This window comes from Canis aureus, chromosome 21, assembly GCF_053574225.1.
Source record: "Canis aureus isolate CA01 chromosome 21, VMU_Caureus_v.1.0, whole genome shotgun sequence".
NCBI classification, from domain to species: domain Eukaryota; kingdom Metazoa; phylum Chordata; class Mammalia; order Carnivora; family Canidae; genus Canis; species Canis aureus.
This window is the reverse complement of record NC_135631.1, coordinates 328,244-607,899: the sequence shown is the minus strand read 5'-3', so window position 1 is coordinate 607,899 and position 279,656 is coordinate 328,244. Positions and strand designations below refer to the sequence as shown.

The 279,656-nt window shown below is 51.6% G+C and overlaps 9 protein-coding genes and 3 long non-coding RNA genes across 29 annotated transcripts; 5 read left to right on the top strand and 7 right to left on the bottom strand.

Moving 5' to 3' along the window:
* Nucleotides 1-26,997: 26,997 nt before the first annotated feature.
* LOC144292104 (uncharacterized) lies at nucleotides 26,998-31,295 on the top strand. Its single transcript, XR_013359615.1, has 2 exons — nucleotides 26,998-27,929; nucleotides 29,674-31,295. It is a non-coding gene; the product is annotated as an uncharacterized LOC144292104 (long non-coding RNA).
* A 14,319-nt stretch (nucleotides 31,296-45,614) lies between these two features.
* On the bottom strand, nucleotides 45,615-85,924 carry CD6 (CD6 molecule). 5 transcript variants are annotated; one of them, XM_077861835.1, is made up of 13 exons: nucleotides 85,563-85,922; nucleotides 58,718-58,786; nucleotides 57,411-57,761; nucleotides 56,501-56,812; nucleotides 55,320-55,622; nucleotides 54,086-54,151; nucleotides 51,745-51,885; nucleotides 51,348-51,446; nucleotides 49,957-50,079; nucleotides 48,170-48,289; nucleotides 47,689-47,943; nucleotides 47,315-47,419; nucleotides 45,615-46,572 (listed from the first exon to the last, which is right to left on the bottom strand). In XM_077861835.1, the coding sequence occupies exons 1-13, from the start codon at nucleotides 85,621-85,623 to the stop codon at nucleotides 46,508-46,510; spliced, it is 2,070 nt and encodes a 689-aa protein (XP_077717961.1). In that variant the 5' UTR covers nucleotides 85,624-85,922; the 3' UTR covers nucleotides 45,615-46,507. The 5 variants fall into 5 exon arrangements, with proteins under 5 accessions (XP_077717961.1, XP_077717962.1, XP_077717963.1 ...); XM_077861836.1 differs by having other exon boundaries at nucleotides 47,315-47,416; nucleotides 85,563-85,921; XM_077861837.1 differs by lacking the exon at nucleotides 49,957-50,079 and having other exon boundaries at nucleotides 85,563-85,924.
* Nucleotides 85,925-105,591: 19,667 nt separating this feature from the next.
* On the top strand, nucleotides 105,592-114,448 carry SLC15A3 (solute carrier family 15 member 3). The gene is given in 10 exon segments (XM_077861833.1): nucleotides 105,592-105,956; nucleotides 108,044-108,171; nucleotides 108,174-108,190; nucleotides 109,627-109,737; nucleotides 110,452-110,623; nucleotides 112,011-112,046; nucleotides 112,049-112,162; nucleotides 113,530-113,682; nucleotides 114,147-114,206; nucleotides 114,209-114,448. Coding segments are annotated over 10 exon segments (1,173 nt in total). The 5' UTR covers nucleotides 105,592-105,669; the 3' UTR covers nucleotides 114,304-114,448.
* TMEM132A (transmembrane protein 132A) lies at nucleotides 114,366-126,665 on the bottom strand. Of its 5 annotated transcripts, none has more exons than XM_077861831.1 (12): nucleotides 126,502-126,627; nucleotides 124,736-124,862; nucleotides 124,253-124,467; nucleotides 123,804-124,022; nucleotides 122,741-123,072; nucleotides 121,277-121,426; nucleotides 120,029-120,227; nucleotides 119,786-119,929; nucleotides 117,584-117,786; nucleotides 116,639-116,912; nucleotides 116,059-116,250; nucleotides 114,366-115,631 (listed from the first exon to the last, which is right to left on the bottom strand). In XM_077861831.1, the coding sequence occupies exons 2-12, from the start codon at nucleotides 124,740-124,742 to the stop codon at nucleotides 114,606-114,608; spliced, it is 2,961 nt and encodes a 986-aa protein (XP_077717957.1). In that variant the 5' UTR covers nucleotides 124,743-124,862; nucleotides 126,502-126,627; the 3' UTR covers nucleotides 114,366-114,605. The 5 variants fall into 5 exon arrangements, with proteins under 5 accessions (XP_077717957.1, XP_077717956.1, XP_077717954.1 ...); XM_077861830.1 differs by lacking the exon at nucleotides 126,502-126,627 and adding an exon at nucleotides 125,686-126,045; XM_077861828.1 differs by lacking the exon at nucleotides 124,736-124,862 and having other exon boundaries at nucleotides 126,502-126,662.
* A 1,081-nt stretch (nucleotides 126,666-127,746) lies between these two features.
* Nucleotides 127,747-140,185, bottom strand: TMEM109 (transmembrane protein 109). 6 transcript variants are annotated; one of them, XM_077861826.1, is made up of 4 exons: nucleotides 140,104-140,185; nucleotides 130,759-131,003; nucleotides 129,792-129,894; nucleotides 127,747-129,335 (listed from the first exon to the last, which is right to left on the bottom strand). In XM_077861826.1, exons 2-4 carry the CDS (start codon nucleotides 130,993-130,995, stop codon nucleotides 128,944-128,946), a joined length of 732 nt encoding a protein of 243 aa, XP_077717952.1. In that variant the 5' UTR covers nucleotides 130,996-131,003; nucleotides 140,104-140,185; the 3' UTR covers nucleotides 127,747-128,943. The 6 variants fall into 6 exon arrangements, with proteins under 6 accessions (XP_077717952.1, XP_077717951.1, XP_077717946.1 ...); XM_077861825.1 differs by having other exon boundaries at nucleotides 140,021-140,126; XM_077861820.1 differs by lacking the exon at nucleotides 140,104-140,185 and adding an exon at nucleotides 139,877-139,990.
* Nucleotides 140,186-140,580: 395 nt separating this feature from the next.
* PRPF19 (pre-mRNA processing factor 19) lies at nucleotides 140,581-150,934 on the top strand. Of its 2 annotated transcripts, none has more exons than XM_077861819.1 (16): nucleotides 140,581-140,788; nucleotides 142,457-142,606; nucleotides 142,792-142,868; nucleotides 143,643-143,784; nucleotides 143,868-143,941; nucleotides 144,063-144,125; nucleotides 145,006-145,047; nucleotides 145,185-145,259; nucleotides 145,602-145,677; nucleotides 145,835-145,944; nucleotides 147,352-147,507; nucleotides 147,737-147,806; nucleotides 148,035-148,120; nucleotides 148,428-148,598; nucleotides 148,722-148,827; nucleotides 150,420-150,934. In XM_077861819.1, the coding sequence occupies exons 1-16, from the start codon at nucleotides 140,770-140,772 to the stop codon at nucleotides 150,515-150,517; spliced, it is 1,515 nt and encodes a 504-aa protein (XP_077717945.1). In that variant the 5' UTR covers nucleotides 140,581-140,769; the 3' UTR covers nucleotides 150,518-150,934. The 2 variants fall into 2 exon arrangements, with proteins under 2 accessions (XP_077717945.1, XP_077717944.1); XM_077861818.1 differs by lacking the exon at nucleotides 140,581-140,788 and adding an exon at nucleotides 141,816-141,903.
* A 6,626-nt stretch (nucleotides 150,935-157,560) lies between these two features.
* Nucleotides 157,561-166,981, bottom strand: ZP1 (zona pellucida glycoprotein 1). The gene is given in 19 exon segments (XM_077864267.1): nucleotides 157,561-160,142; nucleotides 160,145-160,252; nucleotides 160,474-160,710; nucleotides 161,765-161,994; nucleotides 162,055-162,187; nucleotides 162,190-162,300; nucleotides 162,384-162,646; nucleotides 163,361-163,499; nucleotides 163,831-163,929; nucleotides 163,932-164,002; nucleotides 164,069-164,122; nucleotides 164,124-164,248; nucleotides 164,251-164,267; nucleotides 164,868-165,112; nucleotides 165,191-165,237; nucleotides 165,239-165,368; nucleotides 165,370-165,569; nucleotides 165,738-165,957; nucleotides 166,878-166,981. Coding segments are annotated over 19 exon segments (2,565 nt in total). The 3' UTR covers nucleotides 157,561-160,110.
* Nucleotides 166,982-171,876: 4,895 nt separating this feature from the next.
* PTGDR2 (prostaglandin D2 receptor 2) lies at nucleotides 171,877-182,744 on the top strand. 4 transcript variants are annotated; one of them, XM_077861814.1, is made up of 7 exons: nucleotides 171,877-172,285; nucleotides 172,420-172,476; nucleotides 173,592-173,714; nucleotides 175,601-175,720; nucleotides 175,857-177,923; nucleotides 178,580-178,706; nucleotides 180,070-182,744. In XM_077861814.1, exon 7 carries the CDS (start codon nucleotides 180,078-180,080, stop codon nucleotides 181,278-181,280), a length of 1,203 nt encoding a protein of 400 aa, XP_077717940.1. In that variant the 5' UTR covers nucleotides 171,877-172,285; nucleotides 172,420-172,476; nucleotides 173,592-173,714; nucleotides 175,601-175,720; nucleotides 175,857-177,923; nucleotides 178,580-178,706; nucleotides 180,070-180,077; the 3' UTR covers nucleotides 181,281-182,744. The 4 variants fall into 4 exon arrangements, with proteins under 4 accessions (XP_077717940.1, XP_077717939.1, XP_077717941.1 ...); XM_077861813.1 differs by lacking the exons at nucleotides 172,420-172,476; nucleotides 173,592-173,714 and having other exon boundaries at nucleotides 171,885-172,285; XM_077861815.1 differs by lacking the exons at nucleotides 171,877-172,285; nucleotides 172,420-172,476; nucleotides 173,592-173,714 and adding an exon at nucleotides 174,815-174,962.
* CCDC86 (coiled-coil domain containing 86) lies at nucleotides 182,545-188,391 on the bottom strand. The gene is made up of 4 exons (XM_077861817.1): nucleotides 187,781-188,391; nucleotides 185,146-185,275; nucleotides 183,585-183,659; nucleotides 182,545-183,391 (listed from the first exon to the last, which is right to left on the bottom strand). Exons 1-4 carry the CDS (start codon nucleotides 188,341-188,343, stop codon nucleotides 183,272-183,274), a joined length of 888 nt encoding a protein of 295 aa, XP_077717943.1. The 5' UTR covers nucleotides 188,344-188,391; the 3' UTR covers nucleotides 182,545-183,271.
* Nucleotides 188,392-188,774: 383 nt separating this feature from the next.
* On the top strand, nucleotides 188,775-193,907 carry LOC144292097 (uncharacterized). The gene is made up of 3 exons (XR_013359613.1): nucleotides 188,775-189,351; nucleotides 192,310-192,496; nucleotides 193,425-193,907. It is a non-coding gene; the product is annotated as an uncharacterized LOC144292097 (long non-coding RNA).
* Nucleotides 193,908-203,442: 9,535 nt separating this feature from the next.
* LOC144292098 (uncharacterized) lies at nucleotides 203,443-231,467 on the bottom strand. The gene is made up of 2 exons (XR_013359614.1): nucleotides 230,654-231,467; nucleotides 203,443-204,042 (listed from the first exon to the last, which is right to left on the bottom strand). It is a non-coding gene; the product is annotated as an uncharacterized LOC144292098 (long non-coding RNA).
* An 11,113-nt stretch (nucleotides 231,468-242,580) lies between these two features.
* LOC144293138 (membrane-spanning 4-domains subfamily A member 15-like) lies at nucleotides 242,581-250,751 on the bottom strand. The gene is given in 8 exon segments (XM_077864266.1): nucleotides 242,581-243,500; nucleotides 244,392-244,474; nucleotides 244,556-244,814; nucleotides 246,713-246,769; nucleotides 247,764-247,841; nucleotides 247,883-247,927; nucleotides 250,534-250,706; nucleotides 250,709-250,751. Coding segments are annotated over 8 exon segments (942 nt in total). The 3' UTR covers nucleotides 242,581-243,296.
* Nucleotides 250,752-279,656: the final 28,905 nt, after the last annotated feature.

Below are 279,656 nucleotides of genomic sequence, written 5' to 3'. Positions count from 1 at the left end.
CACATGTAACCATAGTGAAAACGTGGAAGAACTATTGCAAAATAGTAATAGTAATTGGTTTTGTATTGTATTTGGATTGTAACAGTACACACATCTCCACTGTTGGTTGGGTCCACGGTTCTGTGTATGTCCATCCTGCTGGCCTGAGTGTGACCACTCTCAGGCTGTGTGTACTGAGGGAGGATGGTGGGCAGTGACCAAGTGGGTACTGGTGTGTTGATGACAGTTGGGAGTGGGGAAGGTTGTGACAGCCTCATGCCTACATTCACTGAGAAGTTGCCTTGATGCACCAAGTAGCCTATCTCCCTGCCAGCCCTAAGCTCTCTGGAATCTACCTCACTGATTCCCAGCACAGAGAAGACCACAGGGGATACTCCATCCCTATCCACTGCCGCCCCAGACAAGGGCCCCCAGAAAACTTGAAAGCTCCCACCCTAAATGTAAGCAGAAGAGCCCAGAGTCTTCATCGGGTGGGTGGACGTCTACAGAGAATGAGGGTTGGCCCTAATTATCCTGAACCCTCATGGACTGGCCCTCACCCGCTAAAGGCAGGAAGCTGAGGCCCCGCTCTGTCATTGTCACCTCCCTCCTCTGGGACTGCCCCAGGTGAGGCCCCACTTCTTCCCAGAAGCTGACTCCCCCTCACCCCCCACAGTGGGGTAGGTGAAGTCCTCTGGCCCCATTTCTGTAACTGGGCCCCATGACTCCAGATCTGGGTTCTTACTTTTTCTCTTTCAAAACAGTTTTTTTTTTTTTTTTTTTCCCTTCAGGACATAGATGTACTTCCAACCCCAAGAAGCTCATGAACTGAAATGTTTCTTTTCAAAGCCGTGTTGTGGCACAGCCTTGTGAATGGCTCATTCTATTCATTCATACCTTCATTGAATAAGTACGCACTAAATCCCTGGCCGTGTTGGGCATCCTGCCTACAAAGATGGGAAGAACAGATTCACTGGTTCTGGTCTGGCTTGGATGAGTACCTTTCCCTTGGTGGTGGCAGAAGAGGGCTTTGGTCAGCTTCCCCTGGGCTGCTGGGGGACAAGCCCAGGCACTCCTTGGAGTTGGATAGGATCCTACCGGAGGCTCTGGAGACCCAGTGGGGGAATTCCATGACTTGTGGCCTTGTGCTCACTCTTGCTCCAGACCACATTTCCTACAACAGGGCCAGGCACAGCGTCCCCATAGGGCTCAGAGTGCCGCCACGCACACCTCACCTGAGACCTGGTGGGCCTGTGGTTGGTTGCCCCTGGCTGCAGCGAGGGCCATGCTGCCCTATGGATCTGGGAGGCCTCCAGAGTTCTATTTCATACTCGCCGAGTGAGACACCGGCTCCCACCTAATGTGGGCAACTCTCCTCCCCTGGGGCTGCCACCCAGCCTGCTCTGCAGGAAGTGGTTCTTGTCTTTCTGCTTCTCCCTCTCAGTCACATGCAGGGGCCTGAGGCCGCAGGGAGGAGAGGCCAGGCCGCAGGCCAAGGGCTCTGCTTGGGTTGCTCTGCATGGTAGGTGTGATGCTGAGCCCTTGGGAAAGTCTTTGTAGTTTTTAGAGTTTTTTTGTTTTTGTTGTTTTTCCTAAAATGGATGCATTTTTTTTTTCTGTCTTATCTACCCAGAATATTGATAGATGTTAATTTTAAATTATTCATAGGATCCAGAAAAGAATGAAAAAAAGAGTAGGGTCACCCTAGGCTCACTAACTAGAGATCACCACCACGGTCTGTTATACATCTTTCTAGATTCTTTTCTGTGCAAATGTTCCCACCTTTTTAGAAAATGGGAGTGGGCTCATACACTTTATGGCTCCTGTCACGGCTGTCTCCCCAGGTTAGGAGAGGCAGACCCAGGAAGTCATGGTTTATGGCTCCCACCCCCTGCTGCAGACACTCTGATGGTTCCCATCACTCTCTCTCTCCAATGCTGCTCAGATGGACACCCCTGCCCAGCCACCAGGTGACAGCCTCCAGTAAGTCTCTAGGTGTGGTGTTAAGGGGCCACAGGCACGTATATTTAAAAGGCCAAAGTATGGCTTCCTGTGTCTGGATCAGCATCTGCTTTAGTTTGGGGGTGTCCCCCAGGCCTGCTTGAGCCCCCTGACCCTTCTGCATCCCCCTGTCCAGTGCCTGTCTACTGGTATCTGGCTGACTCAGTTTCCCCTATGGCGAGAGCCGGTTTGCCTGTGGTCTGTCCAGCACAGCCACTGTCCTCTCCTGGTGTTTCCTTTTGCTGCTCCGGAGGAAGCAGGGGGCAGAGACGGGGAAACCAAGTGAAAGCCACGCTTGGTGTCGGGATGAGGGGTCCGCCTCCACTCTCTGATGTGTGTTGTTAGGACTCCTTCACTGGGGCTTCCTGGCCTGGGTAACAGGGATGCTGGGACGTTGCTCAGCATGTCGGTGTGAGCACAGCTGACACCATGAAGACAAAGCTCTTTGTAACTTGCAAAAGGCAGGACAGTTGTGACGGGGACAAGGAGGCCAGGGACATCTTAGAGGTTGAATGAGGGGAGTGGGTAGAGCCATGGGAACCGAGGGGGTCTGTGTCTCCTCAGAAGAGGGGATGTGAGAAGCTGCTGGAAGACATGCTACACCTTGTACTCCACCCCCAGTGTGTCTAGTGAGGAGCTGGGAGGAAGGGAAGGCTTTGCTGCCGAAGCTGCAGGCCAGAGGGAGGGCGCTGAGCCTGGACTCACTCATTTATCCAATAACTTTTGAGCACCTCCTGTGTGTGAGACACGGTCCTCAGTGTTGGAGACACAGCAGTGAACAAAAGAGATCAAAGGCACCCCTGCCCGCATGTTTCCAACGTTCTTGTTTGGGGAGATGGACCACCAACCAACAAACAAAACCTTGTGTGTCAGATGGTGATTAATGTTGTGAAGGGGAGTCGGGAGGGTCGCAGTTTTATTTTTTAATTTTTGTAAGGTTTTTATTTATTCATTTATTTGAGAGGAAGAAAGAGCACAAGGGGAGGGAGAGGGAGAAGCAGACTCCCTGCTGAGTAGGGAGCCTGATGTGGGGCTTGATCCCAGGACCTGGGACCATGACCTGAGCCAAAGGCAGAGGCTTAACCCACTGAACCACTGCGGTGCCCCAGAAGGTGACAGTTTTATGTAGGGTCGCCAGGGGTGGCCACAGCTAAGATGAGAGAGGGACCCACGTGGATATCTAGGGGAAGAGCTTTCCAGGCAGATACCAGGCAGTGCCAAGGCCCTGGGACAGGAGTTATCTAGGGTTTGATGGCAGGAAGGCCATGTGATGGAGATCAGGCCATGCGGTGGAGTTGTAGGATGTGAGACTGGAGAGGTAACGGGACCTGGTTGCAGGATCACCTGGTACATACACAGTGTGGAGCATGTGCTGAAGTGAGTACAGGCAGGAAGCAGGGAGCCCAGCTGGGAGGGGAGACACGAAGGTGGCCGGACCAGCCTGCTCTCCATGGGGAGTGATGGGAGTGGTCATAGTTTGGCTACTCGTTGAAGGTGGAAGTGGCAGGATCTCTGGGTGGCTTGTGCATGGGATGTGAGAGAAAGAGGAGCCAGGAATGACCTCATGGTTTTCGGCCAAGGCCCCTGCAAGGATGGAGGAGCCCTGTCCTGAGACAAGGACTCTCAGGGGTTTGCTTTAGGTTATATTACACTTGAGATGCCACTGAGCATCCAAGTGGGGTCACTGAGTGGGCAGTGGGAAGGGTAAGGTATGAGTCTGGGACCTAAGAGAGGCCCATGCCGGGGACGTACTGGGGTCATCACTGTGGACATGGGAGGGCGGGGACGGGGCCAGCAATCATGGAGTCATTGCCTGGCCTTTCTCTGTCCCTCATTTGTGCCTGAGAAGAGAGAGTCTGAAGTGCCACCTGGAGCCTGCCCTGCTTTGCCTGTCAGCCAATCTCCACTCACCACTTCTCCCTTTTTCAGGCATCTGCTGTCTCTGTGTGGGTTGTGCAGGGGGGTTGCTATTTTGGCCTCCCTCCACCCCCACTGAACAGAGGAAAGAGCTTTAAAGGCCATCCAGGGCAGACCCCGCTTGCTCCAAAACTAGGTCACTCTGGAGCCCAGGGCCTCCGTGCATGTCTACCACTGATCCGAGACTTGGTGGCCCTGCTCCCAGCAGATGCCATCTGGGCTGCACATGGCTCTGGTCACCTTGCTGGAGCTTAGAAAGCAGGTTCCAAGTGTCAGTCATGGGAAGGGGCATTGCGGTCGTTGCATTTCCATGGCCAGATGGCCAGACTTTCTCTCCTAGAGGAGCAGGAGAGCTATGCTGTAAATGCGGTTGCAGAGTCCCTGGTCTCATTTTTCACAAGAAGGATCCAGACTTAGCAAAATTGTCTTTGGCTGAGCCTTTTCATCTTTTGATCTAGTAGATAGCATAGGTAGGGTTAGCTCTGAACAGATGAGATGGGTAAACTGTTAATGATTTTCAAAAACCTTACAATGCGGCATAACACACACACACAGACACACACACACAGACACACACACACACACCTCACACCGCACATGTACATGTGGTGCCGCTGCCCTGCTTGGGAGAGAGTGTTCCCCTCCTTCCTGGAAGGCTGCGTGTTGCTTCTCGTCTGCAGTACCTTCCTCCCCCAAGAGCAAAGCCCTATGCTGGCTTCCATCACTAACAATGAGTGTTACCCCTCCAGAGCGTTATATAAATGGAATCAGAGTGTGTACTCTCTTGTCTGGTTTCTTTCACTCCTCATTCTTTTTTTTTTTTTTTTTTAAAGATTTTATTCATTTATTTGAGAGAGAGAGAGAGAGAGCACAAGAAGTAGAGAGAAGCAGGCTGCCCATCAAGCAGGGAGCCCAATGGGGGGGCTCCATCCCAGGATCCCCGGGATCATGACCTGAGCCAAAAGGCAGACGCTCGGCCCCTGAGCCCCTCAGCACCCCTTCACTCGGTATTCCCTGTGAAATTCATCTGTGATTTCGAACGTAGCCGTGGTTTGTGCCTGTGTATCGCTGTGCCGTATTCCATCATATGAGCACCAATTTTATCTACTATTAACGATTTTGCTCTAAGCAACATGAAGACCCAGATGTTGTGTGTCTTTCAGCATTGTAGCCACAGAGTCCGGCCCAAGCCTGCCACAAAGTTTTCCAATAAATGAATGAATCATCCTTCTTCCCTTCAGTGGACATTGGGCAGGTCCGGACTTGAGCCGCACAGTGCATGGTCATCTCCTCTGTGGACAGCCTCACAGCCATGCTGGGTTACCCATCAGGAAAACCTCTGGGGGTGGGGGGACCCAGGGTCCACAGTCCTTGTCCGTCTCCCTACTCTTTGGAAGGCATGTCCTCTCATCCATCAAGGCCATCGCAGACCACCACCTTGTTACAGTCCTGGTTCTGGGGTTGCATGAGCCCTTGATGTGACCCCTTGGTCCTCACCTTAAGGACAGGACTGGGGACATCCCTCCATCAAGTAGCCTGAAGCAGTGCATGCTCAAGGGGTGACATGCCCAAGCTGGTGTGAAGAGACTGGCTGCTAGAGCCTTGCTGTGGGACCGTGGCCACACCACTACCATCTCTGGGCCTTACTTCCCTCATCTGTATGGGTTGTCTGGCTTTGTCTCATTCTGGGTTTCTCGGAGCTTCTGTCCACTGTGGCCACACTTGGCTGTGAGAGCCTGCAGGGTGGGACAAGTAGGGGATGTTTCCAAACGTTCCTTCTCTGTTGGCTGTTGGGATGGGCTGCTGGGATCCAAACTGCTGTCCCAGAATCCCTCTCCAGGCGGAAAGCTAGGCTTGCTGCCGATAAGACCGCTGCCCCCAGCCCTGCCCTGGCCTTTGTCTTTGATGGTAAAATGTGAAATCAGGAAGCGGCTAGGTCTTGAGTGAAGTTGTATCGAAATGAATCCATCAAGGGAAATGGGATCTTGATTTATTCTGTTCCGTGGTTGCTGTTTCCTGAGTGGAAACATAAAAGATGACAGGGTGCTTTCATTAGAAAACAAAGTGAGATAGAGGGCTGATGGAGTAACTATTCGGTGGGATGTTAAAACCAGGCTCTCAAAATAAAATAAAATAAAATAAAATAAAATAAAATAAAATAAATAAAATAAAACCAGGCTCTCTGTGGGGAGGAGGGCTCCTCTATCAGGTCCCAGATCTTCTGCCTTCATGTACTGAACCTGGGTCTGCACAGTCTGAACATCTGGGTGAGCCCACATGAAGAGGCGAGATATTCTATCTACACTGGTAGCACATGCATGACACGCAGTAATGGGGGATCTAGGGTCTTGGGACATCAGAGTTGGGGACTTCGAGAAGGAAGAGGAGGAAAGACGGAGGGCTTGACCCTCTTGGCTCACCTCTTTTGAGTTGGAGCCAGCTGGGGATTCACAAACAGACAAAGATGACAAGTCTATAGCAACACGCGTCTTGAATCTGCAGGTCACTTTACAGTTTATAGAGTGCTCTCCCGGAGAGTTACAAAGAGCTCCTCCTAACCCTGGAAAGCATTACTGTCCTCATTTTAAAGGTGAGGAAACAGACGCAGAGAGATTCAGTGATGTACACAGTGCCACGCAGCGAAGAATGGCCCAGACTGTCCTGGGTGGCCCCAGTGCCTGTGGCCTTCCCGGGTGGCCCCAGCGCCTATGACCTTCCTACCGCCAAGTGAAATGTCCTCATTGATCCTCTGGTTCTCAAGTTCTCTTTTCTACCTCTTACCTGACCACACCGTCAGCGTGTCTGCCTGCTGCCCAGCTGCTGACTGTCCTGGACTGAGCTTGTCAACAGTGTAGGTAAATTGGAGATAGAATCTGTCTCTCTCACTGGCAGTTCTGTGGGGCTCGGCCCCATCGCATCTCCTTGTGGGAAATGACTTTGGGTTCCTCCCCTCCGTTTACCCCCAGATTCCTGACATTGCTCCCTTGGTTACATGCTGCTTCAAGCTGAAAATACAGCAGGCAGGAGAGGTTTTCAGGCTTGGGTGTGAAGTTAGCTTGTGAAGCACGCTCTTGACCTGGTCTCTGCAACTGGTTCACTTGAGCCATGAGTGGAGTCACCTTATTAATGCTGCTCTGCCTTTGAGTTCACCCCTGAGAGCACTTTCCTTATTTTCCCATTTGACTCCCACGTTACTTTGAGAGGTACGCTGTGGATCAGGCTTCCATCTGGGAATAAACTGCTTTCCAAGTGAGGCTTACATCCTGCACCCCCAGGGAGAAAAGAGAGAAAAGATTCTCTGCAGACCCAGTTCCCAGAGAAGTTCCAGAGAGGGGCAGGGCGCCCCTTATCCGCACTCCCAGTCTGGATCCTGCATGGAGTACCTGGCTCCGAATCGGCTGCCCACCTCCCATCATATGCTCCATCCGATGTGTCTTCCCCACGGCCACCAGAGTGCTCTCTCAACACCAGGAATCTGGTCCTGCCACCTTTGCCCTCTCTCCACTTTAAACCCTTCATTCTAAGCAATTCAGCCCCTCCCCTGGCATGCAGGTTATGCCAGGCTGGAGACACACGGGGGAGTGGGGTGGGGAGTGCTGCAGTGAACTGGGAAGAGGAGGCTGGCAGGACCCTACCTAAGGAGAACCATCCCAACCCTGTTGCTATAGAAGACTATAGGCTCCATGTTCCCAGGTCCTGATTTTCAACACAACCTGGGAACTCTGAGTTTTTATATGAAATCCTCCCCCCCCCTTTTTTTTTAAGTGGTCTCCCTGCCTAGCGTGAAGTCTACCCCCGGGGCTTGAGCTCATGACCCTGAGATCAAGACCTGAGCCGAGATCAAAAGCGGGACACCTAACCGACTCAGCCACCCAGGCACCCCTGAAATCTAATTTTCAAATACTGGTTTATACTTTTCAAAAGGTGCCACATGGGCCACCAGCAAAGGATTTCTGTGGACCAAATACCCACATGTTGTGACCTTTGCCCTATGCTGTATGTTCACAAGGTGTCAGCGACTTTCCGTAAATGCCATGTTCTTTCATTTCTGTGATTTCCCATGTCCTGATCCTCACCTGTCGTGGCAGGTCAACTTGTCCTCTTGTCCTCATGCCAGCTGTGTGATTTTGGACCAGTTGCTTAGCATCTTGGTGCTCTGTTCCCTCCTCCGTAAAGTGAAAACATCATGGAAGGTGTCTCAAAGACTGGGAAGATTGCATGAGATTGCATGAACGTGAAGGTGTATTGTAGAAGCTAAGCCAACGATAGCTAACATCGTCACTGTCGTTAAGGTATCATCCTTCTCTTGGTGGTCGCCTCCTCTGAGACATCTTCATAGATGCTTTGAGATCAGACATCTCCACCCCCACCCCCCGGATTCTGTAGCACCCATGCCCTCCATCCCAGCCCCCATCTCCCTGCCTTTACTGTTGGCCTGTCCATTTTCCGCAGCCTGTGAGCTCCTTGAGTAGACAGGCTCTATTTTCATGTACAACTCCTGGCAAAGCTCGGCCTGGCTGGAAGAGGCCTCCCAAGAGGCTGACTGGATGGATGGTTCTGGAATGTGTGGTGGGTTAGAAGCCTGATGCTACTTGATATTTCAAGCCAGGCCACGGATGTGTTTCTTCTGAGGCGCAGCAGGTGGGCTTGTGGGCCCTGCCGGGCTGTGCCCTCCATCCCTCCCAGTAGCTCCTGCCGCTGGCCGGTGGGAGCCAGGAAACAGGAAGTGAGATGGACGGACACTGACCAACCGAGTTTCACTTCAGGTGTGAATAAGAGGGCCTGAGCCTCTGGGGGGGGGGGGGGGGGGCGGGGAGCACCGGGAGTCACGGTGTGTCATCGAGAGTTTTTTTGGATTCATTTTTTAGTTTCAAAAGCGTAAAGCACTGTTACCATGGGTCAAGGACTTGGGGTGCCAGGTGACTAGTGTCCCAAACAGGACGTTGCTGTGTCTGGTAAAGTACCTGGGAGTTTTCACTGCTGTCAGCTGTGGGGCCGCAAGTGATGCTACGATCCCATACAGTAGTGTTTCTGAACCCTGAGCCCTGACTAATTCTTCTGCCCCTGAGCTGGTGTTTAAAAAAACAAAAAAAAACACCCTCTGTGGTCGCAACCAAGATGTGATGATAGACTTTGAGCCCCGAGAGTCTCGCCCAGCCCACTCTGGCACGTTTTGGGGATGCTGTGAAACTCAGCCGAGCTGCCTGTCATCACGAGAGAAGCGAGCGGGTGGGGGTAAGACATTCAGATGAGCCAAGTTCTGTTTCTCGCTGCTGGTGCAGGCGGGCCCGGCCGGAAGCTGCCTCAGTGGGAACGAGGTGGAGCTCTGTGAGGGCGCCGTCGAGTCTTTGCTGGGAATGATGGAGGTTTTTCCATTTTCTCATTTTCCATTACTCTAATATGTTTATGACCTGGGACTTTTTCTGTGTGGGGTCCTGGTAAATGTTGGTGATGATATTCAGGAGTCCTGGGAGGAGTCGGGTGAGGTGTGGACTGGGTGAACCTGAAACTTGCCCCAAATTTGTGTTCTGTTCATCATTACCAAGTACCCACATCATGTGGGAAGGACGTGCTCCGGAGATGTGTGGTGTGGCTGAAAGAATATGGTTCTTCCCAGGAGTCTGGCTCTTCCCGGACTACTGGGTGGGACAAGTTCCCCTCCCTCTCAGAGCCCAAATGCTTTTGTGATATAGGACCAGTGGGAAGAAATTCAAGGGCCGTGGTGCAGACAGGTCCTGGGGCAGAGAGGGTGGAGTGTGTTTGCTATCATGGGGCCCCTGTGCCCCTCCCCACGCCTCAGGCTGACTGGCTTGGAAGCCAGAGGTCAGCCCCAGGGCCGCCCACCTGCCAGGATTCTTCCACAGCTTTTTTTTTTTTTTTTTAATTTTATTTATTTGTGATAGTCATACAGAGAGAGAGAGAGAGAGAGAGAGGCAGAGACACAGGCAGAGGGAGAAGCAGGCTCCATGCACCGGGAGCCCGAGTGGGATTCGATCCCGGGTCTCCAGGATCGTGCCCTGGGCCAAAGGCAGGCGCCAAACTGCTGCGCCACCCAGGGATCCCCACAGCTTATTTTATTTGTGTGCTGTTGGGTCCTTTTCAGAGAGGACACCCCCCTCCCCCGGCCCCAGATCGTATAAGCTACAGTCTCTACAAAGCTTGAGTCCATTCCTGATCACGTATCATGGATAATGGGGAACTGGATCTATTGACTGCCTGTGAGAATCTTGGCTTCATCTGTAGGTAGGATCCAGCTGTTGACATATTTGTTCATCCTGTTTGTTGTCATTATTAAAAGTATTTACTGAGTACCCCAAATGAGAATCAGCTCCCCAGGACCAGGCATCTATCTACCTGTGTAGATAATAAGTATGGATAGTCCTTGCTGGAAAATGGAAGGCTGGACGTGACCTTCCTTTGAATGAGCTCAGTTAAGTGTGAAGGGCTTGGTTCTCCTCAAGAACTTTCTTGGCTGATGGTGACTATGAACATGTACATGGCCCATGGCAAGATCCCAAGGGTAGGTTTCCAAAGGGCTGTGAGGTGAGCAGGACAGGGGTCATTATCCCCCGGCAGCAGGTGCACAGATACCACATGCCCAAGGAGCTCGTTCAGGGTCACGCTGCCACTGAGACGCACAGCCAGGATCCAAGTTCGTTACTGAAACTCCAAACTCAGCGCTTTCAGTTGCTGCCGTGTTGCTTCAGCAAGAAGCTTCACATGGGAAAGACCAGGGTGGATTTGCTCTTTATAGAGAGTGACCCCAGTTTAACTCTGGCCATGTGAGTGGGTGAGAGTGGACGTGGCCGGAGGGGTTCGTGTGCTGAGTTCTGTGCCCAGTGGAGTCACCACGGCCGCTCGTGCGTGTTACTCTCCGGAGGTAAACGATTTCCTCTCCCCTACCTCTTCTCCTTGATTGCCAGGTTCAAGGTCCAGCTGAAGAGGCTGGCGGTGGCGTCTGGATTAGTGCTGCACGTGCCCTAATAGGTCAGTGTGGGATAGCAGCTGTACCTTGTCTGCCTGCAGAGCCTCTTTTGGAATATATTTCAGTGCTAGAGACCCAGATGAGGAAGGGCCCTAGAGTGTCAGGACTGGAGGGGGCTTCTAGATGCGTCTAGTTGAGGGGTTGCAAACGCAGATGCCCACTGGCTCAGGGCAGGTGTCCATGCCAGGTGAGTCAGGCCAGGGAGGGATGAGCCAGCAGGGAGTGGCAGGGCTGTGACGCTCGAATTCAAACACTTCAACACTCTCTGCTGACCAACAAGACTTGTCGGACCGAGCAACCTTGGCCCGTGTGCTATCGGCCCACCACCCGAATGTGGTCAGGCCTCCTCACTCCACCACGGGGGAGCGGAGGTTGGGAGTGGCAGCAACTTCCCAACGTCTCTTTAGGCCACAAATAAATTCATGAGTCTCAGCGTAGTCACTGTAAATTAACAACAACACAAGAACCAACTACCTTCCCCGCGTGTAAGGTTTTAGAGTCCATTATGTGTGGTCACACAGATTATTTCAGTGTGTCTTCATAATATCCTCACCTTTTAAAGGAGTGAGGATACTGAGGCACAGAGCAGACACCTTCAGTTCCATGTTGGGTGACTGTTAAGTCCTACTTGCTCGGGACAATCCTGATTTTTACCAACTGTCTCACTGTCATTATTAATAGCTCCTTTTACTACCCAAGATGCCCTGAGTGGGGGGCTAAGTCACACAGCAGCTGTAAGGCCCCTGTGGGCTCTGGCTTGGCTGTTTTCTCTGACTTTCTGGGGCAATGCAGCCAGCACTTGGCTGAGTGGCTCTGCTTCCCGTCTGGAGCTCTCCCCTCTGCTACCTCCTCAGGAGAAGGACAGCAATGTGGGTGCTGGTATGAACCCCAGGGAAACGTGGGACAGGGCAGCTGGCAAGAAGAACGCAGGATCTGGTGTCTCTTTGATCCACGTTCGAATCCAGACCCTGCCACTTACCTGCACAAGTTTCCATGTATGTAAAACGTGGCTAGTAACAACAGCGATCTCGTGGCTTGGGGGTGAGGACTGACTGCCAGGATGCAGGGAAACTGCTTAGCACACGGCTCGAAGTGACCTCGGTAGCACACGGGGCTGGGCTGTCGAGCGTTTGGGGCCATTCACTGCCAATACTGGCACCCCCTGGGGATGATGAGTAACAGCCTGACCCGCTTTCAGGGCCCGAAGCCCTGAGCTGACCTGCATGCTTGGGAGTGAGGGCACCTCGTGGGGGTGGGGAGGGCCCCACTGCAGATCCTTGTGACTCTGGTGGTCTCACGAAGGAGGTGGGTTTGGACTTGCGTAGCCAGAGTGGCGAGTTGACCAGGATCTAATATGGGATCCGGCTTCACATGTTTCCCCAAGAACTGTTGTGGCTGTCAGGGTATAGATGGGACATGGGGACAAGGAAGGCTCAAAGCAGGTGAGCTTGCTGGGGCCACGGAAGCCATGGGACATGTGGGTTTGAGGGTACTCTCCAAACAGTTCAGGGAAAAACACCCAGAATGTGGTCAGGCCATGAAGGAGTGGGAAGTCCAGCCTGGCTTCCTTGAGGGCTCCCTTTAGGATCCATCCCCTGGGGGAGCTTTAAAAAAATCCCTCTGCACCCATGACTGGCAGCTGAACCCCAGACCAGCTAAATCAGGATTCCTGGGCCAACCACAGACCTCGGGGTTCACTTGATGAGCTCTGAGCTCAGCTCCCATTCTGCAAATTAGGGTCAAACCCATTTGTCACTGTGACTTTGAATTCTTACTGTGAGCAAATGGGAATAATGCTGCGAAAGCACTGTGTAAGCCATCAGGGGCCATGCGGGCATGAGGCCAACCTATCATGCAGCCACCAGGACCTTAGGGCATCACTCTGCTGATAGGTGAGGCCCACTGGTGCCCCACCTTTGTACTTACTCTTTGGAGAGCTTGTGCCCCAATGTCTGGTCGCACACAGTGGTAATGGAACATTGATGAGTTGAGGCAAAGCACTTTTGGGGGCTGCATGATGCTGGTCTGGGGTTTGGGGTTTGTACTGACTCGAACTTGCTGCCAATGGGGTGGTCAATGCCTGGCTTCATGTGGTCCACAGCTCTGGGTTGGCCTCAGTTTCCTCCTCTGTGCTTGGGGAATCTGTGCCTGCCAGCAGAGCGTCGCTGCAAGGAGCCAGTGCCAGGTGTTCGCTTTGACCACAGCATCTGAGCTGCGCACATCTAAAGCCTTAGCATCAGGCTGGGGCTTCTCCATTTTTCTTACCTTTGACACAGAGAATTGATAATGATCTGTTGACATCTGGATTTTTCTCTGTTTGCATTTCTGTTTCCGTGTATTATATGGGGCTGGTGGTTCTCAAACTTCTTCAGAATTCCCTGAGGATGCTTTTTAAAATGCAGGTTCCCTGTTTCAGCGAGTTGGAGGTGGGGAGGGCCTGGGAATCTGAATTTTCACAAGTGTTCTCTGAGTGATTTCTACAGCCCAGTGGATATGGGGGAGGTGAGCAGAGCCCCGTTCCCTCCTTCCCTTCCTTTCCTAGTTATCCTGACTCTCTTTGCTGAGCCATCTCTTTGGGCACCTTTGGTGTAAACAGCAGGTTTGACTCCTGCCCTGCTGCTTACTGCCATGAGACGCAGGACGTGTCCCATCCCTCCGAACCTTGGTTCTCTTGACCGTAAAGCAGGGTGACTGCCCAGGCACAGTACACACTAGCCAGTGTTAGGTTTCCTTGTGCCTGCCTGGGCTCTGGGACACTCAACCTTGGGCTTATCCTGGTCCTGGACCAGCCTCTACCCTTGGCCCCCTCCCAGGGACCCCACCGTTCCCACCCCCTGAGGGGTCTTTCAGGCTGACCCTACATGGCCAGTGCTTGGGGAACGGAAAGCATCCCTGTGATGGGCAGGCCCTGGCTCTGGGCTGGTGCGTGGCTGTGAGGAGGTTCGAGATGAATGACCGAGTCTACCCAAAGCCCAAGGGATACTGTAAGGATGGGCACTTGTCTCTAGCCCTGTTCTGGAGGCCTCCCCTGAGCTAGGAAGAGACAATAGTGAGATGCCAGTGACCGAGCACATGGCCATTTGCAAGGTGCATACAAGGCGACTTTCAGCTTTACCTCATTTCATCTCTCTGTCAGCCCTGTCAGGCTGTTCCTGTCCCCATTCTAGAGACAAGGGAGCAGAGACCCAGCTAACGAGCGCTAGAGCTGGTTTCTGGTCTGCTGTGTGGTCACACACCCTACCCTCTAGTCTTATTAATAATAGGACTGGCATCTCTGGAGCACATTACAGGTTTCAAAACACTTTTGTTCATGGCCTCTGAATTGACTCTTCACCATCTAACACTAGCCTCCAGGTACTTTTTAAAAAAAACCACTTTATCTAAGTATTATTAACACAGCATAAACTCACTTGTGTTAACTGCACAATTTAACGACCTTCAGTAAATTTACAAAGCTGGGCAGCCATCACCACAATCCAATTTTTATGATGTTACCATCACCCTCGAAAGATCCCTTGTGTCCACTTGTAGCCTCCATTCCTACCCCAGCTCCAGGCCACCACCGATCCAATCAGGCCACGAGGTTCTTGTGCTGTTACCGTGACATTTTACAGCAGAAGAAACTGAGTGCTATGGGTTGTTACAGTCCCCATCTTACAGCTGAAATCTTAACCTGCTGGGAAATGTCAGAGCTGGTCTCGAACCCCACTCCAATTCCAAATCCATGATCCCCTAAAGCCCATCCCTTTAGCAGCAAGCCTGGACAATTCTTTGCACATTTGATTTTCAAAATTTCTCCTCTTCCTTCTCTCCCTCCTCCTGCTCTCCCTCCTTCTCCCCCTCTTCTTCTCGTCTTCCTCCGCTCCTCCTCCTTCTCTTCCTCTTCTCCTCCTCCTCTCCCTCCTCCTCCTCTCCTTCTCCTCCTCCTTTCCTCCTTCTGCTGCTGCTCCTCCTCCTCCAGCTTTGCCACAGAGATGGGCATGGCCATGCCAGCCATTTCCCGAGGTTGCTGAGGCCTGGAAATCAATTTCAATCAAATAGTGGCTCTCTCCCTCCAGAGAGACGGAGCTCATTTCCTGTAGTGGGCAGGGGTCAGTGATGTGCAGCTGGGGCTTGACCCAGCTTCCCCAGGTCGCTGAGCTAGAAGTACACAGAATGCTGTAGCTCTTTGGTGTTCATTTGTACAGCTCTCAGGTGCCGAGAAACTAAACCCAGAAGCCAGCTGCTCTGGGACATACAGACTGCATTTTCTGGTCTCTGTTTCCCCTTCCATGGTCTTGGGGATGTAGTGCTGGCCATGCTGGAGACTGACCGTTCATGCTGGCCCTGCACCTGGGACATCGACCTACCAAGGTCTCTGGCCCCACCAGGGCAGGATTCCTTCAGGCTCTAGGGATCAGGCTGCGCTGGGAAGATGGGGGCTGGGCAGGGGTCCCCACCTGTGGGTCCACCACTCAGCCCAGATCCTCGCGGTCATGGGGGCAAAGACTAGGCTCACTTTATCCTCCCAGGTTTGGAAGACCTGTTCCAGGGAGACAGGGCTGGGTGGGAACAAGAGCCTGCCTGGAGCCACCCCAGGATGATATGGGGTGCAACGAGGGGTTCAGGTTGGCATGTGTGTGAGTACTGCGCTTTCCAGCCTTAGATGGGTAGGGCCCTGGTCAGGATTGGAAGGGTGGATGTGATGAAAGTTCCCAACTCTTGATGTCCAGGTGCTGGCTGCACTGAGCTCCTGTCTCAGAGCTGCTCTCTTGGGAGGATATTTATCTCATCGTTGGGTAGGGGATCCGGGACCGGGACCTGGCCAGAACTGGTGGGATCCTGGCTCGGTCATTTTCTGTGTGATCCTGGTCCCAGCACCTTGCCTTTCCCCGTGTCAGTGTCCACATTGGTGGAATGAGCACCAGCACCTGTCCTGCTTCCTGCTGAGTATGTTCCAAATACCGGCAGCTCGAGCCTGTGCAGTCCTGTGGCTGCTGTGCGGCCTGCTCAAGCCTCTCATTTTCAGGGGCTCCTTCCCAGGCCCCAGGAAATGGTGACCGTGGGTACTGGCAGGGCCTGTAGCAGAAAGGGGATAGTTCTGTCTAAGCCTTTGGAGTTGAAATGTTCGCTATTTCCTCTTGAGATGATTTGTTCCTTTTAGCTGGTGATTTTAAATCAAAGGCCCAAATGCTCAGAAAGCCCCTATCATAAAGATTTTAATGAGACCGAAGGGAGCCTGGGTGGCAAACAGCCTTTTTGGGGCTAGAACAAGGGATCTCAGTGATTCTCCTACCCTGCCTGTGTCTTTATGGCATCAAGATGAGCAATTAGTTGTTAAAAATAAAAGCTCCCGTGGAGTGAGGATTATGCTGCCATTAAAAACCACACAACAGCCTGTAACCGTGGGACAAGCTGCTGACGCGATGCGAAGTGACATTCTCAAGCTGGGCCTGTGGATTTATGGTGTAGTCACAGCTGCGTCACATACTTTAGGTTGTAATTTATAACTGTATTTTGAACTTATAGAATACTAAGCATATAACGTATACATAGAATTAGAGTTTTTAAAATATCGGCTACTAATTATTCACTAAAATTAGTGTTTATACTTAGATAGCTCTCACCCACTGGGCAGTCACTCTGTGCCAGGCTCTGTAAATTGCCCCATCTTTTTTTTTTTTTTTTTAAGATTTTATTGATTCATGAGAGACATACAGAAAGAGGTAGAGACCTAGGCAGAGGGAGAAGCAGGCTCCATGCAGGGAGCCCGATGTAGGACTCGATCCCAGGATCCCGGGATCACGACCTGAGCCGAACGCAGAAGCCCAACCGCTGAGCCACCTGGGAGTCCCTAAATGTGCTAACTCTAAAGGATACAATCTAAGGGAGAGAGATCTGTGTGTTTCAATGTCTTGTGGACTTGCCTACTGGTTCCGAAACCGATGTGCCACCTAACGTGACTGAGGGAAGACCCAAAAAGCCACTCAAATTGAGGAGCCATTAAAAATGACTGGCTGTGGGGTGACTGGGGGGTTCAGTCGGTGAAGTATCTGACTCTCAATTTTAACTCAGGTCATGACCTCGAGGTTGTGGGATTGAGCCCCATGTCAGGGTTTGCACTCAGCTCAGAGTCTATTTTTCCCTCTCCCTCTGCTCCTCCCCGTACTTGGTCTCTCTCTCTCATAAATAAATAAATAAATAAATAAATAAATAAATAAATAAATAAATAAAATCTTAAAAACAGATGGCCGACAGGGAGGTGCTAGAGCTGCCTGGGGAAGTCCTGGGATGTGACAGGATGTGACACGAGGCAGGACTGAGTGAGGCCAAGTGGGGAAACAAAATCACACAGAGCAGGACCAGAGGTGCCAGTCTCAGTGCACAGGGGCCCCTGGGGGACACAGCGTGGGCTCTGGGGGGCCTCTCTCTGCCCTGGACTCTGGCCATGGCGGCCTCGTGGCAGTTGTAGAACTTGGAGGAGCCCCCATCAGTTCATTTAGAAAAGGACGACAGAGAAAATAAAACCCGAGTAATGATTGTCCGTCACAAGCTTGTTTCATGACCAAATGGAAAAGAATAGAAAAGTATCCTCTTCCCCGCCGGGGGTGAAACCCGCGTGGTTGGTTGTTCAGAGAGAACAGTTCAGCTGAACCCGGGGCTTGACAGTGCGTGACAGATCCCTGCGGAGTCACAGTAACCCCGAGCACCCGCCCTGAGGGTTTGAGCGCTTGCTACCTGCCAGGCGCCCACGGCGATGGCCACACTCTCGCACTCGCTTGCTGGCGACGCTGATCGTGCCTGGGTCATCCTCTGCAGTGAGAAGGGCCGTCCTCTGGGCCGCTCGGCCTTAGCTCACCTCTGATCACCGCCACGGCCACCCAGGGAGATGAGGCAGCCCACAGAGCCGGGAAGTAAAGAGCCTGTTAGCCCTGTGAGGGGGGTGCCCTGATTACCCACAGTTCAGGGTGAGGTGTTAGGAGCCCAAGCCAGCAGAGTCCTAATAGCTCAAGGTCAGAGGAATGAGTGAACAAGGACGTTGCTGGGTGCACGTGTGTATTTAGGAGTGTTTCCTGAGAACCTTTGTTTTGGGATGCTCCGATGGGTATTGGGGTTTCTCTTAATTTGCACCCCCTGTGGTGTAGAGCATTTACCATCTCTCTTTGCCGAGGCCGGGTCTTCAGGACAGCTTTGAAATTGAGTTACAAAGGCAAGGTTGCAACCAGCCAAGCAGGTAGCTTCCTGTGATGTCACTTCAAAGGCTGCTAGCATTGTAAGATCAGGCAGGGCTCGGGTTCCAAATAAGGGACCCCCTCCTTTCTCCCTCCCCCCACTCCCCACCCTCTCCCCCACCCCCCACCCCCCGCCCGCCTGGAGGTGGGGGTGGGAAGTTGGAAGTGATCCCTGCCTAACTGTGCTGAAGCTTGTAGTAGGTGGAAAGGCACTGGAAGAATGGAGTGTGCACAGGGCCTGGAGGGTTGGGGAAAGCTTCCTGGGGGAGGAGAAGCTCACTCGGGCCTTATGCTGGTGACGGAGACTGCAAGCACTGAAAGCTTGATGACCACAAGCCTGGGGATATTTATGCAAGACGGTGCAGAAGTGCACCTGAGATGAATTTCTTGCAGTCTCTGCAACAACATGGGAGCTTTAGAGGGTGAAAGGTTTTTGTTGCCTTTGTTTTGTGTTTGTATTTGAGTTTTTCTCAGTGCCGTAGAACCAGGTAACCTGCTAATGTAGAGAGTTCTGGATCCACCCCGTGGCCTCTCAAGGACAACTTTAATTTCCCGGCTTTGTTGCTTTACCTGGTGAGTGAGGAAAACAGGTCTGTGTTGATGGTTGAAGATGTTGGAGGAGGGGCTGGTGATGTGCTTTGTTCTGAAGTTAGAAAAATCTGTGTGATAGGAAAATAAGGATAGACTATAAGATGAATTTTGTGGGCAGGCTATCTACATGAGCCACCATGCCAAAAGTTCTATCCATCTGATAGGTGGTGAAGCTGTGTTTGTTTCTGAGGTTTCCTGGAGGCTAAAGCAGAGAGGTAAACCCAGTGGCCTGAGGACACTCTTTGCAGCCTTGAAAGACATTTTCATTGTCAGTGTGAGCAATCAGCAGCAAGTTTCATGGGGCTTTTTCTTATGAAATCTCTCAATGCCTAAAGTCCTCCCCAAAGCACAATTCCATGAAAGTGATTCTTCAGGGCCAAGGCAAATTAATGCCTGTTCAAGGGGCCTTAATTATGGTCCCAGCAAAGATTTACACGTTAGACAGAGGATGGGGCCTTTCTAAGCCTGGTTTCTAGAGGCAGAGACACTATAAAGCTGGGATTCTTGATAAGGGTTTTCCCTGAGTGCCCCAGGAACCTCCCAGGCCTCAGACATAAAGTGATATATGAGATGCGCTTAGAATAGCATCTAGTGTGTAGTAGGTGCTCAGTTAGATTGTATTGTTGTTGCCATTGGGTCAGTGCCATTGTGCCCAGTTGAAGGCCACTCTTGTGCTTGCTACACAACATCAAAAGCTCTTTGCAAAGGAGTGGCCCATTTTAGGAGCATCTGCAGTGGCTGTGCTATTGCTAGCAGGGGGATCATTGGGACATTTGCTGCAGAGCAAACTCAGAGCTCAAAGCATCCTAAGGTGTGCATTTTTGAAGCTCAAGTCCTGCAAAGAAGGGCAGGACTGGGTGGGTGGCGTGTTGGGGGCTGGGTGGGCGGCAGGGGACCATCTTGCCACCACATCGCTTCCAATGATGCTGCCCTCGTTGAAGATAGAGCTGCATTCCCAAATGTTTATGGCCCAAGATGGCACTGGAAGGCATTTTCCAGCCACCCTCCAGGTCAGGAAGCAGACCTGGCAGGGATCTGGGGCTTTTCACTGTGTCATTTGCCAGAGAAGCACTATTTTTAGCTGTGCCATTTACTCTGAATTGCACCGAGCACTTCATATTCTTGAAAAATCAGCTGCCGCCCCAAGAAATCAGGGATTGCTGCAGCTGGAGGCATCTCAGAGTTCACGTGACGTCCTCCACGTCCTCATCTTAGAAAGGAGGAGACCGGGGACGTGATGGGAATAGTGAACTAACCGTAGATATGACAACTAGCTGGGAGGCCCATTCCTGGTCTGGCTCACTTACTGGTAATATTAATCACTGAGTGAAATGTTGCAAGCAACCTCAGTGTGCATCAATAGGGGATTAAATAAATAATGGTACTTCCACCCGTGAGATGTGTGGGTAGAAATATTAGAATGCAGACCATTAAAAAATAATGAGGCAGATTGACTTTTATTGATATGGAAGGATGTCTGTGACATATTGATGAATGAAAGAAGCAGTTTGCAAAACAGCGTGTGTGTGTGTGTGTGTGTGTGTGTGTAATATCTATCATCTATCTATCCTCTATCTACCCATCTATCATCTATCTGTCTCTGTTACTGTACAATAAAATGTTAGGGGTGAGTCTCTCAAGGTGGTAGGATTTTAGGTTATTTATTTTCTTCTATAAGTTTTTTTTTTTTTTTTTAAGATTTTTAATGTATTCATTTGAGAGTGAGCCAGCCAGAGACAGCCTGAGCAGAGGGGAGGGACAGAGGGAGAGGGAGCAGCAGACTCCCCACTGAGCAGGGAGCCCAACGTGGGGCTTGATCCTAGGACCCCAGGATCATGGCCTGGGCTGAGGGGAGATGCTTAGACAACCGAGCCACCCAGGCGCCCATCTTCTATAAGTTTTGAGCAGCATTTAGCCTTTTTCTCTTTCAATGAGTATGGATTTGTTATAATAAAAATGTATTACTGTTGAAAATCATTAATGGCTCATTTAAAATAGGTTTTAAAAATCATCAAAGAAATATATATTCATAGTGGAAAACTATTTAAAAAAAAAATCCCACCCAGCCCTACCATCATTGTTTGTCTGCTCTATGTTGTTCGCTGAGATATATGGAAAGAATCACTTCTGAAATTGTCCTAAAATTCTATCTGACCCACGTTCCACAATTGACTGACTGGTTTTCCTAGATGCTGGGCACCTATTTCTAGTTTTTTCTTATGATACAGATGCTAAAGGATATGCTTGTGCATATATGTTCATCCACACTGTGTTCTTAATGGGTCCTAAACGTGGGTCCACCGATCAGAAGCACAGGCATTGCTAGAGCCTTGGCAAGGATTTTCCAATTGCTTTAAAAAGCTATCAATTTACATGCCAACATGGAGACTTCTTTTAAAAAATATTTGCTAAATTAATCAGTCATCTTTGAGCTGGCTAAAAATCGGGAGCCTGATGCAGAGCTCTGGGGTGCCATGGGTGGTCACCTACAGTTAGTTGGCTTCACGACCTCCTGCATCCGTTCCAGTTCAATCCAACAAACATGCAAAGGGCGTGAAGGGAGGATTGGTACAAAGACATCCTGAAATATTGCACAAAAAGACCAAATATCATAACGTAGAAGTTAAAGGCAATTCTCTCCAAACCCAAATGGTATTGATGTGTGTGTGGTGGGTGGGAGGGTAGATTTTAAGTAATTTTCAGGTTCACCTAAAGGATAAACTGATGAGAATTACCAGGACATTTTTGAAAAATGGGAGTGGTAAAAGAAAGCTTGCCTTTATTATTAAAATTTAGTGTTTTATAAAAACAAAAGTAGAGGCTAATATAGGCCAGCGTTTATCTGATGGAAGGACAAAGGAAAGGCTTACTAAACACCCAATAATAATAATAATAAAAAGGAAAATGAAAGTAGGTTTTAAAGTTCTGTAAATAAATAGGCATTGTGAACAAAAATATAAATTCATTATTGATACCTAAGCACATGCAACATATAATGGGAAGGGAGACTGGTGCAGCCACTGTGGAGAACAGTATGGAGTTGCTCAGAAAATTAATAGTAGAAGTACCCTATGATCTAGCAATCCCACTTTTGGGTATATATCCGAAGAAAATGGAAGCACTCTATATTGTAAGACACTCACACCCGGATGTTCATTGCAGGATTATTTACAATAGCCTAGAGATGGAAACAATCTAGGTGTCAATGGATGAATAGAGAAAGAAATGGTGGTATATGTATGCAGTGGAATATTATTAAGCCATAAAAAATAATGAAATCTGGCCATTTGTGACAACGTGGATGGACCTTGAGGGCATTATGCCAAGTGAAATGGCAGTTAAAGACAAATACCATATGATTTCACTTACTTATAAGTGGTATCTAAAAAAAGAGAAAGAAAAAAGAGGACGCCTGGGTGGCTCAGTCGGTTAAGTGTCTACTTTTGGCTCAGGTCCTGATCCCAGGGTCCTGGGATCAAGCCCCGTATCATCAGGATCCCTGCTCAGCGGGGAGCTTGCTTCTCCCTCTCCCTCTGCTTCTGCCTCTCTCTCTTGCTCATGAATAAATAAATTAATTAAATCTTAAAAAAAAATTTAAAAAGAGAATTAAAAAAAAACGAAGACCATCAATACAGAGAACAGATTGGCAGTTGTCAGAGGAGGTGGTGGGATGAGGTAGGGTGGGGTGAAATGGGCAAAGGGAATCAAAAAAAGAAAAATAGTAGGTGGAGGCATTCTCTACAACAGTTTTATGCTTTCATAGATGAAGAAATTTTGATTAAAATAAGATTTCTCCATATATTCTCAGCCAATCAATATTTTAAAACATTGCTGCAGAGCTAATTATGTGTCAGATATTATACTAGCAAGTGGTGTGCAATGATAAAAAAAAATTGTCATACACTATATTGAAGTTAATAATAGGGGCGCCTGGGTGGCTCAATCGATTGAGCGTCAGACTCTTGGTTTTGGCTTTGGTCATGATCTCAAGGTTGTGGGATCCAGCCCCTGTCAGGCTCCACACTCAGTGGGGAGTCTGCTTGAGATTTTCTCCTTCTCCCTCTGCCCCTCCCCCTGCTCTCTTGCTGTCTCTCTCAAAATAAATAAATATATCTTTTTAAAAAGTAATATTGCCCCAATGTTTTCCTACTGTTTACAGTGTATCCTGGTGATCCAAAAGGCTATAAATGAGAAAAATTATAGGAAGGGCCCGCAGGAACTTGATTCTGGCAACTGTCAATCTATTTCAAAATTAAAAAGGTAATATAAACAAAGTATACAGCCAAAAAGCATCAGGCGCAAAAATTTAAGCCATTTGATAACTCAAAGCACATATTCCCAACTTGGAGGAAAAAGGATGAATATCCCTAGGATTTATTCATTCCCTTAACATTTATTGAGTGCTGTGATGGTTGAGGCATTGTTATAAATGCTGGGTATTCACAAATATATTTAAATATTTTAATATATATTTAAATATAGAAGTATTTAACTTCTATATTTCCATAAGAAAATGATAAGACCTTAATGGAAAACTGGGTAAACATGAGAGCAATTTGCAAATGGGTAGATAGGACTGGCCAATAGGCATATTTAAAAAAATTTCACTTCTCTAATAATCATGGATATGCAAGTTAAGTCATCAATGAGGCATAACTTGTCAGTCTAAAATAGTTTCAACACTTTGGAACAGTTCAACTGAGTTTTGACCCACTGAAGAGTAGATTGATGAAAACATCTTGGAGATAATTTGATAATAATTTTTTAAATTATTTTGTTTTATTATTATTATTATTTTATATTTTTAGAGAGAGAGAGTGCTCAAGGGGGCAGGGAGGGGCAGAAGAAGAGATAGAATCATAAGCAGTCTCTGTGCTCATCTCACGACCCTGAGATCATTACTTGAGCAGAAATTAAGAGTGGATGCTTAACCGACTGAGCCACCCAGGCACCCCTAGTTTTTTTACTGTTAAAAAATATGTGAGGGGCACCTGGGTGGCTCAGTCTATTAAGTGTCTGCCTTCATCTCAGGTCATGATCTCAGTGTCCTGTGATCAAGCCCCACATTGGGCTCCCTGCTCAGCGGGGAGCCTACTTCTCCCTCTCCCTCTGCCCCACCCCCGACCCCAACTCATGGTCTCTCTTTATTTTTTTAAATAAATAAAACTTGTTAAAAATATGTGAAATTCTAGAAATTCTAGCTCTGGGACTTTATCTTAAGCAATGAATCAGAGATGTAGCCAAGATTTACTGATAAAGATGATTATTATGGCATCACACACACATATACACACACACGCAGAGAAAGCGGCTGTCCTAAGTGCTCAACATTTGAATAATAGCTGAATAAATTAAGGTGCATTTACACACGGACTATTAGGTAGATATTAGAAACCTTGTTTTCTAAGGAATTTTTTTAAAGATTTTATTTATTTATTCATGAGGGACACAGAGGCAGAGAGAGAGGCAGAGACACAGACAGAGAAGCAGGCTCCATGCAGGGAGCCCGACGTGGGTCTCATCCCGGGCCTCCAGGACCACGCCCCGGGCTGAAGGCAGGCGCCAAACCGCTGAGCCACCCAGGAATCCCCCTTTTCTAAGAAATTTTAATGATGTATTACTAGAAAAAACATAAGCTGTAAAATCCTATGAATTTTAAAATTATATGTGTTTAAAAGCACACAGTCTTCCATACATATATATGTAAAGTTCTGAACAGAAGTGGCAAATTTTGGCAAGACGCATGGAAGCTTGTTGACTTTGGGGAAGACCTCTTATTTCTATTTTATTTATTTATTTTTTAAATTTTTAATTTTATTTTTTTATTTCTATTTTAAAACCTATATTTTATTTTTGAATTATTGCCAGGAGGAAGTAACGCTTTTGTGAATAAGAGCTATGTTAGGAAGTTAACAAAGTACAATTAGCATCATTAAACACACACAGCCATTTAGCAAAACACACAGGAAGGAATTCTAGCATCTAGTTGATGATTTGAACTTTGAACCATACCTTTATTATTTTTTATATTTTCTGAATTTTCTACGAAGTAAGAAAGGAAGTAAACCACAGCCTAAAATGTCCACGTGACACCCCCACCCCCCACCCCAGTCATTTTTGCACTCTCCAGGTGTTCAAAATGTCAGGAAACAATATAAGCTTATTTTTTAAAGATTTATTTATTTATTTATTCATGAAATACACACAGAGAGAGGCAGAGACATAAGCAGAGGGAGAAGCAGGCTCCCCATGGGGAACCCAATGTGGGACTCGATTCCAGGATCCCGAGATCATTCCCTGAGCTAAATAAAGCCAGACGCTTAACCTCTGAGCCACCCAGGTGCCCTGGTCTAAGCTTACTTTAAACCAATGTTAGTTACATTTCCAATCTATTTTCTTCAACCTCTAGATACTTTTTCACGTGAAAGACTTCTACATTTGAAGTAGTGGTTCCAGTTGTTAATCTGAAAAAAAAAAGTGCAATAAATAATCACTATTTCACAGTCATTTCTAGACTTTCTGGGCACTCTTGCTCTGCAGGAGTTCGAAAAACATCGAGCATGGTGTTTGGAAACTTCACGTGCTGTTTAAAAATGAGTATAGCTTTAAAAAAATGAGTTTAGCTGGTAGAAACATAAACATGGTACAACCACTTTGGAAAACGATTTGACGGTGTCACATACAGTTGAACATGCATCTACCATACAACACAGTTAACCCCACTTCTAGGTATTCACTGGAGAGAAATGGAAGCATGTGTCCAGATGCAGCTTGTACATGGATGTTCACGGCAGTGATGCTCATATTAGCTCTAAACTGGAGACTTTTCATATACCCATCAACTGGTAGAGGGACAAACTGTGGTAGATCCATGTATCGTCACAACAATAAAAAAAGACAATGATAACACAACTGCACGATGAAACTCAGAACATGGCACAGAGGGAGGAAGGCAGAAGCAGGAGTGCATATTGCATGATTCTATTTTTGTAGAAGTCTGGAAATGACAAAGTCAGCTATAGTGACACAGAGACTGTTAGTGGTTGCCTGGGGCCAGATGAGGGGGCGTGTGATGGAGGGGATGGGCAGGAGGGAAATTTCTGGGGATAATGAAGATTGTGGTGGTGGTTACATGGATAGATACATTTGTGACAATTTGTTCAACTGTCACTTAAAATGGATGCACCTTATTGTATGAATATTATACCTCGGCAAAATTGATTTCTTAAAAAAAGATTTGATTTATTTTAGAGAAAGAGAAGGAGCATGGAGAGGCAGAGTGGGGAGGGAGGGGCTGAGAACCTCAAGTAGACTCCTCTCATCATGGAGCCCGATGCGGCCTCTCAGTCTCACAATCCTGAGATCAAGGCTCAAGACTAAACCAAGAGTCGGACGCTTAACCTTAAGTCTGACCAGTCAGGCATCTTTGCTTTTTTTTTTTTAAGCACCAACATGAAGCTTGAACCCCCATCCCTGAGATCAATACCTGAGCTGAGATGCTGAGATTGAGAGTTGGATGCTTAACTGACTGAGCCACCCAGATGCCCTGGTTGATTTTTTTTTTTTTTTTTGAATGAGCTCATTCTATGCAGAGCCAACTACATAATTAAGAATTATGAAGTTAGTAGCAGAGCATTAAGCCATGCACAGTGCTCTTCTGACTGTAGGGCCCTGCATGGGTCCTGCACTCATGACGCTGACCCTGGTTCTGTTTCCTGACTTTTCAGATAACTTCAGATACTCTCGTGTGTGTGCGTGTGTGTGTGTGTGTGTGAGAAAGAGAGAGAGAGAGAGAGAGAGACTACTTTACATAGATGTGATCTCACTACAGATGCTGTATTTAAATGTATTTTTCCCCTCAAAAATATGCTGAAGTTTTCTCTCTAAACCAGTAAATCCAGCTGTACATTGTTCTCTAGAGAACATTCCACAGTGGACTGTGTGCTGTAAATGAGTAAGCAATCTACTTTTGATAGTGTTTAGGATGTTTTCTGTTTTCACCAGTACCAGCACCCACCCCCACTGTATGGGGCTTTGTGCACAGAAATTTCTAGGCCCTTTCCCAGAAGCCTGGGCCCCTCCCCGCCAGGGTACCATCTCTGATGTGCCTAAAGATTGTTTGCCTTTCACATTTGCCTTCCCACATTCTTTTTTTCTTGAGCTTTAAATAGAGTGGGTAAGTCTCTATAATCAACTTTCTTTAGCCAGAGGCTTCTGTCACTACTCCCCCTCCAGGGGACCGTGCACCTGACTGCTTGCACCCGGAATCTGTCTGTGGCTCCAGAGGCCTGGAAGGAGGGCCACAAGGCTACATGTTGTGCCACGTGGGGCTCCTCAGGCTCAAGCAGCTGTGGCCCTGTGTGTAGGGTCATCGCTCACTATACCCTGCATGGCCCTCAGCCCTGCCATGCCCTAGGAAGTGTACTGAGCACCAGGATTTTCAGAATGTGCCATGAGAGGATAGTCTTGTATTCTCACTGGGGAGGGATACCAACACATTTCAAAAGAAGGGAAGTGTCAACTTACATTTTTACCATATACAGCTTGATGTTGGCTTTCCATGCCCAGAAGAGTCTCTTGGGCCTCCTGCTGCTGGCTTCAGAGCTGACCGAGGCTAACTTGTGTGCAGTGTGAGGGACTTGGAACATCCTTCTGTCACTTGGGCACACATTTATTTGGCACATGTCATTGTGGCAGGCCACGTAGCCCCATTTACAAGCATTGGGGTTGTTTGAAATGGAAGAGGATGGTGGCCTCTGCCTAGCTCTATGCCTCAGGAGAGTCACCCAGTTCCCTCAGCTTCCACTTTCCCTATACAGTCGCACCTTGGCACCAGGTGATCTTTAAGAGTCTTTAGGTTTTCTTCCAGGCACCAAATGCAAGTGTCCTCTCTCTCCCCCTCCAGACAGGAGTCTCTTTTCTCAGCTTGGAAGGACAGCTGTGGCTTCTCTCCGCAGGGAGTCTGCCCTGGGCTCCTCAGAGGACCAGCAAATAACTCCTCCGCTAACAGAGAAGGTGAGCTTCCAGGGAACAAGGACATCTGATCAGGGAAGCCTGCTGTTTTATCTCGGCTGGACAGGCTGATCCCCTGTCCAGGGTCTGTGTGAGCCTTGACCACTGCTGAGAAGGGCTCTCAGGCCCCATCTGGACTCGGATCCCACCCAGAGAAGAGCACTGTAGTCCATCAGTAGTTTTGCTGCAGGAAGAGGATATGCTAACTGCTGACCTAGGGAAGAGAGTCTGAGGTCAGTTGAGCTCAACGGACACTGGCACAGGGTGACCGAGGGTGAAGAAGGCATGAGGGTGTAGTGAGAGGTGGCAAGGGGTAGGGGTGGGAGCAGAGTCAGGGAAATGAAAACTTATAAAAAGCAGGTAAGAGGGTTGATGGATGTCAATGTGGTTGGGTCACCCAATGTCTGCTAAGTGGCATTTATCAAAGTTAAGGTTCTACCTTGACACAGAGGGGCAGAGGCCCTGTCCCTGCTGACAACTGCATTCAAAGGAATGGCTCTCAGGTCCTTGAGAAAGACACCTGGGGTGGTAAGAGGTGTGTGTAATCTCAGAGGGACAGAGAAAATGTTTACGATTTTTTTAGAAAGATTTTTTTATTTATTCATGAGAGACACAGAGAGAGAGGCAGAGACATAGATAGAGGGAGAAGCAGGCTCCCTGTGGGGAACCCGATGTGGGACTCGATCCCAGGACCCCAGGATCATGCCCTGAGCCAAAGGCAAATGTTCAACCACTGAGCCATTCAGGTGCTTCAGAGGTTTACAATTTTAGGTTTTTAAATAAATGCTCCATGGAAAGGGAGCTGGCCTCAGGTATTTTCTGGAACAAATGGTAAATTCTTTTGGCTACCTCAAGCAAGTGTTTAAGACAGGAACTTAAGGGGGCTGGGTCACCCCAGGGATGTGGTTGTAGGCTGCTAGAAGCCATGCGAGCTTGGTCCATCCCTAGTGCAGGGGCTTGGACTGGATAGTTCATGCCGAGGGTCTCTGCAGTTCTTGGCCCAGAAGACCTGCCTTTCTTCGTCTTTGCACCAGGCTGCTGGTCTTCAGATGGGAAGGGACCCCAGGAGTCTTTGGGGACTCTATTTCCAGCAATCTCCTCCCAGACCACGTCCTTTCATGCTCTTTCATAATTTTCCCTTTTCCCCTTACTAAAACCATGCAGACCTAACCCACCCCCTAACAAACTACTGGGACACCCACAAAGAGGACGATTTGATGTGTTGGCCATGGTGACAACCAAATGACTCCAAGAGAACAAATCAAAATTTACAAGTGGGATGACTTCTCATATTTATCTTCAACAGAATCTTGAAAATTAAAAATCTCTGATGCTAGATTACTTTGTGGGGTTTAGCATCTAAGTTGGAAACAGTTGGCAAAAAACTGAGTGGCATCACTATAAAAAAAAAAAAATCCTTTCCGGTGTCTTCTGGTCAGCCGGCACATCTGTAAAAATGAAAAACAACGCTAGTACCTGTCTTGTTTTAGCAATAAATAATATCCATCTGTGGATACATTAACTAAATGAGAGGGGTGTTGGGGGGTTCTAAACACTTGACTAAGAAAGAGATATGTTTCCAATACAATTTAACCTTTTGTAGCTAATCATCGTTCATCAAAATTTTAACACCCATGTTATTTTTATTTGAGTGCTAAGAATAATGGTAATGACGATGTGGTTGAGGAGGTAGATTCTTTTTTTTTTTTTTTTAAGATTTTATTTATTTTTTCGTGAGAGACACAGAGAGAGAGGCAGAGAGACAGGCAGAGGGAGAAGCAGGCTCCATGCAGGGAGCCCGATATGGGACTCAATCATGGGACCCTAGGATCACGCCCTGGGCCAAAGGCGGGCACTAAACCGTTGAGCCACCCGGGGATCCCGAGGAGGTAGATTCTATCAGAGTCTCCTGAACACAGGAAATGGTAAAGTTTTAATAGTTTAAGTTATATATACTTTTGCTTTAAAACACGATAGGATGATTACTATGAGATGTAAAAGCAGGAAAACATATGAGGATAATTATATGGAAGGACGAGAATAAGCGTTCAACAAGGAAGAGGAGTGCTGTGGAAGTACTAACTGCTGAATCAGCTTATCATTGTGTATGACAATCGACCCTTGCCCAACGCGGATTTGGACTGAACCCCTATACATGGATCTTTTCCTATCAATATACATATAGCCCTGTAAATGTATTTTCCTTTCTTGTGATTTTCTTAGTAACATTTTCTTTTTTCTAGCTTACTTTATTGTAAGAATACAGTATGTAACATGTAAAATATATATTGATTGGATGTTTATGTTATTGGCAAAACTTCTGGTCAACAGTAGGCTACTAGAGGTTAAATTTGGGGGGAGTCCAAAGTCAAATGCAGATTTTTGACTGCGAGGGGGCGGGGAGAGGGGGTTGGCACCCCTAACATGGGTTGGCCCATGTTGTTCAAGGGTTAATTGTATTTTTGAAACAGGTGATGGCTGTACAGTATGGGGGAAGCTATTTTTCTTTTTTTATGATTTTATTTTTAAGTAATCTCTACACCCAATATGGGGCTTGAACCTACAACCCCAAGATCAAGAGCCACACGCTGCACTGACTGAGCCAGCCAGGAGCCCCAGGAGAGGCAGATATTTACCTCTACTGTCTTAGGTTTCTGGCTGGGCCTGACAAACTGCCATAAAATGGATTAGTCCAAAGAAGAAAAGCACCACATTTACGAAAGTGTTTACACGACCAGGAGGTCTCCTGAGGACCCAAGGCCATGGCGGAATCTGTGTGCTTTTATAGCACATTGAACAGCGAGGGGCAATTGTGGGAAAGAAACAAAACCATAGGAGGGGCTAAAGAAAGATAAGAATTATTTTAACAAAGTCTGTTCATACAGATTTTTCTCAGTCGTAACTTCTGGTCCTTGATGATAAGAATATTGCTTTGCTTCTGGTATTCTAAGGAAGACACCTTCCATATGGGGATTTCATCTCCTGCTTTTCAGAAAAAAGAAAGAAGGTCAGAGTGGTTTTCTTGTCCTTGCTGCTTTCCCAGTGTCTTTAACCCAGAATAATCCTTATGCCAAAGTGGTGTATTTTGGGGTGGCGTGCTCTGCCTCCCTCCAGTGCCCCTGCTCCTGGCTGCACTGTTCAGCACAGCTAGAAGCAGCCCTTTGATAGATATGAATGGATAAGCAAAATGTGGCATAGACTTACAATATTATTCAGCCTCAAAGGCTGAGTACAAAGGGAGGGATTTCTGACACCTGCTGTAACATGAACGGCCCCTGAGGATGTTACGCTAAGTGAAATGAACCAGTCACAAAAAAGCAAATACTGTATATTCACTCATGTGAGGTACTTAGAGTGGTTGAAATCAGAGACAGAGACCAGGGGCTGTCAGGGGATGGGGGTGGGCAGGAAGGGGGTGTGTGCTTAATGGGGACTGGGTTTCAGTTTTAAAGGAACAAACAGGCTACGGGGATGGACTTTGGGGATGGCTGCACGTTACAAATGTATTATTACTCTGAACTATACACTTAAACACGGTTAAGATGGTAAAATTTTGTGTTGTAAGTATTGTACCACAATAAAAATATTTGGAAAGAGAATAGGATGATGATGGATGTCAAAGTTCTATTCCACTAGGTTCATTTAAAAAGATGATGGTAACAGTGTTCTTCTAAAATGTTGGCATCTAAAATATGACACCGAGTATGAAATACAAATCACATCCTGCTTCATTAGACACTTGATGCCACATTTTAGAAGACAAGCAAAGAAGGTATGAGGGCGTCTGATGTAGCTTTCTTGAAACCCTTCCCTGGACCAGGAGCAAGCCAACTGTCGGCTTTGGGACACTGTCTTTGGCCCAGCCCTCTGGGGCAGGGTTGTGGATGGCCTGCAAATTAAGAATGGTTTTTACATTTTTAAATAAAATAAGTACAAAGAAGAATATTTTGTGACAATAGAAATTGTCTAAAATTCAAATTTCTGGGATCCCTGGGTGGCGCAGAGTTTAGCGCCTGCCTTTGGCCCAGGGCGCGATCCTGGAGACCCGGGATCGAATCCCACGTCGGGCTCCCGGTGCATGGAGCCTGCTTCTCCCTCTGCCTGTGTCTCTGCCTCTCTCTCTCTCTCTCTCTCTCTGTGTGTGTGACTATCGTAAATAAATAAATAAATAAATAAATAAATAAATAAATAAATAAATAAATTCAAATTTCTGTGCCCATAAATAGAGTTTGGTTGGAATACTGCCAACCTCATTCATTCATTTATGTCTTGTCTCTGGCTGCTTTCCTGGCATTCTGGAAGAGCTGAGTAGTTGTGACGTGGGACTTGTGGCCAGCAAAGTTTGGAGTATTCACTATCTGGCCCTTCGCAGAAGATGTTTGCCTATCACAGACTGAGGAAAACCTCCTTGTGGCTCTGGCTTTGCACGTCACTGTGGATAAACCATTCCACCTCTCTGGGACTCAGGCTTCTCATCTGAAAAATTGTGCTGCTTGGACAAAGTGGTGTTTGAGTCCTGTACCCTCTCTAAAAATTTGGCAAGTCTGGGAAAATAGTTCATACTCAGGTACTAATGGGCAACACCTCCCAGGAGTACTCAGCTTTAAAAATGACCCCTGTGGGGAGGGTGTCTGGGTGGCTCAGCTGATTAAACATCCAACTCAGGTGAGGATCTCAGGGTCCTGGGATTGAGCCCCACATCGAGCTCCACACTCAGTGCAGTTTCTCTCTCCTCCCCCCACCCCCCCGCCCCCCTTTCCCTCAAATAAATAAATTCTTAAAAATGAATAAATAAAAAAAATAAAAATGACCTGTGAGGAGACAGCTCCTTAATCCAAAGGGGTGGAGTGCTAATGGCAGGGTTCCAGGCACTGGCCCTGAGTTGGTGGCCACAGTTTTGGTGAAGGGGACTCTTCAGCATCACTTGATCTCAGGGTTTGTGAGCAAAGGTTTGAGCAGATCAAACTGTCCAGGAACAAACATCCACCAGCTTCCCTAGAGGCCACTTCTGGTTTACTCCCAGCCCACAGACTTCCTGGGGAGGCCTCGGGGAAGGTCAGGCACAGAACAGACCTGAAACAGCGCTGAGCTCAAGCAGGACTGGGTAGGTGCTTCTCATTCCCGCTGTCTCTCTGTGGAAAGCCCCCCTTTCTGTGTTGGGTGTGCAGGGAGTGCAGACCGAGAGCAGGCCCTCCTGCCTCAGATCCCCTGGAAGGATCCTGTGCAATGTCCCACCCACTCTGGGGGTCTGTGCTGTGGGGTCTCAGACAGAGGGAAGCACAAAAAAGCAGAAGGAAGGGATTGCCGGGCATTCAGGGTCTCCCTCTGACTCGCCCCAGCTTCCCCAGCCAGTACCAGCGTGCTCTGCTTCCCCATGGGTCAAACATGACTCCGCCGGCTTTTGGGGAGGGACAGGCCTTGAGGAGTGGGGAGAGGGGATGACGAACCCAGTGCCAACAGGATCCCGGCCTGGGTGACAAGCAGCCCTGTCCCATCGCAAAAGGTGTCTTCTCTGGCTCCACCCGCAGCTGACTGTAGCCAGTTGACACTTGGGGGAGAGGGTGTTCTTGAAAAATAACATTCACACAGAAGTCAATTTTTCAAAAGTCACCAGAAGTTTGGAATTCAATGTGAAATCTCCTGATTTCCAAACGTTGGCAGTTCGTTTAAAAAATAATTAAAAACACCAAGCTGGCCTCAATGAGCACTTCTGTAGGTCAAGTTTGGGCTCCAGGTGCAGGATTGAGGCACTTGAGAGGGCAGAGCCTCAAGTCTGCATTTGGGAGCCAGGGTGTGCCTCTGCTCTGGCGCTGCCCGTGTGGCCAGCGGGCCTGTCACTAAGGTCCCCAGAGCATCAATTTCCTCATCTCCCAGGTGAGGTCCTCGCCCCCCACCTCACAGGCATCCTCAAAGTGTCCCTCTTTTCGTGACTTGGAAACTGGAAGTATTTCCTAATGACAAGAGGAGTGAAATTGGGGCTGGTTACCTGGTGGGTCGGAGGTGCTGCCCGCCACTCCATTTCTGGATGCTTCTGGAAGGGTGGGCGGGACTTACCGGGGTAACTGCCTCATCTTGAGGGCCCCTCCACCCACCTGAGGAAGCCTCTCAGACAGGAGATGCTTAGATCCCCTGATCGCCACCCTGGGGAGGGGGTGGCGGCTCAGATGGCTCTGATAATATTGTTGCAACTGTTTTCCGGTTTTTGTGTGGGTGTTTTCCCCTTACAGGAAGATCAGCGCCGGTCTGCTGTGTCTTCCCCGCTACAGGCTCCCTGACTGTGGCTGTGACTGGCCGGCTTGAGGCCATCCTCACAGCGTCCAGCCCCTGATGTGGCCTGTCAAGGCAGGTGGCAGTCCGTTGGCCTTCCACGCCACGGATCTGCTTTTTTGTTTGTTTGTTTGTTTGTTTTAAGATTTAATTTATTTATTCGTGAGAGACACACGGAGAGAGGCAGAGACATAGAGAGAGAGAGAAGCAGGCTCCCTGTGGGGAACCCGATGTGGGACTCGACACCAAGACCCCAGGATCATGCCCTGAGCCAAAGGCAGATGCTCAACCACTGGATTTGAATCCCGCCCTTGGCCAGACTCGTACAAAGGAGACACCGGCAGTGACAGTGGCCGGGGCAGATGTCTGTCCAGATCACTCAGGCACCTCAAGTGCCTGGTGCAGAGCAAACATGCAAGAAGGAGGAGCAGGGTGCAGATGGAACAAAAGCAAAGGAGATGAGCGAGGAGGAGGACTCATTCTAAACCCCAGATACGCAAGAATTACTTCTCTCTGCTTTTGGAGTGTGTGATGATCCCCCCCTTCCTGACCAGGCCCCAAAGCCTTGTTCTCGAATTCTGTTTCATCTTTTCATCTTGCTTAATTAAGAAGTAAGATACCCAGGGACTCTGGTGTTCAGAGGCAGCACTCACGGTTCACTCCGGGCTCTGTGCCTGCATGAGGGGGGTCTTCCAGCTAATGCCTCCCTACAGCATGGGGGCTCAGTGACAGCAAAAGGACGACTCTAGGGTGGGTCTGGGACCCTCAGAAAACCAGGCATGGTATGTTGGCAAATTGAACACCAATAAAAAATACATTTATTATAAAAAAAAAAAAAAAAAAGAAAAAAGAAAACCAGGCATGTCCCATGGAGGGCAGCTTGCTGGCAGGTGGTGGGGGGATGAGGGAGCAGGCAAGGAGCAAGGCTGAACCCTTTCATGGTCTGAAATTGGGGCAGAAGTAAGGGATGACAATGACAGTCCTTGACAACTTCAAAAAAAACTCTTTTGGGGACACAGATGTTCAGGTTGCAGCACTCTCTATTTATAGAAACACGCATCAAAGGAACCAGCAAGCCTACTTTTCAAATGAGAGACAATTAACCAGAGGCCTTCCGATGCTGTGTAAAAGCTGTAGAATTCTGTTTCTCAAAGGCCTCGTGTGCCTGTTGCACCTGACTCAACATCTAGGCAGGCATCTCCATCCCATCTTTTCCCAGCGACAGGGAGAAATGATGACATGGGCTGGCAAGAAGGGCCCCAGGACCAGGCAAGGGTTGTCCTGATAGCTTCTTGAGCCAGGGGGCCAGGGCATCTCCTTTGCCTTCACTGTACTGGGTGACTAACGTTGACACTGCTTCTCACTGCAACCGAGCCTTTTCCGTTTTCCAGGGCACAAGCAAACACCACCGGGAGGTGGGGGGCAGGCAGTAGTAGCTCCAGCTCTCATTTATCCACTGATATGGGTGATTCCGACGCTGCTCCAAGGAGATGTTTAGAAGGATCTGGATGTGACGCGCGAAGTGCAAGGGCCTGAAAGGGACTCACACAGAAGTCAACGACTGCTCCCCTCTTCCTCTTCCTGTCCCTCCCTCCCTCCTATTCTCCTTCCCCGCTTCTCTCCCGTGGTCGCTCTCTCCTTCCCCTCCTCAAATATTTATTGGCCACCAACTGTATTCCAGAGTCTTCTCTGGGCACTGAAGATACAACAAATAGGCAAAAATCTCTACCTGCGTGGAGCTGACAAGGCAGTTTGTCCCTCCTTATCCTGTGGTCCTCTACTTGTGATCTGGAAGTCTTGTCACGCTGGGCAGGAGCCAAGATCTTTCATTTAATGTTCAATGAGCATTTATGGGCAGCAGGAGCAATGGGAGAGTCAGCACCACGTCCTACTCATCTTTGCATCCCCAGAGATGAGCAGAGAAAATGGATCATCATAGACCCTCATAAATATATCGGTTATGTTGCTGTTGCTTAAGGACATTTGGTTAGACCGTGGCGTGTAGGAGGCGAGGTCAGAAAAAACTACAAAGCTCAGGCTCTGTCCTTGAGGAAGGTCTAGCCTTCATGGAGAAAATATGAACAGTCTAGGAAGGAAAAATAACATATAGAATCAAGCGACCAAAGAAATGGGCAGCAGATGAGGGAGCCAGCTTCCCACGGCTGGCGGGAGAAGGTTCGAGTGACCCAATGGTACTGCCTGGAGTTGGGGGCATTCGATGAGCTCGTGTTTACCTTCACACGCATACAGGTGGCTCTGTTGGAAGTAGGCTTGTTGACACACAGGTGAGCACACACACAAGTATTTCTTGCTCCGTCTGTGGAGAGGACATAAAAACGGACTTGCCCTATTTCTGAGGTGAGGGTTGCACACAGAGACTCCCTTCCAGAGAGTACGGAGTAAAGGCTCACACGCAGGGGACTAATGTACCAAGAGCAGTGGCGTTGCTTTGGAAGAATTACCTTCAATTTGTAGCAAATGACACTGGTCTTCCCCTTATAACAACATATTCCTTTTAAATGTGTGCCTGCTTCTGGGCTCACTTTTAAATGTATTTAATTTAGTTAAACTAACTAATTTAATTAACTAAAATTAAAAAATATTTTATTTATTCATTTCACAGAGAGAGAGTGAGTACAAGCAGGGGGAGCAGCAGGCAGAGGCAGACGGAGAAGCAGGCTCCCCACTGAGCCAGGAGCCCAACGTGGGGCTTATCCCATGACCCCCGGATCATGACCTGAGCCAAAGGCAGACGCTCAGCTGACTGAGCCACCCAGGGGTCCCCATTTTTAATTTTAAAACAATCTCAGACTTAGAGAAAATTTGCAAGAATCATATAAAGAATCCCTGGATACCCCTCATTTCTGAATATCTTCCAGGGTTAATATTTTACTACTTGACTACCCCCTCCCTTACCAACCCACCCCACAAACAGAGACTATTTTCTGAACCATTTAAAAGTAGGTTGTCACTTTACTCCTAAATCCTTCAATACTTTAGTGTGCATTTCCTAAAAGAGAGAATTTTTAAAAAGATTTTATTTATTTATTCACGATAGACACAGAGAGAGGCAGAGACTGCAGAACCCGATGTGGGACTCGATTCCAGGACCCCGGGATCATGACCTGAACCGGAAATATATTCTAACACGTCCCACAGAATATTTGTTTTTTTTTTTAATTTTTTTTTAATCTTTTTTTTTATGATAGTCACAGAGAGAGAGAGAGAGGCAGAGACACAGGCAGAGGGAGAAGCAGGCTCCATGCACCAGGAGCCCAACGTGGGATTCGATCCCGCGTCTCCAGGATCACGCCCTGGGCCAAAGGCAGGCGCCAAACCGCTGCGCCACCCAGGGATCCCAGAATATTTGTTTTTATATAACCATAGTTCGTGTATCAAAATCCGGGAGTTAATACTGATAAAATGTTACAACCTAATCTGCAGACCTCATTCCCATTTCACCATCAGCCCTGGTTATATCCTTTACAGCAAAAGGAAATCCCAGAACACATGCATTCAGTTGCCAGATCTCCTTAGCTCCTTTAGTTTGAAATAATGCCTGGATCTTTGTACTTCCTAATACTAGCATTTTTGAAAAGCCCATGCCAGATATTTTGTAAAATGGCTAGATATTTATTTTACAATATATTTAAGTTTTAAAAAGTATGGATCCCTTTAGAGAAGAACTACAGATATAGGTAGGTTCATTCCAGGGCGCCACCAGAAAGTGAATATCCAAATAAAGAGAGTCAAGTGAGCTTTTTGGTTTCCTAGTGTATGGAAAAGTTATGTTTGTGCTGTACTGTAGTCCATTAAGTGTGCCACAGCATTCTATCTTTAAAAAAAAAAGTGTACATACCTTAATTTAAAATATGGCCCCAAAATGCTAACCATCATCTGAGCTTTCAGTGAGTCATCAGATTTGCTGGTGGAGGGTGTTGCCTCGAGGTCAGTGGCTGCTGACTGCTCAGGATGGTGGTCGCTGAAAGCTGGGGAGGCCTTTGGGCAGCCCGGGGGGCTCAGCGGTTTAGCGCCGCCTTTGGCCCAGGGTGTGATCCTGAAGACCTGGGGTCGAGTCCCAGGTCGGGCTCCCTGCATGGAGCCTGCTTCTCCTTTTGCCTGTGTCTCTGCCTCAGTCTCTCTCTCTTTCTCTCTCATGAATAAATAAATAAAATCTTAAAAAAAATAATAATTGGGGTGGCCCTGTCAAGTTCTTCAAATGAGACAACAATAAAGTTTACCGCATTGATTGACTCTCTTTCACAGAACTTTTGGGCCACCGTGGGCTTATTAGTTGCCCTGATTTCAATATTGTTGTGTCTCTGGGAATAGGAAAGCCCAAGGAGAGGGAGAGAGGCGGGAAACAGCCGGTCAGTGCAGAGTCAGAACACACACATGTATGAATAAGGTTCTCCGTCTTTCCTGGGCGTGGGTCCTGGAGCCCCAAAACAATCTCCATGGTCACATCAGAGACCACCGCTCATAGATCCACAGCAACTATCACAATAATGAAATGCTGTGAGAATTACCAACATGTGACACAGAGACACAAAGTGACCAAATGCTGTTGGCAAAGTGCAGCCGAGAGGCGTGCTTGATGCAGGGTTGCCACGAAAACTGAGGTTTTTAAGACGCAGTGTTTGCAAAGCACAATAAACCAGACCATAATAAAGCGAGGTACACCTGGATTAAGTAACCGAAGAACAAATAGTCCACCGATAGAGCAAAACCAGGAAGACACGCGGGAAGCTGGAGTTTGAGAGATGTTGGTTTAAATCAACGTCCTTCTGCTCCTGGCTCCTCATCCCACCAGGTGAAAGACTGTGGCTCAAATGGTGAGACAGAAGCTATTCTAGACGGCTGGGTGGAAGCTCAGGCTTGGGCAGGGCATCAGGGTCTGGGCTCCCTCCCCAGGGCTGGGCAGAGGCTGGGAGGAAGGCCTGCTTCGATGCGGACAGGAGTCATGGGACAAACAGCCCATATCACTGAGAATGAAGAAACGAGCTCAACAAAGCAGCAAGAAGACTTGTGTAAGGATGGACAGATGAGTTCTCTGGAACCAGAGGGAAGGTAGCTCAGGATTTTTACTGGGCAGCTTCAGTCAATGCTGTTGTATCCCCCCACACGATGGAGTGTTCCCCAGCACCCAGAGGCGCAGGATGGCCAGGTTACTTCAGGTCCCACACTAACTGTCCCCAGGGAGGATGGCCTGGGGACAGACGGTCATGAAGGCCTGTGTGATCCAAGACCCCACTGGGGCCTTCTCCAGGGGAGGGGCTGTTCTGGGCAGAGGGGGAGTGTGGGTGTGACCCTGGGGGTCCCGCAGGTTCCCAGAAAGAGGGAGGGATGCGAGTGAGAGCAGGACATGGGGTGAGCCATGGGAAGCTGGGGTGCTGGTGCAGAAGGGACCACAGGTCTGGGGGAGAAAAACGATGCTGTCATGGACCTGTGACAACAGGTATCACTGTGTCTCAGTCACTCAGAAGAGTTGGGGGCTGCTGACTCCAGTCGTGTTAGCGTCTCCTCCTCAGGTGAGAGCAACCTTCATGTCAGGCCCAGGTGTCTGAGCGAGGCCCGCAGGAAGGCTGGGCATGCTTCCTCAAACAGGAGGCTTCAGAGGAAGTATGACCCCTGCTCCTGTATCCCCCAGGGAGAGCGGAGTGTGGCCCATAGACCCAGGCGGGGAATGTGTTTGTGGATCATTTTTCTCTCCCTGCTGCAAGAGACTTGGAGGGGGATGAGGTGGGCCTGGCCCCTTGCCCAGTGGGGGAGGGGGGGCAGTGGCGGTGGCAGGACACCCTGTAACAGAGGGGGTTGCTCAGAAGGAAATGAAGGCCCGGAGGATGACTCCCCCTCTCTCTTGCACTTGGGGGATGGGTAGGTGGGAGGGGTCGGGGGGAGTCTGGGGGAGGTAGCCAGGACAGGGCGCCTGCCTTCAGCCACCCTCTGTCCCTAAGAGAAGACGTTTCCAACCCTCGATCCTTGCCGGGCCTCCTCCAGCCTGTCCCGTCTCAGTCTCCAGCCTTCTACTTGCCCATCTTCTTCCCTTTTCTCCTTCCTGCCTACGTGTGCAATCCCTGCTGGCTGGGGCTCCCTCCGGGCCCTGCTGGGTGGCCTTGAGCAAGTTTCATGGTTTCTCCAGGCTCTGCTTTTCTTACCTAGAAGGCAAGGGAGATGGGAATATCTTGCTGCCCTGAGAGCCCTTGAGGGTTAAGTGACAGTGGATAGGTAAGGGACTAGGGCAGCTCCCAGTGCAGGGGAGGGGAGAGAGGCGGCTTCTTCTGCTCTTTGTTTTTTGTTTGTACATATATTTTTTATTGGAGTTCAATTTGCCAACATATAGCATAACACCCAGTGCTCATCCCGCCAAGTGCCCCGCTCAGTGCCCACCCCCCCGTCCTCCTCCCCTTCCATCACCCCTTGTTCATTTCCCAGAGTTCGGAGTCTCTCATGTCCTGTCTCCCTCTCTGATATTTTCACTCATTTTCTCTCCTTTCCCTTTATTCCCTTTCACTATTTTTTATATTCCCCAAATGAATGAGACCATAGAACGTTTGTCCTTCTCCGATTGGCTTATTTCACTCAGCATAATACCCTCCAGTTCCATCCACGTTGAAGCAAATGGTGGGTATTTGTCGTTTCTAATGGCTGAGGAATATTCCATTGTATACATAGACCACAGCTTCTTTATCCATTCATCTTCCGATGGACACCGAGGCTCCTTCCACAGTCTGGCTACTGTGGACATTGCTGCTAGAAACATCGGGGTGCAGGTGTCCCGGCGATTCACTGCTTCTATATCTTTGGGGTAAATCCCCAGCAGTGCAATTGCTGGGTCGGAGGGCAGGTCTATTTTTAACTCTTTGAGGAACCTCCACACAGTTCTCCAGAGTGGCTGCACCAGGTCACATTCCCACCAACGGTGCAAGAGGGTTCCCCTTCCTCACATCCTCTCCAGCATTTGAGGCGGCCTCTTCTGGCCTGTCCCTCCCTCTGTCTGCTACAGGATATGCTGCCTCCCACCTGCCTCCCTCCCTGTCTCCTCACGCACTCCCAGCCCACCCCAACCCCCGTCTCCCTCTTCTTTGTCTTATTCTGCTGCTATTTCTGTCCTTCCTCGATGATGTTGGTGAGGGGTGAGCCTCTTTTCATGTCAGGATGCCAGAACCGTGTCAAACTGGTAAACAGCTGAAGGATGTGGTGGGAGATGAACTTTCCACTGAGGCTACTTTGAACTCATCCCGTCTTCGATGGGTCTCCCCTGCTTCTCCCCATTTTGGAGACTCCATCCCATCTTTACAAAGCCAGGATGGTGGGGCGGGGGTCTCGGGCTCTGGGCAGGGGCGGGCCACACTGAGCGGCCACGCGGGGCTCTGGCCACCCCTGCCCACCTCCAGGACCATGGAGAGGGTCTCAGGAAGGGCCGGGTGGGCTGTGGAAGCAGAACCTGTTGATGGGGTGGCCCGCAGGGATGGGGATCTGAGCAGGGCTGGGCAGGTGTGCCTTGGAGGTGAGATCTCTAGTGGAAAGTGTTGGGTGCCCATAGGAGACGCCCGGCAGGGCAGGGAAGCCCAAGCCCGTGCCCCTGGGAGTGGCCTTAGAGCCACGTGCTGCAGCCTGGGGTGCGGAACAGAGATGAGCCCCTGGATGATCGTGCCAAGCCTCCTCCTGGCCTCCTCCCTCGAGCTCTCCCCAATGTCTGGAGGATGCAGATGAGCTGTGAGGCCTGAAGCATAAATGGTGTGGCCTCCTGGCTGGGCATTCAGATCAGTGAGCACAGACCTGAGCCTTTGCAGTGGCTCTTCCCGCCTCAGGGGGCCACGTGGAGGGGGAGCCAGGGCCTGGCCACACCATGACCCCCTGACAACCCTGCCGAAGGTCTGGATCGTCCCAAGCCTTGGTTTCCTTAGCTGTGAGGTGGAGATAATGCTCACGGGGCCGCTGTGAGCCTTAATGTGTGAGAACCTGGAATATTCCCAGAAGAGCACCTGATACATAGTAAGTACAGGGAAAGGAAGCTGTTTTCATGTCACTGTCACCCTATCACTGTGGCTGCAGGCTGCCATGTTAGGAGGTCACCCCTCTACATGTGATCACTCTCCACATCCTGGGATCCTTCTCCACTCCCAGTCTTGGCATTTGGTGCTTGGCGACGACCCCCGAACTGGTCTCCCTCTAACCAGCCTTCACCTCACAGCAGTGATCTTTCTAGAGTATCTGTCTCGTCCCATCACTTCCCTGCCTTAGAAACTACTCAGGACTCCCCAGTGCCTGTAGGATGACAACCAAACCCTCGGCGGAAGTTATAGACCCTCTGACATTCTCCTTAGCATTTTACCCACGTGTGGACCCCTGTCCGCCCCCCACCCCCAGGCTTCAACCAACCTGTACCATGCTTGCACATGTTGCCACTGGGAATGCCCTTCATTCTCTTTTCTGCCCAGTGAACTTCCTCTCTTTTGTCCTGCTTTCCCCAGCAGAGCCTGTCAGGGTTGGTGGCTGCTTCCCCTCTGTCCACACAGCCCTCTGGAGCACTGTGTCGGAGATGCACGCCAAGTAGAGGCTGTGTGCTTGGGTAGCACATGGGATGAAGCTCGAACATGGTATTACTTCTGAAAATCCCTTAGGAGAGTTTTCTGGCATGCCTTGAGAAGTGAGGAGAAGCAAGGAGCCTAGGAGTGTGGGTAGAAGGACCCCGGCTTGCATAAAAATAAGCAGGGGCATGGGGAAGCAAGAGATATTTGTATTTGCTTATGTTTGCATCAGAGGAACAGTACTGCCTACCCAGGGAGGGGGAAGAGTGACGAGAGAGGGCAGATGGGTGGGTAACAAGATTTTGATGATGTGCATTTGTATGTGGTTTGGAGATTTGAGCCATGTGCCCATCTACTGTTTAAAAGACAGAAAAGGAAAGAAGGAGGAAAAGAAAGAGGAAGGAGGGAGGGGAAGAAGCGAGGGAGGGAGGGGGGAGGGAGAGAAAAAGCAGGCTCGGGTAGGAAGCCTCCTGCATCTGAGTCCTGTGCTGTGTCCAGCCAGACAGCTCTCCTGCCGGCCTTGCATCGCCCAGACGAAGTTTGGCTTTGGGCTCGGGCCTGCCATGCGTGAAAGCGTTTAGTTGTTGGTGACTAAAGTGGCAAGATGCCCGGGCGGTGCAGAGTTCTCAGGGTCTGGGGAAACAGAGGGCCTCTCACCTCTCTCCTCCCTCCGTGTTTGTTCACTGAGGGGGACCGCAGGCTCCATTGTTCCTCTTCTTTCTGTTTCGTCGCCGAGCAGATACACTGAAGATCATGTGGGTTAAGTGTGCCCAGGATGCGTCCCACTGTGCAGTGAAGTGGTTTCACACGGGGCTTTGGAGTCAGGTGGAGCAGTTGTACCTACGAGCTGACAAGCTGCGTGACCCCTGGCGTGTCACTTTGCCTCTGGATCTCATTTCCTTATTTATAGATCAGGGAGGATAATACCTTTTCTGAGAGCTCTTATGAGGATTACGTGAAATAACATAGGCCTGGTGCATAGCAAGTGCCACTCACTGCCGTCATCACTGCCACCGCTCTCCCGGTGTGTCCCGCAGGCGCTGGTTTCTGTGTGTCTGCCCCAGAGACTTTCAAGTCCCAAGGCAAGGGCTCGTTTCACTCCTCTCTTGCTCTGGGGTCAGCTAGGGCATGGCTCCATGTAAGTGCCCAGGTAGTGAGTTATTTTCCATTCCTGAGCACAGAATCCCCACACCCAGCAGGTGCCTGTGCTGTTGGTGGACAGACAGGCTGGTGTCTCTAGATCCCAGGGCTGGGCTGGGGCCCTGGCTGTGCCCAGCAGTGTGGCTTCGGGGCCCAGGAACAGGAACAGGTGCCCACTGGAGGTGCCATGGTTAATGCTCAGACTCTGAAGCCGGACTACCGGTAGAGTTGCCTCTTTTTTAGCTCTGTGACTTGGCCATTTTACTTAACTTCTCTGGGCCTATGTTTTCTTACCTGCTACATAGAGCTGGTGTGAGAATTGACTGCCCTCAGCTGGACCACCCTTTACCTTGTGGGCTACCTGGTTTCTTGTGCTGTCTTTGCTCATGCCATCCCATTGACTTGGAAGGCCCTTTCCTCCCCACCCCTAGATAGCAAATTACTACTCATCCTTTACAACCCAGCTCAGGCATCACCACCTGCCCTCCTATCCCCGGCAAAGGTCTTTCCAGATGAATGCCTCCTCCCCTCCAGCTGGGTCAGGAGCTCTCCTAGGCCCAGTTCATTCTGTCACGGGCTTGCAGTCATAAAATTGCTACAGTGCCTCCGTGCTCCTACATAGCCCTCCCCCTGTATTGATGTTTCTGAAATCAATTCAGTGCCCATCCATATAACAGCTTGTATTTCCGATCCCAGATCATTGAGACTAGCGATAATTCCTGGTCCCTTAAGAGTAGAGAACTCAGAGGGTGCCACCATCTCCCTGTCTAAGCCCTAGAGAGCGGGGCGGGGCGGGGGGGTAGGGCCGAGTTGTGACTTGGCAATTAACTTTGAGTGACCTTGGACAAGTCCTTTCCCTCTCGGGCCTCAGTGTCCTCATCTGAAAGATAACAGTGGGACAAGATGCTTGCCTCCACCAGCACCAGGGCGCTGGGACCTGGGGGATTGGTGGCTCTTTTCTTTTCCCCTTCCTCCTTCCAGGGAGCTCTCTCACCTCTCCTGAGAGAGAACATTCATTGCTAAACCTCTCTAATGCTTGCAACCTCCTGTGTAGGCTCTACTACTGCCATGTCCCCTTCACAGGCAAACTTTACAGCAAAGGCTCAGAGATGTTGAGTGCTTGCCGATGGCCACACAGGGAGGATATGGGATTTGAACCCAGGCTGTCTGATAAAAAAAGGCTTTCACGAACCACCTTGGGGCTCTGTCCGGGCTCACCCCAGCACTGGCTCCTCCCCTAAGAATCCCCCGCCTGCTGGGGAGGGTTCAGAGGGTCAGGAGGGGGCCATCAATCGCAACCACATCCTGTGACAGTTGCCTGGGGAGTGCTCGCTTACTCTCCGTCTTGGGACAGGTGAAAGGAGAACAGGCCCTACTCAGCCCTTCTGGGAAGGATCTGCAGCCCAGCCTCCTTCAACACCTGCCTGCTCTAGGAGGGCTCAGAGGAAACCCGACCCCCTGCCCTCACCCAGAAGGCAGATCTGGGCAGGGGCCCTCGCAGCAGCCTAAAATCCCAGCCTCCGAGCAGCTGCAGGGTTCCTCTGTATGAAGCCGCCCCACACCCCATCCCCACTGTGTATTCCTCAGCCTCATCTCCAACTCCTTCCTTCCAGCCTGGGGCCAGTTCTTTGTCAGGTGGCTCTGAGCAGAAAATCCCTTCACATTACCCTGTCTCTGAAATTATGGGGCCACTGAGTCAGGGCTCAAGTGGGGCAGAGAAGAGAGGGGAGCAGGCTGCTGAACTCACAGACATTCTGTGTCCACCTCCTTCAGGAGGGCAGGCCCTGTGTCCTCCTGTTCCTGTATCCTTAGCATTTTTCACAGTGTCGGGCCATGGTTTCCAGTTCCCCATCTCCACCTTGATGGATAGAACTGCCCTCACCCAACACACGAGACAGAGACAAAGGCACACACACAGGCACACACACAGGTCCGGGCACTGTAAGAGCTCAAGGACTCGTCACTCCACGCACGGGGTTTTATTCAGCAATTACTTTAATCTCGGGATACTCAGAACTGGGCACTAGAAGCTGGCTCTGAGCCCTCAGGCCGCCTGCACATGTCTGTGCTCAGGGTGAGTCAGCTGCGTGTGCACGTGCTCCTCAGGGAAGCCCCCAACGGTGCTAGCAGACACGGGGGCTCCTCTCTGTGCTTCTGTCCCAAGGGACTGGGGCCCAACTCTGGGTCTTGGGGGAGCTGGGCTAGGGCTGTCTTTGTATGCCACAGGAAGCTCCGAAGCAGGACCTCGTGTCCAGGGATGGTCCCTGCAGAGCAGGGAGGTGCCCTGATTGGCTCCGGGTCTCTAGGGGTAGGGTCGACCTGCTTGCTGTCAGCCGGCTGCTCCTAAGTGCCCAGGTGGCTGCCAACCTGGGTCAGTGGTGGGCCACCCTCAGCCCCAGACTCCACCTGTCAAAGCAACAGCAGCCTAGCAGCCCGCACATGGGGGCACTGGGATGGGGCCCATTTCTGCTCGCTCAGTGCCTCCAGGCCCTGACCTGAGACTCAGGGAACTAAAGCACAGACCCCCAAGGATCAGAAAGGGCCTCAGAAGTCATTACGCTCAGACCTTCTTGCAGTCTGCTGAAAGGTGGCCGCTTGTTCATCCCTGAGACAGAGAGCTCACTACTTCTCAGAGGCAGCACCCTCCACCTCAGGGCTGTCTGGGGCCAAGGGAGGGCTGTGCCAGCAGCTTCTGTTTGATGGATGGAGATGGAGCTGTGGGTGCAGGGTGAGGGCTTTCCCTGCGTCTCTCCAGAGGAGGCCTGTCAGGCCCCTGGGGGAATATGCGGGAGGACGGGGTGGGAGAGTAGGGGCAGGTAGAGCAGGAGTCCAGCAGGAGGGAGCCACCTGGAGCCTTGCTGAGTCTAGCCCTAGGCTGCTCCGATGTCATCATAGTCTTCACCGTCAACGGAATCAGGCCGGGGAGTGGGGGGTCCTGTGCGGCAGGGAGGCTCGGGTCAGGGGGAGGCTGGTCACTGTCTCTCCAGCCCCATCAGACAGAGCCGAACGGGTCTGAGTCCACAGCCCTCCCACGTGATGCTGTGTGGGTGCAGCGACAAGACTCCCGCCGTGTTATCTTGCTCATTACCGTCTCCCTTGCTAGAATGTCAGCCTCATCTGTGCACTTTAGGGCTGTAGTGCCCACGCCTGCACAGGAAATGATGGGCGACTTGAGTGCTGGCACTCCCCTTGCTACCGCAGTCTTCCCCAAGGGGCCATTGGCTACTTCTGCTTGAATACCTCCACTAATGGGGAGCTTATTTCCTCTCAAGGCATTCTTTGGATCTTTCTCTGTCCCGTCCACATCCATTTTTCCCACCTCCTCATTCTTGTTTGTTTAAAAAACGAAAATAGAAACAAAAAAAAAAACCTTGAACGCCTGGGGGCTCAGCGGTTGAGCATCTGCCTTTGACCCAGGGTGTGATCCTGGGATCCAGGATCGAGTCCTGCATCGGGCTCCCCGCATGGAGCCTGCTTCTCTCTCTGCCTATGTCTCTACCTCTCTCTCTGTGTGTGTCTCTCACGAATAAATAAATAAAATCTTAAAAAAAATAACAACAAATCTTTACTTTTCTTCTTGGGCTAATGAATCCAAAGGGTGTGGAGTTCCCCCTCTCATCCGCCCCCTGCTCCCTGTCTGTTCCTCCTCCCAGGACCACCTCCCTTGCCACTGGTACCTGGACACTCAAACTGCTCCGTTGAGGGGGGCTGGGGCGGCGGCTGGAAGTTCTGGTACCACTCCCCGGATGAAGTGCTGGAGCTGTCATCAGCCAAGGGCCCTGCTGGAAACCCCGAGAACCAATCACTCTGCCTGGAGACAGCCAGCTCGAGAGCTGCCAGAGCTGGGAAGCCCTCATGACTCACAAGACTCCAGTTCCTGGCTTGACCATGAATGAGGAGGTGAGGGCCCGGAGAGGGGTGGAGACTTGTGCTGGGGCTAGAATCCTGAGCTCAGCCTGGCTCAGGGCCTCCAGCTTTATGCTTCCTCCAGCCAGGTCAGCTATAGGATGGGAACTGGGGCACACACGGGATCCTCCTGGGCCCAGCTCACCTGAAAAAGTAGCTTGGGAGCCAGCCAGCTCCAGGTTCGGGGGCTGCTCCAGGTGGGGGCTCCTCTCTGCAGAAAACACCTGGGGGGTCCACGGAGGTAGCCTGCTGCTGGGGCTATTGCAGTAATCCTCCCCAGAGGATGTGCTGGATTCACTGCTGCTCCTTGGGCGGTGTTGAGAGCCCAGGGAGGGGGTGTTTGCCATGTAGTGTCCAGCACCAATGGGTGGGACCTGGGACACGTTCATCTCTTCAAGTCCTGGCCCAGGAAAGGGAGAATAGTGAGGAAAGAAGCAGCAATGCAGCAAGAGGGCTTCAAATTAGACCCAAGAAAGAACTAATGGCCAAGCGGAATGTTAAAATCAGAAAGGAGCTATCGAGGGGGGCTGCTGTTGGCATTTCTCAAGGTGAGCTGAGTTGCTAGGTCTGGAGTCAAGGTTGACATCGTTATCACTGCCTCCGTGCACCTCCCCAGCCTGACTCACCTTCCTCCGGGGGGAGCATCTGGAACTGGTTCTGCTGGACCTCCTCAGCTTCTTCCAGGAGGGGCATCTGGAACCGGTTCTGCTGGACCTCCTCGTCTGTGATGCGGTGCCGCTGGGAATCTACAAGCAGAGTGGTGGTGAGGGGGGGTGAAGACCTACCTCCTCGCCCCCGGAGCCTACAGGAAGGGCTGCAGTGCCTTGGCACTTGCGGGGGTGCCCTGGAGCTGAATAGTGTGGGAGGACAAGCCCAGAAGTACAGAGGGGTTAGCACTTCCCGTCAGCTCCCGGGCTCTTATCCGAGTCCAGCCAGTCCTGAATCTCAGTCTTTAACCAGCACGGGATGAGGTTGCTTCTGCCCAAAACCCTAGTGCCTTGTGCCTTGCCCCAGATACCCCTCCTTCTGCTTAAGGAAACAGGGAGAGTCCTGGGCTGTCTCCTTGTGCCCTGGGGGCTGTGGGCAGGAAGAGGGCAGACGGTGCCCCAGCCAGGGCAGAGTGGAAGCCCGGAGGTCTGGAATCCCTGCCTCCTAGGCTCTGGGGAACTTTTGCTCGAGAACTGGAGACGTGATATGGATCTGTTGAATCTTAAGGACTTGAGAACCTGGGACCTTGGAGTCTGCGCTCTCAAACCTGGTATATAGAACGTCACTCGCAGTGTCATGGGATTTTAGACTCTCGATCTAGCATCTTGCATGCCTGAGAGCAGAACCTCAGGTTCCAAGGATGCCTCACCCTGGTGGCTCCCAAATGCTGGTGCATGGCAAGGCAGAAGCACAGTCAGCCACCTCCTTCCGCAGAGGCCCTGGTCCAGCAGGTGAGGCACAGGCGACCAGCGTCCCTAATCTCTATTCTCCACCCCGCTAAGGGCAGACCCTCTGGCCTTCATCTGGACACACAGCTGCCCAGGATAGAAGCTTCGTCTGTGGCCTCTCCTGCAGCTGGGGAGTTAGACTGTGGTGGGCAAGGCTGAGCGTGGCAGTGAGGGGGCATCCTTGGTGCCCTGCCTGTCAGTGCTGAGCCCGCCTCGTCTTCCCTCCCCCTGCTGCTGTCCAGGAGGTGGAAATGGCAGTGAGCCGTTCTGGACCATGTTGATGAGCGCAACATCTTAGGGACTACACAGCAGCAAGAGAGAGGAAGGCTGGTCCCTGCCAACTTCTCAGGATGCCATTGTTTGGGGGCGCCGGTGACACACAAACTCTCATCCTAACTCATAGGGTGGGTCCCGGAGGGAAGCTGGGGGATGTTTGATGAGCTCCCAAGGGAGTCCCCCATAGGTGTGGGATTCTTTGCTCTAATGTCCAGCATTGCCTGGGCCCTGCCTTAAGCACTGTCTATCCTCCTCCAGTCCCCAGCAGGCAGGGAGGAGAGCTGGAAAAGCCAGCTGGGAGTTTAAACTGGGCTCCCCAGCAAGGTGGGGGAAGGGGTGAGGTTGATGGGCAGGAGGGGGCACAGAAGGGGCGTGAGCCTGTGAGAAGCCGTCTGAACGTGTCTCTTGCCTGGACTTCCTTGCTTCACGCAGACAAGGCCACCCTGGAGGTGAGTGTCAAGGGACAAGTCCTAAGACCCTGTGTGGCCGGACAAAGGCAGGAGGGAAGGAGGTCGAAGACACAGAGGGGCCTCTAGGGTCACGAAACTCCTGGAGAGCTTCAGCGTAGGGCCACTTTGAGTCAAGGGACACTCCACGGACAGCATGCAGGGTGACCTGGTGGGCCCAGCGGAGCTCCCCAGCCAACGGGATCCTCTCCCTGGTTGGGGGTGGGGGTGGGGAGCCCGGGCCCGGGCACTCACTGTAAAAGGTGGTCAGGGCCACGGGAGGCTGGGTGCTGAAGTCATAGTGCTCATAGTCTGAGTCCGAGCTGGAGTCCGGGTCCTTGGGGGGTGGGGCCTGCGCCTGGATGGGCAGCATGGGAACTGGGGAGAGAGCAGAGTCGGGCAGGGCCAAGTGGCAGGCGGAGAGGTGCAGGGAGCGGCAGGAGCGCGCAGCCGGCGGGGCCCAGACACACGGGCAGGGACAGCGCCAGGTCTCCCAGGTCGCCCGCCTCGTACCAGACTGTCCAGCCTGGGTTTGCCAAGCTCCCCCCGCCCATTGGCTTATTTCCTTTGCTTACTTCCAAAACATAGAGCAGTTGCTACAGGCCGGGCGGGACACTTAAAACATGATCTTATTCGGATCATCGTAAGGACTCGGTGAGGTGGGTACGTCGGCGTCCCCACGTTACAGCTGAAGAAACTAAGGCACGGGGAGGTCCTCACTGGGCCCAGAGAAGCAGCCAGTGTGACTCTTAACCCTCAGACTACGAGAGTCAGTGAGCAAATGCTCTGTGCTTCACCTGTGTGCCAGGTTCTGCGTTCATGTTCTTTCCTTAAACACATGGAGGCCTCGCACAGGGAGTATTTCTACCATTCAGCTGGGTTTGGTATTGGTTTTCTTGTCCTCGAATGCTTTCAAATAAAGGTGATTTAGTACAGTCACAGCGCAGTGTGACTAAGCCTGAGTTCCCTAAGAGACTTTCACGAAGTATAAATCCGTATGTTATAAAAGATGGATGACCGATCCAATTTTTCTTTCGTTTAGAAAATATCAAATAGGGATCCCTGGGTGGCGCAGCGGTTTGGCGCCTGCCTTTGGCCCAGGGCGCGATCCTGGAGACCCGGGATCGAATCCCACGTCAGGCTCCCGGTGCAAGGAGCCTGTTTCTCCCTCTGCCTGTGTCTCTGCCTGTGTCTCTGCCTCTCTCTCTCTCTCTCTCTCTGTGTGACTATCATAAATAAATAAAAATTAAAAAAAAAAACATTTAATATCAAATAAAATGATGTTCCAGGAAAATCTTGATGGGGCCGTGCAGGAAGGCTGACTGAGCAGGCCATTGAAAGAGGCCACAGTATCACAAACCTACCAGCCAAGTAGCAGGGTGGAGCTTTCCTCTGAGAAATGCCCAGAGTCTGCATTATTCTAGGACCCCAAAGCCTAGCCCAGAATGACTGCCCTGGAAGATCATCTGCCATTCAGGCCCAGACCGAGACATGACGTGCTCAAGGTCTCACAGGCACCCATGGGCTACCTGAGGTCTCATCTCCAGCTGGGGCACAGCTTTGACCTAAACACCACTGGCCCTCCAGAAAGGATACCCTTTCTGCCTCCCCAGCCCTCTCCACCCCCAGGGTGGGCGACATCCTACCTTCTTCTTTGGAAATGGTGATGGGGACATCTTGATAGCTATTGATCCCTTCTGGGGTGGTGGTGAGGAGGTGTGGGCTGTTCACCATAACAGGGAGGGCTGAGGGAAGGGAGGCAGACATTCTCCAGGTCATTTTTTGCTCCCTCCCAGTCTACTCGGTCCTATGCTCATTGAGACACCTTCCTCCTCACTTCCCCCTCAATCACACCCTCACACACGCACAGAGTCTGGTCCTCCCACGGGCCATTTCTGCCGAGCATGCTGGGAAAATCCTTTCCATCAGGAGGTGACCTGGATCTCTCCTGCAAGGCCCACATCCCCCTGAGAGGGCCACACCTCAGGCCAGCTTCTTTCCCTCTCTAGGCCTTTCCAGTGACTCCCAGAACTCTGCACCTACCATATTTTCCTTTAACTTTCAAGAAGATGAAGGCCATGGAGATGAGTAAGCCAAGGCAGAGAATTCCCAGAGTGATGCAGAGGATGAGGAGCATTAATTCCCGGGGTTTCCAGTCCTCCGTTGTCATGGTCACAGAAGATTCTGGGAAGAAACAAGAGCCCCAAGTCAGGGAAAAAGAAGAATGTATGTAGACCTCTCCTTGTGCTTCTTGCCTCTCCAGCCTCTCTGCAGCTCACCCGCTTCCCTTCTGGAGCTACCCCCCTCCTCTCTTCTTTTTTTCTAATTTGGCCATCTGCTTTTAGGTGACTTGTATATAGTAGGTGCTGGAGAAATGCATATTGAATGAATAAATAATTGACCGGAGGAAACTTTCCCATGGCCACCAGCCCACAGGGATCTCTCTTCCTGTTCAACAATTACTGAGTGCCCACTGTGTATGCCACTTAGGGATACAAATATGACATCAGCATCACAGACCTTAAGGGGAGCTATTGATACATAGGCTCAAACCAGTATGGCACATGCTTGCTGGGATGGAGGTACGGGCAGGCATGAGGCCCTACACGGGGCATCTAATCTCTAGGGAGGAAGACTAAGGCTGGCTTTCCAGGGAAGGTAACTTAGAGCTACCTCTGGTAGCGAACAGACTATCAGGAGAGTGAGATTTCTTTCTGTGCCCTGGATACATCCTTCCTACCAGACGTGTCCTCCCTGAGGGTAGGGGCAAGGGCCATGATTCTGGACCTCCCAGCTCTGCAGCCCCTGCAGCTCTGGTGTGGCTTACTGTTTTCTCTCTCTTGGCCCTATCCCTGCTTAAGAAGAACTCAAAGGCTGGACAGAGGCTGCTGTGGGGCAGGTGCTTGGAGCCCTGGTCAGAAGAAGAGACAGGGACCACCCCCTGCTCAGCGTATGCAGCCTGGGGTGCATAGGCCACAGGGCTAGGTAAAGGGTAGTGACAGCATCATGGATGGGTGGGCGGTGGGATGAGATCATCCTGATCCCCGGGCTGGGGACACTGTCTGCTCTCCCCTCCCCCCGAGATGACCCCTGTTCTCATTTTCTTCCTTCTTCTCCATCTGCAAAGGGGGCAACGTGGACCAGGCTGGGAATTGGACTTAGCAGCAGGAAATGAGTGCAAGAGAGAGGCTGGGCTGTGGGAGGTACGGGGAGACCAGTGAATGGAGAGGCCCAGAGGGACAGGGCTGAGGGTGGGGCTGTTAGGCCAAGGGCTAGAGTATGGTCCTGGGAGGTGGGCTCCCTGCCCTGAGCTCAGAAAGAGACAGTGTGCAAGCTGGGGTCTGGGTCCCATCTGGAGTTACCCTCAACCTGCTCCCCAGGATTTCATTCCTTTTCCGTGTCCTCATCCACTGCCAGGTTCTCTGTCAGGGCTCGGTGGCCCTCCACTCCATCCCCACACCGCCATCCACCCTCCTCTGCTGGAAGCAGGGGTACAGCATAGAGCCTGTGAACTTGGACCAGCCCCTGTGGCTATCCCGGCAGTACCAAGGGGCCCCATAATCATACACAATAATCATGAGACTAATGCTCAGACCCTGCTTACTGTGGACTCTGCACTGGTCTAAGTGCTTTAGAAAAACTCACTGGAGACTCACAACAGTACTCGGAGAAAGCTGCCATGATCATCACCCCCATTTTACAGTCAAGGGATCTGAGGCTCAGAGAGGTGAAGGTGTCCTCCATTACACAGCTAGTAGGAAGCACAGCTAGGATTTGAGCCTCAGGAGTCTTCCTGGAAGTCAGCCAGTGATCCGTAGGTGGCGGGTAGACCAAGCACAGTCCAGAGCCTTGGGTGCACACTCCAGCCCACGTTGCTGGCTGTGCCTTCACCCTCTGAACCTGAGCTTCCTCCGTGTGCAGGCTCCAAGGAGATCTCCCCCAAGGGGACCCCAGGAAGGTTACAGAGCTGGGAAAGTGTGTGGGGAGAGCTCTGGGCCAGTGCCCAGGACAGTATAAACACAGTGACTGTTGCTCTCGGCACACCTACCACTGGCGCTGTCAGACCAGACCAGTGCTGGCTCTCCCCAGCTCTACCTCTTGCCCAACAGGATCTGACAGGAGGCTGGGCTCCTTTCCATGAAGTACCGTTCGGGGAGTGGGGGAGTTGACGTGGCAGGAAGGGGAGGGGAGGAGCAAAACTACCCGCAGAACAGAGTGCATGGCAGGGTGGGGGCTGAGGGAGAGGCGAGTCCAGTGTCTAGAGATGGAGGATGAGGGATACACCATTGGGCCTCCCCAGGTGTGCACACGCATTCACACACATAAGCACACTTGCATGCACGCATCCACCTCTCTCAGACACCGTGAACCAAGGGACACTCACCCACAGTGATCGGCTGAATACTTGCAGGGACTTCAGGAGTGGACAGATTGAGCAGACTCCGGGAGCCTGTCAGAAAGCACCAGTCAGGTACTCAACACATATCACCGAGCACCTACCGTGTGCCAGTCCTCGTGTTAGGAACTGGACAAGACAGACAAGTGACCTGGAGTGAGGGGCATAGTCCCTTGGAAGGGGGTGGGCCATAGAGTTAAGGAAACCTGCCTTTCCCACCCCCTGCAATAAGGAGGATCTCATGGATTAAATGCTGAGAAGTTTCTTTGGCTACAGTAAGAGGCCAATAAAAGCAAGTATCCCTTCTTTCTGTAAAATCTGCTACAGACCACAAATCCCCTTTTCTGTTAAGTCCCGGGTTCACTTTTCGCATTGGCCTCGGGGAGCTAGGAAGCTGACATTACCATCAGTATCATAATCATTTGACAGGTGAGGGATGGAGCTCACGGAGTCCTTCGTGGGCTATCACCTGACTTCCCAGCTGCCCCGCGAGGTGGCTCGTATCAGCATCCACATATTCACAGAACTGAACGAAGCCTCCCAGGGGGTAAGTGGCAGAGCTGGAGTCCCTAGCCAGGTGCCTAAACACCCCACGGGGAGCCTAATACCATGTTTCTTTGGGCCTAATGCTTTGGCTTTTTCACATTTTAGCACTTCTGAAATTGGGGTGATGGCATCGAGTGCTGCAATTGATGACATGTCGAGAGTTTATTTTGGCAGCATTTTTGTCCTTTATGGAACATAAAATAATAATAGTGTGACATATCGGTGCCACCTTAGATTTGGTGCAATACAGTAGAATGTAATTCATAGTGTGGATACGAGGCTTAGCTGAAGGGAGAGGTACGGGGTGCTCCCCAACGGCTGCCCCATGATTGGGGTGCCAGGCTCTGTCTCCCAATATTATTTTCCCATGATCACCTGCCCTGGGATGGCAGCTGGCTTCATCTCCTGAGCCAATTCCAGTCAACAGGGACCACTTCTTAGCATATAAAAAGGCCTTAATAAATATTTGGGGGCTGAGTCAAGGCTCTGTGGGAAAGAATGCCATGTCTGCCTGGACATGGTCAGGGCAATCATGTCTCTAATGCCAGCAGTTGTCATTCCTGACCTAGCCCAAGCTGTGGTCTCCTGGGCTGTCAGTTCCTCAGCTTCGGATTCAGTTGGAATTTCTGGTGCAAATCTGGGGGAGGGGATGAGATGGGGGTGGGAGGAGGGATACCTGAGCAGAGGACTCTGGCTGCGTTCGACTGGCTGCAGAGGTTGGAGTTGTTGAACCGCCAGGAGCAGTGCGAGAGGGTGGGTTCCTCTCCTCTGCATGAGTAGTACATCCTGCCCGGCAGGGAGTGGGGCAGCCCATTGGGTATTCTGGCCACGGTCCCGCAGCCCAAGGCCCGGCAGAGTACCTGGGCCTCCTGTGAGTACCACTCACTGTTACACACTGTGCTCCAGACCCCACGGAAATGTACCTCCACCTGCCCCTCGCAGGAGTCAGCGCCCCCAGTCAGGCGCCAGGACTGGTGCTCTGCAGGGGAGAGGTGGGGGTGGGGAGCAGAGTTAGGTCAGGATCCTCTGGCTGGGGGTGGCTGGGGGCACCTGGGGGGCTTATTGCTTGAGTAACTGCCTTGGGCTCAGGTCATTAACCCCAGGGTCCTGGGATCAAGTCCCGCATTTCTCCCTCTGCCTGTGTCTCTGCCTCTCTCTCTCTCTCTCTCTCTCTCTCTCTCTCTCTGCGTGTGTGTCTCTCATGAATAAATAAATAAAATCTTAAAAAAAAAAATCCTTTGGGTTGAAACCCCCACCAGACCAGACTCATGAATGCAAACACCCTGCAGCCAATCAGTCTCCAGATCCTGTGTACTTTCCCTCCTGCATGTGTGTCCCCCTCTCATCTGCTCCATCTGCTCTGGCTGCCCCTGCATGTCTGCTACTCAAACTGTGGTCCTTGGACCTGTAATGTCACCGTGGCACGAATCTTGTTAGAAATGCAGAATCTCAAGCTCTGCCCAGGCCTACTGAATCAGATCTATCTTTACCAAGGCCTCCCAACCCCTATTCCTGTGCCCATTAAAGGGAAGCCCTGGCTGGACCAGAACTTCATAGCCGGGACTAACGATGGCCTCCTCGGGGCTCCCTGCCTCCATCTCCTCTTGCTGCTCTGAACCCCCCTCACACTTCCTCCAGGAGGTGGGCAGGCTTATCCTTCTAACTCGGGATTGCCAGCTCCTTCTAAACTTCACCTGGCTTCCGTTCTTAGGGCACGTATCACCCCCTTCCCCGACTGTGGGTCTATCTGGGTCTTATCTTCCCTCGTGGACCTACTTGGCACCAGCAGGGGCAGGAGCCATCCCTCCCGGCACCCAGGCCCACACCCAGGCAGTAAGTAAGCCACTGCCTGCTGACCTGAACACACCACGCCGGCGTCCTCCTTATGACCGCAGTACCCGTCTCCTGGCAGCCCCGGGCAGTCCCACAGGTAGGCCTCGGCCCCGGAGCAGTTCACCTGGTCCCGGTGGATGGGTCCTCGGCCAGGGGCAAAGTGCAAGCCGGGCAGAGCCTGAACCGCCCAGCCGCAGTTCAGCTGCCGGCACACCACGTGGGAATCCTCCAGGTCCCACGAGTCGTCGCACACTGAACCCCACTGGCGGTGCTCTAGCATCTCCACGCGGCCTGCGCATGGACCGCTACCGCCTGTCAACCGCACCGCGCGGTTTTCTGGGGAAGGAGGGGAAAGCGCTTGTGGGTGCTTGAGGAAGGGAGGGGTGGGAAGGATGGTGGTGGCTGTGGATTCAACGGGAGGAGCTGGGATTCGGTGGGCAGGACTGGGGAACCCTGTGAGGACTGGGGCCTAGAGGGCAGAGGTGGGGGACTCAGCAGGACTAGGGGCCTGGGGGCGGGCCTGGAAGAGCAGAGCTGGGGGCCCCTGAGAATCTGGCGTATTTATGACATGGGAGGTAAGGGCAGAGATAGAGGCCCCAAGCGAGAGAAGGTGCGGGACCAGAGACCCAGTTAGGATTGGGGACCCAAGGGGCCGGGTTGGGGACCAAGTAGACAAACTGGAGATCCAGTAGGGGGAGACGCCTGGGGGCCGGATCAGAGGACTTGCTCAGGGCTGGAGATGGGGCGATGCGCAATCCTGCAGTGTGGGAACCAGCTATGGTCGTGATGGTGGCGGGGGTTGGGGCGGGAGTGCGGGAGGAGGCCGGAGGGTAAGGCTTGGGTCCGGTGGCCAGGGCTGGGGACAGGAATGAGGGGCGAAGGCTGAAGCGCTGAGGGTAGGGCAGACAGGGCACAGGTGGTGGCCCGCTCGTACCTGCGCAGGTGACCTCAGCCGGACTCCCATTACTGTCGCATGCACGCTCCTCCACGTAGCAGAGCCGCCACTCGGCACCTCTGCACAGGACGGCGGGCGCCAGGGCCAGGGTGGCGTTCAAGGCCTCGCTGGCGTTGCCCGCACCTGGCCCGGGTGGCAGCTCCAGGGACGGCGAGGTGGGCTGGGTGGATTCCGCGGCCCCGCCACAGCCCAGCGCACGACACACGGCCTCAGAGGCGCGGCTGTCCCAGAGCGCCCGGCAAGCAGGGCCCCAGGACAGCCTGAACCAGACCTCCACCAGCCCGCTGCAGCGGCTGCTCCCATTCACCAGGCGGACCCCGAGCTGCTGCCCTGGAAGTGCCAGACTCCAGCTGAGGCCTCCACCCACCGAGGCAGGACAGATCCCAGGGATGGGAGTGGGGATGGGCCGTGGCCAGGGGCTCCACCACCTTATCTTTGACAATACCCCACTGGGCTCTGGGCCTCAGCATTCCAGTCTGCAAAATGGGGCTGGGCTGGTTCATCCCTGAGCCCCCTGAGGCCTGACCTGCTTCTCCTTAGAGTCAGGAGAGGGGAGTTGAAGGCAACTGTAGAGGTTAGGAAGCCTTCATTAGGTCTGGGGTGATGGAGAACCAGGGGCCCCGTCCCCACAAATCTCCCTCTGTTGCCCCTGTCTCTGGAGCACCCTTGTGTGAAAGAAGGGCAGAGTCCTAGCTTCAGGGGCCCTCCTTGGTACTGTGGGTGCCATGTTTCCCCCTCTGAGGCTGTTCTGAGGGTACTGCTGGGGAGGCAGCTGTCATGACCTTGAAGCCCTGGAGGATGCATATGGGATTCGTGATGCGGTTGAAGACAAGCTACTTGGGATGGTGGTTCTCCTTTCCCCAGACACCCTCCTTGGGGAGTCACCTGTCCATTTTTGACCAGGATTGCACCCCCCAGGGTGGCATACACCTTGGTACAGAGTAAGTGCTTAATAAACATCTTTTGAGCTAATCAAAGACCCACTTGATGGAACCACACCATCCTCACCAAGCATTCTTCAGCTTGTTCTCAACAGATCCCCTAGAAATGCACATTGAACATTTTGTCCACGAGTATGTGACATTCGATCTGTGGCCTTTCAAAGACGGTAGTTCTAAGACCATAGTGAATGTAGCGGTGGCACTTTGGGCATTGAGCCAGGAAGAAGTGTTATCTGAAGGTAGAGACACTGCCTAAGAGTCCGTTTCCCTTCCCCATCACCCGAGACAACACCTGCCTGGTCTCAGAAACCTGGCTGTGGGCCCCCAGAAGGAGTCTCAACTCACCCGGCTCCAAGGTCTGGCTCTTGGCACTGCTGGTGTTGGGCTGATCAGATGGGGCTGGAGTCAGGTGACCTGGAATCAACCAGTAGCAGCTGTGGTGGGTGAGTGAGCTTAGGGGGAAAGGGCACAGAGGTTACCTTGAAGGACAGGGACATTTTCTGGAGCTGTGGCTACATGAGGACTTTGAAATGCCATGGTCCTGGGCCATGGGCATTGTTGCCTCCATTCAGGGTAGAGAAATTCTCAAGCTCTGTTGCTGCAACTTCTTCCACTTCATCTTTGAATTGTATAAATGTGCTCAGAAATCAGAGCAGAGCAGGGAGGAACAACTGTGGGCTTTGGGGCCAGATCTATGTACTGGCTGGGTGGCCATGGGTGGGTTACTAACCTCTCTAGACAGGAGTCCCAATTTCCTGGCCATAGCACTGAGGGGAGTAGTGTGGGGCTGGAGGGAGTCAACATCTGTAAAATACTTGACTACGGAAGAAGCTCAAAAATTGGAGTTATTGTTAGGGAAAACATTTTGGTTTGGAAAATCTGTTTCAGGAAATCCATACCAGACTTTGGGGGGATTGGTGCATTGGAGAGGGACTATCAGACTGCAAGCGCTTTCAGATGCTGAGAAACTAATGTTTGCCAAGGGCCGAACATATGCCAGCAAACATCATTCCCAGTATTATTCCATCTTCTTTCAACCACGAAGTGAGGTAGATATTAGTGTTTGCTTTTTACAAATTAGAAAGCCAGGCCCAGAGAATAGAAATCCACCTCCTGAGCCAAGTGGTTGCCCCTTCGTTCCTCCAGAGCCTCCAAAGCAGCCTCTTCCTGGGCCCTTTGGCTCCTGTTTGGCTCAGCCAATGGGAGCTCCAGCAGAGATGGGAGGGAGGGAGGAGAACGGAGTAGGTGTGCATATTCCTCTGGCTCCTCCTCTGTGAGATCCCCCACCTGAAGGCTCTGGGCCCCTCTCCTGGACTCCCTCCTTCCTGGTCTTACTGTTCACTCCCTGCTCTTGCCTCCTTGGGCCCAGCGTGGCAACAGCTCAGCTGCTTGCAGTTCTTGCTTACTTTATCCTTTATAAATGGTCTTTTTATGAATAAATCCCTTCAAGCTCTCCTATTGTGATAGTGCCACCCATTTCCTGTCGGGTCCCTGACTGATCCATGGCCCGAGGCCACCCCAGCTCTGCAAGAAACAGAACCTGGATTTGAACAGTCTCCCAGGAATGTGCTCCATGCAGGGCAGGGAGATTGCAGCTTGTGGAGGCACAAAGGGAGGGCTGTGGCAGAGACTGTTGTGCTCCCAAGGAGCTCCTCTGCATTTGGGATCTCTGGGACTTAGGCTGGGCCATTGCTGTCTAGGAAGAAGGCCATGTGCTCACTGATGGGCCCATGTAGGTAAGAGGCAGTGAGCATGTGCCATCTCTTTTTTTTCTCTGTTGTGCTAGGATTTGAGGCTCTGATGCAACCTTGAGATGGAGGGGGATGCTGCCTCCACCAGAATTTCGTATGAGAAGTGAACCTGTATTCCAGTTTGGATCTAGGTGCTCCCTGCAAAAAAACAAAACCACACAACACCAAAACCAGAAGAGAACCTTTAGTGGGTTAAACCATGAAGATTTCAGCCCGCGCTTGTTGCTGGTAGAGGGGTTACAGACTGATGTATGGCTGCTATAGATTCTTAGCCTCACCTGAGCAGATTCTTCGGACTGTGGCACCCAGATGTGAACACACGCACACACACCTGGCCTGCAGACTCAGTTCTCCGACAAGCGTCCATCTGGACCCCCCCATCCCTTAGATTGAAAGTAATCAGGCCTAGAATCGCCTTCCTCACCAAGTCCCTGGTTGGCTGCCCAGCCTGACCCCCTGGAGGGGGAGTGAGTCAGAATTCCGAGCACAGACTCCATGGCTAATGTAATATTCAGAACAAGAATTCAAAGGTCCACAAATTAGGATGGCAGGATCCTGGTTCCCACAGCAACGGCCCCAGTGCTCCAGAGCCATTTTGGATGCGTGTGCTGGGCGCGGGGGAGACTGGGATGCTGGCTGCAGTGCGATTGCATCTGTGTGTGTGCTTGTGTGTGTGAGGGGTGAGTGTGCGGTCATGACCATCTGGGAGTGAGTGTCTTGGTGTGTGTGTGTGTGTGTGTGTGTGCACGTGTGACCATGTGTGTGTGCAGAGGGCCAGAGCTTGGTTGTGTGTATCTCTCTGGGCCTGGGACACCACTGTCTCCCGTGTAAAAGCACACAGGCTTTCTGAAGACTGGGAAACCCTGGAGGGCAAGGCTGGGTCTCTGCTTCTCTTTCTGTCTCTCATGAATAAATAAAATCTTTTAAAAAAAGACACATTATCATCAAATAGACTGTCTCCTTAATTAGGATTAGAAAGAATGACAGAACATTGAAGATAAACCAATTAAATATTTTTAAAGATTTTATTTATTGACTTGAGAGAGAGAGAGAGAGAGAGAGAAGCAGGCTCTGCGATAAGCAGGGAGCTGGACATGGGGCTCAATCTCAGAACCCTGCCTGGGTCATGACCCGAGATGCTTAATTGACTGAATCACCCGGGCTCCCCTCAATATTTTTCTTACCACGCGGCTCAGTGTTATTCGATACTAAGTTCATTTACTAAGTTCAGTTATCCTGCGTGCCCCGGAAAATCATCTTGAATTGTGCCCCCGCCATTCTGCAAGGGATAGGGGATGGAGGATGTCCTAGTGGGAGAAGAAGAAGCTTCCCCCCAGCCCAGAGGGAAGGCAGGTTTTCAGGGCCAGCCCCAAGCAGGACCGGACAGGACCTTGTACAGGGTACCCTGGGCAAGATGCCAAAGGGACATGAAATAAAGGTGATTGAGGAGAGGAAAAATGAAGAGTCACCTTGCCTGGAGCCTGAGAAAATGGGACACATGTCCTCTTGTGTCACCCAGACCCATGGGATTCCCGGAGGCTGAAGAACTGGGGGACGAGGAAAGGGAGGAGACGTATCCACTGAAGGAGAGGCTGAGGGCCTGGCTGGCCGGCCCAATATCAGAGCAAGCCAGGCAGGGAAGCTGTCGGTCCCTTCAGGAGCTCACCAGAACATTGCCCTGGGCACCCATACAGGCGTGAGGGAACCATCTGCTGCCCCAGGCTCCAACCGATGTGTCAAGGAGAGCATAGGTACATAGTGATTGCTGAGTGGCTGATGGGTGAGACATGCTGCAGTGTTGGGGTTGGACAGGGTGAGCCCCACAGAGAGGACCAGCATGCGGTGTGTGGCATGCAACACCTGCCACAAAGCATATTGTGGGGTTTTTCTTTTTTTTAATATCAGTGTGAAGTGTTGTGAGCTCATATGTCAACAACCTTAAGAACAGCAACAACAACAAACAAAGCCCTTCTGATCCAGTATTTCACTTCTGGGAACCTGTCATGAAATAATCTGGACTACTACACAGAGATAATCCAGAACCGGAAAGTTCTAGATTTCGGGACGCCTGGATGGGTCAGTGGTGGAGCGTCTGCCTTCCGGATCGAGTTCCCCATCGGGCTCCCTGCATGGAGCCTGCTTCTCACTCTGCCTCTCTCTCCTCTCTCTCTCTCTGTGTCTCATGAATAAATAAATTAAATCTTAAAAAAAAAAAAAAGAAAAAGGAAAGTTCTAGATTTCTTTCTCCAGCCGGGAAGCCTTCTAACTGGGTGACTCAGGCAGATCATTTAACTTTGCCTAGCCTCAGGCACTTGCTCTGTGGAACTGGAACAGTAGGACCCTCTGCTCCCCACTGTTGCCACTCACCATGAATATGAAATGAGATGACCCCTGAGACCCTGCATGCAGCCAGGACTTAGAGCCGCTGCGTGGGAGACAGTCTTCCCCAATGTTGTTTCTAATAGTAAGGACATTAGAAATCCCCCTGAGCTGGATACAGCAAAATTGTGAGGTCGGTTAGGAAAATCAACACTAAAAATAGATGCAAAAAACATTCACAAAGTATTTTTAATGATGTGGCGAAAGTTATAAATACGGCTACACTCTCCCCTCCAGCCTCTGCTGCCCCTGCCCAGCCTGGTTTCACGCTTCTGAGGATCTTCCAGGACCCAGGGGGAACCTGAGGTTGGTCCCCTATTCTGTCCTCTCCTTGAACCCTGGGACCTATTTCCCCTGTGGCCCCAGCCACATCCAATCACAGTGGTTTTGGAAATGAGCTGTTGATTCCCATCAGTCCCACTGGATTCTCAGGGTCATGGGGACAGGGAGTATTTCTATTTTGTTCACTCCTGTATCCCTGGCACCTGGCACAGTGCCTCACCCAGAAGGGATGTTAAAAGGATATAAATAAATGAAATTCGATCTCTACTACAGGGGAAAAAAAGCCGTAGGAAAAATAAAAACACTAGCAAGAAATATACCCATGCAGTGAGTTTTGTTATCTTCTCTCTCTTTGTGTTGCTCTGAATTTTTAAAATCTTTTACAACAAAATAAAAATTCAAGGTCTCCAAAGAAGCAAACAGGCCTTTTCTTTCTGGGGGAACACTTGGCTAGCTCCCAGGATGTCTGCTCATTCTTCTCCCCAGAACCTTGGGAGAGGACCTGGCAGGTCATGTGGCCATGACAGCCAGAGCCACACTAGGTCCTGGGGGCGGAATGAGCAGTTCCTGTGCTCAGGGGGTCCAGGGGCTTCCTCTGCTGTAACCGTCAGCACCTGGAGGGATCGTTGGACTGAGCATGAAGGAAGCAGGTCCCGGCTGATTGTCATCAGCTCTCTGTGACCGTGGATGGGTCTTTTATACTCCCTGAACCTGTTTTCTCACCTGCAAGACAACAGCTTGATAGCTTTCTGGACTCTTCTAGTTCTTCCATTTTTTTCCATTATAATCAGATAAAACATATAATGAAAGGTAGCGTCTATCTGTATATGCCCCGGAGACAACTGCTATCATTGTGCTTTATTCACAGGTAGCAGCTACTTGAATCCTCACGACTCCCCAATGAGGTGGCTACTATCAGCATCCCTGTGTCATTGTGGAGAAAACTGCAGCACTGAGAGGTTAAGGAAGTTACCCACAGCCACCCCGCTGGTCAGTGGTAGAGGCAAGATTAGAATCGGGGCAGTCTGGCTCTAAAGGCCACTCTTAAACCACTACATTGTACAACTTTCAACATCCAGTTGGTGTAGATGGGAATTCTGTCCTGTACTCTCAGTCCCTCATTTCAGTGGTGGGTTCATATGCAAAGGGTTCTTATGTATAAATGCAGCTGAGGAGCAGAAACCTAGAAACGTTAGAGATCATTTTGTCCAAAATGGAGAATTGTGTAGTGCTGCACTGTCCATTGAAATTTTCATTTTACTCAGTTCGATTCATTTAAATTTAATTTAAAAAATGATTTTTGGGGATCCCTGGGTGGCGCAGCGGTTTGGCGCCTGCCTTTGGCCCAGGGCGCGATCCTGGAGACCCGGGATCGAATCCCACGTCGGGCTCCCGGTGCATGGAGCTTGCTTCTCCCTCTGCCTGTGTCTCTGACTCTCTCTCTCTCTCTGTGACTATCATAAATAAATAAAAATTTAAAAAAAATATTAAAAAAAAAAAGATTTTTGATCCAGTCATTGGAAAACTTAAAAAAAAAAAAGAGCAACTTAGACCTGCGAATCTACCTTTTCCATAGTGAATTTTATGAAATCTAAATAGATTAAGTCCTGCTGATGAAAATTAATGTCTCGATGGAGGTGGGCTTTAGGTACCAAGCACACACCATATTTTGAAGACTTGGTAAGAAAAAAAAAAAAGCACAAAGAATGTAAAATAGCTCATTGAATAGCTTTCTATATTGACAGCATGTTGAAATGATATTTTGGACATCTGGGTTAAGTAAAATATTTCATTATGTTAACTTCATCTGTTTTTACTTTAAAAAATGTGGCTTCTGGAAAATTTTAAATGATAAACGCAGCTCTCATCATATTTGCATGGTGTCAGGGAGAACATGGGCCTTGCACCCACAGGCTAGGGCAGGAGGCCCAGCCCTGCCCTCATGACCCAGGAAGGAGTCATTTAGACACATAAGCCTTAGTCTCCCTGCCGCAAGCCGGAGTTCATCGTGCTTCTCTCAGAAGGCTTTTTGTGAGCAAGTGTTTTGTAAACTGTTGAGACCACCTGGATGTGATTATTATTACCACCCAGACCTACAATCTCATTGAACTGATGCAAAATCTGAGGTCTTGGGTAGCGGGGGGGGTGGGGTGGGAAGCATACCCCAAAGTCCACAGCGAGTCAGACTCCCAGGACACGGGTCCTGTAGCCCTGCTGCTGCTCTAGGACACTGCCAAGGCAGGGGCGGGTATGCCCCTCTCCCTTGGACTGTGCTGCTGGAGACCACCGTGAATCTTATTTATGTAGACCAGCCTTTTGTGTCCTGAACAAGGAGGACAAAGGTTGCACGAAAGCCCACTGGCCTTCTTCCTGAGGTGCTCACTCAGGATATTTCAAGGGGTCAGGACTGGATCAAGGAGCTGTCCAGAGCATCCGCTGGCCCCCAGCCCCAAGTTTCACCGGGTAGGCAAGTGGCACCACCATTCCCAGATATCTGGGGGACAGCCAGATGGGCACCGAGTGTTCTATTTCCGACCCACACGACAGAAAGTTACCCATCTGAAGCATTCTGTTTTCAAAATGCATGGAGGAAAGGGAAAGACATTGTGATTCTTGCCATTGCTCTGATGGGAAAGGAAAGAGAAGGCCCCAAGACATGCCAAGTACCCATCACAAACCTCCTGGCACAGCTCAGCGATACAGCTGACATATATTTGGTACTTTTTTACACACCAGGCCTTTTCCTAATACTTTAAATATTAATTTCCTAATACTTTAGATGAATTAATTTAATTTAATTTAATTTAATTCTCACAGCAAGCCCACAAAATGAGGCACAAGGCCATTTTAGTAGTTTGCCCAAGATTAGAAAAAAGCGGAGCTGGGGTTTGAACCCAGGCTATCAGGCTCCAGAGGCCAGACTCTTAACCACTCTACTCCACAGGTTGGAGTCCAGCGTCCTGTTCTCTGCTTCAGTGACCACGCTGAGGGTGGGGGTCAGGGAGCTCGGACAAGCCAGGGGGTCTTCCAAAGTCCTTCCAACTCTACGGTGCTCAGCAAGCCTAATGTAGAGATGATAGCCCACCCCCGAAAGGCGATACAGCTCAGCACTCAAGCCCCAAGGACTAGTTTCCAAAAGGAGCCCTGATGCCTAGGATGAGCGGCAATGAGGGAGACCACCCTTCCTCGGGCAAGGGTCCCCGGGATGGCACCTGTCCCACTGCCCTCATCACACGGAGGAGACAAGACCAGCAGCTTAGCCACGAGCTGCCCCTGCCCCTTGCCCACCAGACTGGCTCCAGCACCATCTGAAGCCCCTGTTTCAATTCTGAGGAGAAAGGGATGATTCGAAGGGAATCAACCACCAACAGAGCCAGGGAGGTAGGAAAGGCTCCCTGACAGGGAGAGGGCCGTGACTATGTAAATGTTTTTCTTTCCAGAAATTCCTCTGAGGTTGTTAAGGGGGAACAATCCATAGAACAACCAGAAAGAAGAACAGGACAACCTAGAATTCCATTAAAATTGGAAAGAAGCATGGTGCTGGCTCACACAAGTAACACATAACTTGATTCAGGGCAGCTCGCGGTGTTCTGTCTTTGAAGGGATACGGAGGGGCTGTGACACCCAGTTGGACTGAGCTTTGTCAGAGACTGAGGCTGGCTTGGGGCCTTGGTTGGATAGATGGCCCTTGCTTACAGAGGGGACTGGTGTCGGGTGGCTGTGGGAGCAGACCAGGTTGTACCTGCTGGGAATCACCAATCCCAAGAAGGTTAGGGTGACCTCTCTTCCCTTGGAACCTCAAGTCAGTGACTTGGTGTTTTGGCCTGAGTTTACTTTAATTGCCAGGAGTTTTTGTTTGTTTTTGCTCTCTACTACTTAGGAAAAACTTAGGGACACAAAAGAGACTCAATGTACACGCTATACTCTCCCCCACCTCCGCCAATCCTCCCCAGTGTGATGGGATTAGGAGGTAGAGCCTTTGGGAGGGAAGCAGGGTTAGAAGTCAGAGAAATCCAGCCTTTTTACCTTTCTTGTGTCACCCTGTCACATGACAGAGGATGTTTGCCTGCATGGCATCCTTCCTGCACGTGCAGGGGGGCTCTATCCCCTCCACCATCAAGTCCAAGGGGAGGTCAAGGACAACAGCAACTCATAAACTCCACAGAAAGGGAAGCTCCACCATAAGAAGAATACAGCATAGGGGCACCCGGGTGGCTCAGCGGTTGAGCGCCGCAGCCCAGGGCATGATCCCGGGTTCCCGGGATCAAGTCCCACATCGGGCTCCCTGCATGGAGTCTGCTCCTCCCTCTGCCTGTGTCTCTGCCTCTCTCTGTGTCTCTCATGAATAAATAATAATCTTAAAAAGAATAATATAACATAACTGGCTTCGGGGTCTGTTATATTTCTGGAACTTCCCTGTTCTCTCTCTTACTCAAGAAAACAAAGGTGTATGAGTGACATTATACTGAGAGCTGAGAAATGAGTCTGTAACTGGCCTGCATCCAGTTCCATTAACACCCACTGACCTATCACCACGTGCCGTGACTGGAGCAGGTGCCTGAGATGAGTGTGGCTGGGAAGATCTGGGAGTGGGAAGGTCCATGGCCTTTCCCAGGCACCAATGCGTCTCTCAGGAAATCCTTTTTTTTTCATAATTCAGAATGCAGACTTTGGAGACAGACAGAATAGTGACCCAAACCCTCTCTGCTGACCCCCGGCTGTGTGACCTTGAGGGCCACGGAACCCTGCCAGACTTCAGTTTCAAGCTGACACTGTACACGATATCTGGGCCATAGCGCGTTGCCTTGAGGACTGTGTGAAGAACACGTGCGACATGCATAAGACATGGCATATGGCGCAGTCATTACTATCCTGCATCCTGAGGCTTTGGTCCACTTCCTCTTGTCCATTCCTCTGAATGGATAGAGGAGGGCATCAAGATGGCTGTGAGGGCCCTTCAGCCTTCTCCTCTGTAAAGCAACGACTCCAATTCTCCAAAGACCACCTTCCTTCCTCCTTCTTCCCCATCTTTCTTATGAACCTCAGCAGCGCTGCCCCACACTCACACTTTCCTGCCCCCTTCCCTGGCTCTTCAAGATGGCACCCAATGGTCCTGGAGGTGAGATGTGGCCTGCGGTTGCCCCGGTAACAGGAGTTCCTCCTAAAGCAAAGGCTCCTGTGGTCCTGACCCCGAGACTTACTCAGGTTCCCATGCCAGACTATACCTTCTTTTCAGGTGCCAGGCAGTAAGATGAGACACCACTGAGCACAGAGAATCATGAGCAGCTCAATATAAATCCCAAGAAATAACAGGAAGGGTGGGTTTCCAGGAGAGCGCAGCAAGTCTTTCACGGGCCCCATCTGCTTGATCCCCTATAGAATTCAGACCCCTGAGAGCAGGAGATGGATGTCAGGTCCCTTCTCTAGAACGCTGATTCAGCAGGTCTTGGGTGGGGTGCTTGAATCAAACTTGCCTGGGTTTGCAAAAACCTTTATAAGTTGCCTGAGTCTTATCAATTCTGTTTGCGAATGATTCTTGTGAGCTTACAGGGGTTTTTAATAGTTGTCAATTCTTTCATCCCCTTCATGATGCTCAGACAAAGGTATTCTTACTGTCCCCGTTTTATAGATGGGGAAATTTAGGGTCTAAGAGGTTAAGGAACTTTCCGGAATGACAGGGATGAGAAGAGGCAAAGCAGGACTTTGAACCCAGGCAGAGGGTTTCCCGGGTTGCCTGAATTGCCACTTGATAAATACCCCAGGACATGCAGTAAATGCTCAACAGATCCTAGTTACCATTATTCTTTCACAGAAATCCCTATCACTCACCTCGCCTCCACCAACATTTCCAGAATCACACCATGGCCAGGCCCTCTGTGGGCTCTGCTGTGGGAAGGTGGAGGTGAGGGAGCCCCAGGTTGGTCTGCGACCCAGAGCCCAGCCAGGAGGCCTAGGTATCAAGAGCTCACTCAACTCCTTTCTCTCTGGAGGCATGAAGGATATCCTTAAGGAACCCAGAGGAGAGAGTCCAGGAAGTCACTGCAGCAGAGGGAATCTTTGGGCCAGGCTTTGATGGTCAAGGAGGGTTTCACTGGGGCAGAGGGAGCGGACCCACAATTACTGAGGATTTCCTTTTATGGAGTGTTTTATCTACATTGTTGTACAGAATCCTGGTGACAACCCAGGGAAGAGGGTATTACCATGAAACCATTTTCCTGACAAAGAGGCTCACGGAAATGAAGTTACCAGCTCAAGGTCATAAAGCTTAGACTTGACAGACCCAAAATCCAAATCCAAGTTTGCTCTCCATGTTCACCCTTTCCACTACCTCAGGCAGCCTCAGTGAGAGGAGGTACAAGGGCATTCTGGGTAGGGACCACAGCACGAGCAAAGGCCCAGAGGCTAAGGTAGAGTGAAATTCAAGAATAAAATCCCCCAGAGCTTGGCCCCCTGTGCAGGAAGCAAGGCTGGGTTTCTGGGTTTCAGTGGAAGCCGAAACCTTGGTGGGACACGCTGGGTTTTCCAGGCGGCCTGTCCCCACCCACTGGCTCTTAGGAGGGACTCTGGTTCGAGAGTCTGAGAGCTGCTGGAGCAGCAGTTTCTGGGTGAATGAAGCTCGAGTGTGGGCACAGGATAAAAATCCCCCCAACTCCTAGGGGTGGAGCCAACAGCTTCCTGGGGTGGCCTAATGCCCCCTTAAGACAAGGGCCCCCTGACGTCAGGCACCCAGAGCTGTTGTAAGACATCAGCCTCCCTCTGAGAAGGAACCAAGGCCTTTCCCAAGCAGCTGACTTCAGGCTGGGACCAGAATATCTCCGGGGTGGAGGTGGGGGCAGACTATGATTTTTAGGTCCAAGGCCAAGCCCACACATTCTTAGCTGCCAGGCTTCAGAGTGCCCCATGTTCCCCTCCACAAGTCACATGCAAGGTGCTTGTGAGGTGGCCCCAAAATCCTTCCGCATTCCCTTAGTCAAAGAGGTGCATTCATTCATTTCTCACTCTCAGCCAGGCTTCGTCACAGGGCCCATGCTGTGGTGGACAGAGATGGACTCACGGCTTATTATAGTTGGGCGTAATCATTATCCCAGGGGTCAGGGCAAAGTATTCTGGGAAAAGTAGAGGTGGGAGGGAATAATTCTGAGTCCAAAGAGCAGGTGACAATTGGAAGGTGTCTTAGAGGACAAGTAGGAGTTCTCAGGGATGAAAAAGTGATAGAGAGAAAGAGCTGTCTGAGCCTTAGACCAAGAACCTGGGACATCTAACCTGCATCTTTCCAGAAGCAAGTGGGCCAGGAGGAGAGATTACCACGGGCAGCAGCAAGCCACCACTCTCCATACATCCACCCATTCTCCCTGCTGGTGGCCTGGCATTATGGCCAGGCTTCCCCCATCATTCCCCATCGTTCTCTGCATAGGTGCTTGAGCCCTGATTTAAATACTGGGAAGACTTGTTATTTTCTCAGCCTCTGCCCCCGTGATGACTAAGATCTCTGGTCCGTGCTTCTCCTCATGGTGCCCAGGCTTTAGGCTTGAATCCGGGGTAAGTAGAGGCCTGGCTGAATGTTCGGTCAGTACTAAAGTATGATTGACATTTGGAAAGTCTTGCAGAGGTTTGAGGTGAGAGCCCCAGGCTCTGGTCACCAGCACCCATTGCTTTGGGCTGAGGGTCTGGCTCAGCCAAGTGACCTCCCACCTACTCATTCCCACCTGCACTCCACCCTCCTGATCCATTTCTCTGGCTTGTGACTCTGTTTCCAAACTCCAGAGTCCTGGGGAGTAGAGAAGCCAAGAAGCCACCCCCATAGCGCTGGGGGGCAGCACGGTAAAGTCGGAAGTGTGTGAGATTTAGAGTCAGACCAACGTGGATTCAAATCCTACCTCTTCCTCTTCATACCAGGATCTGGATTTCTTAACCTCTCTGAGCTTCCATGATCTTTCTCCACATAAATGTGGTGGTGATTTCACCTTCCTAAAGCAATCAAGAGATCAGCAGAGAAAGGAGGCACCACAGGCCTGACTTAGGGTGTTTGCATGCACTATTCTTTCCTGCCCTTCGAAAGCCCCAGAGACTCCCAAACTGAAAGCATTTTCATAACTCTGTTGGTGGCAACACCCGACCTGAACTGATGCAAGGCATTCATAGTCCTTGCTTACTCCACGTGGAAAATCATACATTTTGCTGCAGAAATATTAATGTGTTTGATTCCAGGGGCTGACCAGGCCCTGGTCATGACATTACAAAATATACAAAAGGGTACCATGTTCCCTTTCTGAAATCCAAACATTGTAGATTCTGAATTGTGCCTGGCCTCACAGATCCCAGGAAGAGATGGAGGACATGAAGTGGTTTTCTGTTTCTCCTCCTAAAGAGTAACTGTGTAGATCAGTCCTCCAAATTTAAGGCCAGAAAATTTGCCCTAACTTCCCCTCCCTCTTTCCCTCTACTCACCTTTCCTAATAGAAACCCTCCTCCAAAAAGAAGCTTGTGTATAAATTAATAAAGAAAAGGCAAGCAACAGAAAAATGGGCAAACAGCCAGAACAAGCGTGTCATGGAAGAGGAAACACCCAAGAGTCATAAACTAATAGAAAGTACCCAGCCTCACCATCATTAGGCAAATGCAAAGTAAGGCCACAGGGAGATACTGTCTTAATATGCATTGGATTGTCTACGATTAAGACGCGGGGGTGATGCTGAGTGTTAGGAATGGAGGTGAGCAGGACCCTGTGCACTGCTGGGGGGAGCAAAGTCGGGACAACCACTTTATTATATGTGCTGCTGAAGTGAACACGCGACAACCACTTTAGAAAACATTTCCATAGACGTGAGCCAGAAATTCCATTCCTGAGCCACAGACACACAGAGACACCGATACCGCTATGGGTTGAATTGAGTCTCACAAAAAAGATATGTTAGAGTCCTAACCTCAGTGCCTAAGAACGTGGCCTTACTTGGAGATAGGGTCTTCACAGAGGCAATCAAGGTAAAGTGAAGTCAATAGGGTGGGCTCTAGTCAACAGGACAGATGTCCTCATGAAAAGGGGGAATGTGGACACAGGTGTGGGCACATAGGAAGAATGCTGTGTTAAGATAAAGGCAGAGATTGGACTGGAGCTCCCACAAGCCAAGGAATGGCAAAGGATGCCAGCAAAACACCAGAAGCTAGCAGAGAGGCCTGGAACAGACGCTCCCTCCCAGCCTGGGAAGGAAGGAACCAACTCTGCTGACATCCTAATCCTGAACTTTTCAGCCTCCAGATCTTGAGACAACACATTTCTGTTGCTCACGCAACAACCTTGGTACCGAGTTATGATAGCTCTGGAAAACGACGTCACTTCTGCCTGTGAACAAAGGTTGCTTTAGTAAGAGGCAGGAGCTAGGGAGAGTCCATGGAAGCTTCCAGAAGGGAGAAGAGGGGTACTCTCAGGGTGCATGTACGAGCCCCTGCTTCACTTTCAGATGGCCAGACTCTGAACCTGCAAGTGCTTCCTGGGACCGTTTCATGACTATGTTGACACGGCTGGACCGGAGACTGCCTGCACACAGGCAAGTGGCTGGAAATGGACTGGAAGGATGTTCAAGAGGGGAGTAAAGCCCATCTAGAGTGTAAGAGAAGCTGGCACTCGAGTGTTCCCATTTTCCCTTAGAAGGGCTCAGAAACTTGCCTAGGGCCACAGAGGAGGCACTGGAGCCTGGAATCAGAGGCTCTCTTTCTGGACTCCACGTTCTCACAGCCGCCCTGACAAATACTGATCAGAGCCAGCACGATGCCCATCTGCACACTCCCCTTCGTGTGATGAGAATGTGTTTCCGCATCTCTCTGGGGACTTGCAAACTCCCTCCTTCCAGAATGAAAGGTTGAGTTGTGTGAGGGCGCTGGGTGAGATTTCTTTTCATGTGGTTATTAGAACATTCTTACGATAAGGATGACGAATGTTTACAGCATGTGTGAATTTTCAGCTGGTGGGAGTGACAAGGAAAGATGGTGGAATTAAGCCCAGCCATTATGAGGATTTTAGGTAAGTCCCTGCCCCTTCGGGGGGGCCTCAGTTTCTCCAAGCTAAAATGGGTCTACTGAGGCAGCTGGGGTCTGACTGCTGGAATGGGAGGGAGCTCTTTGGCCTCTGATTGCTCCTGGTCTGAGGGGCCCCGCAGACTATACTTCCCTCCATCACAGCACGGCCCTCCCCTGTCCCTGCTACCTCCACCCACCTGACCCTGTCACTAGTGCATTGTTTCCCCAAATCAGGCAATTTAAGATCGGATATCAAATAGTACTCATTTGTGTTCTCTCTATATATCAAATAAATGAATAAAATCTTTAAAAAATAAACTTAGGTTTAAATACGGTGTTTATCATAAATAAGAGTTGTTAAATAATTGTATACATACAAAAGCAAATCTGATCACTGAAACTCTCCAAATATTTCCCATTTCCTGTGGGCTCACTACAAGCACCCGTGTGATGAATGTTCCCTGACGTCTGCAGCCTGTCCACCTCCTCATCCCCCACTCTCCCTCTCCCGAGACAATCTCCTCTAGCATGTCCCTCACCTATCCTCGCTCTCCAGGGCCATCAGGCCCGTGTCCTCTCCACCTGAAAGATCCCTCTCCCCCATTTCTTGATCTCTTGGGATTCCAGACTAATCTCATCATTCACATCTCTGCTCAAATGCCTCCAAAGGCCTTACCTGCACCCTGTCCTACTCATTCTGCTTTGCTTTGCTTTATTTCCCTTGCCTCACATTTTCCTCTCTGATGTGACACTGTCTTAAAACATGCTTGCTCGTTTCTCTATTTTCCCCACTAGAATAGAGGCTCCTTGAAGCTCGAGGATTTGTCCCATATCCTCAGTGGCTGAAAACGCGGCCCAACATGTAGCAGAGCTCAACAAATGAATGGCAGAAATTGCAAGTGGGGAGAGAAGTAGCCCTGGGAGCAGCGAAGAGTTGAACTGAGTTCCAACGTCTGAGGCGGGCAAGTTGGCAGCTGCCAGAGGTTCCACCTGAGGTGCTCACAGCTCGGCCTCATCAGTTCTGAGCCAGTTGGCTCCTACCGCTGAACCAGCAAAGAAAGCCAAGTCAGCGACTAAGCTTGTAGAAAGAGTGATGGAGTAAAAACATCACCATCGAGAAATGGTGGTGATAATAACCAATTCAGGCCAGAAGCATCAATCATGTTACAACAGCAGGTAAAGGTTTGAGGGGGGACGAGAACTGTTTATATATTCTCAAAGAATCTGCCTACAAGATACATATTTGTTACAAAGGAGAAAAAAATCACTTTACCTAGCAGACATCATCTTAGCCAAGCAACCAAAATTTGAACACCAAGATGGGCCCAGCTGACTCCATGTACCCCTTGATATGATACATTGAGAACAGCAAGCACTTCTGTGCTATTCCTACCAAGGACACACCACTAATCATGAGGAATCATCGAACCAACCATGATCGGGGACGTTACACACAGAATAACTGGACTATGGGGGCACCTGGGTGACTCAGTTAGTTAAGCATCTGCCTTTGGCTCTGGCCCTGATCTGGGGGTCTTGGGATCAAGCCCCACTTTGGGCTCCCTGCTCAGTAGGGAGCCTGCTTCTCCCTCTGCCTCTGCCTTTCCCCCTGCTGATGCTCTCTCTCTCTCTTAAATAAATAAATAAATAGATTAAAAAATAAATAAATAAATAAAATCTTTAGGGAAAAAATAGAGTAACTGGACTATACTCTTCCAAAGATCAATGTCATAAAAGAGAAAGAAAGTCTGAGAAAATGTTCTAGATTAAAGGAAAATACATGAGAAGAAAGCATAGTACACCAACCAGAATTTTCTTTTGTCTTAAAGGACATTATTGGAACACTTGGCAAAATCTGAAAAAGGTCTGTGGGTTATCAATACAGCATCTATGTTGTACTGATGTCAGCTATCTAATTTTGACACATGTTTTGTGGTTAGATGAATGTCCTTAAAAAAAAAAAGACTGGAGTATTTAGGAGAAAGAAACATTATGCCTATAGACCTACTGTCAAATGATTCAGGACCAAAGTAAGAGATAGACAAAAAAAAAAAAAAAATGGGTAGGCTGAGAAAATGTAAAGCAACTGTGGTAAAATGTTAACAGTTGGGGAATCTGAGTGAAGAGCATATGGAACTTGCAAATTCTCAGCCAGTCTGAAATTACATTGAAGTAAAATGTTGGGGAGAAAAAGAAAAAACCTGAGAGGAAAAGAAGACAGACACTGAGGACGGGATGGCCGTTGAGGTGTGTGGGCAGAGTGGGTGCCGGAAGCCAGCTCCTCACCTGCCAAGCTAACATCTAAGGACCCAGTCACCTGTGCTCACCTCAGACCACAGTGGACCACAGCCCGCAGCTGAGAGACCGCAGGACCCCCCCCCCCGCCCCTGCAGACTGGGCTGCCTACCCCTGCTCTGTGACCTTGGGCATGTCACCCCCCACTCTGCACCTCGAGTTTTGTCCTCTCACAAACAGGAGTAGTTGACTGGCAGCCCCCTGGGGTTTCTTCCAGCCCAGATACTGTCATGATATTTCTAGAATCCTATCTGGAGAGGGCGGCACATTTCTCCAAGGAGTTTAATGCATGTAGAGAGCCCCTTTACTTTAGTTTAGCTGATGGAAGGAGGAAAAGATTCACTTTTGAATCTTCCTGAGCGGAGTGAGGGATGGACTTCCTCCCCATCCAGGGCACGGTTTCCCACCTCTTGGAAACCATGCCCCTGGCCCGGCCCAGCTCCCACACACTCCTCCCAGACAAGGTGAGCACTCTACCAAAATTTATACTAAAACATAGATAAAATCCTTCCTTTAAGCTCCATTTAGAAAGCGGCAGATGGGGACGGGGGGGTCGGTGACTAGAAAGTGACTCTGGTCTCAGTTCTGACAGCAACTGGCTGCATGGCTGGAGCTCTCTGAGCATCAATCAGTTTGAGCTTCCATCGAATGTACTTCTATAAAAGCCAAAGCTGTGCTTGGCTTTGTGCATAGCCATAAGGACACAGCGACTTCATTTCTGTGACTTCCCTAGCTCAGGACTCAGCAGGTGGCTTCCAAATTAGAAGTGGGGTGCTCAGGTGAGATCCCCAAGACACGCTGAGAAACTCCCAGCTCCCCACACAGCCCAAGGCCCCCAGCCCCATACATCAACTCTGTGGGCATCTATCTGCCTGCACAGCCCAGAGAGCCCAGCCCAGCTCTGCCATGATGGAATGGTTGGGGGAGGCCTGGCAACCATAGGATGGCCCTTCTAATGGGCCCCACCACCCCATAAGACAGGTGGGGGCCCAGGGGAAAGCAAGGGGATCACTCGCCCATGATGGGGTCCCTGTGAGTCTTCCAAGGGACCCCCGTGGCTTCTCCCTCAGCACCCCCATGCTGCCTCCCTGCTCAGCCTGGCCTTCCGGCGGTTCCCTTGGCTGCCCCTTTCTGGCAGAAGACAGTCAGGCCACAGGTGCCTACAAAATGGTGGGTGGAAACTGGGGCTTCCCTCTGTTCTCTCTCCTGTCCCCGTGAGCTCCTGCCGCGGCTCCAGGCCCAGCAGCAGTGATGGCCAGCTTTCAACACCCCAAGGAGCCGCAGAGCTCCCCAAGTATTTCATAGGCAGCCTCTCATGAAGCCTCATCCCAGACCTGGGGGCTGAAGGCTGCTATCAACCCTGCTTTACAGCTGAGGAAACTGAGTCTCAAAGTGGATGCACGGCCAGGACGTGACTTCTGTCTCATGAGTAGCTTCAAGGCTTTTTGTTTTGTTTTGTTTTGTTTTGTTTTGTTTTGTTTTGTTTTGTTTTGTTTTTGCCCAGGTTCCATGACAGCCCAGCTGACAGTGGGTGACATGAGGAGTCTCCAGAGAACGGGAGCCTTTCCTGAAGATATCTTGAGAGGGATGGGGTCCATGGCCCAAGCCCTGCCCATTTCCCAGGGCCAGGAAAGAACATGGATTAGGAGTCACCGGATCCAGTTAAAGGCCTGTCAGCTGTGCACCTCTTGGCTGTGTGATCTAGGGAAAGTCATCTTCCCTCTCCGAGCCTCAGCAGCCTCAGCAGGAAAACGGAGGCAGTAACTCAGATTTCACACGGCTGCGATGAGGACACAGATCTCTGAATTTGCAACGTGCTGTCTGGGCGGCCATAACCTCTGTGATTGTCCAGCTCACCTCTCGAAATACGTGGTTTATGCGTGGACGTTCTGGTGCCGGCCACCGAGCTTGGCATTTCCGTGAGTATTAGCTCGTCGGCTGCTCCTCGCACAGCAGCACAGGGTCAGAAGGAAGAAAACAGGCAGGGCGGAGGCCACCCCTTCCTGTAGCCGGCGCCTCTGGGCTCTCACCTTTGCCTGTCTGGCCTCCAGGCTTCTGCTCAAATCAGTCCTGCCTGGAATGCTTTCCCCCCTTTAACTTTTTTTTTTTTTATTTTTTATTTATGATAGTCACAGAGAGAGAGAGAGAGAGGCAGAGACACAGGCGGAGGGAGAAGCAGGCTCCATGCACCGGGAGCCCGACGTGGGATTCGATCCCGGGTCTCCAGGATCGCGCCCTGGGCCAAAGGCAGGCGCCAAACCGCTGTGCCACCCAGGGATCCCCCCGTTTAACTTTTTATCTTGAAATTACAGACTCACAAGAAGTTGCAAAACAGCGCAGAGAAGTCCCACCTCCCTATCACCCGGCTTCCCCCGCATAGTGACACTTTGCATGACTAACTAGAGTAAGTGACCAGAACCAGGAGGTTGATATTAGCGCAACACAACTAACTGATAAACATTTTACTCAGACCTCAGCAGTTTTTTCACGCACTCATTTTCACAAATGTCGTGGTGCCCTCCCTCTCTGTATGTCTAGCCCCTGAGATACTCGTGCACGCCCGTCTGGGAGGCCGCCCTGTGTCTCTGGGAGGCCCAAGATCTCCCTCCTCAGACTTCTAGCTCCTGAAGGCAGCGTAGCCCTGTGATGGAGAATGTGGGTTTGGGAGCCCTACAGACATGGGTTTAAACTCCGCATTAGCCTGGGACAAAATTCATAACTTTCTGCCTTAATTGACCACCTGTAAAATGGGACGATTGCCCCAATGTAAGGTCAAGACAAGATCAGCTTAGCTGATGTCAGAATGGTTTGTCCCCTCCAGTGCATGGTGATTGTGGCTGTCATTGGATTGCACCTGTTGTCACAACGATCCCAGGCTGACCTTTGTGTGTTTTACTATCTTCCCTACAACACGTCAAGTGTCCAAGGGCAAACCTTCATATTTCACATCTCACTGTTGTACAGGGCCTGGCACACAGCAGGTGCTCAATAAATGGTAGTAGATGGAGCTTTCTGCCAGGCAAGCTTTCCTTAGGTTCATGGCATCTCTTCAGCTTTACTCTCACCCATTTCTGGCCTAGGTAGGTAAGGTAAGTGCACAGCAGACCCCACGAGGGCTGGGCCTTGGTGAAAGCAGCCCCATTTGGCCCCATATGTCCATGAGAAGCCTTCCAGGGGACCCCAGGCCCTCAGAGACCCCTCCAGCTGCAAGTAGCTGGGGTACATGCCTCAAATTTGGATGGAACCCTGAGGGCACACAGCCGAAGACAAGCCAGGCCACTCTTCCCTCGGAAAGAGTGAGAGCTGCTAGTTGGGACACCTAAGCTGAAGTCCTGACACTTCCTACTTAGAGACTTCAGGCCAGTCTCTCAGGCTTGACAGCCTCTGCTTTCCTCATCTATACACTTTGGGTTGTCATGTGGGTAAACGAGCTCGTTCGTGCAAACTGCGTGTTAACCACTAAATCCTGTATTCACATATACAAAACCTTTTCCTTGCTATGTAACATTTATAAGTTAACATTTTAAAGCACTGTTATATTCAGGCATTTTCCGATGCATTATCTAAATTAACTTTCATACCATGGTGAGGTGGGTTTGGTTTTTTTTTTTAAGATTTTATTTATTTGAGAGAGAGAACACGCACAAGCAAGGGGAGGGGTACAGGGAGAGGGAGAAGCAGACTCCTTGCTAAGAACGGTAGCCCCACACAGGGTTCCACCCCAGGACCCTGAGATCATGACCTGAGCCAAAGGCAGACTTTTAACCGACTGAGCCCCCCAGGCACCCTAAAGTGGGCGTTTTTATTTGCAGCATTCAGGCACACGGAAGCTAAGCAATGACCTAGGTCACACAGCCGGGGCTGAGAACCCAAGTCTGCCTGCGGCCAGGGTCTACCACCCCACATGGCAGATGCCAGCTGGGGTTACCATGTTGTGTCCATCCATGGGCTGGTTTCTAATAGCTGCATCTCTCCTGCCCTGCTCCACAAACGATAAAGCCTTGAGGCACCAACATAGACTACAAGGATTTTTTGGCTGGGTCTTTCATGTTCATTTTGCCCATTTTTCCAGCAAAGGAACTAGGGCCAGAGAAAAGAAGGAGCCTGTCCAAGATTACCCAGCAATCAAGAGCCAGAGTGAGTTCTAAGAATCTACCGCCACCTCATCCTTCCTCTGTGCTCCTCCTTCCATGCTGCAGGGACTCGATTCCAAGAACTATTGGGAGATGTGAATCTGGGCATCATCCCTGACTTCAAGGCTCAGCAGAAATCCAGGGGGCCTGGAGACAGCCTGATATGGGGTCCCTGTGCCCCTGAGAAGGTGACCAGAAGGCTCCCCCCGGCTGTGTCTAGTGAGAGGAGCAGATCATCTGTCCCCATTGTCATTTCTCTGGATCAATGCTTCCAAAGTGTGAGGCATGTACCCAAGGTTTGAAAAATGATTTAGGAGGTCACTGACATGGTTTACATTAGCTGTATGAAGGAATCAGTGCCCCGTAGTTCTCTTTCAGCTTTTCTGATTACTTGGAGGAGAAAGTCTCCCAGGGCACTCGTCCTTAATGCCTGACATCTAGAAACCCTCCCTTCTGAGCAAAGGAAAAGCAGTAACACGTCTGAATCTCATGACATTGTTTTGTTTCCATGATGTTTATTTTCACCATGAAAGTGATTTACAATGGCTTTTTCTTTAAGGGAGCAGCATAAAGTTTCTTCTAAAAATGAGTGTATCTACACTTTAAAACATCAATTAAGAGTATTAAGTGAATTGTCACATAGATGGCAGCTTTCGCAAACACTGGGAAGGGGCAGGAACCAAGGCCCCCAGGAAGTGCTGCTCTAACTCTGGTCACCCTGGCCCTGGGGCGGGGTGGGCCTGGGCGTGGGGAGATAGGAGGCAGTGCTGAGGGTGGGAGGGAGGGTTGGGGGACACAGTGAGTAGACTGGAGATGGGCTTGGGGATGCCAGTCCCACCAGGGTCTGCTCAGTGCAGGGCTGAGCATCCGCACGGGTGGCAATTGGTGGTTTCATGGTTGTTGAGCTGGCCTGGTCCAAAGCCTCAGTTGGGGCCACCTGCTTTTTTTTTTTTTTTTTTTTTAATTTTTTTTTTAATTTTTATTTATTTATGATAGTCACAGAGAGAGAGAGAGAGAGGCAGAGACACAGGCAGAGGGAGAAGCAGGCTCCATGCACCGGGAGCCTGACGTGGGATTCGATCCCGGGTCTCCAGGATCGCGCCCTGGGCCAAAGGCAGGCGCCAAACCACTGCGCCACCCAGGGATCCCTGGGGCCACCTGCTTAATCCCTCCGTGTCCCCAGGAATATGGTTGGTTCTTCAGCCTTGGAATCCAACAGCTTTAACACTTTAATTCCTGAGCTTTCTTTTCAGACAGGGAGGCTGACTCAGAGTGGGCCTTGATAAACACAGACCGAATGAGTGAGTGTGGACAGGGTTTCTTACTCATTCTAGATCCGTCTGTAATAACTCACACTACCCTAAGAGCTTCCTCGTCCCCCATCACCACTGTGGTGAATGCCAAGTGAATGCCCCCACCAGCCATTGACCTGTGACCAGAGAGCCAGCCTAAGCCTGGAGAAAGACACGAATGCGGGTCATATATTATTTATCCGACTGTCAGTGGCGGTCCTGCCAGCAGAGAAAGAAGTGAAGGGAAAGAAGAGAATCGCTCACATTTGTTTCGTTTGATCCAATCAAGTGGTGAAGCCCTCTGGGTTCTGGGGCAGACACTGAGAATCAGGTTCATAAAACTGGGTCCAGAGGTCGTGGGTTGAGGGATGAGCCCAAGCAGAGGGCAGAGGCTACCGAAGAGCACACTGCACACCCATCAGCCGCACAGGAGGGTCACAGCTTACATTTCAGCAGAACATTAAAAAAGCTGACCTCATTTCAGTCCATTAAGACAGAGACACTCCCATCTGCTGGGGATAATCCAAGTTACCTGCTATGGGACGATCCTTTCCTCCTCGGTAAGTGGCTTTGAAGCCCAGACACACAGATTAGAATTTTAAAAATAAAGATCGCGGCAGAACAGGAAAACCCATAGTAACTCTACAATTATGCTAAGTGTCAGCTGGATCGATTGCCGTGTGTTGGTGCATGAAGTCCCATATGTGTGGTGTTTAACAACACTTGGCTGTTAGTATTTCTAATGTGTGTGACCGAGTAATTGACTTCAGTTAAAATTTTAAGTTAAAAATTTAAGAGAATGTGGCAGTGTCTGTAAACTTAAGAGAACTTAATATTCACTTTAAAAGTCAGTTTTTAGGGGATCCCTGGGTGGCGCAGCGGTTTGGTGCCTGCCTTTGGCCCAGGGCGCGATCCTGGAGACCCGGGATCGAATCCCACGTCGGGCTCCCGGTGCATGGAGCCTGCTTCTCCCTCTGCCTGTGTCTCTGCCTCTCTCTCTCTCTCTGTGACTATCATGAATAAATAAATAAAATCTTTAAAAAAAAAAATAAAAAAAAATAAAAGTCAGTTTTTAGATCGGAAAGTATCCTTTGAAATCCCCTGAAATGGTTTGTTCCTTAGAGGTATTTGAAGCGTTTATAAGAGAATCAATTCATTACATTTGTAGATGCAGCTTAGATGATCTAAGGCAGCGCTATCCGATAGAAACATAAAGCAAGGCACATATGTCATTTACAATTTTCTACTGGCCACATATTTTACAAGTTAAAAAAGAATAGATAAAAAAAAAAATAAAAAAATAAAAAAAATAAAAAAAAAGAATAGATAAACCTAATTGTAATTATAAAATTCATTTAACTCAACCTATGCAAAATATCATTTCAACACATAATTCATAAACGGGTTATTAATGAGGTACCTTATGTTCTTTTTTTGAACACATCTGCAAGATCTGTTCTAGATGTTACCTTTCCAACACTTCTCCACTCAGATTACCATGTTTCAAATGCATATTCTGGTGAATGCTGTATGGGACCTCACAGATCTAAGGGCACTTAATTAGCTGCATTCGTGAGTGGCATTTATTATTTAAGGAAGCTTACTCCATTTGACCTGATTTGATGAAATATTCACCAAAGGCTTCCTGAAAGTCACTGTTAAAAATTACTGGATTTATAAATAAAATGAATTTGGGATACTGAATTTACTAGTGAAGGAAAAAAATCAGATTTTTAAAAATTTCTTTTTAAGACAAATTTTTTTTAAGTAGTCACAAATGGCCTTTTGAGTACGGCAGCCCCCAAGGCCCTCCCTGACCTTGGTCCCGATAGAATAGAGGTCACCAACCTCAGCACAGCCCTTGGCGGAAAGGCCTGGTTATTTGTTACTACTTCACACACAGAATGTCAGAGCTGACTGAGGCTTTAGGGATTTTCTGCCCAAAGCACCTCGTTTCACTGGCGCAAAACCAGATCAGAGGAGAATGCATGGTGAGTTAGAGGCTGAGCCCAAGCAATACCCCAATCTCCTGACCCCACCCAATCCTCCCCAGTTGGGGGCTTCAAATTCATTCTCTCTGCCTCTTTCTCCCCAGTTGGCTGATTAGGAAACTGAGGCACAAAACTGGAGGGTAGGTGGACAAACTGGTCCTGGACCCAGGCCTCCAGGGAGCATGAGCAGAATTAGAAAGTGCTCATTCAACAGCACACACCCAGGCCCAAGGAGAGAAGAGCCCAGAGGAGTAGCTGCCTGAGGCCCAGGATGGAGCCTGGCGCTGGGACTGCAAAGGAGAGCAGGTTAGGGGAGACCTGCCGAACCCCAGAGAGCCATGGCCAGGCCTGCCAGGGCCTCAGGGGGCCAACCTCCACCCGCCTGTGGTCCCAGAGCATAGCCTGATACCCCTGCCAGGGCTTCTCTCGGAGTGAAGGCCCTAGATGTCCCTCCCGGGCCTCATTCTCCGAGCTCCCCTAATTCCCTGTTTGCTGTTTTTCTTTCTCTCCTTGGACATCTTTACTTCCTCTTCCCAACCTGATCTGCCCCACACACTGAGTTCCCCAAGGAGAACCTCACAAGTAGATCTGAGTCTATGGCGCTGCCTCGGGCTCAGTTGTGCTGGGGTTTGGCTTCTGCTGGGGGAGGGAAGAACTGCTTGGGCAGGCCACGGGGAACGGCGTCCCCGCCTCGGCTAGCTCTAGCCTCTCCCACCCACTCTTGGGCTTTGTCGCACGGTTTCCTTCTGCCTGCAATGCCCGTCCTGCCAGCCACAGCCCTCGGCAGTAGGACACACAGCACTGGGGAGCCTACGGAGGCGTTAAGGAAGCAGCATTTACAGCTTCTATATCTCATGGCAGGGATGCCTGGGTGGCTCAGTGATTGAGCCAGGTCATGATCCTAGAGTCCCGGGATCCAGGCCCTCACGGGGCTCCCTGCAAGGAGCCTGCTTCTCCCTCTGCCTCGGCCTCTCTCATGAATGAATGAATGAATGAATGAATAAATAAATAAATAAATTTAAAAAGATTTCATGGCAGGGAAACTATTCCCTGCTCGAAGTCCAATCAGTCCTCCTGGAAAGTCAAGAAGAAAATGCCAATTGGGGGCTGGGGTGTCTTTATCACTGCCCTCTCCCCCCCCCCACCCCCCACCATCTCCCCTTCCACAGAGAGCACAAGTGTAGGCTTCAGGCTCAAGGGCTTTTGCATTTCTTTTAACTTTTTGCTGGCACGGAACTGAAATTGGTTTCCATCCCCATTTATCTTTATGCGTACCTTCATCTTTTATTTATGACACATGATATCGGTTTTCCCCTTATGATAGTGACATAAAGTTTCCTTTCAAAACTAAACTTGTATTAGTAACAAGTGAGGCCATTGAGTATAAATGCAGCTTTAGAAACATTAAGTAAATATCTGTACTGGGAGTGGAGTGGAGTGGGCCAGTGAGGGGTGTTGGGAGGGGGCAAAAGGACTCGAGTTAGGGACCTTGGCTCCGGGAGCCCCTTCATCTCACCCTCCTCCTGAGCTCTTGCTGGGGCCCTGAGGACCACTTGCTGTCAGGAGCCACTCAGAGCCAGATCCCTTGGGGTCCTGGGGTTGCCCAGCCAACCTCCTGGTCCCAGACTTCATTCTGAGCCGAGGCCAATGGTTGGATGTCATGGGAAAGGATGGAGGGTGGCGTGATAGAAATGGGGAAGGAGGGGGATCCCTGGGTGGCGCAGCGGTTTGGCGCTTGCCTTTGGCCCAGGGCGCGATCCTGGAGACCCGGGATCGAATCCCACGTCGGGCTCCCGGTGCATGGAGCCTGCTTCTCCCTCTGCCTATGTCTCTGCCTCTCTCTCTCTCCCTCTCTCTCTCTCTCTGTGACTATCATAAATAAATAAAAAATAAAAATAAAAAAATAAATAAAAAAATAAAAAATTAAAAAAAAAATGGGGAAGGAGGGACTTCCTTCTCTGACCATCTGTCTTAGCTCAGAGGCAGAAGGTGGCTGATCTCCAGATGCTCCTGGTAGAGCAAGAGAAGCCAAGTCACCCGCACGGAGCCAAAGGCACACACTTTCCCGCTCCCAGAGCTAAACAGCTTTCCCTGAACCAATGTGAGGTCAGGAACACGTACCTCTACATAGAGAGGGAGAAAAGAGCTGCCCCCATCCCCAAATAACTCCCCAGTTCTCCTAGTGGGCTTGGATGCCTCTCCTGATGGGGCCTCCCTAGGTCTCCTTCTGAAAGCAAAGTGAAAGCACTTGGGATCCCTACTGCCAGGTGGGCTCAGACTCCCTGGCCTAGAGTTCTGTTTCCATGCATCTCCTCCTCCCCCGAAACATGAGGTCCCAACAGAGGCATGATGGACCCCTGCCCAGTTTCTGCCAGTTAGGACACTACATGCAGCAGAGGCCAACAGCATCTGATGGGCATGGCTAGCCCCCAACTTTCTGGCTACCTGACGCCCCAGCCTGGATTTCGAAGTGCTTTGGCACTCAGGGAGAGCTCAGGATGGGGGAGGAAGAGCTTTCCCATTCATTTGTGCCATAAACTACCCTTACTGGCTGCCCCAGAGAGACCAGCTATCCTCATCTCCCGTTCCTTCCCCAAGTTCTGTTTCTGGACAGTTCTACCATGAGCGGTAGAAGCCTGGTGAGTCCAGAGCCTCAGTTTTGAGGTTGAGAATACAATCATCCGTGGTCTCACCTTTCTGGAAGGCAAACTACTCCTTACTGAGAGTTGCCAAGAAATAGGGATGAGGGAGTTCCTGAACCTATGGTAGGAGGAGTCACCCTCCTCAGACCCTGGGAGGCGGCTCAGGGGACACCAGGCATGCTGCCCACATCCTTTCATGCCTGGGAGTCTTCTAGCACCATCCAGGCACAGCCCCGACCCCTCCAAAGGGGGTTCCTGGACCCTCTCCAGGTCCCGGCTCTGGCCTCCCTGGGACAGTCTTGGGTAAAAGGTTCTAGAAAGATGAGTGAGAAAATGACCAGAAAGAGGATCAAGAGGCCAGGAGCCAGGTCCTCCAGCACGAGTGGTGAGAGGTGGGGAAAGAGGCCTTACCTGAGAGGGCTGCCGTGAGCAATCCAACAGTCGCAGAGAAGAGCCACATGTCTGGTGCCATCTCTGACTGCTACGTGTGCCTGCCAGAGGGAAGAACCATCCTGGGGCCGGCAGGTGGATGTGGCTGCTGTGCGTTCCTCGAACCTGCTCGGACCTTAGCTGCTCCCGCTTATAACCTTCTCTCTGCAAGAGAGTGCTCCTTTGCACGCATGCGACCAAACCCAGCCTGTGAGTGTCTCTCTTCTGTGCTCTACTTGTGGTTTTGGTCTCCAGGAAGCCAGGCTGGTATCACAGGGGCTGAGAGGGAGAGCCTGGCTGCCTCTGCTGTGAGCCCACCCAGCCTGGCTGAACCCCAGGAGTCACAGAAACACACACACACACACACACACACACACACACTTCCTCTAAGTGTCTCCTAAGGAAAAGGGAAGTGAGCGCATGCTTTCTTTCTGGAGACCTGATATATAGTCGATGTTCAACCAACACATGTGGGAAGAATGGATGCCTGACCCACAGCCTGTCCCAGGCCACAGAATCCAGGTCTTCTGGGATAAAATCCCAAGACTTACTTTGTCCTTGGGTGTGTTTATGGCTGGGAAGAAGGAGGGTGTGGTCTTGCACTTGCTTCAGATTCTTCTCAGAGAATCAAGTGAAGAAGGGTCTGAGACATGGTGTGCACCCGTCTCCTTACAGGGTGGAGGTGTCCTCTGCGATGGCGCAGGTGGCTCCAGTACCCACCCCCCACCTGTGGGCACTGGGCTGGGTGTCTATTCCTCAGGGAGAGAGAGGCATGGGATCTGGCCCAGGAAGGACAAGCAGGGTTTCAACAGGCAGAGAGGGGGAAGGCCTCCGGAAGGGTCAGCAGGAACAGCAAGAGGGCTATTCCCAGTCCCAAGGGCCAGGGCTGCTTGGGAAACTCTGAGTTGTTCAGCTTGTCTGCAGTGGATGCTGTGGGAAGGGGACAGGGATTTAGAGTGGGTTTTTTTTTTAAAGATTTGATTTATTTATTTTAGAGAGAGAGGGAGAGCTTGAGTCAGGGAAAGGGCAAAGGGAGGGGGAGAGAGAATCCCCAGCAGACTCTGCACCAAGCGTGGAGCCCGAGTTAGGGCTCAGTCTCATGACCCCAAGATCATGACCTGAGCTAAAACCAAGAGTTGGATGCTCCCCCCACTGAGCCCCCAGGAGCCCCAGGGACCTGCTGTGTTTCATTCACCGCTGCACTCCCTGTGGGGCGCAAGGTAGATGCAGAATAAATGCTGTTGAGTGACTGAAGGAGCAGAGAACGTACTTTGGTGGTTTAAGCAGAATCCTCGGAGAAATGGAGTCCAGAGGAAACTGGCTCCATCCTGGCCCTTTGTCGTGTGACCGTAGCTCTGGCCTGATGCTTCCTTTCTCTCTGTTTGCCTTCATTCCCCCATCTGTGGGGTGGAGAGCATTTCTCCACTGGGTCCCCATCCAAGGGGGCATCGGTTGCAGGTTTGGGAGCCACAGAGAGCCAGGCCCCCTCCCCCAGGAACCCTGCCTCGACCTGGGAGCTGGACCGGACTGTGGCTGCCCCCTGGTGGAAGGCCCCGGTAGCACAGGCGGTGAAGAGGGGGCTTTCATCCCCTGGGTTCACTTCCATTCAACTGACACTTAGGGAGACTTTGGTGTGGGAAACTCTGGAATGGGCTAGGTGGGAGATGAAGGTGGGAAACCATATCCCTGCCCTCAAGGAGCATGGGGGTCTCAAACCCAGGTGACCAAAACACAGGCCAGGGTACGATGGACACAAGGAGAGGTGTCCTACTGCTGGGCAACATCCCGAGAGAAACACATCTGAATGGGCTGGAGGGGAGGGCTAGACTTCTATTTCTGACAATATGGTAAGCAGCAGATGCTGAAAGTTCTCCTGATACAAAACACCAAAAAAGGGGTAGGGGGATAAAAACATTTATAAATATCTTTAGAAATGCAAAGCTGAGGAGCATCTGGGTGGCTCAGTGGCTGAGCGTCTGCCTTCTGCTCAGGTTGTGATCCTGGGGTCCTGGGATGGAGCCCCATGTCCAGCTCCTGCTCAACAGGGAGTCTGCTTCTCCCTCTACCCCTCCACCCTACTTGTGCTGTCTCTCTCTCTCTCTCTCTCTCACTCGCTCTCTCTCTCTCTCGAATAAAAAAAAAAGAGAGAAGATCATTGAGAGCAGAAGCGAATGTTCCCCTGAGGTACCTGCTGATCCCAGGTGGCCAAGAAGTTCAGTTTAATGGGACAAAACCTAGCGCCTGAGCAAATGGAAAGCAAAATCAGAAACCTACCCCCTAAAGCAAAACAATGAAAACCAAGACTCACAGTGAATGAACTAGGGAAGAAAAACCTCTCCAAGGGCTCGGACAGAGAATGTGCTTGGCTCAGCATTGACTCTGAGTGGAAAAAAAGGAAATGCCAATCCTGAATGCTCCTAACCTCAAGGCCACCGGCAACTGGGGCTGAGAGGGAATTCACAGGACCTGTGAGGCAGAAACACCACCACAAACAAATAAACAAAGAGCAGGAGGATTTAGAGCAGATAGTAGTTCCTGGGGCACTTGGCAGAAACAAATGCAAAAATTCTCTCTGAAGGGAAGCCATCTGGCCCTTTTGTGTTTTGGGAGGTTTCTGATGGCTGCTTCAATCTCCTCCCTGGTTATCGGCCTGTTCAAGCTTGCCATTTGCAACGACATGGATGGACCTAGAGGGTGTTAAGCTAAGTGAAAGAAGTCAGACTGAGAAAGACAGATACTTCTATGTGGAATCTAAAAACCAAACCAAACCAAACCAAACTCATGGATCTGGAGAACAGGGTAGTGGCTGCTGGGGGTGGGGAGGGCAGTTGAGGGTGGATGGGCACAATGAATGAAGGGGCTTGAGAGGTATAGACTCCAGTTGTGAAATGTGCAGGTGATATGGATGTGGTGCACAACAGGGCGACCACAACAGTCCGTGGTATTGTGGTGCAGATTTGAAGGTTGCCAGGAGGGTGGATCTTGGAAAGGAAAATTAAAAAATTTTTTGTGACTTTTTATAGTGGTGAATGGTGATTAGCTTATTGCGGTGATCATTTCACGGGGTGCACAAGCGTCAGATCATCACCTTGTACACCTGAAACTAATATGATGCATATCAATCATGCCTCAATTAAAAAAAAAAACGAGAATGATTTTGTTATAGACTCGAAAAAAAGAATGGGGTGGAACAGAATAATTTTCAGATAAAAATTGAGAGCATTGGGATCCCTGGGTGGCGCAGCGGTTTGGCGCCTGCCTTTGGCCCAGGGCGCGATCCTGGAGACCCGGGATCGAATCCCACATCGGGCTCCCGGTGCATGGAGCCTGCTTCTCCCTCTGCCTGTGTCTCTGCCTCTCTCTCTCTCACTGTGTGCCTATCATAAATAAAAAAAAAAAAAAAAAATTGAGAGCATTTACAACTGACAGAGCCTCACCTAAGGAAATTTTAAAGGATATTCTTCAGGAACAAGGAGAATAATCCCAGAAGGAAATCCCACCATTCAAATAGGAATGGTGAGCAAAGAAATTCGTCAACATGGAGGTGAATTAAATAAGCATTGATGGTACACGACGATTACAATAATATCTAAGTGGTGGGTTAGAAAAAAAACAAGATAAACATAAGGAACCAGAAGAAAATGACATGAATTAATAAGGAGTGAGCAGAGTTGGGAAGGTCTATTTGTCAGAAGCATAAAATATTGACTAGCTTTTGACTTTGTTCAATTAAATGTGCATGATAAACCAGTACAATAATCAAATGGAATGAGTTGAAGAGCCTGACAGAAAGCCATGAGGAGGCAGGACAGGAAAGGAAAAGAAATGAAGGACAGAAGCACCCGGCGGGCTCAGAGGTTGAACACCTGACTTTGGCTCAGGCCGTGACCCCTGGGTCCCGGGATCGAGTCCCACATCGGGCTCCCTGCATGGAGCCTGCTTCTCCCTCTGCCTGTGTCTCTGCCTCTCTCTCTTTCTGTGTCTCCCATGAATAAATAAATAAAATCTTTTTTTTTTTTTTAAAGAAAGAAATGAAGGACAAACAGAATGTTGGTAGATTTCCCGGCAGAGGGCACAGGTAAAGTTGAGGCAGGACAGCATGGGGGAGTGTCCCTGGTAATGGATGTGACACACCTCAGTCACTGTGTCTCACGAACATGAAGCTCTGAATAGGAAGCTGGAAGTTACACTGAGCTGAGTATCTAGCTCAATGAGCTCCTTTTTCTTTTCTTTTCTTTCCTTTTTTTTTTTTTTTTTTTTTGAGGGTAGTGGTGGCAAGGGGAAGAGGGAAAAGGAGAGAGAGAACTTAAGCAGGCTCCATGCCCAGTGTGGAGCCCAGCTCAGGGCTCAATATCATAACCCTGAGGTCATGATCTGAGCCAAAATCAAGAGTCAGATGCTTAACTGACTGAGCCACTTAGGTGCCCCTTAATGAGCTGATTTTTATGTATAACTCTTGGACCCAGGATCTTTTTTTTCTAAAGACCTCTCTCTCTCTCTTTTTAAAGTAAACTCTATGCCCAACATAAGGCTTGAACTTACAACCCCAAGATCCAGAGTCACATGCTCTACTGACTTGAGTCATCAGGTGCTCCAGAGCCAAGCCCTTTTGAACTCGATTTGCAAGGACACTTCGTGCTCCTCCATGCTGTGGAGAGCCCAGGCATCTTTCATCCAGACTCTGTCTCTCTCCTGACCTTGGCCCAGCAAAGTGGAACATGCAACATCATTGAGGGCCTCTTTGGACAGAAGGGAGGGAAGCCCTAGGACTGCATCCTCTGTCATGTGGCACAGAGGAAAGCATCATGCAGACGGACACCTAGCGAGTGCATCCTATTCTGCCCCATGCTTCACAGGGGATCTGTTCTGATTTTCACAGCATCACAACGAAACAGGTACTGTCCCTCACACTCTCATGCAGATCAGGAAACAGGTTAGAGAGGCAGTTTGCTCAAGACCCCACAGCTAAGATGTGGAGTAGAGCTAGGCTCTGAACTCGGGGCTGTCTACTCCAAGGCCCTGAGTTCTTAACCATAGGCAGTTCAGCCTTTTGAAGGTTGGGGGACCCTAGGGGGCTTGTGGAAACATGAATTCTTTGGCTGAAACACGGCATCTCCAGCGGGAAGGCTCTGGCTCTATGGGGCTCTGAATCTCGGACCAGCCCTGCCCCCAGCTCGATCCAGCCCACTCCTGTCTCGGGAGGCCTGAAACAAGTTCCAGAGCAGCCACAGCCAGCTCCTTGTCTTTCCTGAGGCCCAGCGTTTTGTATCACAGTCTAAACATCCACACCTAAATGTACATATATTAACCCTCATCACTTGGTCACTCATTTAACACAGATGTCTCATGTTTTAGGGGCTGGGGACACAACACTGAACAAAACAGATAAATATTGCTGCTCTTAGTGGGAGAGTCACATCACAAATAATAGACATAGCCAATAAGTAAATTATATGGAGAAAAGGAGGGAAGCTGAGTCCTGGGTACTGGGAGAGCCAGGGAGCGGTCATCCTTATAAATTGAGGCTCGGGGATCCCTGGGTGGCGCAGCAGTTTGGCACCTGCCTTTGGCCCAGGGCGAAATCCTGGAGACCCGGGATCGAATCCCACGTCGGGCTCCCGGTGCATGGAGCCTGCTTCTCCCTCTGCCTGTGTCTCTGCCTCTCTCTCTCTCTGTGTGACTATCATAAATAAATAAAAATTAAAAAAAAAATTGAGGCTCGGCCTGCACCTCTCAGAAAAGCCTTGCTTGCAGATGGGTTATTAGGGAACGTGATCCTAGAGGACAGAGTGGAATCCAGGGGGGTGACAAAGGAGAAGAAGGACAGTCAGTAAAAGGGTGCACCATTGGGTTGGTCCTACTACAGCAAGTAGTGCCTGATGTCAGACTTACGAGATGGTTCTCAGACCTGTCCACTCCAGGGACGCCTCCATTCCTGCCCCCCACTGCACCAGTGCTGCTGTGGCTAGGGGGGAGAAGCTAGCTAACAGCCACACGCAAAGGCATCCTGTCCACTGGATTGCTGGAGCCTCCTGTGGGTACACCTTCTCTACTGGGCATTAACATAAGACACAGAGCATTGCATGCTTGGTGTCCACTCCCCCAGACCCATCCCCAGCTCCTCCCCACCCCACCAGGGGCTCATGGTTAACCCTGCCTTCAGCCACTTTTCCTTCTGCAGGCAGCAGATGACCAGAGGTACTTTCACATCTCGGCCCCACAGGAGGGCTTCTATTTCTAGTTAGTAACTGCCTATGCCCTTGTTGATGGAAACCAGACTTGAGTTTTCCTCCTCCGTCAATGGCAGCTCCATGGAAGCCAGAGTATGAACGAGTTTAGAGAGAAACATGAACACAACAGAGGTCAGGGTCATCTGTTCTTTCTTTCTTTCTTTCTTTGTTCATGAGAGACACAGACTGAGAGAGAGGCAGAGACACAGGCAGAGGGAGAAGCAGGCTCCATGCAGGGAGCCCAACGTGGGACTTGATCCCGGGACCGTGGGATCACACTCTGGGCCGAAGGCAGACACTAAACCGCTGAGCCACCCAGGCATCCCCTGTTCTTATTTCTTTGCACCTTCTGGACCTGTTTGGGCCTGAAGCTATTGTGTACAGTGAATCCCTTACAACCTGGTGCATGCAATACCCAGCTTAGGACTAGCTCTTAGGCCACCCAGTCTTTGGTGACCCATCATCAGGCACAAGTCTCCATGTAGCCAGCAGGAGATGGTTTTCAAATGACAAGTGGTTCTTTGCTATAGGAGTCATAGATTTACTCCAGGGCTTTGCTTTTCCCCCTTTAGAGCCTTCCAGATACTCCACACAGCATCCTCATTTTTTTTTTAAAGATTTTTTATTTATTCATTTGAGAGAGAGAGAGAGTATGAACAGGAGGAGGGGCAGAGGGAGACGGAGAAGCAGGCTTCCCACTGAGCAGGAAGCCTGATGCGGGGCTCAATTCCAATACCCTGAGATTAGGACAGAGCCAAAGGCAAAGGTTTAACTAATTGAGCCTCCCCCAGGCACCCCCCACATAGCATCCTTATTCGTCTTGGCATCTTTGGCATGATTGGACTTCGCAGGTCTTATGATCAGGTTAGCACAGCGGTCTGCATCATGCCTAGAACTGCCATAGAGCCTTCTCTTGCTCTGGGCTCACTCAGAACTGGCAGCCCCTCAAGTCACATGAAAAATGGGTCAGAACAGAATTGCTAAGGATAGTCTATGCTCCAAATTCTAAACAGATCTACTGTGTACTGTGCCCTGTTCTTGGTGGGAGGGGATGCAAGGTTCAAAGTCTTGCTCTTTGCCATAGAGGCAGTATCCTGGCATGCTCTAGACCTTTGGATACCTAAAATCTTCTCCAACATGGCAGCCACCTAAATCTTTGTGGGGCGTGTGTCCCTCCTTTTAGCACACAGAGAGCAGCAGTTCTCAACCTCGTTGGTCTCAAGCCTCCTTTATATTCTTAAAAATTATCAAGACCCAAAGAACTTTCGTTTACGTGGGTTGTACCTATTGATACTTACCATATTAGAAATTAAGTTGACACATTTTTTTTAAGATTGTATTATTTATTCATGAGAGAGAGAGGCAAAGACACAGGAGGAGGGAGAAGCAGGCTCCATGCCAAGGGAACCCGACCCGGGACATGTGTGGAGTATCTGGAAGGCTCTAAAGGGGGAAAAGCAAAGCCCTGGAGTAAATCTATGACTCCTATAGCAAAGAACCACTTGTCATTTGAAAACCATCTCCTGCTGGCTACATGGAGACTTGTGCCTGATGATGGGTCACCAAAGACTGGGTGACCTAAGAGCTAGTCCTAAGCTGGGTATTGCATGCACCAGGTTGTAAGGGATTCACTGTACACAATAGCTTCAGGCCCAAACAGGTCCAGAAGGTGCAAAGAAATAAGAACAGGGGATGCCTGGGTGGCTCAGCGGTTTAGTGTCTGCCTTCGGCCCAGAGTGTGATCCCACGGTCCCGGGATCAAGTCCCACGTTGGGCTCCCTGCATGAAGTCTGCTTCTCCCTCTGCCTGTGTCTCTGCCTCTCTCTCAGTCTGTGTCTCTCATGAACAAAGAAAGAAAGAAAGAAAGAACAGATGACCCTGACCTCTGTTGTGTTCATGTTTCTCTCTAAACTCGTTCATACTCTGGCTTCCATGGAGCTGCCATTGACGGAGGAGGAAAACTCAAGTCTGGTTTCCATCAACAAGGGCATAGGCAGTTACTAACTAGAAATAGAAGCCCTCCTGTGGGGGCCGAGATGTGAAAGTACCTCTGGTCATCTGCTGCCTGCAGAAGGAAAAGTGGCTGAAGGCAGGGTTAACCATGAGCCCCTGGTGGGGTGGGGAGGAGCTGGGGATGGGTCTGGGGGAGTGGACACCAAGCATGCAATGCTCTGTGTCTTATGTTAATGCCCAGTAGAGAAGGTGTACCCACAGGAGGCTCCAGCAATCCAGTGGACAGGATGCCACCTTGGCCGCCCAAAAATGACACATTTTAAACATTTATTTAATTCATTTAAAAATAACAACAGTGAATTTATAATATGTCATTGTAAATAACATTTTTGATGAAAAGTTAGTATATATTCCTAACCAAAAGATTATTGGGAAAAGTAGCATGGTTTTACATGTTTTCAAATCTCTTTAAAGTCTGATTTTATAGAAGACACTTGGGTTCTCTTATCAGCTTCATTTAATCTGTTGAGATGTGTTGTTTTGGTCAAAGTCTATGGACAAAAATCTGTCCTCATAATAACCAATTGGAAAAAGGAGATTTTTTCTTTTTACCCTTTTTAGATAATTTTAGATATTCTTCTCTGATACTGCAACAAAATTTGACAAGTGATGTTTTCTAAAGGTCAGTTGCAGTGTGAGATCTGAAACTTTATCAATGAACTTTAATTAACTGTTAAATTAAAATCCACTGGCCTATCTTGCACTTTGAATAGATCTTTTATCCGTGCATGGTTCTGTATTAACATATATCGGTCATTCTGGAACATACTGGCTCACAAAAATTATGCAGATCTCCCAAATGTTGATATATTTCATTATATGGTATCAAAAAATCACATTCTCTAATATCATCTGTGATATCATCAGGAAACCTTAAGTCCTTGGAAGCTGTCAAGAGCATGGTGACAGATAAGAGTCTTTCTAAACTTAAAATTTTCACTTAAAAGCTCCAATTTCATCACTGGCAGCAAATACTGTCATGTGTTTCCTTTGAAACGACAGGTTTCCTTTGCTTGGTTTCAAAACTTTTTCTGCCAAATTCTCCAGTCTGAATAACCATAGTTTTCAAGTAAAGACGGTGTTCCATGAAAAAAATCCCAATGACGCAGCCTGGTGGTGACCGTGGCGTGGTGGGACTCCGCGAAAGAGTGCTATGCTATTTTCATCCTATCACATACATAGAATACTAAAAAATTAGGGGTGCCTGCGTGGCTTGTTTGGTTGGGCGTCTGGCTTCCGCTCAGGTCATGATCTTAGGGTCTCGGGATCAAGCCTCACATCAGTCTCCCTGCTTGGCGAGGAGTCTGCTTCTCCCTCTACCTGCCCTTACCCTGCTCGTGCTCTCTCTCTTTCTCTCTCTGTCAAATAAATAAATAAAATCTTTAAAAACAATTTTTTTAAAGAATACTAAAAAATTGGGCAGCCCCGGTGGCTCAGCGGTTTAGCGCTGCCTTCAGCCCAGGGCTTGATCCTGGAAACCCGGGATCAAGTCTCATGTCGGGCTCCCTGCATGGAGCCTGCTTCTCCCTCTGCCTGTGTCTCTGCCTCTCTCTCTCTGTGTGTCTCTCATTAATAAAAATTAAAAAAAAAAAAAGAATACTAAAAAATTGTGCGTCTAATTGTGATCTAATAATGTTAATGATTTTAACTGTTTCATTGAGAACATTCTTAGGTAAAACTCACAATTTTTTCCCTGCTTATACTCTGAGCAGAGGGTGGAAGAATGCAGTGGCTTCTAGGACAATTTCATGTCCCTGCAGATTGACTCATCATGGCTTTTGTACCAGCAAACTATGTCAGTAAAAAGGCACATGATGTCTTCATTTAGTATGAAAATAGTTTTGACCTCCTAGATCACAGAAATGGTCTTGGAGACCCACAGGGCACCCATGGACCTTTGAAAACCCCTGGTTCACAGGGAAGGGCTGAGGGACTCAAGAGCTGAAACCTCGAACACCCTGAAATCCGAGCTCTTCTCTGAAGCATTGCCTGAGACATATAATCCTTCTTCAAGGGGAGCCTGGGTGGTGCAGTCAGTTGAGGTCTGTCTCCTGGTGTTGGCTCAGGTCCTGGTCTCAGGGTTTTGGGATTGAGCCCCCACATCAGGCTCCACACTTAGTGCAGAGTCTGCTTGAGAATCTCTCCCTCTCCCTCTGCCCCACCCCTCTGCTCCCTCTCTCTCAAGTAAATAAATCAATCTTAAAAAGCAAACAAACAAACAAATAAAGCCCTCTTCAGGGGGCAGCCCTGTGGACATTTGGCAATAGGGATGTGCTGCCCAGTTGTCTCTTCTCTCCCACGGGTAGGATTTCAAGGCCTTTCCTCCCCTCGGATTGCTACCCGCTGGACCCAATGGTCTATTAAAATCAGCCTGAAGTTGAGCAGAAGGATACCCTCGATACCAAATTTGATCTTTGTGTGACTTTGCCTTAGAACCGCATTAGAGCAACTCTGGGAATTTAGGAAAAGAAAACAAATCAGTATAATCCCATCACCTTGACAACCACTGTTCTATTGTGGCCTCAGGTGACCCAAACAATGTTGACTCATCCCGAATCTGTTAATAAAATCCCCAAGGTTTCTTGTTGTTTTTGTTTGTTTGTTTGTTTGTTTGTTTTGTCCTACTACGACTGAGCCATGTCATCTTGGCCCTTTCCACGTGTGGCCGAGCGTGCCATGGAGAGGGCCTGACATTTACATCTATCCACTGTCCTGTGGACATCTTTTGGTGTCTGGAGTCCACTGGCCAAAGTTTCTGACTAACTTTTCAGCTTTGGGTGAAAAGTGCAGAGAAATCACACTCATCTGACATCAGTGACCACTTTCACAAATTCTCCTGTGGCAATTTGAATCTTGCATTAGAACATTCGATGTTGAAACACACTCACTGATGAGGTAAGATCTTTCCGATTAGTTTCCTGTGGCTGCTGTTAACAAATCTGGTGACAGATGACAGAAATGTATTCTCCCACAATCCACAAGGCCAGAAGCCTGACATCAAGATGTCAGGAGGGACACACTTCCTGCAGAGGCCCTCACAAAGCCTGTCCTTTACCCCCACCCTCATGTCTCATGGAGACCCCAGTTCCTTGGCACTTCTTCATTTGCAGCCACATCATCTGCTCTCCACTTCTGTCTTCCCTTCTATGTGGCATTTGTCCTTGCCCTCTGCCTTGCTCTTATGAGAACACTTGTCTATGGCATTAAGGCCACCAGGATAATCCAGGATAAGCACCTCCTCTCATGACCCTTAATTTAATGGCATCTCTTATCATATCAGGTAACAATCGTAGGTTCCAGGGATTAGGATATGGATGTATCTTTTTGGGGGTTACCATGCAGCCCACTATACCCTTCCCCAGCAAACATTTGTCTAACAGCAGTTTTCTGCCTGCAGAGGACATTTGGTAATGTCTGATCACATTTTGATTGTTACAACATAGGGAAAGGAGTACAGCTAGTGTCTTGTGAACAGAGGCCAGGGATGCTGCTAGCTACCCTATGATGCACAGGACAGCCCTCGCAACAAAGAAGCATCTGGTCTGAAGTGTCAATAGTGCCAAGGTTGAGAAACTCTGATTTATAGTAAATTATGATTATATCATACTCTATCTAAAAAGCCTTCACTGGGAACCCTGGGTGGCTCAGCGGTTTAGCACCTGCCTTTGGCCCGGGGCACGATCCTGGAGACCCGGGATCGAATCCCACGTCGGGCTCCCATTGCATGGAGCCTGCTTCTCCCTCTGCCTGTGTCTCTGCCTCTCTCTCTCTCTCTCTCTGTGTGACTATCATAAATAAATAAAAATTAAAAAAATAATAATAAAAAGCCTTCACTGTCATCTCTGTATCTCGTTTCAACTTGGTTTTTCATTTTAGCCTTTATTATATGTGACAATAAATGTGCCGTGTTCTCGTCTGTTCTGTTTTATTCCCTTCTCTTCTTTTGCTCAACTGTTGCCCAAGTACTGGAACGTCACCTCCACAAGGGCCCAGATTTGTGTCCATTGTGCTTATTGCTGTATCCTCAGCCACTTGCACAGCCTCCAACGCACAGTGAGCAATATCAACGTTTGTTTATTTGTTAGTTACTTAAGGTGCAGACGTTTCCTGAGCTCTTACATATGCCAACCACCAGGCTGGGTTATCTTGTTTTGATACAGAAAAAGCATACAGGGTAAGTATTTTTCATTCTCTACTATTCAGATAAAGTACCAATGAGGTTAAGTAACTTAATGAAGATCACACAGCTCTTGAGAAGTCAAGACAAGGCCTTTGCTCAGTTGTCCAGCCCTGGAGTTCATCCTCCTATGTGCCTGGAACAGAGATGAAGACACAACCCCGTCCTCAGAAAGTCTCTAGTCTAATGGGATAAACAGGCAAGTAAAGCAGGCATTTATGACATGAGTCCCTGCAGGTGCCTCTAAGGGCTAACCTGAACTTGAGAAACTAGAGGAGACTTCTTGGAAGAGGCGACATCTCGGTCAAGTCCTGAGGGAACAGGATTCGTTAGTGATGGGAGGTTCTAGGCTCTAGCGGGGTACAGCACATGCCAACTTCCAGAGATAGGACTGGAAGCTGACAGTGGCTGAGGGGCGGCATAGAGGCAGGGGGCATGGAGAGGGAGCTGCTGGGGGTGAGGCTCAAGAGGCAGCTCCATGTCAGCATGTTGGCCCAGATTTCACAGACCCCCTGCCACACCCCTTCCCCAACTTCAAGAGTAGCAAGAAATCTAGATTTTCATATTTCTGAATGTTCAAGGAGATAAGTAATTTTTTAAAATATTTATTTATTTATTTAGAGCGAGCGAGCAGTGGAGAGGGGTAGAGAGAAAGGGAGAGAGAATCTAAAGCGGATTCCCTGCTGAGCGCAGAGCCTCACATGGGACTCGATCCCACGCCTCTGAGGTCATGATCTGAGCCAAAATCAAGAGTCAGACACTTAACGGACTGAGCCACCCAGATGCCCCATAAGCTAAGTAATTTTTTAAAAGATTTTATTTATTTAAAAGAGAGAGAGAGAGAGAGACAGGGAACAAGAGCACACAAGCGGCAGGGTGGGGGCAGGGACAGAAGGAAAGGAAGAGGCAGGCTCCCCGCTGAGCTGGGAGCCCGATGTGGGGCTCAGTCCTGGCACCCAGGCGCCCTAAAAATGTTTTAAGTCACAAAACAATAATGAAAGCAAGAACAAAAACTTCACATCAGGTGGCCAAATTCTCTCTGGATCAAACTGCTTCTGTTTATGGGTCATGGTCACAGGCCACCTGCTCTGGGTCTCCTCAGTACTGAAACTGCTCTCCAGCTCCCTTAAATGTGGGCAATCAAACTTAACTCGTGTTTGGGGGACAGTCACGTCTATGTTCAGAATGCCACTCCCGCTATCTGTAAAAGGCAGTTTTCCCCAGTGGTCTCCCTAGGTAAGCAGATCCCAGGACCTTCCCTAGCACCCCACCCAAGTTCCTGGCCCCCATGCACCTCGGGAATGGGGACTAGACAGAAAGGAAGCAACTTAATTTGTCTCTTCTTTGATGCCTTTCTCTCTGTTTTTCGTCTGTTGACTACATTGTTTCAATGAAGTCACTTTCCCTTTGTCCTCCGGCAAGGTCACTGAAGGTCGCTGGCAGCAGACCAGTGCTCTCATCTGCAAAACTCAGCCCTCTGGGATGGCGTTCATCACATCCACCACACTGGTGATCTTGCCAAGAGAGAACAGAGCTGAGTCTGATGTGACATGCACTTCATCATCATGCCCTGATGATCCTGAGCTTCCTCCAAGAAGAGGCAAAGGCAGCTTAATCTTAGCATGAGGGAGAGGCTAGGAGACCCCAGTCTCTGCCCACGTCATCCAAAGCATCTGTTCTTGACTGAAGTGGCTGACACAGAAGCCAGGGCGGGGAGCTCTGCTTTCTCTTCACCACCCCATATTATACCTTACCCTACATGGGCTTGCCTCATCCATCACAGCTTGTGTTTCTCACCTGATACTAAATTTAAGAACCTAATTTTGAGGGACATCTACAGTTCTTCAGTAGGTGAATGGATGGATACATTGTGGTCCATCCGTTCAGACAGTTATTCAAAAGAAATGAGGTATGGGGCCATGAAAAGCCATGGAGGAATCTTAAATGTGTATTTAAGAAGAAGTCAATCTGAAAAGGCTATACCCAGTGCATGATTCCAGCTCTATGACATTCTGGAAAAGGCAAAGATGGAGACAGCAAATTCAGTGGTTGCTGGAGAGTGGGGGGTGGGAGTGGTGGGGGTAGGGAGTGGGCACATAAATAAATGCAGCACAGAGGATGTTTAAGGCAGTGACAATACTCTATGTGATATTATAATGATGGGCACATGTCCTCATACATTTGTCCATAGAATGTACACCAAGAGTGAGCCCTAAGGTAAACTATAGACTTTGGGTGATTATCATGGGTCAGTATCAGTTCATTCCTGGTTAAAAATGTACCATTCTGGTGGGTGATGTTAATAATGGGGAAGGCTGTGCACATTAAGGGCAGGGGGCATATGAGAATCTCTGTACCTCCCTCTCAATTTGGTTGTAAACCTAAAATTGCTCTTTAAAAAAATTAATTCTTAAAAAAAAGAAAAAAAAGGACAAAGTTCTTGGCCCAGTGGAACTTCTATCGGAGAAAACAATGAACCAGCAATTAGACAAATAGTATGTGCTCTGAAGATATGAACACAAGACAGTGTGACCGAGGATGGGGGCTGGGAATCCAGCAGGCAGCTACCTAGGACCACCAGGAAGGTCTCTATGAAGAGGGGACATTTCAGCTGAAATCTGAATAAAGAGAAGAAACCAGCCTTGCAGGGTTCTGGAAGAAGAGCAGTTCTGGCAGAGGTCAGAACTCAGCAGTCAGGGGAGCAGAAAGAAGGTCCCCGGGGCTGGAGTTGAGTGGTTGGGGACCGTCATGAGGTTGGAAGAAGGCAGGGGTCAGAACTCACTGGGCTTCTAGGTTGAGTGAGGGCCAGCTCTTCATCCAAGTGCACTGCAGGGCTTGGAGGAGGGGCTGTTGAGGCCTGGTTTGGGTTAGTCTGAGATCCAGGCTGTCCAAATCTCAACTCACTTGTGGGCCTTCTATGGTACCCCATGCTTCCCGAAGGTGTCCCTGCTTCCTTCCCCCCAGTAGCACTTACACAATCTGAATTGCATTTGGAGAGCTTCCCCTGTCACCCAGGAGCCCCAGCGGTGGTTCAACCCCAGTTCAGTGATCTGGAACAGCCGTCCTGCCCCCCCCTCCTACAGGTCCTCTGGGCCTCAGTCTCTGCATCAGTCAAGTGGGCGAGGATGGGGAAGAGGGGGAAACCAAAAAATACAAATGGTGTTTCCAGTTGTGTCACAGTGGCTTTGGATTGTGATCGGAAGAGGATGCAGCCAAAGTGGGATCCGGGAAGGAAATGAAAGTGAAAGATGGAAACTCTTCCTCCAGGCTCCAGAGGTGGGGGCAGGAGGACTAGGCTGGGGAAGGAGGGAGGTTTTCAGAAAGCTGGGCAGGCGCAGACCCTGTGACCCAGGCTTTCGGTTGTCCTAAGCCCCCCACAGCACCATGTGACCCAGAGTGGCCGCAGGAAGGGGAAGCAGGAGAGCCCAGAATTTCTCAAGAAGCAGAAAGCTGGACGGAGGCTGAGCCGGAGGGAGAGGCCGAGGGGCCCAGGGAGGAGAGGAGGCAGAGGTGGGGGGGAGTGGGGGGACAGCAGAGGAGCGGGTGGGAGGTCCCCCTCCGCAGGGTGCAGGCCAGGGGTCAGGGCAACCGGGGAGAGCAACGGAAAGGGGGGCAAGGGGCAGAGAAGAGGGTGAAGGAGGGTGGGCAGGGAGGTCGAGAGGAGGAGGAGAGTCAGGCATGGGTGGAGGGGAGGGGACGGGACAGGGATGCGGAGGGCGAGGCTGGGTAGCCCCTGAGGTCGGGGCGCGGGCGGCCGCGGTGCTGCTGGTGGAGACCCTGGGGGCGCCGCCTTCCTCCATCGGCGTCTCGGCCAACCCGGTGCCCTACCTGGGCCGGGCTCGTCCCCCTGGGCGCCTGGGCCTGCTGCCGCCACCGCCACCGCCTCCCCGACGCCGCCCCGCGCCCCTACTGCGCGCCCCCCCTGCTGCGGCTCCGGGGCGCCGGCCCCCAGCTCCATCCCGAGCCACCTGCCGCCTGCGCCTCGGGGCTGACCAGGGGAGGCGCCCAGCGAGGACCCCGGGACGGAGCCAGGCGCCACCTCACACGAGCCGCTTCCCCTGTCCGCGCCGGGTCCCCGCGTTGGAGACCAGAGGGGCCTTGACTCCAAGGGCCACGCGACGGCTGCAGGGTGATGTGGGCGCCCCCGTGCTAACCCCTTTCATCCTCTTCACCACCCAGGAGGTGGGCGCTAGTCTCAGGTCCACCTTACACACGAGAACGCTAAGGTTTCAGGGTGTTAATCCACCTGTCCAAGGTCAGGAGAGAGCAGGTCAAGGAGATGAAGGGCAACTAGACTTCAGGCCTCACCACAGCAAGCCCTGTCTGCGTCGTGGGGATCTGGGGGCCAGGGAAGGAGCAAGCCTCTTCCAACCAGCAGTGTGAGAGGTGGGGTCCCCTCTCAATCCCTTTCTCAGATCCCAGCTCTGCCACTCACTAGCCAGGAGCACTTGGGCAAATATCTGGACTTCTGAACCTTTCTCTGTATGCCTTTGCACAGCACGGGGCACATAGGACGAATGCGGTAAATATTTACCAAATGAGTGAGTGAATGCCTAACAACAAGGCTATATTTTTTTGTAATTTTTATTTATTTATGATAGTCAGAGAGAGAGAGAGAGAGAGAGAGAGAGAGAGAGGCAGAGACATAGGCAGAGGGAGAAGCAGGCTCCATGCACCGGGAGCCCGACGTGGGACTCGATCCCGGGTCTCCAGGATCGCGCCCTGGGCCAAAGGCAGGCGCCAAACCGCTGCGCCACCCAGGGATCCCCAACAAGGCTATATTTTGATAGCTGTACTCAATGGGATATTAGACCATAACTTTAAGTAATAAGTAATATGATTAAAACAACCACATATGGTGTTGCCGAGCAAAAGCAAGGCAGAACTGCAGAGTATGATTAAAGTCATATGAAAAGACTAGGAGTCAGCTAAAAGGGGAAACCAGAAAAAATGGTAACAATGGTATGATCAGGCCCTGGACTCATTGTACTTCTCCCTTACCGCCTCTGTTTTTCAAAGGTTCTTTAATTGTACGTATTCACCATCATAGAGGGGACAGTTTACTTGCCAACACATAGCATAACACCCAGTGCTCATCCCGCCAAGTGCCCCCCTCAGTGCCCAGACCCAGTCACCCCAACCCCCCACCCACCTCCCTTTCCACCACCCCTGGTTCATTTCCCAGAGTTAGGTGTCTCTCATGTTCTGTCACCCTCTCTGATATTTTCACTCATTTTCTCTCCTTTCCTTTTTATTCGCTTTCACTATTTTTTATATTCCCCAAATGAATGAGACCATATAATGTTTGTCCTTCTCCGATTGGCTGATTTCACTCAGCATAATACCCTCCAGTTCCATCCACGTCGAAGCAAATGGTGGGTATTTGTCGTTTCTAATGGCTGAGGAATATTCCATTGTGTACATAAACCACATCTTCTTGATCCATTCATCTTTCGGTGGACACCGAGGCTCCCTCCACAGTTTGGCTATTGTGGACATTGCTGCTAGAAACATCGGGGTGCAGGTGTCCCGACGTTTCATTGCATCTGTATCTTTGGGGTAAATCCCCAGCAGGGCAATTGCTGGGTCGTAGGGCAGGTCTATTTTTAACCCTTTGAAGAACCTCCACACAGTTTTCCAGAGTGGCTGCACCAGTTCACATTCCCACCAACAGTGCAAGAGGGTTCTCCTCATAAAGGGGGCATTTTAAAAAGAATCATTGCATCCTGCTGATGCCCACTGTTCGGCATCCTACACAGTTTCCAGTGTCCTTACCAAGGATCTACTCATCTAGCCTATTTGGATTCCTTTGGTGATGGGGGACTCAGTTCCCCCAGGGCTTCCTGTCCATTCCTAGGCTACTGTTTACCTTCCTTTAGACTAGGAGACCCCCAAAATCTGCTACTAGGACTCTCCCTTCTACTACTATTTCTGCTGCTTCTTTCAAGATTTTATTTATTTATTCATGACAGACACAGAGAGAGGGGCAGAGACACAGGCAGAGGGAGAAGCAGGCTCCTTGCAGGGAAACCCGATGTGGAACTCAATCTCAGGACCATGGGATCACGACCTGAGCCAAAAGATGCTCAACCACTGAGCCACCCAGGTGCCATGGAATCTCTCTTCTTCCTTCATTCCACTCTTTCATTGATATCCACTGTACCCCAGGTGCCCTGGGCTGCCCTAGGGGTTCTGAACCTGACCCACGAGACAGGTTGGAAACACTGAAACAGACAGAGGTGGATTTGAGTTCTTTAAAAATGTCTCTGGCTACAGTGGGGAGTGGGTGGGGGTAACAGGAGTGGGTACACCAAAGCAGTGAGGGGCTGCTGCAGAATTCAGGGGGGACAGTCAGATGGAGGGTATCTGGGCGGGAAGGGTTGTCATCATCTGGCAGACAGCCATACCCACGAGCTGTATTTTTAACACACTTGCTGGTTTCAGAAAGGGCCGTCCATCATTCTTGACAAAGTGCTCGTTTTGGGAGAGCTCATTTATATCCTGAACGGGCTGCCTGGTCTTCCCCTCAGAGCTGCAATTGTCATATACATTTGCATCCCGTTAATAAATGGAAGTGCCTGCACATAATGGGACTTACTCCATTTTCTGCTTGAAAGTCTACAGCAAAAATCCCCAATGCATGGACATGGTCCTCACCCTCTAATGCCTGGAGGACCCCTCAGAATCTCTAAGGGCATGCATCTATCTGTATGGACTATAATTTTACCTTTGGAAAAGGAAAAAGAAATAATTACCTTATCCCCAATGCACTTATAGTAAGTAAAGCTTGACAAAGGAGAACAGTGGATTTTGAGATGCGGTGCTTTGTTGAAAGGGTGATGGGCATAACAGGGCACAGAATCACCTTGAAAATTGACCTCTAGTCTTCACTGCTTTTTAGAAATGCAGACTCCTGGGCTCTTCCTGCCCCAGACCTGCTGGGTCAGAATCTGGGACCAGGGTCTGGGAGAGAGAGGTGGGATCAGCCAGTGCAGCCGATCCGAGCCAGCAGGGCGCCTGGGGCCTGACTGCTGCAGATTGATCCAAATCCTGGGTAAAGATTTTGAGTCTTTCTGTCCTTGCTGGAGGCCTGATTTTTTCCCCAACCAGGCCAGAACCCACTCAGGGGGCTGTGTGCGAGGCCACCTCTGTTTTCCCTGATATGCCAACCTTGTTTGACTGGGCATATATTAGAGGAAGCAAGTGGAAGAGAAGGCTTGGGCCACACTAGGGAACTCTGCATCTCCAAATTGCAGAGGAAATTCTCCATTAGAGTTTTAACTGTCCTTTCAGCAATACCCATATGTCCTACCTAATAACGTGAAACAGACCTGATCATTATTGGCTTTCTTCTGATGATAGAGGTGGTAGGTACTGTAGGTTGTTCAAAGACAAAGGAATAAATCAAATAGAAGTGAACAAAGTGGCATGAGAGACATCTGTGGTGTGCACCACTTGGTGAAAATGAGAAAATGTGTTCCATGGGCATGCAAAAATAGCTGTGCCAAACTTTCCTGATCATGAACTCCCAAGGGAAAGGTTTCTTTATTCAATCAACCAGTATTTATTTACTGAGTGTCTATTTAGTGATCAGGGACCAGGAAAATGCTGGAATGTCCACCCACTGACTCAGGAAGTATCTCTGTGGGAAAAGGAGGGCAGGTACATCATGGCAGGGTGCCCCTGGGCCTCCCTTACTCTCACCCCTGCCCAGCAAGTGATGGATCTTGGCCGCCACGCCAGCCGCCGCTTCTTCAACTGGCTTTACTGGAGCATCAACGTGGGTGCCGTGGGCTACAGTATCACCGTGGGCTGCGTGGACCTGGCCTTCTTCATCTTCCTCTTCGCCACCCCCATCTTCATCACCAAGCCCCCCACAGGCAGCCAAGTGTCCTCTATGCTGAAACTCGCTTTCCAAAGCTGCTGTCCCCACCTGCGGCACCGACACTCTGTCAGGTAAGAAGGGTGCTCTTGGTGACGGGGGCCATGGAGCCTGGAGACGTGCTGTGCTTCTCCTGGGGAGGCACAGTCCTCTTGGAAGAATGTTCTGGGTCAGCTCCCATGGTAGCCCTTTATGACAACCTGCTGTGCAAGGGCCAGAGCTGCCCCGCTGTGACCTTGGCTGGTGATGGAGCTCAAGGTGGTGGTGGTGGTCCTGCCCACGGACTAACTCAAGAGAGTATAAGGCTGGTTGTGCACGGTCTTGACAGTGATGATCGAGGTAGAGGGGGAGGTGTTCATCAGCAGCCACGGTGAAGATAATTCAGCAGTGGTTGACAAAGGCAGTAGGACTGGCTGATGATGGAGACGATGGTACCAGGGAAGGCTGTTGGGATATAACATGAGTAATTCAACACCACAAGGGTAGCAAGTGTAAGAAAATCTAAGAGGGCACCTGGGTGGCTCAGTCGGTTAAGTGTCTGCCTGCGGCTCAGGTCATGATCTCCGGGTCCTGGAATGGAGCCCCACACTGGGATCCTGCTCAACAGGAAGCCTGCTTCTCCCTCTCCCTTTGCCCCTCCCCCCTGCTTGTGCGCGTGTGCCCTCTCTCTCTCACGCACTCTCTCAAGTAAATAAATAAATAAAATCTTAAAAAAAAAAAAAAAAAAAAGAATGTCTAAGAAATCAGCCAAACTTGCTCCTCCTCCGTTAGCTGGCATCCCAGGGAGGAAGGTTCAGAACAGTCCTTCACACACACACCAGCTTCCTTTTGCCCCTGTCCTTCCTGAAGTTAATTGACCACTTTGCTAAGCAAACATGTCTCCAGACCTTGGAGCCTGTTACAGATCCTATCAGTAGGATCTAGATGGAAAAAGGACAGGACATGTTTGTCTAAGCTGGTGCATTGTGGTGGGGGTTTGTTTTAATGATCCAGCTCAGCCCAACAAACCATCCTGGAACTCAGTTACCTAAGCAATCACATTTTATTACCTCTCATGATGCTGTGGGTGACTGGGCTCAGCCAGGTAGTTGTTCCGCTTCTTGTGATGTCATGGGGGTGGGGGGCTACAGTCATCTGGGGGCCTGAAGGGATTAGAGCATCCAAGACGGCTCACTTATGTGGCTGGCAGTCCAACAAAGGCACCTGGGGTCCCCCTTCATGTGGCCACACGCCTGTAGCTGGAGCTCCTCACAGTAAGGAGTCTGGGTTGCAAGACCGAGCCATCACTTCTGCTTGTTCCGTTGGTCAGCACAGCCACAAGGCCAGCCCAGATTCCAGGGCAGGGGAACAGATGGCCTGTTAGTGGAGGAGTGACATCCCACCCTAGGAGGGGAGACGCTGATAGTGGCCATCTTTGGAAATGACCACACTGGTGTTATCCCCTTCGGCATCTCAAAGGATGAGGCAAGACTCTTGAGCAAGAATGGATTAGAAACTAGAAAAATGTCAAGACAAAGGGCAAAGGCGGGGGGAGGTCATAGCAGTGGTTGATCTATCCTGTTTCCTTAACATTTCCCCTGCACCCCTACCTCTCCACTGCCTCCATCCTCGTCAGGCAGGGAGAGGGCTATAATAATGCCTGTTCAGGAAGATGGACTTGGAGACAGGGAGTGAGGGTGCATTGGGGTATACCAGATCCGGGCTGGCCTCTCTCTCTATCCCTGTCTCTCTCTGAGTCAGGCTTAGACTGGGACCTCCCTGCTTCCCGCAGCACACTGATGCTGTGAAGCCAAAAATTCCCGAAGACTCCGCTCACCACAGTCTCTGGTCTGCTTTCCCCGGGGACCACAGCACAGGGCTCTTGGCTGGGAGGGGTCTTGAAGAAAGGAGGAGATAGTGAGGGAGTGTAATGGACAGTCAGTGGGAGGCTGGCTTTGGGGGACAGTCGCTTCACTAACGACAAGGAAGGCGAGGATGCTGGCTGAGGTGACGATGGTGATGATGGAGAAGGTGAAGCTTCTGGTGGAGGGAGGAGATGGGTCATTTCAGAGATGATGGCTGTGGTCACCGGTGATAGAGGAGCAAGACTAAATAGGGGATAATGGTGGTCATGGTGGTGGCGATGGCTGCTGTTTTATCTGCTGCCCCCATGGCCCCACAGAGACCCCCAAGGTGCCCAACTGCTGCCTGACCAGAGGTCTCCCCAGCCTGGCCCTTCCCCCCAAGAGGACATTGCCAACTTCCAGGTGCTGGTGAAGATCTTGCCCGTCATGGTGACCCTGGTGCCTTACGGATGGTGTACTTCCAGGTGAGCACCCTGCCCTTTAGCTCTGAGGACAGTGGCTCCCCAGTCCCCGGATGGGGCTAAGCTCTCACCATAGAAGCCCAAAGCACGTGGAAATGAGAACAGGTGTTCACAGAGTGACCTGGTGCTACCTGGGGCCTGACACAAAGCCATCCCAGTAATTAATAGCATGAGGAACCCTGGAGACAAATTTGAGGCTCAGGGACTCCAATGTGATCCCATCTGTCTGGGCCTCATGTATAAAACAGGGAGCTTAGGGGTTCTAATAGCTCTAGAGCATTCAGATCCTCTGATGTGGCAACTGAGGCCCAGAGTTACCCTGTGCCCCACAGCCAGTTAGGGGCCACCTCGGGGCATTGAATTCTTTGTAGCAGTGATTCCCCCCTGGGTCTGTGTCTCAGAACCACCTGCAAGCTTTTAAAGCAGATTCTGTGTCCCACCCCAGAGTACTGAAAAGAGAATTGTTGGGGGAAGTCTCTAGGAAAATAAACTTCTCAGGGGATACTGGTACTCAGCCAGGTCTGAGAGCCACTGTTCCCCACCATTTCTTACCGGGAAGGTTAGTGCGATGTGTGTGTGTGGGGGGGGGGGTGGCTGTGACCTGACTCCAACTTCTAACCCCCACATGACAAAGTCTTTGCCTTCCATACCCCTTCAAGAGGAAGCTTGTTTTGAGTCACACAAGATGGGGGTTATGCAAGGCCAGCCTGCTTCTTGGGGGTGGCATAGAGGAGACAGGACAGAGGCATGGGGAGGGGGTCTGTCTGTGTCCATGGCTGATTCTCAGTCATACTGGTTGTCAGAATACTGATGTACTTACGTACCACTTGGTCAATGGCTGTTGTCCTGAGCAGCCCGAGTGCCCTCCCCTGCCCCAGACCCTCGTGTGGGATTGTTCTGGATCCCCTGCATTTTAGAATACTACAGGGGTGATATGTGATGTGAAACTGGGCCCCTTGGAGCTTGCCCCTGCAGCTGAGCCCAGAGCCATGCTGGTGGGTTGATGTCTACCCAGTGTCTGTGCCACGTCCGCCTGTGGGATGAAGCTTGGCCTCAGTGTCAAATGAGAGCTCCCCATGGGGACAGCCGTGTCATTATCTTCCCCATGTCAACAAACATTTATCCACACTTCCTCTGTGTCAGGCCTTGGAGACACCAAAATGTGAGTCATGACAGCTGTGCCTAGGCTCTGGGATAAGGCTGCACACACAGCTCACGGGCCTGGGAACAGAGCGAAGGAAGCTCCCTGACTGAGCCTGGCTCCTGAGGAGGAAGCAGGGTAGGCAGGTCACATCTCCCCGAGGCTGGGAGAGGGGACAGCTGCCCAGCTGCCCTGTGCTCCTTCTGAAGAACGCCCATCTCGGAGCTTGCGGCCTCACCTCTCCTCGCAGGTGAGGTGGCCAGCTCTGTTCCAGCCATGGCTCCATCTCTCTTGGCAGATGCAGTCTACGTATGTCCTGCAAGGTCTTCATCTCCGCATCCCAAACATTTTCCCAGACCTCCCTGCCGATAGCTCCATAGCTCTGGGAGCCCAGGCTAGCGGCTACAAGGTGAGACCGGGTATGCATTCAGCCCCCGTGATGGGCCTTGCTGGGCGTGTCCTCTCAAAACAGAAAGAAATTAAGCTGTTTTCATGCCCAGGAGCAGGGGATCATCAGGAAACAGGAAAAGCACCTGCAGGATGGGGAAACTTGTGCCCCAGCCCAGGCATCCTGCTAAGATGGGGCAGCTTTGCTCCCACCCACCGCTGCTCTGAGGCAGGTCTCACCACCCTGTCTTCATCCCACAGACTCTCAGAGAGGTGCACCCACATCCCAGTTCTACCTTGAGTTCCCACACTCTCCGGGGCCCCTGGATCCCCAGATGTCTGCCTTCCACCAGGACTTTCCAAACCAGTTCCATGGTGTTTCAAAGACTCCTAACATCAAAGATCCTCAGAGCTGGCAGAGAAATTACATTTGCCACCATACCTTCATTCCTTGCCTGGGGCAGACTTCACGAATCAATCCTGACCATGTTTTCATGCTGAGCCTGAGAACGTTCGCAGCAGCCATTACCAACTGATAGAAGCCAGAGGAAACCATTTGCCACCTCTGATTTAATCCCATCCCCGATTTAACCCAGCTGAGGAGTGTGCATTCCAGAGAGGGGAGAGGGCTGACCCTGGGTCACCCAAGGACGGTCTGGAGGCCAGCGCTCCCAACTCCAGCCCACAGCTCCTTCTGCTCTGCTAGCCTGTCTTGCTTGGTCCCCCTCTTGTTCAGATCCCGGAAGCCTGGCTCCTCCTGGCCAATGTCGTGGTGGTGCTGATCCTGGTGCCCATGAAGGACCACTTGCTCGACCCTTTACTGCTGCGGCACAAGCTGCTTCCCTCAGCCCTGCAGAAGATGGCACTGGGCATGTTCTTTGGTTTTGCCTCTGTCCTGTGGCAGGTGTGTGGGCCCAAGTGGAGGGACGCAGGGAGGGAGGCTGGCCTTTGTCTGCAGTTGGGGGAGGTTGGCTCCACTTTGGCAGGTGTTGGAGCCGTGGGTCTGGGCCACATCCACCCTCCTGCCGTGGGTCCCAGTCTTGGCTTCCCAGAGGGTGTGAGCTGAAGGGGATCTTCCTCCTCTGGTCCCCGGCCTCTCCTCATCTTGACAGATGAGGGAGCTCAGGACAAGAGAGGGAGAAAGATTTTCCCCAGTGGGATGTAAGCTCCCTGAAGACTGGTTTTTCTTTTTTTTTTCTTTTTCATTCACTGCTATGAAACTATGCATGGACACCCAGTAAATGGGTTAAATGAATTTTTCAGACACTCAGCCACTTAAAGAAAAGAATTTATCGTTTTGCTCTCTTCCTTCTCGTTCAAAAGGATTTGAAGCCATTTACTACAAAGAGGCTCTGGTAAAGAAGCCTTTCATGCCACGACACAAACCTCTGTCCCTTTCACTCCTGAAGTTACTTAGCATCTTTGTGCTCTGTCTTTACAATGGCCGTAGTCATTCATGCAGCCCCCGTGGAGGACCTGGGTTCTGCCCTCGTGGAATGTGGTCTAGCAGGAGTGTTGTGAGGATTCAAAAAAAGGCAAAGCTGTGAGACATCCAGCACTGTGCCTGGATCACAAGGAGGAGGCAGGGAAATCAAAGCTCAAAGCCCAGTATTGTGTTGCAAGGAACGAAAACCAAACCAGGTTCTTTTTCAGCTCCGGGCTTTAAGGTACGTTGTCCTATTTCATCCTCACAACTCTGGGATTTTTATTCTCGCTTCTTGCATAAGAGCACTGGTTCTTAGAGAGGTTAAGTGATCTGCCCAAGGTCACCACTAACCAGTGGCAGGGCCAGGATTGGAACCTAAGTGACCTTGCACCACATGCAGTGTTCATGCCACTACGGCACAGCTGTCTTCTAACAATGACCTCCTAAAACTTGGAGGTCAGGTTAGAAACCCTCCTTGATGCTGCAGGAGAGAAGTCACGTGATATGAAGGAAATGGGGCACAAAGAGGTGGAAATCCAGCCCCAAATACTCATCAGCTCGTGTGACTCGGGGCTGATTACTTACTCTAAATTTCTTTCTTCATTTGCAAGAATGCATATTAAATGCCCAGCACATAACAGGCTCTCAGTTAATACCAGTTGTTCCTATTCTTGAGTGCCAAAGCCTCATTCTGAGCTTCCTAGCAGCCGAGGCAAAAATCAAGGCGTTTGCCAGAGTTCTCCTTTCCTGCTGTTCAGTCGGTCACCACTGGCCTAGGGAATACCCACCACGTGCCGAGCTTTGCTGCGGGCTAAGCTGAGGACCGGGGGCCTGGCTATTTATGGTGCACCTCTTTCCCCCACCAGGAGGCCTGGAGATGGAGCGTCTACAGTACATCCATCGCAACCAGTGTCTCAGCAGATCGGGAAGGATGTGTACTACGCGGCACCACTGTCCATCTGGTGGCAGATACCTCAGTACCTGCTCATCGGGATCAGTGAGATTTTTGCCAGTATCCCAGGTACCCCGGGCCCCTCCCCTGTTCTTGCACCAGTGATGGGCTCTGCCTGGAGCTGCCTCCAAGTCAAAAAGTCTCATGGGCACAGCTTCTGGAGTTTGCAGGAGTAGAGGAAGGCCAGGTTTTCTGAGTGCGGCTGCATTCACCCAGTGGATACTTACTAGCTCCTGGTCTGTGCCAGGCACTGTGGTAGGCACTGGAGATTTGGAAGGATGAAGACGCTCCTTGGCAACCTCCCACATAGTCCCTGGCACCATGTGCCTCATTCCCCATGTCTGTGCGTTGCTGTTCCCGATGCCTCGGATTCAAAGTAAACTTACTTTACTTAAAATAAAGTATTTCCCCTTCACTGCTGAGCCTAAATGCCAGCTCCTCCATACAGCCCTCTCCAAGCCCCCTGGTCACAGGGGGTCCTTCTAGCTCCTTTTATTCACATCTATCACAGCACACGGGTCACTGTGTTGTAATAGTGCAGTATGTTTGTCGCCCCCACCGGACTGCGAGCCAGAGCTGTGGAGCACAGGTGGGCTCTTCACTCAGCCAAGTAGCAGAAGCTACTCAGCCACAGGCCCAGGGCTGGGCTCTAGTGGGACTTGCTCGGAATTGTGGAGACCATCACACGGACAGTAAACTCAGTGGAGGGCTGTAGAAGTGACTGGACAGTGTAGGGAAAGCCCCTGGGACGAGGTGGGGAGGAGGCTGGTAGGCAGGGAAGGTGGAACTCCGCAGGTAGGAAGGATGCCACAGGCGGAAGTGAAGAGCTAAGGCTTGTGGGGAGTGTGTGCAAGGCTGGGGAGGTGTAGGGCCAAGCCTGGGTGTTGAAGTCGTTCCTGAGGGCAATAGCTGCCACCGCCCCCCAGCCCTCCACCCCAGGGGGATTTTGGCAGGGAAAGGATCCCAATCTTTTAGACAGACCCATCTGGCTGTGTGAGCAGGAAGAAGGGAGGCAGGGGGGTTTGCAGGTACTTGCAGAGGCTGGGCAGTAAGTGATCAGGACTGTGCTTTGGCCCAGGGCAGTGGGAACAGAGAGGAGGGCAGACAGTGAGATTTCTGAGGTTGGGTCAAAAGGATTTGGGGAGGATGTTGAAGGCGGGCAGAGAGGGTAGGGGAGAGGGAGGTGCTGTCCCTGAAATGGGAGACCCAGGAGGAGACAAAACAATGCAGGGGCATCCAGGTGGACGTGTCCAGCCAGGGGAACAGATGAGCAGGGCAGAGGCAAGGGGTCACTGGTACGCAGGTGTCATCCTAGCCATGGGTGGGCAGCCATACAGGGGAGGCCAGGATGGAGGCTTGGTGAGTATGGCCGGAGGCCCTGAGCCTCATCTCTGCTCCTGCATCAGCCGCTTGGGTTTTCCCCCCTCCCTCTGCAGGCCTGGAGTTTGCTTACTCAGAGGCTCCGCGCTCCATGCAGAGTGCCATCATGGGCATCTTCTTCTGCCTGTCGGGGGTGGGCTCACTGCTGGGCTCCAGCCTCGTGGCACTACTGTCACTGCCCCGGGGATGGCTGTACTGCCCCAAGGACTCTGGTGAGTGTGGAGCCCTCCCTGGGATTGGGACATGGGGGGGGGGGGGGCTTGGAAAGTGGGTGGCAGCTACCAAGTGCTTTGATGCCAGGCAGAGTAAAACACAGGCTGGACTCAGGAGAGCCAGGTTCTAGCCCAAACCTGGCCAGTTGTCCACAGCGTGGCCTCCCTGCCTTGGGCCTCAGTGTCCGTAACTGTCAAAAAGGAATCCGTGAACTTAGCAGACCTCCAAGGCTCCTTCCCACTTCTGGAAGTCAGTCATTGTGGCCTAGGAGTCACCTTCCTCTGTGGTATTTGTATTTTAAACCCCTGAAAGAACAGCCAACAAGGAATTGCAGACGCCACAGGAAACACTGTGGACCACCAGGTGTGAGAGGGCTGCCTGCCCACCCACTGCCCACACTGCTTCAGCTGCCAGTCCCAGGGGAGCCGTGCCCGACCTGAATGCCAACCCCTCCTTTCCCCGGGGAATATCAACAATTGCCGGATGGACCTTTACTTCTTTCTGCTGGCCAGTATTCAGGCGCCACAGCCCTCCTGTTTATCTGGATTGCTGGTCGCTATGAGAGGGTAGCTCAGAGCCCAGCCTCCCAAAGCTGTCCCAGCAGGGATAGGGGCTGAACACCGCCACCCCCGACGCCCCCTCGCTTCTCTCCCAGGACACAGGCAGCAGCAGTCCCAGGTGGGGGTTCCTTGAGTTTATTCTGTACCCAACGTCACGATGAAATGGTTCTCATAAATAAGGGGCGTAAGCCCTTCCTCACGAGCATGGTCCATGATGGGGGGCGCAGGGCAGAGGGGGCCTGAGTGGGCGTCCTTTTGAGAGACCAGGCAGGGGACTTGGATCAGCAAGCACCAGGGGGGAGCAGGAGGCTGCCCGGGCTGGTGGCTGACAGTGCTGGACCAGGCAGGCCGGGGGGGGGTCAGGAGCTGCCCCGGATCCTCTCCATGTAGCTGCGCAGCTCCTCGGGGTCCTTCAGTCCCATGTCCTCACATACCCAGCGGATGTCCTCCTCACCTGCCACCAGGATGGACTGCACGGCCGGGGCCCCTACGGACTCCTGAGATAGCTCAGCCAGGGGAGCTGGCGCAAACGTCACAAACTCGACACGTTTCCGCCGTCCCCCCGCTTCCTTCCGGGCCAGGGTGCTTGAGGAGCTACTGGTGCCCCCGCCAGGTGCCTGGGCCACAGTCAAGGCCTCCCCTCCTCCCCCACTCTCACAGGGGCAGCCCCCCTCCCCCTGGGGCAGGCCTGGGGACTGCCGATCCAGCTGGCGGCTTAGTTCCTCCTGGTCTGTACCCAGCCAGACCCAGTTGTGGGGCTGGGGGGAGGCAGGGTCAGTGGCACCGTCGGGAGGCTCCTTGCGCTGGTAGCGCAGCACGAAGACCACACCGTTGACCAGGAAGATGAGGATGGCCAGGCAGAAGATGCCCAGCAGAGCGTACATGCCCAGCTCTAGGTCGGTGACCCGCTGAGGGGCCGGGACCATCTCCTCCTCCTCTTCCTCTTCCTCCTCCTCTCTGGCCTCTGCCTCTGCCCGCTCAAACTTGCCCTTCACAACCCCACTGCCCCCAACACCCCCTGCCTCCCACTGTTTACCACCCACGCTGGCCTCCGTGGCTGGTGGGCCCCGGGCAGGGCTAGATGGGAGGGCGGGGGGCGGGGTGGGAGCAGGGGGAAGCCCTAGCCAGGCGGTGCCAGAGGCCAGGGGGACCCGGTGGCGGCCCCGGCGGCAGGGCTCAGGTGGGTGGAGAGCCACGTGCAGGGGCAGCCCCTCGGCACCTGCCCCACTCACCACCACCCCAAGCTGGGCACCCTGGTCCTTGGCTGGCAGGATAGCACCAGGCTCCTCGGCGGAGACAGACAGTCCCAGGTCATGTTGGTTGTAGAGCTCAGCGGGGACCAGGGTGTGGTCAGAGAAGGACAGCCAAAGGGAGAGGGCCACCTCCTGTGGGGCACACGGACACAGGCAGAGACATGCGAGGGCACGCACGCATGCACACAGAGACCACTCCCACAGAGACAGGCCACACGGAGGAAGAGGAGGAAGAGGAGAGATCAGAGAAAAAACAAACACAGGCGGATGGACAAAACACAGGGAGAGAGGGGATGTGTGTCAATCACCTGGTTGTCACTCAGCCCTGGGGTCTGAGTCATCGGGAGGGTCCTCAGAGCCATCTAACCAACCTCCCACTGCCACACTCCAGCCAGTCACTGCTTGATCATCTCCAGCCGCAGAGAGCTCACTACCTCACAGGACAGTCAGTCCTCATTCTGAAAACCCTAAGGGGAGGGGTCCAGGTGCCTCCCAGCCCCCTGTCATTAGCCCCCATCTGGAGATGTTGACCTCACTCCCCTCATCCCCAAGCTGTCACCTGCTTTGGGGCGGGAAAGGCTGACTGTGCCCAGCACGTGGCTGTGACCTCCCCAGGGTGGGCAGTACCCCGGCTCAGGGCCAGTGAGATGCCCATCACCGGCTGCACCTGCAGCTCCAGCACCGAGACCTTGTCATCCGTCACGGCCAATGCCTGCTCCCCCAAAATGGAGTCAGACAGCGGGGAACGCACCTGAGGGTGAAAGGGAGCTGCAAGTTGTGGGGCAAGGGGGAGAGCAAGTGCACAGCCTCTCCCCTCTCATCCCCATCATCTGGACACACTGCTTTCCCCCACCCTTTGCATCCCATATGCCCTATACATTCATACCTGGACCCCAATACCATCTCTCTCTCAAGACCTGGTTCCCCCATGCTGTGAGGGATGCTGCTGTGAAGCAGCCCTTCACGCTGTGAGGATGTCCCCCATTACACAGGCCACCCTCTTCCTACCCAATCCCACTGGGCTCACACATGCCCGGGTACGCTCTGGGCCCGTTCTGACACTCCTCATCCCTGCGCATGAACATTCTGGGGGGTGCCACCTACGCCCTTCTCTGGGGGAGAGGCGGGGGTCTGCTCACCTCGATGGAGGTGACGCCGGGTTCCCGGCCCACCAGGATGCGGCCGCCCTCCAGCGAGGCTACGCGTGGGTCTTGTACACGTGCGTGAGGTGCCACAAGGTGGGTCACATCCAGCAGCCAGTCAGGGCCGAGCAGGTGGGTGAGGCGGCGGCCACCGTCCAGTGGGTGAGCCGCAAAGGGGACAAGGAAGCGCACGCCGGTGCGCTGGTACTGCAGGCGGCAGCTGCGGGGGCGCCTCTCAGCCTCCTCAGCAGCAGCCTCAGGCTCTGGCATCCTTGGGGGAGGTGGGGAAGAGCGTCAGCTCTGGGCCCCGCCCCTGAGGGACCCCCAGCTCAGCGAGGGGTGTACAGTCTTCAAACTCTGCAAGTACGGTTGCACCTCCACCTGCTGGCCTGGCACCGCGGCCCATTCCTAACTGGTGCCTATGCCTGTCCATCAAGCTGCTCTCACCCTCCCCTCGTTCCTAATCTGAATTCTTGGGTCCTGGGGAGGTAGGGAGATCTCAGGGTGCTCACTATCTGGAAGGCCTGGCTCAGATTCCTGAGGCCACCTCACCCATGTACTCTGGTGGGCCTCTCTTGATATAAGGCTGGAAGAACACAGCAGTGAACGTAAGAGACAAAAGGCCCTCACCTTCAAGGTCTTACATTCTTATGGAGGAGAATGAAGGTGGTGGCCATACCACAAACAAGATGAATCGGGCTATACAGTAACTAGAAAGTGATCCGCACTACAGGGAAGCGCAGCATGGAAGGGGGAAAGGGAGTGCGGAAATCAAGACTACAAATAAAGTGGCATAAAGTGGCCATAAGCTGGGTGGTGACAGGCAGGTGAGCAGGAGGAACCAGAGGCAACTGGGCAGTTAGACCCCCGCTCAAGCCCATGGCCAAGCTCCGTGCACTATCTCTCAGGTCCCAGAGCAACTTCATCAAGGTCTCCACTCACCCTTCAGTGGGGCCAGGGACCCTCCAGCCCCGGACCTGCTCCAGGGTGGTGTCGGTCAGCTCAATGCGCAGGGGCAGCAATGGGGCCCACACTGTCATCTGCAGTGAGGCCCTCAGACGGCGCCACCAGAAGTCCACCTGCACCCCTTGGGCACCCCGGCTCTCCTTGCCAGACACAAACACAGCATCACAGGTCTCGGACACCTATGGGAGGGCAGGAGCTGGGCTAAGCCTGGGAAGACAGGTATGGAACAGAGGGGGCTGCCCTAAGCCCTTACCATAAGGGGCAGGGCTGAAATTCATTCTGCACTCTACTGGCATGTCTCAAGATTAAGATTTCATCAAGGGGCACCTGCGTGGCTCAGTTGGTTAAGCGTCTGCCTTTGGCTCAGGTTATGGTCTCAGGGTCCTGGGATCCAGTCCTCTGTGGCTCCCTGATCAGCAAGGGGTCTGCTTCTCCCTCTCCTTCTGCGCCTCTTCCCTCCACATTCCCCGCCCCCCCCCCACACTCGTGCTCTCTCTTTCTCAAATAAATAAAATCTTTTTAAAAAATGCATCCAAGATCCATTCTGGAGGAACCAGCCATTCCCCAGGTTCACCTGGAGCTCAGCTGAGGAAACTGGCTATTTGCATGCAAAATCTTTGTTCTGGTAGTGGAGAGTTCGAACCCACACATTTGGCTCATTAGTGCTGGCCTCTGACTTTCATTCTGGAGCCACCTGGCTACCAACTACAGGAAGGTGGGCGGAGGCAAGACAGACCTATCTCCTACCCCCCAACCCCCAAGAACCCTCAGGAAGGAATCACTCACATAGGGACAAAGTGCCATCATAAGTAGCGAGACACCTTTTCCAGTCAGGCAGCCAAGATTTAGGCGTCCCCTTTTAGAATTTCAAAATGGAGAAAGCTGCCCGCCCCCCCCCTTTTTTTTTTTAAATCTCAGGATCATTATGAGGCTCTAATAATTATCATTATTTTTAGCATCATGTATTACATTGTATTACTCTTAAAAGTTGTCATTGTTTCAGCTCCTGCCTCTCTGCTGGTAGAGTGTCTTAGGGTGCTTTTAATTCTTTTTTTTTTTTTTTTTTTTTAAAGAATGGGAGGAGGATCCCTGGGTGGCGCAGCGGTTTAGCCCCTGCCTTTGGCCCAGGGCGCGATCCTGGAGACCCGGGATCGAATCCCACGTCGGGCTCCCGGTGCATGGAGCCTGCTTCTCCCTCTGCCTATGTCTCTGCCTCTCTCTCTCTCTCTCTGTGTGTGTGTGACTATCATAAATAAATAAAAATTAAAAAAAAATTCAAAAAAAAAAAAAAAGAATGGGAGGGAGTGGGGGAGGGGCAGAAGGGGAGGGAGAATCTCAAGCAGGCTTCATGCCCAGCGGGGTGCTGGATGTGGGGCTCCATCTCACAACCCTGAGATCATGACATGAGCCAAAATCAAGAGGTGGATGCTTAACTGACTGAGCTACCCAGGCGCCCCTGGATGCCTTTAATTCTTGTAACAGTCTAATATATTAGACTCACCTCTAATACTGAGGCTCAGAGGTGAGGAGACTTGTCCACGATCACAGATAACAAAGATGGGTTTCAAACTAAAATTTGTTGGTTCCAACATACGTGTTTTTTTTTTTTTTTTTAAGATTTTACTTACTTATTTGAGAGAGAGAGAGCACACACACAAGGGGGGAGGGGCAGAGAGAGAGAAGGAGAAGCAGTCTCTCTGCTCAGCAGGGAGCCTGACTTGGGGTTTGATCCCAGGACCCTGCGATCACAACCCGAGCCAAAGGCAGACGCTTAACCAACTGGGCCACCCAGGGTCCCCCTCCCTTTTTAAAGTAAGCTCTAGCTCTATGTCCAATGTGTGGCTTGAACTCCCGACCCTGAGATCACGGATCACATGCCCTACTGACTAAGCCAGTCACGTGCCCCCAAGGTATGTGGCCATACTCTTAACTTTCCCACATCAGTTCATTTCTTTCATTACAGTAACAAATGCAGGAGGGCCTAAGCCGGGGCTGCTGGAGTGACAGAGCTCCTTCCCAACTGATGTTGGAGAGAGGAGGTGGGAACAAAAGAAGTTGAATCTGTGGTTCCCCCCACGAGGCTTCAAGCTGCTCTCTTGGGTACAAGAGTGAGGAAGGATGTGCATCGCTCTGCACACAAGTGCACACTTGCCTGGAGTTGGCACACATGCCACTCACCTGCAGCACCTGTGTGTTGGTCGACTCACAGCCAATGTGCTCTGTCACCTCCACCAGGGCCCCCCCATTGTCCACGGTGACCAGGCGTATGGGCACGTGCCTCGGCTCTCCGGTCAGTGGAGCTGTGTTCACCAGCTCCTCGGCCTGCAGGTGCAGGAAGAGCTCAGCCCCAAGCCCATTGCCTCACTTGGCCCCAGGCCTGGCCAGCCACAGGCTGGGGGGGGTGGGGGGAGGACTCCTTACCTTGGCCAGTGGGACAAGGGCTCTTACATCCCGCTCTGACACCAGGATCTCCCACACCATTTTGTCCTTTTCTGCTTCGGGGGCCTGGCCTGCATATTCCAGCTGCCATGTGACAGGGCGAGTGACTGCCACACCCCCACTAGTGCCATTCTCCACCAGAAAGTCCACCCACAGGAACTCAGAGAGTTCAGGAGGGCTGCTGGCCAGGAGAGAGAGAGAGAGAGAGACTGAGTGCTTGCTAGCGGCCAGGCACAGCTGGAAGCGCTGGCTATATTCATGAGACAAGTCCTATGACAACCCCCAATTAACAGGGGAGAAAATTGAGGTATGAACTTCTATAACCTGCCCAAAGTCACAGAGAAAAGTGGCAGGGCTGGGATTGAACTCAAGTATCCTGGCTCCAGAGCTCAAGCTCATATATTTGTGGCTTCTAGAAGGTGCACGCAGCCACTTCACCACCCTCCTGGAAAGCCTGCTGGTTCTCCTGACTTCTTACTCCCCTTCCATGCAGAATTCTGCCTTCCATGGTCATCCTCCTCTTCCAAGGAGGAAGAGTCACTTCAAAACCCCAGGACTGGCACTCAACCTCCTGAATACTAACCCTCACAGGTCCCTTTGATCAAGCACTGGTTGGATGCTTGCTATATAGTATTTTATTTTCAAAAACCCTAAGGGATGCATTATTATCCCTACTTTACAGGTGAGGAAACAGGCTCTGGTCAGGGGTGTATTTCTTTTTTTTTGGGGGGGGGTGATGTAGCGGAGGTTAACTGGCTTGCTCATGGCTATTCATCCCAGTGTCAGAACTAGGGTTCAAACAGAAGCTACCAAGCTCGTGGCCTTGGCCCAGGCTCAGAGCATGAATAGGAGTTCATAAATGTTAACTGTAGCTGGGCTGTCTTTGAAATACTAATGGCCCAGAAAAAGGGACCCATTTGGTGATTGTGGGAGCAGGGAAGTGGCTGCAAGGGCTGTAACTGGAGTAGCCAGGATAGGCTTGTGTCACCTGGAATGAGACTCATGGACACTCACTGAACTTGGTGTGCACCTGGGGATGGATAAATAGTAGCTGGATGAATGAGTATCTGCTCTGCACTGCATCCTGGAAGGAGTCCTCTGTGCTCCCTCATGTGGGAGCATGGGGGCAGCCCAGTGGTCCCCTTCCCTTGGGCCGCAGAAATCTGCTCACTCCTTCCTCCGTCCCCCATCACTGCCCCCCCACCTCGCCCTGGGGAGGGAGATGCCCACCTGGAGTCCAGCCCTGTGTTGCCAGCACGGTGGCAGATGATGAGGGTTGTGTGGTGCTTGGAGCCCTTGAAGCGGTCCAGCTTGGCAGTCCAGAGGCTGGGCTGGACTGGGCGGGCAGCTGTCACATGCAGCCCCTTCTTCACCTTGATCCTGGAGAGAGGACCCAGGCCCCATGTGTCAGGGTGGGTGCTGAGCTATGGACTGAGTAAGTAGGGACGCAAGGGACCAAAGGCATTGGCCTGCTGCCTGGCCTCCCCAACTCATCTGCTCACAATCCTCTGATCCAGAAGGACTCCATTGCAACTCAGGGCAATGCACTCATTGCACTGCAGCCCTCCTCGACTCAAGAGACCTGCCGCTCCCAGGGTCAGGTCTCATCGCATCCCACCATCTGGGCCCTCCAGGATCTGGTCTAGTTTCATCCTGGGCTGTGACTTCCATCTGTTACTCTGCTTCGGTGACACCGAGAAAGTTCTTTCCTGGACACACAACTCATTTATGTCTCTGAGTCTTTGCTCACGACAGCCCAGCCTGCCCTTCCTTTCTTCCTCTGCTCCTTCTTCAAGCCTCCAGCAGCTCAAATACTATTTCCTCTAGAAAGCTTCTCCTGTGGCAAGATGAGTTTCCCACTTCCCTCAGCCCTAACCCAGGCCCCCACTGCACCTCATATGGCCACCAGAGCATAGGTGCACCCCCAGTGCGTGCCACCTGGCTCCCTTCCCTGTTGCTGGGGCCCCTTCACGCCAGATGGGGACCAGGCCTTGCTCATCTCTGTAGCTCCAGAGTAGAGACACAGGGCCAGGCATGTTTTAAACATCTGGGAAAGATCTAGTGAGTGTGCGAGGGAGCATGAGAAGGTGTAAGAGACAGGGGGACAGGACAGGTACCTGAGAGATCCACAGGAACAGGACACACATTAATCCAAATGTGGGAGAGGCAAGTGACACTCTGAAAATTCTTGTCTGTGGAACTGGGTTGGGGGCTACTGTGGGAGAACCCTCTGCAGGGAGGGACGCAAAAAAGAGAGACTTTCCTGTGGGGAGGGGTGGGCTCTGTCCAAAGGTGAGGACATGCAGCAAGGCGGCGGACGGGAGAGCTTATAGATGAATGTGATTGGGGCAGACACCCATCCTGGGGCATCAGAGCATTAACCACCCCCAGGCATTGCATTTTCCAGTCTTCCCTCCCTGGAGCCTCATGGCTGCCCTGTGAAGCAGGCAGCATCGGCCTCATAGGACAGGCGTCTCCAGGTGTCGGGGGAAGGGGAGCTTCCAACATCTGATGCCAAGTTCAGGGCTGTGCCCACTGCTGGGGCTTGCCTGCTGCCAGGACAGTCACGGTTCTTGGCCCAGAGAGGGTTTGGTGGGCCCATATCAGCAGAGATCAAGGACTCCAGTAAGGTACCTGCTCAGTCTTTCTGCAGAGGTCCCTGCCTCCAACCCATGCCAGGAGCTCTGGACTCACCGCAGGGTCAGGATGCTGGCTGTGAAGTTGTGCCGAAGCAGGAGGGTGGCACTGAAGAGCTGGCCTGGCCGCACAGGCACATCAGGGACCCGCAGGGTCACCGCCTCATCCAGGGGCACCTCTTGGTACTGTGGGGGGTCCGCTGGGCGCAGCTCCACACCACCCACTGGAAGGGCTTGCTCCCTGGGGTCCTCCTCCTGGCTGGGGCCGCAGCCCCCAGGGCCCTCAGCTGCGGGCTCCAGCGTGTAGGCCAGCTCGGCCCGTGTAGTGGAGCCCTGGGAGAACCAGTGGGAGGGAAACTCCAGCTCCACCACACAGGCGCCTAGGGAGGGCTGCAAACACACAACGGCCATGGTTGACATGGTGGGGGAGGGGGTTCCAACACCCATGGCAGGAAATGCAGAGCTGGAGGGGCCCGTGGAAGGCAGGCCCAGCATGGGCCAGGGACATTTCCCAGATGACACAACTAGTGAGTGATGTGACTGGGGCGAGGTCCCCGAACTCGTCCAAAAGCCGCGCTTCTCTTCTTGCAAACAATCTCAATCCTAATGCCTCCCCCTCACCAGGCCCCAGGACCACCCTATGCCTCAGGCTTTGAAGATTCCCAAAGCCTCCAAAATATCTCTCCCTGGTAGATTCCCAAACAGTGCAAGCTGCAATTATAAAAGTAATACTAACAATAATGCAAACACTCACCGAGTGCTTACTCTGGGCCAGGTACTAGCATTGTGCCAAAAGCTCTTTGCAGCCGTTTCATTTGTTCTTTATTCCAGCTCCATAGGAGATAGGAATTATTATTACCCCATTTTACAGATAGGGAAGCCAAGTCCCACAAAAATTAAGTTACTTGCCTGAAGTTGTATGCAACAGACTAACTTCCTGAAAGGACCCTAAAGAACCCTTTCCAAGGGTCCCCACGTAAGTCAACAGAACAGGAATGCAGTCCGCTTGTCTGGGACTCCTAAACCACCCGGGAGTGGTGAGCCCTTTCTTCCCTGCCCTAGGACTGCCCTCTGGCTGGCATAGCAGGTAGAGCCAGACTAGGTAGGGCCTGCCCACTCACCTGGAAGTGGCAGGCTTGGTGAGCAGTGCCTGCAGGATGTGTGGCATGGAGCCAGGCGCAGGGCAGGCTGCCAGGCCCTGGAGGCCAATCCTGCCCTTTGAGGTGGAAGAGGACTCGGGCATGGGGCTCTGCTGGAGTCACGGCCGCTTCCACCGACACAGCCCGCACATCCCACGGCACTGGCCGTTGGTGGGGCTCAGTAACCCGTGGAGGGACCACCTGGAGGGAGAAGGGGGTGCTCAACAAACCAGGGGGCTGGGGGGGGAAGCAAGATCCGGAGAGATGGGATGCCAGGCTTCCAGTCCCAGTGTGGCAGGAGAGAGCATTTACATGTCTCTGGAATACGCAGAGTGCAGCTGGGGGTGGGGAAGACCCTTGAGCCGCACACAGCAGACCACAGCTCTGAATCCTATTAGCCTCGGAGTCAGTCTCTGGTGCCCTCTCCTTACCTGCTGAGTGGCAAAGGGTGGGTAGGAGGCCCGGAGAAGAGGCTGGACCCTGGGCCATGGCTGCAGGAGCAGAAAGGTCTCAGATCGGGAGCCCAGAGAGGAGTTGGCAGGTGGATAATGGCCCACTTGCTGCACACGGAAGTGCTCAGGGGCATCAAGGAGCTCCAGGGTTGCAGGCAGGTAGATGGTGTTCAAGGGGTCCTGGTCACAGTCCACTGAAGAAGGAGAAGGGATAGAGATGGTGACAGCTCCAGAGCTGACTGGGGCTGCACCAGGCTCCAGCCCAGGGCACCGTGGTGGTGGGCAGTGGAGGAAAGGAATTATAAATGTCCCATCCCCCCCAGGATGTAGGGGAAGAAGTGGTCTCATTTCACAGATGGGGAAAGTGGGGCTCAAAGAGCCTCCCATAGGTAGCACGGGACAGGGCCAGGATTTGAGTGTACATTCGGGACTGGATGCCAGCTTCCAAACCACTCCTTCTACCTTCCATAGACTCAGGCCTTCCTCCCTTGAGGAGAACCTTCTCAACATCTCTTCCCCATTCCTGTCCTCTACATACTTGCTTCTGATATCAAGGCATTTGTGGGGCACAGTTCTTCCCAGGCAGGGTCTGTGTAGTAAAAGATGGTGGCAAGGTGAGCTTGGTAGAAGCAGAGACCCTTTCTCTGTCCCTGAATCCTTGGCCAGACTTGCCAGGGCATCCACCCTCCTGTCCCCTTCATCATCACCATGGCAACTACAGCTTCCTAAATGTGCTCCCTTCTTTTCCATCCCAACTGGGTACCAGAGTGCAAGACTGGGACTAGGGTTGGGGTGGGGGTGGGGCGACCGTGAGCTTGGGGAGAGGGTCAAAATAGTTAATGAGTAGAAGGGCAAAGGACCCCTATGACCGTATTTGGTTTGTACCAAGTTATGACTAGTTAGCCCCAATAAGAATAGACACTTTTGGACACTGACTACATGCAGACTACTATTTAAGACATTTTACATACATTAACTCTTCGGTTTATGTAATAGCTCTGAGAACTAGGCTCTATTGCTATTAAATCCATTTTATGGATGTGGAAGATGAGGCTGAGGTTAAGGGGCTTGCCAGGATCCCTCGGCTGGAGAGAGCTGGAGCTGGGAGTCAGGGATCAGGCACTACACACAGAGGGGGTACCCTGCTTCTCCATCCTATGCCCTCTGCAAGGGTGAGCACTTCCGGTTTCAGTCCCTGGACTGTGGGTCTCTCTTCCATCCCTTAGGTCACGTTGCCTCCTTAAGGAAGCCCTTCTTGATTGCTTGCCCTCCCACCCCGACCCTGGTTGCCTCATCTGAATTAGCTGTCTTCCTGTCTAGGGACAGAGGTTTCTCGTAATCGTTCCTGAATCCCCAGGCTGGGCAGCTCTCCCTGGAGAGGATGTTCTGGGAGCCCGGAGGGCTGCGTTTACATCTTAATTCTGCCTCAATGTAGCTTGCATCGGTCATTTGACATCTTCACCTGTGGATTCTCTTCACCTGTAGACTGAGCATTCAGTGACAACTGCGAACAAGGGAGGGCTCTGGAAAGTGTGGAGCGCTGTCCAGGGGAGAGGTTATGGCCACTGAATAATGGATGTGACAAGGCCTCCCTCGTGTCTCCCTAGGAGAGGTTATTAGGGCTCCCGCTGGGTCCCCTGGGGAGGGAGCAGGTGGCTGAGCGCGGCCCTGCGGACAGCGCCTTCTCTGCCCTGCCCTGGGCTGCGGGGCTTGATGGTTTCCAGCCCCTCCGAGACCCCCCGCCGGGGAGCTTGTGCCTGAGAGGCTGCCCGCGTCCGCCCCGACCTGCCGTCCTCCTCCTGTTCTGCCGCCCGGAGAGTTACGGGACGCCCGGGCCGGACTCCGCTCTCGCGGGGGGGGCGAGGCTCGCAGGGGCCTCGCGATCCGGCCCCGGCCTGGGGTCACCCTCCGAGCAGCGCGCCCCACCGAGGTGCTCTGACCCCCGCCCCGGCACAGCGGAGCCGCGGCCCCGTCCTCCGGTGATGCGCGCCCGGACTCAGGGAGGCGCCCACGGGGCCGTCCCGGGGCCTCTGGGGTCCGGCGGCTCCTTGGGGCGGGGGCGGGAGCTCGCGGCAGGCGCGGGGGCCGGTCCTGGGTCCCTTAGGGCTGCGGGGCTCCCCGCGAGGGAAGCAACCGGGGAGCAGAGCCGGGACCCAGGGCGGAGACCTCGGGCCTCGGGGCGCAGTCGGGGACCCCCCCGGGCCGCCCCCCCCCCCCCCCCCGCTGACCTCTCTCGACGTCCAGGGCCAGGACCAGCGCCAGCAGGAGGCAGGGCCAGGGGCCGCGGGGCCCCCGGGGAGCCGCCCCCGCGCGCCCCATCCCGGCGCACATCCTCCCGCGGAGGGCGGGGCCTAGGCGGGCGGCTCCGGTGGCCCCCGCCCGCCCGGCATCTCCCGCTCCGCCGCCGCCGCCGCCGCCGCCGCCGCCGCCGCCCGGGGCCGCAGCTCCAGACAATGGAGCTCGAGCCGGAGCCGGAGCCGGAGCCGGAGCGGGAGGAGGAGGAGGAGGGGGGGGAGGGGGAGGGGGAGGGAGCGAGCGCGGCACGCGGGCTGCCCCTCGCCCGCCGGGTCCTAGCGCCCTTCGGCTCTCCAGGCCCGGGCCGGGACCCGCCCCACCGAGGGACCCGCCCCACCGAGGGACCCGAGGCCTTCCGCTCCCCCCCGCAAGCTCCGGCCCCGGCCCCGCAGTCAGCGGCCCCTCCTCCGCCTCACGCCCGCCCCACAGACAACGCACCTGTAAAGGCGCCCGACGTCGGGACCTGCGGGATCTGCGGACCTGAGCCCCGGGGCAGAAAGGGGCAGAAAGCGGCCCGGGGACAATCATCGGGGCCCGCCCTGACAGAGTCCCGGCCGCTCCCGTGGAGGAAGGTCTCAGGCGCAGACAACCTGAGCTTCGGGCCCAGCCACAGCCTGGGAGAGGCCCGCCAGCCAAGGAGGGGCGAGGCCCCTCTGCTCCCCACCGGAGGTTCTGCCACCCAGGTCCTGGTCTCCTGGGCCGGCCCTGCCTACCAGGCAGTCAGAAGGAGTCCAGGCCAGGGCACTTGGCTGCACCGTAACATTTCTGTGGCAATTTAAAAACAAAGAAAAAAAAAAAAAAAAAAACAAACCCCAAATACCTGGGCCCCTCTACCCAACAGCTGATCCAGCTACAGGCCAGGCTGAGAACCACAGTGCAGGGAATTCCCGCGTAGTGAGCAAAGGCGGCGGGCAGGGAAACGTGGCTGTCTGCAAGCAGCCGTTCGTACTCTTACATACACGGAGCAAGGGGTACCTCCCTTGCCCTCCCTCACATACACACTGTTCCAACAGTATAGGTCGGTTTCTGGAAGTTCTGTAAAGAGGGCATGCCTTCCTCACTTCTTGCACTCCAGGAGGGAAGGGCACCTGGTACCAGCCTTCTTTTTTGCTCCCCCCACCCCCTCCCTCTCCACAGAAATGGATTAAGCTGTAGGGAGAAATGAGAGCAACCGAGACTCTGAGTAAATACATTTTATGTGGAACAAGATAATAAAATAGCGTGCATTTTATTTAAAACCAACCAAGCGCTGATAAAAATATGTATCACTGCAGCTGTGATTCCACATCAAATCTTAACAGTAAGAGCTGGGATTTGAATTCATTCTTCACATCAAGTGCTGGCCCTGGCAGGGGATACCCACCTCCACCAGAGCCTCAGAGGAAGAATGAGACCCCTGGTGGTGAGAGGGCTCCGGTGGCAGGCACCCTGGCCCTCTCGGAGCTTGTGACGGGAAGGGGCCACGGTGTGCAGCTCTGGTTTGTCGGCCTGCATTCCCCTGGGCCACTGGAGTAGACCCTGATCAGCAACTCCCTGGTGGCAATGAGTGGAGGAAGGGGGTGGAGAACCATCTGGAGCTGTGCAGACAAGATGCTTCTCCTTCAGCGTCTCTGAAATCCCCACGGGGGACCTGATGGCCACTGCAGGGTCCCACTTGCAGGCACAAGCCTATGAAGCAGTCACCTTTTGCTTTGGCTGAAGGGGAATCAAGATGAGAGGGAAAAACTCTCTTCTTGACACAAAGCAGCCACAGTGCAATTTCCTACATACAGTATAGCAGCGGGCAAGTAGAGGGCCCTGCTGGCTCGGATTAAGGCACTTGTAACAGACTCATTGTGCATCCCCATTCCCAGTCCCGGGTGGGAACCTGCCCCTGGGCCTCAGGTCCCTGGTGCCCTGCCTCTTCCCCATGGTGGTGAGGCAACAAAGAGGACAGGAACATGCCTTGAGGGACTGTGGTTTGGGTGGAACGCAGGGCTAGAAGGAGACAACCAGGAAAGAAGCAGAGACTTGACAAAGGAGGAGCCACAGAAGGACAGGAGAGCAAGAGCGTCAGGAGGAAGGCGAGGCAGCAGCAGAAGGGAGACACTGGCAGTGATGCCCATTGAGGGCAGATGCACAAGCCACAGGGGAGGCCCTTCCAACCTGGCCTGAGGCAGGCTGGGAGCAGAGAGGGGATGAGGACAACCAATTCCAGGCAGAGAACCTCAGAAGACAGGGCCCCTGGGGACCAGCATGGTCTTCCTCTTTCACTGCTAGGGACGAAGGTTCTGACAGTTCAAGAAAGGAGTGGGGTGGGGGGCTGGAAGGACGGCTGTGCGATCCAAAAGCAGTGCAGTTCTTTGGTATGAAGATGGCCTTGCCCGGGGTCCTTCTCACTCCTCTTCCACACTCCGGGGCCCCTTGGCCGCCCGCCTCTGCCGCCAGCGTAGCTCTTCCACCTGGCGCTCCAGCCCTCGGACCTTTGCTTCCAATTGGGCCCCTGAGGCCCGGGTGCCACTGAGCCGGCTCAGCAAGGCATAGAGGGTCAGCAGGGCCAGGAGGAGCAAGGCCCGGGTGGAGGGGTCAGGGACTGACCTCACCAGGGCCACAAAGCCCACCAGGAAGAGGACAAGCTTCAGACCCCACAGGATCCGCCCCAGCACGGCCAAGACCAAGCCAAGGAGCAAGGACAGAAGCCAGTAGACAACTAGGGCCCCTGCCCCCCACAGCAGGAACGTCTGGACCTGGCTGGGGCTGAGCTTCAGGCCCTGGGTGAGGTGATCTCCTGCAAGAGGGAGAGTCACAGAATCAGCCAACCTGGAGTGGTCAGGGCACGGGGGTGAGACCCAAAAAGGGAAGGCTTGAAGCCCCTTGCAAAGGAAAAATCCTTTCCCACAGGGTCACAAGGATGGGAGCCTGAATCTCAGCTCCTATTCCTGCTGGCTGGGGGTTGATTACTTCTTTTGGTTGAACCCGATCCATCTGCAAAACCAGAGTGATTCTCTGGGCTGCAGGTAACAATTAAATGACATACTAGGGCTTAGCACAATGCTTTTCCTGACATGAAGCAAACACCAGGAAGGTGGTGGCAGTCATTAGCCAGCTCTTATACTTAACGCTGGGGAAACCTGGCAGGTGTCAAGCAGCTGGGGGGAAAGTCTGGGCCCTGAAAAGATAAAGCCCCACCAAAGGAAGTGACAGGCTAAGCTCCAGGAGACCTGACTAGTTCTCCGCCGCTCACCATCTAGTCCCAAGGCGTTGAGCAGCTGTGCAGCGATCCCAGACAGCGCGAAGAAGGCCACTGAGATGGCTGAGGAGATGGCCCACATCACCTGAGACAAGGTCTGTGAAAAGAGCAGGGCAGGAGATGAGTCCACAATCAGTCTCCTTTAAGCCTCTGAGCCTGACTGGGCAAGGCCTGGAAGGAATGTGTCCCATCTCTCAGCCAGACATCTGCCCACCAAGCCTGGACAGCAGGCCATCTGTCCTTCCTGACCTGGAACTCGGGACATCTGGGCCCTAAATCAAGTGATTTGCTAGAACACTGTGGTGATGGGAGTAGGTGAATGTGTGTGAGGAATTCATCAAATCTCCATAGTAGTCACCCTGTGACACTGAGGTTCTCCCAAGAATCATGAGGTTGCATGAAGCAACATCTGTGAAGGGCTAGGATGTTTCAATGAAAAAGGAGTCAATCAGCTCTACTAGATGATGGATTTTATAAATAACCATCTCAACTGTTTAGAATAACCTATGGAAAATACGTGATGCCACATCTGGCATGCCATTAGGTAGAAGGGACAGCCCTGCCTTAAGCCCCTGAGTCAGACCTACCTCTATCTCTACCAGTGAAGGAATGGATTTGGGTCTTGATATTTTGCCAGTTTAAGACTTTAGGTCAGATTTAGACAAAAATCAGACTTTGTCATCCAGTGACGTGGGTTTATAAAGACTGGCTCATTTCTTAGTCTTTTTGGCAAGAAGGGGCAGGAATAAGGGAAAGAGCTAAAGGCCCTAGGGCAGGACTCAATCAATGGGACTGCAAAGAGCGGGTACTGTCTGGCTTCATTTCGTGGAATGTGGGGCTCTCCGCACCAGAGATTATGACACACAGAGGATGTAGAGCCAAGATGGGGTGGCCATGAACAACCTCTCCTCCTTTAACTCTCTTCACTGTGTGTGGTCACAGCAGGGACCACTTTCCTTACCTCGGAAACCAGGTGCATGGTCTCTGGCCCCAGCCAGGCATCCAGTGTTCCCCGCGCAGAACGACCCATCTGGCTCAAGAGATCAACTGGAGCCTCCTTCTTCTGCTGGCCTGGTGGCACAAAGTCTGAATGGGACTGGGATGATGCTGAGTGGAGGAGGACGAGGGCCACTAGGACCATCAGGATGACTTTGAACACATGCTTGCCCCACGGTGAGCTGCTGCCTGGGCCTGCCATGGCTGGGTCTGCCAGGAGAGAAGCACAGGGTGAGCAGGGAGTTAGAACTGGAACGGACACCTACTGTCCCAGCTTTGACCTGTCCCAACACCCTCCTCCACCCCCTACCCTGTTAGCTGAGAAAGGCAGAACTGGGCCTTTCAGCTGAAGCTGGGCATAACCATCTGATTCATAGGTTCCTCTTTCACATTTTTTACCACTTGCATATTAATTAACCAGCAAGCATTCTTCGATGCCTTGGGGTGGATGAGATCTAGGATTATTCCAGTTCTAAAAATCTGAAGGCTCACTTCCGGATCTTAGGTGTTATGGGCGTAAACATATGTGTAAGACTGTAAGGCTTTGTCCCCATGGAGGTATAATCTACTTAAGATAAAGCTGATATAAAAAAACAACTTAAAAAATAGCCCACAGATACAATTACTGCTGTGTAATGATGTACAGAGAAAAGTGCTCAGGCACGTGCTCAAGCAAGGAAGAATGACATATATGCCATCTGTTCTCCAGGACCATCTATACGAGGTGGGAATTACCTCCATCCTGGAAATAAATGAGAAGATATTGAGACTTAGGAGTTAGGCATTTGCCCAAGGTCACTGAGCTAAGTAGAAAGGTCCGGATTTCAACCTGAGCTTCTGCTTCTGAATTGCATGCTCACTGGGAGTGAAGGTAACAGTGGATCTCTACCATGGCTACTCACTGGCATCACCTGGGAGCTTCACATTTACCGCCTCTATCCCTGAGCCCAGGGGTTTTGATGTTGCCATCTGGGTGTGACTTCCGCTTAGACCTGCAAAAGCTCCCCCAAGTGATCCCACTGTGCCAAGCTGAGATCTACGGACACAGAATGATCTCAACTGCCCAGCCTCCAACGTAGGCAAAAGGTTAAAGCAAAACCTTCAGGGAAAGACATTATTATTAATAACAAGCTAACCGGACACCAACTATCTCATATGATAGCTGGCAACAGGTAAGCATTGTTACTTTCCTCCATTTTACTGATGAAGAAATTGAGGTCAGAGAAGCAGGAAGTGGAGAAACTGGCATCTGAACCCAGGTACAACTCCTTGTACACACCAGCCAGGTGTGTCATCTCCAAAGTCAGTCTCAAAAGTGACTTAGAGAATCACACAGTAGATTATTCATAAGCTAAAATAAACTCGGCATCTACCGATCATCCCTGTGAATTGCTGGTGACAATTCACTTAACCACCTTGTGCTTTGTGCTCTGAGCTTGTCTGTAACATGATGATACAGGCAAGTTAAGACCCAACAAGTACCAATTCATTGAAGCAGGTGTGGATCAGCCAAAAAAAACATTTGCAAATTCACCTTCTCTTTGCCACTGTGCTCGAGAAATATCAAACAGCACCAACAAATCCCCTGTTCTCTTCCAGGCTCGGGAATGAGCCTGTAGCTTCAGGGAGTTTCCATGATTCAGACCTGATGATCAGAGGCTAAGCCATGCCCCTGATGCGGGAACAGCCAGGTGTTTGAAGTTTTTGCAATTACCAGATAGCTCAGGGAGTTGGCCAGAAATGGGAGCCATCAGGATGGAGTAGAAGGAAGATGTTTCCATTCTTACTTAGTGAGAAGGATAACAGTCCAAGTAAGAGTTATAAAAATAACATATCTGGGCACTTTCTGGCCCAGAAACAGCTGCCGTAAGTTCCTCTTGAGGTCTGTGGAATCAAGCAGGGTTGCAAAACACACTTTTGTGGGGAGCGACCTCAGGCCGGGAAGCCTTTTATTCTTCTACTCAGTTTGGCATAAATCAACAATCAGGTGGTTCCTGTCTGCCAGTGGTCAGACATGAGGGAAGTACAGGTCAATTCCTGAACTATCTGACTATCTGGGTCATAACCACCCTGCGAACTTTAGAGAGCAGAGTTGCTATCTTGGGTTGGATCCTATATCCAAGGACCTCCACCAGGAGGGATCAGATGTTGTCTCCCTTCTAGAAGGTCAGGGTGATGTGAGCTGCCCACCCCCCACCCCCACGGCAGCCTCCTGCATTCTGTGCTAGCCTTAACCTTCAAGCAGCCATCTGCCCCAGTCCACAGGAGCTACGGGACCTTGGAAAAACATCCCCCTTCCCTCCCTGTGAGGCCATCATTGCCTTGCCAGCTGACCTTTGGAAGTGCACCAGAAACCAAATCTAGCAGGATTCTAGAGTATGCCTTTTGCAGATAAGAGTGCAGATCACTGGCTGGTGATCTCTTCAAATTGTTTTATTTAACAGGATTTCTTCTCCTTTCTTCTAGGTGGCAAGAATCAGACTCATTGTCATTATACCTCCTCCTCACTGCAGCCCAATCGAATACTTTTAATAAAAAGAAGCCATGACAGTCAAGAGCCAAAGCAGTCTCGAGCTCTGAGAGGAAGTAAGTCTCAAACATCTTTGTCTCCTGCAATGCCTGGCCTCAAATGGTAGGCTTTCAACAAATTGTGTGTATGCGTGGTGTGTGTGTATTTCTATTTATATACACAAGTGGCCATCTGCCTCAGTTGATTGTGCATGTATAGTGTTAAGCATAGCTTATTTGTGTGTGGGCGCGCGCGCGGTGCTTTTTAATTTACAAAGTGTGGGCAGCCAGGATGGCTTAGCGGTTTAGCACCTCCTTTGGCCCAGGACATGATCCTGGGGACCCGGGATCGAGTCCCACATTGGCCTCCCTGCATGGAGCCTGCTTCTCCCTCTGCCTGTGTCTCTGCCTCTCTTTCTCTCTGTGTCTCTCATGAATAAATAAATAAAATCTTTAAAAAAAATTTACAAAGTGCTTGCCTTTTCACTCTCTCATTTAAGTCTTACAACAATCTGACAAGGTTCTGCTATTCTACATTTTACTCAGAAAACTATGGCTTAGAGAGGTCAAGTGACTTGTTCAAGCTCACACAATAGAACCAGGACTTGCTTCCAGAACTCAGGATCTAAACCTTGCCTCTTTGCTTGTTCCACACCCCTATGCCCTTTCAGAAAGACCAGGTCCCTGCCCTCAAGGTACTTAAAGTTCCACCAAATAGCAACAAGCTCAAAGTGAGAGGACAACCTGATTTCCACCAGGAGATGATCCACCTGCTGGACTTACAGGTCACGGTTTTGTACCAAGAGGTATGACAACACCAAAAGATTGGGGCAAGACCTGCAGGATGGCTCAGACAGGGCCAGGAGAACCCAGATCAGCTGGCAAACGGCTTCACTTAACTATGGTAGTGAGGAGGCACTATATGTTTAGGTGTGGTTTGCCAAGAGGGCAGGGTGGAGCAGTCCACACCCCCCCAGCCAAGGCTCCTTCCTCTGATTAGCTTCCTTTCACACTATGAATCACTACGTGGCAGGAGGGGCAGCTGATTTAGTGCCCTCTGCTGGCCCTGATTTTCCCCATCATTGCTCAGAGCTGCCCGGGTTGGAGCCGTGGTTTTCAGTTCTGGTCCCAAATCAGAAAGGTCTGTGGAGCCTGTTCAAGCAAGAATGTCTGCCCCACTAGGGGCCACCTTAGACTCTCCCGAAGAAACGATTTCGTTTTTTAGAGCCCCTTGAGAATTTCTGATGCATAACCACACAGCTGCCACAAACCATCAGCAGCACAGGAAGAAGTCTATTCTAGGCAAAGCCTCCAAAGTGTGGCAGTGCACAAAGGAACCCAGATTTCCATCCCAGGCTCCATTAGGCCACAAACTAGAAGCCACTGGCGTATACCTGTTACCTAACCTGAATGTCAACCTCTTCCACGTAAAATGGGGTTAAGCCGAGTTAAGAACTACTACATGTTTCTGCAAGAGTTTTGTAGACCTTAAGGGTCAACCCAAGTGTTGCGGTACACAGACCGCCAACACACCACTCATTGCACTGTAGCATAATTTAGCAGTTTTTAGGCTCAGCCTCCCACATCAGACTTTGAGCGCCTCCGGTTAGACTTAACTTTTTTTTGGAATCCCCAGTGCCTAGCACAGAACGACTAAGAGATGCTTGTTAAATATTAGAAGCCCGTCAAGAAGCTGTCAGAGTAGCAAGGGAGACGTAGGGAGAGGCGGCTCATTTTAAAGTTGGTCCAAGGGCAGCCCCGGTGGCTCGGCGGGTTTAGCGCCGCCTTCAGCCCAGGGCCTGATCCTGGAGACCCGGGATCGAGTCCCACGTCGGGCTCTCTGGATGGAGCCTGCTTCTCCCTCTGCCTGTGTCTTGGCCTCTCTTTCTGTGTGTGTCTCTCATGAATAAATAAATAAAATATTTAAGAAATAAATAAATGAAAGAAAGAAAGAAAGAAAGAAAGAAAGAAAGAAAGAAAGGAAGAAAGAAAGAAAGAAAGAAAGTTGGTCCAAATAGGCAGCAGCCACTGGAGAAGCACAGCTGCGGTGACAGGAAGCTCCCTGACGGGGCGAAGCTACCACTCAGGAAAATGAAGTCAGCGTCCCGGCAGGTGGGGGCAGCCCCCGCTAAACCCCTGACAGCTGCTGCCCAGCAACTGCTTGGGGGCAGGGCCACGGGCAAAGGGGCAGCTTCCTCCCAGGGCCCAGCCTCCCGCAGACAGGGTGTCAGTGGCATGTGCTATTTCGAACAGCAAGTCCCCTGCCAAGCTCTGCTGGGTGGCGTCGCTGGCGAGGGGCGCGGCGCGGCCCGGGGGCTCGGGGTACCTCTGGAGGCTCAGAGCGAGGCCTCGGGGAGCTGGGCCGAGGGGCAGAAGCTCGGGGCTCAGCGCCAGCTCCGTACCCCAGCCTGGCAGCTGCCCGGCCTCGGCCGCCGGACCTCTGAGCAGCGCTCGGAGCCCTTTTCATCCCGGAAACGCGTGCCTCCCGTCACCTAGCAACGACGCTCCCTGTTGCATAGCAACCAGGATCGGGGCCCCAGTCGGCCCCCCCCACCCCCCACCCCGCGCGCCGTCGGACCCCTCCCCAGGCGAGCTCGCCAGGCCTCGCGGCCCCGTCCTGCTCCCACTTGCGGCGGCGGCCGCCTCCCCGCCCCGCGTTCCGCCCCTGAACCCGTCTCCATCCGCGCTCACCGGGCTCCGACCGCCACTGCCCTTCACGTGCGACTCCGTTAAAACGCCCCAACAAACCCGCGCCTCAACCCCGGGCGTTGGTTCAGCGTCTGCGCACGCGCAAGGCGGGATGAGCCGGGAGACCGCCCAAACTCTGTGCCGTGGGCGCATGCGCGCGACCCTTTGCTCACCTTTGCGACCCCCCCCCCCCCCACTACCCGAGCATTCCCACCGAAAAAGAGTTGGAATCGGAAGTTCGAGCTGGGAACGGAAGTCTCTGGCAGGAAAAGGAGGAGACGTGACTATATGTGGGCTGCGGAGTAGATAAACTGGATCTTTGAAATTCGGAGTCGAAGCCCACCCGTTTCTTCGATCCCTCGGCATTCTGGGCAATGTAGTTTCCAGCCAGGCAGCGCCTCCTGGGGCATTGTGGGAAATGTAGTTCTAACCAAGAGGTACCTAGGCGTTTGAGGCACTTTGGCCCTAAAAAGGCACAAAGGAAAAAGGTGTAAGAGGCACCAGTACTGAGAAGTTGCATCCACCTCGAACCCTGCAAATGGCTCCCGAATGTTTACTAAATTTTAGAGAGGGAAAGGAACTAACTCCCAGACCCCATTTCTAAAAAGAAAAAGAAAAGAAAAGAAAAGAAAAAAAAAGGCAAGATCGTTGGGTTTGGAATTCCAGAAACCGGGGGTTTGGAATGAGGTGATCTCTTGCCTGCTTTGTGATTCTAGGCACGTTGCTTCATCCCTCTTGATCTCAGCTTTTCAGTTTTACTATACAGTCCTAAAATACCACTTGACTTCACAGTAGGGTGTGAAGATTCAATCAAGTAAGGAGAGTGAACATTAAAAAAAAAAAAAAAAAAAATCCAAGTTGCTGTCCGAATACCTCTCTCACGTGGGCGCCACAGGAAATCTTCTCTTAGATGTTAAAACAGTTACTGAAACTCAGCGGTCTAAGTCAGAATTCTTTTTTCCCCATCCTCCCTGGATCAGCCTTCTAATTGTGCCTTTTTCCCAGACTACACAACTCTGCACCAAGCAGCCCCTCGCCTCCTCCAGTTGTTTCTTTCCTTTAAATGTTCTTCAGGTGCGTCCATCTTCCTGCCTAAGCCAAGGGTCTCTTTCTCCCAGCATCTGGGGTCTCACCTTCTACCTTTCCTAATAGTTGCAGCTTTCCTAACAGTTGCAAATTTACGTGTGTTTGTGAGATGTTTCTGATTTGTAGGACTACCACTCTCAGGTCACAGACTCTTGTGCAAGAAATGCAACTCCCTCCACCCCACTTCCTTATCTCCCCAATCTCCCCACTATGGCAAGTCATTTTCTTTTTTAACTCTCTTCCATCTGAGTAGTAGAGATAATCTCAGACAGTTCGGGGTTCTTCCCACCTTGGTTTTCAGAGTGTACACAGTGTTTGGAAAATTAACATGAGGCCAAAGGGTCACTAATCTTCATTGTCAGTTGAGCTGCATTGTCTTGCCTAGTCTTCTGCTATTTGTCCACACAGGTTTCCACTAAATCTACCTGGGAAATGGAGCTTCTCCTGGGCTACTGGCCAACATGTCCCCTTAATTCCCGAGTAGCAGCAGCCTTGGCTGAAGGAGCAAGGCATAGAGTTCCTTTCTCAGGATCTAGCCTACAAATATGCATATATCCCATATTTACTATGTCTTCCTTTCCTGCCTAAGGGATCTTTATCTCCCCTGTGGGAGTTTGAGATTCAGGGGAGTGAAGAGGACACTGAGATCAAGTTCTTATCCGTAATATTTACCCAAAAATTGGTTTCCCTGGATCCTTTCTATCCCTGAGGGGCTGGCTTTTGAAATTCACAAGCCTTGAATGGACTTCCTGATTTTTCCATTCTTCAGTCACATCATAAGCTCCCTAGAATAGGGACATCTCTGCTTTTGCTCACAGTGGAATCTCTAATGCCTAGTACATTGCCTGACCGGCACACAGGAGTACTCAGTAAGGATTTGTCCAACTAATGGATTCCTGGCTCTCTTCCTCCAGGCTATCCTCCTCCAACCCATCCAGTAAGTGACTTCCAGAGGAATCTTTTGGAAGGGTAGCTATGATCCCATAGCTCAACTGCTTTTCTACTGCCAGCCCAATTGGGTCTAGTCACCTCTGGTTCAAGGCCCTGATTAAATGGATCCATCTTATTTCCCATCACATCTCAATATTCAAGATGCTTGGCCTGTTGTGCAGCCTTTCATTCAACCAACAATAGCTATGAAGTACCTGCTGTATGTCAGGTGCTGGTTAGACTCTGAGGAATAACAGACCAGAACAATGATGGTTCTGCTATCACAGAGTTTACAGGCTAGAAAACGCAGATATCAAACAGATACTTGTAAACAATGAAATACTTAAATGATTATAGCTACCAGAATGACCTGGAAGAGAATTACAGGGTGCTGTAGGGACTAAACTTCACTCAGGGGTCAAGAAAAAGGCTCCAGAGGAAGTGCCATTTAAGAGGAGATCGGAGTTTACTTTGGAAGGAACAGAGGGGAGGAGAGAGTAGGAAGGTGTGCCAGGGCAAGTAGCAGAACCAGCCAGAAGGGCTGAGTTTGAGGACTTAAATAGCTAGTGTGGCTGGAGGGAAGATAAAGCCAAGTGATGGAGGTCAGTATGAGCTATATGGTGCAGGACTTGGGAGCAAGTTTTCTCTGCCAGAAACACTCTCCCTCATTCAGGTCTCAGAAAAAATTTCACCTCCTCAGTGAGGCCCTCCCTGAATACCCAGCTTAAAGCAGCCCATCTCTCCCATCCATATCACCTCCTATCCATCTTTCTCTTATTTGTTTTATTCTTAGCACCTACCACTCTCTGGAACTTTCTTATGTGTTGATTGTCTCTGCCACCTGCAGAGAGTGGCCTTAATAAAAGAATGTAAGCTCCAAGAGAACAGAAACCTCGTTCACCATTTGTACCTTCAATTATCAGACCAGAGTCTGGCACTTAGGAGGCACCCAATCAATATCTGTTGAATGAATGAAAAGCCTGGAGAGTAGCAGAAACAGATTTTTCCTGGAAAGTGGATCACTAGCTGTTCTGAAAAAGGTGGATTATAAAGCTAGGCTGGAAGCAGGACCAATTAGGATGCTATTTTACTGCTGCCCAGGAGAGAGAATCATAGCTTGAACAATCTTGCTTGGATTCAGGGATAATGATAACAAACACCAAAATGTATATCGTACTCTCTGCCGGGCAAAGTCCAAAGCACCTTTTATTTATTTTACATTATTTTATCTGTTTTTAGGTAGGCTTCAGGCTTCATGCCCAGCGGCGGGAGCTCAACGCAGGGCTTGAACTCACAACCTCAAGATCAAGACCTGAACTGAGATCGAGTCCGATGCTGAAATGACTGAGCCACCTTGGTGCCCTCCCCAAAGCACGTTTTAAATGTTTGACGCCTCGCAACAACCTCTGAGCTGGTTCAACCTTTCTTATCATTCCCCCTTATTCTGCAGATGAGGAAATTAAGGCAGAGAAGTTCGCACAGTTTACTAGCTGGGTAGTACAGCACATGCAATCTGACTTCAGAGGCCATGCTCTTGGCTACTGTGTCATGTTGCCCTTCATAGCTGCAACTTTTATTCTCGTTGAGCCTTTGCTCACGCTTTCTCCTCTTGGTATGCTCCCTGTTCCCCGCTTCTATCTGAATATTACCCATCTGTCAAAATCAAGCTTATTCACCCCTCTTCAGCCAAGAAGATTTCACTGATCACACCTGTCTGTCCTGCTTTGTCTGGATCCTTCATAGCCCACACCATGTGTTCTGCACGTGATTCCTGAGCGCATCTTCTAGATAGCCACTTAGAATCCCACGGATCTGAGCTGGAAGGGGCCTGGCAGTCACGTAGGAAAGGGGTAGAGAAGGTGATGACTTGCCCATAATCACGGCGCAAACTGGCAGTGGAGGCAGGACCAGAACCGTTTCTTCCTCAATGCTAGTTCCTCTACCCATCTGCATCTGCGCTTTTTTCACCGGTCACCTAGCAGTGTCTCTCAAAGGGCAGTGGGAGATGCACCTGCCTCAGGATCCCGTGGGGCCCACGCTGGAAACGCAGACTCCCAGGAAGACGCACTTTAACAAGTTCGTTAGGAGGTTCTCATACCCTGCAAGGTCTGCAGGAGGGTCCCACGAGCAGCGAGCAGCGCAGCACGGGTCTCAAGAAAACGTCGCTCCGTACGTTGGCTTTATTTATTTATTTTTTTTTTTAAGATTTTTTATTTATTTATTCATGATAGTCACACAGAGAGAGACAGAGAGGCACAGACACAGGCAGAGGGAGAAGCAGGCTCCATGCAGGGAGCCTGACGTGGGATTCGATCCCGAGTCTCCAGGATCGCGCCCCAGGCCAAAGGCAGGCGCCAAACCGCTGCGCCACCCAGGGATCCCCGTACGTTGGCTTTAAATTGCGCTGCATCATGGGAAATGTAGTTTGGAAACGCCTCGGCGCCCGCCCCCGGGAGCGCTTTACGGACGGCGCCGAGTCGGTCCGGAAATGGCCGAAGGCTCCCTGGCGGGCCCTTTCCTGCCCGGTTGCATTCTGGGAAAGGGCAGTTTCCGTTATAGGTGCCGGAGGCTGAGGCGCGCCGCCGACCGCACTCCCACGTGAAGCGCTGCGCGAGCGTCGCTCGGCGGGGTCGCCCCCCGCCCCCCGCTCGCCGCCCGCCGCGGAGCGTCCCGGAAGCAGCGGGGAACCGGAAGCGGCCCGCGGCGGCGCGGAAGCGAGGCCCCGAGGCCGGCGTGAGGCGCCTCGGAGCGCTGCGGCGGCGCCATGTCCCTGATCTGCTCGAGTGAGTGTGGGCTGCGGCCGGTCGCGGGTCGGAGCGGGAGGAGGCGCCCGCGGGGCCCCCTGAGGGGCAGGGCGGCGGCCTGTCAGCGCGGGGCCTCCTCCTCCGCGGCGTGGGATGCGTTCGCGCAGCGCCTCACGGTTGACGCGGCGCCTCAGGTTTCTGGTCGCAGACGTCACCGGGGCCGAGGACCTCGCTCGCGCCTTGAGCCGGGGCCTGGACGGGGGGAGCCGGTGCGGGAGACCCCGCCCCTCCCCCCGCCCCTCCCCCCGGCTTTGCGGTCGGACGCGGGCTCTGCGCCTCAGTTTCCCCGTCTGCAGAGAGGGGGCGTTGCGGCGGGCGTGTGCGGGCCCGTTCGGGAGGGCAGAGCCTCTGCAGCTTGCGAAGGTCACGCCGCGCGTCAGAGGCAGTGGCGGGGCTGGAGCCCGGGGCACGACCACACCACAGGGCGCCTTCGCTGAGCCCTTGGCCGCCGCGCCGGGCCCGACCTCCGTGCATCCCTCGCAAGCCTGCTCCAGAGCAGAAATGAAGGACGGGGTGTGCAGATGAGGGCCTGAGGCTGGAGGAGAGTGTGGCACAGCCGGGTGGGGGCCGCTTTGAGCCCCGGAGGAGCCGTGGCGTTTTGGTTTTTTTTTTTTGTTTTTTTGTTTTTTTGTTTTTTGTTTTTCCTGCCTTGTACCGTCTTCCCTTTCGGCACTTTGACGCGGCGCGCAGGTGTTTTCCCGTGTCCTCAGGCTGCTAGAGCATCCCTCTCGGATGTGCTTCCGAACTCGCAAGCCCTGAGCTCTCTCCTCTCCTCAGAACCCCTCCGGGAATCCAAACGGAGGGAGACGGGAAGGAAGGGAAATGAGGGCCAGGAAAAAGGAATCTTTCATAGCGAAGAAACTGCAGCTTTTGCAAGATATTTCACGTTCGTTGTTTGCTTTCCATCTCGAGGAAGTTTTTTTGTTTTGTTTTTGTTTTTGTTTTTGTTTTTCCCCGCTCCCCCCTACCCCCCCCCCATATTCCCAGCACCATTCTTCCTTTTATTTGATGGTTTCGTTGGATGTGTACCGGGTGCCTGCTGGGCATCTGCATCGCACTGGAAGTCAGACCAGCTGTAATCCCTGTCCTCAGAGGTGTGTAGTCTACTGAGGCAGGTGTGTTCGGGGGTTGCTGTGAGGATGAGCCCATCTATAGAAAATGTTTACGATCATGCTCGGCACCTGATACACCATATAAGCGTTTCTTCTTAATGCAACACTCGTCAGAGAGCTTTGTGATTTTTTTTTTTTTTTTTTTTTTTTTTTTGGTCCAAAATCCATCTTGGCTCTAGACTGAGATTTGAGTAGCCGTGTGTATCTCTGTGTCTTCCAGTATGATGGGTGCCTGGGCATCTTTTTCCAAACGGAGACGGGTGGGGATTGATGATTGACCACTCCGTAGATGTGTGGCATGTGGCAGTTGTGTGCTAATTGTTGGTTGACTACCTGCCAGGAGAATGATGGAGAAGCTAGTTATGTAGCTGAAAGGATGCTGGGGATACTACAAAAGTAGTGTCGTGTCCTGCTTTCTGTTAGTTGAAAGTGGGGACGTGTGGTTTTGTTGGGGCCAGTAGCCTGTGAGGCATCATCGCCTTGCCCCAGGGTCCCTTTCACCGCCCCGCGCTCACCGCCTGCCTTTTCTCCACAGTCTCCAATGAAGTGCCAGAGCACCCGTGTGTGTCCCCTGTCTCTAATCATGTGTATGAGCGGCGGCTCATTGAGAAGTATATTGCAGAGAATGGCACAGACCCCATCAACAACCAGCCTCTGTCTGAGGAGCAGCTCATCGATATCAAAGGTGCCTTGGTGGCTGGCCTCCATCCAGGGCTGTTTTTGCTCAGAGCTTGAGAGGCTGGGAGGTGGCACCAGTGCACTGGAGGAGGAGACGGTGTTCTGTTAATGTAGGCTAAAGGGGAAAGAGATGGGGGACACGAGGAGTCCCCGGGTTAGAGTTCTTCATACCCGCTCTCCCTCTCTTGGCAGTTGCTCACCCAATCCGGCCCAAGCCTCCCTCTGCAACCAGCATCCCAGCCATTCTGAAAGCTTTGCAGGATGAGTGGGTGAGTCCCTGGAACAGAACTGATGTTTGTCTGCTTGAAGAGAAGGGATCACCGCACTAGGACTTGGGGTGGGGAAGACGGAGTATTATTTTCTTTTTTGAGGGGCAGGATGATAGTGGAGGAGGAGCCTGGTTGTTGAAGTCCCACGGATCTGGGTTCCACAGTTAGCTCCCTTGCTCCCTTGCCACATACCCTTGGGCATATTGCTCATATGTGAGTCCTGGTTTTCCTGACTCTAGGACAAGGATTTGTGCCAGTCTCTCAGGGTGTGGACAGAATTAGAATAAAGATAGAGTATAAACCTTGCGACATCAGGGGTTTGATTTATTAATTGGTATATCCCCAGCACCAAGGGTAGCACCTGGTATGTAGTGGTGCTCTGGAAGACGAATGAGTGACTACATCTTGAGTGGTCGTCTCGCACAGTACCCGGCACAGTGAGGGCAGTTGATTAATGGCAGCCTTAGTGTTATGATTCCCTTGTGGGGAGGTGACGGAATGACGTCGAGATTTGCCTGTAAATCAGAGGCGATGAGGGTGGGAAAGAGCTGGCTCCCACTCCTGTCTGTGCCCAGTATTTGGTATGAGGTAGCAGCTCCAGAATGGCCACCAGCACATTCATGGTCCCTCACGTGTTGTTTGGGTTACCGGTACTGGTCTAGGCTGTGGGAATACAGGGCAGTGTCCTCTTCATCTCTTGATCAAGGGCTGACTCTTCTGCTGGGTGTTCCCTGCTCCTCCTCACCCCCTCACAGTGGCGTTTCCCTTTTTCAGGATGCAGTCATGCTGCACAGCTTCACTCTGCGCCAGCAGCTGCAGACAACCCGTCAAGAGCTGTCCCACGCTCTGTACCAGCATGATGCTGCCTGCCGTGTTATTGCCCGGCTCACTAAGGAAGTTACAGCCGCCCGAGAAGGTGCCACCTATGCCCCAACATCCCCCACTCTGGGCTGGTCCTGCTTTGTAATACCCCATTTTTAATGTATTCTTTTCTCTCAGCTCTGGCCACCCTGAAACCACAGGCTGGACTCATCGTGCCCCAGGCTGTGCCGAGCTCACAGCCAAGTGTTGCAGTGAGTGCACCTCCCCCTTCCTGCCTGTCTTGCAGCCCCTGTGTGCAATGTCTCATGTGGCTCTCCTGCAAGTGTCCTGGGTGTTCTGTGCCTCCCTTACCTTTAACCTTCTTGTCTTCAGGGTGCAGGTGAGCCGATGGATTTGGGTGAGCTGGTGGGAATGACCCCCGAGATTATCCAGAAGGTAAGTTGTGGGAAGTCACTTGGTGGGAATGCTGGTGGGCCCTCATGTCTCACCATCTGCCTTGAATCCAGTATGAATAGAAATCCCACCCATGTGGGACTCCCAGCAGACCAGTGCAGCGCACAGACTCAGGCCACACTGCCCAAGTTCATGCCTCTGTATCACTGCTTAGAAGCTTTATGACCTTGGGCTGACTTAACCAAGTCTGTATCTCATTTTCCTTTTTTTTTTTTTTACATTGAGAAAAACAGTGTCTGCTTTGTAGATCTATGGGAATTTAAAAGATTGTAATTACCGATAAGTGCAACTTGTAGCTCTTACTGTTAGCGGGGTATTGGGGTTCTTTGCATATCATAAAACACTGGTTACATTTTCACATTTTTTTTTCTCTGATGGAGACAGAAGGTGAATTACCATCTTTAGTTTACAGATAAAGAACTGACACCTTTGACAGATTCAAAGGTACAGGTCACAGAAGGCAGAGCAGGCCAGATATCAGGGCCAGTGCTGTGTTGTGCTCACAGAACTTGTGTCCGGTCCATACTCTGACTGCATCTCCTCTCTCTTGGTGGTATAGACTTGGTCTGGTAGCACCACAGTGCTACTTGAAGTGCTCACTGTGCTGTTTGTCACGTCTGAGGCCTTGGGCCAGTGACTTCACTCCCCTGAGGTCCAGTGTCCTCCTCTGTGAAGTAGGGCCAGCAGCACCCTGTCATCGGGTTGGGGTGAGAGTAAGAAGAGGAAATGCACTAGCCCTTAGCACAGAGCCTGGCAGATCACAAGTGCAGGTGACTCTTGGGGATGTGACCAGCATCCAGCATACTGCTGTCCTGGCAAAAGAACTTGCCTCATGTTGCGTCCACTCCTCTCTCTTGCCCAGCTTCAAGACAAGGCCACTGTGCTCACCACGGAGCGTAAGAAGGTGAGCTCTCCTGGAGCCAGGGGCACTAGTGGCGGGTGGGGTAGGTGGCTGCCACCTTTGGGGCAAGAGGGGGTGGCATTGAATCCTGCACTCACTGCCGCTCTGGTTGGGGGTGTGGTGCATTTGTTTTTTCTCAGAGAGGGAAGACGGTACCCGAAGAGCTGGTGAAGCCAGAGGAGCTAAGCAAATACCGGCAGGTGGCATCCCACGTGGTAAGTGGCCAGATCCCCGCTGATTGGGCGGTAGGATGTGTCCTGCAGTGTTGGGGATGGTGTCTGGGCCTGGCAGCCAGTGTGGGGAGCAGCTCATGGGCCCCAACCCTGCTTCTGGCCCCAGCTGCAGAGTTCTCAAGGCTGTTCTTCTTGCTTGGTACTGGCTTTCCCAGCAATGCAGCGAGGATGGCACTGCACCCAGGCAGAAGGCCAGGTGCTGTGGATGAAGAACAGCAGTCACTCTTGTTCCCTGGGGCTGGGGATGGCATGGGGAGGGTGTGTGGCTTTATGGCCGGCCTGGATTCAGCTATGTCTGGATTTGATGTTGCACCCTCTGCTCAGGGCTTGCACAGTGCCAGCATTCCTGGGATCCTCGCCCTGGACCTCTGCCCTGCTGACACCAACAAGATCCTTACTGGTGAGAGCCGGCCAGGCCAAGCAGGCCAAGTCGGGGAGGGCATCAGGGAAGGTGCATGCTCCTGTCCTCTGCATGTCCTGGGGACAAAGTACCTTCTCCAGCAGAGGGACCCAGGTGGGCATGACTCATTTTGGGGTATCATTTGGGTCCTTTCTAGGTGGGGCCGACAAAAATGTTGTTGTCTTCGACAAGAGTTCTGAGCAAATCCTGGCCACCCTTAAAGGCCATACCAAGAAAGTCACCAGTGTGGTGTTTCACCCTTCCCAGGTAAAGGGTTCTGCCAGTCACCCTGCGTTCCTCATTCCTGAGCCTTGTGTCAGCAGTTTAGTGTCAAGGACCCAGTCATCTGGTGCCCCACTGTGTCCTTGGTGAAGTGAATTGGACTCAAGAAAGAGTGCTGAGCCTCCATAGTGGGCACTGGGCCTTTGTTTGTAGTCGGGGATGCCCTATACTCTGTGTAGTCCTCCTAAAGCAGTGGCCTTCACATCAAGGGGCATAGAGCTTGAATAAGCAAATTCATAGACATGTTTTGTGTTAGGAAAAGGAAAAACCCTACAGTGTCTGTGGTACAAACTGGAAAACAAAGCTCAGCAAAATCTTAGCATACCCAGGAAGGACGGGTTTGTCCACATTCCCATAGTCCTCTGGGATTGGTGAGGGGACTTGATGATGACTGTTGACTGTTGAAAGTGGTGTGGGCTACAATAGATGGAGAAGTGCTGGCTTAGGGGCAAGGGCTGCTCATTAGATGAGATTACTGTTAAAGGATTTGAATCTTCAGGTCTGGCACAGTTTGGGTCTGAGACTATAGGTTAGTGCCTGAGTATGTGCTTCCCAATCAGCCTTTTTCCTTTTCTGTAAAGAAAGTAGAAATAGATAAATAATTTTAAATTTTAAACTTACTCATTTATTTTTTTGCATGTTCTTTTAAAGTAGTCTCTGTGCTCATCGTGGGGCTCGAACTCATGACCCCCAGGTCAAGGGTCACATGCTCCCCCGACTGAGTCAGCCAGGAAGTGTATTTCAAATGGAAAGGTCTCCTTTTCTGCTGAGTGTTAATGGGTTATTTCTCTTATGAAATCCTGTTGACGAAAGATGGTAGTTGGTTCCACCTTACAGTTTTTAATGTCCTAACCCAAATACTTGGTGGGCAACACTATGTAAGTTCTCTCTCTGCCTCAAATTGTTCTGAGGATTAGCTTGCCCTTGCAGTGCTGAAGTATGGGAGGCACTGGAGTATGCCCTTGCAGCCTTTCCCAGGCCAGTGCTGTTCAGTGCCCACACGATCCCTGACAGTAGCCATTAGCTGCATGTGTCTATTTAAACAAAGTAAAACGAACTAAAACAAGAAAATCAGTTCCTCAGTTGCACTAGCCACGTTCCTCTCTCTTGTTCAGGGAACGGTGTGGGAAATTGCTGTCTGGAACAGCTGTCCTTCTTACCACTAGGTAGTTAGGCCTCCTCATCTAGGCCAATGCTGTTTGATTTACCATTTTACATAGTACTTACTGTTGGCTCTCTTAGGTATCATTAGGTGGGTGGATGGTTTTAGGCAGGACAGGGCTGAAAGAGAAGCAGTTGTTGGGGTTATGGCCGTCCCTGGCTCCCTTTTGTAAGATTGTTATGGTCCATCTCTTCTGCCTTTGATGTTCTGCCTCTTTGCTTTCCTTTCAGGAGCTGGTGTTTTCTGCCTCTCCAGATGCTACTATCAGGATTTGGTCAGTCCCGAATGCGTCCTGTGTGCAGGTGGTTCGGGCCCATGAGAGTGCTGTGACAGGCCTCAGCCTCCATGCCACTGGGGACTATCTCCTGAGCTCCTCTGATGACCAGGTGTGTGGTCCCAGCCCACACCCCGTAGAGGCCAGCTGGTCTCCAAGCTCAGGAAACCTCCTGGGAGGAGGGAACATCTTACCAACACCAGCTGGTTCCCCAGAACCCCAGAGGAGAATGTTCCTCTGCTCGGAGGGGCTAGCTTTGCCAGGGTTTGCCTAATGAGGGCCCCTGCCTTCCTAAAGGGCACCCGCTTTCTTATTGGCTCTGTTGTCTCTGTGTTTTTCAGTACTGGGCCTTCTCTGACATCCAGACAGGGCGGGTGCTCACGAAGGTGACAGATGAGACCTCTGGCTGTTGTAAGTTGCTGCAGAGGGGCTGGGTTCTGTCATTTGATATTTATTATTTATTTTTATGTTTTATTTAGTCAGTTGCTTATTTGCTTTTAAAATACATTTACTGTAAGCCCCTCCCGAATGCCAGGTGTTGGGGTGGGCGCAGTGTGCAGTGTGAAGAGCGAGGAACCTCTCGCTGTGCTTCTTTTTCCTGTGGGCTCTGACCACAACTCCCATCTCCCTCCCCTACAGCTCTAACCTGTGCGCAGTTCCATCCTGATGGACTCATTTTTGGAACAGGCACCATGGACTCACAGATCAAGATCTGGGACTTGAAGGTAGGACATGGGAGCCTCCACCTAAGGCCCAGGCTCTGAGTTCTTGACTATGCAGTGTGATTATGTGCTGACGGCACCTGGCCCTGGGGCTGTCACAAGGGTAGAGAGACCGTGGCGCTGTGTGTGTGTGACGTGATAGGTGTGGTCCGGGGTTCTTGGGCTGGGCCATCTGCTTCCGCTGTTCCTGCTAGTTGACCTTTCATAAAGGCTGGAGGAGGATGGCTCAGAGGTAGGTTTTTGGTGAACGCCATCTTCTCCCCACTCATGACCAGTGGATGATGTTGTGCTATCCATCCTCAAACTGCAGGAGCGCACCAATGTGGCCAACTTCCCCGGCCACTCGGGCCCCATCACCAGCATTGCCTTCTCAGAGAATGGCTACTACTTGGCTACAGCGGCTGATGACTCCTCTGTCAAGCTCTGGGATCTGCGCAAGCTTAAAAACTTCAAGACGCTGCAGCTGGATAACAACTTTGAGGTATGCCCCTCCCTCCCCTGCTGCTCTTCATTTGTACTCATCGAATCATCTGAGCTGCCTCTGTTGATCTCTGACTGCCTCGTAGTTTCTGTTCTCATGTGACCTCTCGCCTGGTTCCAACAGGTGAAGTCACTGATCTTTGACCAGAGCGGCACCTACCTGGCCCTTGGGGGCACGGATGTCCAGATCTACATCTGCAAGCAGTGGACAGAGATTCTTCATTTCACAGGTAGGGTCTGGACTCCGGGATCCCCAGGTCCTGGATGCCCTGGTGCAGAGCAAAGAGGGCAAATACCACTGGGCTGGGAATTTCTAGGGGCAGGTGTGAGTTTGCTTGGGCAGCTTTTCATCACTACCTGAGGCAACTGAGTTGAGTGACTAAGAAAATGAACTCAAAAATCATACTGCTGAGCATTAAATCCTACCTCTACCACTTCAGGTCCTCTTCAGGTTGTGTGACATTGGACAGGTTACCTAGTCTCTCTGGGGAATGCTAATAGTGCATATTCCATGCGGTGCCAAGGAGGTTTAGATGAGTTTATGTATACACAAAGTCCTCTGTTTAGTGTGTATACATGTAACCTGAGGAAGTAGCTGTGTATATGCGTGTGTACAAACACATACGTAAATAGGACAGCGCCTGGCACATATTAGGGATTTGCCCTTATTCAGCATTGCATCATTCCTGTGGGATTGGAGCCATGACTGAGATCTAGGCCTTGCACTAATGGAATTTCCAATCAGCCTAGAGGAGCAGATGTGAGACAGGTTTACAAATAATCATTTAATTGTTGTGAATGCTGGAGAAGAAAAGTAGAAGGGGTGGCACAGTGGGTGATAGGACTGCTAACCTAATAGCTGTGTGGTCCTGGGTACCTCAGTTTCCCTCTGAGAGCTGTAGCTTCTTCCTTTTTTTTTAATGGTCACATTGATACTGCTTTGCAGATTATGCCAGTTGGTGACATAGACGTGGCACGCACAGGGACAGTGTGCCTGTTGCACGCTGGAGAGCTAAGCAGACGGCAGCTGTTGGCTGTCTCTGTTGATGAAATTCTCATCCTCATTAGCAGGTTGTGGGCGGGGCCCAGGATGCTTCTCCTGCCCCCACATTCTGCTGAGCCCTGCTCAGTTTGTATGCTGCAGGGGTGTCCAGGCCTAACCGTGACCTTCACTGGGCTCCGGTGTTTTGGAGTTGAGCGAGGCGGGGTAGTGGGCTGGAAGCACAGCCTGGGTTCTGTAGTCGGGGCCCCAGGTGTTATCCTAAACCTAGAAGGAATTTGCTTTGCTGCTTGTGACTACCGGAATCCAGGAAGATGTGTCACCCAGCCTCTTGTGCCCTCAGCCCACCCCTGCCCTACCCTGTGCCCTAGGTCGGAACCCGTGAGCTAGAACTTATTGACAGACTGTCTCACTTATAAGAAAGGAGGTAGAAATAAATACATATAATAGCATTGAGGTTTTAGATTGAACAGAAAACTCAGCTAAGTTTTTAAAAATAAGGTGAGAAGTGGAAGAATGAGACTATGTCTGCTTGGTCTGTCGCTCTCTCTGCCAGCTCCCAGTGGGTTCTAGTAGCACTTGAACTGAGCAGAATTGCAGCAGCCCCAAAAGCTCAGGTGAGGGGCGCTGACATTCCTCTGTTCACTCAGCCCACAACAAGAACTCGAGTGCCTACTGTGTGCCGGGAACTGAGTAAGGCCCAGGGCACAGGTGGTGTGTAGGCCAGACTAGCACCCTGCCCTCGGGGGTATCGGGGTGACTAGGAAACACTGAGCACTGACCCGGGGAAGCCTCACCACTGCCTCTTGTCTCTCTCCTCAGAGCATAGTGGCCTGACCACAGGGGTGGCCTTTGGGCACCACGCCAAGTTCATCGCTTCAACGGGCATGGACAGGAGCCTCAAGTTCTACAGCCTGTAGACCCTGGCCCTGCGGATCTGGGAGCTGGGCCTCATCTCAGTAGAGGGGTAGAATTAGGGTGGGGGGAGCGGGGAGGAAGGGGAGAGACTATTGGGGGAGGGGGGGTCTCTGGGGCGGGGCATTCACATCATTTCACTCTGGTCTGGGTGGTGACCTGAGAGCCATGGCGGCGGGGACCACCCTCATCCATGCCACCTCCAGCCTGACAGGAAGGATCACGGGAGGTAGAACTGTCACCCTGTGAAGGCTCTGGTTGGAGCCCAGGGCCTCTCCCCTCATGGCGTTCATTGAGTTGCTTCAGTTCCTGGGAGATGGGGAGAGGCTAAGCCAAGGGAAGTGTGAAGGGGATGGGCGTGAGGGCTCTTGCAGGTTTTTGTAAGCAGTGATTTAGTTTCATTAAAAAAAGAAAACAATAAATGTAGCACTTTCCTGTGTGTGTCTCTAAAGGGAGCCCCAAGCTGGGAAGGTCAGGGGGAGGGAGCACATTTGCTAGAAAGACTTTTCATGTCCCTGCAGGCCTTGACCTTGTGTTTCTAGGGTCTTAAGGGTCTCACTCGTGCCACCACTTCCTTGTGGGGTTGGCTTCTACAGCAACTGAGACAAGAGGGAGAAGTGAGGGAAGAATAGCTTTTTCTTGCCCATGAGGAAGTGTGAACATATCAGCAAGGACTCTAATGCTGTGGGTGCTACAGAACCTGCCCCAAGCCAACCCAAAAGATTTTTCAAACTAGCTTTTGAATATGGAAGGAGAGCTGGTTCCAGGGAAGACAGCCAGAAGAGTAAATGAACATAGAAGATCAGATATCAAATGCCTCTTGGAGTGAAAGTAGGGCTCCTTGGCTGCTGCAGCTGGGGTGGCTTCTTTCATGTGATAACGAAGCTGAAGTCTTAGTGCTCTGGAGCTGAAATGGAGGAGGGGTCTTGCTGGCAGGGGAAGCTTCTAAAGGAGGGGATGATCAGGGTGCGCAGAGGGGTAGGGAGGAGGCCAGGGTGTGTGGGGACAGGGTGGGGTGGGTGGCTGAGGGAGGTGTTCAGGAACCTGGGGGAGAGCAGTCCAGGAGTGTGTTGGGGGGAGTGGGAACTGTCATGCATTGTGCTGGGGCCCTGGGGCAGTGGGTCACAGCACAGTGATCTACACTGGTGCCGCAGAAGACTCTGCACATGTTCTGCTGGGTCAGTGGTCCATGGTCAAGAAAGCTTGGGCATGCTGTCCTCTCCCTTGGAAGCTCACAATACTTATTAGCGGGTAAAGCCTTTGAAAACTGCAAAAAAGAAACCCTTTAACATTTGAACCCAGTTTCCACAGACATCTGACTAGGATAGCCTTTGTGCGTGTGTATCTGTGATCATCAGGGGAACTGGCCTTTGGAACACACGCCAAAGTTGTAGCTGTTGCAGACAGCGCTGCGGGGGCACCTTGGAGTGCCAGCCTCTTGTTTGTTCAGGTCAGTTACCGCAGGACACCCAGGAGGGGAGTGATGAGGCGGCGTTTGGAATACCTAGAGGTTTTCCCACATTGGCCAAAGTAAGGCCAATTTTGAGTATACCGATTTGAAATGTGTGGGGTTGTCCCTTTTTAAGAAAAGAGCCGTCATGCAGTTACACTTCAAAAGGAGGAAGGGATGGAGCTATGGTTTGCTGGGGGTAGAGCGGCCCCTCCCAAGGTGGGGGAAGGGCAGACTGGACCCTGAGCTAGCCCAGCACCTAGCCATTTGGCTGCTTCCTGGCTGGATGTGAATATGTGTTGTTAGGCTGGTTTCATTTCCAGGAAAACTGCTAAAGAGAAAGAGGGAGGTTCTCAGGGGATCTGTGGGTTGGGAGGGGCTGTGGTATGAAGCGTGTGTCCTCTCCATGCTTACGTGCAGTTTTTTGACAGGGGAGGGGCTTGGAGTACATCTCAGAAGATCTCCAAGGGACCACCATCCTGTCCCACCCTATTTCAAACCACTGCCCTGGAACTGGGGCATGGCCCTGCTCTCTTGGCCTTGGAAGCCTCATGTTGGCGTTAGAAGTCCTAAAGTGCTTTCACTCTGTCCTGCCATCTGTCCACTCATCTCAGCTGTGTGCTGGACACTCTATGTACATTCTCTCCTTTTACTCTTGAAACAACCTTGTTTTTAGCTGTCCAGCTGAGCAGCTTCCAGGGAAGACCCATGGCCCTCCCCCTCCCCTGCATTCTGGGCTGTGAGGCAGGAGTGAGGCAGGAACGTGGAATCCCAGCTATGGCACTTTTTAGGCTGGGGCCCTTGGCCATATTATTTTGACTTCTCTCTGTTCTAGTTTCTTCAGAAGTTGAGGATACTGTACCTGGGGTATTGTAAGGCTTAGATGAGTTAGTCCCTAGGTAAGTTTGTAGACTGCTGGGTGCACATGATATGTGCTGTGTATATTGTGCCAGCTGCTGCCACCAGCTGCTACTCCTGCCCCCACTACTGCTGCCCCTCCTCGTGCTGCCACCCTTCCTGCTACACCACCCCCTACTGCTGCTCCACCGCTAAGGAGTGGTGCTACCACTCCTGTTACCACTTATGCTCACATTCCTGCTGCTACCACCATTGATACAGCTACCACTTCTGCTGGTACCACTTCTGCTGCTGCCCCCCTACCACTGTTCCTCCTCCTCCTCCTCCTCCTCACCCTTTCACTACTGCTGCAACTGACCCTTGAACAACTCAGGCTGGAACTGTGCAGGTCTACTTACGCATAGGTTTTTTGTTTTTTGTTTTCAATAAATCAGTACCGAGTGTATTTTCTCCTAAGATTTTCTGAATAACATTTTCTTTTGAGATTACGTTATTGTCAGACGACAGTATATAGCACATGCACACATATATCTTTATCACCTGTAGACGTTATCGGTAAGGCTTCTGGCTATTGGACTATTACTAGTGACATTTTGGGGAAGTCAGAAGTCATACATATATTTTCATCTGCTTGGGGGTGTTCGAGAGTCAGCTGTATGGCTTCTACTCCTGCTAGCACCACTGTTAGCACTGTCACTGTTTTTACCAGTGCTTGTACTACGACACTGCTGCTGCTTTTACCATGACAGCTATTTCTGTCCTGCTACACTGTTTGCTCTCCCCGGATTCTCCCTCCCTAAAGATGGGCTCACTCCAGGAAGCCACTGCTGCCCATCCCTGCCCTGGCAGGTGAGTGACCTCCCTTGGCCACGGTTCCCAGCTCTAGCAGAACTCTGATTTTGGAGGTATTTATGCATTTGTCTCTTTCAGCTAGATTTTCATTTCAAGGGCGGGGTCGTGTACTCAGTGCTGTCTTTTCCCCCCTTTTGACCTTATGTCAGGTTGCAGCTAAGGGGCAGACAGATTCAACCTGGGCTCTATCTCGGGACACAAAAGCAGGGGTTGACAGTCTTGGTTATTTTGGCCATAATGGAATGGAAGCTGCCACCTCTCCAGCCTGGGCTCAGCCGCCGTGTGGGTGAAACTTTGGCAATAAGGTCTGTGTTCAGTGGGTGGATTGGGGTTTGGTGGATTCTCAGAGGGCTTGCCTTTTCTGGAACCGTATTGTCAGGCTCATGAGTTTTCTATTTAGGGTCTAGGAGTAGTTCTAGGGATCTGAAGGGAAATTGTTTGGGGTGTAATCAATACTTACTGCATCCTACATGAACTTGAGCCCTGAGACCGTTCATGCCTGGGCTTGTGTCTGGGGCCTGGGGTCCAAACTCCTTGTCCCTCCACTGTTGAAGGCTGCATGGCCTCAGGGCACTGAGCAGGGCGGCCACCTGGGGGCACTGCGGTTACATCAGTCTCTCCGGCAACCCAGCTCCAGGACTGCTCCCTATCAGGACAGCTGTGCCAGCAGGGGCTGTTACCCCATTCTACAGATGGGAAAGAAGCTCCGAGTACCTTGGCTTCAGGCCACCCAGGAAGTAATGGAGCTGGGATTTTAAGCCATGCAGCTTCAGAGACCAAACTGACTACCCTGTCCTCTGGGGAGACCGTGGGAGCTAACAACCCTCTGCACAGTTTCCTAGTGTAGAGTTGTGGTTAAGTGCACTCTGGAGTCAGACACCAAGTTTGGATCCCAGCTCAGCAGTTCTCTACGACCACATAGTGTCTCAATTTCTGCATCTGAAAACCTAACCAATGGGTGCCTGCTTCACAGGGCTGCTGAGGGTTAAGCAAGCCGACATATGTGGAGAGCACACAGTGTTGGCTGCTGTCTCCCCTGCTTTTGTCTGCACTGGCATCCAGGGACGCTCTATGGGTCACAGCCGCTGATGCTCAACACTTGTGTTACCGGAATGAAGGCTCCACTGACACAGAGTGACCAGAACATAGGCCAGGCAGGGAGGTGGTGGTGTGCAGATGGCTACGACCACAGGATTAGTTCTGAGAGGGGTGCAGATGTGCAGGAAGGGGTGTGCAGCTGCATGTCAGGTAGGTCTGGGGAGAGGTGACAGGCACATTGCGGAGAGGTGGGCCAAGAGCAGAGGTGCAGAGTGGCTGGTGAAGAAGGGGCTGCCGCAGCCCCACTGCCTGGCTGCTTGACGGCCGGGAGGGGAGAACAATGTGGAGGATGGGTGGTGGGGAGGGCAAGTCATTTGGAGAAGTGCCCAGCAGCTTGTTTTTAGATTAAAAGGTTGCAGATCTCAACTAGCAGCATGTTTCCTCAATGGGAACAGGTCTTTAACATTTTTAAAGTTTCTTATTGTGAGATATTGGTTCAAAAGTGTCTCGAGCATACCTTTTCAATTTAAAGAATACTAAACACCCTTATATCCAACACCCAGAAGGACAGTATTATGGGCCCTCTGTGTTCTTTCACAAACGCCGAGGAAACTCCTACCTTGGGATTGGAGTGGATCATTCCTTTCTTTTCTTTTTGTAGTTTCACCACCATATTGTATGTGTGTGTGTGTGTGGGGGGGGGTGTTACTTACTCTGGAACTTTATATACATGAAATCATGCAGCTGGCTTTCCCTTCATTTGCTTAACATTGTTCTTGAGATTTACCTGTGTTGACACATGGTAATGGTTCATCCACTGTTGGGCAGACAAAGGAGGGGCCCAGTGGGACGTCTGGCAGGCTACTGGAACAGCGCCCCTTGGAGATGGAGGTGTGGGTCCTGCGTGGCCCATTCACCCGAGGGGAATGTGCTCTGGGCTAGGGGTGCCCGACCTGGTGCTGTGGTGCTGTCAGGCTGTGTGGTCATGAGGCACAGCTCCGCCATTGTCACCAGGGGAAGGGGTACAGTGAGTGTGCGGTGGCTGCACCTTGGTTCCAGCCGTAATCTGCCAGTTCATCTTTTGCTGGGGTGGCTGCACCAACGCTTCTCCCGGATACAGTCCTGGATCTATGTCTAACTTGTGCTCTTGGAGCTGTTTGACATTCTTGCTTGGAGGAGCACCAGCCCCTTCTGATGTAATTAGGGGGCTGAGGTCCAAGCTTTGTGATTCATCAGTGCCTTGGGCACTTGGCAATAGCTGGACTCTGTGGAGCCTTGTCAGAGGCCATCCCCCTGTTTGGGGAGGCCAGCCTGCAAGTGATAAATCCAAACAGGTTAATTAACCCTTCCCTCATTGGTTGTGAGGTTCCGTCCTAGGAGTATACCACAATGCATTGATATGTCCTATTGTTAACAGACCTACAGATTATTTCTAATTTTTCAATAATAAACAACATTCCTGTGAACATTCTGGAGCAGTGTTTTTTACCAGGATATTAACTTAGGAGGGGATTTATTTTACAGATAATACTATAGGTAATGAGAAGCTCTTTACTAACATGGTTGTATCAGTCTATACTGTGATTTACCATGTGGATGAGCATTCCTGTCTTTAATACCCTTTACTAGCCCTTAGTATTTGCTGACTTTTTAAATTGTTGCTAGTCTGGTGGGTATATTATGCTACCTGAAGTTTAATTTTCATATTCATGATTACTAATGAGGTTGAACGTCTTCATCCACATCTAGGCAATTTATCTTTCACAAATTGCCTGCTTTGTTATTTGGCTTGTCTTTTTGTTTTTGTTTCCCAAGATTTTATTTATTTGAGAGAGAGAGAGCATGAGCAGGGCGAGAGGCAGACAAAGAGGGAAAGGCAGGCTCCCTGCTGAGCCGGGTGTCCAACATGGGGTTCAACCCCAGGACCCTGGGACCATGACCTGAGCAGAAGGCAGAGCTTAACTGACTGATCCACCCAGGTCCCCTGGCTTGTCTTTTTCTTATTGATTTGTAGTTGTATACGTGCAGATCTATACATATACTTTTTTTTTTTTTTTTAATACCAATCCTTTGTCCGGGTGTTGCAACTGTCTTCCCAGTTTGTGCTTTATCTTTTCATTCCGTAGTGTCTTTTGATTTTGGTTTGTAAAGTGCTGATTTTATTGTGACTATGAGAATTCTTTGAGATTGTTTGAAATCACATTTTTTTTCAGGCAGGATTTGCATTTGCTCCTGCCTGAAGCCCAGGGATCACTTCAAGCTCAGCCATGGAGCTTTCTCTGATTGAAAGTTTGAGCATTCCCAAAAAAAAAAAAAAAAAAAAAAAAAAAAGGGATCCCTGGGTGGCGCAGCGGTTTGGCGCCTGCCTTTGGCCCAGGGCGCGATCCTGGAGACCCGGGATCGAGTCCCACGTCGGGCTCCCGGTGCATGGAGCCTGCTTCTCCCTCTGCCTGTGTCTCTGCCTCTCTCTCTCTCTCTGTGTGACTATCATAAATAAATAAAGAAAATTTAAAAAAAAAAGAAAGTTTGAGCATTCCCACCTCTGCCCCAGTCTAAGAATTTGGACCACACACACCAGAGAAGAAGGAATTGTAATTCTCGGGGGAGTGCTTTTTGTTGTTTCAAACTATCCAGCACAGAGATCGTGATAGGCAAGACCCCTTACTGCCCCTCTCTGTGCAGTGGGCTTGTTTCTCCATCACTCTTGCCCTCTGAAGCCCCAGCTTCCATAGCGTGCCCTGATCTGGAGTCCCCACCTTTGGCAGGCTCTGGGCTTGACCCGTAGTCCCTCATTAAACCAGAAGGTCGAGGTCGCCAGGGTTCTGCAGAAGGCCCAGAATAGAAGCTGGTTTTATTTCTCAGACTTTATTTTTGGCCTCTGTGCAAGCTTCCCCCTGCCCCCAATCCCCGTATTGCTCAGCAATGATTTAAACATGTTTTTAAAGTGTATATAATATGGCATTTTAGTTTACTTCTGAAGATTGACCCGGGCATGTAGTCTTCCTGCTGCTGGAATAGAAGTGGCATTTTTATAGGAGATGTCCTTACAGAGCTACGTGGGCATGTGGCCACACTTTAGGGAGTCAAAGTTTTACCAGAGCTGAAGTAACAGGCTGTGAAGTGTCCTCCCCCTTCCTTGCAGGCAAAGTAGGTGGACCTGATCTCAGCCATAATGTAAGTGCGAGGGAGGGAGTGCAGGGGTAGGTGGAGTGGTAGGGGAGTCCTTCAGGTCCTACCCTCACTGCAGCCACAGCCCTTACGTCCCCTCCCCAGAAGGGCAGGAAGAGTGCAAACCTGAGAGGCCCCTAAGCAGCTCTGCTTCCTGCCAAAGGTCGGCACAAATGGTTTGTTATCATCCGCATCAGGGCTGACCCAACTTTTCTGAAGGCTCAGGTTCCTGCTTGAGTTAGGAGGTAGCTTAGGGGAGGGAAGAAGTTTTACACTGGGCAAAATTTGGACTAGATTTTGTGATCTAGGAAAGTCAAAGCTGAGATGGTTCTCTCCGGGGAGAGCAAGGGGACCTACAGCGGCAATGACCCTCACTGTTCATATATTTTGGACATTTGTTTCTGCAAACTGAACCCTCAGACATAGAAGTATTTATAAAATCTGTGTACAAGGACTGATTACCAAAGTTCTTAAAATTCTTTACCTGTGTACACTTGATAGTAGGAGAGAAACCCCTGAACTGCCATGTCAGTAGCAAAAAGCAAATGGATACTTTTGTAATTATGTAGGGTAATATGGTGTTTGCCATATTCACAGATAACAGTGTGAGGGAAAATTATGGCTGCATAATCCTCTGGAACAACAAGATGGAAGAGCTCCACAGAAGAAAAGGTGGAAGGCTGATTGGGCAGGAAATCCGTAAGATGAAGATGCTGCCCCCCGGACTTGGGAGAGCTCTCTGCAAACAGAGAGTGATCAGGGGAGCAGATAAGAGACACAGAGAGGCAGTTTACAAGACCCAAGTGGCTATAAAGATGCTTGTCTTCTAATCAAAGAGGTATGTTATTTAAGAGAGTAGCTTTATTTTTTGAAGATTTTAAGTAATCTCTACACCCAAAGTGGGGTCGAACTCCCAATCCTGCGATCGAGTTCATGCCCCACCCACTGAGCCAGTCAGGTACCCCCAAAGGTATAGTTTAGATCAGCAATGCTATTTGGCTTAGGATACTCATGTGGCAAAGCTTTATTAGCACGACACTGATCTGTGGTGGCAAGGCTGAGGGGTAGGGAACCAGCGCCCTGTGCTGCTATAGAGCCCTACAGGACTGCTGGACCAAACTGTACCCCTTCTACAAGCTTCTTCTGAGAAGATAATGTACAAAGAATTTACATGCTTAAGTGAGGATAAGCTGTGTTAAGCACCAATAATAGATTTGGTTTCCATCAGAGGGAGGTAAAACACATCACGGTTTAACCGCAACATGGATGAGAAGGCGTCTATTAAAAGTGATAGGAAATAATACAAGATGTCTACCTTTGTGGTAGAAAAACAAACCCCGGAGATAAGTTAGTTACATAATGTGATTCCACTTGGTATCTATACAATCACACTTTGTTCAAACACAGCATCGGCACGATTCATAGAACTGCCCTCCCACGCTGCTCCAGATGCTTACGTGGGCTTGGACGCTGAAGGCGCTGGTAAGAAGAAGAGTTGGGGCTGGTCAGAAGAACCAGCTCCCTGACCTCACCTGGAAGCCAGCCTGGCTCCTCCAACCACCACCAAGCTCAGAATCATGATGATTTCACACGAGCCCTGAGGAGTCCAGCCTGGGGTTCCCCTCCCTTCCGAGCCAAGAAGGTGAACAGAACTGGCTCTCCCTAGGCACAGATGGGAAGATGGGCCCAGATAAGGGAAGCTACACAGCTAACCTCCAGAGCAAGTGTCTGGACCTTCTGGCCGAGTGTTCTATTCTGCTGCCTCCACTAGAAAAGCCTAACAGGCAGCACTTCCCCAGCCCCTCTTTATCTGGGCTATAAACTGGTCTTCGTATTAAAACAAAACAAAAAAGTAAGCATTAAGTTTGGGGCAGGGGAAAAAATTCTAATCAATAGCACTCAGTAAATGCTGGCTGTTATATACCATTCTAAGGATTCTTGTTAGTTTCTTTCATCCAACAGCCCTGTGGGGGTGGGTATTACCCCCATTTTACAGATGAGGAAACAGGCCCAGAAAGTTCAGTAACACAATATCACACAGCCAGTAAGAGCCAGAGCCAGGGTTGTCATGAAGCAACCTGGCTTGGGAGTCTCCATAGAGGATCAAGATCCTAAAGACCAAAAAGATGGAGCAGGCCAGAGCCCAGGAACCCCCACACAGGGTCAAGGCACAGGGTCAAGGCCTTGTCACACATGCTCAGTAGGCTTGAGATTATGGTTTATTTATTTTATTCACCCTCTCTGGCCTTCCTGGAGCTTCTGGGCTTGGCCTGGCTTAGGCCCATGGAAATGCCAACCCCTAGGACCAGGGCAACAGCCACCAGCAGGAGGACCACCCAGGGGAGAGGCCCCTGGTTGGCAATCCTGGAGGAGCCTGCAGGAGAGAGGGGGTTTGAGGGCTTGCAAGGCAGAGTGGGGCCTCTCCAGCAGTCTCTGTGCCGCTGGACCTTGGTGGTCACACCCGCAGAGCTGCCGCTGCCCTGCCGCAGATAGGGCGGGCTGCATCTCTTCGCTTAGTTCCCTGCTGACTGCTGTTATACCACCTCTGGTCTGCGCTATGGCTGAGTGTCCCCTGGCAGCACACAGCCCTGGCACCTGTGGGCCATGGTAGAGGCTCCTGCCTGTAGGAACCCTCAAGGCTCACTGGGTCTGGAGAGCTCACGAGGTTCTGGGGCCTTATAGCGATGCCACAGGGAGCATAGGGTTGTCGTGGCCCTGTGCATCTGGGGCTAGTCTGCAGCCCCTGGTTTCCCAGAAGCCGGGAACAGGCCTGCAGACATAGGAACGAAGACCCTCTCCAGGGTCCTTTCCCTAGACTCACTTGCAGGCCCCAAGCAGCACATCATGGAGCAGGTCTCCAGACCTGAGCAGGAGCAGGCTGAGGGGCTGCAGAAGTAAACCTGGTGGGAAGAGAAGCTCAGGGCACGGGGCTGGCTGTGACCCACTGGAGGAAGCACCAGGGCAGGGACCCAGGACCTAGGCCAAGTCCAGCCAAGCAGGCAGGTTGAGGCCTGGCTACGTGGACCAGTGTGAAGACTGCAGCCCCTCCTGCTGAGGCTCAGACCCAACCGGTGTTGCCTCACCACGTGGAACCTATTTTCCTCCTTCCTGATGGCTCCGGTCTGCAGAAGAGTTCCTGGCAGGCAGCAGCACTGCGCATGGTGGAGCCCCAGCCTTTTTGTGTGCTCCCCCAATGCTCACCTAACTGCAGAGCCCCCCACCAATCCCAGGAGTTCTGGCCTCTCAGGAGGCGGGACTTCACAGGGCTGCAGGGACACATGGAGCGGAGAACAGGGGACAGGTTACCCCTGCTTCCAGAAACAAGGCCAGGGGCAGCTCCCCGAAGGGGCAGAAGCAGGAGGAGTGGGTGGGGCTGACTCAGCCCCTGGAGGCCCAGCCAACAGATGTGCCTCTGTCCAGCAAGTGGGGGGTCTGCGGGCTCCAGGAGAGCCCGGTAGAGAGAGAGAGAGAGTTAAGCCCCCCTACCAGTGCTAACCCATGAAGCCTGCCCACATCTGGTATAATAACGTGCAGCTATATCAGAGTACAGGGGTCTGTGTGTAGTAATAGGAGAGAGAGGTACTGCTCAGGGGAACAAGTTATAGGGTAGCTGGTGCCTGTTTGTGTGTTCTGTAGAAAATCTAAATATATACCCTAAGTTTGTTTACCCACCAGAGAAGCTGCTGGATTAAACATTTTCAGAAGAGATTTACGTCAAACACGCTGTTTCTAGAGTCAGAAGCAAAGTCACTCTAGAGCACTGTGGCCAGGATTCAGATTTAGGGTTGGTGGCATCCACTTTCCTTCCTCCTTCTCAATGCTTTACGGGTTGCCTCTGGGCTGAGCATCCCCCACGAAGCCCCATCTGGGGAGCTGGGTCAGCTACAGGTCTCAGAATGCTGGAGAGCTTTGGGAACCGGCTGACACGGAACAGATGGGGAATAGGCAGGAAGAGGCACACGGGGTTTCTTCCGTCTCCTGAGGGTCCTCTGGGAACCAGGGTCTGGGAGGGCGAAGGTGGTCACAGTGAAGCACTGGCAGTGGGAGGAGAAGGACACCTCTGCCCTGTCCAGGGGTACCACTTGGGTCCTGTAGCTGTTCCTGTCAAAAGGACACCTGGGAAAGAAAGTGGCCAAGTAGGCAGCAGGGGGATCGGGGAGGTAGGCGGAGTGACACCCTGGGGCAGCAGAAACATCCCCTGCCACTCATCTGTCTGATAGGACGGGCCACTGAGGCTGCTGGAAGGGGCAGGCACCGGCAGAGGCCCAGCACTGGTGCAGCAGCAGGACCAGACTGGGGTCTGTGCTCTCAGGAGCCGGACTCCCACAGGGACAGGCTTGCAGGGCAGCCTAATGTTGGGGTAGTCCCTCTCCTCTTAGTAGGAGCAGAAAGTCTCCTCTGCAGGGCGAGGGGCCTATAAACCTCCGTGGGCTGAGTGTGGGGGAGCAGGGCCAGCACAGAAGGCCTAGGGACCCCGTACCCTTGGTGATTGGAGCTGGAGCCACAGGGGCCGGATGGTGACACGGGGGCTGGTGGGGGCCGTGGAGAGATGGACACCTGGAGCAGCAGGAAGCCACTGGCATTGAAGATGCAGCACAGGTGAAGCCTGAGGTCAAGGGCCAGAGTATGCAGGGGTGGGGCGGGGGGAGGACGAGACCCAGCAACAGGATCTCTGCTTGGCAAGCTGGACACCCGCTCCATGGATGCAACGAACAGGGCCTGGTCTGGCACCACTGAGCCCACGCTACGGGACCCCACACCCCTGCCCCTGTCGTGGCCCAGGACAGCTCAGGCTGGTCAGACAGCGCCCTGTGGTGCCACCGTCCTGGCAGTGGTGGGTGGCAGCCATGGGGACTGGGGTTGCCTGCTAGCCTACGTGATGCCACACACTCTCAAGTGCAGGGCCACGCCCAGCACACCGTGTTCTGCTTGGGAAGCTGACCTCACGCTATCCCCGTCGCCCTTTACCTCTGGCTCCTAAGCGCTCTCCCTTTACCTGAGAGGCGGTCCATGGGGAAGACGCCCTGCAGCTAGAGACTGGGCCTGGCATGCACCTGAAGGCCTGGTCCGAGGAGCTGCCCGCTTACCCCTGCCAGCTACAGCAGGTGTCCCGTCACGCTCCTCCCCTGGGCAGCCCTGGAGCCGAGTTCAGTTTTGGCTAGCTCCCCCAGCTCATAAATCCCAGGGTCTACAGGGCTGCAGGTGCATCCTTCCCACCCCTGGCCCGTAGGTACTTAGGATTTTAAAGCAAAAGACATCTGGGCCGGCACACGGGCAACCCACCTGGCCCTCGAGGCAGGTAGGTGGGGAGAAAGACACCTTGGCACCCAGCTGGGGTCACACAGGACATTTTTTGTACAGAAGTATTAGGTCTACCTGACAGGGTGAGCAGCTAAGAGTTGGTGCTGGGGCCCCTGTACTCCAAAGGCAGGTGGGACAAGCACAGGTGCCCTTGGGGCACCCCCCGTGGCATCCTAGGTACCGGGGTGCTCCTGCCACCACAGTCTGCAGGTCCCAGGGGCCCCTTTCCACCAGAGGCCCTCCCTCAGCTCCTGCTTCCAGCACAGCCCCAGAGAGCTTCCGCCCAGGTATCTCCTGCCTCATCTGTGGCTTCGTGACCTCTGAAAGGAAGAGGCAGCTACAACCACACTCACAGCCTCCCCTGTCTCCTTGGGCCTTGAGGGGGATGCTTGCGGCTTAGTTTCTGAGCATGGTTCTTGGAGGGACAAAGGCAAATGGTCCTGAGGACCCCAGCTTACTCGCCCACTGTGGTAGCTTCTGCCTGCCAGGTGTGGGCAGACCCCCCCCCCCCCATCAGACCTGAGGCAGGGCCGTTCCCCCTGTCTGGTAGGGGAGGCCAGGGAAGTGCCCAAGGGCTCTCTTGAGACCACACAGCAGCTAACAGAGTTGGGACCCCAGCTCAGATGGTTCCAAAACCTGTCCTAAACTCACCTGCGCCCCCTTCACACCCAGGCCCACAGCGTGGCCTGTTCTCTGCAGGCTCCCCCTCACAGAAGGTGCCATCCTGCATGATGGAGCCCTGTGGCCCATTCGGACGTCAAGGTCAGACACCAGCTGGTTCCCAAGGACAAGCTGGTTGCCGGCCACCTGGGGGGGATGACAGCTGGGTGAGGCCCTCCCAGGGGGAGGTCCTGGGTGCCAGCCCGTGGCCACCCCCTCCTACCTGGACTGTGGCCCACAGTGGGTGAGCAGGAAGTGGAAGAACACGAAAGACCCCAGCTCCAGTCTGGGAGCAGCTGGAGGGGGTGTAGAGCATGTGGATATGGGCCAGCGTGATCCCGTGTGCCAAGGCTGTTTCTTGGGGTACCGCCAGGACAAAGTGGCCACTTTGTCCTGCTCAAACCGTCCGGTGAAGCACTGGACAGTTGCTGGGACAAAGGCATATCAAAGAGGCCTATCAGGCGCTCGGGGTTAGTGTTCGTGCAGCCCAGACACGGGGGGCAGGCTGGGCCACCGTACTGAAGTGCCCTGGGACTTCGGAGATCTGGGTTCTCTTCCTTGCTCGTTGTGCCGGCGTTGGCTCTAGTAACCCCTCGATGGACCAGGTTTTCTCCTCATGACAACAAAAATGAACTAAAGAAGTAGGATTTTATCTGTAAACTGGACTGTTCCAGGGGCCTTGGGCTGGCCCAGTTGGAAGAGCGTGAGACTCTTGGTCTTGGGGTCATGAGTTTGAGCCCCAGGTTGGGTGTAGAGATTACTAAGACAGAACAAAACAAACCTTAAAAAACCAAACAAACCAACAACTGTGATGTTGTAGACTGAAGATAGAGGACTGCATGTAAAGACAGATTTGTTTCTGGTTCCGGGCCGTCCAGCTCCTCTGGACCCCATCCGGAGGTCCCCTTTGCAGCCATTTTGGGGCTCAGGCTCTCCTAAAAGCAGGTGTGAGGGACACAGCTCTGGCGCTAGGGGAGGGGCTGGGGGAAGCCCTGTACCCTTCAGGATTCAGGTGTGGAGAGCTATACCTATGTTGCCATAGTAACGGGGAACCCCTCCGCTGTTGTCATAGCAGCAACCAGCCTGCTGACAGGCTTCCTTGGAACCTCTCCTTACTCTGCAGGGGAAGTGCCTGGAGGCCACCCGACACTGGTCCTGCATTGGAGGCCGACCTGGGGAAGGGACTGAAGGGGGAGGACATAGGAAATGGCCACGCAGGCCACGGACATGGAGGGAGTTGGCTTCCTCAGCCCGGTCAAGGGCGAAGGGGTCACTCGCCGTTCCAGAAAGCCCAGACGCAGTATGTACTCACAGAGGAGGCCTATGTACCTGCGTGGGGTAGCTTGTCAACCCCCTGCGTTCCAGGGTGCCCCACTGGGGTTGAGCCTGGGTGGGATTGGGTGGTGGGTCCAGGTCCGAGGGTCAGCAAGGCAGGGGCTGAGCGGACAAAGCCGTGCCCTGGGGTGGGGTGGAGGGGCTGGGCACGAGGGGTGGAAAGGGAGAAGCCCATGCCTATGGCGCCAGGCAGGGGCCAGAGTCCAGGCGTGGCCAGGTTTAGGACAAATCAGAGTGACTTCTTGTGTTCCAGCAACGTGGCCATTGGGCAGGACCACTTCGACGAACACCCTCAGGTGGAAGTGCCTGTCCTGTAGGGAAGAGGGGGACCCAGGAGAGCAACTAGGGGAGTCCACCCAGCATTCCAGGCAGAGGCAACAGCAGCAAGAGACCAGCTGGGGGTCAGGCCGAGAACTGGGATTGTGGGCTGGTCCTGGGAAGTACCTGCACCCGGGATTCAGCAACCACCCCTCCCCCGGCCCCTCCCCCACCCGCAACCTTCCAGCCCAAAGGCAGGTGTGAGGAGAGCAGCAATCAGCTGTGAGCTCCCTCTGCAGCCTGACACTGTGCCTGGGCAAACGGGCTCCCAGCTGTGGAGCTGTGGGCTGCCCCCTCCACCCTCGCCGGGCATAAGCCATCCCCACCTCTTGCAGCACAGGAGGCAGAGAAACAGCAGGTCCCAGGGGCTTGGCAGTGACCCAGTGGTAGCAGGCAGAGCAGTTGCTTACTTCACATTGGTTCCCAAGTTCATCTGGGGCTGGGGAGAGACAGATGGCAGGGAAGCTTCAGGAGCTTTAAGGGTGAAGCCAGAGGCTATGAGATCCGCTGAGAAACCCCACTCGGGAGCAGGCAACGCCGGCTTCAGCCTTAGCTTGGCTCCTGGTTTCCTGTGTGTCCTTGGGCAAGCCCCTTCCCCTCCGGGCCTGTTTCTACATCTGTAAGAGAACAGCTTGGGCTGGTCTTAGGATCTTTCCAGCTATGGTGCCTCAGGAACAACACACAATAGGAATCAGGAATGGAAAATAGTGGAGAGAAAAGGTTAGTCGGGGCTCAGGCACAGGGCTGGGTTCCCGTGAACTGGGCTATCCTCATCCTGGATGAGCCTGCCAAGCAGGAGCATGAGCTTTCCTGGATGTGTGTGATGTGGGATTTTGTGACCCATCTGCCAGGCTAACTGGTTGCTGCAGTCACTGGGCTGGGCGCTCACCCACCATCTCAGGGCAGAGCCCTGGGGCCTCTCTGGGTGCAGGCATCCCCCTGGGCTTGGCAAGGTTGGGGTCATTTTCCCCATCTTACAGATAAGGAAACAGGGGTTCAGAGAGGTCAGGTCAGTTGTTCAAGAACACAAACCTTTAAGAAGCTGCAGATTCAAATTCTCCCTTTGAAGCCCACCCCCTTTTCTCCATAGTAGGCCATGCCCGCCAGGGCCCTGCCACCCAGCTGGTCTGACGTCAGCTGAGCACGGTTACAGGTGCAGAGCCTGGGGCCTACTGAATCAAGGCCTGCATTGCAGTAAGGTGGCCGGTGCACACTTACCTGGGTGGCCAGGGAAACTGAGGCTGGCAACTCCCCTTCCTCTCTCCCCTTCCCTAGCATGGGGAGAAGTGGGGGCTGAGAAGCCTCTCTTCTTGTTCCTGTTGCAGGGGAAGGATCCCAGCTCCCCACTGCCGGCCAGGGAAGTGGGGGCCAGGCTTCAGCTATACTCATCTACCACCTTGGAGCAGATAGCGGCCGTCAGCAACAGCACCGCACAGCAATTCCAGGCTGTGGCTGAGGCTCCTGCCATCAGATATCCCACGGCAACCATGATAGTCCCCACCCACTCACCACCAGTGAGGCCCAGGACTTACAAGGGGGAGATGGCCAGTGGAAACTTTAGGGCCAGAGGGGGCCCACCTGAGGAGCCCTGCCTGGCCTGCAGCGGCTCCTGATGAAATTCCTGCCCTGAAGGCCAGGGAAGGCACCCTCCTAGTCAGGGTCTCTGATGGGCTGCCCCAAAAGCTGCCCCTCACCCTGACTTCCTGCTTTCCAGCTGGGGCTTGATGCCACTCAGTCGAGTGATCCTGGCTGGGAGGTGGAGAGGACAGAGGCTTCTAGTACAGGGGAGGCTGCAGGTAGGTGGAAGGGCTGGTTCCAAGTCCTTCATCATCCCCTCCCTGCCCAGGCTGGCTCTCAAGGTCCTCCTGCCTGCATTGGGGCCTGCAGGCCACCAGAAGCTGCAGGGACTGTGGGGGTGGGCAGCAGGCCTGGTTAGGTCACTAACTGGGTTTTGGGGGCATCTGTGCAGGCCCCAGAGGCCGTGATGCTGTCCCTGCCCTGAGAGCAGGCAGATGGATGGGGGCAACAGGCTGGTAAACAGACTGTAGCCCCTCGTGGGGCTCTCCTGACAATCAGGACGATTGACAGGATGTGGCTGTTACTAATGGAAAATAACGATGTACGATAAACATAACGTGGCCTCCTGGATGGGATCCTGGAGCAGAACCAGACCGTAGGTAAAAGCTTAGGAAGCAGACTTAGGTTAATACCAGTGAATCAACAGTGGTTCCTTAACTATAATAAACACACTCCCTGAGTGTGAGGGTCACCATATGGGACCCTGGGTGCAGTGCACATGGGACCTCTGTGCTTAAATCTGGAACAGTTTTGAGAAAAAAGTCTATTAACCACAAGAAGGCTGGCTCACAGGTGACAATGCCTCACTCAAGGCCTCATTACCACTATCCTCATTTTGGTGGGGTGCCTCCCCCGGGCCTGGCAGAGTCGGCTCTGCCAAAGCCAGTAAACCCCACTGAGCGTGAGTCGCAGTAGGGCAGCATGTAGCTTGGTCGTTAAGAGTCTGAAGATCTGGGCAGCCCTGGTGGCGCAGCGGTTTAGTACCACCTGCAGTCTAGGGCATGATCCTGGGGTCACTGGATCAAGTCCCACGTCGGGCTCCCTGCATGGAGCCTGCTTCTCCCTCTGCCTGTGTCTCTGCTTCTCTCTCTCTGTCTCTATGAATAAATAAATAAAATAAAAAAAAAAAAAAGAGTCTGAAGATCTACACGTGGCCAACAGACACATGAGAACATACTCCACATCACTCGGCAGCAGGGAAACACAAATCAAAACCACAATGAGATCCCACCTCACACCCGTCAGAATGGCTACAATTAATAAGTCAGGAAATGACGGATGTTGGCGAGGATGAGGAGAAAGGGGAACCCTCCTGCACTGTTGGTGGGAATGTGAACTGGGGCAGCCACTCTGGAAAACTGTGTGGAGGTTCCTCAAGAAGTTCCTTATGACCCAGCAATTGCACTGCTGGCAATTTACCCCAAAGATACAAATGTATTGATCTGAAGGGGCACCTGCACCCCAAAGTTTCTAGCAGCAATGTCCACAATAGCCAAACTGTGGAAAGAGCCCAGATGTCCATCGACAGATGAATGGATAAAGGAGATGTGGTAGATATATACACAGTGGAATATTATAACTCATCAAAAAAAAAAAAAAGAAATTTTTCCATTTGCAATGACGTAGATGGAGCTGGAGGGTATTATGCTAAGTGGAATAAGTCAATCAAAGAAAGACAATTATCATGAGATCTCACTCATATGTGGAATTTAAGAAACAAAACAGATCACTAAGGGAAGAGAGAAAAGATGAAATCAGAGAGGGAGATAAACCATAAGAGACTCTTAATTATAGGAAACAAACTGAGGGCTGCTGGAGGGAGAGGGGTGGGGGGATGGGGTCACTGGGTGATGGGCGTGAGGGAAGGCAGGTGATGTAGTTAGTGAGCACTGGGTGTTATATAAGACTGATGAGGGACGCCTGGGTGGCTCAGCGGTTGAGAGTCTGCCTTTGGCACAGGTTGTGATCCTGGGTCCTGGGATCGAGTCCCACATTGGACTCCCTGCAGGGAGCCTGCTTCTCCCTCTGCCTGTGTCTCTGCCTCTCTCTCTGTGTCTCGCATGAATAAATAAAATATTAAAAAAAAAAAAAAAGGCTGATGAGTCCCTGACCTCTACCTCTGAAAATACATTATATGTTAGTTAATTGAATTTAAAATTTAAAAAAAGATAAAAAGTGTATTTCTGACCTCAAATATCTAAGATAATCACTAAGTATTAAAATAAGGGCTTTACCTCTGTCCAGTTCTGCTATAAGACTCTTACTATAAAGAAATATGAATATTGGAAAAAAAAAAAAAAAGTCTGGCTCCAATCGAGCCCCTCCCTCCTTCTAGCCTTGGCTGGGGCACATCCATTTCTGGGATCATCTTCCTGCTTGTGAACTGGGGATGAGAATGCTTGCCTCATAGTGTGGACAGAAGGATGGGCAGTGACCAAGATTGGGTGTGACAAATTCTACACGATCGCGATTTAGTGCTTGAACTTCATTGTGATTAGACCTGAAGAGGGGGAAGCTTGGAGGATCGCCCTGGGTACAGAGCAAGCGAGGCACAGACTGGGGTGGTGGTGGTGGAAGTCAGACGTGTAGGAGGCACAGGGGTGGTGGTGGGAGTACTTTGTTGAGGCAGAAGGGAATTTGGGGTGAAAAGGGCATAGGGCTGCAAACAGTGGATTTCAGGCTCATTGGGGTCCCCAGAGGGGTAAGAGCTGTTGAGGTGGGTTTTTCCTGAAGGACAGTGGAAGGCTTTAAACTTTTTATTTTGAAATCATTTCAGACTTACCAAAAACATTTTCCATATACCCTTCACTCAGGTCCTTCAAATATTGTTAAAAACAGGACAAGAGGCCCCTAATGGAGTCACTTATGCTAAGCCCCATGTCAATAAAACAATTAGTTTTGGCTCTCCCAGAAATGGAAGCTTAAACCAGTCAAAAAAAAAAAAAAAAAAAAAAAAAGGAATCCCCTGATTAGTACTGGCTAGTAATCTGCTGCCCAACAGACCACTGCCATCCCCTAAAGGAAAGTGACCTTGCAATTAGCCGACTAGTGGAAGTCTTTTGGGGCAGCTCCTCGGGGCTGCCTGACTCATGAATGGCTGCATAAAGCCAACAGGACGTTTAAACTTTACTCAACTGAATTTTGTTTTTTTTTTGTTTTTGTTTTTGTTTTTTTGAATTTTGTTTTTTAACAGTGTCTTTTTATGTTTGTTTTAGTTCTTTTGCTTTCCATATGTATAGAGACACCCACATCCACACTTTCTTCCGTGACATTTGAGAGCTGTCTGTAGATGGCTCTCCTCTTACCCTGAACACTGCAGTGTGGCACTTCCTAAAATATAAGTAAAATGATCAAAACCAGGAAATCCACATTGGTAGAACACAAATGTCTAATTTACAAACCGTATTCAATTTACCAACTGGCCTAGTCATGACTCTTACAGCAAAGGAGAAAGCTTTTTTCCTAGACCAGGATCCAACGTGAGGCCAAGATCACGCTTCCTTACCCTCCTCCAGCCTGGGACCATCCCTCTGTCATTCTTTGTTCTTCATACCCTCGATGTCTTGAGGAGTCCAGTCACGTTACAGAATGGCCCTTGCATGGGTTTATTTGGTGTTTCCTCCTGATTAGACTCAGGCTATGCATTTTTGGCAGCCGTATGAGTTTGCTAGGGCTGCTGTAACAGAATAGCATAGGCACACGGGGGGCTTCAACGATCGAAACATTTTCTCACAGTTCTAGCGGCTGGAAGTCCAAGATCAAGGTGTCAGCAGGTTTGGTTTCCTCTGCAGTCACTCGCCTCGACTTGCAGAGGGCCGCTCCTCCCCTGTCCTCACGTGGTCTTTCCGCTGTGTGCACACATCCCTCGCGTCTCTGTGAGACCCCATTTCTTTTCCTTATAACAACACTGGTCAGATCGGATTACAGCCTATCCTCACAGGCTCACCTCTTAAGGCCCTGCCTCCAAGTACGGCCCCATTTTCGGGTGCTGGGGGTTAGGGCTTCCACATATGAGTGGGGGGGTCACAGTTGTGCCCTTCATGGGCAGGAATAGCCCGGAAGGGACGCTGTGTCCTTCTCAGGACATTCTCTCAGCAGGCTCACCGTACTGGTTTGTCCTATTAGTGCGGAGATAAGTTTGAATGCTTGGGTAACATGGGGTCTGCTGGGTGCCTCCGCTGTACCATTACTGTTTCTCTTTGCACGTGGGAAGTACCTGATAGGGAGACCCTCCGAGACCCCTGTGTGCGACCATCCTGCTCCTCAGCAGACATTCACCCGGGTGTGGTGGTTTCCCGGCTCTATCATCCCTTCCCCCTGTGCCTGTGTCCTGCTGTAGCCCAGAGCTCTTGCTGAGGGCAGCGGTGGGAGTTTCAGGCGGCGGAGAGAGCCCCAGCCAGAGGAGCTGAGAACCTGGATTCTATTCTGCTGCTCAGGAGTGAAAGGACCTTCTGCCATCTGTAACGTAGGAATGGGAATGATTATGGTGGGGATGAAACTAGATACACAGAAAGCTCCATGTGCGTGAGGGCAGCATGTCTCCTAAGGGCCTGGAAAGGCAAGAAAAAAACAAGGGAACTTCCTAATGGGTAAGGGCAGAAGGATGTTTTTATATTTTGTTTTTTTTTTAAAAGATTTTATTTATTTATTCATGAGAGACATAGAGAGAGGCAGAGACACAGGCAGAGGGAGAAGCAGGCTCCCTGTGGGGAGCCCGATGTGGGACTCGATCCCAGGACCCCAGGATCATGCCCTGAGGTGAAGGCAGACGCTCAACCACTGAGCCTCCCAGGTGCCCCCAGAAGGATGCCTTTGAGAAAAGTTGTGCCAAACTGTCCTGGAAGGTGGGGAGGGGGAGCCCTGAACACTTGGTTAGGATTCCGATTCTTGCCCTAGCTCACCGGCACTAGAGCTCATCAGCCGGAGAAGGATGCCAGCTCCCCGGCTCACCCCACCAGATGCTTATGACATCACACATGGTTTAACCAGCGGTCCAGGGAATGGTCCCCAAGGGAACGCATCCCCCAGCTTCCTTGGAAAAATCACCCACTCACTGACTCGATTTTCTCATCTGTGTAACGGCGGGGGCCAGGAACAGTGCCTGCCTTGTAGGCTTGCTGTGAAGATGAAGTAAGAAGACCCACGGAGGGCAGCTGCATCGCTGGCGTACAAGAGCAATACAAGCCACCACTGTTTTGATTGCTGAGGAAAGAAGGTCAGATCAGAGTGACCTCACTTGGGATCTTGGCTTCCCACTTGGCCTCTTTCTAAACCTGTTTGTCTATCTCTTAGCTTTTTACATTTCTTTTTTTCTTGTTTTTAAAGTGGGGCTTCAATTTCTTTCTGTAGGATGGAATTAGGAACAAGATCAACTTGTGGGTGCCGAGAGCCTGAAGGGCTCCCTGAGTGAGTCCCCATTCTGCCTGCTTGTGAGAGCCAGGGACAGAGAGAGGGTGCCCCAGGGAGGAGGACTGGGCCTCTTCCGGCTGGAAAGACAAGGGTGGTTATGAGGTTTATATGAGCTTATCAGGCAAAGTGCTTAGCTAGCTACCTGGCACACAGTAAGCACCCCATAAATGTGAGATGTGAGATACTGCTACGTGTACTGGGGTGAGTGGTGTGGCCCTCAGAGGGTATGTCCACACTGTAACACCTGGAGACTGGGAAAATGACATTGTTTGGAAAAAAGGGGCTTTGCAGATAAAATTGAGTTAAGGATCTCCGTGAGATCGTCATGGATTTGTTGGTAGGGCCTTAATCCAGTGGCCAGTGCCCTTAGGAGAGACACATGGGGAGAAGACCATATGAAGTGGAGGCAGAGCCTGCAGGGATGTAGCGCCAAGGGAAGGAGCCCTGGGGGGTACCAGAGTTGAAGGAGGCAAGGGAAGAGCCTTACCTTGGGACCTTAGTGGGAATGGTCCTGCTGAGTCCTACATGCCAGACTTCGGGCCTTCAGAATGAAGGAACAGCACAGTTCTGTTGTTTTCAGCCATCAGGCCAGTGGTATTTTGCTATGGCAGCCCTAGGGTGCTAATCCACGAAGGCAGCTTTTACAGGGACTGACAGGCATATGTATGGGCCTGAGAGAATCAACAATAACAGGAAGTTCTTGTGTGGTGCCCACCATGGGGGAGAACAGTCAGAGTGAGTGGCATTAGGACACAGGCAAGGACGCATCCAGAACGGGTCACCCTATGTCTACCCGCCAATACTAGAGATTCATTCTGTTTAGCGGACATTCACTGGGGCCCCTGCACACATCAGGCCCTCTGCTTGGCTTTAGTGAGGAGCTGATGAAATAGGAACAGTCTCTGTCCTCAAGTCGTGAGGGTGGAGCAGCTGAGTGAGAAAGTCAGCACAGAGGGCAACAAGGCAGTATAGAAAGTGAGGCAGGGATGCGGGAGCGAGGAATGGGAGGTAGGGTCTGAGGGGATCAGCAAAGGCTTCCCAGAGAAGGTGACCTCTGGGCGGGGTTTTAAAAGGGTGAATAGGGGGACAAACTAGTACTTGTTGTGCCCAAGATTGTGAATCCGAGAAACCACCGAGAAGCCGACACCGATGCAAACACACGAGGGTTTATTTACAAGCTTGGGCTTGGGTCCAAGTGCACCCGACACAGCGGAGCCAGGGACTTGGACCCCGAGGTGGGTTACAGCAGGGTTTTTATGGGCTGGTCTAGGGGATTTTCAGAAGGGATGGAAGAATTTCTTAAGCGCTGTTTTCATTCCAATACGGGACTTTCGATCTCTGTCAAGGGCGTTCTGTGGTTTTTCCTGTAAAGTTCAGCTCTTATTCACAGGGGCCTGAGATGGCTGTACTTGTGCTAACACTGAACTTAAGGCAGAATGGCCTTAATTTTCTCGGCCTCCACAGTATTCTCAAGCTGGGAGCAAACAGTATAAGAGGAGCCCAGAGATAGCCTGGCCTGCACAGGGTGTTGGGAGGTGCTGATAAATACCAATGGATGTGAGCTATGACTGGGGAGTGCCAGAAACAGAAGGGGAGAGGTGCTGGGACCAGACCACCCAGCGCCTTAATGGCCAACACAGAATTAGGCCTCCTCTCGAGCTCCATCTAGGCTTTCCGCAAGGTCAAGTCACATGGCCTCCCTGCTGCTTGTGGGCGACGCCAGGGCCTCCTGGGCAAGGGAGTTGGTGGAGTCTAGGGCAGGTTCTACCTGCTTCCTGCTATGCCTCTCACTTCCTGTTTGATGAACTTCTGTAAAAAAGTCAGAAAGGAAAAAGGAAGTCTACTTCCTAAGGTAGGAGCAGGGGGAGAAAGTGGGGAGAAACGGGAAGAAGCTGGGGGATGCATTCCCTTGGGGACCATTCGCTGGACCGCTGGTTAAACCATGTGTGATGTCATAAGCAACCTCTTGGGAGCCTGAGACACTCAGTGTCTGGGAAAGAGGGACTGCAGGATGGGGCAGGGGAGAGGACTAAGGGATTCCACCCAGCAGCCGTGTAAAGGCGCTGGGGTGGCTGGAGATGACGGGGATGCTGGGGATGAGGGGAAGGTGCAGGCGCTGGTGTCCTCCCACAGGCTGCAGAGACCCAGGAGTAGTCTGCTGGGCTCGGGTTTGTCTCCCTGCCTGCAATGGCTGAGATCACAGAGATGGACCTGATTTCTGCTCTCACTGGCTGGGACAGCAAGCTTCAGGCCACAGAGAAGCTTGTGCTTCAGGGACTCGGGCCTGTGCCCAGGGTGGGTGGGAGGAGTTATTGGACAGGTGGCCAGGGCTGGGCTGAAGACCCCCCACCTTTCCCCAGCCGCTCATCCCAGGGCTCGGAGAAGCCCACCCCATGTGGCCCCGTGGGCAGCTACATCCCCACTCCTCAGGTGGGGACACCAGCTTCCCTGAGAGTGAGGCTCCTGAAGCTCTATACCCTCAGGTGGGCCCCTCTCCCCTCCCTGGGCTCCCACACATTCTATCCGGGGAAGCACAGCCCCATTGGGGCCCACAAGTCAGCATCGCTGCAGATGGCTGCCATGACAATGACCATTCCCGCCTTGACCGCCTGGAGCCCAGAGGTTCTGCGGGTTGCTTCTTAGCACGGCCTTCTTGGCTCCCAAAATCAAGTTTGCAGCAAATGCGGAGGTGGAAGATGCAAATGTAATGTCCAGAGTCAGGAAGAGGTTGACATGGAAACCCAGTGCACTAAAATAACTAAGTGGCAGCTGGCTCTTGCATCATCCCTCGGTGGCCAGCTCTGGGCTGGGTGCTGGGCTCAGCATCCCGACACTCACAGCAGGGAGGGGAGGCATTCAGGAAAGCTCCTGGGTAGCAGTGAGCAGCTCTCCCGTGTGGAGCTGCTGCTCTCTGCTCCCAGCACCCCAGGCCTAAGGACTCTGACTCTCCTTTCTGGGGGGATCAGTGTTCTCCATGCTCTCTTCAGTACCGGGGGCTGCTGGGAGCCTGACAGAAATGCAATGTGACCCTCTGGGGGAGAGGCCCTGGGCTTGACCTGCCCTCTGGGAGGCCCGATGTGTGCTCAGCTGAGCTGAGAATTGCTGGTCTGTCCTGTTTCAGGCACTTCCCAGAGGACCCTAGTCACCCTCTACCAGACTCTACCCTCCTTGAAGGACCCTCAGCAGTCCTGGGGTCCTCCTCCTGGCAACACCAGCCTGACACTGTGGAAGGCTCTACAAGGTTCTCCGGTTGGATTCTCTCCTAAAACCCATCCTGAGCTCTTGATGCCTGGTCACTGGGGCCCCTGGTCCCTACTTCCAGCCAGCAAGCCCCACCTAAGGCTCCCTTCCCCTCTTTGCTTCTGTCTACCCCCAAGGCGCTCTCTGAGGGGCAGACGCTGGCTCCTCGTTCCTGATGCTTTTGCCTCCCGGTCCCAACATCCTACACGCAGGGACCCAGGGACCGTGGCACTGCGGCTCCACTCCGGGAAGAATGCAGAAAGGTCCATCTCCCCCGTGGGAGTGTAGCCGAGGGGCCAAAAGAACCAACGTTACTGCCTCCTTGGCGGGATGAGCACTGGGTGTCATACTATATGTTGGCAAATCAAACTCCAATAAAAAAAAAAAACCTACAAAAAGAAAGAAAGAAAGAAACTGTCTTAGGGTCTCGCACATCTGGACGACTTTTGTTTGTTTTAGCAACTTTCATAAGTGACTCCTCAGGAGCCAGCACAGGGATTGCAGGGTTGGCAACAGGAGGTGGGGAAAGGTCAGAGGAGTAGAGGTGTCAGGTAAGGAGGCCATTAGCAGGGCTGCTGCGGGAGGTTGTGCAGATGTTCACTGCACAAGGGTGCCGGATGGAGGAGGCAAGGGAGGGCTGTGGTCCTGAGAGGGGGCTCAAGCCTGACACTCCCCTGCCGAAATGTGCCCACAGGAAGGAAGGGGGGACTCTTTCTCAGCCCCAGGAGCAGTCTGTGCACCAATCCTTGCGTTTTGGGGCAGGGGCTGTACAGAAGGAGTCCCTCTTCAAAATTCTACTTGACTGCTTGTGAAGTCACTTGCCCAAGGTCACACAGCTCGGGGGTGGCAGAGCCAGATCCACACGCAGGCACTCTGGCCAGACTCCCTGAGCTCGCCACCACACTACACTGACTGCCCGGCCTTGGAAGATGTCCGTGGGCCTGCAGGTTGGGGGTGGAGGTGGGTGGGGCGGGGGCACTTTCTCCAAAGCAGGATGGAAACATCTGCCCGTTTTCTAGGGAGGGCTGCCGGCACTCGGCACTCGTCTTGGGAAGACCAGGCCCTCCGTGACCTACAGGAAAGGAGACTTCCCAGCATGATACTCTGGATAATCGAGTCACTTAATGATCTGCCATCTTGGGCTGCCATAAAAAAATGTGACCCTTGTCAAAAGGTCACAGGTTTTCACCCATTCTTCGGTCAGGATCGCAGGTTCTCCGCAAGTTGATTAAGTGCCAGGCCCCGTGATGGAGCCTGGGTCTAAGTGGAAGATTCCTGCAGAGTCAATCCCCTGGGAGGGAGTGCCCTTGCCTTGATGTGGAGGCACTGAGTTTTTAGATTTGGTTTACTCAGTTTCACTTCTGAGGTGCTGGGACGCTAAGCTTGAATGAATGGTTCCTGACCCCAGGAGGCTGGGTCCTTGAAGACCTGGAGAACAACTAAATGCAAACTCGGATGGTTCTGTAAGCTCATCTTAGGGCTCTGAGCCCATTTTAAATCAAAGCTGTATTGCCCTTGCCCTACAGCCTCTACCCCCTCCCCCCCAGGGGAGAAAAGACCTGTTTTCCATGAGCACTGACTGTGTGCCTGGCACTCTGAGCGAGGTTCAAGCTGCCAAGCTTTTTGGGGAGACAGACGGCAAAACCGGGGCCCTGCAAGGGGAAGTGGCTTAGCTCCCAGCTAGGGCTGCAGGGGCGGCCTGCCTTCTGCTCTCCCCACTGCTGACCCTGCCTTCCTGAGGATTCTGGGGTCAGGAGAGGGCAGCCCAGGCCAGTGGACGCATGCACGAGATGTCCTCTGCCTCGTCCACCTTCCCTACACGGCGGCCGCCTCGATCACAGCCCCTCATGCACACTTCCATTCCCCCACACGCACCCGCACCACCCTGGGGCTTCTGCAAGCCTCTTGTGGAAGGGGATAGGGGTGCACAGGGGCTGCCAGCAGTTCTGTCCCTTTCTCATTGATGGAGACTAACGTTACTAGAATACCAGCGTGACAACTCACCCTCTGCTGTCCCCGCCTCCCCACCCCACCCCTAAACACACACACACACACACACACACACTCTGGGGCGGATAGCCATTTCCTCCCTCAGCCTCACTCCCCTGCCTCTGCCTGCCTGGTGCCACAGCACCTCCTCATCTGGCTGCCAAGGGGAGCGGACTGTCTCCAGGGCTGGAAACCTGTGCTCCTTCTGTGCCCAGGTAAGGAAGTGATGGCAGAGGGGTGGGCAGCCTTAGTGCCCTCTCTGAACCCATAAAGGAAGGCACAGTTTTGCCAGGGGAGCAGCTCCTTACAGCTAGCAGAGAGTCGGGTTTACCAAAGACCAGGGGGGACAAGCTGCTGGAAGAAGGGAAGGGCATGGAAACCACACAGGCAGTGTGGGTGGGAGCATTACAGGAGCAGTTTTAGGGTAACCGACTCGAAAAGCTTGCGTTCTCTACCCCTAACCCACACCAGAGCAGGATCCTAGCTGCTGGGTTCCCTGGGGATCTCAGTGGGCTGTCTCCATGCAGCCAGAAAGATCAAACTGGATGGGTCCTGGGGGTGTAGCAGGACTGTGTTCTCGGTGTCCCCACGAGACCTGGCCAAGGGGCTGCTGAAGGGAATGTCTTGGTGCAGAGAGGGGATAGTGCTCATTTGTCTGCTGGGTGGAGTCCCAGCTGCTTGCTGCTGCTGAGCCACGATGGGCAAGTTGCTATGTTTCTGAGTCTCAGTTAACTCCTCTGAAACACGGGGTTTCACATGATCACCGTGTTGCAGAGTCACTCTGCAAACTCTAAAGCTTGGGAAGCATGAGCATTCTCAGGGAGCACAGGCCCCGCTGCTCCCCACTCACCTACCTACCTGCGGTCTCCAGCTCCAAGGGCTCATCTGCCTGGAAGAGTCTAGTTTGATTCCCAGGGGCCTCACCTCACAAAGGACCGCAGTACCTGGAGAAAAGTGCGGATTTCCTCATCTTAGCCAACAGTGTTTCCCCTGGAAATGTGAGTACTAAAGACCATCCCCCACTTCCCTTGCTTCTTCCTCCATCGAAGCTCCCTTATAGCAGGAATCAGGGAAGAGGACAGGCTGAGCCCTAAACAGTTGCTCCTCTACTTGCCAGTGTTATTTGGGTGGCTTGGGTCTCAGTTTACTCCCCTGTAAAATGAGATGGAGTGAAGTTCTGAGCCTTTCTTCTCGAGTCCTGAGCCAGAGAGCACCTACGTAAGGGGCCTACTGGAGTCGCTGGCACATCGTGGGGCCCCAGAACAATCTGAGTCCCCAACCCCTGCTGCCTAGCCCCTAGTTCCCTAATTCTTGCCTGCAGCCTCCCCCTCTGCTCTCCCCAGTCTCAACCAGCTTTGCATCCGGTGGTCTTGGGTTTTTGAGGAGGCTGTGGGTGTGCACATCTGTCAGACGCTGGCTTCCCCAGCATTTACCTGAGAAGTTGCTCAGTTAATATCTGCTGAATGAGTGAGTCGCTGAGCAAACAGATGAGCAGGCTGGGCTTCCCCAAGGAGTGGGGAGCCGGCACATGGGCTCGGCTTCCCCGGGTAGGGGACAGTTCTCTAACCCTATTGGGCCTCCAGGGCCCTAGTCTGGTAGTTCCTCATGCCCAGCTCTCTCCTCTCTCTTATCTTATTTCCTCTCCAACTACCAGAGTAGGGGCTGGCTCCACAGTTCAAGGCTAACACACCCAACCTACCCCTGCTGTGGGAGCAAAGGGCCAACTGGAGAAGCTGCAGAGCCAAGATCTGAGCGTGGGACAGGCAGGGAGGGCACGTCCCTTAAAGGCACAGGCTTCTCCCACTCCCCTTCCCCAGGCCAGCTGACATCTCAGGTGGGGAACGCTGCAGGGATGGGGAAAAGGAATCCTGCGTGGCCTGGCTTTGTATCCGTTTCCACGTGACCCGAGGGGGCCTGCGGAATAGCGATCTCAACGCCGTGCTCGCTCAGGCGTACATATACTAAAATAATCTCAACATCGATGCGGTGCTTTCCGCGCGCCGGTTCCGCTCTCAGTGCTCATGTCTGTAAACTGGCCGGACACGCCCGGCAGCCCTAGGAGCTAGGGCCGGTTATGAGCTGACATCCACGTCACAGACGAAGAAACAGGCTCGGGAAGGTTAAATGGCTTGCCCGAGTTTGCACAGTGAGCGGGGTGTGTGTGTGTGTGTGTGTGTGTGTGCAGCTGGGATGTAATTCCCCCCACCTTACTGTCTTTGCTCAATTTCCCTGATCCCTCCCCCTGTCCCCACCCTCCAGGCTTCATCTCTACAGTTCACGGGTGGGATTCCAACGTCCTGGGGGAGGGGGTCCCCCGCTGCCAGGCGCCACCTACCTCAGTGCCCCTTCTCTCCGCCACAGAGCCTGCCATGTCGGCCAACGCCAGCCTGAAGCCCCTCTGCCCCATCCTGGAGCAGATGAGCCGCATCCAAAGCCACAGCAACTCCAGCATGCGCTACATGGACCACGCTTCGGTGCTGCTGCACGGGCTGGCCTCGCTGCTGGGCCTGACGGAGAACGGACTCATCCTTTTCGTGGTGGGCTGCCGCATGCGCCAGACCGTGGTCACCACCTGGGTGCTGCACCTGGCGCTGTCGGACCTGCTGGCCACCGCCACCCTGCCCTTCTTCACGTACTTCCTGGCGGTGGGCCACTCGTGGGAGCTGGGCACCACGTTCTGCAAGCTGCACTCCTCCATCTTCTTCCTCAACATGTTCGCCAGCGGCTTCCTGCTCAGCGCCATCAGCCTGGACCGCTGCCTGCAGGTGGTGCGGCCAGTGTGGGCGCAGAACCACCGGACGGTCGCCATGGCCCACAGGGTCTGCCTGGGGCTCTGGGCGCTGGCGGTGCTCAACACCGTGCCCTACTTCGTGTTCCGGGACACCATCCCGCGGCTCGACGGCCGCATCATGTGCTACTACAACGTGCTGCTTCTGAACCCGGGGCCCGACCGCGACGCCACGTGCAACACGCGCCAGGCAGCCCTGGCCGTCAGCAAGTTCCTGGTGGCCTTCGTCGTGCCACTGGCCATCATCGCCTCCAGCCACTTTCTCGTGAGCGCGCAGCTGTGTCACCGTGGCCGCCGGCGGCCCAGCCGCTTCGTGCGCCTGGTGGCGGCCGTGGTGGCGGCCTTCGCGCTCTGCTGGGGGCCCTACCACGTGTTCAGCTTGCTGGAGGCCCGAGCGCACGCCGACCCCTCGCTGCGGCCTCTCGTGTGGCGCGGCCTGCCCTTCGTCACCAGCCTGGCCTTCCTCAACAGCGTGATCAACCCGCTGCTCTACGTGCTCACCTGCCCCGACGTGCTGCGCAAACTGCGGCGCTCGCTGCGGAGCGTGCTGGAGAGTGTGCTGCTGGACGACAGCGAGCTGGGCGGCCCGGGCAGCGGGCGCCGCCGCCGCTCCTCTGGGCCCCGCCAGGCCCCCGGCGCCCGCGCGCCACCGCCCCCGTCCGGGCCCGCACGCCTGCTTGCCTGGCTGCAGGGCGGCCGCGGGCGGTCAGCGCAGAGGGCCCGGTCCAGGTCCCAGGACGAGAGGGGCCCCCTGAACCGGGCGCTGAGCACCGCGTCGGGGTAGAGCGCAGCGACCGGGCACAAGAGCGCCCCGGGGGCGGGCAGGCGAGCCGGGCTCCGCGGCCCAAAGCGCCTCCGGGGCCTCCGTCCCATCTAGAACCGTCAGGGCCCAGGGCGGGCGCCCGGATTCTGCACTTCACCGAGCTCCCAGGAGGCGAAGTGAGCGCTGCTGGTCAGCGGACCCCAGGGACCAGCGCAGGCGGGAAACCATAGATTGCTCCGACTTGAGAGGGGTGGCCACCCCTTCCTGGGGCTCAGGGCTCAGCTCCGCCTGATGGTCGGAGGGGGAAGGAGGTAAAGATCTTCACAGGAAACCAGCGATTGCGTTTCGGAGTAGCAAACCGGGACAAAGGTTTGGGAAGCACTGGTCTGGTCTAACTTGTCACGCAGTCACCTACCCCACGTTTGTTGAGATGCTCGATCCCAGGGACGGGTTCTGTCAGCCCCAACTTCTACTCATGATCCAACTGAGGCACACACAGGCCGGGCCACTAGCCCAAAGTGCAGGGTCTGCATACTCACTGCTGTGCATGCCGAGGTTCCATTGTCCCTTAGTAAGTGCAAAGCCCCCCCCCCCCCCTTCCCCGGACATACCCAAGGTACTGAAGGTCTGGCTGTAAGGGGCCCCATATCTCTACCCTTCTGACCCGGCACCGCCCAAGGGGGTTTATAAGGTATCGAAGGTACCGTGGTCAGCCTGGGCTAATCCAAGTGCAGCGGGCATCTCTGCTGAAGGTCTTCTCGTTCTTAGTATTTGAGTGTGCGCAGCAGCCTCCGAGACCACAGCACATGACATGTACAGGCCGGTATTCCATGGGATGCCCCGTGGGCAACGCTGGTAATCCTCATGTTCCCAACACCTGCGTCCCAACCACGTAGGGGCTGGGTGGCTGTCCCTTCCAGGGCGTGGATGTGACGGCCACCTTGGGCCTCCCTTGTTAGCACATCCACTGCGCCAGGTTTCCTCTACCCACCACACACCAGAGGACAAAGAGCGCTGCACTCGGGTCTGTCCCGGGGCCTGGTGCAGAGCTGTGGCCAGTAACTGGTGGGTGAAATGCTAGTAGAAGAGTGGAGGGAGAGACGTTCTTGGGGTCTGGGTCCAGTGCTGCCTGAGCCACTCCTGGCTGGGGGCCTGAAGGCGGGCGGCCAGCTTACGGTTTCCGCAGCAGGGGCTCAGCAGACTGAACACACACCCATCTTATCACCTTGCCACACTCCCTGGGACCCTCCCCTGCTTCATTTGTAGCACTTCTCACAGTCTGATACACAATACTATTTCCTTGTTTATTAGGTTTTTTTCCATCAGAATGAAAAATGCCCCTTTGTGGGCAGGGGCCTCTGTCTGTATTCCCCATACCTAGAATTGTGCCTGTACACAATGGGTGTTCAATAAATATTTTTATTACAGACTGAATGGTCTGAGTGAATCAGATGCCCAGGTAGCCTTCTCACAGTCCAAGAGAGGTGAGAGCGCGCTGGGGGGGCGGGGAACGTCATTCCCCGCAACCTCCTTCACCCTTCCGTGTTGAAAACTCGGGGAAACCGGGTTCCAACAGCTGGGTGACAGGGTCAGTGGGCTGCAGAGATGCCCAAGGCAGCCTCTGGGATGGTGCAAGGGGAACTGGTTCCTGACTGCAGTCTCCTGGTCAGGGGCGAACCTGTGACCTTGAGACAGAAATACACATTTTGAAGAGTCACCCTCCAGCTGTCAGCTCCCAAGGAACCAGAGAACTGACTCTTTGTGGTTGTAAGGCACTTGATGAAAGAGGAAGGAGGCAGGGGTGGGCTGAACCTGTTCCCTCCTCTAGTTCTGCCAGGCTCCTGGCTTCCTAGGGCTTGAGAGCCCTCAAAGGCCTATAGCCTCTCTGGGGTGGAGGAGGGTGGCACTAGTGTTGGAGTACCACATCCCACAGAGGCGTGTGACCACTGGCCCGGCAAGTGCCGAGTCTGACATAGCGGTTGGTCACAGGAGACTTCTGGGTTGTCCTGAGCTCAAATCTTGGCTGCTGGCTGCTGGGACGGCTGTTTCTGCAGCAGCGCCAGCGTATCCCTCTTCTGAATGGAGCGAAGCTGTTTCTTCTTTGCCCGCTTGAGCTTGGCGGGGTTTCGGATCTGGGGGTGGTGTGAGAAGAGGGCATTAGTAGGTTGTAGTCTCTGCCCTGTGCCCCAGGGGGAAGGGAGGCTGCCCCACAGGGGTCTGGATCACAGAACAAGGAGAGGTCTCGAGGCAGGGGTGTCGAGGCATCTCGAACACAGTGCCCAGCCTGGCTGCGGTTCAGATCCCCGTGAGCAAGACAACACTCACCACTTGGACAACCTCTGCCCTCCGCTCATTCTCCAGGCGGCGTTTCAGGTTCTCAGCCCGGCGCTGTTTCTTCTCCTGGAACACACAGGGGGATGAGGATTTGAGTCTGGGAGCTGGGACAGCCCTGGTTGCTTAGGTCTCAGAAGAGTCAGAGCTGGCTGAGTTCCCAAGGAGAGGAAAGACCTTCACCTTAGTTCAATTGTTCCTGGTGGTATGTGGGGGGAGGGCCAGCAAGGAGATATGCCTGTGCCCGTGGAACCAGAGGCCCACTGTGGTGGGAAGTTCCTGACTGCAGCCAAGAAGTTGGGCACCTGGTCACGTAGCCTAGATAGGATGGTGGGTAGGGGGCAGTGAGACACAGGTGGCTCCCCCCACCTGGAAGCTTGGGCATACACAGTGGTCTCTTTCCTCCTTCCCACCCTCACAGGGTCCCTAAGGTTTGCCCAGGTGTGGGGCTGGGAGGGGTGGAGGCCATAGGGAAGAGGCTCCCGAGCTGTCTGGCCCTGACTCAAGTCCTGCCTCTGCTACTTCCAAATGGGTGACCTTGGCCAAGCTGCTGAACCTCTCTGTGCGTCAGGTACCCGGCCCAGGGGGGACACTTCAAAGATGGATCTAGGTGGAGTCTTTCTCGGGAATGGGAAGTGCGGTGCCTCCTGGCTATGCTGCCTGCTGTCCCTGGTGGGGCCTGAGGCCACGGCATGGTCAGGAGAGCAGAGGTGGCCTGGGCCCCAGAGGAGGAGAAAGGAGAAGTAAGATATGGGCTCCCGTTGGGGGAAGGGTTGGGCTGGGGGCGCTCCTGGGGGGCGGTGACAAGAAGTCGGGTCTTGCCCAAGAGGGAGTCAGGGCCACACAGGAAGTATGATAAGGAGTCGGCACACAGCAGCAGCCACAGTCTGCAGGGCCTCAGCCACAGGCTGGACTGGTGGGGTGACTCAAAGCAGGGGATGGAGGACTGAACGTACTGGCCTAGCCCCTGCCCTCGGTGGCCAGGTTCAGGGTGAGGTGTTTGACTTCTCCCGTGCCCTGGGATCACTAGGCAAGTAACATCCCTGACAACCCCAGGCCTGGCGTGCTGCCTGCTGGGGCTTCCTGGAGACTGGAAGGGGTCGATGGGAACCTCTAAAGGGGCATTTCTGGCCTGGGGATGAGTGTCAGGGAGCAAGCTGGAGGGAAGCACAGGCACCCACCTTGCTGATAAGTGGTAGCTGTTTCTTGGAGAATGATGGCCACAGTACGAGGGATAAGCCTTTCTCCTATGGAGGTGCGGACCCTGAAGCCCATCTCACCAAATGCTGCTATCAGCAGTGAGAGCCACCATGGGGGTGGGGAGCAGGGGGACTTTGTCCTGGGCTCCTCCCCATACTTGAGTCTCTTACAGAGCCCTGGGCCAAACTGGACCTTCCACTGGGCTTTCCCACCCTGCAGGCCATACTGGACTTCTGCTTCTGGCCAGGCTCCCCGCCTCCCTGTGGCAGTTAGGTGCCCCCTCCAAGGCCTATTACAGCAGTCACCGGCTCAGCTCCCTGAGCTCCAGCCTCAGCCTGGTTGGCCGGCCCCTCACCTGCTGGCGTTTCTCCTTCTCCTCCTCTAAATGCCGGGCGAAGTCCTTGGCCAGCTTCCTCTCCTGCCGTTCCTTCATCTTCTGCTGCCAGGATGTACGCAGGGGCTTGCTCTGTACCATCTGGGAGAACCTGGATGGGAGACCAGGGATGAGTGCTCAGGTCATCCATGGGAGGCCCCCATGCCTCTTCTTCTCTCAGCTCCAGGCTCTGGGCCTTCCTCCTCAGAACCCAGGCAGAACTACATGCTCTCCTGCCTGCTTGCCAGGCAGGCACCCCTCTGGGTCTGCAGAAACGGGGGCAGGAGTGGGCCCCTATCATGCCAGCTGCCATTTCTTAAGCCCTTGTTATGTGTCCCTTTTTACAGAGCAGCAAACCCAAGGCTCAAAAAGGTTAAGTGCCCCAAGTCACCTTGTACCTGAATGGCTGTCAAGACTGAAATCCCTGTGTCTGTGATGAAAGGCCAGACCACACAGTCTTTCTGTAAGGTTCTGCTGCTTCTACCAAGCCAGGTCAGCTTGGGAGCTGATGTTTCTGGAAACAGGGCTCACTTCCTCCGGGGGGCAGCCTGTTCCACCTCCTCAGAACGGCGTGGGTGGTATGTGAAAGTGTGGTGGGCATGAGAGGGTATCAGGGGACGTCTTGGATTTCCCAAGTGTTGATAGTGACATCACAGTCCCAGGAGAAATGGGACTACCTCAGTAAGAATGCGTACCGCAAGAACGTATGGGTGGAATAATCAATCTAGGACGTGCTGGGAAATATTCCAGGAAGAAAAATAAAGGAAGGCATGTCACGGAGCAAGACGAAGCAAGACCACTGAGCAGGTGAGGAGAATGGGGAGGGTCATGGACTTTGCTCTCCCCTTTCCTGTAGGTCTTTCCTCTTGAGCTATCCGAAGCCCCTCTGGCTGCCCTGTCCTTAGCAAATCCTCTCATAGTGGCCTTTTTTTGTCTCCTCCACCAATTTCTTGACTTATGAAAGAGCTCTTCTCCATCCACTTCCACTATATGGTGCTCCAAATGGTCATAGCAGGCTGGCAGGCTCGCCCTAGCTTCTGAAGGCTGCAGGGCACACAGGACAGAGCCCATTCCCCTCCATGGGAAAGGGTCAATAGGGTCAATACTGCTCTTCTGGGTCATCTTCTCCCCTTCTTGGTCTATAGGAGTCTAGTACACACAGCCCGGGGCTTGACCCCACGCCTATCCATCTTCAGCCTGGTTCTGACCCCAGGAACCCCTCGACTGCTCTCTCCCCCTCTCCCCAAGGACTTCCTGCTGAAGACCTGACATCTTAAGCACAGGACGACGGGGCTGCAGCACACATAGCCTCCCTACCCGTCACGAGAAACCCAAAGGGACAAGGCAGCGAGGACCTGGACACACAGAGCCGCAGTTCTGCCAAGCAGAACTTTCTGTTAATGGTGGAAGGAGTCTACACTGACCGTCTGGTAGGGCAGCCACTATTCACACTGGCAGCTGAGCACTTGTGATGAGGCTGGAGTGATGGAGGAATTCAGGGTTTAAGTTTTTACACTTTAATTAGCTTCAATTTAAATTGCCACATGTGCCTGGCAACTAGGCTATTGGGGCAACGCAGTTCCAGAGCACCGGTTTTACAGGGCGGTTGAAGGCAGACAGGCCTGGGTATCAAGGCCTGGATCCACCTTCTACTACGTGGATGACCTTGGACAAAGTAGCTGGAGTTTCAGCGACTTCCCACGTTAAACAGAGACGAGAACGGTTCCTGTTCCAAAGCATGGCAGGAGGACTGAGCCAAGAACGAGACTGGAGAAGCATTTTAGCACCGTGGTCTTGCCCGTGGCAGGTGCTCAGTAAACAGTGACCTTCAGAGAGGGGAGATGACACACACCTGAGGAGCCCCGCGCAGGTGGCATTTGGTCTGAGCACGGAAGGGGAGGCTGCGTCCACCGCCTCCGGGCTCGCTCACCACCCGCCGAAGCTGCTTCCTCAAAGACCCCAAACATCAATTCACCGGCCCTTTGGCCACAAGACCGATCTGTAGCTTCTGAACACGTTCTGGTTCTGCTGCCACCGCCTCCTCACTGGTCTCTGCTTTCACCCCTGATGTCGTAGGGTCTGATACCCCCCCCCCATTTCTCTGCACAGCCTCGAGTTCCCCACATGCAAAACGGGGATAACCCTAACACCAGCTGCTTCCCAGTGCTGCGGACGGAGGCGCACTGGTCCCTCTGCCTGCAAGGCCCCTCGCCCTGGCGGGTCCCTGCCGAGATGCCTGGCCGTGTTCTACCCCGCACTACTCTTCCCCACGAGGGGCAAAATCACCGTAAGGGATGCTGGCTGGTTTTTATCAAGCAATGTCTGGTTTCCTTGAATCTGCTTCCCTCACTGCAATGCTTGTTGAATGAACACACAGATCCAGGGCTCCAGGAGAGCATCCCGGAATAACCTTTGTGGGCACCGGCTCGCCCTCCCTGAGACCCCGGAGCATTTTTACCACGTTGTGATCATAATCACCTGCTTGTGTGAGCACCTGCCCCCCCTCCCCGCCCCCCCCCGCGCCCTCTCCCTGCAAATCTGAGCTCTCTTCATCCCTGGGTCTGGCTCCAGGCTACACCGGAGAACCGCGTCCCCGCGCGGCCGTCCCCAAGGTCACCTCTTCTTGGAGCCGTCCTTCCACAGCCGCCCCGACTGGGGCCTTCCCTTGGGGATTACAAGGGCCGCCTCCACCTCCTTCAGCTTCTTCGACGCCGCGGCGTGGGCGGCCGGGCCTGTCCGCTTCTTCGCCCCGAGGTCGCTGCTCCCCGTGCGCGTGGCCGGGGCCGGCCGGCTCGGCTCGCGCTGACCCCGCGGGGAGCCGGGGGGCGGGGGCCGCGGGGGCTCCGGGGGGCCCAGCCCCGGCTGGTGTCGCGGAGACCCGGGGGCCGGCTCCGAGTCGAGCTCCCGTCGGGCCTGGGGGAAGCCCGCGGACTCCCCGCGCGGCCCTGGCTGGAGGCCGGGGGGCTCTGGGGCCGCCTCCGGAGGCGTCTGGGGCAGCTCCGGGCCGGGGTCTGCGGGGCCCGGCGCCATCGGGGGCGGCCGCCGACCTGCGTCCCGCCGCACAGCAGGTGCTCCCGGGCCCGGCTCCGGCTGCCGCACGCTCCCAGGGCGCCCGGGCTCCCGCGCGTCTCGTGGGTCCGACCCGGATTCCGCGTCGGGGCCTTCGGGGCGCGCGTCCATGGCCCGGCCGGACGGCCCCGAGCCCCAGCTCACGTGCGGCCTCCGCGGCGGCGCGGCCCGGTGACGTCACAGCGCCGCGCCGGGCGCCGCGAGGGAGATCTCGCGTGGCGTCCGCGTCCGCCTTGCGTGCGAGCAGCTCGTGCTCCCGCGAGACGTGGCAGGAGCGTGCGGAGGAGGAGGGGAGCCCGACGCGGGACTCGAACCCGGGACTCCAGGCTCGCGCCCGGGCCCGGGGCCGGCGCCAAACCGCGGGCCGCTTTGCACGAGCTCTCGGAGCTGCCTGGTGAGCCCCGGGGCTGCACTTCCCTTCCGCCTGCAGTTCCCTGCGGGGCGTGACCCTTCCCCTCCCTTCTCTCGCCCTCCGCTGCCGACTCTGAAGCCGGGGGGGGGGGGGGGGGGGCCTCCTTCAGCCCCAGCCCTGGATCAGCCCCACGATCACATCATCACTGACCTGGTTTTGTTGTTGTTTTTGAAGCCAAGACGGTCCCCAGCCCCGGCGTGCGAGCCCGCCCTCCCCGTCCTCTTCGCGAGGGCCAAGGGAAGCTTTGATTCCTCGCAGCAGTGTCGGAGGAAGGACGTCCTGGAAGCTGCCCAGCTGCGCCCCAGCTCCTCAGTGTTTCCTTAGAGCTGCCTGGGGACGGCCCCCAGGGATCCCAGGACCCTTGACTGCGCTCACCAGCCGCTGCTTCTCCAGCCGAGGGGTTACGAGAGGGCCTGGGAAGCAGCCCAAGGGTGCTTAGTGCACAGACAAGGGAGGTGGGGCAGACGCGCAGGCCCCCCGAGCTGGGCGCCTCCCCACCTGCTGAGTCACTGGCTGACTCCGGAGCATCCCATTGGGCCCAGGGTCTCTTGAGTCCTGATCAAGGAGGAGGTGAGCAAAGGAAAAGCCCAGGCAAAGGCTCCAGGAGGGGAATCCCTTAATACCTCTCGCCCCTCGGCTGAGGCCACACAGCAGGCACCCCGAAGGCGTCCTGATGAGTTCAGCCTGCTGAAGTCACCGCCCCAAGGGTAAGACGATGGCACGAAGCGGTCGCAGCCCTATACAGTAATGATGTGTCTGCCTCTGCCTTCCTGGCCCTCCTCGGTGGTTCTGTCTGCAGTTCTTGGGCAGCTCCGCTTCCCACTGCGGAAGCAACGAGGACCATCCCTCCTCACTCAGCTCTCCCAGCCCCCAACTCTTGGTTCCTTCAATTCTCTGCCCCAGCCTGGAGGCCCGGATGCCTGCCACTCAGAATCAAGCCTAGTGTGCATTCCAGGGTGGCTGGAGGAGACTGTTTCTGCTCCCTGCTCCCTGAGCCCCTGTCCTCAGCTGGAGGGGTTACTCACAAAGGCCAGGTAGATTGTACCCAGCGGGCCCTGCTTCGAATACTCCAGAGTGTGGGGTCTCAGGTGCCTGCCAGGGTGGTGTGAGGAAGGGAGCTGTTTTATAGACATTTTTTGCATCAGGGTGGAGGCATCAGGTGAATTCTGGCCCCCAGCCCTCCACTGCCTCCTGAAACTTGGTTTGTCAGTGTTGTTACACATGGTGTTCAGGAGTGCAGGGGAGATGCCTCAATTTTTCAGAAAAGCCTGATGTGGCAGTCACTGTTGGGACTCCTCTGCTTTCTACTGCAATCATCCTGGCCTCCATGCCCTTGGGAGTGGGGAAACGCTGCTGAGGGATTCTCTGCCCTCCACAGGGGCCCCCAGCAGGACCGAGCCCTGCGGAGGAGGCTGAGAAGGCAACCTGATCATTCATGCATGCTTTTTTAGCTTCTTCCCGGTCCCTGTCTCACTTTCTCACTCCCTTGCAGGTGCTTGCTGTGATCATTTTCTGAGCAGACTATTTGCATGTAAGTCCTGTCTGACGTTTGGGCGTGGAGGAACCCAGCCTAAAACACTGGAGTGAGCAACATCAGGCCAGGCATTTTTTTAAGGGTTCTCTCTCACTAAACCCATTCAGTCCTCACAACAACCCTGTGAGGCAGGTGCTGTTGATATGACTCCCATTTCACAGATAAAGAAACTGAGGCACAGGGATCCCTGGGTGGCGCAGCGGTTTGGCACCTGCCTTTGGCCCAGGGCGCCATCCTGGAGACCCCAGATCGAATCCCACGTCGGGCTCCTGGTGCATGGAGCCTGCTTCTCCCTCTGCCTGTGTCTCTGCCTCTCTCTCTCTCTCTCGCTCTCTGTGTGATTATCATAAAATAAATAAAAAAAAAAAAAAAAGAAAAAAAGAAACTGAGGCACAGAGAGGCTGGGACACTTGGAAAGGTCACACAGTAAATTAAGTGGAGGAGGTGGAATCCACACCAGCCGTATGACTGCAGAGCCACAACTCTTAAGAGTAAGTCTTCCTGTTATCTGGCCGAGGAAATTGAGGCACAGAAAGGCTAAGGTGTTTGCCTAAAATCACACGGCTACACATTGAGGTGCTAGGATTATAGTTCCAGAGCTGGGCAGCTTAGTTACCTCGCAAGTGCCCTTCACGTGGGCCTTGCTTGCCTGTTCCTCACACTGATCCTGGTCTGTGCACTCACTGGGAGGTGCTGGGCTGGCCACGTTGCCCCACAGGCTGGCTGTGATTCTGTCTGCCTCACACAGTGGGCAGGGCACACTGAATCAGCACCACCCGCTTCCTTATGTATCGTGAGATCTGCTGACTGAAGAAAACTATGTGCCCACGAAGATATGGATCAGGTGTTCTCTGAGCCACTGGTCTTCTATCCTGCCTAGGGTGCTACAGCAAAAGGGGTTGACAGTCTCCGGATGTCGGGGGCCTGTATCTGTACAGTCCTCTGCTCAGCATTGAGATTGGAAAAGGCCAGGAAACGGGTCCTGTGGTCCCCAGCGGCACTCACCGGGCAGTCACTAAGTGCCAGGCCTCTCCTGGGTGCTTGTGCCATCCTGTGGCACATCAGTGCAAGAGGGTGATAGCTAGCACCAGATAACATTTGCTGAACGAGGGAACGGGGAGGGCTGCTCACCGCCACCTTGCAGGGTGTGGGCTGGAGGGCGAACACCTGTGCCAGGTAAGAGGCAAACATCCCCATTTTCCTGACAAGGAAATCCAAGACTGGAAGGGGTTGTCATTTGGCGCAGGGTGACACAAGGGGAAAGAGGCATGAGTGCAAGGACAGGACTGGAATTTGGGGCTTCCTGACGCCATGCCCACACCCTTACTCTCCCATCACTGAGCCAGGAATGGAAGCAGGGGGGAGGGACGGGGTAGGGGGTAACTGGCAGTGGGACATCACCTGGTGTGGCCAGAGTGAAGACAGGGCCCTGAGGAGGTGGAGGTGTCACAGGGCTAGGCTGCCCTCACGGGCCCACACGACTGGACTGCCCTCTCTTCCACTCTAATGTATTTGAAGACAGTTTTCTTGTAGCTTCCCCAGAATTGTCTTTTATCCTGGCTGAACATCTCCTGCTCCTCTAGCTGTCCGTCTCACAGCGACACAATAAACCTTTGGGAAGGACAGTAGCGGTTCTCTACGACCCTTCCAGAATGTGGTGTCCCCCGGGGAGCTGAGAGCGTTTGTCATCTGCCTCTTCCACGATTCCTATCAGTGTGGCTAGGTCCCCGTCCTCTTCCCAATGACACTTGGCCTTGTGGCATTTGGCTTTGACCTGCTGGAGATCCAGCTTTCCTCCTTCAATACCTGCTCCCCTCTCTCTTTGTGTCTGTGAACTGAGCTTCTAGGAACCTCCAATCAGACCCTACTGAGAACGTGCCACAGGACATGAGTTATCTCGTCAGTTCTTATCAAGTGCTTATCTCAGAGGTTCATCTTTTCTTCGTATTCCCAGCAGCTCGCCGTGACTTTCAGGTCCTCGGGAGGAGGGGGCAGAGACCTCAGAAGAAGGGTGCGGGGGTGAGGTGGGGAGTGGTACCTGGGACCCTTGGCATGAGACCTCCCAGTTGTCCCACGGGGCAGAGAGGCTTGTTTACAAGTTACAACTTGTAACTAAAAGTTACGTCTCTAGTTTACAGGGTTTGTCTAGACTGGATTGGGAAGAGGCCACTCTGCAGAGTTCTCACGTACCTGCGAAGCTTATCTCCTGATCCCTCGTGGCATCTGTAGGTTTTGCTAAAACAGGAAGGGGGAGAGCAGCTCCCTCCCAAAAAAGACAAGACCTCTGCCAGCATCCACAGCACATTCTCCTGCTCCAGGCAGGTCAAGGAAAGAGTGAGGGGTGGATTGGGGAAAGCACACCTGTGCCAGGTGGGAGGGAGAGTCCCTGGGGAGGGGCCATGGCAGCTCATACCGCATCTCATGCTTTCCCCACTGTGTCCAGCAGCAATGTTTCTTCATCATTGGGGAGCCTTGGAATCCTAGGAGGGCATGTTGAAACACAGTCTGGGCCCTGGCCCCAGAAATTATGATTCAGTAGGTTTGGGGTTGGCCTGAGAATCTGCATTTCTATAAGCTCCCACGCGCTGCTGCTGCTGGTCCTTGGGCCACACTTTGAGGAGCAGCATCGTGCAGGAGGGAAGCAGAGGTTCGTGAAGAGCTTTCCTGCTTCACTTTCCCAGAAAGGGCAGGGCCAAGCTCACCATCATCCTGTCACTTATTTACCCACCAAATGGTTATTGAATGTTTACTCTGTGGCTGGAGCTCGGAGTACAGCAGTGAACCGGGCAGTAGCGGTCCCTACCTGGAGGGTGCATACACGGTCTTGGGGCACATTAAATTCTTGAATCTTAAAACTTCCCTTTGAGGAAGACTGAGCAGAAATCCTTTTCCCTATTTTTCAGGCAAGGAAATAGCATTGCGGAGAGGTCATATGACTTGCTGCTGGCAGAACTTGAACTCAGGACATAGCTCAAAATGAGGCTACTGTGCCCAGGCCATGTGTCATCTCTAGTTTACAGGGTTTGTTTAGATGGCAGAGCTACAGGCCCTGGTGTCAGTAGGTGACAGCCTTCCTTATGTATGGAAGGGGAAAGAGCTTGACAGACACTCCCATGCCCACACCCACAACTCTCAGTTCCCAAGACCTTCATTATTGCTGAGTTTCACAGTGAGTCACTTCCCCTCTTTTCCTCTCTGTTGATTAATGCCTCTCCTCTCATTTCCCCTAATGTTTGTTTTTTCTAGGCCCTGGCCCTTCATCACTTGATCATATCTGCTCCACTGAGGGATGCCTCCTCCAACCAAGATGGCAGCCTCATCTCCATGGCAACCCCTAGAAACTTTGCCTGGTGACCAAGTTGCAAATTGTGAGGCTCCTTTCCTGAAACATGGACCAGCGAGGTCCCTGCTTGAGGGTGGGATCTTCTGGCCCCATGGCTGGGAACTCCCAGCTCACCCTAGTCATGCACCGCAGCCCGCCCCAATTGGACTGAGCCGGCTTGCTGAATGCCAGCTTGGTGACAGGTGGTTTCTGCTGAGTCAACAGTCTTGCTTTTCTGTTCTTCTTACTCACTTTCCAGAATGACCTCAAGCTTTCTAGGAGCAAAATGGAGCAGCTGGCCCTGACACGCACTGGGTCAGCCAAGCTCATTTTTCTGGATCTTGCATCCCAAAAGGTCATTGTACCAAAGGACCATTGTAGAAATAAATAGCTCTGTTCCTCCCAAAGGACCCTTCATATGTTTACAGATTTAAAAGCATATCATTTGTGATACATTTTAAGGACATAAAAACTGTCATGATCTTGATGAGAAGATATTTCATTGCAGTGGATGGAAAATACACAAAACCATGGCAATTTACCTGGAAGTTTCAGATGGTAGAGGTTCTTTCCAGAGTGGCTACCAAGCACGGAGGGCAGGTGCTGGCCAGGATTGTCTCATTTCATTCTTTTTTTTTTTTTTTTTTTTTTTAAATATTTTTTTTTTCAATTTTTATTTATTTATGATAGTCACAGAGAGAGAGAGAGAGAGAGAGGCAGAGACACAGGCAGAGGGAGAAGCAGGCTCCATGCACCGGGAGCCCGATGTGGGATTCGATCCTGGGTCTCCAGGATCGCGCCCTGGGCCAAAGGCAGGCGCCAAACCGCTGCGCCACCCAGGGATCCCTGTCTCATTTCATTCTTATGGCAACTCCCTGGTGAAGTTGCTCCTGCCACCCTGGTTTTCAGAGAAAGAAGAGGCAGCTGGTAAAAGGCAGAGAGGATTTGAATGCAGGACTCTGCCCCCAAAGTGTGTACGCCTTCATCCATTCCTCCCTGCCTCTGTTTTTGCCGTTTGACCTACATCAAGAATAAGCCCTGCGGGCAGAAATTTCAGGTCGCTAAGAAAGTGTATGCCTTCCATACAGAGCAGAAGCTGACCAAAGAGTTACTCTGCTGCTTTTACTTCCCGTTTAAAATCAAATATTACACAACACTCAGATATTATCACTTTGTGCCTGCATGGTTTTAGAAACCCTTCTACCTGCATGATGGTTCCAGGCAGATCTAGATACCCCTCTTTTTTTATTTTTATTTTTTGAGATTACACACAGAAAGGGGGTAGAAGATTGTATTTTCTAAAGTTGCCCACAACAGTATCTGCCATCCATGTGCTCTTCTTCCAATGTGACCTTGATACCCCTTCCCTTGATGAGTGGGGTCTGTGTCTCTCCCACATCCAAATTTGAAAAGACCTTTGTGATTTCCTTGGCCGAAAGAGAACAGCAGAACTGTTGCTGTAGGACATCTAAGGCCCGATGATAAGGATGTCATGCGCTTCTGCCTGGCTCTCATGGCACTCTCGCTCTCGGGATCAGTTGCCATGTTGTGAGGAAGCCCACATCACCATGTGCAGAAACCACATGGAGAGGCCAGTGAAGGCATTCCAGCTGGAAGCCCGGCCAGGGTCCCAGCTGGCAACCACATCATCTGCCAGGCATGAACCAAGATGCCTCCAGATCCTTTTAGCCCCCACGTGTCAGGTCACTCTCCACTTTGCATCTTCCCAGCAGAGGTCCCCAAAATGATGGAGTGGCAACAACTCTCCCTGGTTTGCCCTGTCTACATTCTGCACCGCAGGACCTGTGAGCATCATAAAGTAGATCTTTTCATCACAGGGTTTTGGAGTTGTTTTTTATGCAGCCATGGTGACTGGAACTGAAGGTATTTACTCACACTCAGGTGGCTAAGGAGGAAAATCTCATGGCCTTTATTGTACCTTCTCTCGAGCAGCTGTGATGTGCAGGGCCTATGTTAAACATGATTGTATTATTTTAATATCCTATCTTTGAATTCAGAGTAGTATGCATCTTAAAGGCAAAAGGGTGTGGTCCTCAAACAATTTAATCAGAATACCATCTTGATTGTGATTTATCCATTATCACATTTTATTTTATTTTTCTCATCACTTTTTAATATTACATATATAATATTGCACCCAATCAGCCCTATGACTTCATTGGAGGCAAATTGGTTGGGCAAGCTCTTCCTTGTTCTTTAGTAACAATAAATTAATATATTTTACTAGCTTACTTGTTTATTATTTCCCATCGGCTAGAATGTTGGTGCCCTGTGGACAGGATTTTTTTTTCCTGTTGTGTTTGTTGCTGTACTCCCAGGGTCCAGACTAATACTTGGTACTTAGTAGTTGCCCAATAAATACTTATCAAATCAGATAATGTCTGAGTGTTGTATGAGTTAATGGAGATGAAATATCAGGTGGACACAATTTTTGATAGTGATTCCTCAAGAGAATTTTGTTAATTCTCCATAGGCTGGTTGTCATGATAACGTAACTTTATTTTGGGGGCAATGTCTAGCTCACACTGTGGTGGGAATTTCTTGAGAATCATAGCAAAGCATAGAATAGAATAGAGATGAGAACAGAGAATAGTTAACAGATTTAAGAGTTAATAGGTAAGAATAGGTAAGAGTCCCAATCTTTTCTTGAAATTAAAAAAAAATCATAAATGTATTATGCGTGGTAGGGGGGCTTCAGGTGTATACTAAGGGGTTTATTCAAGATGTTTCTGGACATTCTCTAAAGGGATATAGAATCAGTCAATGAGTAAGAATTGATTCGAGCAAACTTTCTTCGTTCCCTGACATGTTCTGGGTGTCATGGGTCCATCCACAAGCAAGTGTAAGGTGAGAACACTGTCCTCGAGACAGTGTTGAATGCTTTGTTGAGTTCAACTGAAGCCTGTGAGGCAGCCAACCCGGGTGGCGAGTGAGGCCCAGGGGTAAAACTGATCGGGTTTCAGCAGCTGAAGTTCCTAAGGATGAGGGAATATCAAGGAGGACTTCTTGGAGGAGGCAGGTCTAGGCGGGCAGCTTCCCCAGGCACTAACTTAGAGGAACACTGAAACCCCATAGGGATTTATCAGAAATCTGCCTGTTAACTTGGGTTTCCACCTGTAGATTCTCACGGAGCTAGTGGAAAGAAAATTAGTGTCTCTTTTGCCAAAATACTCATTTTTTTAAAAAAATTTATTTATTCATGAGACACACACACACACACACACACACACACACACACACACACAGAGGCAGAGACAGAAGCAGGCTCCATGCAGGGAGCCCGACGTGGGACTCGATCCTGGGCCTCCAGGATCACACACCCTGGGCTGAAGGCGGCGCTAACTGCTGAGCCACCGGGCTGCCCCCAAAATACTCTTAAACAGATGATTAAGTACTTAAGTAGGTAATACCCTGAAGCACAAAGAAAATCTTCTCCCTAGCCACTGGCACATGTCCTGCCCGCCCCCAGGGGGTAATTTTGTGATGTACACTGCAGGTTGCCGTGTCCACTGACCTGTCCGGCCATGAGGCCAGCCTGCTGGCAGTCCCTGGAGTGGGCATTGCCAGTCAGCCCAGATCCTGAAACCAATTAGCGCACAGCAGAGGGCTGTTTACCGAGATCATACCTGCAAGCCTTTAAATGTCTCCTAAAAAGTTGTTGGTCACAATAGAACCTACAGAGAGAACCCAAGACAGAGTGTAAACCATGAACACCTGAAAACAAGTGGTGAATCTCTTTGGAGAGAGACTTGTTTGCTCCCCAGCAAGTCACTCTGCCTTTGGCAACTGAGTGATGCATATGCCAGTTTTGTGTGACGTGCCCGAGAGAAGAAGCAGGAGACAAAAAGACAATTCCAAATAAACTAGAGCTCTGTTTGCTGCATGAGATACAACTCCATTTTGAAAGCGAAGAAAGAGGGTTCCGACTTTTATTTATGGGAAAGACTTCTTCCTCTCCTAAGTTAATATTAAACAAATATGGAAGATCATTAATTGGAGGCATGCCAAGCGTTTCTGAGCTGCGCTGCAGGTGGGACCATTTCTCCCAGGTTACATTGTCCTGTTGCTAAGCCTAATAAAACATGTGAGTAAGTTTGGAACCTCCCAGAGGCCTTGATTAGGACTGTGGTCAGGGTGACCACAATTGGAGGAGTGGGTATCAGCGGGTGTCCTGGAAGAGCCCAGGAAGGCACAGCTTGGTGTCTCTGTCCTATGGTTTTCCTGGCTGTTCCTTCTTTGACCAATTCTGTTCTGTTCTGCAAATAAGTATCTTTCTGAGGACAGCCTTGGCCAGACCTGATCCACTGGGACCAGCAACCTCAGCAGTTACTCAGGTTCAGTGTTTGATGCCACACTACCTCCTGGTGGCCTCTCCTCATATTTCTCTGGGGCTTTCTGAATGTTGAGAGCAACTTTCCTAGGGGCTACTGTGCGCTGATAGCTCATCATCCAAGTGAGAGCCTTTGTGTCTCTGGGACCCAGGAAGATGGGTGTAAACTAGACCTGTTCCAAGGACATAGAGGTCACTCTACGTTGGTACCTCCCAGGTACTGGGGTGTGCATTCTGCAACCTGCTGTCATGTGACAGAGGTGGGCACCAGGAAGCGATGCTCTTCCAAATGTCTATCAACAGATCAAGAGTTTTCTGCACCACAGTGAGACATCTGGTTCATGCCAGTTCGCCACCAGTCTTGGATCCTTCAGAATCAGTTACACCAAGTGTTAGTGTTGCTGGCTGCGGGGTCCGACCACCTCGGCTCTGTGCTCCCAGGCTGTGTGATTGGAGGGCAGGTACTTTACCTGCCCCCAAAATTAGTTTCTTCTAGTGCAGAATGGGGTGCAGATTGGCACCCAGGTCACAAGTGTGTTGGGAGGAGGGACTGAGATGCGTGGGTAGAGACCTGGGACATTGCTGGTGCAGGATGCCGCTAACTTTACGGATGACATCACTGCATCCATCAGAATTCTCGACATGGGACACACGCTCTTTCTGTCGCACTGTTTTCAGATGCAAACCAGGTAAGTTGAACAAACTTGGGGGCTGTTTTATGAAGGACTTGGGGTATGAATATTTAGGGCAAAAGCTAGTCTCCACCTCTCCTGTGTTCTCCTCTGATTTGACCATGTGATCTCCTGAGAGGCCTCAGCATGTGTTTCTCTCCTTCTGAAGGACCCTTGTTCCCTTGACCTGGGAGGCTTTTAGTCCTTCCCGAGATGCCGGCTTCAGGGTCACTTCCTCTGTGCTCCTGATACACGCTGGAATCCCCCAAGTGCCGGAATGCCCAAGTTCCTGATGGTTTCAGCTAGATGCTGAGCTCTGTTGTGGGGAGACCACCCTGCCTGGCTTGCCCCCCCGTTTCCCCAGCACCTGCACTGGGCTCTGGTACAGAATGGGTGCTCATACGTTTTGTCCACGAGAATTTTCTCCACAAGGATTCTACTAAAGAAAGTCTGTCAGAGAAAGTCTGTCATATCATAACTCCTGAGATTTCTACTGGATTCTTCTGGGGGAAAATAGGGTATAACACCATAGGGAGTGGGATGCCGTGGCCTGGGGTGAGTGGATGTTGTGATGATTACTTTTATGTGTCAACATGGCTGGGCCACAGTGCCCAGATATTTGGTCAAACATTTTCTGGATGTTTCTTTGGAGCTGTTATTTTGGGAAGAGATTAACTCAAATCAGTGGAGTTTGGTAAAATAAATTGCTCTCCAGAATGTGGGTGGACCTCATCCAATCAGTTGAAGACCTGAACAAAGACTGACTTTCCTCTGGTGAGAAGGCAATGTCAGCCGATTGCCATTGGACCAGAACTGCAAATCTTCCTGAGTCTCCAACCTGTTGGCCCTATCCTATCAGATTTTTAATATTTATTTATTTATTTATTTATTTATTTATTTATTTATTTATTTATCTATTTATTTTTATTGGAATTCAATTTGTCAACACATAGCATAACACCCAATACTTATCCTGTAAAGTGCCCCCTCAGTTCCTGACACCCAGTCACCCTATCCTCCTGCCCACCTCCCCTTCCGCTACCCCTTCTTCGTTTCACAGAGTTAGGAGTCTCTCATGTTCTGTCACCCTCTCTGACTTTTCCCACTCATTTCCTCTCCTTTCCCTATGATCCCTTTCACTATGTTTTATATACCCCATATGAGTGCAACCATATAATGTTTGTCCTTCTCCGATTGACTTACTTCACTCAGCATAATACCCTCCAGTTCCATCCACGTTGAAGCAAATGGTGGGTATTTGTCGTTTCTAATGGCTGAGGAATATTCCATTGTATACATAGACCACAGCTTCTTGATCCATTCATCTTTCGATGGACACCGAGGTTCCTTCCACAGTTTGGCTATTGTGGACATTGCTGCTATGAACATCGGGGTGCAGGTGTCCCGGCGTTTCACTGCATCTGTATCTTTGGGGTAAATCCCCAGCAGGGCAATTGCTGGGTCGTAGGGCGGGTCTATTTTTAACTCTTTGAGGAACCTCCACACAGTTTTCCAGAGTGGCTGCACCAGTTCACATTCCCACCAACAGTGCAGGAGGGTTCCCTTTTCTCCGCATCCTCTCCAACATTTGTGGTTTCCTGCCTTGTTAATTTTCCCCATTCTCACTGGCCCCTCCCTCTTGGATGCTTTTTATTTCTTCCCTCCTTTCCCCCCGTCTTCCTACCTTGATAGAAGCGTGAACTCTTCTCACTGTAGCATTCCAGCTGTTCTCTCTTTAAATCTCAGGCCGAATTCATAGGTTTTCAGGATGATTTGAAAGTTATCGGGATCCCTGGGTGGCACAGCGGTTTAGCACCTGCCTTTGGCCCAGGGCCCGATCCTGGAGACCCGGGATCGAATCCCACGTCGGGCTCCCAGTGCATGGAGCCTGCTTCTCCCTCTGCCTGTGTCTCTGCCTCTCTCTCTCTCTCCCTCTCTCTCTCTCTCTCTGTGACTATCATAAAAAGAAAAAAAAAAAAAAGAAAGTTATCTATGTAATTTGGTGGGGACAGGTGATTTGGGGACCCTACTCTTCCACCATCTTGGCCCTTCCCCTCGTTTATGTTTTGGTAGTCAATGTTGGAGCTTTCTAGTATTGCTGTTTTATATAATTTGGGACTATCTTCTAACATACAGAACTTAATACACTCAGAACCAAGAGGATCGCCCTCTAGGACCCCTCGGTAGAATATATTCTCCCTCCACTACAACTTCAACACCACCATCTCCTAGTCACCCCCTCTTTTTTCTTTTTTTCTTTTTTCCTTTCTGGTTTCTTCTTCTTTGGGATTCTTGGCCTTTTATTTTTTACTACTTTGTTTTAAGATTTGTTTTCACTTTAGTGGTCCTTTTGTTTTATTTTGTTCTGATCTTTTATTTCATTTTCTCGTCTCTGACCTCATCAGAATCATTAAGGGTGAAATTTACTTAGGTTATGGTTGATATTCTTGATTCAGTCCCCTCATACAGCCACTCTGTACTGACTAGAAGGAAGAACTCACCATAAAAGAAAGAATAAAAAACGGTACTCTCTTCCAACAGAATTACAGAATATGGATTACAATTTGATGTCAGAAAGCAAATTCAGAAACACAATTATAAAGCTACTGGTGGCTCTGGAAAAAAGCATAAAAGATTCAAGAGACTTCATGACTGCAGAATTTAGATCTAATCAGGCCAAAATTAAAAATCAATTAAATGAGATGCAATCCAAACTTGAGGTTTAGGCATGAATGAATGTTGAATGTTGAATGAATGAATGTTGAAATGAATCTAGAAGTGAAAAATATATCTAAGACCTGTAATTGTAGAAACATGAACATGAAAAAGGAAGAAACTTAAAAATGAAAAGCAGGTAAAATATTGTAGTTAAGGTGGGAAAAGAGAAAAAATATTGGAAATTTATAGTCTGATATAAAACCGAGTTGTACTGCAAAAAGAGGGAAAAAAAGGAGGCGTACCCTCTGGTTCTATGTACTGTAAATCTGTCGATTTCCCCTGGAGCTTCAGCACTGCTGGGTCAATGTACTTTTTTTTTTTTTAATTTTTTATTAATGATAGTCACAGAGAGAGAGAGAGGCAGAGACACAGGCAGAGGGAGAAGCAGGCTCCATGCACCGGGAGCTCGATGTGGGATTTGATCCCGGGTCCCCAGGATCGTGCCCTGGGCCAAAGGCAGGCGCCAAACCGCTGCGCCACCCAGGGATCCCCAGCACTGCTGGGTCAAGAACTTGCTCTTCCCCTGTCCTTCCAGCTGGCCTTCTGGGGGAGGGGCCTGCTGTGCTGATTCTCAGGTGTGTGCACCTGGGGGAGCTGCCCTCGCCCCCCGCCCCCTGCCCGGTGCCGGGCTCAGTGGGAGCTGTTTACCCCGTGAGGCCCCTGTTCCCTGGCGGCCCCGCTCCATCCCAGGCACAGGGTGACACCAGGAGGAACAACCACACTGGCGGCAGCCGGCCTTCCAGCTCTGGAGTCAGCTCCCGCAGTCACTGCCGCCGCAGTCTCCCAGTCTGCACTGGCCTGGATGCTCCGGGGGCGGGTGCTGATCTGCACGGCTCGGGGGTGCCCGGCGGCAGGAGGGTCCTCGCTGCCCTGTGTCCTCCCGGCCTCCGCCTGCCCTGGGGGTGAGCATAGGATCCTCGCGGTGCCCCTCCCCCACTTGATTCTTTTTTATTTAATTATTTTCCGCCTTCCTACCTTGCAAGAAGCCAAAACCCTTCTCTCTGTAGCATTCCAGCTGTTCTCTCTTTAAATCTCAGGTCGAATTTGTAGGTGTTCAGGATGATTTGGAAGTTATCTAGGTAAGTTGGTGGGACCAGGTGAGTTGAGGACCCTACTCTTCTGCCAGCTTGCCCCGCCCCCCTATCAGATTTTAGACTCAGCAAACTTCTGTAATCACATGAAATGGGTAAAGATGTTGAAGAAGAAATCTCAGGAGAGACTTCCTCTCTCCTCCACCTACCACCCATCTGAAACTCCTTCCTTGGGAGGCATACTGAAACAATTATACTTTTTTATAAGTGTATTTACACTCAGGGCTTGCTACCTATACGTTTGCCCTCACTGGGCATTTTTCTGAGAGTTGCCTGGTGAGATGGTTGGAATATATCGTATGTAAAATATTTTTATTTAATGCAGCAGGGGCTTGAGACACAAAATCAGGTTGTTAAGTGAGGAATGGGTGAATCCTACTTGCTTGTCTATCTATGCATGTGGACATGATATTCCCAGGGTCCCCAGACACACGCACAAGATGACAAGATAAGACTTTAGTCACTACATCCAGACAGATGTGATCCCAGCTGAATGTCAACCTTTTATTGATAGCAAAGCAGCAATGTTGGGAGATGCTTCCAAGATACCATGAGGAGGCCTGTGTCCATGCCAGTGTGTGTGTGTGTGTGTGTGTGTGTGTGTGTGTGTAACTGGGGGAATGATCTGTGAAGCTGGGAGGTCCGGCCCCACAGAGACAGGAACAGAGAGACAGCAGAGCCTCAGAGAGGCTCACAGGCCATGTTGAGCTCAGCTCCCAGGAACAGCAGGTGCCTTGGGCTCAGGCAGTGGCCAGGGGCTGCTGTACCTGCTGTGCAGGGCTTTCAGCAGAGGCTGCTAGAGCCATGGGCACAGCCTCAGCTGGGTCCAGGTTCTGGAGTTGGGAGAGGAAGGAAGAGCCATGCTACTTGCCTTCAATTCGAAAGCCCCTGCAATCCCATGATCCTTTCAGATCCTTCCAAGCCTGCTTCCCCTTGACCCAGGCTTCCCCCTCAGCAGGCCAGGCAGAGCTGACTGACCCCCAGACTGTGGGCTGAGTTCTGCTCAGAGCCATGGCATCCCCTGGAAAGAAAGTTGCCCAGCAGTCATATCTGGATTCTGGAGCTGGCTGTGATCTCAGCAATCTGAGCTTCACTTTCATCTGTGATAGGGGCATCACAATCCCTTTCCTACTCCCTAGAGGCCCATTATCAGGACAGGGAAATGAGCTGTTGCAACCATCCTCTATAACACAGGCTCAGCTTCAGGTGGCAGCCAGGACCCAGAGGCATCACCCTGGAGGAATTCTCAGAGCAGCACCTCTAGCACAGATACAGAGGGGCTCACCCTGGCCACTGCACATAGCTCCCCAAGTGTAGATTCAGAGGGGCTCACCCTATGCACTGCACACAGCCCCCCAAGTATAGATCCAGAGGGGCTTGCCCTGGCCTCTGCCCAGGAGCACCCTCAGTATAGACCAATAGGGCTCACTGCAGCTACTGCACAGAGCACCCCAGTATAAGTCAGTGGGGTTCACCCTGGTCACTGCATACTGGCTACAGGGGAGTGGCTTCTGTCCCCTACCTTCCCCATGGGGTGCTCTTGTTGTCATTCCTTCCTTTGCTTACCTTGAAGGTGCTTCTGTTCTGTCCCACAGAGACCTCACATGTAGCAGAAGGTGGCTCAGAAGCCCAGGAAGGTGGCCAAGGAAGTAATGCCCAGCTCCAGGACAGACGAAAACAGGAACAGCAACAAAAGACTCTTCTGGGGCACCTGGGAAACCAGCAGCAGGAAGCCCCTCAGTCTGTGCTCCTGGGAGTCAGTCAGCAGGTCTGACTGACCAGGAAGGTGTGTACCAGGTACTGGGCTGAAGGCTGGCAGGGGAGGGGTAAAGGAAGAGAAGCTTCCAAGAGGAGTGGTCATCAGCCACCCCTTGGGCACCTGCTATGTGCTCATTTAAATCCCAGTCAGGGGCCCCTGGGTGGCTCAGTGGTTGGGCATCTGTCTTTCACTCAGGTCATGATCCCAGGGTCCTGGGATCTAGTTCTGTATTGGGCTCTCCTTCTGCCTGTGTCTCTGCCTCTCTCTGTGTGTATCTCTCATGAATAAATAAAATCTAAAAAAAAAATCCTCATCACTTTCTTAGGTAGGTGCTATCATTATCCCCATTTCACAGAGGATGAAAGAGGTTCAGAAAAACAGAGCCACACACTTGTTACAATGAGCATTGGGCGTCAGGTGTTGTAAGTGACAAATCACTAAATTCTACTCCTGAAACCAATATTACACTATATGTTAACGAACTAGAATTTAAATACAAATTTGAAAGGAAAAGTAAAATGATCAAAAAGTAAAAAAAAAAAAAAAAAAAGAAGAAGAAGAAAAAGCCACACAGCTACTAAGTTGAAGCTGTCCAGTTCCAGATCCCATGTGATCAGCCACTTAGAGTTCCCACAGCAAAATTATAGAGTGGTCAAGTAAGCAAATAGAAGAGTGTCCAGTGTGTTTGGCACTAGATCACTGGTGACCTCCACACCAGACTGGGGAGCTGAGGGGAGGTGAGGAGGCATAGACAGTAAGAGACTCTTGTCTGTGAAAGGGGCAGGAGGCAGGACCACAGTCAGAACTGGTGGGATCTCAGAACTTAGGAGGATGGGAAGGATGGAGGAGGGAGGCGAAGGTGGATCTAGAGTGAGGGAAGAACAATTTGTACTCTCCTGGCAAGGAAAGCATGGACGGGGTTGTGTGGAGACTCAGGTACACCTGGGGTCATGGGCAGGAAGTGGAGTTTTGGGGCTGTGGGGGAAGGTCTGGAGTCACGGTCAGTAGGGCTGCTGAGGGGGTCAGGACAGGGCAGCAGCGGACAGTGTGTTTCTGCCCTCCCACGTTGGACCCCGTTGTGAAGAGTGGTCTGGCCCTTCTTGGTCCTTCCCTAGGACGTAAGTGGACAGACAGGACTCCGGCCAGCCTTCCCACCCCCTATTTTTGCCACACAGGGGGCAATGGTGGTGGCCGCATGATATATATGCCGGTTGTCCTGCAGATCTGTCCCAGACCCCAGTCAGAAGACAGCACTTCACTGGTGAAGCCCAGTTATCTGGGGGAAAAGCCTGGAGCAGACAGATCTGGGTGGAGTTCTGCCTCAGGCACTCTGTAGGTGTGTGACCTTGAGCTAATCAATAAAGCAATTCAACCCCATTCCCCAGCTCGGGCTTTGGTAAGTGGGAGTTATAAAACATCTCTGGGGAGTTGTTTCCAGGATTAAAGGGTGCACAGAAGGGCTTCAGGTGCGGGTTCTCTGGCCCCTCTACCTTCTGGGGCGGAGGCACTCACGTGGGTGTACCTGCTGCTAGCAGTCAGCTCCACCACGAAGGCCCATATCCCGAGGCTGGCGCACAGCAGGCTGACCAGGGGGAGCCCTGTGCTGACCTTCATCTGCCCAGGGGATTGGAGCATCTGTCACCACCCAGCCAGCCTCGTGGGCCATCCATCATAGGCTTCTTCCATAGGCTTTTGATCTGGGGAGAACTGTTGGCCTGTCTGGGGGGCACTAGGAGCCCATTGCTACAGGGTAAAAAGACATCTCTGCTCTGACTGTGGAAGCTCATGGGCCACAGACACAAGAGCTGCTGCTGCCCCAGAAGCAAAGCCAGCCTTATCAATCAGCCAGAGGACCCCTCTGGAGCCAGTGGCACACATACTCCTCCTCCTTCCTGTGCCATGGCAGACAACACCAATCAACCCTCTTAATCCACCAGAGTTGGCATCGATATAAAAGCTACCCGCCCTCAGTTGTAGGTTTGTGTCCTCCAAAAAGATATGTTGAATTCTTATGCGTGTGCCTGGGATCCTATTTGGAAGTGGGATATTTGCAGATGTAATCAGGTTATTCAGGTCACACTCTGTTAGGGTGGGTCCTTAATCCAATACACTAGTGTCCTTATGAGAAGGGGGGAGACACACGGGAATGCCATGTGATGAAGGAGGCAGAGGGGAAGTGATGCAGTCGCGTCCAAGGAATGTCAGTTGTGGGGGGGTGCCAGCCACCACCAGAAGCTCGGGGGAGGCCAGGAAAGCTCTCCCCTAGAGCCTCAGAGACAACCTGATCCTGCTACCACCTTGATTTGGGGTGTCTGGCCTCCAGATAGAGCAGGCTATGAATTTCTGTTGTTTTAAGCCTCCCAGTTTGTGCTACTACATTCCAGCAGCCCTAGGAAATGAACACACCATCCCAGTTCCTTAGATTCAAAATCCTGGCTCTGGTGTGACTCAGAGGACAGGTGTCTAAAGCTCTGACCCAGTTGGGTTAATGCCATATGGGTCTGCATTCAACCTGTCCCATCAGGGGCAACATGGTGGTGGTGGTGAGGGCCAGGCTGTACTGAGGGTGTGGAGGACTGGTTTACCTGACAGGCATAGGTGGACGATCTGGTGTTCACAGAAGGTTGGCAAGCCCCGCCCCCCCCCCCCCCCCCGCCCCAACCTGTGGAAAGGCTCCCATGAGGATCCACCTTCCTAGGAGGTTTTCCAGGATGAGGTAGAGGCAGTGGCTGAGGAACTGTGCGGTTTGCTGTGGCAATCAGGGTGGCCACTACTGTAATGAAGAACTGCAGAGAGGCAGGAGAGAGGCAGGAGGACTCAAGGCCCCAGAGAATCTGGGGCAGCTCTGCTTCCCAGTAAAACCCTTGTGCTGGAAAGTTTGCCATCTGGGAAGGATTTACCCTGAGGTGAATCTTACTGGACATCTCTGGCTCATCACAACGTGGCCAATCAACAGGGAGGAATGGGGGTTACGGCAAGAGAGGACACACGGTCTCCCACCGGGCTCTGCAGAGCTCAGTAGGACAGAATTCTAGAAGGTGACCACTAAAGACTCCTAGGGACCTTGTTCACTACTTCTCAAACCATCTGAGCATACAGGAAGCCCAGGCACTTGTTAAAACGCAGACTGATTCAGTCGGTCTGGGGTAGGGCTGAGACTGCATTTCTAACATGCTCCCAGGGGAGGCTGGCGCAACTGGTCTGCAGACCACACTTTAAGGAAGGACCAGTCTCTCAATATAACGATGAAGAGAGGGATCCCTGGGGGGTGCGGCGGTTTGGCGCCTGCCTTTGGCCCAGGGCGCGATCCTGGAGACCCGGGATCGAATCCTACGTCGGGCTCCCGGTGCATGGAGCCTGCTTCTCCCTCTGCCTGTGTCTCTGCCTCTCTCTCTCTCTCTCTGTGTGACTATCATAAATAAATAAAAATTAAAAAAAAAAAGATGAAGAGACTAGGGCAGCTTCTTCCCTGGTCTGAACCTAACCTAAGTCATGGGTCTGGGAAGTGATATTTCTGGGTCTAGAAATCAGACGTATGACTTGAAGTCACAGGGGAGCTGTTGCAGCAGGGGCTCTGTTTCTTGACTTATGGGCCAAATGTGGGACCCCCTCATCCCTATCCCACCCCAGGAACTTTGCCTTCCTTGGGCTAAATCTATCAGGGTAGGGGCTCCTTTCTCACTGCTCCCTTCCTCCTCAACCCCATGCTCAGTGAAGCAACTGTAGCCTCTGGCTGACCACTCCATAGCCCAGCTTCCAACCTTGGGCCCCTCAGCCCTGCATGGGTGTGTGAAGTGGGGTGAATGAGAGCTTCCCCTGGAGCTCAGGACAGTTCTACATCCTGCAGCTTCACCCCCATTTCAGACTCAAACTGACCCCAAGGGCTCAGGGAAGGAGCAGAGTTCCCAGGTTCCTGTAGTCCCCCTGTGGCTCCCCAGACAGCTGCCACCACTGGGCAGGATCTCCAGTACTCACCAGCACTCCACCAACCAGCAGGTACCAGTAAGTGGTGGGAAACCCCATGAAGTTTAGGGCAGCAGCCAGGATACCCCCACTGCTGACAAGAAGAAAGCCAATAAGGATCTGCAGGGCCTGTGCGGTAGGGATGGGGGTGAGCTAAAGCCCCAGTGGTCCCTGGAAGGGCTCTTTCATTCAAGGACTCAAATGGCAGAGCTGAGCAAGTCTTCATCCAGATGTTACTGCAGGGATCTTAGAGGTTTGTCCAGGTGTTACTGCACAGAAGGATCTTAGGCAACCTCCTCATCCACCTCATGACTTGGCAGCGAGGGAGACATAGGTCTGGAGAGAACGAGTGCCTTGCCAAGATCACCCAGCCAGTTGGGAGCAGATCCAGGGCCCCCCATCCCCATCTGGGCACCACCAATTTGAAGCCTTGGGTTAGGACCGTCTTGGGCATCCAGCCTGGTCCTCCTTTGTGAGATGTTATCAATTAGTGTGTTGGTTCTCTCCAAGGTGCCAGGCTCTGAGTGTGTTAAGGACTCTCTATGCATCAAATCATGTAGCAGTCAGACCCCTGGGAGACAGGCACCCTTGTCACTGTGATTCAGACAGGAAGTAGGCTCAGCAAAGCATGTCGCTTGCCTAAGGTCTCCAAGCTGGCATGTGAGTTTGTGTGTGCGAAGCACAAAGTCTATGCTCCTTTCTTGCTGTGTATGGCGTCTGTGTAAGCATCCTGGTTGTTTCAACCTCGCCTTCCAGAATTCTGGGTTGACTCAGCCTAGCCTGATGGCCCCAAATTTGTGGTCATTTGTTCCAAGCTGTGACTGGCACCCTCCTAGGCTTCTTTGATCCTGAGAGCAGCACTGTGACCTTGCCTTCGACATGCTGCATCTCTGAGGGGTAGCTTCTCCCAGGTTCCCTCTGCTCTTTCTATCCTTCATGCCCATTGGGAAGGTAAGTGAGCCTCCACTTTGGAAACAGGACAGAGTCTCCAGTTGGTGACTGCATGATTTGGGATCCAAATGTCTGGCTCAGCTGCTACTCTGACATCAGTGCCAGACAGACATCCTTGGCTCACACCTCAGCTGACCACTGACCAAGACACACTCAGGTGTGGCAGGGAGAGCCACATGCAGGTGTGGGAAAGGGAAGTCAAGGGGAACCAGAGAGAAGCTAACTTCTTTTTTTTTCTCTTTTTTTAGATTTTATATATTTATTTTCATGAGAGATGCAGAGAGAGAGAGGCAGAGACACAGGCAGAGAGAGAGAGAAGCAGGCTCCATGCAGGGAACCTGACGTGGGACTCATCCCGGGTCTCCAGGATCACGCCCTAGGCCAAAGGCAGGCGCCAAACCGCTGAGCCACCCAGGTGTCCTGAGAAGCTAACTTCTTACCCCAGAGTGGCCCCAGGAGGCTGTCACCCTGGTCACTCAAGTAGCCACCCTCCAGCATGTGGTGGCAGCCCCAGCCTTTCCTATTTTTCTAACCTGGAGGCCACGCAGATCTCTCAACCTTGCAGATCTGTCCTATTTTCCTGCTATTTTAACTTTTCCACTGGAATATGCCTTTGGCCCTATCAATCCTGCCTACTACCTAGCTGCTGGGACTGGTGGTGGCTGTTTTGTGTCTACCTTGGAGGGAGGAGGGTCTCTGGGGATTGAGTGGTTCACTTACTCCCAAGGTGGTTGGCTGTCCCTGGAAGAGGTCCTTCCTGTTTGGGTGGGCATTCCCTCAGATCTGGGGCTGCAGGGAGGGCTCCTCTGGGCTCTGCCATGGCACCCTTGGGCTTTTGGGGGCCAGGGATATCACTGGCTGCTGCTCCCAGTTTGTCACCACTGATAAGCTGGTTTCCGAGGGCAGTTGGGCTTGAGACTGGGCTGCTTCTGGCCTGCCAAAGGGAGTTGGGTTTGGGGTCCTGGAGACTGCCGTCTCTGACATCCCCTCCATGGAGCTTCTGGACACATACATAGGTCATGTAAGGATGAGATAAAACATTCCCAAGCAGATCCCCATTCCTGGGTCCCAGTTTCCCCATCTGAAAAGTAAAGCTTCATTGCCAGGAGAGGTCCTTGGTAAAATGTGGGTGGATGGCTGTGTAATTTGTATCATTAAAAGCAAAAGGCTGCATGTCTGCAGAGACCGATAGGTATGCATCTTAAAAAGGGCTAAGCAGGAAATAAAAGCCAGAAACAGAATGAGACGTCACAATGCCATCTGTGTAAATAAATACACACGGAACTGTTCACATACAAAAATACATACACTAAAACTACCAAAGTTGCTGACGGGCTGGAGGATGAGAGTGGGGATGCAGGTACAGGGAGCAGTTGAAGCAGGTGGGGGAGAGGTAGTGTGTGGACTGGGTGATCCCCCCACCCTGGGTTCACACTTACCATCAAGTATTTACTGTTTGACAAGCCCAAACTCCATTTCGTCATGGGAGACGGAGCTAGCTTGCCTGGATAAGCCGGCCTCTGAGTCAGGACAGCGGGCTACAGACTCTGTTTTTCCTGCTTGAGGGCACCACTCCCATCCCCTTCTTCCGCCCACTTCCCTCCTTCCTGCTCAGCCAGGCTAGTTAATACCACCACCAACTCCACAGCTACAGCTGTGTGTACAGCTCATTAAGCATTAATGCCTTCAGGTAGGCTCCCCTGCTTCATTACTAAGCATCCCTTGAGTTGTGTAGGGCTGGGAGTACCATTCCCTCTTTGCTTAGGTTAGATGGATGTAAATAGGGGGATTCTATAATGCATTCATGCCTTCTGACCCCCGTGTCCCATGTTCAGCCCACAGCCTCATGCTGCCTTCCTTAGCAAAAATGAGGGACATTATAAAACAAACCCACAGAAACCCAAAACACCTCAAATTACAAGTGAGCTCATGAACAGTGAGCTGAAAGGTCCCTGGAGTCCAAGGCCTGCAGTTCTGAGCCTTTTCCATGACTATAGGGCCATCCGTCAGCAGCCTGGGCACCTGCTCACCTCCCCTAGCCTGGCCTCTACTCGAGCCATATCTATAACTCACCACCTTCTCCCTACTTCCGTCACTGCTGCTCAGTCTTGCTTGGTCACAACAATCAGCTGGGTGCTTGCTAAAAATCACTGACACTTGGGCTTCACTGCTGGCCTGGCCTTTGGAATCAGCCTGTCCGGGGGAGGTGCCTGGGAATCCCGGCCTTGAGTACCTCCCTTCCCCAGGTGATCCCTCCACCCAGGCCAGTTTGCAGAATGCTGGCCCATTTACCCCTCCAGTCCTCTGGCCCCTGCTGCATTGCCATGGACTAATGAGGTCTCTTGGCTGTGAGCCTCTGCACTGATATCTCCAATCCCACATCTGAGCGAGTCAGTTGGACCCTCTGAGCCTCTGCTTCCTCACTTAAAAAATGGAGAGAAGTATCTATCCTCGAGGATCATGTGGGATGAAATGCCACGCTAAATGTAAAGCACCTAGCACAGTATCTGGCCACATGAGTGTTAGCTTCTTCTTCCTGCCAGATGCAAACCATCTGCAAGAATAATGGGTTAGAGCCTTGAAAATGTTCACCTCTTGGGTCCTGTAGTCCTGCCTCAGATGGACCCCCCCATATGCCCATCTGCCTTCCATGGAAATAGTTTCATTCCCTATAAAAGCCTGTGGGTTTCCTTTAATAAGTTGGTGTTTGCCGATTGCTTGCCAGCCTCATGTCTGCTCAAGGCCATCAACCTGGTGATGGTCAGGCCAGCATCCCCCAACCCTCCACCTGCTGGAGGCATCCAGAACCCCAGGTTCACTATTTCACCAAGCTCATTGCAAACACCACAGTTGTCCCTCAAAGGTCAGCCCCTATTCCACTTCCTTTGCTTGCTGCCACCTTCACTCTTTCTGGGTCTTTTTTGGGGGCCGCAGTGGGGGGAGTAATTATTTTCCTAGACTTACTTCACCACCCTGAAGGAAATATATCTTGAATTCAGTGGGAGTTGGCAGGTGACAGTAGAAGGATCACTGTTGGGAGAAGGCAGGGGACAGGACCTGTCTTCTTCTTTGACTAAAGGTATTGACCTACTGTTTGACTTTGGAGAGACCTTTCTCCTCGTGCGCCTCAATTTTTTCATCTGGAAAATGGAGATGTTGGACCAGATCATGAGCCCCAAGGCCACTTCGAACTCTAACTGGCATCCTTAGTCTCAAGTATACATTCCCAGTATAATTGTTATTGGCACAGAAAAAAATGTGTCCATTGTCCAGGTGTGTGTGACTTCCATGTCTAACATTTTTTTTAAAGATTTATTTATTTTAGAGAAAGAGAGAGTGAGCATGAGCAGGGGGAGGGGCAGAGGGAGAGAGAGAAGCAGACTCCCTGCTGAGCAGGGAACCTAACATGGGGCTGGATCTCATGACCTGGAGATCTCAGTCTCACAACCTTGAGATCACAACCTGAGCCGAAACCAAGGGTCAGCCACTCAACTGACTGTGCCACCCAGACACTTTCTACCATGTCCACCATTTCTGAGGTCCTGCCTGGACTCTGCCAATATTTCCACAGAATCTAAGTGTCATAAACCAGATGTTTGTGTCTCTCCAAAATTTATATGTTGAAACCTGACCTCCAATGTGATGGTATTTGGAAGTGGGGCCTTTGGGAGGTGCTCTGCCCTCACAAACAGGACTGGTGCCCTTATGAAAGGGGCCTTAGCAAGCTCCTTCGCTCCTTCTGCCATGTGAGGACACAGTCTGTGAACCAGAAAGAGGGCTCTTACCAGATATGAAACTGGCCAGCACCTTGATCTTGGACTTTGAGCCTCTGGAACTGGGAGAAATAAAGGTCTGTAGGTTAAGCCACTCAGTCTATGGTATTTTTGTCATAGCCGTCCAACTAAGACATAAGATTTCAGCAGGACTTAGGGGCTCACCTGAGTTAACCAGTGATTGTTCTAAAAGTTGCACTAGGATTCCAATAAATATGCTCCCTGTGACCAGGAATATTGCCCCTCTGATGCTCGGCTTTGTCATATGTGTGCAGGGAGGGTATCCTCTTGCCTGGCCTCTTGTGGGTGTTGAATCAGATCCTGCTGTCTCCCCTCTGCCCAATTTGGGGAGGAGTTCTGAGCCAAACCCCAGCCACATAGCTATTCCCTCCTTTAGGCTTCATTAAAAATGGAGAGATTGGCCAATCTTCTTAGAAAAGGATTGGTCCTAAAAGGTGATTAATTAATAAATGGGGTAGAGGATCCAGGAGGATCTCAGGGCAGGAGGAGCTACCATGTGAGGGCCACATGTTCATCATGAGGAAAGGGACAAAGATGGAGTGTTTCGGGGACCCCAAGGGATGCTGACAAAGGTTCACAGAGAATAGGAGTTTGCTGGGACTTCCTTCCTGTGCCGTCTCAGGAAGAAACACGGAGAGATACACCCCCAGCCTCTGGTCCCCAAGAGCTTGTTGGAGGAACAATAATGAGGTCAAGTCCAATAATGAAACTCAAGTCGGCTCTGCTGCTAACATGCTGTGGGATGTCAGGCCACTTAACCTTTCCCCTGAGTTTCAGTTTCCTCATCTGTAAAATAATAGGAATGGCCAGGAATGGTTAGTATTGTCAGAATTCTATGTGATACTGTCAGCTCCATGCACATTTCTGGGGAGCCGAGCAGCTCCGTGGCTCATGCTACCATGGACACAGAGAAGAATCAGGATCTATTGGATGCACAATTGGAGATGCCCAGGGAGCAGGAGGTTGGCCAGGTCTCTGCCATGCTCCCGGGGGATGGGTACCAAGGAAGGCCAGAAAGCAGTGAGTTCCCAGGGGAGCCAAGACACCAGTTTGGAAATTCAGTAATTCTGCCAACAATGCTCTGTCACCCTCCGGGGCTTCTAATTTGTACCCAGACCACAGCAGAGATTTGGCAAGAGCAGTGTCCCACTCTGGGTTGAACACTTACTCTTATCCTCTGTGTTATTATCCAGACAATGGAAGGAGATATACTGATGAAAGGAGCTTGCCGTCCAGCAGGCAGGATGCTCACAGGTCAAGGGGCAAGCATCTGTGGCCTGGGATGAAACTCCCTGATTCATGAGCCTTGTCTGACCAACAGGGTCTTGACTTCGCTGTTTGGAAAGTAAGTGACTTGTTTCCTTGTTTTCCTCTTGTTTCCTCTGGACTTACACTTTCTTTATTCATTTATGCAACTTACTTGGCTCTTGAAGGGCTGGGAGTTGGAGACTCTTAAAACTAAAGGGTCACCTTGAGAGTCAGTGTGCCATTCTGGAAGGGGGAGGAGGCTGATGAGCTTCTCTAACAGCCACAAAGACCACCCTTGGAGAGCTGGTGGGTAACAGACCCGCTCCTGGGCTTGGGCTTCCTCCCTCTCTCCTCCATAGAGGAGCTGCTCCTCTGGGGGTACTCAGCTGTCCTCTGGAATCACAGGTGAGAGGGTCTCAAATAAATGTGGCCTCTGGGGACTCCTCTGTTCCCTTCCTCCTCCCTTCCCTGTCCTCAGCCATGTTCTCCAAGATGAGGCAGAAGGCCTGGTCCTGGAAATCCTCTGACGGAGTCTTTCCAGGATTTGGAGTGGAAGTGGGAGCATGGGACAGCGGCCGCAGGGCGCAGAGCAGAGACCTGCAGAGAGGGCAGGAGGTGAGAGTGGCATGGGGTTGGGGCTGGAGGGTGTCACTCTGCCCCACATCCACCAGACAGGGACCTGGATCAGTCCCCTCACACTCATGGGCCTTGGTTTCTCCTCTGTGGCATGGGAACAACTGAATGCAGGCTCACCGCCCCTGTCTGAAGGCCAGGAGCAGGTGCCATGGCTTCCCTGTGGCTAGCAGGGAGACAGGGAGGCAGAGAAGACTGCTTGTCATGCCAGGTGGACGGGGCAGAATGACCTGCAGGAGGAAAGGACTGTGCCTTTCCCATCTTCTCTTCCAGTTTGCAGCTTTGTCCTTTCCTCCTGCTAGAAAGGACAGACAGGTCTCCCACGAGCTCCAGAGAAAGGCCCAAGCTCTTCTCTCTGAGAGAGCAAAGAGAGAACTAATAAAAGTAATAGCACCTTTGAGTTTGCAGTGCTGCCCTAAAACATGCTTCCATGCAGATCTCGGGGGATAGGTCTGACCTGCAACTGTGTGAGGGGGGCTGAAGGAGGGAGGGAGAAGTGGGTGATTGGCTAGGAAATGTGAGCAGCCCCTCTTGGGGGAGGCGGCAGGTCTGGGGACAAATGAGATGGTGTGGGGTTCAAGAATGGTGGCCACCCAGGGAAGATCCCCAGCACCCAGCCTCCAGGGCAGTGGGGGGAGGGGACAAGGGACCCCCAGGCCGAGGGTGTAAAGGGCATCTCAGGGGTCAGCAGGCAGCAGCCTTTTGTGGCCAAAGGGGCAACAGAGGATGTAGTTCCCACCCTCCGTATTCCAAAGACAAATCCCTGGACTTTGTAGATGACCCAATGAAACTGAGCAGGACTCCACTCATGGCAGATAAAAGATATCCTATCTTTCACTATCAGCCAGATTTAACTCAAGACAAGTAAAAAATAGAATGTTTTATTAGCTGCAGGTTCACAGCCCTCTCTAGAGCTTTTCTGCAAGCAAAGGGTTGGGGGTGGGCCCAAGAAAGAGACAACCCACTCCAGGTTGGCGGGTGGCAATTGTAATACCAGCCAAGGGAACTTACGTACCAGGCTTGTCTTGGGTGGCAGTATGACGAATGGGTCCCTAGACCCACCCTCCAAATCTTAAAAGTTTATCAAGAGGCCCTCACTGGACTCGGTCCTGTATGCCACGCAGGTGTTTTCAACAGCACATCACATCTCAAGGTTGTGACATTGGAGCAGCTTTTGGGGGCAGGAAAGTCCAATAGAACCCACATTCCAAGGACAGGAGTGGGGTGAGTAGCCTCCTTGTACCGGGGTCCAGCTCCCGGGTCATTGGTGGTCATGTTTTGGTTTGGTTTGTTTAAGATTTTATTTATTTGACAGAGAGAGAGAGGTCACAAGCACAAGCAGAAGGAGGGGCAGAGGGAGAGGGAGAAGCAGGCTCTCCGCTGGGCAGGGAGCCTGATGCAGGACTCCGTCCCAGGACCCCAAGATCATAACCTGAGCCAAAGGCAGACGCTCAACCACTGAGCCACCAGTTCCCCAGGCGTAATGTCTTTTTTGGACCACGTTTCCATGTTTAATTCCACGGAGGAGGGTAATGTGGTCAGTGCAGGGACTTTTCCTGAAATCATTCAGAGAAAGTTACTATATTTAAGTAGGTGCACGCTGACATGGCTTAGGATGAAGAGGGGAGGCCACAGGGCAAGACACCCGCACAGATGTACACACACGACACTCAGACCCTTCTTGGGCCTATTTGCCCTCCTGCTGTTGGAGTCTTCGGCCCACAGCTGCTTTTGCTCTCCAAAGGTGCACCCTCCTCCTCTGAGCTGCTCTTCCTCTCTCAGCTCTCTCTGCACTGTGTGTGCCACCTCCCTGCGTGCCCACGTAGCTGCATGCTCCTACCTGTCCAGGTGGATTGGCCCCGGCTTTGCTGGCCTGTGAGGCCGCGCACAGTGTCTGAGGTCTCACCCTCAAGGCGACACATAGGCCCAGCCCCGCTCTGCTTCACACCTGCTGTGCCACCTTGGGCTAGTGGCTTAACCTCTCTGAGGGCTAGAACTGCTGGCCAGGGGAGGGCGGGAGGCTGACTGCAGGGAGGGTCTTTACCCGCCCTTTGTTTGGCAGGATTAAACAGGCAAGAAGCTCCCCATTTCCAAGCTCTTGAGTGCCAAGCACAGCAGTTTGCCCCTGAGCTGATGAGCCAGAGGTGTAATTGCTGGCTCCCACTGAGGTGGGAAGTTCTCCAGACTTTGCATACCGTGGTCTCAGAGAGATCTTTCCAGAACATAAATCAGTGGGTCCCTATGGTCGACAGCACATGAATGGAAGCCCAGGCCTCATTCTAGCACAGTTTCCCAGCCTCGGCAATATCGGCATCAGGGGCTAGATAATGCCTTGCTGGGGGATGGGGGGCTGTCCCGGGCATCGTGGGCAACTCGCAGCACCCCCAGCCTTCACTCACTAAATGCCAATAGCATCATCTTCCACGACCGAAGATGTCTCCAGACGTTGCCGATGAGAACCTCTCAACCAGTTAAATGCGAGTCATTGGAGGCAGGTTGTTGTGGGGGAGGTCTGCAGATTTGATTTTTTTTTTTAAAGATTTTATTTATTTATTCATGAGACACACAGAGGCAGAGATGCAGGCAGAGGGAGAAGCAGGCTCCATGCAGGGAGCCCGATGTGGGGCTCGATCCCAGGACCAGGATCACGCCCTGAGCTGAAGGCAGATGCTCAACCACTGAACCACACAGGTGCCCTGAGTTCTGCGGATTTTAAAGGCTCGTGGGTGGTTCTGATCCAAGTCAGACCTCTGAGCTGCCCCCTGGGTGCCCCCGTCCTGCCAGCCACACTAATCCTCAGCAGACCTCCAAGGTGACATGTAACCTCATCAGGGTCGACTATTCACACTCCGTTGCCTTCTCTCCTGCCCTGTTCCAGCAGTTGAGAGAGAGGAAAGTTAGGGTTTAAAGAGCCAGAGGGGCCCCCACTGCATTCCTCAGATGCCCTGGAGTGAGCCTCCGTGGGATGGAACATGCTGCCCCCCCTCAGCTGGTCTGTTTTGTATTATTGAATATTGGATAATTTATAGGATTTTCAAGGATAAGTCTCTCCATGACTGACGCCATGGCTAAAACTGGGTCTGCTCAGGCTGCTGTAACCAAGTGTCATAGGCTGGGTGGCTCCCATGGCACATTTATGTGTCACGGCTCTGGAGGCTGGGATTCCCAAGGCAGGGTGCCCGTGTGGTGGGGCTCTGAAGCAGGTCCCTTCCTGGACCACCGGGGGCTGCTTCTCTTTGAACCTTCACGTGGCAGGGAGCCAAGACAGGGGTGAGCTCTCTCCTGCCTCTTTCAAGGGCACTAATCCTGGTGGCGAGGTCCCAACCCTAGTTGCCTAATTTCCTAGGGCCCCGTTTCCTAATACCACCACACTGGGGATTAGGGTTTCGACACAGGCATCTGGGGTCGGGGAGACACAGACGTTCAATCCATAGCAGTGATTCTTATCTTACCTGCTGACTGTGGGTGCTGACTCCTTGGAGGGGGGTTTCTGTATTTGGAAATTCCATCTGTAATTTCATAACTGCTTCCTGCCTCCCTAACCCCATGCCTTTGCCCACTCTGTTCCCGCCCTCAGGACCATTCCTCCCTCTGAGGCCCAGAGCAGACAGCCAGTCTTCCTGCAGCACCTCCCTGACTGCTCTGCCCCCTGTCCCCATGGAGCCCCACCTGGTCCGTCCTGTGGTCACCCTGTGGTCCTGTGTTTACTGTCACTGCCCAAAGCCATCCCTCAGGGGGGCTTTTTTTATCTCTGTTTCAAGTTCCCAGCTCTTCCAGCACCAATCTGGGTGTGTTGCTGTTGGAGGTGTTTCGTGGATGTGGTTGATGGACTGAAAGTAAAGGAGATGCTCCCGGGTGGTCTGAGTGGGCCTGATTCAAGCAGCACGAGGCTTGAAGCACAGACGTGGAGCTTCCCTTGTGGGGAAGGAATTCCAGGTGTGGAAGGCAGCTGCAAACGGAGCTGGGAGACCCTGCCGGAGTGGTCTGCCTGGCAGCTGCTCCCCCTGCTGGGTGCTTGCCTGCCCAACCCCCATCTGTGTGTGTGTGTCTCCCGCTGGCCTTGACTCCAGCTCAGGGGGACAGATCACAGTGTCCAGCTCTGGCAGGGGCCTGGCACACAGTAGGCGATTTGCTACAGAATGCACACAAGGCAGCAGGAGTGCTGGGGCAGCTGTGGGGAGGTGCGAAGGAAGTGGTGGCAGCCTAGGGGCCGGGGGTGGGGGGGGTGGGGGGGAAAGGAGAGCTGAGCAGGTGGCTAATGGCTGTGGCCCAGGCACAATTCTGGTCAGTGGGGACCTGGTGCTGTGGCAGCCCCTTCCCTGGGGGCCACGTGGGGCAGTCTTCAGGCCTCCACTAAGATGACCTCTGGAGAAGAGGACTGACTACTTCCCTGCCTCTGACCTGTGCCCCAATCAGGTCCCTGCCATTCCTCACAACCCTTCCACCAGTTACACACTTATTTGTGTGATGCTTAGTGCCTGTCTGCAGACATAGAGCAGTGGGGATGGGTCTTCACCTGTGGAAGGAAGGAATGAGCACAATGCTCTCATGCCTCTGTGACCTGCCTCGAGCTCCCAGGGAAGGAGGGGCAGCATGTCCTGGGTAGTAGGCAACAGCACCAGACCCAGCTCCAGCCTCGCCACACTCTAGGGCCTGCTAGATAACCTTTCATACCCCTGTGCCTCAGTTTCTCCATCTGTCACATGAGGGGTTAGTGAGATCACCCATCAAGATTCTTCCGGTATGAAAATTCTATGAGACTGGGAAGTAGAATCCCAGGTTCCAGGGCCTAAGTGAACTTTCAGCTCAACCACAGAGGGCAGACCTGCTTCCTTCTTGTCAATGGGGTGGGATGAGTGGGTCCACTTGCCTTGCTTCCCAGACTTCAATCCATTCAAGCTCTACCTTCACAATTTGTATATATTCATCTGTATCTTGTATGATTATTTAATGGCTTTCTTTAAATGAACCTTCTTTAAAATATTTTTTCAATTGATTGGCTTTTAGTATATGCACAAAGTTGTGCAATGATCACTACAATTGTAGAGCATTTTCATCTCTGCTTGCAAAACACCTGGACCCATCATAACTTTGTTTCAGCTCACATACAGGCCCTATACGAAAGAGCGCACTGTGTCACATCCATAATTGGGAAGCCAGTGTCACTTGCTGTCATAGAAGACAGCCATAAAAGCAGACCCAGGACAACAGAACAGCGTGGCTAAGTTCCGGCTTAATGCCATACCCCTGCACAAGGTCTGCTGTCTCAGGGTGGAGACAGCAGCTGGCATTAAAGAGGTGTTAAATATCAGAGAGGGCGACAGACCATGAGAGACTCCTAAATCTGGGAAACGAACAAGGGGTAGTGGAAGGGGAGGTGGGAGGGGGGATGGGGTAACTGGGTGACGGGCACTGAAGGGGGCACTTGACAGGATGAGCACTGGGTTTATACTATATGTTGGCAAATCGAGATCCAATAAAAAAAAGAGGTGTTAAAGATAAGGCAGTCCCAAAAGGAGACTTTCTCCCTAAAGGAATCCAAGAGACCGAAGGAGGCTGAAGAGGAATTACCTCCGTCCACATCCGCACTGATGTCATTTATCACCATGCTCAGCCTACACCAGGGCCTCCTCTTCCCTGCGTCTATGCTTCAGGGAACCCTAAGTCTATACTTTCACATCCACAGTCTTCTCTGACTCTCATGACCACTCTGTGGGGGAGGAACAACCATTCCCATTCTACAAACGGGAAATGGAGGCTCGTTTCCACAATGAGTCAGAGGTGCAGGAAGTTCTTAGTCCAACGACCTTCCCATCCCCTCTGAGGATCGCTCTCTCTCCTGCACTGACCAGGACCTGTGGCTCTGGGTGTGTTCATTCCTGGGAGCCCACAGCTCACAAAGCTGGTCCCTCCCCCGGCCTAGGGGTGGTTGGAGGTGTCTTCACTGGGGATGGAAAGGCCTCACTCTCTATGGGCCCTGGGGGACTGAGCACTCTGCTTTATTTGCCCGCAGCTCACCGAAGCATCCCTATTAAGCAACAGCATCTTGAGGCCAGCTGTGGCCGTGACACCTTCCTTCTGTTGGCTCATTGTCACAGAAACCTAGTGTGCAGGAGCTCATTGGGAACCTAACAGTCATTGAGGCCAGTGTCCCCCAGCCCCTAAGCTCGTGAATCCCTTTATGGTCTTGGTAATTGTATGACCCCTGGGAGTGTTTCCAGTTGGTTTTCATTTGTGCATGGCATACCACAAAGAAGAAACTTCAAGCAAAAAAAAAAAAAAAAAAAAAAAGAGCTGTTATCACTCTTCAATACAGTACTATGAAGTTAGTGTTTACTGTATTTGAGATTTATATACTGTACATTCAGCCATTACAGAAAGGCCAATTTTGACATCTTCCTATTTGATAAGTGATGTGAGCTGTTCTCTCTTCTTTTTCTTTTTTTTAAAGATTTTATTTATTTATTTGAGAGAGGGAGCCAGAGAGAGTGCAAGCTGGGGGAGCAGCAAAGGGAGAGGGAGAAGCAGGCTCTGTGCTGAGCATGGAGCCTGATATGGGCTTGATCCCACGACCCCAAGATCATGACCTGAACTGAAATGAAGAGTCAGTTGGTCCCTTAACCAGCTGAGCCACCCAGGCGCCTCTGTTTTGTTTTCTTAAAGACAAAAACCCAACAACTGTAGGAAAAGTCAGGTATAAAGAATGACAGTAGCTGTGACAGTGACCCCCATGCCTGGGCTTACTAACTGAGGGACAAGCAGGCCCTGGCGCCCAAGAGGTGACGCAGCAAGAAGGGCCCAGCACCACCTTTGGGGAGCTCTCCCTGGCATTCATCCTGCATTGAACCAAGCCTCAGGGTCACTGTCAGGTGACAGGAAAGAGGAGGATGGGAGGCAATGAAGGGCACTAGGAGGAAACAAGCAGATACTCCACAGACAACTGTTCTTTTCATGAGAAAAAAGTTGGGAGGATTGTTCTAGATGAAAAGAAAACAAAGTGATGTAACAATCAAATACAATGCATGAAATTTGATTGGATCCAGGTTAAACCTAAAATACAATAAAGAACATTTCTGGTCCCATGGGGGAAATTTGAATATGGACACAGTATTAGTATTATGGAATTATTATTAATTTGTTAATGTGATAGTACTTTTGTGACTATGTAGAATGCCCATATTCTTGGGAACGAATGCAGGGGGAAGAATATAGGGATGAAGGGTCATGGTATCTGCAACCTACTTTCAAATGGTTCAACAAAAAGAGCTTGTGTGTGGATGGATGTGTGCATATGTGTGTATGTGCACACATACGGTGGGTATGGATGGAGAAAGAGGAAGCAAGTGTGTAAACCTGACACTTGTCTAATCTCCTTTTCATTGACTGATTGTCAGAGCAAACCACCATTCGTACAATGTCCTATTTTACAGATGAGGAAACTGAGACCCAGTAAAGGATGGGTCTGAGTCAAGCTCATCGAATAAGTTACAACCAAGCTGGAATTTGCACCCAGGTCCCCAGACAGCCAAGCTGAAGTTCTTCCCTTCATGTCCCTTGTCCTAAACATTTGCATGGCCCTTGGCTCCCTGATGCTCCCTCTGAGCCCAGTGGCTTCTACTTTACGTTCTGCTCCAAAGCCAGCTGCAACCTATAGAACCAGCAGATCAGAAGTAGAGAAGAGAGGCTACTGACAAGTCAGTGACCAAAACCAGAGGTGTCAGCCAGGAGTGGCAACAAGGGAGGTGACAATAAGAGAATTCAGACAGCCTTGAACCCCAGGAATATGCAGAGCACCCTTGATGTGGAGGGTGTTTCTACACAAGGGGATGTTCTAGGGCTGCTATCCCTACAACTGCAAACCTGGGCAACCACATGGCAAGCAGCCCGTCTAGGAGGATGGGGTGCCCATGAGCTTGGAGGGCTGAATGTGCCATGGAGACTGTGTGGTAGCTCTCAAACGGGCAAGTGTCATCTGACCGGTGAGAACACAACTCCTGGAGAGCAGGGCCTAACCTATAACCATATCACTTTGGAGCCAGAGCGCTCAGGTCCAAATCCTGGCTTTGCCACCTACCAGCTGGGTGCCTTGGGGAAGCTTGCTTAACTTTTCTGAGCCTGCATGCAATGGGGATAGTAGCAGACCCTACATCACAGAGTGTTGGCCCAGAGTCAGTAGCCCAATGAAGATTCACAGAGCGAGGGCTGCCATACCCCAGGGATGAGAGTCCGGGCAGAGGAAGGGCAAGGGGAAGGTTCAGCCCCAGGGATGTGCCTGCAGCATTTGTGAAACCTCAAGGAAACTAGGATGGCTGGAGCAGAGGGAGCAGGGGGTGCAGAAGCAGCAGCTGACATCACAGCCGTCGGGTAGCAAGTGGATTTTGTTTTCACTGTGTTTACATTGTTTTTGTGCTTGGCTTCTTTTTATGGAAAGTTATTGGCTTCCTGTTTATTGTGGATACAAAGTGCCTCTCCAAAGTGATATGTCAGGAGAAAAAATCCATCTATGGAAACAAAAGAGGAATGGAGTGCAGTCCACAAATAACAGAACCCCCAGATTGTCCTGGGATGATGGCATTCGGGAGAAGAGCAGCTGGCCCTCACTTGACTTACTTGGCGGGACTCCGAGCCTGCTGGTTCACTGGCCAGCGTGGCTCTCACTGCTGGAGTCCTGAACTTGACTCCTATGTCAGAGCTTTCCCGCGGGGAGGCCCCAGATTACTTCATCCCCCTGTCCCCTCCCCATATAGACGGAGACACTGAGGCCCAGAGAAGCAAGGAGATGCATTCACGGTTTGCTGGGAAGAACCGGTCCCAGTTTCTATCCCACTCAAAGTCCCAGCTGCCCCCACTCCTGACCCAGGGATTCAGATGTATACTTCCCCCCAGACTCACCCCACAGCCCCACAGGGACAAGCTCCCGTGTGTCCACCAGTGATCCGAGGAAGCAGATTGGGATGGGAGAAGGTGTAGAGTGAGGCCTGGGATCTGTTCCTGGGTGGGTAAGACCTGGCTGTGCTCTGGTCCCCTGAGATAGCTCTGGCCAGCCAGTCGGGTCCTGGGGTGCTATGGGGAGGTGAGGGGCCAGGGACCTGCAGGTCCCTTCTGTGCCTGCAGGAATGGGCACCGCCCCACCTCAGCCCCCAGCACAGGGCAGATGGTTCTAGCAACGACACCGTTTGCTCCTTTCTGGCAACTACTCCCTCTGAACTGGTCTATACCTGAGCAGGAAGAAGGGACCAGGGGGTGAACTCTGACAGTTTGGGGAGCCCAGGACCTCCATACCTGTGCTTTTGCTCATCTTACATGTCACCTCAAGTCATATGCTGATAGGACAGTAGAGGACTTGCTGGCCACCGCCTGAACTCCACTGATATGCCAGCAAAAAGGGACGAGACGTCTTTTTGCAAAAAAAAGGAGCCACTGTCCCTGCTGCTCACGTTCATGGAGTGAGTGGCCAGGTAGAAAGCACTGACCACTGGCTCCCTTGTGGAAGTCTCAAGGTTCCCATGGAGGTGACGGCCGAGGCTCGGGGAGGGACTTTCAGAAGGCTGCTGTGCACCTCTCTCCACCTTCCTGTCCTGGAGGAGGGAGCGGGGAGAGGCCCATGGGAGACAGTGGACTGGCCCTTGTTCTGGACCTGCTCCTAGTGTGCAGGGAACCTGGGGCAAGTCACCCACTCCACCCAGTTCCCTGATGAGGTTGAGCCAGGTGCGTGGCAGGGTCCCTCCCAGCCGGAACACATGCTAGGGCCGCACTGCCCTGTCTTCATCCCGGTTCATGACCAGGCTGCTGCCAAGCCTGTCCCTGGCAGTCTTTCCCGAGGTAGAAGAGAGCACAGAGGCCTCTGGGGGAGGTCAGGCTTGGCCACTCACTGCTTGTGTGGCTGTGGGGAGTTTCGTGACCCTGCTGAGCTTCACTCTTCCTGTTCAGAACAGGAAAGCAGCGCCGGCCTCCCAGAGTGGCTGCGAGCGTCCTGGAGACCTGAGCCAGGGTGGTGTAGCCCCCAGGGATGCCTGTGTCCTGGTGCCCCAGCCCAGGGACACATCAGGCCACATGGCCACATGGCAGAGCAGACAAGGCTGCTAATGAGGTTAAAGTTAGATGGGGATGATCTTAGATTCTCTGGGTAGGCGCCTGGACCCCGCCCTGAGCCCCCGCCCCAGAGCTGCCAGCACAGCTGCGGGTTGCCCGCAAGACCCCTTCAAACTGCCAGTGTCCAGAACCGCGAGGTCACACCGCTGTGTCCGAGCCGCAGAGTGAAGGATGATCCGTAGCCATGGCAAGGGGAAGCAGTGGCCGCCGCCTGCCCTATGGCGTTTAGCCAGGGGCCTGTCGCACAGCGATGACTACGTGGGAGCACTTGTCCCACTTGTTAATTCCTGCAACCAGGGAGGGGGCCTCGGCCTCCCCATCCTGAAGACTGACTCAAGGCTTCTCACAGCTCTCTGACGTCTTAACGAGATTTCTTGCCAGACAGCCTGGCCCTCACAACCAGATTGGGGCCACCACTCACACTCGTGCTATGTGGACTCTCAGCGGATGGATGGCACCCACGAGGGAACCATCAGAGGGTCGAACTTGCAGGGTCACGGGGAATTTGGAGCTCATGTTTTTATAGTGTTCTCAAGTTCCAATTCTAATAGGGACTTTTTCCCTTAAAGAAATGGGCCTAGAAAATCACGTCTGTTCAGGGTCACTGGCAAGGGGAGCGAGGCCAGTCTATTCTAGAACATATGTGGCCCCAGCCTGCTGCTCTGCTGTCCCCCCGGGCGGAGAGTGGGGGATTCCTGGCCATGGGTTAGACACACCTCAGTGTTCCCTTAAGGGCTGACTGGCCTTGGGAAGGGGACCTCCCTAAGCCTCAGTTTACTTATCTGTAGGATGGGGAAGTAAGTACCCACCTTGAAGAGATTGAGAAAATTAAGCTAAATCAAATTATGGGGCAGGGAGGTGGTGGTGGTTGTTTTTTCTTTTCCAAGTTATATTACTCTAAAGTGCTCCACAGCAGCAGTGCCCAGAAGCCTGAAATAGTCCCTTACGACGCCCTCCTCACATGCTCCCTCCATAGCCAAACCTCACAACTCGCTGTAGTTCTCCTGCCCTTCCCTGTGCCATCCCCATTGCCCGCGACCTTGCTTCTGCTGGAGGCCCCTTCCCCCATCTCAGCTGCGAGTCCAAAACTTGCCTGGCCTCCACCCATCTCCCCGTGAGAGCTCCCTGCGCCTCGGGCCACAGAGCAGGGTGCTGTGCTGAGTGCCTCTCACATTTTCCTTCCGGTGGCCCTGCCATGTCTTCCTCAAATCCACCTTCCCTGCCCTGGGCCTTGTCTCCCCTCCTGGACGGCAGCCACCTCTGTCTGTCCTCAACGCCCCCCGCCCCACTACATGCTCACAACATGACAAGGGAGTGAGGACTTGGCTCCTCACGCACCCCTGCATGCTCCTCCCCTTCCTGAGCCTCGTGTCCCCATCCCTTGCTCCAGGAGGGCCCTCACATGTGCCTACCCACGGTCATTCCTGCACACTGTGATGGCCAATGAGCTCAGCAGGAAGAACTCCAGGACAGTGAAGTAGAGCAGGGCCAGCTCTGGACTCTGGATGTCGATCTGGAGGAGGTGGGGGAGAGGGAGACAGGAGGCCTCCCTGGTCCCCACACCCCTCCGGGGGCCACAGCAGGGCTCACATCCAGCCAGCAGGGGGCAGTGGGGGCTCCCACTGCAGGTATTCCCCCGGGGCAGGGTCTCCCTGGGGGCGACACTGGGTCCTTCACAGTTGCTGCTCAACACCCTTGCCTGGGACACTTGGGTCCTCAGTGAGTATTTGCTTAACCTTGGAAGTCGGGAGAATCTCGTGGGTGTCTGGTGGAAATGCACGTGGCTTTAAGGGTCCTCTCCTCTAGCCCCACTTGGATGGAGGGGTGAGGCTCAGAGAGAAAAAGAATCCTCTATAGTTGGGGAGAAGCTGGGCTTAGGACCACCATGCAGCCAGGGCCTCCCACATGGTACGAGCATTTGACGGGTGTGTGCGCGTGGTGGGCCGACAAAGAATAACCAGCCACCATGGTCAGGGACCCCGCCCGGAGCCCGAAGCCGCCACATGGAGGGTCCAGCCTGCCTCCTGCTTCAGGAGCCCTGGTCTGTGCTGAAAAGGCACTGGGCTCGGAGTTGTAAGGCCTGGCTTTGAGTCCTCACTGCACCCCTGACTTGCTGCGTGGCCTTGGTCTACTAATTTGGCCTCTCTGGACCTCAGTGTTCACTCCCTTAAAATGGGGTTAATAAGGTAGACTTAGCCCAGTCTGCGAGGCTGCTATGGGGCTCACCCATAATGGGGTCACTGGGGCTACGGGATTTAGAGAGCCCTGAGCAGGGAATCTGCAGTTCTGCACTGTGGTCTTGAATTTGCCCCTTCCCCTCTCTCTTCCTCAGTTTCTGTAACTATAAAAATGGGACTGGACTCCATGACTCGAGGCCTCACCTGGCTTCCTAATAATGACCAGGGAGAAGCCAGCATCCCCCTTTGCTCCGTGCCTCAGGAGGGACAGAGTGGGAAAAGATTGGCTGGGAACCTGTGCCTTGGTTCTGGAAGGCTTCCCGAGAGCCAGAAATCTCCTCTTGGCCAAGCCCAAAGCAGCCCTTCCTGGGAATGAGAGGACTCTCAGGGCCGGGGTATTCACTGTGCTGGGGGGTGCGGCCTCCAGATAGGGACCGCAAAGGGACTCTCCAGAAAGAGATCCTTGGCAATGACAAAGAGGCCAGCTAGCACATGGAAGAAGCTGATGGTTTGTGCTATCAGGCAAAGTATCTTCTATAAACAAAATCAAAAGTCAAGATCATTGTCCCAAAGCAGAGACCCACATCTAGGTCCTGTGTCTGGGCCTGTCAGGTGCTTGCTCTGTGGTCTCAGGAAAGACTCTGCCTTCTCTGGGCTCCTCATTCAAACATGACTTTCTGAGCTAGCTGACCACCGGGGGGGGGGGGGGGCGCCCAGGAAACTTTCACCTTCTATGGGACAGGATTGGGGCAACCCAAGGGCTGCCTCCTGATCTAGACTTTGTAAGTGAAGATGGATGTTCCCACCATGGTCTCCCTCTTAAAACTGGTCTTAATTATCCTGGCATCAAAAATGTTGCCTGGTCAGGGACTGGACACCCCAGTGTCCCCTCACCCATCCCCTTCCCCACAGGAAAGAGCAGAGGGAGGCTTGAATGTATCCAGTCCTCACCAACTCTGTCTCCTTTCCCACCATCAAGGTCCCTGAAATGCCTCCATTCATCACCATCTTGGGTGAAGCATTATTCCAAGAGCGAACCGTTGTAGTGTGGAAAGAGTATGGACATACGGAACCTCTGGCTTATACCACAACGGACCTCTCTGCAGTAAAGTCTCCCTGTGCTCAGGCATAGGGAGGAAGATGCTTCTGGCTCTGGAAGGAGCCCAGCCCTGGAGCAATGGGCTGGTCTTTGCCAGCATCCCCTGCCTCTGCGGGGGAAATGGTATTACACTGTCCTGTTCTCTCTGGTTCCTGAGAAGGCAGGGGACAGCCGTGGCCCAGCCCATCCTGACAGGCACAAATGTGGACCAAGCCAGGGCTTCTGGGGCAGACGGCGGGCTGAGGCCATGAAGTAGGAGAGGTAGGGATGGTTCTTTCATCGCTCATGTCCATCTGGTCAGTCTTGTGTTGGTGTCTACCCCGGGTGGCTGCTCCAGCCTACCTGAGCTAGAGAGATGCTCAGACACCCGCTGCCCCCACAGGTTAGTGTATGAGAGACAGACAAGGAGATGGGGAAGTCCAACAAGCTCTGGGGACACAGAGGCCAGCCATGGCATGTCAGGCAAGACTATCAGGGGGACAGGGGGCATGTGCGCTGAGTTTGGAAGAACTAGCAGGAAGAAGTCAAAGCCAGGAGGGAATGTGCTGCTGGGAGTGGGCAAGGTGCTTGGGCTGGGGACGGCACAGCGCAGGGGAGGACAGTGTCGTGTCTGGCTGGTCGTGTCACTCAGAGATGAAAAGCAGATGGAAACCCAGCTGCAGGCCTGGCCTGCAGGCCATGCTGACCTGCTGATGTTGACGGGGCACCAGGGGGCACTCAGGCACCAGGGGGGGCATAGCTAACAGGGTGGGCGGTGCAGACTCGCTCTACAGAGCAATGGCTCGGGCTGCTATGGGCAGAAGGGGCTGGACAGCACCTCCCGGCCAGATGTGAGGACAGAACTGGGGCTGGCCTTAAGGACCAGGGACCCTTCTGCCTGGATACCCTTTGCTCTCCGGAAGACTCCCACTCCCAGCACATCGTGGAGACCTGCCTCCCAAATCTCCACTGCACATGGAGGCTCTTCACAAAGCTGACCCAGGCAGGGACGGAAGGGAGTGGCCTTATGCTCCCACTTCCAGGTAAGTCTCCAGATATATGTCTATCATTATCACCAGGATCCCTGAAATGAGGAACTGGAGGCCAGATTTGAAAGAGACGTTAAGAGAGGTCGGGGTTCCTTGAAACCCCCAAGTTCACTTGAAACCCCTGGTGGCTGGTGGTGGAGAACCATTCCTCTGACCAAGGAGCTCCCCCCGCCCACCACACGGCCCATGCTGGTCTTCTCTGTGCACACAAACTCCCACACTTGGGATCCAGCTGTGCCCTGCGCTCAGATGCCCTCCTGGCCCCTACCTCCTCCCTGCTTCGCCGGCCCAAACCACCCCTCTGGGATCAGCGGCACTATCTTCTCCACTCCGACCCTTTCTCCATTCCTGAATGCTGTAGTTTGGAGGATATGAGCTCTGAATTCTGAGGTCCGTGGTGTATTCCTGCAATTATTCACTCAACTGTCAGCTGAGGGCCTACTGCATGCCAGTCACTGAGACCACAGGGGTGAGTAGGCACTGCATGTGGAGATGGCCCGTCACTGAGCTCTGAAAGCCCGGAGCTGGGGACAGTGGACTGCAGTGATGGTGGGGTCAGGACATCTGCCCGAGAGGGCACCGTGGGAGCTGGGACTCGGTATGTGTGCAGGACTCCAGGGGGACCCAGGGTGGGGGAGGATGCCTTGGAGAGCCTTTGGGAAACTGTGTGCTCTGGTCTCCCCTCATCTCCCATCCTGGAGCCATGCCTTGCACCCTGTGCTCCCACAGACCCACTCTGCCAGGGCCTTAGGATCCACAGACAGCCTGGCTACCCAGAAGCGGAGGAAGATGGAGCCGCCCCCAGCTCAGCTTGCTCTCCCCTTGCTGGATGCACAGGTTGGAGCAGGGGAGTGTGCAGAGAGTCGGGAGTGCTCCCCTGGGATGCAGGCCCCAAGAAACCTCCTTGGAAAGGACCGAGGACACAGAGGCAGAGGCAGGGGGACTGAAGAAAGAGGCTTTCCTCCCAGTAGCTCACTCTGGTTCCCAGGCCTGCCTGCTGACGCCGGCATCCAGCCCATGTTTTGGCACCTACTCACAGAGGCAGTCCCGCAGAATGGATACCATGACCTCAGTGCCACCAGGTGAAGACTTTTGATGGTAGAGACCAGGCAACTCCCAAACAACAGGCAGAGTAGAGCAAGGACAATATGGAAGGCCTGGGGGAGGGAAGGAAACAGGCAGCCGGCACTGGGGGCTCGGTCCTTGGTGCCCTATGCCAACTGGCTGCGCTGAGTCCACCTCCTCCCTTCTAAGGGATCCTGGTAGGATCAAGAATGGCTCCTTGGAAAGGCCAGTGGGAATCAAGTAATCTTCCCTCCATCCGGGGTGCTGCTGGGGCCTCCTGGGGTATGGTGGGGGCAAGGGGGAGGGAAGGAAAAGGGAGAGAGATCTGTTGAAGACTTCCTAGGAGCATGACACTGAGGACACTGAGCCAGACTTGGTGCAGGTGTAATGGCCTCTCCTACCCTTCAATGGCTTTTCCACTGGAGGCTTCCTCATCTCCCTCCCTCCTCAGGGCTCCCCAGCAACCCCCTTCCCTCCCCTCCCCCCACATGGTCCCAGGAAACAGGTACTCACACCCAGCTCCATGAGAAGACTGTTCCTTTTCCTGGACTTCTTCTGGTGCCAGGCTGGAGGTAGGAAGCTGAGTGGGGTCAGCGGCTGGGGCAGGATCAGCTGGCCAGGCTGGGTCAGTCTGTGGGACTGCCATGGCGGGAGTTGCCGTGGCGGGAGCCCTCTCACTTCCGGCCTGGGAATCACTGCGGGTGCTCCATAGGCTTCTGGTGCCAGGACTTGGCCCAAGGACGTCGGCGGTAGATGAAGTCCAGGTCAGAACCATCCCATTTCTGGGGCTCGTACCTGGGTGAAACTCAGCAGCCCATCACCTCTGCTCTCTGATTCAGGGCCTTCCAGAATAGGCTGTCCTGTCCAGTAACCCCTGAACCTAATTTGACCTAGAACAACCTGGCTTCTGGGCATGGGGAGAAACAGCTGCTTGAAGCCTCGGTGGCATTGCAAGGACACCATTCCTTTGGGGCTAGAAGAAAGGGTCAGACAAACTTCCCAGCCATTGCAAGAACATCACACCTGGCGTTGATGATGCCTCCTGGGTTTGGGCTGCTGGAGAAGAGGAAGGAGGGAAGCTTCTGTGGAGGACCTACTGGAAGCCAACACTGAGCCAAGAAGTCTGCATTTACATATGGGTCAGCGTTTACAAGTGACCTCTCTGTTCTTGGCAATGGGATAAGCATTTTTCATGCACCATCTGATGTTGTCCTCATCCCAACTCAGATAAATATATGCTTGCTTCCATGTTGCAGTTGAGGCCCAGAGAGGTTAAGCCACTTGCCCAAGGTAATGACTGGGCTGAGACTCAAGCCTGGCAGACCAGCTCCAGAGTACCTGGGCGGAAGTCCTGCAAGTACTGTGGCCTCAGCGAATGAAAGTAAACGTTCTGCTAAATCACAACAAGAAGTTTGGAAGGACCTCAAACACGTGGAGGTTAAGGACCATCCTGCTAAAAGATGAAAGGGTCAACCAGGAAATTAAGGAAGAATTAAAAAGATTCATGGAAACTAATGAGAATTAAGATACAACCGTTCAAAATCTTTGGGATGCAGCAAAAGCAGTCCTAAGTGGGAAATACATCGCAATACAAGCATCCATTCAAAAACTGGAAAGAACTCAAATACAAAAGCTAACCTTACACATAAAGGAGCTAGAGAAAAAACAGCAAATAGATCCTACACCCAGGAGAAGAAGAGAGTTAATAAAGATTCGAGCAGAACTCAACGAAATCGAGACCAGAAGAACTGTGGAACAGATCAACAGAACCAGGAGTTGGTTCTTTGAAAGAATTAATAAGATAGATAAACCATTAGCCAGCCTTATTAAAAAGAAGAGAGAGAAGACTCAAATTAATAAAATCATGAATGAGAAAGGAGAGATCACTACCAACACCAAGGAAATACAAACGATTTTAAAAACATATTATGAACAGCTATACGCCAATAAATTAGGCAATCTAGAAGAAATGGACGCATTCCTGGAAAGCCACAAACTACCAAAACTGGAACAGGAAGAAATAGAAAACCTGAACAGGCCAATAACCAGGGAGGAAATTGAAGCAGTCATCAAAAACCTCCCAAGACACAAGAGTCCAGGGCCAGATGGCTTCCCAGGAGAATTTTATCAAACGTTTAAAGAAGAAATCATACCTATTCTCCTAAAGCTGTTTGGAAAGATAGAAAGAGATGGAGTACTTCCAAATTCGTTCTATGAAGCCAGCATCACCTTAATTGCAAAGCCAGACAAAGACCCCGCCAAAAAGGAGAATTACAGACCAATATCCCTGATGAACATGGATGCAAAAATTCTCAACAAGATACTGGCCAATAGGATCCAACAGTACCTTAAGAAAATTATTCACCATGACCAAGTAGGATTTATCCCTGGGACACAAGGCTGGTTCAACACCCGTAAAACAATCAATGTGATTCATCATATCAGCAAGAGAAAAACCAAGAACCATATGATCCTCTCATTGGATGCAGAGAAAGCATTTGACAAAATACAGCATCCATTCCTGATCAAAACTCTTCAGAGTGTAGGGATAGAGGGAACTTTCCTCAACATCTTAAAAGCCATCTATGAAAAGCCCACAGCAAATATCATTCTCAATGGGGAAGCACTAGGAGCCTTTCCCCTAAGATCAGGAACAAGACAGGGATGTCCACTCTCACCGCTGTTGTTCAACATAGTACTGGAGGTCCTAGCCTCAGCAATCAGACAACAAAAAGACATTAAAGGCATTCAAATTGGCAAAGAAGAAGTCAAACTCTCCCTCTTCGCCGATGACATGATACTCTACATAGAAAACCCAAAAGTCTCCACCCCAAGATTGCTAGAACTCATACAGCAATTCGGTAGCGTGGCAGGATACAAAATCAATGCCCAGAAGTCAGTGGCATTTCTATACACTAACAATGAGACTGAAGAAAGAGAAATGAAGGAGTCAATCCCATTTACAATAGCACCCAAAAGCATAAGATACCTAGGAATAAACCTAACCAAAGATGTAAAGGATCTATACCCTCAAAACTATAGAACACTTCTGAAAGAAATTGAGGAAGACACAAAGAGATGGAAAAATATTCCATGCTCATGGATTGGCAGAATTAATATTGTGAAAATGTCAATGTTACCCAGGGCAATATACACGTTTAATGCAATCCCTATCAAAATACCATGGACTTTCTTCAGAGAGTTAGAACAAATTATTTTATGATTTGTGTGGAATCAGAAAAGACCCCGAATAGCCAGGGGAATTTTAAAAAAGAAAACCATATCTGGGGGCATCACAATGCCAGATTTCAGGTTGTACTACAAAGCTGTGGTCATCAAGACAGCGTGGTCCTGGCACAAAAACAGACACATAGATCAGTGGAACAGAATAGAGAATGCAGAAGTGGACCCTGAACTTTATGGGCAACTAATATTCGATAAAGGAGGAAAGACTATCCATTGGAAGAAAGACAGTCTCTTCAATAAATGGTGCTGGGGAAATTGGACATCCACATGCAGAAGAATGAAACTAGACCACTCTCTTGCACCAGACACAAAGATAAACTCAAAATGGATGAAAGATCTAAATGTGAGACAAGATTCCATCAAAATCCTAGAGGAGAACACAGGCAACACCCTTTTTGAACTCGGCCACAGTAACTTCTTGCAAGATACATCCACGAAGGCAAAAGAAACAAAAGCAAAAATGAACTATTGGGACTTCATCAAGATAAGAAGCTTTTGCACAGCAAAGGATACAGTCAACAAAACTCAAAGACAACCTACAGAATGGGAGAAGATATTTGCAAATGACATATCAGATAAAGGGCTAGTTTCCAAGATCTATAAAGAACTTCTTAAACTCAACACCAAAGAAACAAACAATCCAATCATGAAATGGGCAAAAGACATGAACAGAAATCTCACAGAGGAAGACATAGACATGGCCAACATGCACATGAGAAAATGCTCTGCATCACTTGCCATCAGGGAAATACAAATCAAAACCACAATGAGATCCCACCTCACACCAGTGAGAATGGGGAAAATTAACAAGGCAGGAAACAACAAATGTTGGAGAGGATGCGGAGAAAAGGGAACCCTCTTACACTGTTGGTGGGAATGTGAACTGGTGCAGCCACTCTGGAAAACTGTGTGGAGGTTCCTCAAACAGTTAAAAATAGACCTGCCCTACGACCCAGCAATTGCACTGTTGGGGATTTACCCCAAAGATACAAATGCAATGAAACGCCGGGACACCTGCACCCCGATGTTTATAGCAGCAATGGCCACGATAGCCAAACTGTGGAAGGAGCCTCGGTGTCCAACGAAAGATGAATGGATAAAGAAGATGTGGTTTATGTATACAATGGAATATTACTCAGCTATTAGAAATGACAAATACCCACCATTTGCTTCAACGTGGATGGAACTGGAGGGTATTATGCTGAGTGAAGTAAGTCAGTCGGAGAAGGACAAACATTATATGTTCTCATTCATTTGGGGAATATAAATAATAGTGAAAGGGAAAATAAGGGAAGGGAGAAGAAATGGGTGGGAAATATCAGAAAGGGAGACAGAACGTAAAGACTGCTAACTCTGGGAAACGAACTAGGGGTGGTAGAAGGGGCGGAGGGCGGGGGGTGGGAGTGAATGGGTGACGGGCACTGGGTGTTATTCTGTATGTTAGTAAATTGAACACCAATAAAAAAAACTTTCGTGAGAAAAAAAAAAAAAGAAAGTAAACGTTCTGGATTTGAGATAAGGGCGTGAGAAAGAGGTTGAGAGAAAACTTTGCTGGGGACTGGAAGCACCACTTGCTGAGGTGTCTGGTCACTATGTTGCATATTAAGCTGGGGCCCACAGGGCCTGAGGGTGCCTGCTGATGGTGAGAAAAGCTGATGCTTCCCAGGAGAACTGGGGTGGGATGGGGTTAGGAGGAGAGGAGAGCCAGTTTATGAGAATCGAGGCAGGACACAGTTCTCCATGGGGATGGTACTCACGAGCAAAGTGGGTAGGGTGTTCTTACTCTTTCTGGTAAAGGCAGGGTCGGGGGCGGGGGGCGGGGAGAGTGAATTCCCTTCCGTTTTAATTCCAGCCATATGAACTCAGGGAGGTGTATTAGAGTACCTCTGTTTTGCAGTTTCCCTGCCATGGAGGTGATGGCAGTAGCAGGAAGAGCTTTGGAAGCCTGGGAGGGACAAGGGGCCTGGGTAGTGAAATCCCAGATGGAGCAGGAAGGAATTGATAGCATCCAAGAGCTCATGGGTTGGTGAGCACCAGCTCTGCCCTAGGCTGACCTCTCTCCAACCCTGGAAGTTGGCTCCACTCTACAGAAGAGGAAGTGGAGGCTCAGGGAGGTCCGGGGCCAAAGTCACACAGCCAGAAAGTGCCTGGGATTTGGGCCCTTGAGTGGTCTGACAGGCTGCCAGGCCCTCTGATAAATGGCTCTACTGGCCTGTAGTGACTGTCCCGGTATAGGGGAGGGTGGGGGCTCCAGCAGCTGAGCCCAGAGACACATTGTGGTATGACTCTTTTCTGTAACCTGACCTGGCTATGCTTGGAAATTTGTCCTCTTAATTCCCAGCATTTCAGGGTGCCCGTGATACAGCCAGCTGGATGGAGGTATGTAGCTGGAGGCGGAGGCCTATCGCAGCAGCCACTGGCTACACCTCAACTTCTCTGCTAGACTCGGGAGGACAGAACATGGACCCAAGCCTGGAAGGAAGGAAGACTTTCTCAAAGTGCGTCCTATGGGACACTGTCCTCACAGATCAGCAGCAGAAGGGTTCCATGGTCAGATAAGTTTGGGAAACCCTGGAGATCTACTTTTCTCCCTCTTTAGCATAATAAGTGTCCTGAGAATTCCTGCAGAAGAGTGCTCCATTGTAGGAGTAAGGGCATTTCCCAAACGCAATTGGCCAGGGAAGTTTTTTTCTCAAAGTGTATTGATTCTACTGTTGTTCTATGAGGAATACTTCTGGGCAAAGTGGCCTTAAACTAACAAACTCTGATTCTAGGGGTCCTTGGCTTTTTTCACCCTTCCATTGGTTTCTTCCTGTGCATATTGCGGTGGGGGTGGCGATTGGACTGCGATCTCTGGGGACCACATCCAACTCTAATTCTCTCCCAGGATAGGGAGCTGCTTTGGAGAGGTCCTGCCACCAGGACGGAGGGGTGCTGAGGGCAGGACTTGGAGAACCAGAGGGTCCCAGTGTCCAAGGAGGGTGTGAACTCTGAGTCTGTAGAAGGCTTATGCTCTGTTGCCCTGGCCCTCCATCCCTCCAGAAAGCAGTGCAAGGCTGCTTGGGGTGGAGGTGAGCTGACATTGGGGGTTGGCGAGAATGAGGGGCAGTGGGAGGGCTGCTGTTAGCCTCGGCCCCTCCCCCACCCCCAGCCAGCTCAGGACCCACAGGCCCAGCCAGCCTGGCATCCCCAGCCAGGGCCCAGATTCCCTTTGTTCCTTCTGCTTCTGGAAGGCAGGGCCGGCAGGGACTGAGGCGAGGAGTCCCCTCCAGCCCCCAGCAGAGTGGACCACATTATAAGTGCTGGATGTAGGTAAGCCTGGCTCAGATCCTGGCTCTGTTCCCAGGAGTCCGACCTTGGGCAGTTTGACAACATCTCATTATCTCCTTGTCACGTGGAGGGTGGGGTGCTAGTGCCTCTCCTGGGAGTGGGGATGGGTGTTGTAAGGATTAAATGGGATAATGTTTGCAACGTGCAGGGCCTGGCATCTAGCAAATGCTCAATAAACATCTCTCTGCCACATGCCTGGAATCCCACTGCCCAGGCTCCACTTGATCCTCACCCATTTCTCTGTTAAGACTTGACCGATCCTGTCCTCATAGTCCTCAGGGGTGATCATGGGGGAAAAGGGTGTGAGAATTTGGGGCTCCTGGGGGAGGAGAGAAGGGGTGCTAAGGGAAGGAGAGGACTGGGTGTACTGAACTGGTGGTCAGAGAGTCATCTGGGGAGTCTGAGCTGAACACCACAGGGACCCAGGCAATAGTGAGTGAGATCTGACAATGAGAGGTTTGTGATTTGTGATGGAGCAGAGAAAACCCAAGGCCCTGATCAGTCTGTGCCAGAGAGGCCTAGCCTCTGAGGGTGCTTGTGGTGGGGGTGGCGACTGTGTGTCAATGTGGGTGTGTGTCAACACGTGCATGCGTGTTGGTGTGCATGAGTGTGTGTGCATGTGTATATATGCATGCATACGCGTGTCCGCATGTGTGTCAAGCAGAGACTGACAGGAATTGAGAGATACTGAGTCACACCATGTGACAGAGGTGCTGGTGGGAGGCTGGGGCCATCCCTAATGGATGGGGTTTTAGTGGCTGCCACTTAGAAAATGGGAGGGTCCCCCACAAGGAGCCCAGGGGCCAGCAGGAAACAGAGGCCTCGCTCTGGGGTGGAGTCAGGAGGCCTGGACTCTGGTAACACCGGCCCTGAGTGGTTCTGGGCAAGTCCTTTCCACTCTTTGGGACTTGCTTCCTCCTAAGTGTATGTGTGTATGAGTTTCTGGATTGGAACGGAAATCGCTGTGACTCCTCTCAGCTGGCAGCAGGATGGGCTTTAGGGAGTGAGCTCTTCCCTGAGGTAAATGCTGTTGGTACTCCCCACTTCCCATGTCCTGGGGAGTCGGGTGCCTACTGCCAGCTGGTGTCATCTTTGGTGCTAAGGGCTTATAACTGCTCCCTCCTGGGGGTTTAATTATCCACCCCCGTAGCCTACAGCCAATGACCGACTGGCATGGAGTATGAAAGGACAGTCTCCTTGCCTCAAGGAGGGACCATGTGTGTGCTCCTGAGCACCCCTTGACAGTGGGATCAGGCTGCAGAAGCAGTCGGATGAAACCATAACGAAACCTTGGCTTGTTTTACCTGTTGTGCCCAAGATTGCAAATCCGAGAAACCACCGAGGAGCCGACACCGATGCCAACACACGAGGGTTGATTTACAAGCTCAAGCTTGGGTCCAAGTGCACCCGACACAGCGGAGCAGGGACTTGGACCCCGAGGTGGGTTACAGCAGGGTTTTTATAGGCTGGTCTAGGGGATTTTCAGAAGGGCTGGAAGAATTTCTCAAGTTCTGTTTACATTCTGATATGGGGCTTTCAAGGGCATTGAGCTCTGTTCTCATTCTAAGATGGGACTTTCTACCGCGGGCTCTGTTGTCTTTCTGATATGGGATTCCCTGCCGAGGACACGGAGGACATTCTGCAGTAAAGTTCAGCTCTTATTCCCAGGGGCCTAAGATGGCTGTACTTGTGCTAATGCTGAACTTGAGGTGGCATCGATGGCCTTGATTTTTCTCAGCCTCCACGTTACCTACCTCATCCTGCTTTTTGCTCTTTGTCTCCTGAGAGCACCTCCCTCATCAACCAGTTGCCCAAGAACCCCATCTCTGACTCTGCTACGGGAGAATCTGCCCGCAGACACTCCCCTCCTTGTTCCTGCTGTGGGGGATCCCTCACCTGGCCCTGGGACCTCCACTTGGAGCTTCCAGCCATGCTCTGCTCCCTGGATCCACTTCAGCCCCTCGGAGATGGGGCTGGAAGATCAGAACATCCTTTCACATTAGACTTTGGGTCTTTTCTCTCCCGGCCCCACCTTCTGCTTTGTACTCAGCAGTGCGTGAGTGGACTCCCCAACCCAGGCAGGTGGAAATCTTTGCACCCTCTTTACAGCTGGAAATGTCCTTTGGCAAACCACCTCATTGACCATTTAATCTGCTAACAGAGCAGGACCCATGGAGTGAAGATGCTTGTAAATCTTCGTAGAGTCCCTGGGTGAGGCTTCTAAAATATCTTTCTAGTTTTGGATACTTTCAGACATTTCCCAAAGTAGAGAGAATGGTCCAGTGGATACCCACATGCCATCCCCCGGGGTTGCAATGGTCAGGAGTTCACAACCCCCTTTGTGTACCTGCTCCTACTCCTCCCCCATCGGGGAGCAGCATCCCACAGTTTGTAAACATCAGAGTATTATCTCTAAAAAATAAGGACTCTTTAAAAAGACTATGACCATATGTCACAACTAAACAAACCACATGACATTTTGGTGCCCACCGGTGCCCTGAAGCTCAGGGCAGTGCCCTGTGCATCTACAGGACTATCTCCTCTTGCCCAGCCTCTGCCACATACTAGGTTTCAAATATCTGGTCAATGTTGATGTTTCTCTGATTGTCTCAGGAACATCTTGTTACTGTTGGTTTATGTGACTCAGGATCCAGGCCCTCAAACTTTATCAGTCAATTTGGCTGGAGGCCTAGCACACTGTCCCTGCCCTGCCCCCAGCACGGCGCTGCATTCTTGGGGTGTACAGATCTTAGTGGTTCATCTGGCTCCTCCTTCCGTGTTGCTAGGCTGAGGGCACCGACAGAGCCCAGCTGCCATTCAGGTGGCCACCCCGTCGACGTCAGCTTGGTGAGCATGGCAGAGCACTTCAGAGCCCACTCTGGGTCTGAGCTGCCTGAGTTCAGACCTTGATTCTATCACTTTGTGGCTGTGAGCCTTGGTTTTCCCCTCTGCAAAGTGGAGACAACAATAGCTCTGGGGGGAGTTGCGAGAGGGTTCAGCGAGTTAGCATATTAAAATGCCTACAGTGGGGCCTGAACTGTGTCATCACCAAGCACTCAACGGGGGTTCCTCGTGCCCAGGAGTCATGCATGTCCCACATTAGGCACAAAACCAGGCAGAGGGCAACCACACGTGTGCTCACTGCAAGGTGACTCACCTTCTCTCAGGCCTGCTGGACTGGGCAGCCCTTCTGTGAGAGGTGAGGCCAGGCCATGAGCAGCTCTGAAAGATCCACTTCTCCTGGCAGCACAGCCACCTACCTACCTACCGCAGTCTCCCCGCTGATTCATGCCCAGTGACCTCCCGTGCTGTGCGCACCTGTCAGCAGGTGCTTTGCACCTATTCATCACCCACATCTTTATTATTTTTTAAGATTTCACTTATTTACCCGAGAGAGAGACAGAGATAGCGAGAGAGACAGAGATAGTGAGAGAGAGCACAAGTGGGAGAAAGAGGGAGAAGCAGACTCCCCACTGAGCAGGGAGCTCGATGTGGGGCTGGATCCCAGGACCCCAGGATCATGGCCTCAGCCAAAGGTGGACGCTTCACTGACCCAGGTGAGCATCCCAGGTGCCCCAATCAGCCACATCTTTCATTCCCTAATCATGGGATGAACATTTTTCTAGAAGCTGTGGTTTTTCACTAGGTTAGAGGCTTCTGCTTTGCCATTCAGTCACATACAACGTATAACACACGCACGCACACACCATCCTGCACCCTTGGTCATTAACTGACTCACTCATTCACAGAAGCCTTACTGAGCACCCACAAGGGGCCAGGCACGCTGCTATGTGTGGAGGCCCAGGAGTGGGGTAGAGGCCATCTGCCTGGCCTCAGAGGAGCTCAGAGGACGTGACAGGCAGGATAACGGCTCCCAGCATGTGCACGTCCTGATCCTGGAACCTGTGGCTTTTTCACCTTCCATAGTAAAAGGACTTTGCAGATGTGATTAAGTTAAGAATCCTGAGAGGGGGAGAGTATCCTGGCCTACAGGGTGGCCCCTGTATAATCACGGGGTCCCTCCACCAGGGACCCAAGGAGAGCAGAGCCAGTGAGAGTGACTGGAAGGGGTGGGGCTGCTGGCTTTGGAGATAGATGACAAGGTCACACACCAAAGGATGCAGCAGTCCCAGGAAGCTGGAAAAAGCCAGCAATCAGGTTCTCCCCTAGAGCTTCCACCAGGAACGTGGCCCTGCCAATACCCAATATTTTAGGACTTCTGGCCTCCAGAACTGTAGGGTGATAAACGTGTTGTTGAAAACACTAATTTCATAGTAATTGGTCACTGCAACAACAGGCGACTGATAAAGTCCCGCGGTGGAGATGGTCAGGGAGGCAGGCAACTATCTGGTGGAGAAGGGACATGACCCTGGATAGGTGGTATGGGAACAGCCCAGCAGAGGCCACCTCACCTAGACCAGGGAGAGAAGAATGAGGATAGGGAAGGCTTCCTGGAGGAGGAGGCATTTACACTGAGATCTGAAAGCAGTTGGGAGTTTAGTAGGACAGACAAGAGAAAGGGGGGCAGGCTGGGGACTGCACTCCACGGAGCAGGACTTCCCAGCTTCAGCACAGCTGCCAATGTGGGTCAGGTGCTGGAAGAGGTGGGAGGAGACAAAAGAGGGCAGCAGGCTCTGTCTCCAGGGCTTTGTAAACCTTGTGGGAACTTTTGGACTTTAGCCTCATGGCAAAGGAGAACCCCAAGTGGCAAAGCAGTAGCACCATGGCTTTTGTGCCTTAGGTAAATCCCTCTGGCTGTTATCTAGCTGACAGGTGGCCTGGTCAGCTGAACATTGGGGACACAGGCTAGAAGGTCTGCAGACTGATGTCATAAACACAGGTGAGAAGTGACAGTGGTCCAGAGGAGCTGGAAGGAGGGTGGGGCGAGGGGATGGGGTTGAGAAGGGCAGGGAGAATTGGTGGGGTGATTATATGTGAGACGGAACCGCTATTGTTTAAACAAAGCTTCTTAAAAGCCCATTGATCTTGGTGACAATGAGGTCAATGACTGCAGCCTCCAAGGGATTTCAGCAGAGTGAGCAGGAGCGGGGAGGCAGACTCCATTAAGAGGAGAAAAGTAAGCCCTCCTGGTGGGAGGGCTTTCCAGGGTCAAGACCAATCTTTTAAGCCTGGAGAGAATGGAACATATTACACTTTCACACTTGGAAAATTTAATTGGGCAAAACTCTCTGCTCCAAGTCCTCCAATCTCGATTCTTGCTTCTGAGAGCCAAGCTGGTTGTAACCCCATTCCACCTCTGCTCTCCCACAAGCTGGGAACCAGAGCTCCCTTAAAGGGAAAGCTGAATGGTGCCAGCCAACCACCTGCCTTTGGGAAGACCTCATAGAAGGGGCAACAGTAAAATAGGGTTTTGAAGGAGCAGGAGTTCGTTAAATGAAGAAGTGGGGGTGCTGAGAAATGCAGCCCCGGCCCAGACTTTGGGATGAAGAAACAGGAGGAAGGAAAAAGGGTTTATGGAGAGCACTTGGGTTTTGGACCTGGGGAGCCATGCGGTGAGTACACAGACTCTGATGTTAGCTGGAGCTGAGTTCAAATTCCAGCATTGCCTCTTACTAGATCAGTGTCCTTGGGTTCTTTATTTGACCTCTTCAAGCTCCCGTGTCCTCCACTGTAGAACGGCCTATGAATGCCTGCTTGTTTGCACTGAGGTGGGGGCAGACCAAGTGCCAGGATCACCCCACACAGACCCCGGCTCCCAGAGATGCCTCGGTTCTGTGACAATGGGACCCAAGTCTTCTGATAAATATGGAACAAATCTTTGTAGCCCCTGAGGTTGAAAAGAAAAAGTCACTGCAATGAGACCAGCTCAAAATGTAAGCCACACAGTTTATTTCCGCCCACAGTATGGAGAAGAAGCATCCACCAGGACTTCTGACATTGTGTCTCCTTTGCCCCAGCCCCAGCCCCGTGGGTGGTCACCTTCAGAGGCAGCTCTGCTCCCCAGGGGGGAGAGTGAGTGGGGGAGGGACCGCCAGGACTGTGTACCTGCGGATGCTGATGGGGTGCTGAGGGCTGGCTTCAGCCTTCCCCTGAAACCTCCCCAAACCTGGCAGGTGAGCAGTGCTGGAGTCAATAGCAACTCTACTTTACAGATAAGGAAAACAAGCTTTTCCAGAATATCCCCTGACTTAGAGCAGGACTTCGGGGATCCCTGGGGAACTGGAAGGGCCTTAAATGCCATCTAGTTAATGCTTTGGTTTCCAGGAAAACTGAGCAGCAGATGACAAAGCGCAGAGCTGGTCTTGGAGCCTGCAGACCCAGAGGTCAGGCCACAGCTAGTCCTGGCCTCAGCCCTTGGACTTAGTACTCTTTTCTGGAGGATTCTGGGCTGCTGAGCTTAATGGTCTTCCCAAGGCTTGAGGGCAGCCATTGAACCTGTCTGCCAATGAGGCCACGGCTGCCTCCTGTTGAGCAGAGAGAAATACAGAGGAGCGCGTGGGGACATTCCCAGAAGGGGAATGGGGCCCAGGACGCTGGGGGACGGTTCCTTGACACCCACTAGCTCTTTTAGGAAGGAAGCCACCGAGGGAGATGTGTGGGGATGTCCTTGGGGAAGGCTTCACTCGGGCGCCACAGTAGTGAGGATGGGGTGGGGGGAGAGGCTGGGCCCACAGGAGGAAAGCTGGCTTCCAACCACGGAGAGGCCTCTACTCCGATGGCTCCTTGGCATATATGCCACATTGTCATAGGCAGGCGGTGGAGAGGCTGCGGGGCTGGGGATACTGAAGTCCGTACTTAAGAGGTTGGGCAGGAAAATCACGGGCTGCAAAGATAAAGAGAGCCCCGATGTCCTGGAGGGCGCTGGCGCCTGCAGGCGGCCTTGCAACCGTGCCCCCGGGGACATTCTGAGAACAGCGCCCTGGGAATGAATCCCGAAGTGAATCGGCCGGACTCATCTGTAGGATCGAATATTTCAAAAATACTTACGGGGACCGACGATGACCAGGCGTTGCGAGTACCGCAGTGAACAAAACAGACAGAAGCCGCATTTGTCTAGGAGCTGAAGTTCTGGCGTTCCTTCTCCCTGGGCCTCCCCTGCCCTGACTCCTCTGGGGCCTGGGGGGCGGTTCAACGTTCAAGGGGAACCCTCCGGATTGGTTTCGTTCCCTGTGAGCACGCAGTCCTCTGCGCAAAGCCTTTCAGTGGCCTCATCTCCAGTTTGCAAAAGTCCCCTGGGAGCAGCACCCGCGCCTGGTGGTGTGGCTGCACTTCCCGTGGGGCCGCTGCTCCATCCCGCGCTCCTCGCCGCTTTCCCGTCTTCACTCTTCTCCAGATTTGGGGAAACTAAGCTAATTTCCCCGAGTCGTCAGTCGTCGTGCTGCCCTCTGTACTGGCCCGATCTGCCTCAAGGCCTGGGAGCTCCCCGAGGGGCCCGCTCACCCGCGTAGGCACAGCCCCTGGTCCCCCGCGCCGGCCTCCCGCTGCTGGGCACCCGGCTAACAGCCCTGGCACGGCCGCTGCCCTGGGGCCTCGGGGAGAAGAGCCGCATCTTCCCCAGACTTCACCGGGTGCCCGGCCGAGGAGTGCGCGGTGGGGAGGTCCATGGGGAGGCAGCGCCCGAGGAAGGAAGCAAGAGGCTGGAAGAGGAGCCCTCGCAGCCAGCAGCCCTCCTCAGAGGCCCCGCTTGGGTAGACGTGGGGGGGGGGGTACTCACCCGGCTGGCTCGAGCGCGGGTGGCCTGACACCCAAAGTAGGTGGTGACGACGGTCAGCACAGCCAGAGACCCCTGCCCGCATCCTGGGGACCACACCCACAGTCAAGGCAAGCCCAGCGCTCTAGGGTACAGGAGGAAAGGGCCCCCGAGGGACCATAACTTGCCCAGGTCCCACAGCCCCACGTGGCAGAGCTGGCGGAGCCAGGCCACCTGCAGCCGGTCCTGCGGCCTCCCGGCCCCTTCTCCTGGGCTCTCCCGCAGGCCCCCAGCAGCGCCCTGGGGCACCAGGACTGACAAGTTCTGCCCCCGCCCAGGACCCTGGGGCCTCCCCTGTCGCACCCTCCTGCCTACCACGGCCGCCCCGCCCCCACCGCCTCCTGGTGTGGCTCTGGCATCCTCCGAGTATTCCCGCTCCTGAGGGGCCTGACAACACACCCAGCTGGTGACACCAAAGTCCATGAGCAGAACGGCTGTCCCCGCAAAGGCCGCCATGGAGGCTGCTCCTCACCTGCAGGAGGGAGACAGACATGAAGAAAAGGAGCAGAGGGAAGAAGCCAGGAGGAGAAAGAGGAAAGGACGGAGGCAATAGCCCTCCCGGCCATGGGGTCCTGTGCCCAGGGCTCCGTGGCCACCCTGCCATGGGAGCGGTGTGCTTCCGGACTCCTCTTCCTTCTCCCGGGTCCCTTCCCTACCCGGGGCCTCAGGGGCTGCCCTGAAGCCTTCCTTACCTCTGTCACCTTGGGAGAGGGCCACCCTCCTTCATGGCCTCTCTGGGTGCTGTGTGCAGCGAGCTCCAGGCTCACATCGTACCCCCCACCCCAGGCTGAGCACCCTGCAGCTGCAGCTGCCCCAGGGGCAGGAGTCAGGGAGACCTTCTGCTGGGACACTGAGGCCCAGTTGGAGAGGTGATGGGGTCATTTCTGTGAGGTTCCAGGTAGGCAGAGCAAGGGGATCCCTGGGTGGTCCAGGCCACCACTCAAGGCTCACCCTCCCTTTGCAGCCAGAACTCGATACTCTTGACCCAGCGGCGGGAACCTGTGGCTAACTAAGCCTTGGCTCTATACTGGGGACCACTTGTAGGGAGCTGGGGCTGCGGGACCTGCTCAGGTTCAAAGATCCCTGACTCCTCTTTTTCTTTTCTTTTTTCTTTTTTTAAATGACATTGAGGAAGTAATGGAGACCAGAGTGGCCTCACAGGAAATCAGTTAATTAATCCAACAAAGTGCTACTGAGTAGCTGCTGCAGCCAGGCATTGTTCCAGCCACAGTGAGCCTTAGGGACAGAGGTCAGGTCCCAGCACTCCTGGACTTTATGGCCTGGGGGTTCCTGAGTCCAGTTCCGTCCGGTTATGATCCATTCTTCACCAGGTGCCCAGCACTGGACAGCTCCCAAGAATGCAAATAGGACAAGGAATATCCATTTCCACTCCCAGTGGCCTCCCTTAGATAAAGTCCCTCAAAATAAATCCCAAGGTCCCCTCTAAGCTCTGATTCATCTCTCTCCCCTCTCCCTCTCAGCCGAGTCCGCCCTCTCTACCTCCTTCACCTCCTGTAAACTGCCCTGACTCCTTCTGTCCTGATGCCCAGGCTCTCCCCCCCGGGGATGCTGGCGCCCAGGATCCTCTGTGACTGTCTCCGTCTGAACAGCGAGCTCAGGGGCACCTGCCCTGGGACCCCCAACTGTTCGTTCTAAGAGGAATGACTCCCACACTACCCCGTGTGCTTCCCTTGTGACGCTCTTCATGCTCTGCAACTACTTTGTTAGTTGAGTTTGGGTGTCTTAGCAGACACCGGAGTGTAAGCTCCAGGAGGGCAGGGACTTGACCTTCACTGCTGTGTTCTCTGAGCCTGGAGCATGCTGCATGCTGGATGCGCCTCAGTTCACAGCCCTCATTGCTTCTCGTGACTTGCAGAGAGGTCCAAGCCTCGGCCATGTGGACCTACTGCATCTCTCCACTTGCTTTCCCAGAGCTCTGCCTTGGTCAGAGGGAGCCCCATATGGTTTTCATGGCAACCCTGCCCATGGCCCCTCCTTGGCTGCTCGTTTTCCCTCTGTATTTTCAAATCCTGTTCTTCCACCAATGCCCAGCTTATCCTCTCCTTTTTCAAGAGACCTTTCTGATCTTCCCTTTCTCTGAATGATCATGAGCACTTGGTCTGGGGACCCTCACTTTCTGCCCTGTATTGTGAAGTATATCTTGGTTCCTCCTGTCCCATGTCTGGGAGCACTCAGCAGGCCCCAGGAAATGTTTGTTGAATGAGTGAACAGATGGGATGGGAGGGGCAGAGTGGAGTAGTCCTGGGTACCCCATTCAGACTTACCAAGCAGCTGGTGTGGCTCTTCTCGGCTGCCACTGAGAGGGACCCAGAGATGACAAACTGTGGGGGGGAAGAGGGGACCCCAGTGACTCTTCGGCCAGGACACCAGGTAGGGAGAGGGCAGCAGCCTCTTGGCTGTCACCTCCCCTGCTTTCTGGATCTGTCTGTAAAGGTGTCCCCTGATTACTAGAAGGCCCGTCCAGGGAACTCAGGCCATAGTTGGCAAAGTGAATGATTTCAGTGACATCATTCACATGTTATGCAAATCTAGCCCTCTCTAAAGGGGGCATTGCTACAAAGTGATATCACTGTTTGCTGCAAATCCAGGGTTAGTAACTAGCTCTCACATGCCTTACTTCTAATTTCCCCAAACTCTGGGGTAGGCTGGGCCAGGACTATGCTTTTTAGATGAGGAAGCCAGGGCTGGAGATTGGGTAACTTGGCTAAGGGACTCCATGGTGACATGTGGTGGCACAGGAGCTGGGGTTCAGACCCCACTGACCTTGCTCCCAAGCCTTTGCTCTCCCAGGGTGGCTGGGAGACTCAGGTGTAGACAGGGCTGTGTAAATGCTGAAGTGCTCTCTTGATGTTGGAGATTTGCCATTAACCATGTGCTCCCCAATTCTGCTGCAGGGGACAGGGTGGGGATGGCCAGGCTGGCCAGGGTATGGGCAGAGGAATGGATTGGGGGGCTTCAGGGCTGGTCAGACCCCTAGAGGACAGAGCTCTTGGTGGGCTAGGACCCATGGGAGGGGGCGGTTGAAGGGTTTCTGCAGGCTGGGGTTTGGCTGCAGGGTGAGGTTAGTATCCAGGTTATCCAGGATGGTTAGTATCTCTTAGCCCTGCGCTCACCCCTGCATCCTGTCTGTTTTGGGAACCTTCTCTGTGCCAGGCTCTTTGCTGGGAGCTTTTCCTAGGCAGGAGTGGTGCCTAGCATAGGTGTGTGATTAGGTTTGCAGTTAGGACTTAGATTTAGACCTAGGTCCGCTGTGCCCAAGAGAATGTGGTGTGGCGGGCGCAGAGCAGGAGGTGAGCCCCAACGGCCTGCACTCACGCAGGCTCCTCCCCAGAAGGGGACACCGCCTTCAATGAAGAGCATCCCCGCGTGGCCGTGGCGGACCAGGAGCAGGACCAGGAGCAGGACCAGGAGCAGGACCAGGAGCAGGACCAGGAGCAGCCGGAGCCCAGGTGGATGAGGCCGATGAGGATCTGCACTGTCTACAGAGACCGCGCGGCTCAGCCAAGCTGGCGGGCCGGCCCCCCCTCCACCCCTCAGCCTCTGGGAAGTAAACTCGACTCCGTTCTTTTGAGGAGACATCCGGGTAGCAACCCTGAAGGACTGTCTAAAGAAGGAAAATCAGCTCCCACATCCGCGAGACCCCCCACCCCCGCCTATTTCCGTGTCTTTACGGGTCTGCATCTTTGTGCTCTGACCCATAGACCCCAAGCATCGCTCTGTGTTGTTGCTACCTGGTTTCCTTAGCTTTCAGTTCTTCTTCTTCTTCTTCTTCTTCTTCTTCTTCTTCTTCTTCTCCTTCTCCTTCTCCTTCTCCTTCTCCTTCTCCTTCTTCTTCTTCCTCCTCCTCCTCCTCCTCCTCCTCCTCCTCCTCCTCCTCCTTCTTCTTCTTCTTCTTCTTCTTCTTCTTCTTCTTCTTCTTCTTTATATATTTTTAAAACTGGAGTTCGATTTGCCAACATATAACAACACCCAGTGCTCATCCCGTCAGGTGCCCCCCTCAGTGCCCATCACCCAGTCACACCAACCCCCCTTTCCACCACCCCTTGTTAGCTTTCTCATTTGAGCATTTATCACTGATCCATGCCAGCTAGGTGCTGGAGCTGCCTCCTACCCAGCTGACATCTGGACGCAGATCAGCACCCCACTGATCCATTTCCCAGAAGTAGGATGGTTTTCCCAAGGAAGGGGCCATGTGGGCTTCTGGTAAGTAATGCCATATGTTTTTCGCATGTTTTTTTGTAAGGATTGAATTCTAGGACTGAGTGGGGACACTGGAGGACCCCACATTCAACCTCTGCCTAATCCGGGAACTCTTTCCAGCTCCTGATTTCTCAACAAGCCCCATCAATGAGGAGGTGCACACCACCACTCAAGCCATTGTGGTCTGTGTACTACTGGCAGTTCTCACTGTAAACAGCCAGAATCATTTTTTGGCGAGTCGTGTGGAAGATGCATTATCTTTCTGACTTGAGTGTGCTGGGAAGTTAGACATTTATGGGCATGGCCACTTTGAATCTTCTGTCCCATTTTCTCTTGAGCTGCATGTCTTTCATCTTTGCAGCTTGCTTAGGTGGCATGGTGTCCCAGCCACCAGCACTGCTCCCCTCTACAGGCTCTTCTCCTACTATTGGACAACCCCACTGCTGTGAGCACAGATCAGAGAACAAAGCTGCCTCTGCCCACATGCCTGTCTACACTGAGCAACGTGCTGTATGTTTTATAGACATTATCTCCTTTAATCCTAACATGATGAAGGAGGTATTTCTATTCTAATTTGGAGACAAGGAAACTGAGACTCAGAGATGTTTAGTAACTTGTCTGTAGTCTCCTAGGATGAAGGGGCAGGCCAGTTAACTCTAAAGCTGGTGTTCCTCTACTGGGTGACACTCCCAAACACCTATTTGTAGTTTCCACATTCTGTGTTTTCCAGCAATTTATAATTGTCTTACCAAATCCCTCTGGACATCATGGGTTTCTTGGTCTGCTCTGAGGTTTCAGGAGTCCAATGGCTGATGACACCACCTCTGTTCACTGTCTCTAATCCCTTCACACACCAGGGGACATGGTGTGGTCTTTAGTGTATTCAAGCCAGAGCTCCTGGATGCTACCGAGCAGGGGGGTTGAAAGTGGAACCGTATAGTCAGGCCATCCTGGGGAACAGGATGCCCCTTAGCAACTGTGTGGCCTTGGACTTTGACCAGCCTTTGCTTCCTAATCTGTCCAAAGGGAACTGTGGTCCCGTCTCACAAAGTGGTGATGAGAATCTAAGGAACCAATGCATGCACATTCCATGGCTCTGTGTGTGCCCCTCTCAGGGGTGCCGCAGCCATCGTCACCACCACCATCAGCAGCAGCATCAGCATCATTATCATCATAAGCATCACCGTCACCATGGTCATCATCACTACTGCCTAAGCTATGTTTCCATCCTCCATTTGGAGGAACTAAGGCCAAAGGACAAACTGAAGAAACTATATTTGTAATGTATAAGGGTGAATATATTTATCTGTCTGTCTGTCTATTTGATATTTTCTTCTTGCCCAGAGAACTGTTCTCAAGGCCATCTGAGATTGGCAAAGACCTTATGGGACATCTTTCATAGATCACTCCAACTCCATCTCATCTCCCCCCTTCCTTTGCTCATTACATCCCAGCCATGTTAACCTTCTAGTTTGTCCTTGAACAGTTCGAATTCCCACCTCCAGGCCTTTGCATCAGCTGTTCCTTCATCCTCTGAGCACTCCCCTCTGCTCCCCGTCTACCCTTGGCTTCAGCATCCAGGTTTTAGCCTAAATGAACCTGTCTGCTCATCCTTGCTTGTTGCCCCTCCCACATCCATCATATTCAATCTCATTACCCTGCTTGGGATTATTTTAGTCATTTGTCTGCTGGTGTGCTCTCTCTGAGCCCTGTGGAGGATGGGCCCATCTGTCTGGTATGCAGCTGAATCCTCAAGTCTCCACTAAGTATTAGGGATTGTCTCTTCCCCTCTGAGGTGGTGAATGCTCTTGTGCTGGAGCCATTCTCTCCCTGCCTGGCACCTCTGCATACACACATGCCTCACAGGGCCTGGGGAGGCTCTTACCCCTAAAGCTTTGGGCTCTCCAGTCAGGAACGTCTCCATGGGCCGTAGGTCAGGCAGCTGGATGGCCCTTGGTGTCTGTACCCCCAGTGGCTCCTCAAACAGCAAAACCCCAGGAGGCTGGCACATGGAGGTGGGCAGGATGGCCGGAGGTGGGCGGAGGCCACTGGCATTGCTGGGATGACGACAAACACCCCATTGCTGGCGGGAGCTGCAGACATGGTGCTTGGAGGGCCTGGGAGACAAAGGCTTGGGAGATGATGATGACATTTATGCATTTGCATGGAGCCTGCATAACCCTGCTCACTGCAGCCCCTGAGGACACCCCAAAATCTCTGATTATCAATTGTCTTTGAGGGAACTTCACTCCGAGAAGTGAAGGATGTCCTAAATCAAGGGCCCCTAGGTGAGGCAAGGCCAGGGCTTGATTTCTCATCTCTGACCCCAGAAGCCCTGCTCTCAATCTTTGTGCTATATTACATGGAAAGGACGTTTAGGAGAAGCATGTACTTAAACTACCTCCTTTCTCTAGAGAAGGCAAGTGACTTGCCCAAGAACACACAGCTAGTGTGAGGCAGAGCTGAAGCAGCACAACCTTCTTTACTCATAGATTGGAACTCACCTGCCATTTCCTGTCCCTCAGCCTCGGCTGATGAGCTGGTGTCAGTTATGACCCTGGGCCATTTCTGGCTGTGGAGACTTTCTCTTTGGCCACACAAACAATTGCTATTAATGTAGCTGAGAAATACATGGATTATAGAAGCACTGTGTGGGGCTGGCCTAAGCAAACACTTTGGGGAAAAACACCCAGCTGTCAAATGATGAGTTTACTAGGGCCCAGAAGATTGATGAATGAATCTGCCAGATCAGACAATGAAATTAAAAAGTCAGCCCTATCATTGGCATTAACAGGTTCAGTGCAGGCTGCAGAGATAGAAGTCAGCATTTGAATCCTGGCCTCTCTTGCTACTGTAAGACATGGGACAAGATGGTCACCTCTCCTTGCCTCAGTTTCCTTACCTGTAAAATGGGAATAATGACACTGTTACCAATCTTATAGGGTTTGGCATGAATTATATTGGAATAATGCACATGAACTTGATCCAAAGCACTGTGGAGTGTGATTTGTTATAAAGCTATTTTTTCTAAAATGTTTTCCTAAAAATAAGATGTATAAACTAGTCACAGTGAACAGTTCATTTTTTAGCAGTTTAACAGGGCATTTTTTCCTGTGCTCCGAGAGCTATCAGACACGCTTCTCACCAGGGGGAGCCAGTTTGCAGACGATGCAGCAAATTCTCTGTGGGTCTGCAAAAGCTCTGAGCCTCCTGGTTCTTGGGGTGATGATGCTCACGTGTCTCCTGGGGGGCCTCTGAGCCATTTTTTGTGCTATGTCTGACCTACATCAGTGGACAGAGTGTTGGACTTGCTGCAAAGAAAAAGCAAAGAGTACCCATAGGCTGTTAGGCAAGTTTTCCATGACTGGAGGCACCACCCAGGAATTCATAGTGACTAAGCTCCACCTTGCTTCACACTGCCAGGTACCGGGTTAACAAGAGCTTATAATAGACTTGTTTTGTTTTTGAGAATTTTCTTTTTTCCAAGCATTTCAAAAATGTTATTTCTTATACTCACAAGGATGCTCTGATAATTCCTGAGAGTTTATTTTATGGACAAGACAAGCAAGGCTCTGAGCAGTAGAAGGATTATTTGGGTGACACGGCAGCTAGTTGGCAGAGCAGGGGTTCAGGTCCAAGTTAGCCCATCTCCAAAACCTGCCTGTATCCTCCTGTGGCCGCCCCAGAGGTTCAGGTCCAAGTTAGCTCACCTTCAAAGCCTGCCTGTATCCTCCTGTGGCTGCCCCAGTGATTGAGATCTGCCCATGGTTCCAGCTCTCTCATTCTGGGCGCCTTAATATTTGTTGTGGCCGCATGACTTGTTTTTACTAAATAAATGTGATTGGAAGGAAATACACAGCTTCAAGGTGGAGGCATTTAGTTTCAGAGAACCCAGGCACCTTTCTCTCTTGATCACAGTGACTCGCAATATTCCAGACAGAGGCTGCTTCGTCTATCTGGGTCCCTGAGTGCGGATGATGGGGAGAGGAGCTCCCAGGGCAGATGAACTCAGGGAAGAGATAAATCTTTATTGTGTTAAGCCAGAGCTGTTTGTGACAGCAGCATAATATGGCTTCTCCTGACTGTGACACTCTCCAAAAATGAAAGGAAATAGGGATCAGACAGAGTCCATGTCGAGGAGCCTAGAGGCTAATAGGAGAAGCAAGAGAAATTTGCTCTTCAGTCCAACAGGTGATTATTATGCATTTATGATGAGCACCAAGTGTAGGGGCTGAGAATACAGAGGTGAGTTAAGACCAGTGTCCTGCCCTCCTGACACCTCGAAATGGGGAGCAGGGCCAGTGCTAGGAGAGATCTGCAAAGTAAGGGGGAGCTCAGGGATGTCCCCAAGGAGGACATGGACCTAATACAAGGGTCCTCGGAGGCTCTGCTGTCACCTCCCTCACCCCATGCAATTGCTATTCTCTTTCTCTTCTTCAGTCCCTTCTCTTCCCCACACATTGGCCTCCTCCACTCAGACAGACATATTTGGGAGGCAGACATGGTTGCTGAGGACACTGCCAGCTATGACCTGGTCTGAGAGCCCAAGGAAGTGGAAGAGGGAGTGAGGAAGCAGAAGACGGGGAGTCTGGGCAGAGGAGGGCCACCTGCATCACAGGTCCCTGCCAAGGGGAGTGTGAACACCGGACACTGAAGCCCTCTTTTCGCTCTGAGGGAGAAACAGGCCTGGGCTATTAGCAGAGGAAAAGGAGCTTCAGAGAGGGTGAAGGTGTCTCCCACGGTCACCAAGCACCTCAGTGGGAGAACTGGGCTGGCTTCTAGACTCCTGCCCCCCGGGGGGAGGAGTGATGACTTTAAGGACCTCATTCACTCCTGGGTTTGAACCCTGCCTTTGTTGGAGGGAGGGGCCCAGTGCTTGTGCCCTACTCCCCAGAGTAAGGATTCTAAGTCCACAGAGCAGCAGGGTAGAAACTAACCGCTGAACCCATCCAATTTTCTGCCTCCTCAAAGCAGTTCATTTAAAGAGATTACCAGTGTTCTTGCCAGTATCTAGAAAGGATATGTGACACCCAAAAGGAAAGAGGGACAGAATTTTAGAGTAAAAGGACAAAAGCTTTCCATGGAGCAGATGCAACTTGGTGAAAAGTTCACTGCTTTGCCTGTAGAGTTGTCATTTCATGCGGGATGGGTGAAAACTGCCCGACTTCTAGGGCGGGTTGTGGACAGTTGCTGAGCCTTCCCTGTGGTCTGTCCTGGGTCTTCCCTGAGCAGCACTGAAGGGAGCAGTTGGAATTAACAACATCTCTCCTGGGTCGGAGGTGAGAATGTGCTGAAACCAAGATCTCACCTTCCTCTCCCCTTCTCAAGAAGGGAAAACACCTAAAAATATCTTTCTGTTACTAAGGTGCGACTGGGTGGCGGTCCTGAGCACAGAAGTGTCACAGAATTCCCAAGACTCGGAATCTCCCCTCTCCACCCACCCCAGCTGCCAGGACAGTGCCTCGGTACCCTCAGGCTGGGGACCATCCCTTGGTCACATTCTGGAGGCCACCTGGCCCATGCCACTGGCTCTGTGACACCCAGAAGGAAAACTTTTTTCCTTACCAACCAATCAACCAGCTCACCTTAAACACTAATGCATGTGAGCCAGGGTGAGTCATGTGGAAAAGAGGGGAAGTCATGGTCTCCTGCCTCCAGGAGTTTATAGGGCACCCACCAGCAGAATATCACCTGTGACAGATGCAGAAGGCACCCAGACACCAATAATAGGCATGTTATGAATGCCTGAATGAGCAAGGGTAGTGCTGGCTCCTCATATGCACAGCCCTGTACAGTTTGTAAAGAACTATCATCTGTAGGGGAACCACGGACCCTTACAACAGGCCTGTGAGGTAGGTGTTATTCAGCCCATTTTGTAAACTGGTAAAATGAAGGTCAGAAATGGCAGTGTAGAATCCTAAAACTTGTGTGGAACTGCAAAAGAGCCGGAATAGCCAAAGCAATCCTGAGAAAGAAAACCAAAGCTGGAACCGATTCTGGACTTCCAGCTGTACTACAAAGCTGTGGTCATCAAAACAGCGTGGTACTGGCACAAGACTAGACACATAGATCAATGGAACAGAATAGAAGACTCAGAAGTGGCCCCACAACCATATGGTCAATTAATCTTTCACAAAGCAGGACAAAGTATCCAGTGGAAAAAAGTCTCTTCAATAAATGGTGTTGGGAAAACTGGACAGCCACATGCAGAAGAAGAAACTGGACCACTTTCTTACACCATGCACAAAAGTAAGTTTAAAATGGATGAAAGACCTAAATGTGGAACAGTAAACATCAAAATCCTAGGGGAGAACAGACAGAGACCTCTTTGACTTCAGCCATAGCAACTTCTTTTTTTTTTAATTTATTTTTTTATTGGTGCTCAATTTACCAACATACAGAATAACCCCCAGTGCCGGTCACCCATTCACTCCCACCCCCCGCCCTCCTCCCCTTTTACCACCCCTAGTGTGTTTCCCAGAGTTAGGAGTCTTTACGTTCTGTCTCCCTTTCTGATATTTCCCACACATTTCTTCTCCCTTCCCCTCTATTCCCTTTCACTATTATTTATATTCCCCAAATGAATGAGAACATACACTGTTTGTCCTTCTCCGATTGACTTACTTCACTCAGCATAATACCCTCCAGTTCCATCCACGTTGAAGAGAATGGTGGGTATTTGTCGTTTCTAATGGCTGAGGAATATTCCATTGTGTACATAAACCACATCTTCTTTATCCATTCTTCTTTTGATGGACACCGAGGCTCCTTCCACAGTTTGGCTATTGTGGACATTGCTGCTAGAAACATCGGGGTGCAGGTGTCCCGGCGTTTCATTGCATCTGTATCTTTGGGGTAAATCCCCAGCAGTGCAATTGCTGGGTCACAGGGCAGGTCTATTTTTAACTCTTTGAGGAACCTCCACACAGTTTTCCAGAGTGGCTGCACCAGGTCACATTCCCACCAACAGTAAGAGGGTTCCCCTTTCTCAGCATCTCTCCAGCATTTGTGGTTTCCTGCCTTGTTAATTTTCCCCATTCTCACTGGTGTGAGGTGGTATCTCATCGTGGTTTTGATTTGTATTTCCCTGATGGCAAGTGATGTGGAGCATTTTCTCATGTGCGTGTTGGCCATGTCTAAGTCTTCCTCTGTTCATGTCTTTTGCCCATTTCATGATTGGATTGTTTGTTTCTTTGCTGTTGAGTTTAATAAGTTCTTTATAGATCTTGGAAACTAGCCCTTTATCTGACATGTCATTTGCAAATATCTTCTCCCATTCTGTAGGTTGTCTTTTAGTTTTGTTGACTGTATCCTTTGCTGTGCAAAAGCTTCTTACCTTGATGAAGTCCCAATAGTTCATTTTTGCTTTTGTTTCTTTTGCCTTCGTGGATGTATCTTGCAAGAAGTTACTGTGGCCGAGTTCAAAAAGGGTGTTGCCTGTGTTCTCCTCTAGGATTTTGATGGAATCTTGTCTCACATTTAGATCTTTCATCCATTTTGAGTTTATCTTTGTTTTTGGTAAAAGAGTGGTCTAGTTTCATTCTTCTGCATGTGGATGTCCAATTTTCCCAGCACCATTTACTGAAGAGACTGTCTTTCTTCCAGTGGATAGTCTTTCTCCTTTATCAAATATTAGTTGACCATAAAGTTCAGGGTCCACTTCTGGGTTCTCTATTCTGTTCCATTGATCTATGTGTCTGTTTTTGTGCCAGTACCACACTGTCTTGATGACCACATCTTCGTAGTACAACCTGAAATCTGACATTGTGATGCCCCCAGCTATGGTTTTCTTTCTTAAAATTCCCCTGGCTATTCGGGGTATTTTCTGATTCCACACAAATCTTAAAATAATTTGTTCTAACTCTCTGAAGAAAGTCCATGGTATTTTTATAGGAATTGCATTAAACGTGTAAATTGCTCTGGGTAACCTTGACATTTTCACAATATTAATTCTGCCAATCCATGAGCATGGAATATTTTTCCATCTCTTTGTGTCTTCCTCAATTCCTTTCAGAAGTGTTCTATAGTTTTGAGGGTATAGATCCTTTACCTCTTTGGTTAGGCTTATTCCTAGGTATCTTATGCTTTTGGGTGCAATTGTAAATGGGATTGACTCCTTAATTTCTCTTTCTTCAGTCTCATTGTTAGTGTATAGAAATGCACTGATTTCTGGGCATTGATTTTGTATCCTGCCACGCTACCGAATTGCTGTATGAGTTCTAGCAATCTTGGGGTGGAGTGTTTTGGGTTTTCTAGGTAGAGTATCATGTCATCGGTGAAGAGGGAGAGTTTGACTTCTTCTTTGCCAATTTGAATGCCTTTATTTCTTTTTGTTGTCTGATTGCTGAGGCTAGGACTTCTAGTACTATGTTGAATAGCAGTGGTGAGAGTGGACATCCCTGTCTTGTTCCTGATCTTAGGGGAAAGGCTCCCAGTGCTTCCCCATTGAGAATGATATTTGCTGTGGGCTTTTCATAGATGGCTTTTAAGATGTCGAGGAATGTTCCCTCTATCCCTACACTCTGAAGAGTTTTGATCAGGAATGGATGCTGTATTTTGTCAAATGCTTTCTCTGCATCTAATGAGAGGATCATATGGTTCTTGGTTTTTCTCTTGCTGATATGATGAATCACATTGATTGTTTTATGGGTGTTGAACCAGCCTTGTGTCCCAGGGATAAATCCTACTTGGTCATGGTGAATAATTTTCTTAATGTACTGTTGGATCCTATTGGCCAGTATCTTGTTGAGAATTTTTGCATCCATGTTCATCAGGGATATTGGTCTGTAATTCTCCTTTTTGGTGGGGTCTTTGTCTGGTTTTGGAATTAAGGTGATGCTGGCCTCATAGAACGAATTTGGAAGTACTCCATCTCTTTCTATCTTTCCAAACATCTTTAGGAGAATAGGTATGGTTTCTTCTTTAAACGTTTGATAGAATTCCCCTGGGAAGCCATCTGGCCCTGGACTCTTGTATCTTGGGAGGTTTTTGATGACTGCTTCAATTTCCTCCCTGGTTATTGGCCTGTCCAGGTTTTCTATTTCTTCCTGTTCCAGTTTTGGTAGTTTGTGGCTTTCCAGGAATGCGTCCATTTCTTCTAGATTGCCTAATTTATTGGCGTATAGCTGTTCATAATATGTTTTTAAAATCGTTTGTATTTCCTTGGTGTTGGTAGTGATCTCTCCTTTCTCATTCATGATTTTATTAATTTGAGTCTTCTCTCTCTTCTTTTTAATAAGGCTGGCTAATGGTTTATCTATCTTATTAATTCTTTCAAAGAACCAACTCCTGGTTCTGTTGATCTGTTCCACAGTTCTTCTAGTCTCGATTTCGTTGAGTTCTGCTCGAATCTTTATTAACTCTCTTCTTCTCCTGGGTGTAGGATCTATTTGCTGTTTTTTCTCTAGCTCCTTTATGTGTAAGGTTAGCTTTTGTATTTGAGTTCTTTCCAGTTTTTGAATGGATGCTTGTATTGCGATGTATTTCCCACTTAGGACTGCTTTTGCTCCATACCAAAGATTTTGAACGGTTGTATCTTAATTCTCATTAGTTTCCATGAATCTTTTTAATTCTTCCTTAATTTCCTGGTTTACCTTTTCATCTTTTCGCAGGATGGTCTTTAACCTCCACGTGTTTGAGGTACTTCCAAACTTCTTGTTGTGATTTAGTTCTAATTTCAAAGCATTATGGTCTGAGAATATGCAGGGGACGATCCCAATCTTTTGGTATCGGTTCAGACCCGATTGTGACCAGTATGTGGTCTATTCTGGAGAAAGTTCCATGTGCACTTGAGAAGAATGTGTATTCAGTTGAGTTTGGATGCAAAGTTCTGTAGATATCTGTGAAATCCATCTGGTCCAGTGTATCATTTAAAGCTCTCGTTTCTTTGGAGATGTTGTGCTTAGAAGACCTATCAAGTATAGAAAGTGCTAGATTGATCACCAAGTTTAAGTGTATTATTATCTAAGTATTTCTTCACTTTGGTTATTAATTGGTTTAAATATTTGGCAGCTCCCACATTCGGGGCATATATATTGAGGATTGTTAAGTCCTCTTGTTGGATAGATCCTTTAAGTATGAGATAGTGTCCCTCTTCATCTCTCACTACAGTCTTCGGGGTAAATTTTAGTTTATCTGATATAAGGATGGCTACCCCTGCTTTCTTTTGAGGACCATTTGAATGGTAAATTGTTCTCCAAACTTTTATTTTCAGGCTGTAGGTGTCCTTCTGTCTAAAATGAGTCTCTTGTAGACAGCAAATAGATGGGTCCTGCTTTTTTATCCAGTCTGACACCCTGCACCTTTTGATGGGTCATTAAGTCCGTTCACGTTCAGAGTTACTATTGAGAGATATGAGTTTAGTGTCATCATGATATCTATTCAGTCCTTGTTTTTGTGGATTGTTCCACTGAACTTCTTAAAGGGGAATTTTGAGAGTCCCCCTTAAAATTTCTTGCAGAGCTGGTTTGGAGTTCACATATTCTTTCAGTTCCTGCCTGTCTTGGAAGCTCTTTATCTCTCCTTCCATTTTGAATGAGAGCCTTGCTGGATAAAGTATTCTTGGTTGCATGTTCTTCTCATTTAGGACCCTGAATATATCCTGGCAGCCCTTTCTGGCCTGCCTGGTCTCTGTGGAGAGGTCTGCTGTTACCCTAATACTCCTCCTCATAAAAGTCAGGGATTTCTTGTCTCTTGCTGCTTTAAGGATATTCTCTTTATCTTTGGAATTTGCAAGCTTCACTTTTAAATGTCGAGGTGTTGAACGGTTTTTATTGATTTTAGGGGGGGATCTCTCTATTTCCTGGATCTGAATGCCTGTTTCCCTTCCCAGATTAGGAAAGTTTTCAGCTAGAATTTGTTCAAATACATATTCTGGCCCTCTGGCCCTTTTGGCGCCCTCGGGAACCCCAATTAAACGTAGGTTTTTCTTCCTCAGGCTGTCATTTATTTCCCTTAATCTATCTTCATGGTCTTTTGTTTGTCTCTTTTTTTTCAGTCTCCCTCTTTTCCATCAACTTGTGTTCTATGTCACTCACTGGTTCTTCCACCTCGTTAACCCTCGTCGTTAGGACTTGTAGTTTGGATTGCATCTCATTCAATTGATTTTTAATTTCTGCCTGATTAGCTCTAAATTCTGCAGTCATGAAGTCTCTTGAGTCCTTTATGCTTTTTTCTAGAGCCACCAGTAGCTGTATAATAGTGCTTCTTAATTGGCTTTCTGACACTGAATTGTAATCCAGATTTTGTAACTCTGGGAGAGAGGACTGTTTCTGATTCTTTCTTTTGAGGTGAGGTTTTCCTTCTAGTCATTTTGCTCAGTGCAGAGTGGCCAAAAAGCAAGTTGTATTGGGAAAGGGAGAAAAAGAGAGGAGAGAAAGAAGGAAAGAAAAGAGAAAGAGAAAAAAAAAGGAAGAAAAAAAGAAAAAATAGAAGAAAAAGAGAAAGAAAAAGAAAGAAAGGGAAAAAAGGGTGGGGGAAGCAAACAAATCAAAAAGCAAAACAAAACAAAATAACAACAAAAAACAAAAAACAAAAAACAAAAAACACACGGGGAGTATCTTCTGATTCTGTATACTTTAAGTCTCTTGACTTCCCCTGGAACTTGTCTGTCTAGCTGGTCTCCTGGGGGAGGGGCCTGCTGTGCTGATTTTCAGGTGTTAGCACTTGGGGGAGCTGCTCTGCCCCCTGCCTGGTGCAGGGCTCAGTGGGGGTTGTTTACCCCGTGAGGCCCCAGGAGCAACAGCCCTAGTGGCAGGGCCAGCTCTGCAGCCCTGGAGTCAGCTCCCGCAGTAACCACCGAGCTCTCTGTCTGCAGGGCCTGGAGGCTCCGGGGGGCGGGGTCGCTGCTCTGCTCAGCTGGGGCAGGAGCGTCCTTGCTGTCCTGGGCCCTCCCGGCCTCTGCCTGTCCCGGGGGGAGGCCGGATCCTGGGCTGTGTCCCGGCGCCCTGTGCTCCCGGTCTGCGCTGTTGGATTCGAGCTCCCGCCCCGCAGCCCCCTCCGCGGAGCCTCTTCCTCTGCCCGAGCCCCCCCGAGCTGCTCCCGCCCCGCAGCCCCCTCCGCGGAGCCGCCCCCGAGCCCCCCGAGCTGCTCCCGCCCCGCAGCCCCCTCCGCGGAGCCGCCCCCGAGCCCCTCCGAGCTGCTCCGGCCCCGCCGTGCGCGCTGCAGCCCTTCGGGAGCTCGGCGCATCTCCCGGGGCGCAGGTGTCTGTTAGCGTCCCCGGGAGCCCGAGGGCATCCCCGCCCTCCCAGGTCCTGCTCCAACTCCCCGCGAGCCCCTTTCCGCCCGGGAAGGTTGGTGCAGCTCCTGCTTCTCCGGGACGGGGCTCTCCTGTCCTGGGGACACTCCCCCCAGCCTCAGCCTGGCTCCTCACGGGGGCCCCTCCCCCTTGGAGGCCGTTTGTTTCTTTATTTCTTCCCCCCACCCCCCACCCCGTCTTCCTACCTTGATAGAGGCGTGAACTCTTCTCACTGTAGCATTCCAGCTGGTATCACTTTAAATCTCAGGCCGAATTCATAGATTTTTCAGGATAATTTGAAGGTTTTCTAGGTAATTTGGTTGGGACAGTTGATTTGGAGACCCTACTCTTCCGCCTTCTTGCCCCTCCTTCCCAAAGCAACTTCTTATTAGATACATTGCCAGAGGCAAGGGAAAGAAAAGCAAAAAAAAAAAAAAAAAAACTTTGGGGATTTCATCAAGAAGAAAATTTCTGCACAGTGAAGGAAACATTCAACGAAACTAAAAGGAGGCCTGCGGAATGGGAGAAGATGTCTGCAAACAATATATCTGATAAAGGGTTAGTTAGTATCCCAAATCTATAAAGAGGGCAGCCCCGATGGCTCAGTGGTTTAGCGCCGCCTTCAGCCCAGGGTGGGATCCTGGAGACCTGAAATCGAGTCCCACGTCGGGCTCCCTGCGTGGAGCCTGCTCTTCCTGTGCCTGTGTCTCTGCCTCTCTCTCTCTCTCTCTCTGTGTCTCTCATGAATAAATAAAAAATCTTAAAAAAACCCAAAATCTATAAAGAACTTATCAAACCTAACAACTAAAAAACAAATAATTTATTCAAGAAATGAGAAGACATGAATAGACATTTCTTCAAAGAAGACACTCAGATGGCCAACAAGCACACGAGAAGATGCTCCACATCACTTTCATTAGGGAAATGCAAGTCAAAACCACAATGAGATACCACCTCATATCTGTCAGCATGGCTAAAATTACCAACACAGGATATAACAGGCATTGGCAAGGATGCAGAGAAAGGGGAACCCTCTTGCACTATTGGTGGGAATGCAAGCCACTCTGGAGAACAGCGTGGGGGTTCCTCAAAGAATTAAAAATAGAGCTACCCTATAACCCAACACTGCACTACTAGGTATTTACCCAAAGGATGTAAAAATACAGATTCGAAGGGGTACATGCACCCCGATGTTTATGCAGCATTATCAACGATTAGGAAACTATGGAGAGCACCCAAGTGTCCATTGACTGATGAATGGATAAATAAGATGTGGTACATACATGTAATGGAATATTACTCACCATCAAAAATGAAATCTTGCCATTTGCAACAATATGGATGGAGCCAGAGTGAATTATGCTAAGTGAAATAAGTCATCAGAGAAAGACAAATATATGATTTCACTCATGTGTGGAATTTAAGAAAAGACAGATGGACATAGGGGAAGAGAGAAAAGAAAAAAAAGAAGGAAACAAGCCATAAGAGACTTAGTAATAGAGAACAATGGAGGGAGGGGGGTGGGGGGTGGGCTAGATGGGGGATGGGCATTAAGGAGGGCACTTGTGATGAGCCTGGATGTTGTGTGTTAGTGATGAATCACTGAATTCTACTCCAGAAATCAATATTGCACTGTATGTTAACTAAGTAAAATTAAGAGAGAGAGAAAAAAAAGAAATAGCAGTGTGGTAGAGTGGGATAAGCTGTGGACCTTGTCCTTGAGCATATTTGTCAAAAATGTTAAAACAGAGGTCTCAGCTGGGGGGTGCCTGGGTGGTACAGTCAGTTGAACGTCAGACTCTTGATTTTGGCTCAGGCCATGATCTCATGCGTTGTGGGATTGAGACCCAAGGTGGGGCTTCACACTCAGCAGGGAGTCTGCTTGAGGATTCTCTCCCTCTGCCCCTCCTCCCTCTCTAAAATAAATAAGTAAATCTAAAAAAAAAAAAGTCTTAGCTGAGATGATGATGACGCTGAGGTGAGCTATGTCACAGACACCCCAGGGGGACTTGCAAAGCAGGGGCCGCGATGACCTGCTAGATGATTTGCCAGCCTCATCTGCAGGGTTGGGAGTGGACACAGAGCTTTTGGATCTGGGTACTGCGTGTGTAAGGGAGGGGACACATCTCTCTCTGTTCACCTTGAGACAAGGGGGGAGAGCTGGCTTTAGAGGCTTGGAGAAACTAAGAGGCATCCCTTGCATTTTGGACTGGGAGCAGGGGATATATAGGGGTTCCCAGGAGATGGGCAGGAGATGGGGGTGTCTCCACAGATCCCATAAAACCACTCTGCAGAGAGTCGGTCTGAACCCTGCCAGTGTCAAGGAGGGTGAAGCTAGCTTACTGGAACAGTGTCAGAGGCCTGTCTCCCTGCCTCCTCATCTCCTTCCCGTTAACCAGAAAACACAGTTACTCAGCTGGGGGAAGGGTGGGGGAGAGAAAGCTGGTGGGACAAGCATGGGAGGCCCACTAAGTTCCCTTGCTCCCTGCCCTGTTCTGGGCCGAGGACTTGCGTGCCCGAAATCTAGTCATAACGTGACACAGGACTGGCCACTTGGGTGAGTAAATTGAGGCTGCTCATCTCACCTGAGAGCAGCCAAGGAAGCCATGGGACTGCCCCAATTCCACCCGGACACAGTCACTGTGAGTTTAAAACAGAGAGTGCCCACCTAGTGCCTGGCGCAGTGCCGGGCACACTGTCCATGCTTTCCAGCTTCTGTTGTTAACAACCTTTTGAGGTAGGCCCTATTATTCTTCCCATCTTGCTGGTCAGGAAACTGAGCTTAGAGATATTAAGTGAGGTATATGATCTGGGGCAGGTCACTTATTCTTCACAGGTCTAAGTTTCCCCATCTGTACAAGGCCAGGGGGATAGTCCCAAAGAGTTCTTAAACCCCCTGTTGGCACTTGGACTCTGCTGCTCTGGAACTTGAGAGGAGGTGAACTGTGCTCTCCCTGGGGACTGTTCTCCAGGACCCCCCTGGACAGGCAGGGGCACAGTGGCTCAGCACACTCTACCCAGGAGGGAGGGCTCATTACTTGTCACTTTGAAGATGGGCAGGTGACTTGCCCAAGGTCAATGATCAGGATAAGGAATAGGGCTGGGATGCACACCTAGGTCCTGTGACTCCACCTTTGCTCTTCCCCAACTTCCTGCAGTCCCCCTTATCTAAGGGTTGCACTGTTGGGACACAGAGGCTGCCCCAGATGGCCCCATAGCACTGACTGCATGGGCTTCCCTGGCTTGATCCAAGGTCCTCTGGTCTTCAACTGCACTGACTCATGGACCTCACTGCCTTTGGCTGGGCTGAGCCCCCCATCAGCCAGGACTTGTGAGCATCTCAGGGAATCTTCTTTATTCACAAGGAGCTGGAAGCAGCTTTGCTCCTTCACAGTTGGAACAGCGTGGGGAGGTGTTACCAGCTGAAGGAGAGAGGCTCTAAGGAGGATGTCTTGGATAAAATGTGCAAGATCACATCTGGCAGCGGGTGGGGGTAGGGGGGTGCTGCACGGCTGGGAGGAGGCAGCTCTGCTTAGTGGTTAAGGTCATGGGTCCTAGGGTTAGCCTGGGGAGAATCTACCTGACCACCCTATGAATTTAATCAGCTGCATGACCTTGGGCAAGTTGCTTAACCTCTCTGGGTCTCACTTTCCCCATCTGTCAAATGGGTGGCTGTGATGTTGGTGGCAAGTGAGGGGCTCTAGGCTTTCAGGGATGCCTTGTCCACCTTCCCCCATCTACCAGCCATGCTTCCTGACCCCACCACTGTTGACCGGGCCGTAACGTGCTCCTTGAGTCTGACCCTGTGACACTGGGCGGCCAGGAGGCTGTCCAGGCTTCTCTGACCCCAGGCCTCCAGGATGGCTCAGACCTGCCCTACTGGCCTGCAAAGGATGCCGACAGGTGCACAACATATGATGGAGGAGGGCAGGCCTCCCTGCTGCCCTTGCCCTCCAGACTGACACATGCCCACAGCGTGGCCTCTCAGCAGGGTTCTAGTCTGCTCTGCTGCCCACACCTCCCTGGGGGCCTGCAGGCCGGGGCAGCCCTTTCCCCTTATTGGGCCTTTCTTTCCGCATCTATGAATGGGGCTCCAGACAATATTTGCCCCTCAGTCCCTTTCTCCAGCTCAATATCCCTGCATGTCCATCCCTTTCCCTTGGAGAAGCGAAAGGGCAGGGTGCCTATATCTGGGTTACAGTCACCTTTCTGCCCCACTCAGGGTCGGGGTTAGGTGGAAAGGAAGACTCTAGTTCCCTGGGAGTATGATTAGGGTCCTAGGGTCTCTAGGGGATACCTGAGTCATCTCGGGCTAGCTTTGAGGAGAGAAGAGAGATGCCCCTCCTTCACCCACCACTGGAGGGTCCGGAGCCGGCAGATGCCTCTCAGTGGAAGACCAGTAGTTCAGATGGCCCTGGGGGCTGTCCTCCCAGATCTTAGTGCCAGGTGGGTGGGACCCTCCCAGGTCCCAGCATTCTTGGCCCAGTGGTCTCATCCTCCATCCCAGGAGGATCTGATGCCCCTGCCCCTTTTCCTAGCAAGCCCCAGGGACCTGGAAGTGCAGCAGGTAGTCACCGGGCTGCCTCTGCCGCTGTGCCCGCGATGCTCGCTCCCCACTGCCTCTGCTCGCCTGCCCACAGCTGCCTCTCCTGAGTTCACACATCTTCGTGTGAAAGGCTTCATATTTGTGTGAAGCTTGGAAATCCGCTCTGCGGTGAGCTGCTGCCTCTGGGACGTTTTCAAGCCCCTCCTGGCTCTGGGGCCTCCACCCACCTGGCCTGGCGAAGGGGCTGCAGCAGCTGAAGGTGGAATGGCCCAGAAGAGCATTGAGTTCTTTCCTTTAGTGTACAGAAGGGGAAACTGAGTCCCAGAGAATCAAGTGGCCTGCTGGGGGCCCACAGTTAGCATCAGAGCTGTGAGTGGGATCCACCTTGGCCTTTACCTTCCTGCCGACGAGGAGGGACACTCTGACTGTAACCAGGAGGCTGCTTGACTTCCTCCCACTGAGCTTGTCCCACACTAGAGAAGAGAGGATGGGTGCACTGCTTTCTCAAGGCAGGGGGCAGTGTGTATGGGCGTAGGAGTGAGTGTGTGTGCAGGGTGTGGGTGCAGGTGCGGGCACACAGGTGAGCATGAGGCCATGTGCATGATGGCGTGTCAGTGAGAGAACATGTGGATGTGTGTGAGGGTATGTATGTATGAGTGAGTTGGCCTGAATGTGAACGTGTATGAATGTGTGAGCATGAGTGTGGGTGGCATGCATGACTGCATGTGTGTGTGAGTGCATGTGATGTGTATAAGTGAGTGGGCATAAGTGACTGCATTCGAATGTGGGTGTGAGTGTGTGAATGTATGGTCATGTGAACGTGTGTGAGTGTACATGGATGTATGCGAGCTTGTGTGAGGTGTGTGTGTGTGTGAGCACAAAGAGTGGTATTCAAGTAGCACACGCACAGAGAACTTGTGCCTCTGTTTCCAGATTTGGGTTCGTGCCACTATCACCCAAGAGACCTCTGCAAAGTCAGGAATGAGCACAGGACCCGTGGCCTCAGGAGACAGTCGGGGGGCCTATCCAGGGGCCAGCTGTCACCTAAACCAGGGACAGAACAGTTGGCACATTGGCTGAAAAATGGCCCCAGTTCTCTATGCCCTGGTATAGCCACAGCTATTCTAGAACTGGAGCGTGTTTCCCTAGGCCCTTGAGCCTGGGGTCTTGGGGGGACATCCTTTGCCAGCAGAATGAGGTGGAAGCAGCCTTGTGCCAGTTCTGACCTGAGGCCTCAGGAGGCCTGGGCTGTTTCCCTTCTGTTCTGGAAATCAGCAATTGCCACAGAACACAACCAGGCTAGCCTGCTGGAGAACAAGCCATGTCAAGCAAAGCCAGATCAGTCCAGTCATCCCCACCGAGGCCCCGTGCACATGAGACAGGGAGTCACCAGGGTCAGCAGGGCCAACTGGCTGGCTTTCAGCCGAATGCAAACGCATATGAGAGTCCTGCCAGGCCCAGATCTGATTGAGAGAACTGCCCAGCCAACCCCTAGGCCCTTGAGCAAAAGGACACACTTCTGTGGTACCCCTTGAGTTTCCGTTGTTGTTTGTCATGTGGTCATGTTGTGGTGGCATCGGACTGAAGCCATCCATGTCTTTATGGTGGGCTTTTCATGTCTCACATTAGTGACATGAAGCTGGGGACCAACCAAGCTATGCGAACTCGCTGAGAACTAGAAATAGCAGGAAAAATTGAAAGTCCAGACTGAGCCCAGCACGAAGCCCCACCCAGTCCTCTCCCAGGGCTTGAGCTCTTACCCCCAGTGGGGACCTGTTCCTTTCATGACTTGGCTGCTCTGGACAGCTGCCCTCTCTTGCAGAGTGATTCTTGCCCTTGCTTTTTCATTCTCAAACGTTTGATTCTCTCCTGTTCTTTGCCAGTTTTTAGAATAGTGAGATTGGCCTTTGCCAACCCCCAAAGTGACCAGTTTTTAAACATATCACAATGGGCCCCACAGGGATTCAGCTCAGCACAGGCATTGTTGTGTGATTATTCTGATTGCTTTGTCGTTATTCCTGATGAGCAAATTGTGCCTTTCCTGGCTGGTGGGAGCCCCTTCAAACCAGCTCTGGTGTCCTGGGATGAGCCTCCTGTGCCCTGGTGGCTTCCTTCTGATACCACGAGTTCCTACACTTTGCCTGTTCTCCAAGGATTTTTTTTTTTTTTTTTTTTTTTAGCAGGAAATGTTTAGAGACTACAATCTAGGCACCAGGGTTACTCATCAAGCTGAGTCGTTATTGTTTCTAGTGCATTATTGCGTTATTGTTTCTAGCTCTTTCAGTGGAAAGAGGTGTTTTTTCTTTTGAGAAGGAGAAAAATAAGATATCCTTTTGTATTTCTAATTCAAAGTTTGTTTAATATTAGAAGATACACTCCTTTTGAGTATTTATGCCTTCTCAGTGTTTAATCCCATTTTTGGGGTGTATAGTTCTATGTAATTGAATCACATGTGTGGGTTCATGTCCCCATCAGCATGATCACGACACAGTGGTGTCTCATTGCCATGAAGAAGCTCCCTCAGTTGCCCCTTACTACTACCTTCTAACCTTCTAACCCTAATCCCTGACTACCACTGATCTGTTCTCTATCTGTGATTTTATCCCTTTGAGAACACCATATAAATGGACCCCTATAGGATGCACCTCTTCAGATGGATGTGCCACAAAACCTCCAGTGTTCCTCCATTGAAGCACATTTGTGCTATTTCCAGTTTTGGGTTATTCCAAATAGACCTGCCACGAACATGTGTGTATAGGTTTTAGTGTGCAAATAAATCTCATGTTTTCTAGGATAAATACCCAGGAGGGAGACTGGCGAGTCACAGAGTAAGTGTATGTGTAACTTTGTAATAATCGAATAAACTGTTTTTCAGAGTGGCAGTGCCATTTACATTCCCACCAGCAATGCATAGGGTTTTCAGTTGCTCTGCACCCTCATCAGCTCTTGGTATTATCAGTATGTTCCATTATAGCCATCCTAATAGGTGAGCAGTGGTGTTTCATTGTAGTGCAATGACTAACTATTGAACACCTCTTCATGTGCTTATTGAAATTCTATATTCTTTGTTCAAGTTTTTTGTCTGTTTTGCAATGGGATTATTTGTTTTCTTACTGTTGAGATTGGAGAATTCTTTTTTAAATTATTTTTTAATTGCAGTTCAATTTGCCAACATATAGCATAACACCCAGTGCTCATGCCGCCAAGTGCCCACCTCAGTGCTCATCACCCAGTCACCTCAACCCCCTGCCCACCTTTCCACTACCCCTTGTTCGTTTCCCAGAGTTAGGAGTCTCTCATGTTTTGTCACCCTCACTGATATTTTCACTCAAGAGAATTCTTTATACATATTCTGAAATGATGATATATTGATATGAAACTACACAGCATCCACAAAGTTAGGAGCTCTGGCTTTGAAATCCAAGCCTCAGTTTGTACTTTGTTACGCTGACTTTGTCATGGGTGACCCTGTGCCTCAGTTTCCTCATTTGTAAGTTATGTTTTGGGAATTCCACAAGACAACAAGTATAAAGAGTTCCTGTACTATAAGGTTCCTTGTTGGATGGTGAGCTCTAAGAGGACAGGGGCCATGTTGGTTCTGTTCCATTTTGTACCCTGGGCCAATGCTGCACTAGGGGATCACTGACACAAGATACTGGTTAATACTGAAATGCTTTCATTCTGGTCATCCTGGGCCCCTGAGACCTCCAGACTCATCTGTCCAAGCTCAAGCCCCCTCACTTCCTCATGATCCAACAACTAAAGTGCTAATGCCTGGCTAGAAGCCTATGTGCCCCTGTGTTGGGGCCTTTGTTCATCTGAATTGAATGGTGCCACTGGTGTACCAGTTGCTAAATATTTGGATTTTCACCCCAGGATGTACCCTGAGCACATAGCAGGTACGTATATATATATTTGTGTAGGTGACAGTATCTACATGCTGCCCAGCACATGGGTGTGTGTCCCTCCCCTCCTCCTTCACCATCCTGGCAATGCTCTGAATCAAGGATGCAGGTGAGGGGCTGCTTGGGATGCAGGTCATAAGCAGGGATGATGAAGAGGGTATTGTAGAGCCTTGAGCCTGCAGATTGTCCTTCCTAGTGGAGTGAGAGTAGATTCCCCCAGGAAGAAATGTCAGAAAGGGAGATGGAACATGAAAGACTCCTAACTCTGGGAAGCGAACTGGGGGTGGTGAAAGGGGAGGTGGGCGGGGGGTGGGGGTGACTGGGTGACGGGCACTGAGGTGGGCACTTGACAGGATGAGCACTGGGTGTTATTCTATATGTTGGCAAATTGAACACCAATAAAAAATAAATTTATAAAAAATAAAATAAATAAAATAAAATATTGGAAATATTTCTGGAGAAAAAAAAAAAAGATTCCCCCAGGAATTCCTCCCCAGCACCATGAACAGGCACAGCTCCCAGGCCAGGGGTACCTTCTGTTTCCCTACCCATGGGGTTATACATGGGAACTGGAGCCTTTTAGAGAAGAAAGGAAGCAGGGGGAGTTGGAGTGGGGAGGCTGCGGACCTGTTTGTGTTCAATACTCTGTGACTGTGGCTCAGAGAAGGATTTTCCTGAGCTACAAAATGGGCTGAGGATACCTACTTACATTATTATAGGAGATTAAATATTCATACTCTGTGAAATGTAGGTGCTGCACACATATTAGTTGTCCATCCCCCTACCCTTCCAGCCCTCTGGCTCTTGGATTAGAACGTGGTCTATGGTGGTCACAGGGACCTCTGCTGATTGCTGACACCAATGTGTCATCCGGAGATCCTGGCCTGGGAGGCTTCAGGCTCTTGTGTGTGAATAGGATGGGGTTTGGGTTCTTCACACATCGTGCTGCTGCCTCTTCCTCCCTCCTGTTAGAAAAGATGCTTAAGCATGATTATTTATCGAAGTTATGTGTGAAGCAGATGTCATATTAGCAAGAGAATGGTTTTCTGGTCATTTCCTTGATGTATCAGTTGGAAATAATCCTGGAGGTCTGTAAGGAGCCCTGCCAATTTCTTGCATGGCACCAGGAATATGGTTTCCAGCATCTTGACCTGTGGCCTGCTCTCAGATGGAGCCAGGGCTCTGGAGGAGGGTGGAGAGGGACAGAGAAGGAGATGAGGGGGTGCCTCCCATAGCTGACTGTCTATGGGTTGAAAGGCACATGCAGGGGCTCTGTTAGTCCCTAGGGCACCTTTGTACTTACCTCTTGTCAAGTAAAAGTAGTGTAAGTTTGCGTGTATGTCATTGTACACCTGAAAAGCACTCCCTCTGAGGCAGGTCTGGGGCATGTTTTCCAGAGCTCCAGCAGGCAGCACACACGCCTATATGCTCTTCCACTCATTCCCCCATGAGTGTCAGCCATAGCGTGCACACTCTCTGGTGCTCCTCCTGCTCCTTGGGGGTGACCGTATCAGGGTTGGACTTTCAAGAGTTTCATGGTAGAGGCACCACTCCAGCACTGGTCTCTATATAGTGTGCACACACCAGAAGTGACTGAGTAAAATGCACCCTGCCATTCACCAGGGTTGAAAGGTGCCTAGAGCCTGGGGGACATTTATGAATTAACAAGGCATTAATCACAAACAAAAATGAAGCTTAGGAATAAAGAAGGGAGAAGATGGCTATTCATCTGGGCTCAGCAACAGTGCTGAGGTTTCGTGGGCATGGAGGTTTCAGGGAGAGGGGATCTTCTGCCACGATGGTTTCTCCTTGTCACTGAAACAGGCATGCTGTGTCATCTATAATCGGACAAAGCCAGCTACACCTTCAGGGGGTTTTATCACTGGGGCGTTGTTGGGATGGGAAGGGTTGGCAGGGCTTGTAATGTTGGCCAGGCTGGTGGTAGGGTACATAGGGCCCATGGTATAATTGGAGGGGATGGTGGCAGTGTTGATGGTGCCAGTAGTAGTGTGGGCTAGGTTGGTACTGAATATAGTTGGAGCTACTGTCATGGTCTGAAAGGCAAAGGATTTGAGGAGATCACCTTCCTCTGTGGTAAATTGTAGAAATGGCCACAAATTATTCTCCTTCCTGTTTCCATGTCTTTGGATGGACCCTTCCTCACGGACGATGGGCTTGGACATATAATTTTCTTTGCTCAACAGAACAGTAGTAGAAGTGTGATGCAAGCAGAGATCTGGGAAGTCTTTGCACATTGTGGCTTGCTCTGTCTTGTTGCTCTTTGGAATACTGAGACTGCCTTACAAAGAAGCCTGGGCTTGCCTGCTGGACAATGAGAAACAAGAGGGCCAGTTGTTCCTGTTGACAGTCTTGTTAACTGCCAGACGTGCAAGTAAGATCACCTGAGATCATTTAGCCACCTGGCAACTCATCAACTGACTACAAACCCTTGGTGAGCCCAGCAGGGATCAGCTGAACTGGCTGAGGTTAGGAGACCTGCCCAACAGACCCAGAGAATCGTCATCTATATAAAATTTGAGATTGTTTGATATGTAGTAAGAGCCAATTGACAGAAGTTGGTAGTTAAAAGTGGGGTAACAAAAATTGAATATACACATTGTCTTTGGGATTAGGTGGCAAGAGGAGTCTGGAGAAGCAGTGAGGAACCTGCCCTAGTGGGCTGGATATACGGTTACTCATGGGACACAGTGGTTGAGCACTGTCACATTTAGGAAGACAGGAAATGTATGTAATAGCTTTTGGATTGGGCTGATGAGATTGTCAGGCAGAATATTGAGACTGTGGAGCCCCTGGTTGCCTCCATTTGTGGTTGAGTGTCTGCCTTTGGCTGAGGTCGTGATCCTGGGGTCCTGAGATTGAGTCCCACACCGGGCTCCCTGCATGCAGCCTGCTTCTCCCTCTGCCTGTGTCTCAGCCTCTCTCTCTGTGTTTCTCATGAATAAATAAATAAAATCTTAAAAAAAAAAAGCATATTGAGACTGTCAGCTGGTTGTTCCCAGCTGCATATGACAGAGTACTGCAAGAAAGGGATCAGATGGAGGATGATTCAGTTTGCAAGTAGTAATTACAAGGGACTATATAGGTCCTGGAACTCGATGAGTCAGAAAATAACACTGCCTCCTGTTTCCTGGGTCCCCAACGTATAAATGATATTCAAAGTAAAGCTAGGCCTGAAAACACAGACCAAATCAAGGATGTGTCTATACAGCCTTTGTTAAGATCTTTGGAAGACTTAACCAGTACTAGTGGGCCCTCTCGGCTAGACTCAAAGGCTTCTAAGAATCTTGAATTTGTGGTCTCACAAAAGCCAAATCCCAAAATAGATATGGGCAGATTTACGGAGAGGAGTGTCTACTACGCCTGTTGGACTTCCAGCCTCCGGAATGCTTGCCTTCTTGCCTCCCCTACTGGTGTTTCCTGGGATAATCTCTGAGATAAATGACTTGGGGTGGGGGTGGGGAGAGGCCCAAATAAGACAAGGACAAGGACATAGGGTCAGCACCTCCTGTTCATGTGACAGGCTGTCCCTCAGTAGATTCCTGGGAGCAGGTGGTCTTGTGAGCTTCAGTGTGGCAGCCACTCTGCCTGATTGCTTTGGTGCCTGCTGCCGCTGAACAGGAACAGAGCAGGTGTGAGGGGGGGCCTGCTGGCTTCTGAGTCCCAGTATCCTCTTCTGTAAGATGGGGTTTACTGCACCTGCCTCAGGGGTCACAGGGTTTTGCTCAGGGCTAAATAACTTTTGGACCTAGCGATTGTCATACTAGGGTAGAATTCTGCTGTGACTCCTTCCTGCTCTGGAAGAACTTTGTAAGCAAGTCATCCAAGATTCTTGGAAGCATGGGGTTCTGGCAGTCCTGGTGCTCACCATCGGGCCGTGATCAGATCTGCAATGAGAATGAAGATCCTGACCAGGACGAAGAGCATGCTGATGATGCTCATGCCGATGCTGCCATGCACCTGGAGGAGGCCAATGGAGAGGAGATAGTGAGCGCCTGAGGCCAGGCTTGCAGGATTCTCGGGGAGCAGGAAGAAGGAGGGGCGAGGATAGAACAGTTAGGCAAAGCAGAGAAGCACGTTTATTCCACATGTCGTGACTCGAGAAAATTTCTCAATGTGCAAAGTCCCCAGAGTAGGGCAGGGGCTGTATGTGTTTGGGAAATTACCTCCATAACAGATGTGGGGCAGGAAAAGAGCTTCAGAAGCTGTGTTGGAAGGATGCTGCAGTGCTCTGCAGAAGAAATGAGCAGGGATTCGGGGGGAACATGAAAAGAGGCTCTGGGCTTGCCTTGAGAGAAGGAAGTGGGCAACATCTGATCCTGCTGATGGAAGGCTGGAGTCTGTGTGGCTGGGTTGATGGCAGAAGGTTTTCAGACCCAGAAAGTCCAATATTCAGTTTCAAAGGATCTGCTGCCCAGTGCTGGAGTGCTGAAGTCAACACTCTCCGTAGCAGGCTGCCTCCCTGAGATGGGGGTAATAAGATGCAGACGGAGAGGGAATGAGGAGGAAGGGACTGTGGTCTTTCCTTGGGGGGCGGAGGCCAGGGCAGCTGCCAGGCAGTGTAGAGACTGAAGAGTAGACTTCAATGGAAGTCAGACATTGGAATCAGGGGGGACCAGGAGCTCCCAGGAATTGGCAGAGATCTGGAAGGAAGCACTGGATTTCCTGGAGGGTCAGAGAAAGACTGGTCCACTTTTTTTTTTTTTTTTTTTGAGACTGATCCACTTTTGTGAGGCTATCGAGGGACACTGAGTTCAGCTGATGTTGGAGTTGGGGGGAGTCTGATCCTGTTGAAGGTGACGGTGTAAGCAGACCAGGAGGAGGGGCATCAGGAATTTGCCTTACAGACTGGGATTGGTAATTAGAAGCCCTCCCTTCGATAACCCAGCCCCAAGCCCACCCACTGCTCTCCCATGCAGAAGTGTGGAGGCAGGGAAGGATGGCTTGGAACAGGAAGGAGAGGTGGCCACTGTGGAGCTCCAAATTTATCTCCAAACTTCTTGGGGCCACAATAGAAATCAAAACATGAACAGATACATTGGTGGTTGTTGAGACAGAGAATGATACGTCAAAGCCACAAGGGAATTCTGGGCTCTGTGTCTATGGTTTGGACTTGCAATTGTTCAAAGCAAACATTCCTCTGGCTTTTCTGGGTCCAGCCAAGGGAAAGAGTGGCAAATAACTTATGCAGATGGCTAAAATGTACACACATTTCCATTCGGAAAATGTGGCCTTCTAAGTCAAAGCACCTGTACATCCTTGCGCTATGAGTACTTGTGAGTTTCCCAAACTGCCAAGTTTTTGAATAATTAAATGTAATAGGTGAGAGCCCAGCTCTGGACCCAGAGAGCTCTGGGTTCAAATTCTACCTTTGCCATGTTCCTGCTGTGTGGTCTTAGGCAAGTCACCCAACCTCTCTGTGCCTCAATTTCCTCCTCTGCAAAGTGAGGGTAACAGAACTTTGTACAATTGTAGGCACTGAATGAAATAAAGTATATAAGAGCCCCAAACCGGGACTAGGGCCAGGCCATGCCACTGTGGTGAGGCCTCTTTCCCCGTGATTGGTAGGGAGTCAAATTCTAGTGTTCAGGGCTGACCCAAAGATGGCATTGTAACTCACCATTTAAGGGCAGGGGTCCTTTTCAGCCCACACTGAGAGAAGTTGTTGTCAAGATGTAACAAACTACACTACCAAAGAAGTGAATGGGCAAGTGTCGAAAAAGACAATGTGCATTCAGAGAATTGGACAGTCTCTTGTTTCTCAGTCTTTTGTTTCTCAAGGTGTACAAAGCAAGTCATCCCCTCAACACCCTCACTATCCCAGTGGTTAGGCTCCAAATATACTAAGGGCCATATATACTTTGTGCATATACTCCAGCTCCTGTGCTTCTAAACCCTTCTTCCCCCTAAAAAATCTGCATTTTGTGTTAGGATGCTAGAGGTCCCATTATTTTTTGAGACTGGTTCTCCTTGGGTCCATTTCCTGGGCATAGCCATTACCCAAACTCATTGATTGCTCACTTGGCCTCATGCTGCCTTATCCTTGAATGTGATCTTGGGACACCAGGGGCAGGGTGATAGGTGAGCAGAGCCCTGGGTCTGGGAGACAGGAGACTCAGGCTTCTGCTCCACTTGTGCTCCTCACTCATCTGGCAGCTGGGCACAAGATAACAACCCTTGATCTCTCTGCCTGCAAGTGGGCCATGCAGTTCCCATCCATTAGGAATTACAAGCGGGGAGGATGGGGGATGCAGGGGTCTTGCTAACACTTTTGAAGCTACTCCCCAAAGGGACTCACTTTCTCTGCCACTAGGGAGGTTAGGAGGCAGTACAGTTGGAACATAAAGGGTAGATCTGGGGCTTGCTGGGAAGCTACCATGGTGTGTTCAGAGAGGATGAGGAACATGACAGCTGCTTGCCCTCCCTAAAGTTTCCATGATTATACTACCACCTGCTGGAAGCAACTCTGGCTGTGGCCACATCCTTCACAGATGGGGCTTGTGTATGTTCACGATGTTGTCCCAAGGTGCAGGTGTTCCCTTCACCACTGTGCTGAGAAAACAAGCCTGACTCAAGGTCATCAGGATGATAAGCTAATCTAAGATCGGGAGCCCGACGTGGGACTCGATCTCGGGTCTCCAGGATCGCGCCCTGGGCCAAGGGCAGGCGCTAAACCGCTGCGCCACCCAGGGATCCCAGTGCCAAGTATTTAAAAGCCCAAAGGATTAAGGAGATTGACATATATGATGATCTCATTGACCATGCTGGAGATATGTGACATCAAAGGCCCCTTCCAGCTCAGGAACAATAATGACACTGGGGTGGGTCTGGGAAGCCCCTGCCCAGGCACAGTTCCTGCTCTCTAACAATGTAACCTCTCTGAACTACTGTATGAGTTGCTTCAATTTTCTTGCCTGTAAAATGACCATAGTATTAGTTCCTATCTTTTTTTAAAAGATTTTATTTATTTATTCATAAGAGACACAGAGAGAGAGGGAGGCAGAGACACAGACCAAGGGAGAAGCAGGCTCCCCATAAGGAGTCCAATTCGGGACTCGATCCTGGATCCCAGGATCAGGACCTGAGCCAAAGGCAGACGCTCAACCGCTGAGCCATCCAGGCATCCCTGTATCTTATAGTACTTTCTATAAGCATCATTGAGATGCTGTCTGAGAAATAAATATTTGTGTGCTCTAAAAACATTTTTTTTGCGGGGGGGGGGGTGTGACTGGTCCTGGTAAATTTGGAGGGCAACTTTGTATTGGATGATCTGAAATTGTGAAAATTATAATGCAGTCCCAGAGGGTTTGGTTCAGGGATTAAAGTCTAAAACTCAGCTGAAATCTAGGAACACAGGAAGGAGGTAGAAGAAACAACAGGGTCATTATTAGTAGATGATATGATAGTCTACACAGAAATTCCAAAAGATCCTACATTCAAATCACAAGAACTAATAAAATTTTGGCAACTTAACTAGATGTAAGATCAATATGCAAATGTCAACTGCATATCCACACACCAGCAATGGACAATTTGAACGTTTAACTTCAAAGTGTATTTAAACAAGGAAAATGCAATTTGTTTAAGCACAGAAAATGAAAAATATGTTTAGGAAAATAATTTGTAAAAATATATATGTTTTTATGGAGAAATTGATTAAACTATGTTGAAAGACATTAAAGTAGATCTTAATGAATGGAGTGATATGCCATATTCATGGATAGGAAGGCTCAACATTATAAAGACGTGAATTCTTCCTAAATTAATCTATAGATTCAGAATAAGTTAAACCATCCAGTTCCATTCATGTCAAAGCAAATGGTGGATATATATATATACCCACCTCTTCTTTATCCATTCATCTGTCGATGGACACCGAGGTTCCTTTCACAATTTGGCCACCATGGACTGCTATAAACATTTGAGAACTGGAGGGTATTATGCTGAGTGAAGTAAGTCAATCAGAGAAGAACAATCATTATATGGTTTCACTCATATGTGGAATATAAAAAATAGTGAAAGGGATTACTATTTCCCTCAGAAGAGAAAATGAGTGGGAAAAATCAGAGAGGGTGACAAAGCATGAGAGACTCCTAACTCTGGAAAACGAACAGGTGGTAGTGGAAGGGGAGGTGGGCGGGGGAATGGGGTGACTGGGTGATGGGCACTGAGGGGGGCACTTGATGGGATGAGCACTGTGTGTTATCCTATATGTTGGCAAATTGAACTCCAAGAAAAAATATACAAAAAAAAAAAAAGAATAAGTCAAACCAGAATCTCAACAGTTTTTTATGGAATATGAAATTGAGATGAATGCTCAAAAGCTAAGATTAGTTAATGTTAAGACATTCCTGAAAAGAAGGAATTCAGGGAAATTCTGAACATCAAGATTTACTATAAAGCCATAGTAATTAATGAAGACAGTGTAATATATAGGGGAGGAGCAGACAAGGAGACACACAGATTACAGATCCCAGAAACAGACCCATGGGTCCACAGGTACTTGACAGAGAGTTGGCTTTGCAGGTAAGCAGAGAAAGGAGAGACAGGTCACTAGGTAATGCTGGAACAATGAACTATCCACAGAGAAAAATAAATAAATAAAATCCAATTTTCACTTTATGTCATAAACCAGAATCAATCCCTGTGATTCAGGATTTAGATGTAAAAGGCAAACTTTAAAATTTTTAGAAGAAAATGTAGATGAACCTCTTCATGACTTGGGATAAGATAAGATTTCCTAAGGAAGATACAGAAAACATGAACCATAAAAGTTTTGACAAGTTAGACCACATTAAAATTAAGTTATTTTGGTTCATCCTGCCTCCTGCCCTGCTACCACTGATGACCCAGGGCTGGACAACTAACCCCAACTGAGCCCACAGCTTCTCTCTCCTGGGAATTTGGAATTAGAACAAGGACTGTTGTGGGATGGGAGGCTGTGCAGAGCTGGAAGGGTCACATGTATATCATGTGTAGAGAGAGTAGAGAAAGTCAGCTAACAGAATGAAAAAATAAAGCTGGTATTGTGAGGGGGAGAGACAGAAGCAGACACGAGAGGGACCACCCTGGATCCTGATGCCTTTTGATTCTTGATTCCAGGTTCTCACTAGCCGCAGTTATACTTTCTGCCCCTTGACATCTACAACTAGTTGAATAGTTCATGGGTTTAATTTAGTTAATCTGATTTGTGGATGGCTTTTCAACACTAACTGGTTTTGGAGGGCAAAACCCAACTGTCTCTCCTAGGCCATCCAAGAAGTGTTGATGGATCCCATATTCTGGGGATGACTATCCTTTTATATCTGAGTCTTGTCTATGTTGGGGTTGGTGTTAGGACTCTGTGGAGATTTCACTGATTTCTATTTATCCATGTTTAAACCATCAGGGTTCAGGGTACTAGAGATTATGGTAGTGGCCAAGACCAGCAGGTATACAGTGGGAGGAGGCTCATAACCTCCTCAGAACATTGAAGACACAGGTGGATGGAAAGATACCCCCTTCAGGTGAGAGAAAAGGTCACCTGTTGATGTTAACTGTAGCTGCTGTTCTTGTCTCTCCAAGTTGCATACTCCGTGCCGGCAGGAAACCGAGTCCCATGGTTACTGGATTCCAGAAGTGCTCTCACAGGAGGCTTCTTGCCATATCTGGATCACAGTTGTAAAGTGAATCCCATCGCATTGCCCCCATTTCCTAACTGTTGGCAGAGTGAGAAATGTATTCCAATTCTCAATGGTCAACTTGGCTGATTGATTGGCACTATTTAATATTAACTGGCTAAAAATAAACCCAGAGGCAAGGCAGTGCTAAGCCATAAGTGCTAAGAACTCAGATGCTGTGAGTCCACTTCCCAGTTTCTTCTGACTAGTTACAGACCTTGAGCAAGTGGCATAAAGCCTTTAGGCGTCAACATCCTTGTCTATGGAAGGTAGAGAGTAATGGCGCCTTTCCTGAAAGGTCTTACCAAGATTATAGGTGAGAAAACTTCCAGCACAGGGCCTGGCACAAGAAAATACCCATTTAACACTTCTTTGTGGAAGAGTAGAGACCATCATAAAAGAAGGGCCATTGTTTCAAGCGTTTTTCCTAATTGACCTCAAACCATTTTGTTGCCAATACTATGGCAGTGGATCTCAAAGTGGGTCTCCAGACCAGCAGTATCAGTGTCACTAGGGAACTTAATAGCAGTGCAGATTCTTGGTTCCCTCCTCAGACCTGATGAATCAGAAACCCCAGGGGTAGGAGTTTTATCACACTCTCCAGATGACTCTGATGTTGATGAAGTGTGAAAACCTTAGTGGTAC

Coding starts and splice junctions, on each gene's coding strand:
- CD6 (XM_077861835.1), bottom strand. CDS start 85,623: ATGGCACCAGACATGTGGCTCTTCTCTGCGACTGTTGGATTGCTCACG. Junction 58,787..85,562: donor GCTCACGGCAGCCCTCTCAG/GTAAGGCCTCTT, acceptor GGTTGATTCCAG/GTCACCTGACTCCAGCCCCA. Junction 48,290..49,956: donor GGCCCTGACCACCTTTTACA/GTGAGTGCCCGG, acceptor CTCTGCTTGTAG/ATTCCCAGCGGCACCGCATC.
- TMEM132A (XM_077861828.1), bottom strand. CDS start 126,604: ATGTGCGCCGGGATGGGGCGCGCGGGGGCGGCTCCCCGGGGGCCCCGC. Junction 124,468..126,501: donor GGCCCTGGACGTCGAGAGAG/GTCAGCGGGGGG, acceptor CTCCTTCTTCAG/TGGACTGTGACCAGGACCCC. Junction 117,787..119,785: donor CCAACACACAGGTGCTGCAG/GTGAGTGGCATG, acceptor GCCCTCCCATAG/GTGTCCGAGACCTGTGATGC.
- TMEM109 (XM_077861820.1), bottom strand. CDS start 139,958: ATGCAGATGGGTAGAGGAACTAGCATTGAGGAAGAAACGGTTCTGGTC. Junction 129,895..130,758: donor CCATGCACCTGGTTTCCGAG/GTAAGGAAAGTG, acceptor CTCTTTTCACAG/ACCTTGTCTCAGGTGATGTG. Junction 129,336..129,791: donor CAACGCCTTGGGACTAGATG/GTGAGCGGCGGA, acceptor TCCCTCTTGCAG/GAGATCACCTCACCCAGGGC.
- PRPF19 (XM_077861818.1), top strand. CDS start 141,831: ATGTGTACCGGGTGCCTGCTGGGCATCTGCATCGCACTGGAAGTCAGA. Junction 141,904..142,456: donor TGTAATCCCTGTCCTCAGAG/GTGTGTAGTCTA, acceptor TTTTCTCCACAG/TCTCCAATGAAGTGCCAGAG. Junction 145,260..145,601: donor GGCAGGTGGCATCCCACGTG/GTAAGTGGCCAG, acceptor CCCTCTGCTCAG/GGCTTGCACAGTGCCAGCAT.
- PTGDR2 (XM_077861814.1), top strand. CDS start 180,078: ATGTCGGCCAACGCCAGCCTGAAGCCCCTCTGCCCCATCCTGGAGCAG.
- CCDC86 (XM_077861817.1), bottom strand. CDS start 188,343: ATGGACGCGCGCCCCGAAGGCCCCGACGCGGAATCCGGGTCGGACCCA. Junction 185,276..187,780: donor AAGGACGGCTCCAAGAAGAG/GTGACCTTGGGG, acceptor TCTCCCATCCAG/GTTCTCCCAGATGGTACAGA. Junction 183,392..183,584: donor GGGCAGAGGTTGTCCAAGTG/GTGAGTGTTGTC, acceptor CACCACCCCCAG/ATCCGAAACCCCGCCAAGCT.